Source organism: Pongo abelii, chromosome 1 (genome assembly GCF_028885655.2).
Source record: "Pongo abelii isolate AG06213 chromosome 1, NHGRI_mPonAbe1-v2.0_pri, whole genome shotgun sequence".
Taxonomy (NCBI): domain Eukaryota; kingdom Metazoa; phylum Chordata; class Mammalia; order Primates; family Hominidae; genus Pongo; species Pongo abelii.
In genome coordinates, this window is record NC_071985.2 from 776,187 (window position 1) to 1,064,544 (window position 288,358).

Here is a 288,358-nt window from a genome sequence, read left to right on the forward strand (position 1 = left end):
ACTTGCATTACCATATACCTCATTGCCCAGAAGAAGTTGGCCTAATGGAAGGGTGGAGTTGATTTAATTGCAGCACCACTCAGGAAACAACCCCTTGATCAGACGGGGTTCTGCTTTACGGGGTATAGATTTGCTTATAGAATTCTGTCTCCTTCCAGGCCAGAATCCATGAGTCTGAGAATGAAGTAATAGAAACGGTGGCTCCTCTCAACATTACATTTAATTACCCATTTGCAGAATATTTACTTTCTGTCCTAGAAATTTTGACCTCTGTTGGTTTGAAGGTTTGGTTCCATAAGGGGAAAATTATTCCATTGTGAATGCAGCTATAGTAGCCCTGAATTAGAAGATGAAACTGACATTCAACCATTTAATGCCCCTTATGACACTGAACCTATAAATAAAAAGAGAGCTCAATTTATGGAATGGGGCGATTGATACTGCTTACCTAGGCAAAACTTTGGTTGCTGCTATCCAATAAAAGGAAGAAATTCTGTAAGTCGGGCCCAGGGAATTCCCTAGTGTAACTTTTAATGTTTTCATGACTGACAATATAAATAACCATAAAATCACACAAATAAAAAAAATGCAGAATGACTGATGACTCAGAACATTTGAAAATAAAGGTTTGGGTCACTTTACCTAGTAAAGAATGTGTTTGCAGATAACATGATTGTGTATTTAGAAAACCCCATTGTCTCAGCCCAAAATCTCCTTAAGCTGATAAGCAACTTCAGCAAAGTCTCAGGATACAAAATCAATGTGCAAAAATCACAAGCATTCCTATACACCAATAGCAGACAAACAGAGAGCCAAATCATGAGTGAACTCCCATTCACAATTGCTTCAAAGAGAATAAAATACCTAGGAATCCAACTTACAAGAGATGTGAAGGACCTCTTCAAGGAGAACTACAAACCACTGCTCAATGAAATAAAAGAGGATACAAACAAATGGAATAACATTCCATGCACATGGATAGGAAGAATCAGTATCATGAAAATGGCCATACTGCCAAAGGTAATTTATATATTCAATGCCATCCCCCATCAAGCTACCAATGACTTTCTTCACAGAATTGGAAAAAACTACTTTAAAGTTCATATGGAATAAAAAAAGGGCCTGCATTGCCAAGACAATCGTAAGCCAAAAGAACAAAGCTGGAGGCATCACACTACCTGACTTCAAACTATACTACAAGGCCACATTAACCAAAACAGCATGATACTGGTACCAAAACAGAGATATAGACCAATGGAATAGAACAGAGCCCTCAGAAATAATACCACACATCTACAACCATCTGATCTTTGACAAACCTGACAAAAACAAGAAATGGGGAAAGGATTCCCTATTTAATAAATGGTGCTGGGAGAACTGGCTAGCCATATGTAGAAAGCTGAAACTGGATCCCTTTCTTAACACCTTACACAAAAATTAATTCAAGATAGATTAAAGACTTACATGTTAGACCTAAAACCATAAAAACCCTAGAAGAAAACCTATCAAAAACCTAGGCAATACCATTCAGGACATAGGCATGGGCAAGGACTTCATGTCTAAAACACCAAAAGCAATGGCAACAAAAGCCAAAATTGACAAATGGGATCTAATTAAACTAAAGAGCTTCTGCACATCAAAAGAAACTACCATCAGAGTAAACAGGCAACCTACAAAATGGGAGAAAATTTTTGCAATCTATTCATCTGACAAAGAGCTAATACTCAGAATTTACAAAGAACTCAAACAAACTTACAAGAAAAAAACAAACAACCCCATCAAAAAGTGGGCGAAGGATATGAACAGACACTTCTCAAAAGAAGACATTTATGCAGCCAAAAGACACATGAAAAAATGCTCATCATCACTTGCCATCAGAGAAATGCAAATCAAAACCACAATGAGATACCATCTCACACCAGTTAGAATGGCAATCATTAAAAAGTCAGGAAACAACAGGTGCTGGAGAGGATGTGGAGAAATAGGAACACTTTTACACTGTTGGTGGGACTGTAAACTAGTTCAACCATTGTGGGAGTCAGTGTGGCGATTCCTCAGGGATCTAGAACTAGAAATACCATTAGACCCAGCCATCCCATTACTGGGTATATACTCAAAGGATTATAAATCATGCTGCTATAAAGACACATGCACACGTATGTTTATTGCAGCACTATTCACAATAGCAAAGACTTGGAACCAACTCAAATGTCCATCAATGATAGACTGGATTAAGAAAATGTGGCACATATACACCATGGAATACCATGCAGCCATAAAAAGGATGAGTTCATGTCCTTTGCAGGGACATGGATGAAGCTGGAAACCATCATTCTCAGCAAACTATCGCAAGAAAAGAAAACCAAACACCGCATGTTCTCACTCATAGGTGGGAATTGAACAATGAGAACACATGGACACAGGAAGGGGAACATCACACACCGGGGCTGTCATGGGGTGGAGGGAGGGGGAAGGGATAGCATTAGGAGATATACCTAATGTAAATGATGAGTTAATGGGTGCAGCACACCAGCATGGCACATGTATACATATGTAACAAACCTGCACGTTGTGCACATGTACCCTAGAACTTAAAGTATGATTTAAAAAAAAAGCTCAGGGTATTACATGGAACAGATTGAAGAAAGAAGCAATAAATATTAATTACAAATTAATATCCAGTTATAGAAATGAGGATTGTGGTAGCAGTTCATATTTTCTCTATGCTTGTTACATGCGGGTGTTTATTTGTACATATACTAATCATTCTATTTTTCTATAGCTTCTCACTTAAAAATTATGTAAGACTTACTGGAGGTAAATTTTACAACTTAGTCCTTAGGTGATAATGTATTCAGTGAGACCATGACTAAGTTGGAAAAAATTAATATAGCCTACAATATATAAATGATTGTTAGGATTGTGTGTCTTATTATTCTAGGGAAGAGTGAGAACTTCTTTACTTGAAAGAGCTACAGATATATGTTGCTACTACAGGAATATAGAATTGTTTTGCTATTATAAAAAAGGTCAAACATGTATTGAAAGCTGCATATGGAAGCTGACTGGCCAAAACAATAGAGTGTGAATGTTCGATCTATTGTCCTTCAGCTCCAAGTGCATCCTTTAATATAATTTCTGTGGTGAACAATGGAATTTCTTTGAGTGTTTTTCATTTAAAGTGAACATGACATTAGGCTTTTTCAGTATTTAGTACTAGAGGGACTCTGCTGGCAGAAGACACTTTCTACAATCTCTGGAGGATGTCAGAGAGGTTTGAGTACCATAATTTCTAGTAGATCCTTCCTCAGGAAGATTCCTAGAACACTGTCTATGTCAGTCTGGCCATAACCTTCCTGAAGTCCTGTTGCCATGGAAACAAAGGCCTGTGTAACATGCTTAATACTGTCTGTGGCCCAGAAGGTCACATGCTGAGCAGTAGCTCCTTCTGTAAGTTCACTGCTGTCATGGTATTTAGCCTCTGTATTCTGAAGTCCTTCTACCTCCATTGGCACCTGGACTTCAGCTATATTCCCAGGTCACTGCCTGTTGCTTGCCTGCTCTCTGGACTGCACTCTGGACAGTTTCCTGTTTTTTTCCCAGCAGCTCTATACCAGCTCTGCCCTGGCTAAACCAGCAAACTTTACTGCTTTGAACCATCCTTTCTCCAGTGAGCTGTGCACCTTTTCCAACTTGGTCTTTTTTGGGTACTCTCCCTTGCCCTAGGTCAAGAAATTCCAAATATTATACGGAGTTTTAAAATAATATACGTTATAGTTACACTTTATTATAGACAGCAATTCTGTATATTAAATGTCTCCTTTTAAAAATCCCCTTGTACTTTCTGTCTCCTAATTGGACCCATACTGCCAGAGGAACTTGTTCTAATCCCAAAACCAAGGAACCATGATATGGCCAGAAATACCAGTAAGATCGCAGAACTAAAGTGTCATCTAAGTACCCAAAAAAATAGACACTTCGTTTGTGTGTGTGTGTGTGTATGTGTGCGTACACACATGCGCACATAAGGTACACGTAGTAGAGGCTGCAGGTAGGAGCCTATAGTACAAGTTTAAAAAGCATAAAACAATATAAGGCTGATACAAAGATATGTGTGTGAATTGAGTTATTGTTGAATTAATATCATATCCACATTTTTCAAAATGAACCAATGTTGAGGTTTTATGCTATTATACATTTTGCTTCTGGTATTTTGTTTTAGAGTTACATTGATGTAAGTACAAATGGCCTCATTAAATGGTTAAATTATATATGTGTGTGTACGTGTTTCTATACAATTATATATACATATGAAAGGAAAAAAATGTTACACATTATTATGATTAGGGTGTAAGCAATAATAGTTGCAGATAGTCTTGAATGTCCACTAACAAAGTTGTGTTGATAATCAGCAGGACTGATGGAAGTGGAAGTTTGGTGGGTACAATGAGACAAGAGCAGGGGCTGGAGATATCAGGAAAAATGGAGATATGTATTGTTTTTACATGATATGAAGAGAAAATTTCCTGAACACTAATAGAGACAGCCTCTAGATTTAGAAACAGACTCTGATGTTTCAGTACCAAGCAATGCTAACCATTTTTAGTGAACATCAAAGAAACAGAGATATGGAGGAAGAAGGAAAAAACAGCAAAGAGAGCTTACTCTTCAGTGACCAGAATGATGGTAATTATCTTCACAAATAATAATCTATTAAATATGTTTTTATTGTTCTCAGTGGTTTCAGAAATTTTAAAATACATACTGGATATTCCATACCCACAGAGATACATAATCTTTTATAACATGAGTAAAACAAAATGATGTAAGAAGATGTTAAATTATTGGTAACATTGAGTTTGAAACAAATAGGGCATTGTAGAACACCACTCTACAGAATGAATATTGTGCTCCCTGCTGGTCATAGGAGACACCAGGAACAAAGACATGAGTCTGGTTTCTGTTTTGCATGGTCTATATAAATTTAAATAGTGTCTAGATTCTTTTTCCTTACCAGTAATTTCAATTAACTTGCAAAAACTATTACGTTTCAAATTATAAATTAACTTCAGTAAAATACTTAATACTAGACCAAGAAGAAAAAAACAACTGGATTAGAAAATAATTTTGATAATTTAGAAACTATTTGAGTTTTAAAAAATCAGATGGTGGCCTGAATGAAATTATCTATATCTCATAATACCATAGATTTATGGATATAAATAAATCTAACTTTATGTAATCAAAAGTGTATTATGCTTAAAAGCAGATATTACAAAATTTAATTTTCTAATTTAGCCAAGTGATTTTAAATAACTATGATCACGCTTTTTTCTTAATTGTCAAAAAGATAAGGATTATTGGGTGGGGGGCTGGGGGAGGGACAGCGTTAGGAGGAATACCTCATGTAAATGACGAGTTGATGGATGCAGCAAACCAACATGGAACACGTATACCTATATAACAAACTTACACATTGTGCACATGTACCCCAGAACTTAAAGTATAATAAAAAAACATAAGGATTATTGAATATTCTCTCTTTATTTCCTTCAACCCAATATATACATTGTTGTGATGCATAGTCATTAATGTATAATATTATGGATTAATATTAAAAATATTTGTTAGCTATTACCATACTTTTTGTTTTATGTACAGGTTCACTACTCATTTCAAGGTAAGGAACATCTATTATAGTCATGGAATAAAGTCTAAATGTTATTTTCTTAGTTTATTACTTTGAGCCACTGTGGATATATGTCTTTGGCCATTTAATCCATATGCCTGATATGATTTTCTTTAAAACAACTTCAAGGACTGGAAATATATTCCAAAAACTCTAATCCTTTTCAATAAGCAGAACCACTGAAACATTTACCAATTATAGAAAAATTTGCTTCACCCATGAATCAATAAGACAAATAAAGTCAGTCCAACTAAGATTAAATGATTTTTCATTATTGGGAATGTGACAGCAACAGAGTTACAAAAATTTTATTCTTACTATTATGTAAAAAGATATTTACATTTGAAAATTCAGAAAAGTTTACTTATATTGTGAATTTCAATGTAAGTCCAATAATCATTACTAAAATATTTAAGTATCAGTGTGTAATTTAGGGGCACTTGTAAATTATCTATTCACTGGGAATCTAAATAACAAAACTATTTCTTTGTTGGATCAGTGCATGAAGATTTGATTAATTTTAACAACTTGAAAGAGAGTTGGATCTAGTATCCCATAATATAAGTTAAATTTTTTGGATGGAAGCAATTAGAGGTGAAAAATTAAGATGTTGTCTGGGTTGAAGTTACAGCAGTATCTTCCAAGAGCCACCAAAAATAAAAAAAATCAAGAAGAAACGCTGACTAAATATGTAAAAATTGGTGTATTAACTTTTATTTCAAAGTGAATTTCAAGACGTTCAATAAAATTTTGAGTTTATACCTTTGGAAAAGAAGATTTCTTTGCTACGTGGCTGCACACAATGCAGTTTATAATACTGAAAAAACATGGAAATTTAACATCCTGATTTAGATGATGGATAGGAGGGAGGACTAGCTTTCAGCTCCTACTCAGATGGACAGAGTAGCATGTGGAAACTCACATTGTGAATGTTTGCACCAAGAACTACTACAGGAACATACCAGGAAAGCTGAGAGAATCCAGAGACCCTTTGAAGGAACTGGATCACTGATGCAGGCTCCCCGAGACGCTCAGAACTTGGGAGCCTGTTTGGTTTCTCAAAAGACAGGCCCATGGTCTGGGGCAAGTTGTCAGCCCTGGTCACCAGCTGCCTGCAAATAGACTTGTTGCTGTTGTGGAGGCAACAGGGAAGTAAGATTGGCCTTCAGAACTGCAGGCTGTGTGGGAGCTGAGCAAGGCCTGTGACGGCTGGCTTTCTGCTACTTCTCTGGTAACCTCTGTGCTGCAGCAGAGACAGCCATAGTCCTCCTGGGAATATAACTCCATTAGACTGGAAACCACACCCCCATCCCTTACAGCAGCAGGAGCAGCAAGGCCCAACCAAGGCGAGGCTGAGCTCAGACACACCTATACTTGCCCCCACCTGGTGGTATTTATCTACCAACCTTTGTAGCTCAAGACAAAGGTCATAATCTCTGTGAGCTCTGTGGCCCTGCCCACCACCTTAGAAACCTGAATACTTGACCAGTTGTAGGTAGGGCAAGTTTGCATCCTCCCTACAGGGCCACTGCTGATGCACTCTGGAAAGCGCCACCTCCTGGCTGGAGGCCAAACACAACCAACACAAAAAGGACCCAAGGACCCTTACATAGTCCACTTAAATCCCCTGCTGCCTCCACCTGAGCAGGTGCTAGTTTTCACGGCTGCAACACCTTTAGAGGGATCACATCACAGGACTCTTTGCAGACATTCCCCAGTACCCGCTAAAAGTCTGGTAGCTTTGTTGTGTGGCTAGACCCAGAAGAGCATAAAAACCAATACAGTTTGGATTTCAGGAAGCCCCATTCCTAGGGGAGGGGGGAGAACACCACATCAAGGGAACACACAGTGGGACAAAAATATCTGAATAGCAGCCCTTGAATCTCAGCTCTTCCTTCTGACAAGTCTACCCAATGGGAAGGAAACAAAAAACAATTCTGGTAATATGCCAAAACAAGGTTCATTCATACCCCCAAAAGATCACACCAGCTCACCAACAATGGATCCAAACCAAGATGAAATCTCTGGATTGCCAGAAAAAGCATTCAGAAGGTTGATTATTAAGCTAATCAAGGTGGAACCAGAGAAAGATGAAGTCCAACTTAAAGAAATCAAAAACATGATACAGGATCTGAAAAGAAATTTCTCCAATGAAATAGATGGCATAAATAAAAAACAATCACGACTTCTGGAAATCAAGGAAACACTGAGAGAAATGCAAAATGCACTGGAAAGCATGACCAATAGAATCGAACAAGCAGAAGAAAGAACCTCAGAGATTGAAGGCTAGGTTTTTTAATTAACTCAATCCATCCAAGACAAAGAAAAAGAATTTTAAAAAATGAACAAGGCCTCCAAGAAATTTGGGACTATGTTACATGTCCAAACCTAAGAATAATTGATGTTCCTGATAAGATGAGACATCTAAAAGTTTGGAAAACATATTTGAGGGAATAATTGAAGAAAACATCCCCAGCCTTGCTAGAGATCTAGACATCCAAACACAAGAAGCTCCAAGAAAACCTGGGAAACTCATTGCAAAAGATCTCATCACCTGGCACATAATCAACAGGTTATCTAAAGTCAAGATGAAGGAAAGAATCTTATGAGCTATGAGACAAAAGCAGCAGGTAATCTATAAACAAAAACGTACCAGATTAACAGCAGATTTCTCATGAAAAACCTTACAAGCTAGAAGGAATTGTGGACCTATTTTCAGCCTCTTTACACAAAACAGTTATCAGCCAAGAATTTTGTATTCAATGGAACTAACCTTTATAAATGAAAGAACGAGACAGTCTTTTCCAGACAAACAAATGCTGAGACAATTCAACGCTACCAAGCCAGCATTATAAGAACTGCTAAAAAGAGCTCTAAATTTTGAAACAAATTCTTAGAATACAGCAAAATAGAACCTCCTTAAAGCATAAATCTCACAGGATCTATATAACAATAACAGAATGAAAAAAAAAACCAAGGTATTCGGGCAACAAATAGCACAATGTATAGAATAGTACCTCACATCTCAATACTGACATACATGTTAGTGGCCTCAATGTTCCACATAAAAGATACAGAATGGCAGAATGGTTAAGAATTAACCAAAGATGTTTCTTCATCTTCAAAAGACTCACCTAACACATAAGGACTTATACAAACTTAAAGTGGTGGAAGAAGATATTCCATGCAAATGGACAACAAAAGCGAGCATGAGTAGCTATTATTATATCAGGAAAAAAAACTTTAAAGCAACAGTAGTTAAAAAAGACAAAAGGGGACATTATATAATGATAAAAGGACTAGGCCAACAGGAAAATATCACAATCACAAATATAAATGCCCGTAACAGTGGAACTCCCAAACTTATAAAACAATTACTACTAGACCTAAGAAATTAGATAGATGACAACACAAAAATAGTGGTGGTGTTCGATGTTCCCCTTCCTGTGTCCAAGTGTTCTCATTGTTCAATTCCCATCTATTAGTGAGAACATGTGGTGTTCGATGTACCCTAGAGCTTAAAGTATAATAAAAATATATATATATATAAAATAAATACAATAAAAAATTCTTATAAAAAATAATGGCAGATTTTAATAATCCACTGAGAACACTATGCAGGTCATCAAAACAGAAAGTCAACCATGTACTGAAACCATACCCCACAACAAATGGGCTTAACAGATATTTACACAACATTCTTTTTTTTTTTTTTTTTTCTTTGAGATGCAGTTCTGCTCTTGTAGCCAGGCTGGAGTGCAATGGCATGATCTCAGCTAACTACAAACTCCACCTCTGGGTTTCAAGTGATTCTTCTGCCTCAGCCTCCTGAGTAGTTGGGATTACAGGTGCCTGCCACCACACCTGGCTATTTTTATTTTTATGGAGATGAGGTTTCGCCATGTTGTCCAGGCTGTTCTCGAACGCCTAACCTCAGCTGACCTGCCCAACTTGGCCTCCCAAAGTGTTGGTATTATAGGTGTGAGCCACCGTGCCCAGCCTATTTACAGACTATTCTACCCAACAACTGTAGAATATACATTCTATTCATCAGCACATGGAACATTCTCTAAGACCATATGATAGGATACAAAGCAATCTCAATAAATTTAAGAAAATAGAAATTATATCAAGTACTCTCACAGAACACAGTGGAATAAAATTGGAATCAACTCCCAAAAGAACACTCAAAATCATGCAAATACATGGAAATTAAATAATCTGCTCCTGAAAGATCATTGAGTCGACAATGAAATAGAGGTGGAAACTAAAAATTATTTAACTTGAATGATAATAGTGACACAACCTATCTAAACCTCTGCAATACAGCAAAAGCAATGCTAAGAGGAAAATTCATACCATTAAATGCCTACATCAAAAAGTCTGAGAGAACACAAATAGACAATCTAAAGCCACATCTCGTGGAACTGGGGATACAAGAACAATCCAAACCCAAACCCAGCAGAAGAAAAGAAATAACAAAGATCAGAGCAGAACTAAATGAAATTGAAACCAAAAGACAATACAAAAGATAAATGAAACAAACAGCTGGTTCTTTGAAAAGATAAATAAAATTTATAGACCATTAGTAAAATTAACCAAGAAAAAGAAAGAAGATCTAAATAAGCTCAATTAGAAATGAAATGGGAGATATAACAACTGATTCCACAGAAATACAAAAGAGTATTCAAGGCTACTATGAACACCTTAATGTGAATAAACTGGGAAACCTAGAGGAGATAGATAAATTCCTGGAAATATATAACCATTCTAGCTAAAACAAAGAAGATATAGAATCTCTGAACAGACCAATAACAAGCAGTGAGACTGAAATGGTAATTAAAAAAAAAAAAACTGCCGGCACATGGGGAGCCAAGATGGCCGAATAGGAACAGCTCCAGTCTACAGCTCCCAGCGCGAGCGACGCAGAAGACGGGTGATTTCTGCATTTCCATCTGAGGTACCGTGTTCATCTCACTAGGGAGTGCCAGACAGTGGGCGCAGGTCAGTGGGTGAGCGCACCGTGCACCAGCCGAAGCAGGGGCGAGGCATTGCCTCACTCGGGAAGCGCAAGGGGTCAGGGAGTTCCCTTTCCAGGGGTGACAGACGGCACCTGGAAAATCGGGCCACTCCCACCCGAATACTGTGCTTTTCTGATGGGCTTAGGAAACGGTGCCCCAGGAGAGTGTAGCCCGCACCTGGCTCAGAGGGTCCTACGCCCACGGAGTCTCGCTGATTGCTAGCACAGCAGTCTGAGATCAAACAGCAAGTCGGCAGCGAGGCTGGGGGAGGGGCGCCCGCCATTGTCCAGGCTCGCTTAGGTAAACAAAGCAGCCTGGAAGCTTGAACTCGGTGGAGCCCACCACAGCTCAAGGAGGCCTGCCTGCCTCTGTAGGCTCCACCTCTGGGGGCAGGACACAGACAAACAAAAAGACAGCAGTAACCTCTGCAGACTTAAATGTCCCTGTCTGACAGCTTTGAGGAGAGCAGTGGTTCTCCCAGCACACAGCTGGAGATCTGAGAACGGGCAGACTGCCTCCTCAAGTGGGTCCCTGACCCCTGACCCCCACGCAGCCTAACTGGGAGGCACCCCCAAGTAGGGGCAGACTGACACCTCACACGGCCGGCCAGGTACTCCAACAGACCTGCAGCTGAGGGTCCTGTCTGTTAGAAGGAAAACTAACAGAAAGGACATCCACACCAAAAACCCATCTGTACATCACCATCATCAAAGACCAAAGTAGATAAAACCACAAAGATGGGGAAAAAACAGAGCAGAAAAACTGGAAACTCTAAAAACCAGAGTACCTCTCCTCCTCCAAAGGAACGCAGTTCCTCACCAGCAACGGAACAAAGCTGGACGGAGAATGACTTTGATGAGCTGAGAGAAGAAGGCTTCAGACGATCAAATTACTCCGAGCTATGGGAGGATATTCAAACCAAAGGCAAAGAAGTTGAAAACTTTGAAAAAAATTTAGAAGAATGTATAACTAGAATAACCAATACAGAGAAGTGCTTAAAGGAGCTGATGGAGCTGAAAACCAAGGCTCAAGAACTACATAAAGAATGCAGAAGCCTCAGGAGCCGATGCGATCAAATGGAAGAAAGGGTATCAGCCCTGGAAGATGAAATGAATGAAATGAAGCGAGAAGGGAAGTTTAGAGAAAAAAGAATAAAAAGAAACGAGCAAAGCCTCCAAGAAATATGGGACTATGTGAAAAGACCAAATCTACGTCTGATTGGTGTACCTGAAAGTGACGGGGAGAATGGAAAAAAGTTGGAAAACACTCTGCAGGATATTATCCAGGAGAACGCAAGGCAGGCCAACATTCAGATACAGGAAATACAGAGAATGCCACAAAGATACTCCTCGAGAAGAGCAACTCCAAGACACATAATTGTCAGATTCACCAAAGTTGAAATGAAGGAAAAAATGTTAAGGGCAGCCAGAGAGAAAGGTCGGGTTACCATCAAAGGGAAGCCCATCAGACTAACAGCAGATCTCTCGGCAGAAACCCTACAAGCCAGAAGAGAGTGGGGGCCAATATTCAACATTCTTAAAGAATTTTCAACCCAGAATTTCATATCCAGCCAAACTAATCTTCATAAGTGAAGGAGAAATAAAATACTTTACAGACAAGCAAATGCTGAGAGATTTTGTCACCACCAGGCCTGCCCTAAAAGAGCTCCTGAAGGAAGCGCTAAACATGGAAAGGCACAACCGGTACCAGCCACTGCAAAATCATGCCAAAATGTAAAGACCATCGAGACTAGGAAGAGACTGCATCAACTAACGAGCAAAATAACCAGCTAACATCATAATGACAGGATCAGATTCACACATAACAATATTAACTTTAAATGTAAATGGACTAAATCCTCCAATTAAAAGACACAGACTGGCAAATTGGATAAAGACTCAAAACCCATCAGTGTGCTGTATTCAGGAAACCCATCTCACGTGCAGAGACACACATAGGCTCAGAATAAAAGGATGGAGGAAGATCTACCAAGCAAATGGAAAACAAAAAAAGGCAGGGGTTGCAATCCTAGTCTCTGATAAAACAGACTTTAAACCAACAAAGATCAAAAGAGACAAAGAAGGCCATTACATAATGGTAAAGGGATTAATTCAACAAGAAGAGCTAACTATCCTAAATATATATGCACCCAATACAGGAGCACCCAGATTCATAAAGCAAGTCCTGAGTGACCTACAAAGAGACTTAGACTCCCACACATTAATAATGGGAGACTTTAACACCCCACTGTCAACATTAGACAGATCAACGAGACAGAAAGTCAACAAGGATACCCAGGAAATGAACTCAGCTCTGCACCAAGCGGACCTAATAGACATCTACAGAACTCTCCACCCCAAATCAACAGAATATACATTTTTTTCAGCACCACACCACACCTATTCCAAAATTGACCATATACTTGGAAGTAAAGCTCTCCTCAATAAATGTAAAACAACAGAAATTATAACAAACTATCTCTCAGATCACAGTGCAATCAAGCTAGAACTCAGGATTAAGAATCTCACTCAAAACCGCTCAACTATGTGGAAACTGAACAACCTGCTCCTGAATGACTACTGGGTACATAACGAAATGAAGGCAGAAATAAAGATGTTCTTTGAAACCAACGAGAACCAAGACACAACATACCAGAATCTCTGGGATGCATTCAAAGCAGTGTGTAGAGGGAAATTTATAGCACTAAATGCCCACAAGAGAAAGCAGGAAAGATCCAAAATTGACACCCTAACATCACAATTAAAAGAACTAGAAAAGCAAGAGCAAACACATTCAAAAGCTAGCAGAAGGCAAGAAATAACTAAAATCAGAGCAGAACTGAAGGAAATAGAGACACAAAAAACCCTTCAAAAAATAAATGAATCCAGGAGCTGGTTTTTTGAAAGGATCAACAAAATTGATAGACCGCTAGGAAGATTAATAAAGAAAAAAAGAGAGAAGAATCAAATAGATGCAACAAAAAATGATAAAGGGGATATCACCACCGATCCCACAGAAATACAAACTACCATCAGAGAATATTACAAACACCTCTACGCAAATAAACTAGAAAATCTAGAAGAAATGGATAAATTCCTCAACACATACACCCTCCCAAGACTAAACCAGGAAGAAGTCGAATCTCTGAATAGACCAATAACAGGAGCTGAAATTGTGGCAATAATCAATAGCTTACCAACCAAAAAAAGTCCAGGACCAGATGGGTTCACAGCCGAATTCTACCAGAGGTACAAGGAGGAGCTGGTACCATTCCTTCTGAAACTATTCCAATCAATAGAAAAAGAGGGAATCCTCCCTAACTCATTTTATGAGGCCAGCATCATCCTGATACCAAAGCCTGGCAGAGACACAACAAAAAAAGAGAATTTTAGACCAATATCCTTGATGAACATTGATGCAAAAATCCTCAATAGAATACTGGCAAACAGAATCCGACAGCACATCAAAAAGCTTATTCACCATGATCAAGTGGGCTTAATCCCTGGGATGCAAGGCTGCTTCAATATACGCAAATCAATAAATGTAATCCAGCATATAAACAGAACCAAAGACAAAAACCACATGATTATCTCAATAGATGCAGAAAAGGCCTTTGACAAAATTCAACAACCCTTCATGCTAAAAACTCTCAATATAAATTAGGTATTGATGGGACGTATCTCAAAATAATGAGCTATTTATGACAAACCCACAGCCAATATCATACTGAATGGGCAAAAACTGGAAGCATTCCCTTTGAAAACTGGCACAAGACAGGGATGCCCTCTCTCACCACTTCTATTCAACACAGTGTTGGAATTTCTGGCCAGGGCAATTAGGCAAGAGAAGGAAATAAAGGGTATTCAATTAGGAAAAGAGGAAGTCAAATTGTCCCTGTTTGCAGATGACATGATAGTATATCTAGAAAACCCCATTGTCTCAGCCCAAAATCTCCTTAAGCTGATAAGCAACTTCAGCAAAGTCTCAGGATACAAAATCAATGTACAAAAATCACAAGCATTCTTATACATCAATAACAGACAAACAGAGAGCCAAATCATGAGTGAACTCCCATTCACAATTGCTTCAAAGAGAATAAAATACCTAGGAATCCAACTTACAAGGGATGTGAAGGACCTCTTCAAGGAGAACTACAAACAACTACTCAAGGAAATAAAAGAGGATACAAACAAATGGAAGAACATTCCATGCTCATGGGTAGGAAGAATCAATATCGTGAAAATGGCCATCCTTCCCAAGGTAATTTACAGATTCAATGCCATCCCCATCAAGTTACCAATGACTTTCTTCACAGAATTGGAAAAAACTACTTTAAAGTTCATATGGAACGAAAAAAGAGCCTGCATCGCCAAGTCAATCCTAAGCCAAAAGAACAAAGCTGGAGGCATCACGCTACCTGACTTCAAACTATACTACAAGGCTACAGTAACCAAAACAGCATGGTACTGGTACCAAAACAGAGATATAGATCAATGGAACAGAACAGAGCCATCAGAAATAATGCCACGTATCTACAACTATCTGATCTTTGACAAACCTGACAAAAACAAGAAATGGGGAAAGGATTCCCTATTTAATAAATGGTGCTGGGAAAACTGGCTAGCCATATGTAGAAAGCTGAAACTGGATCCTTTCCTTACACCTTATACAAAAATCAATTCAAGATGGATTAAACACTTAAATGTTAGACCTAAAACCATAAAAACCCTAGAAGAAAACCTAGGCATTACCATTCAGGACATAGGCATGGGCAAGGACTTCATGTCTAAAACACCAAAAGCAATGGCGACAAAAGCCAAAATTGACAAATGGGACCTAATTAAACTAAAGAGCTTCTGCACAGCAAAGGAAGCTACCATCAGAGTGAACAGGCCACCTACAGAATGGGAGAAAATTTTCGCAACCTACTCATCTGACAAAGGGCTAATATCCAGAATCTACAATGAACTCCAACAAATTTACAAGAAAAAAACAAACAACCCCATCAAAAAGTGGGCGAAGGACATGAACAGACACTTCTCAAAAGAAGACATTTATGCAGCCAAAAAACACATGAAAAAATGCTCACCATCACTGGCCATCAGAGAAATGCAAATCAAAACCACAATGAGATACCATCTCACACCAGTTAGAATGGCAATCATTCAAAAGTCAGGAAACAACAGGTGCTGGAGAGGATGTGGAGAAATAGGAACACTTTTACACTGTTGGTGGGACTGTAAACTAGTTCAACCATTGTGGAAGTCAGTGTGGTGATTCGTCAGGGATCTAGAACTAGTAATTCCATTTGACCCAGCCATCCCATTACTGGGTATATACCCAAAGGACTATAAATCATGCTGCTATAAAGACACATGCACACGTATGTTTATTGCAGCATTATTCACAATAGCAAAGACTTGGAACCAACCCAAATGTCCAACAATGATAGACTGGATTAAGAAAATGTGGCACATATACACCATGGAATACTATGCAGCCATAAAAAATGATGAGTTCAAGTCCTTTGTAGGGACATGGATGAAATTGGAAATCATCATTCTCAGTAAACTATCACAAGAACAAAAAACCAAACACCGCATATTCTCACTCATAGGTGGGAATTGAACAATGAGAACACATGGACACAGGAAGGGGAACGTCACACTTCGGGGACTGTTGTGGGGTTGGGGGGAGGGGGGAGGGATAGCATTGGGAGATATACCTAATGCTAGATGACGAGTTGGTGGGTGCAGCACACCAGCATGGCACATGTATGCATATGTAACTTACCTGCACGTTGCGCACATGTACCATAGAGCCTAAAGTATAATAATAATAATAATAATAATAAAATAAATAAATAAATAAATAAAAAGAAAAGAAAAGAAAATGTGGCACATATACACCATGGAATACTATGCAGCTATAAAAAATGATGAGTTCATGTCCTTTTTAGGGACATGGATGAAGCTGGAAACCATCATTCTCAGCAAACTATTGCAAGGACAAAAAACCAAACACCGCATGTTCTCACTCATAGGTGGGAATTGAACAATGAGAACTTGGACACAGGAAGGGGAACATCACACACCGGGGCCTGTTGTGGGGTTGGGGGAGGGGTGAGGGATAGCATTAGGAGATATACCTAATGTAAATGACGAGTTAATGGGTGCGGCACACCAGCATGGCACATGTATACATATGTAACAAACCTGTACTTTGTGCACATGTACCATGGAACTTAAAGTATAAAATATATATATATATAAAAAAAAAAAACAAAAAAAAAAACTGCCTACACAAAAAAAGTCCGGGACCTGATTCACAGCTGAATTCTATCAGACATTCAAAGAAGAATTAGTACCAATCCTATTGACACTATTCCAAAAGATAAAGAGGGAATCCTCTCTAAATTATTCTATAAAGTCACTATCACCCTAATACCAAAAGCAGGGGTGCACACAACAAAAAACAGAAAACTACAAATCAATATCCCTGATGAATATAGATGCAAAAATCCTCAAAAATACGGCCAAACTGAATCCAACAGCATGTCAAAAAGATAATCCACCATGATCAAGAAGGTTTCATACCAGGAATGGAGGGATGGTTTAACATAAGTCAATAAATGTGATACACCACGTAAACAGAATTAAAAACAAATATCACGTGATCATCTATCTCAATAGACACACGCAAAAAAAACTGACACAATCCAGCCTCCCTTTACAATTAACACCCTAAGAAAAATTAGCATAGAAGGGACATACCTTAAGATAATCAAAGCTATCTACAACAAATTCACAGCCAACATTATACCAAATGGAAAAAAGTTGAAAGCATTTCCCCTGAGAACTAGAACAAGAAAAGGATGCCCATTTTCACCACTTCTATTCAACATAGTACTGAAAGTCCTACCTAGAGCAATCAGACAAGAGAAAGATATAAAGGGCATTCAAATTGGTTAAAAGGAAGTAGAACTGTTGCTGTTTGCTGATGATATAATTGTATACCTAGAAAACCCTAAAGATGCATCCAAAAAGCTCCTAGAACTGGTAAATAAATTCAGCAAAGTTTCAGGATACCAAATTAATGTACACAAATCAGTAGTTCTGCTGTACACCAACAGCGAACAAGCTGAGAATCAAATCAAGAACTCAACACCTTTTACAATAGCTGCAAAAACAACAATAACAACAAGAACAAAAAACCTTAGGACTATACCTAACCAGGGACGTGAAAGACCTCTACAGTGAACATTACAAAACACGGCTGAAAGAAATCATTGACAATACACACAAATGGAAACACATCTCATGCCCAGGGATGGTAAAATCAGTAGTGTGAAAATGACAATACTTCCAAGAGCAGTCTATAAATTCCATGAAATTCCCATCAAAGTGCCACCATCAATCTTCACAGAACTAGAAGAAACAATCTTGAAATGAATATGGAGCCAAAAAAGAGCCTGCATAGCCAAAGCAAGACTAAGCAAAAGAACAAATCTGGAGACATCATATTAACTGACTTCAGACTATACTATAAAGGCATAGTCATCAAAACAACATGGTACTGGTATAAAAATAAGCACATAGATCAATGGAACTCAATAGAGAACCCAGAAATAAAGTCAAATACAGCCAACTGTTCTTCAACAAGGCAAACCAAAACATAAAGTGGGGAAAGGACAAGGTATTCAACAAATGGTGCTGGAATAATTAAAAAGCCACATGTAGGAGAATGAAAGTGGATCCTCATCTCTCACCTTATACAAAAATCAACTCAAGATGGATTAAGGACTTACACCTAAGGCCTGATGCCATAAAGATTATAGAAGATTACATCAGAAACACCCTCGTAGACATTGGCTTAGGAAAAGACTTCATGACCAAGAACCCAAAAGCAAATGTGACAAAAACAAAAATAAATAGATGTGACTTAATTAAACTAAAAAGCTTCTGCACAGCAAAAGATACAATCAGGAGAGTTACAGACAACCCACAGAGTGGGAGAAAATCTTCACAGTCTATTCATTTGATGAAGGAATAATTTCCAGAATCTACAAAGAACTCCAACAAATCAGCAAGAAAAAAAAATTCCATCAAATAGTGGGCTAAGGGACATGAATAGACCATTCTCAAAAGAAAATATACAAATGGCCAACAAGCATATGGAAAAATGCTGGACATCACTAATTATCAGGGAAATGCAAATCAAAACCACAATGTGATACCACCTCAGTCCTGCAAGAATGGCCAAAATCAAAAAATCAAAAAAAAAAATATATGTTGGCAGGATGTGCTGAAAAGGGAACATTTTTACACTCTTGGTGGGAATGTAAACTAGTACAACCACTATGGAAAACACTGTGAAGATGAAAACACTGTGAAGATTCCATAAACAACTAAAGGTAGATTTACCATTTGATCCAGAAACACCACTACTAGGTGTATACCCAGAGGAAAAGAAGTCATTATACAAAAAAAGTACTTGCACACACATGATTATAGCACAAAAATTTGCAATTGCAAAAATATGGAACTAACCCAAAAGCTCATCAATCAACAAGTGAATAAAGAAAAGGTGTTTTATATATATATACCATGGAATACTATCAGCCAAAAAATGGAAAAAATAATAGCATTTTGCAGAAACCAAGATAGAATAGGAGACTATTATTCTAAGTGAAGTAATGAAGAAATGGAAAACCAGACATTGAATACTGTCACTCATATCTGGGAGCCAGGCTATGAGACACCAAGGCATAAGAATGATACATTGGACTTTGGGGACCTGGAGAAAAGGTAGGGGTGAAGAGGGATTAAAGAAAAAACATTGAGTACAGCGAACACTGCTTGGGTGATGGATGAACCAAAATCTCAGAAATCACCACTAAAGAACTTATTCATGTTACCAAACACTATCTGTTCCCCAAAAACCTATTTAAATAAAAAAATTTAAAAAACTTTAATGTCATTATTGAAAATGCCTTATATTGTAGTAACAACCGAATTGAATATAAAACAAGAAATATTTAAAATAGTTTATCTGAAATAGATTATATAGGTGCCCATTTATATACGAAATGAAAGCTATTTTGAGGACTTAATGGAAAAAAAGGGACATTTAAAAGAATTTAGCAGACAGCAAAGCATAAAGTTTACAAAGTACTCACTCTCTACACTTGCCCTTTCCTAACACTTTCCTGAATGCTCTGGTCACCTCCTTGTTGCGGAGGCTGTAGATGAGGGGATTCAGCATGGGAGTGAGGATGGTGTAGAATACAGACACCATCTTGTCCTGTGTAGGGGAGCGATCAGATGTGGGCCGTATGTACATGAACAAAGCTGCTCCATAGTACATTCCCACCACCATGAGGTGAGAGGAACAGGTCGTGAAAGCTATCCGACGACCCTCTCCAGATCCCATGTGAATGACAGCCAGAATAACTTGAGCATAGGAAGCGATGATGATTGCAACAGGAAAAACAATCATTACTATACAGCAGATGAAAAGAACCTTTTCAAATATTGATGTGTCATTGCATGAGAGGATTAGTATGGAAGGGAACTCACAGAAGAAGTGGGCTATTTCCCGAGACCCACAGTAGGAGAAGGAAAATGTCGCTGCAGCATCAATGATTCCATCCGTAGAGCCCAGGATCCAGGAGAAGGCAGTCATAAGTCCACAAATTTTGGGTCTCATGAGATTGGTTTATCTTAGAGGGTGGCAAATGGCAGTGTAGCGGTCATAAGCCATAACAGCCAACAGAAAGCATTCGGAGCCAAGCAGTGATACATACAAGAAAATTTGTGTGGCACAGCCAGCCACAGAAATGGACTTGCTGCCAGACAAGTAGTTGAAGGCCATCTTGGGTACGGTGGTGCAGATGAGCATGAGGTCCATGAGGGACAGTTGACTGAGGAGGAAGTACATGGGGGTGTGGAGCTGGGTGTCCAGGTAGATGAGGAGAACCATGACAGAGTTTCCCATGGAGGCCACTGAAAAGATTGCCAGGACCAGAAAGAAGAGGAAGGTGTGGGTGGGGCTGTGACTGAAGATTCCCAGGAGGATGAAGTCAGAGTTGAAGGTCTGATTCACCCATGCCATGACGAATGTGCCTTTTACCTAGTAACACAAAACCAGTTCACTGATTTGGTAAAACTTTACCCAGTACCTTATAAAGCATGTGACTGTGGTAAATTTTGCAGGTCAGTGATCAATACAGCATGACCAGAAGTAAGAAACTAAAAGTTCAAAAAGTATAGAATCAGAACAAAATGTGTTCTTTCAGCACTGCCTCACTGATAAAATTATGGAGCCTGTCCTAAGTTTCTCTTCAGAATGTCCTTTTTCTCAACTGAAATATTAGAATAATAATATTTAATACATTATTGATGGAGTTTTCCAAAAAGAATATGTCTCCGAAGCAAACAGATACTTCCTTAGAAATCAGAAGTCTTTTACAGATAAGTTGATACAGAATTCAGCTTCAGTCAGCCTGTGACCAGCACAATACTAGAAATTGAAAGTAAATTTGTGTCTTTGTTCACATTATAGTAGGCACTTTTCTACCAGTGTTAACAGAAACTGTTTGGTTGCCTATTACTTTATAGTTTAGAGTATTTGATCTACTCCTCATAGTGACTTTTCTATACACTAAGTGGATACACAGAAAGGATTTTCAATTATGCAAATCTAAAACCTAGGCCCTTTTTTCTATAGCCCTGTGTTATGGATTGAATTATATTTTTTTTTGTCAAAAGGATATTCAGGATGTGAGCTTGTTTGGAAAAACATAAAGACTGTAATTAGTTAAGGTGAGGTCATATTGGAGCAGAGTGGGCCTCTCTAATCCAATATGACTCATGTTCTGATAAGAGGGTGGCCATGTGAAGACTGAGGCACTGAGGATACCATGTGATGGGGGAGGCAGGGATTGGAGTGATGCATCTACAAACCAAGAAATGCCAAAAACTGTTAGTTATCACAAGAACCCAGAAGAAAGTAATGGGAAATATTCCTCCTCTTACAGCCCTCAGAAATAACCAACCCTGCTGACAACTTGATTTCAGATTTCTAGCCTGCAGAACTGTGAGAAAACAAATTTCTGTTGTTTTAGGTAACCAGTTTGTGATACTCTGTATTCTCATTCCTAGGAAACTAATACACCCAATATCTCCTCTGAAGAATAAGTACAAAGAAAAACAGAATTTCAGAAAAACATGAGATGCATGCTTTCAAAAAATTCTTATGAAGCCTGGCTATGTGTTGAGCACTGGGGCTACCACAATAATCAGAACAAAGAAGGCTCATGCCCATACAGGTCATAGGGAGTGAGGTCAGGTGATGACATATAAACCACTTTATGTCATAAGAGGATAAATGCTTCAGAGAAAAGTCAAAGAAAGGTGTTTGAATTGCAAGAGCATGTTCAACTTTGAACAGAGTAGTCAAGGGAAACCTCACACATCTAATGGCATTTGGCAAAGACTCTGAGGAAGTGAGAAAGAGACCAGATCACAGGAAAGGTTTATCCATATATGCATTCCACAAAATGATATGCAATAACTAGAAGATTTTGGGAAAACATAGGGTTTTCTAATTTAGAGTTATATTTCTTGTATGTTGTGGCATTTAGATTTTATTCTATGAGATAATTCTAAATGTATCACCAAAGCCAATTTGTGAAGGAAAATTATTCCAGGCAATAAAAAATGACGTCATAAACAGAAAGACAAGCCTGGTGAGTAGACTTATTTGACAGAAATGTACTTTTTATATTTATTCATGCATCACATTTTACTGAAGGGACTAAAATCAGCAATAATGAAAGCTGAATAATCTAGGAGCGACAAAAGAGTTAGAAGAAATCTGCGGAGGAGATGGAATCTTGAATTTGGCCTGATGGGTTGAAATACAATTTTTTAAATATGAAGTAGTAAAGTATACTTTTTTGAGTTTTATTTATTTAAATAAATTGTGAATAACATTGTGGGTAAGAGAGAAAAAAAATACTCAAAAGTAGTTTAAATTTTAATTCAACTACAACTGTGACCTGAGAATACAAACCTACCAAAAAATATCTCTTCAGTGCTGGGAAGATAGAGAGGGAACCTCCTTATGGGACTCTCATGAAATAGAATAGCAATTTTTAAAAGAAAAACAAATCATTTTTCTCAATCAGTATGAAGAGAGAAACAGGATGCAACTTTCCTCCATTCTGGTTTTAAAACAAATCGTTATCAAGAAGTTGGATAAAGCTGATTAGTGGTAGCTCAGATCCAGGTCCAGTCAATGTCTTCAGAATGAGAAATGGGCATCTCTAGGATCTTTAGTATTGAGGGTTTCCTGCCACAGAGTTCCCTTGTTTTGTCCTCAGGAGGAGGTGGGCTTTTAAGATCAATCAGGGGAAAAGACTTTATATTATTGCCTCAATAATTCCCAGTACGTATTAGCTGAATTCACTTCAAGAAAATAACTAATCTCAACTTACTTTATGGAACCACCTATTGTGAGCATCATACCGTAGTATTCCCAGTTGCCTTGATCTTGTCAACTGTTGTAATACACTAATTTATGCAAACAAAACTGTATTGACTCAAATTTCCATCATAATTTTTCTTTAAGTAGGTCTGCAATATTACTCCAAGAAGGAAGCTATCTGGTCAAGTTAGCTTGTTCCTATGTTTCTTTTTAAGTTGGCAAAGTGTTCTTTACATTTGAGAATCATTCCTTCCCAGTCACTAAATTGAAATAAAATGTTGAATAATTCTACTCGATCATTTAGACATTTTTACCATGTTTTAAACTCCACTGAATGATGAAGTATTAAAACAATTGAATAACAAATGTAAATCCTCATATCCTGCTGACTTTTCTCAGTTACATTAGTTTAGGCTGAATTTATATAAATGCACTCTTATTTGTGTTGTATTTTTTCACCTCCCTTCATTGCCTCAAAATTCCCTTCATACCCATGTGCTAAAATTGTCTTCACTGAGTTTGTCCTGTCACAGAGACTGTGGCAAGATATATCACAAATTTATAACAATTTATAAGTGATAAAGTTGAAAATATTGAGCACTACATTGCCTTGTACCTTCTATATTAAGATTCATATGAATATTTATTCAATAAAATTCTAGAAAGAGAAATAGTTGTTACTTGTGAGAAAATTAGAGATTTCTTCGAAGTTAGTAAGATACATATGACAGATTGTGCTTACTTTTAGGCACTAAGAATATGAGACAAAATTCTGAAGCTCAGTGTAAGTTATCCGAGATGTGTTTGTATTCTTATAAAAATGGGTTTGTGGTGAAATATTTTTTGCAACTCTAATTTGTGCAGGACTATTCACTGCCAAACACAGCAGAACATTTGAGTTGCAGCACTGTACTAGGAGGAAAATAAAAAGCAGTTTTTCAGAATGGATCTGAAACTATGACATCTTGTTTTCAATTTTTTTCAGAATATCTATCGACATCTCAAAAGTATTCACATCAAAATGATGTACAACATTTTGAACTCTAGACATAGCCTGCCAAGTATTTATTTTCCTTAGTTGTAATATCATGCTTCTATTTTTATTTATTTTATCTAATCCACATTGTATCTGTTGTAATTAACTCCATCATTTTGTAAAAAGATGGCGCATACATTTAGTTTTTTCAAGTGTCTTTTTATACATTAACCTTATCACATCTGGAAGAGGAGTCATCAGATTTCATGACACTGTGATACTGTGCACATGCCCAGAGCAATAGTAACACAGAACTTAGGAAAATCCTGGTCATAATTCACGACAGTGTGATACTGCGCACATTCCCAGAGCAATATAACACAGAAACCATGAAAATCATGTTCAGAAATTGAGAAGTCACTGAGTTAGATGATGAAAAGGAGACATTGAGTGGACAAAATTTTATTAAAAAAAGAAATAAAGCAGTTCTGAAATACTGTCAGAAAATGTGTAATCCACTGTAGTTGCTAAACTGACTTTACACTTTTGTAATAATAATAAACTCTTCTGTAAGAGGAATGATCAGGAAACAAAAGAAAACAACAAATTTCTCATATTAGCAAAAATGAGCATAGCAACTTTATTTGTAATATAAAACTGCTCCCTGCATGCACACTGAAAATGGAATTTGTAACCAAAACTACAGGAAGTAGCATTGATGAGTCTCACAAATAGAATTTTGAATGAACAAAGTAGATCACAGGGAATGACTTCATGAATCCTATTATGAGTAATTTAAACACACATATAAAAATCTACTATAAAGCGCAGCAATACCGGAATAATGATTACCTACAAAATTGGCCTGAAAGGTTACATGATCAGAGAGCGTTAAGCTGTGTTTCAAAAGCACTGGTAATAGTTTAAAGCATTTTACAAAATGTATATCCAACATATTTTTTGTAAATAAACATTTTTGTATACTTGAAGTTTAAAAACATATTTAAATAATAGGTGTAAATGTCTTAGAAGAGCACATGACAAATGTAAGCATTCATTAATACAGGTTGAGGATTCTTTATCCAAAATGCTTGGGACCAGATGTGTTGCAGATTGCAGATTTTTTTCACACTTTTAAATATTTGCATATGTATAAGGAGATGTCCTGGGAATGGAACCCAAGAGTGGAGATAAAATTAACTTACGTTCTATGTATACCTTATACACATAGCCTGAAGGTAATTTTATGCCATATTTTAAAATAATTTTGTGTAAGGGAGAAAGTTTGTGTATACTGAACCATCAGAAAGCAAGAAAGACACAGTCTCATATCAGCACTCAAAAACATTCTGATTTTGGAGTAGTTTGGATATTAGATTTTTGGTTTAGGAGTTCTCATCCTGCATGAGCTACAATTATTAAAAGAAAAGAGAATGTGGCCAAAACTTTCAAATCATGTCCTGTTCTCATCTGCTACTCTTCTCCTCTGACTCCTATTCAGTATCAACATCTTTTACAAATCTAGAATGCCAGGACAAGAAAAAACAAAAATACTGCATTTTATCCAATCTTTCACATTGATAAGCTGGGACAGGTAACCACTCCTTCTGCCTCAGGTTGTACCACATTTCTCAAAGTAATATCATACAGATAAAATAGAATAAAATTCAAAAAATTCTCAGCCCAAAAATGACGTAAGAAATGAAATCAATCATCAGCATGTTCAGCAGAAATTTCAGCACTAGCTTATACACAGTCTTGTTTGCGCTTGGTTAACTTACCTCTTAGTACTTATCTGAATAATGTGTATTTTCAGTAAGATTGTAGGTTCCTAAAAAGGCAAAAATATATGAATATCTTACATGTTTTTATGTTTCCATCATCAGGAAAAAAGCACCTAACATACAGTTGGAATCTTTATTGTTACTGACGAATGAAAGGACAAAAACTTAAATTTTTAGCCCTTGGGGAATCCATTCCCTTGTCTTTAATTATGAAAGTTTGTATTTCCTTCTATCTCCTCTCTTAGGACATGAAGCCAAATTAGCTTCCTTTTCTTGAAAATACTACAAAGATAATTATGTCCCCTTCCCTGTAGATCAGTGGAAACTTTCTGAAACTTCTCCCTCTCTCTCACATGATGAGGTGAGACACACCAAGCGCTTTCTGTACAACTGGCACTGCGGTTAAAAAAAAAAAACAAAACAAAACTGTAAACTCACATAACACCTACAACCATTGTGTATGTCAGATACCTCTATTAGACACATGTATATATTATTATATATTATCTTTAATTATATCCTTTTTTTTGCATTATGAAACTAAGGGCAGAAGTTTATGTAATTTGACTGAAGTGTCAGAGCTAGAGAATGGCAGTCAGGGCGTTCAGGGCTAATATTGTTCCTCTGCTATGGCTTCTCTTCACTCTTCCTTCTGCTCCATCATCAAAGCAAGATATGCTTGGGTAGAATTGGCACTTTTAACATCTTGAGGTTCCCTACATAATTCTAATTCTATTTGTATGTTCCTTTATATGTTTTCTATCCCTTAAAACTACTGTATATATTTTCTGTAAAAGTTATTATTATAAAATAAGATGTTCATGGGAATTTTCTATTTTGTTGCTCTAGTGTATGGAATATTGTGTGTATTACTTCTATTTCTTTAACATATAGAAATCTATTAATTGTTGCTTATAGACCTTGAATCCAAGAATGCTATTTTTATTTTTGTATTTCTTATTGCATAGAAAAATATTACATACAACGGCTGAGCAACTTTAGATTGCTTTCCAAATTAACCTATTTTTCCTTACTTCATTGATTAAAATGTATATTGTTAACATGTTGAAGAATAATATTAATGAGTACCTTAAGCCTTTAGCAATTATGGTTCTCCAATAGATATAGTGTTTGTCTGAGGCTTAGGTAGATAGATTCAGCACATTAGCAAAATCCCATTTTATCTCTTTTACCAATGCTTTGTTCAATAAATGTTCACTGAATTGTATTGAATGATATCCTGCTTTTACTGATAATTGTAGTTTTCCTTAAATTGTTCATAGCCTCAATTACAACAATAGTTATTTTGTATCTTCATGAATATTTCAGTGGAAGATAATGTATAAAACAAATAAAACACCAATGTACCCATCACCAGCTTAAAATAAAATATTACAGGCCATGTAGGGATCCTCATGCCTGTAATCTTAGGACTTAGGATGGATCACTTGAGTTTAGGAGTTTGAGACTAGCCTAACCAATATGGTGAAACTCTGTCTAAACTCAAAACACAAAACTTTGCCAGCGTGGTGGCACAGGCCTGTAATCCCAGCTGCTCAGGACATTAAGGCAGGAGAATCACTTCAACTTGAGAGGTGAAGGTTGCAGTGAGCTGAGATAATGCCACAGCACTCCAGCCTGGGCGACTGAGCAAGACTCCATCTCAAAAATAACATTTAAAATATAAAAATAAAACAATAAATAAAATATTAGAAATTAGTAGAAGTCTGTGTGCACATAACCTGAATGTGTGTTCTTTGTTCTTTGCCTCTAGACATAATAAAACCTGCATTTTTTGTTAAATACTCTCACTTCTTTCTTTTTTCGGGGGAGTAAATGTTCTATTCTTTCAGTGAAATTCCAGTACTACCAAAGAGGTAAAACAATAATATACTGGAAAAAATGCTGTAATAAACATGTGTTTAAAAGACTGATAGAATAAATAAAACACTTAAAAAATCACAAACCCATTCTGAACGCCCAAGAACTCCTGGAATACAGGAATGGCTTCCCCCTTCACTATTTCTCAAGAAGTGCTGTGGCTATTTGCTTCAGATTGTCTTGGGATTACTTTCTCAATTTTTAATAACTGGTTATGTACTGGTTGTACCACACAATTAAAATCACACTAACTTCCTCTGCATTGTCATTCTAGTTTTATTTACACAACGAGTGAAGGACATGTTTTAGAATACCCCCTTTAATCCTTTTCAAACATATTAAAATAAGGAGCAAAACTGTATTAATATAGGTAGCAAAGGCCCACATTAAGTGGTGCTGAAATCGGGGAAATGTCCAAAACCAGATGCTAGGGCCTAAGAGTGGTTGCCATTGTCAAAAGCTTGCAAAAACCTGTATTCACCGAGGGATCCTGGCATTGTGTCAGGACAAAATTGGGACCCTTTGCAATAAGTCAGCAGGAATAAGGCAGCGGCAAATGCAGAACGTGTGAGTCATGAAACGTATTAGCCAGCGCCAGAGCGTCACATTATTTCACCAAGCGTGAACTTCACAAATGCATCATCCTGTTCTGCCAGTTTTGTGTTTGATTTCTTCATGCTCTTCTCGAATTTTCTCATCACATTCTTTCAGAAAACGTTCACAGACCTACTCACCCTGCCCTAGAGTAGACAAGGCCTGTCTTTATTTAATGGTGAGGATGTCATAGATGAAGTCCTTTGAGGAGAAATGCTTGTGACTGTGCATCAGAAGTACAAGCTGGATCTGTTGGTTGGAAACTAGTTTCTGAAACGCCTTCTCTTCCGCATGTGTTTAATCTCTTATGCTGCACAGAATTTGCTCGGTGGTGAGGCTGGAGGAGACTGGATGGAGACAGCTCCATTCCCAGCTACTGCTGGGCTGGTGGCGCGGAAGTGGGCGCAAAGGCTGAAGGTCGAAAGTTCTGTGCCTCTGGCTGAACCCGGAGTCCAAATGCTTCCTTTCCAGCGGGGCTCCTAAGCGCCTTGCTGCCCTGCTGGGTGGGACTGAGCAAGAGGACAGGAGAGGGAGGCGAGGGAACGCAGGGACCAAGGGAGCCTAACCAGGGACTCAGATGAAGCCACGCGGATCGCGGGTTGTGGAGCGCCCCACTGAGGACTGGAGCCGCCTGAGGCCTGGAGCCCCCTGAGGACTGGAGCCGCCTGAGGCCTGGAGCCGCCTGAGGACTGGAGCCTCTTTACAGATTTTTGGAGTATGTACCCAGAAGTGAAATTGTTGGATCATATGAAAATTCTATAATATTTTTAACTTTTTAAGTATAGTATTTTTTACTGTTGATATACCAGTTTGCCATTTGTGTGTCTTCTTTGGAGAAAGTCTATTCCCATCTTTTGCCCATTTTAAAAATGGATTACACACCAGGGACTGTTGTGGGGTGGGGGGAGGGGGGAGGGATAGCATTAGGAGATATACCTAATGCTAAATGACGAGCTAATGGGTGCAGCACACCAACATGGCATATGTATACATATGTAACAAACCTGCACGTTGTGCACATGTACCCTAAAACTTAAAGTATAATAATAATAATAAAAAGCAAAAACTAGTAGGAATAAAAAAGATCACTACGTAATATAAACTACAAAAAAAATGGATTATTAGACTTTTTCCTATAGAGTTGTTTGAGCCCCTTATATATTCTGGTTACTAATTTCTTGTTAGATGGGTGGTTTTAAAATATTTTCTCCCATTCTGTGGATTGTCTCTTTACTTTGTTTATTGTTTTCTTTGTGCTACAGACGCTTTTTAACTTAATTTGATTCCATTTATCCACCTTTGCTTTGATTGGCTGTGCCTCCAGAGAATTGCTCAAGAAATCTTTGCCCAGTCCAATGTCCTGGGGAGTTTCCCCAATGTTTGCTGTTAGTCGTTTCATAGTTTGAGGTCTTAGATTAAAGGCTTTAAAACATTTTGATTTTTGTATAAGCCAAGAAATGTGTCTAGTTTCATTCTTCTTCATAAGGATATTTAGTTTTCCCAGCATCATTTTATTGAACAGACTATATTTTCCCAATATATGTTCTTGGTATCTTTGTCAAAAATTACTTCCCTGTATGGATTTGCTTCCTGGTTCTCTCTTCCATGCTATTAGTCTATGTGTTTGTTTTTAATGTCAGTATCATGCTGTTTCTGTTACTATAGCTCCTTAGTATAATTTTAAGTCAGGCAATGTGATTCCTCCAGTTTTTTTCTTTTTGCTCAAGATTGCTTTGGGTATTCTAGGTCTTTTAGGATTCCACATGCATTTTAGAATTTTTTCTATTTTTTGAAGAATGTTATTGGTATTTTGATAGAGATTAATTTAAATCTGTAAATTGCTTTGTGTAGTATAGACATTTTAACAATATTGATTCTTCAAATCCATCAACAAGGAATATTTTTACTTTTTTGTGTATCATACTCAATTTACGGCACCAATGTTTTACTGTTTTTATTGTAGACGTATATCTGTTTTCATGGTTGATGTTGGTCAGTTGTACCTGAATTCCAAAGAGAGAAGGTTATAAGGGATAAAGCATGTTCAGCCTTCACCCTCTTTCCATTATGGCCTGAACAACAATTTGAAGTTTACTTTGGAATGTTCTTGGCTGAGAGGAAGATTCATCAGTCAGTTGGGGGCTTAGAATTTTATTTTTGGTTTACACTACTTTTTTAGCCAAACTTAGGTCTGGACCACTTGTAGTTTGAAAGCCACAAACTGAAGACACAGGGTTTGGTGTTTAAAAAAAAAGTTACCTTTATTTGAGAAGTGAACAACCTAGAGGAGCCATTAAACTGCATTCAAAGACTGCCTTTCTGAGTTGTGCCTCTGGTTCAGGAGTTTTTAAGAGAAATTAGGTGAAATAATAAAAACATTATTGTAAAATGTGTAGTCTTAAAAAGGCAGCTAATTACTGCTTTCTTGGTCAATGCTTTGTGACCTTGTGTACACCTTCAAGATGTTGTTATTGGACTGGCTGGCCAATTTTTAGGGTTGCTGGTTGATGTATTTTCTTTTATCTCTGTTGAATGTCCCGTTTTCCTGAGGCTGTTTTTAGTGAATAATTTATAAACTCAGGCAAAGCAATAATTGATTTTTCACAAGCAATAACTGAGTTTTGCATGAATTTTGCTAGTCATGCAAAACTTCTTCCTAGATTTTTATATTGTTCTGCAACCACCCTGAATTATTCCTGTATATTGTCTCACAATGTTTTTGAATAAAACCTTCCTTACTATGCTTTAACATGCATCATTGACTTTTATTTTCTTTAACTCACACACAGGTTATTATTTGCACTTGATCCTCTCCTCTCCTATAGAGTTAAGACTAGGGGCTCTACCTGCTCTCCATCTCATGCCGTGTGAGCAGTGTTCAACTGTCAACCCCTCAACCATGCTTTCTCAGAAAACTCCATTTTAAATTTCAAAACATAATGAATTTTATTTCCCTATCTTGTTTTATTTTTACAGCATTTTCACCTCCTAGTACTCCATAAAATTTACTTGTGCAACTTGATTTTTTGTACTTTGCTAGAGAAATATGTTTAAAAACAAACTCTCCTCAAAACCCAAGAATCCTCTTCATAAATTAGAAGAAAATAAAACAATTTAATTATTTAGTAAGTATTATAGGAGAATGTAATATGCATCACAGGCAACTCACCAAACTGCTTGGAAAGATAGAATGAAATCTCACTTTTTGATAGCTAACTCAATATAACCCACTTCATACTTTAAATAGGCTTTATAATGTGGGGTCAGATGACAGCAGAAGTTAGACCTATGGTTCTTCCTATAACCTGAAAGATAGGGTTGTTACCTTCCTTTATTACGTTTCTTGACTTTTTAATAATTGCCATTCTGACTGATGTCTTGTTGTGATTTGCGTTTCTCTAATAATCAGTGATGATTAGCTTTTTTTCATATGTTTGTTGCCTGCATAAATGTCTTCTTTTGAGAAGTGTCTGTTCATATGCTTTGCCCGCTTTTTGATGAAGTTGTTTGGTTTTGTCTTGTAAATTTACGTTCCTTATAGATTCTGGATATTAGAACTGTGTGAGATGGGTAGATTGCAAATTTTTCTCCCATTCTGTAGGTTGCCTCTTCACTCTGATGCTAGTTTATTTTGCTGTGCAGAAGCTCTTCAGTTTAATTAGATCCAATTTGTCAATTGTGGGTTTGTTGCAATTGCTTTTGGTGTTTTTGTGATGAGGTGTTTTCCCATGACTATGTCCTGAATGGTATTGCTTAGGTTTTCTTCTAGTGATTTTATGTTTTTGGGTTTTATATTTAAGTCTTTAATCTATCTTGAGTTAATTTTTGTATAATGTGTAAGGAGGGGGATCTAGTTTCAGTTTTCTGCATATGGCTAGCCTGTTTTCCCAGTAATATTTATTAAAAAGGGAATAATTTCCCCATTGCTTGTTTTTGTCAGATTTGTCAAAAATTAGATGACTGTAGATATACGGTGTTATTTCTGAATTTTCTCTTTTGTTCTATTGGCCTATATGTCTGTTTTGGTACCAGCACCATGCTGTTTTGGTTACTGTAGCCTTGTAGTATAGTTTGAAGTCAAGCAGCATGATGCCTCTAGGTTTGTTCTTTTTGTTTAGGATTTTCTTAGCTATACAGGCTCTTTTTTGATTCCATATAAAATTTAAAGAGGTATTTTCTAATTCTGTGAAGAATGTCAATGGTAGTTTGAAGGGAATAACATTAAATCTATAAATTACTTTGGGCAGTATGGCCATTTACATGATATTGATTCTTCCTATCCATAAGAATGGAATGTTTTTCCATTTCTTTGTGTCTGCTCTTATTTCCTTGAGCAGTGGTTTGTAGTCCTCCCTGAGAGGTCCTTCACATCCATTGTTAGCTGTATTACTAGGTATTTTATTCTCTTTGTAGCAATTGCGAATGGTAGTTAATTCATGATCGGGCTCTCTGCTTGACTATTGCTGGTATATAGGAATACTTGTGATTTTTGCACATTAATTTTGTATCCTGAGATTTTACTGAAGTTGTTTGTCAGCTTAAGTTGTTTTGGGGCTGAAGCGATGGAGTTTTCTAAATACAGAATCATGTCACCTGCAAAAAAGGCAATTTGACTTCCTCTCTTTTTATTTGAATACTTTTTAAAAATATATTGCCTGATTGCCCTGGCCAGAACTTCCAAAACTGTATTGAATAGGAATGGTGAGAGAAGGCATGCTTGTCTTGTGCTGGTGTTCAATAGGAATGCTTCCAGCTTTTGTGATTCAGTATAATATTGCCTATGGCTTTGTCACAAATAGTACTTATAATTTTGAGATATGTTTCATCAATACCTAGTTTATTGAGAGTTTTTAATATGAAGGAATGTTGAATTTTGTCAAAGGACTTTTCTGCATCTATTGAAAGAATCATGTGGTTTTGCCTTTGGCTCTGTTTATGTGATGGGTTACATTTATTGATTTGCATATATTGAACCAGCCTTGCATCCCAGAGATGAAGCCAGCTCGATTAGGGTGTATAAGATTTTTGATGTGCTGCTGGATTTAGTTTGCTAGTATTTTATTGAGGATTTTGACATCAATGTTCATCTGAGATATTGGCTTGAAGTTTTCTTTTTTTTGTTTTGTCTCTGCCATGTTGTGTTAGCAAGATGATGCTAGCCTCATAAAATCAGTTAGGGGGGAGTCCCTCATTTTCAATTATTTGGAATAGTTTCAGAATAAATGGTGTCAACCTCTCTTTATACATCTGGTAGAATTTGGCTGTGAATACATCTGGTCCTGGGCTTTTTTTGTTGGTAGGCTATTAATTACTGCCTCCATTTCAGAACTTGTTATTGGTTTAATCGGGGATTTGATTTCTTCCTGGTTTAGTCTTGGGAGAATGTATGTGTCCAGGAATTTATCCATTGCTTCTAGGTTTTCTAGTTTATTTACATAGAAGTGTTTATAGTATTCTCTGATGGTAATTTGTATATCTGTGGGACCATTGGTGATATCCTCTTTATCATTTTTTATTGTGTCTATTTGATTCTTCTCTCCTTTCTTCAATAGTCTAGCCTGTGGTCTATTTTGTTATTTTTTTCAAAAAAACTAGCTCCTGGATTCATTGATTTTTTTGAAGGGATTTTTGTGTCTCTATCTCCTTCAATTCTGCTCTGATCTTAGTTATTTCTTGTCTTTTGCTAACTTTTGGATTTGTTTGCTTTTGCTTCTCTAGTTCTTTTAATTCTGGTGTCAGGGTGTTGACTTGAGATCTTTCCAGCTTTCTGATGTTGGCATTTCGTGCTATAAATTTCCCTTTTAACAATGCTTTGGCTATGTCCCAGTGATTCTGACAAGTTGTCTCTTTGTTCTCATTGGTTACAAAGAATTTCTTGATTTCTGCATTACTTTTGTTATTTAGCTAGGAGTCCAGGAAGGGCGGGTTGTTCAATATCCATGAAACTGTGCAGTTTGAGTGAGCTTCTGAATCCTGAGTTCTAATTTTATTGCATTGACAAGGGCACTTATAACAGTTGCCCTTGTTTCTTATAATTTCCATTCCTTTGCATTTGCAGAGGAGTGTTTCACTTCCAATTATAGTTGATTTTAGAATAAGCACCACGTGGCACTGAGAATAGTGTATATTCTTTTGATTTGGGGTAGAGAGTTCTGTAGATGTCTATTAGGTCCACTTGATCCAGAGCAGAGTTCAAATCCTGAATATCCGTGTTAAATTTCTGTATTGTTGGTCTGTTTCATATTGACAGTTGGGGGTTAAAGTCTCCCATTATTATTGTGTGGGAGTCTAAGTTTCCTTGTAGGTCTCTTATAACTGGCTTTATGAATCTGGATGCTACTGTATTTGGTGCATCTGTATTTAGAATAGTTAGTTTCTCTTGTTGAATTGATCCCTTTACCGTCATTTAATGCCCTTGTTTTACTTTTTTGATTTTTGTTGCTTTAAAGTCTGTTTTATCAGAGAGTATGATTGCAAATCCTGCTTTCGTTTGCTTTCCATTTGCTTGGTAAACTCTCCTCTATCGCTTTATTTTAGCCTCTGTGTGTCTTTTCGCATGAGATGGATCTCCTAAATATAGCACACTCATGGGTCTTGATATTTTATCCAATTTGCCAGTCTGTGTCTTTTAATTGGGGATTTCACCCATTTACATTTAAGGCTAAAATTGTTATGTGTGAATTTGATCCCGTCATCATGATGCTAGCTGGTTATTTTGCACACTAGTTGATGCAGTTTCTTCATAGTATCATTGGTCATCATATTTTGCTGTGTTATTTCAGTGGCTGGTACCAGTTTTTCCTTTTCATATTTAGTGGTTCCTTTGGGACCTCTTGCAAGGCAGGCCTGATGGTGATGAAGTCCCTTATCATTTCCTTGTGTGGAAAGCATTTTCTTTCTCCTTCACTTATAAAGCTTAGTTTGGCTGGGTATGAAATACTGGGTTGAAAATTCTTTTCTTTAAGTATGTTGAATAGTTGCCCCACTCTCTTCTAGCTTGTAGGGTTTCTGCTGAGATATCTGCTGTTAGTCTAATGGGCTTCCCCTTGTAGGTGACCTGACCTTTCTCTCCAGCTGCCTTAATAGTTTTTCCTTCATTTCAACCTTGGAGAATCTGATGATTATGCGTTTTGGGGCTGATCTACTCATGAAATATCTCAGTGGTGTTGTCTGTATTTCCTGAATTTGAATGTTGGCCTGTCTTGCTAGGTTGGGATAAGTTCTCCCAGATGATATCCTGAAATGTGTTTTCCAGCTTGGTGCCATTCTCAATGTCTTGTGTTTTTACATTATCCCATATTTCTCACAGGTTTTGTTTGTTTCTTTTTATTCTTTTTTCTCTAATCTTGTCTGCATGCTTTATGTCAGCAAGATGGCCTTCAAACTCTGATATCCTTTTGTCTGCTTGATATGTAATCTTGTCTTCATGCCTTATTTCAGTAAGTTGATCTTCAGTCTCTGATGTCCTTTCTTCTGTTTGATCAATTCAGCTATTGATACCTGTGTGTGCTTCAGGAAGTTCTCATGCTGTGTTTTTCAGCTCCATCTTGTCATTTTTGTTCCTCTCTAAACTGGTTATTTTAGTAAGCAGCTACAGTAACTTTTTATCAAGCTTCTTAGCTTCTTAACTTTGGGTTTGAACATGCTCCTTTAGCTCAAGGGAGTTTGTTATTACCCACCTTCTGAAGACTACTTCTGTCAATTCATCCATCTCATTTTCCATCCAGTTCTGCACTCTTCCTGGAAAGGTATTGCAATCATTTGGAGGAGAAGAGACATTCTGTCTTCCGGAAATTTTAGTGTTTTGCACTGGTTTTTTCCTCATTTTCATGGATTTACCTACTTTTGATCTTTGAAGCTGATGATCTTCGGAAGCGGTTTTTTGGGTGGGTATTTTTGTTGATATTTTGATTGTTGTTGCTTTCTGTTAGTTTTTCTTCTAAGCCAGGCCCACTTCTGGAGGTCTGCTGTAGTTTGCTGGGGGCCCATTCCAGGCCCTGCTAGCCTGGGTATCACCAGTGGAGGCCATAAAACAGCAAAGGTTGCTGCCTGCTCCTTCCTCAAAGCTTCGTCCCAGAGGAGCACCAGCTTATTGCCAGCCAGAGCTCTCCTGTATGAGGTGTCTGTTGACCCCTATTGGGAGGTCTCTCCCAGTCAGAAGGCATCTGGTCAGGACCTGCTTGAGAAGGCTATCTGTCCCTTAGCAGAGCTGTAGCACTGTGCTGGGAGAACCCCCTTGTCAGAATCAGCTGCTCTCTTCAGACCTGGCAGGCAGGAAAGATTAAGTCCACTGAACCTGTGACTGCAGCCTGTCCTCCCCCCAGGTGCTCTGTCCCAGGAAGATGACAGTTCTGTCTGTAAACCCCTGAATGGAGCTTCTGGATTTCCTGCAGAGATGCCCTGCCCTGTGAGGAGAGATCTAGAAAAGCAGTCTGTCCACAGCTCATTTGCTGTGCTGTGGTGAATTCTGCTCAGTACAAACCTCCCATTCTCCTTAGCACTAGCAGGGTAAAACCGCCTACTAAGCCACAGTAACGGTGACCTCCTTGTTTCCCCACCCACCCCAACACCAAACTCAGTAGTCCCAGGCTGACTCCAGACTGCCGTGCTGTCAGTGAGAATTTCAAGCCAGTGGTTCTTAGCTTGCTGGGCTCAATGGGAGTAGGATTCGGAGAGCAAGACCACTTGGCTCGCTGGCTTCAGCCCCCTTTCCAGAGCAGTGGACAGTTCTCCTGTTGCACTGGAGTTCTAGGTGCCGTTGGAGTCTGAAAAATCTCCTGCAACTCAGCACCAGCTCCAACAGCCACCCCGTTTTGTGTTCGAAACCCAGGGCCCTGGCAGTGTAGGCTCACAAGGAAATATCTTATTCTGTGGATTGCAAAAATCCACGCAAAGAGCGTAATACCCCAGGCTGGCAGCACAGTCCCTCACCTCTTTGCTTGGCTAAGGGAGGGAGGTCCCCTGGCTCTTTGCACCTCCTGGATGAAGCGATGCCCCACCCTGCTTCTGCTCACTCTCTGTGGGTCACACCCACTACTTAGCCAGTCCCAATGAGATGAACTGGGGACCTCAGTTGGAAATGCAGAAATAACTCATCTTCTGCATTGGCCTCACTGGGAGCTGTTTCTATTCGGCCATCTTGGCCCCTCTTCCAGTATGTTAACTTTAATTCCAAAGCAGGTTTCAAGAGGATCCATAAAATTTTGAGTTTTATTGGGAAAACATTGGGAAAAGAAGATGTGTATGCTACCTAGATGCATAGCACAAAATTTATGATACTGAAAATGCATAAAACTTTAATATGCTGATAAGAATTAAGATGGTGGATAGGAGGCAGGACTAGCTTGCAGCTCCCACTCAGATGGACAGAGTAGCATCTGGAAACTGAAACATTGTGAACTTTTGCTCCAAGAACTACTGCAGAAACATACCGGGAAAGCTGAGAGAATCCACAGACCCTTTGAAGGAACTGGATTCCTGCTGTAGGCTCCCTGAGACACAGAAAACCTGTGAGTCGGCTTGCTTTCTGAACAGAGAGGCTCGTGTTCTGGAACAAGTTCTCAACCCTGGTCACCAGCTTCCTGGAAATAGACTCGGTGCTGTTGCGGAGGCACGCTGGAAGTATAACTGGCCTTTAGGACTCCTGGCTGTGTGGGAGCTGGGTGAGGCCTGTAACTGCTGGCTTTCTCTCACTTTCCTGGTGACCTGTTTGTTGCAGCAGAGGTAGCCATAATCCCCCTGGGAATATAACTCCATTGGACAGGAAACTACACCCCCATTGACCTCACAGCAGCAGCACAGCAAGCTCCACCCAAGGAGAGGCTGAGCTCAGACAAGCCTATCTTAGCCCACACCTGGTGGTCCTTCTCTATCCACCTTGGGGGCTGAAGACAAAGGTAATAATCTCTTGGGTGCTCTAAGGCCATGCCCACAAGCTGAGAAACATGAATACTTGAAAAGGTGCTTACCAACAGGTTATCTAAAGTCAAGATGAAGGAAAGAATCATAAGAGCTATGACACAAAAGCATCAGGTAACTTATAAAGAAAAACCTGCCAGATTAACAGCAGATTTCTCACCAGAAACTTTATAAGATAGAAGGAATTGGGGTCTTATTTTCAGCCCCTTTGAACAAAACAAGTATCAGCCAAGAATTTTCTATTCAGTGAAACTAATTTTCTTAAAGGAAGTAAAGATACAGTCATTTCCAGACAAACAAATGCTGGGAGAATTCACCATTACCAACCCAGCACTATAAGAACTGCTGTAAGGAGTTCTAAACTTGAAACAAATTCTTGGATTACACCAAAATAGAACCACCTTAAAGCATAAATATCACATGACATACATAACAATAACAGAATGAAAACGAAACCAAGATATTCAGGCAACAAAGAGCACAGCAGATAGAATAGTACTTCACATCTCAATACTATCATTAATGTTAGTGGCTTAAATGTTCCACTTAAAAGATATAGAATGACAGAATAGATAAGAATTTGACAACCAAGCATCCGCATCTTCATGAGACTCACCTAACACATAAGGACTCACATAAACTTAATATAAAGGGGTGGAAGAAGATATTCCATGCAAATGTAAATCAAAGGTGCACAGGAGTACCTACCATTATATCAGAAAAAAAACAAACTTTAAAGCATCAGCAGATAAAAAAAAAAGACAAAGAGCAACAGTATATAATGATAAAAGGACTAGTACAACAGGAAAATATCATAATTGTAAATATATATCCATCTAATTGTGAAACTCCAAAATATATAAAAAAATACTACTAGACCTAAGAAATCAGATAGACAACAATACAAAAATACTGGGATACTTTAATACTCAATGGAGAACACTAGACATGTCATCAAAACAGAAAGTCAACTAAGAAACAATGAAATTAAACTATATGCTACAACAAATGGACTTAACAGATATTTACAGAACATTCCACCCAACAACTGCAGAATATACATTCTATTCATCAGCATATGGAACATTCTCTAAGATAGGCCATATGATAGGCCACAAAACAAGCCTCAGTATATTTAAGAAAATCAAAATTATATCCAGTACTCTCTCAGACCACAGTGGAATAAAATCGGAAATCAACTCCAAAGGAACACTCAAAACCAGGCAAATACATGGAATTTCAACAACCTGCACCTGAAAGATCGTTGAGTAAACAACAAAATCAAGATGGAAACTAAAAAAAAAATTATTTAAACTGAATGAAAACAGTGACACAGCCTATCAAAACCACTGGGATACGGCAAAAGCAGTACTAACAGGAAAGTTCATAACATTAAATGCCTACATCAAAAAGTCTGAAAGAACACAAATAGACAATCTAAGGTCACACCTCACTGAACTGGAGAAACAAAAACAATCCAAACCTAAGCCTTGATGAAGAGAAGAAATAACGAAGATCAGAGGAGAACTAAATGAAATTGAAACAAAAAAATACAAAAGATAAATGAAACAAGAAGCTGATTCTTTGAGAAGATAAATAAAATAGACAGATAATTAGTGAGATTAACCAAGAAAAGATTTAAGTAAGCTCAACTAGAAATGAAACAGGTGCCAGATGTGGTGGCTCATGCCTGTAATCCTTGCACTTTGGGAGGCCGAGGCAGGGAGATCATGAGGTCAGGAGTTCAAGACCAGCGTGACCAACATAGTCAAACCCCGTCTCTACCAAAAATACGAAAATTAGCTGGGCATGGTGGGCTGTGCCTGTAATCCCAGCTACTCAGAAGGCTGAGGCAGGAGAATCTCTTGAACCCAGGAGGCGGAGGTTGCAGTGAGCCCAGATTGCACCACTGCACTCCAGCCTGGGCAACAAAACAAGACTCTGTCAAAAGAAAGAAAGAAAAAGGAAGAAGGAGAGAAAGAAAGAAAGAAAGAAAAAAGAAAGAAAGAAAGAAGGAAGGAAGGAAGGAAGGAAAGAAAGAAAGAAAGAAGGAAGGAAGGAAGGAAGGAAACAGGCGATTAAAAAAACTGGTACCACAGAAACACAAAAAAATTACTCAAGGGTACTATGAACACTTTTATGCACATAAACTAAAAGACCTAGAGAAGATGGATAAATTTCTGGAAATGTATAAAACTCCAAGATTAAATGAGGAAGTTATAAAATCTCTCAACAGATCAAAAATAAGCAGCGAGATTGAAATGGTAATAAAAAAAAAAGTAACACAAAAAAGGCCAGGACCAGACAGGTTCACAGGAATTCTATCAGACATTCAAAGAACAATTAGTGCCAATCCTATTAACACTATTCCAAAAGATAAAGAGGGATTTTCCCTAAATCATTCTATGAAGCCACTATCATCCTAATACCAAAAGCAGACAAGGACATAACAAAAATAAAACTACAGACCAATATCCCTGATGAACACAGATGAAAAATTCATCAAAAAAATACTAGCAAACCAAATCCAACAGCATATCAAAAAGATAATCCACCACATACAAGTGGGTTTTATACTGGGGATGCAGGGATGGTTTAACATACGTAAGTCGATGAATACGATATATCCCACATAAACAGAATTAAACAGAAAAATCACATGATCATCATGATAGACAAGAAAAAGCATTTGACAAAATCCAGCATGTCTTTACGATTAAAATCCTCAGCAAAACTGGTGTAGAAGGGACATACCATAAGATAAGCAAAGCCAATTGTGACAAATCCACAGCCAATAATAATCTGAATGGGGAAAAGTTGAAAGCATTTCCCCTAAGAAACAGAATAAGACAAGGATGTCCATGTCCACTCTCACCACTCCTATTCAGTATTTGACCATACCGCCAAAGGCAATCTACAAATTCAATACAATTCCCATCAAAATGCCACCATCATTCTTTGCAAAACTAGAAAAAAAGTCATAAAATTCATATGGAATCAAAATGGAGCCTGCATAACCAAAGCAAAACCAAAAAATAACAAATGTGGAAATATCACATTGCCCAACTTCAGACTGTGCTATAAAGCCATAATCATGAAAACAGCAGGGTAGTGGTATAAAAATAGGCACATAGACTAATGGAACAGAATAGAGAACCCAGAAATAATGTCAAAGGCTTACAGCTAACTGGCTTTCCACACAGCAAACAAAAACATAAATTGGAGAAAGGACAACCTATTCAACAAATGGTGCTGGCATAATTGGCAAGCCACATGTAGGAGAATGAAACAATCCTCATCTCTCACCTTATACAAAAATAAACTCAAGGTGGATCAAAGCCTTACATCTAAAACCTGAAACCATAAAGATTCTAAAAGATTACATTGGAAACACCCTTCTAGACATTGGCTTAGGCAAAGACTTCATGACCAAGAACCCAAAAGAAAATGCAAAAAAAAAAAAAAATTGGGATAAAAAATAAGACTAAATTAAACTAAAAAACTTCCGCACAGGAAAAGAAATAATCAACAGAGTTAACAGACAAACCAGAGAATGGAAGAAAATCTTCACAGTCTATGCATCTGACAATCGAATAATATCCAGAATCTAAAAAGAACTCAAACAAAACAGCAAGAAGAAAACAAACAATCCCATCAAACTGGGATTGGGCTAAGGGACTTGAACAGACAATTCTCAACAAGATACAAAAATGGCCAATACGCATATGAAAAAATGCTGAACATCACTAATTATCAGAGAAATGCAAATCAAAACCACAGTGCAATACAACTTCACTCTTGCAAGAATGGCCATAATCAGAAAATCAAACAATAATAGATGTTGGCATGGATGTAGTGAAAAGGAAACCCTTTTACACAGTTGATGGGAATGTGAACTATTACAAGACTAGGAAAAACAGTGTGAAGATTCCTTAAACATCTACTATTTGATCCAGCAATACCACTACAAGGTTAGTATTCAGAAGAAAAGAAGTCATTATACAAAAAAGATACTTACATGTTGCATGTTTATAGCAACACAATTTGCAATTGCAGCAATATGGAAGCAGCCTAAATGCCCAACACTCAATGAGTGGATAAATAAAAGTTGGTATATATATATACATACACCATGGAATACTACTCAGCCATAAAAAGGAATGAATCAATAGCATTTGCAGCAACCTGGTTGGAATTGGAGACTATTATACAAAGTGAAGTCACTCAGGAATCGAAAACCAAACATCATATGTTCTCACTCATATGTGCCAGCTAAGTTATGAGACATCCAGGCATAAGAATGATACACTGGACTTTGGGGACTTGGAGTAAATATTGGGGACTGGAGAGGGAAAAAGACTATATATTGGGTACAGCGAACACTACTTGGTTGATGGCTGCACCGACATCTCAGAAATCACCACTAAAGAACTTATTAATATAACCAAACACTACTTGTTTCCCAAAAAGATAATTAAAAAATTAAAAAAATATTTAATGTCTTTATTTAAAATGCCTTATATTGTAGTCACAACTGAATTGAATATAAACATATCTAAAATAGTTTATCTGAAATAAATTATATACCTGCCCATAAATATGTTGAGCAATGCACACAATCAATGATATTTTTAGGACTTTATAGAAAAAGAAGGATATTAGAAAGAATAATTTAGCAGACATCAAAACATAAAGTTTATGAGGTAACTCTCTCTCCAGACTTGCCCTTTCCTAAGATCTTCATGAATGCTCTGGTCACTTCCTTGTTGCGGAGGCTGTAGATGAGGGGATTCAGCATGGGAGTGAGGATGGTATAGAATACAGACACCATCTTGTCCTGCATAGGGCAGCGATCAGATGTGGGCTGTATGTACATGAACAAAGCTGCTCCATAGTACATTCCCACCACCATGAGGTGAGAGGAACAGGTAGTGAAAGCTTTCCAACGACCCTCTCCAGATCCCATGTGAATGACAGCCAGAATAACTCGAGCATAAGCAATGATGATTGCAACGGGGAAAACAAGCATTACTATACAGCAGATGAAAAGAACCTTTTCAAATATTGATGTGTCATTGCATGAGAGGATTAGTATGGAAGGGAACTCACAGAAGAAGTGGGCTATTTCCCGAGACCCACAGTAGGAGAAGGAAAATGTGGCTACAGCATCAATGATTCCATCTGTAGAGCCCAGGATCCAGGAGAAGGCAGTCATAAGTCCACAAATTTTGGGTCTCATGAGATTGGTTTATCTTAGAGGGTGGCAAATGGCAATACAGCGGTCATAAGCCATAACAGCCAACAGAAAGCATTTGGAGCCAAGCAGTGACACATAGAAGAAAATTTGTGTGGCACAGCCAGCCATAGAAATGGACTTGCTGCCAGACAAGTAGTTGAAGGCCATCTTGGGTATGGTGGTGCAGATGAGCATGAGCTCCATGAGGGACAGTTGACTGAGGAGGAAGTACATGGGGGTGTGGAGCTGGGTATCCAGGTAGATGAGGAGAACCATGACAGAGTTTCCCATGAAGGCCACTGAAAAGATGGCCAGGACCAGAAAGAAGAGGAAGGTGTGGGTGGGGCTGTGACTGAGGATTCCCAGGAGGATGAAGCCAGAGTTGAAGGTCTGATTTCTCCCATGCCATGATGAATATGCTTTTTAACTAGCACCACAAAACAAGTTCATTAATTTTTCAAAACTTTACTAAGTGCCTTATAAAGCATGTGATTGTGGTAAATTCTGTAGTTGAGTGATCAATACAGCATGACCAGAAGTAGGAAACTCAAAGGTTAAGGATTATAGAATCATAAAGAAATATGTTCTTTCAGCACTCTCTCACTTATAAAATTATGGAGCTAAGTTTTTCTTCTGAGCATCCTTTTTATCTATTAAAAATTAGGGCGATCGATCGGGTGGCAGCCAAGATGGCCAAATAGGAACAGCTCTGGTCTATAGCTCCCAGCGTGAGTGATGCAGAAGACAGGTGATTTCTGCATTTCCATCTGAGGTACCGGGTGCATCTCACTAGGGAGTGCTAGACAGTGGGCACAGGACAGTGGGTGCAGCGCACCATGCGCAAGCACTCAATACAGGAGCACCCAGATTCATAAAGCAAGTCCTGAGTGACCTACAAAGAGACTTAGACTCCCACACAATAATAATGGGAGACTTTAACACCCCACTGTCAACATTAGACAGATCAATGAGACAGAAAGTTAACAAGGATACCCAGGAATTGAACTCAGCTCTGCACCAAGCAGACCTAATAGACATCTACAGAATTCGCTGCTCTAAATCAATAGAATATACATTTTTTTCAGCACCACACCACACCTATTCCAAAATTGACCACACAGTTGGAAGTAAAGCTCTCCTCAGCAAATGTAAAAGAACAGAAAGTATAAGAAACTGTCTCTCAGACCACAGTGCAATCAAACTAGAACTCAGGATTAAGAAACTCACTCAAAACCGCTCAACTACATGGAAACTGAACAACCTGCTCTTGAATGACTACTGGGTACATAACGAAATGAAGGCAGAAATAAAGATGTTCTTTGAAACCAACGAGAACAAAGACACAACATACCAGAATCTCTGGGACACATTCAAAGCAGTGTGTAGAGGGAAATTTATAGCAATAAATGCCCACAAGAGAAAGCAGGAAAGATCCAAAATTGACACCCTAACATCACAATTAAAAGAACTAGAAAAGCAAGAGCAAACACATTCAAAAGCTAACAGAAGGCAAGAAATAACTAAACTCAGAGCAGAACTGAAGGAAATAGAGACACAAAAACTCTTCAAAAAATTAATGAATCCAGGAGCTGGTTTTCTGAAAGGATCAACAAAATTGATAGACTGCTAGCAAGACTAATAAAGAAAAAAAGAGAGAAGAATCAAATAGACGCAATAAAAAATCATAAAGGGGATATCACCACTGATCCCACAGAAATACAAACTACCATCAGAGAATACTACAAACACCTCTACGCAAATAGACTAGAAAATCTAGAAGAAATGGATAAATTCCTCGACACACACACCCTCCCAAGACTAAACCAGGAAGAAGTTGACTCTCTGAATAGACCAATAACAGGCTCTGAAATTGTGGCAATAATCAATAGCTTACCAACCAAAAAGAGTCCAGGACCAGATGGATTCACAGCCGAATTCTACCAGAGGTACAAGGAGGAACTGGTACCATTCCTTCTGAAACTATTCCAATCAATAGAAAAAGAGGGAATCCTCCCTAACTCCTTTTATGAGGCCCACATCATCCTGATACCAAAGCCAGGCAGAGAAACAACAAAAAAAGAGAATTTTAGACCAATATCCTTGATGAACATTGATGCAAAAATCCTCAATAAAATACTGGCAAACCAAATCCAACAGCACATCAAAAAGCTTATCCACCATGATCAAGTGGGCTTCAACCCTGGGATGCAAGGCTGGTTCAATATATGCAAATCAATAAATGTAATCCAGCATAGAAACAGAACCAAAGACAAAAACCACATGATTATCTCAACAGATGCAGAAAAGGCCTTTGACAACATTCAATAACCCTTCATGCTAAAAACTCTCAATAAATTAGGTATTGATGGGATGTATCTCAAAATAATAAGAGCTATCTATGACAAACCCACAGCCAATATCATACTGAATGGGCAAAAACTGGAAGCATCCCCTTTGAAAACTGGCACAAGACAGGGATACCCTCTCTCACCACTCCTATTCAACATAGTGTTGGAAGTTCTGGCCAGGGTAATCAGGCAGGAGAAGGAAATAAAGGGTATTCAATTAGGAAAAGAGGATGTCAAATTGTCCCTGTTTGCAGATGACATGATTGTATATCTAGAAAACCCCATCATCTCAGCCCAAAGTCTCCTTAAGCTGATAAGCAACTTCAGCAAAGTCTCAGGATACAAAATCAATGTACACAAATCACAAGCATTCTTATACACCAATAACAGACAGAGAGCCAAATCATGAGTGAACTCCCATTCACAATTGCTTCAAAGATAATAAAATACCTAGGAATCCAACTTACAAAGGACGTGAAGGACCTCTTCAAGGAGAACTACAAACCACTGCTCAATGAAATAAAAGAGGATACAAAGAAATGGAAGAACATTCCATGCTCATTGGTAGGAAGAATCAATATCGTGAAAATGGCCATACTGCCCCAGGTAATTTATAGATTCAATGCCATCCCCCATCAAGCTGCCAATGACTTTCTTCACAGAATTGGAAAAAACTACTTTGAAGTTCATATGAAACCAAAAAAGAGCCCGCATCGCCAAGTCAATCCTAAGTGAAAAGTAGAAAGCTGGAGGCATCACGCTACCTGACTTCAAACTATACTACAAGGCCACAGTAACCAAAACAGCATGGTACTGGTACCAAAACAGAGATATAGATCAATGGAACAGAACAGAGCCCTCAGAAATAATGCCGCATATCTACAACCATCTGATCTTTGACAAACCTGACAAAAACAAGAAATGGGGAAAAAAATTCCCTATTTAATAAATGGTGCTGGGAAAACTGGCTAGCCATATGTAGAAAGCTGAAACTGGATCCCTTCCTTACACCTTATACAAAAATTAATTCAAGATGGATTAAAGACTTAAATGTTAGACCTAAAACCTTAAAAATCCCAGAAGAAAACCTAGGCATTACCATTCAGGACATAGGCATGGGCAAGGACTTCATGTCTAAAACACCAAAAGCAATGGCAACAAAAGCCAAAATTGACAAATGGGATCTAATTAAACTCAAGAACTTCTGCACAGCAAAAGAAACTACCATCAGAGTGAACAGGCAACCTACAAAATGGGAGAAAATTTTCACAACCTACTCATCTGACAAAGGGCTACTATCCAGAATCTACAATGAACTCAGACAATTTTACAAGAAAAAAACAAACAACCCCATCAAAAAGTGGGGGAAGGACATGAGCAGACACTTCTCAAAAGAAGACATTTATGCAGCCAAAAAACACATGAAAAAATGCTCACCATCACTGGCCATCAGAGAAATGCAAATCAAAACCACAATGAGATACCATCTCACACCAGTTAGAATGGCAATCATTAAAAAGTCAGGAAACAACAGGTGCTGGAGAGGATGTGGAGAAATAGGAACACTTTTACACTGTTGGTGGGACTGTAAACTAGTTCAACCATTGTGGAAGTCAGTGTGGCGATTCCTCAGGGATCTAGAACTAGAAATACCATTTGACCCAGCCATCCCATTACTGGGTATATACCCAAAGGACTATAAATCATGCTGCTATAAAGACACATGCACACGTATGTTTATTGTGGCACTATTCACAATAGCAAAGACTTGGAACCAACCCAAATGTTCAACAATGATAGACCGGATTAAGAAAATGTGGCACATGTACACCATGGAATACTATGCAGCCATAAAAAAGGATGAGTTCGTGTCCTTTGTAGGGACATGGATGAAATTGGAAATCATCATTCTCAGTAAACTATCGCAAGGACAAAAAACCAAACACCGCATGTTCTCACTCATAGGTGGGATTTGAACAATTAGAATATGGACACAGGAAGGGGAACATTACACTCTGGGGACTGTTGTGGGGGTGGAGGGGGTGGGGAGGGATAGCATTAGGAGATATACCTAATGCTAAGTGACGAGTTAATGGGTGCAGCACACCAGCATGACACATGTATACATATGTAACTAACCTGCACATTGTGCACATGTCCCTAAAACTTAAAGTATAATAATAATAAAATAAAATAAAATAAAATATCTAAATAATATACGTATTTTATTTTTAAGAATAAGACCCAAAGTTGGCTGGGCATGGTGGCTTATGCCTGTAATCCCAACACTTTGGGAGGCCAAGGCAGGTGGATCAACTGAGGTCAGGAGTTTGAAACCAGCCTGGCCAACATGGTGAAACCCCATCTCTACTTAAATAATACAAAAAATTAGCTGGGCATGGTGGTACGCTCCTGTAATCCCAGCTACTAGGGAGGCTGAGACAGCAGAATCGCTTGAACCCAGGAGGTGGGGGTTGCAGTGAGCCAAGATCACGCCATTGCACTCCAGACTGGGGTACAAGATAATGTAAACAAGGGGGTAACTTTAGGGGTACTTACCCAAGAACATGAGGGCCACCGGCAACCTGTAGCCTTCCTATCAAAGGTTTCAGACCCCGTAACCTGTGGATAGCCCAAATGTGTTCCATCTATTGCAGCCACAACCTTGTTAACTGAAGAAAGCAGACAGCTAACCTTTGGGGAAATTTGGTTGTAAGCATATCCCATCAAGTTAGAACTATTTGAAACCAGAAAGCAGGAAGATGGCTCACTGATTTAAAAGTATCAGTGGCTCAAGGATTTTAAAGTATGAAGCTATCCTATTAGAAAGGGATGATTTAACCCTAACCACTGATAATTCACTTAACCCAGCAGGTTTCCTAACAGGGAATCCAAATCTAAAAGGACCTGAGCATCAGTGCTTAGATTTAATTGATTATCACACAAAAGTAAGGTCCGATTTAATACAGACCCCTTTCAAAACAGGGCAGCACTTATTTCAGATGGCTCTTCCCAGGTAATTGAAGGGAAAAAACACAAAGGTTATTCAGTAGTTGATGGGGAAGCTCTCCCAGAAATAGAGTCAGGAAGATTGCCTAATAATTGGTCTGCCCAAACTTGTGAATCATTTGCATTAAATCAGGCTTTGAAACACTTGTAAAACCAGGAAGGGGCTATTTATACTGATTCCAAGTATGCCTTCGGGGTAGCTCACACCTTTGGAAAAATTTGGACGAATAGAAAATATTGATTCAGATAATGGGACTCATTTCACTGTGCATGTCATTAAGAAATTAACCCAAACACTAGACATAACATGGGAATACCATACTCCCTGGCACCCACCTTCATCAGGAAGAATGGAGAAAATGAACCAAACTTTGAAGAGCCACTTGACCAAATTAGTCTTAGACATACGGTTGCCATGGACTAAATGCCTTCCCATTGCCTTGTTAAGAATCCAAACTGCCCCTCAGAAATATGTTGGTTTAGCTCCTTATGAGATGCTATATAGGTTGCCCCATTTACAATCTACTGCTGACACTCATACTTGGTCTACCACTTTCTCTTCCCTCAGAACTAAAGGTCTTTTAGCACAGACACTACCCCTAGAGTTCCCAGCACACCAGCATCAGCCTGGGGGTAACATCCTCATCAAAAGTTGCAAAGAAGGAAAACTCAAACTGGCTTGGGAAGGACCCTACCTAGTACTTCTAACCACCCAGACCGCAGCATAAAGAGGATGGACTTATCATACCCGAGTCAAAAAGGCATCACCACCTCCAGAGCCATGGACCATTGTTCTGGGGGAGAGTCCTACCAAACTAAAGCTAAGAAAAATTGAACCCTCTTATATCTCCTTTATCCCTTCCATACCCAGTGACCACTCGGATGGTCTTCCAGCCGACCCGGCATGAGCTGTATGGTAGCTCTCTTCCAAGACCCCACAGCCTGGGGTAATGAATTCTGCTGAGCTCGCTCTCTCTCTGCTGTTCCCTGAAGTCTGACACCCTTCAGGTTAGCCCCCGAGGGCCATCCAGCCTCCGTCTCCTGATGCCAATTTTACCTCATGTTTCTCACGGCAGTGGGAAAATTTAGCCTTCGCTGGAGACCTAACGGGATGCAGGGAGCTTAAGCCCTTCCAAGATCTTAGCAACCAGTCTGTCCTTATTCCATCCCTAATAACACAGCCCCTGATGGAACAATTAAAAAGACCTTAAGGCCTTACCTCTTGCAGTTGTTACAGGTTATTCTTGTAGGATGCTGCATTATACCTTGTATTCATGGATTAGTGCAGAGACTATAAACAGATCTCACCAAAACCTTTAATTCTCCCCCGTCTTATTCAGATAAGCTCCTACTTTAAGAAAACCAAGCAGAACAGCAGAGTCAAAACATGCTAAAAAGTTTGAAGAGGAAGAATTATAAAAAGAAAGAGGGGGAAATTGTTGGATACAGTGAGTTTCTCTTCAAAGGTTCTGCTCGTTCAACTCCCTATCTCTTTGCCCTCTGTTTTCAATACCTAACTTCCTTGCCTTCTCGCCCCTAGTTACGGTAAACAACCTTCCAGCCGTTCCCAATCTGTAACACACATCTGTTCTCAATCTGTAACCCACATCCATTCCCAATCTGTAACAACCCACATCTGTTCCTTATTTGGCACCCTTAGTTCGGAAACTGCTCTTCCTGCAGCTGCTGTAGCCCCCACCCCTGCTCCATTTGAAGTAGCCAATCGGGATCAGCTTAGATTGTGCTGTCCGACTCCAGCCAATGGGAACCACACACAGTAGCAGGGACTGACTGCGTGGATATGTGTGGTGTTTAATGAGGCATAGTTTTTTCTTCAATTGTATGTATTAACATAGCGCATATGAATAAATTTGATTTTAAAATTAAAATTAGTTTAAAAATTTAATCTGATTACAGTAATATATGAATATATAACTTCAAGAAGTAGTCAAGCTGTTTCTAAAGTTCATCACATGCATAATTAACATGCAAAAATTGTCAGAAAAGTCCTGCAAAAAAAGTTAGACTATTACTGAATTGAAAAACTAATATATTAAAATATATTATAAAGTAATAAAAATTAAAATTATATACCGTTTACTAGCATTTGAAACTGCCAGAGAAGAAAACTTGTTCAGTTAACCATGTTGGGACAATCAGTTAACCAGTAACAACAACAACCAAAATGAAGTTAATGCTTACATTTTTATAAGAAAATAAACTCCAAATAGGCATTAGACTTGTTAATTAAAAGACCTTTTCAAAAAAATCAGAAAAAATTAAAAATCCTGGAACTCAAAAACCTTTAAAAATATGATACAAAATCTATCACTGAAAAAAGATTTATTTATAAATTTGACCATTTCTAAACAATTCTTGATTGTAGTGATCATTATAAAGAAAAACAAAAGATACATGAAACTTAAAACAATATTGAATTATATTGCACAGACACAGACACAGATTTATACTGGAAATATAAAGGGTTCCAAACATTAATATATATATAAAAAAAAACCCAATAACTCAATAGTAAAATAGGCAACATTTCCCAGAAAATAAAACACAAATAGCTCTAAAAAATAGAAAAAGATGTTGTCTCATTTATGAAAATGTAAATGGCACTTAGAAATAAATATTCAGTTATATGTTTGCAAACTATCAAAATGTTTTAGGTCACATGTGTTTTTTGGTACAAAATGGCAAACACATTCTCACATATTATTACTGGGATGCAAATTTGTAAAACTTTTTGGAAGAATTACCTAATGGATAGATCAATTATATATCTACACACACTAAGTAATTTAAATTATATGAATTATGTACATATATGTACATATATAATACTTAAATATACTTACATATAATATAAATATATGTAAACATATATTTATGTACACTTATTTAAGTATATATGAATGATATATACTTATAGTATATATCTTTTAAATATACTTATATATGTTAAATATACTTATCTACTAACCTTTTTATGTTTATATACTTATGTATATCATATATAAAACATATATATAACTTCTGTATATACTTAAATAAGTATATATACATATGTACTTCTATATATTATATATTATATATGCTTATATGTAACATATATGCTTAAGTATACAGCTACACATATACATATGTATACATATATGTATAAACTTATCAAAAAGAGAAAGTTTAAGCACATGTACCAAAGACATAGAAAAGAAAATTCATAGCAGCATTATTCAATATAGTCAGAAACTGAAAATTCCTAGAGTAGAATGGATTAATGAATGATGATATGTTAATATAAAACAGAGTATTAAACCTTACTGTAAAAACAAGAGATGAAAAGTAATAGCACTATTCAACATTACTACATGTATCTGAATTATGAAACTTTAAAAATAAAAGAAATACACACAAAAATTGTGTGGATGATAAATTTGATTATTATGACTTCCAATGTCTTCCTATAGAGTGCAAATTTCATGCTGGTTGGAAGTAGTGTGATATTTTCTATTAAATTTGGAAATTTACTAGTGCTGTAACCCAGCAGTTCCTGGGTATATAATCAATTAGAGCTCTTGCACAGAACAACCAGAAGATTTCTACAGCAATCTGTGTTACAGCATCAGATGTGATAGAATCCAAATAGGTACCCATCAACCCTGAAATTGCTAAATGTATTGCAATGAGAAGATAACATGAAATGTTTTTATTACAATAAAAATGAAAGAGAGACATAAATGTGTCCCACTAATGTAAAACTCACCAGAGACCAAACTCAGTAGAATAAGCAGATTAAAATTAATGTATGATGTTTACAGATTTCTTTAAAACTTAAAAATAAATGAAAGTATGAACAATATCACTACTAGATATTTTAGTAATTACATATATGTGGAAGGAGGACTTTTTGTTTGGAAATGAGAATGCAAAGGGCTTCTGGGAGTGCTGACATTGTTCTGTATCTTGAACTGGCAAGTGGTTACACTGGTGTTCAATTTATAATAGCTTGTTTCCTCGTGGTTATCTTGCCTATGGCTTTGTGTGTGTATGTGTTTTGCATTTCACCATAACATTTTTAAAAGTAAGATGCAGTATAGCAATTAATAAAAATAATATATGGTCATATATGTACCTATCTGTGGAATGATACACAATGAACTGAAAACTCCTTTTATACTAGAGAGAGGACAGAGTACATATTTGAAGAATGGGGGTTGGAAATAAAATCATCCCACATTATAAATGTTTTTCTAATTTTATGGAAATCTGGAGTTGCAATCCAAGCATGTATATTTTTCAAAATGCCCTTGAATATTCCTGAGATAAGAATTCGGCAGGACTTGTTTCACAAGATACAAGTAACATAGACTGCACTGATAAAACAGGATGTGGTAAATAAGCTGGCCACAACCTTCTAAAACCAACATGGCAATAAAAGCTACCTCCAGTGGTCCTCACTGCTCATTATAATTAGAATACATTAGCATACCAAAGGAAACTCCCACCAGCCTCATGACAGTTTAAAAAGGCCATGACAATGTCCAGAAGTTACCCTATATTGTCTGAAAGGGTGAAGACCCGTCAGTTCCTAGAACTCCCCACACTATCCCAGAATACTCACGAAGAATTCACTCCCTGTTTAGCATATAATCAAAAAATAATAACCACAACTATGTGATAAACTCATGCTGCTACTCTGCCTGTGGGGTAGTCACCCTTTTATTCCTTTGCTTTTCAATAAACTTGATTTCACTTTACTCTGCTGGCTTGCTCTTGAATTCTTTCCTCCATGAGGGCAAGGAACCATGTGGCCTCCCGAGCTGAGCTCCAATTTTGGGGTTTGCCCTGTGATATTCTGACTAGAATATTTGCAAGTCCAAAATTATCTATTTCTTTATATATATAATATATAAAATAGATATATTATCTATATTTGTTTGTCACCCCCGCAACGTTTCTTACCTTGATCTGTGCACAGAGTTACATGGTCACCATGGTGTGTAAAGATACTCTATGCCCGCGTTGCTGAGAGTCCAGGTTTATTCGTCACACTGAGTGAGTCCCGATTCCTTACCCTGAGGCCATCACAACAAGACAGTGGGGCACATCTTTTCATGAGAAGGGATCAGAAACTCTTTCCCGGAGGAGAATGGGAATCCGGGACAAACCCCCAAATTGTTGGAAAGAAGAGCTCGGAGGTGCAAAGAAAATGAGCACTCAAATAAAGGATTTCTCAGCAAGGGCAAATTTACTTCTGCAGAAGGGTACTGCTTGCTCTTCTGGTCACCGTAAGAACACACAGAAAAAGGAGGGAAGGGGTTTTTATTCCTAATGCAGTCAGTCCCTGCTACTGTGTCCAGTTCCCATTGGCTGCAGTCAGACAGCACAATCTAAGCTGATCCCAATTGGCTACTTCCTATGGAGCAGAGGGGGTAGCTACAGCAGCGGGAAGGGCACTTTCAGAACTAAGGGTGCCAAATAAGGAACAGATGTGGGTTGTTACAGATTGGGAATGGATATGGGTTAAAGATTGGGAATGGAAGTGGATTACAGATTGGGAATGGCTGGAAGGTTGTTTACCGTAACTAGGGTCAAGCAGGCAAGGAAGTTAGGCTTTGAAGATAGAGGACAAAGGGAGGGAGTTGAACAAGCGGAACCTTTGAAGAGGAACTCACTGTATCCAACATGGTTCATTGCAGCTTCAACCTCCCAAGCTCAGCTGATCCTCTAATCTCTGCCTCCTGAGTAGTTGGGACTATGGGCGTGTGCCACCATGCGTGGCTATTTTTTTTTTTTTTTTTGTACAGACTATTTTATATGGCTTGGCTTTCTGTCCCCACCCAAATCTCATCTCGAATTGTAATCCCCAGGTGTTGAGGGAGAGATCTAATGGGAAGTAATTGGATCATAGGGCAGTTTCCCCCATGTTGCTCTCATGATAGTGAGTTCTCATGAGGTCTCATGGTTTTATAATGGTCTCTTTCGCCTTCACCCTCTCTCTCCTGCTGCTTTGTAAAGAAGGTGCTTGCTTCCCCTTCTCCTTCTGTTGGCATAAGGAACTGTGAGTCAATTAAATCTTCTTCCTTTATAAATTACCCAGTCTCAGGAAAGTTCTTTATAGCAGTGTGAGGAGAAACTAACATACCATGTCTTGCCAGGTTGCCCAGGCTGGTCTCAGACTCCTGGACTCAAGTGATCCACCCACCTTTGCCTCCCAAATTGCTGGGGTAACAGATGTGACACATGGTGCTCGGCCTAAATCTTTGCTTCATGTACATAAATATATGTGTGTCTTAACTCTGATTATCTCTTTTCAGCTTAATTATTAGAAAAGCTCTTGCTTATGTTTTTCCCTTCTCAGCAACCTGGCAGTCACCATATGTATTTCCCAATGTCAGAAACCCTGATGATTATAGCTATTAGCCAAATGGGCTATATGCCCATTCATTAGTTAATTCCTTAGATCAGAATGATGTGATTCATTAACAGTTTTATTAAGTTTGTACTATTTGCCAGATGCAAGCACTGGTGAAATAAACTATGAATAAATGTTATAGTAAAAATAGACAATAAAGTGGATTAACAAATACTGTGGTTTGGAGAGATAATGTGCCTTGTGGAAAATTAATGCAGTTAAAAAAGTTATAGAATAAGGGTTTGAGGAGTGATTGCTTCTTTAAGTAGTTAGCCTAAGAATATCTCTTCAACAAGGTGACAATAAAACAAAAATCTTAGCAAACAGAATGTGTGAGATATGGCTGTGAAAATCAATAATTCTTCAGGGAGCTAGAACACTCTTTGCTAAACCTTATGTGAGGAATAATTATGCTGAATGGGCCCATTTCTATGTTCTTTGAATGAGTGGACTTCTCATTCAGAGAATAATGGTCACTTTGGCCCAGGACCTATTATGAAAGGTCTGACATGTATGTTATAATGTATTGTAAAAACCCACACACTTGTGAACACTTGATTTTTGACAAAGGTGCCAAAAACACAATGGAAAAAGAACACTCTCTTCAACAAATGTTGTTGGGAAAATTATATATCCATGTGCAGAAATATAGAATTGGATCCTTATTTCATACCATATACAAAAATCAGCTCAATATGGATTTAAAACTTGAGTGTAAGACCTGAAACTGTAAAACCTCTAGAAGAAAACATACATAGGGGAGCTGCTCCACAGCATTGGTTTGGACAACGATTTCTTGCATATGGCACCTAAAGCACAGGTGACAAAGCAAAAAAAGAAAAAAAAAGAATTGTTTCAAACTAAAAAGCTTCACATAGCAAAGACACAATATAGTGAAGAGACATCCCACAGGTTGGGAGAAAATGCAAACTACACTTTTTTAGGGGTTTATTATCCAAAATATATAAGAAACTCAAACAACTCAAAAGCAAGTAAACAAATAACCCAATCAAAAAATAGGCAAAGTACTTAAATAGACACTTCTCAAAAGAAGACATACAAATGACCACCAGATATATGAGAAAATGCTTCTCATCACTGATCATCAGGAAAACATAAAACCACAATGAGATATTGTCTCACAATTGTAATAATGGGTATTATCAAAAACATACAATATAACAAGTGTTGATGAAGGGGTGGAGTAAAAAAGACCCTTGTGCACTCTTGGTTGTGATGTAAGCTAAACCATATGGCAATTCCTCAGAAAACTGGAAACAGTAGTACCATACAATCTCTATAACCAAAGGAATCAAAATCAGTACATTGAAGAGATATCTGCATTCCTATATTCATTGCAGTGTTATTTACATTAGTTAAGAAATGAAGGAACAAAATTAAGGCAGGAATATATACATTCTTTGAAGTCAATGAGAACAAAGACACAACGTACCAGAATCTCTGGGATACAGCTGAAGCAGTGTTTAGAGGGAAATTTATAGCACTAAGTGCCCACATCAGAAACTGAGAAACATCTAAAATTCACACACTAACATCACAATTAAAAGAACTAGAGAAGCAAGTGCAAACAAATTCAAAAGCTAGCAGAAGACAGGAAATAACTAAGATCAGAGCAGAACTGGAGGAGATAGAGACATGAAAAACCCTTCAAAAATCAATAAACACAGGAGCCGTTTTTTTGAGGAGATTAACAAAATAGAGCACTAGCCAGGCTAATAAAGAAGAAAAGACAGAAGAATCAAACAGACACAATAAAAAATGATAAGGGGGATATCACCTCTGATCCCACAGAAATACAAATTGCCATCAGAGAATACTATAAATACCTCTGTGCAAATAAACTAGAAAACCTAGAGGAAATGGATAAATTCCTGGACACATACACCCTCCCAAGACTAAACCAGGAAGAAGATGAGTTTCTGAATACACCAAGTCCTGATTGAGGCAGTAATTAATAGCCTACCAACCAAATAATAACAATAATAATAATAATAATAATAAAGCCCAGGACCAGACGGATTCAAAACTGAATTCTACCAGAGGTACAAAGAGGATCTGGTACCATTCCTTCTGAAACTATTCCAAACAATAGAAAAAGAGGGACTCATTCCTAACTCATTTTATGGGGTCAGCATCATCTTGATACCAACACCTGGCAGAGACACAACAACAACAAAAATTTTCAGGCCAATATCCCTGATAAACCTCGATGTGAAAATTCACAATAAAATACTGGCAAACCAAATCCAGCAGCACATCAAAAAGCGTATCCAACACAATCAAGTTGGCTTCATCCTGAGATGCAAGACTGGTTCAACATACACCAATCATTAATCATAATCTATCATATAAACAGAACCAATGACAAAAACCAGATAATTATCTCAATAGATGCAGAAAATTCAACACCCCTTCATGCTAAAAACACTCAATAAGCTAGGTATTGTTGCAACATTTCTCAAAATAATAAGAGCTATTTATGACAAATCCATGGCCAATATCATACTGAATGGGCAAATGCTGGAAGCATTCCCTTTGAAAACAGGCACAAGAAAAGGATGCCCTCTCTCACCACTCCTATTCAACATAGTATTAAAGGTTCTGATCAAGGCAATTAGGCAAGAGAAAGGAAGAAAGGGTATTCAAATAGGAAGAGAGGAAGTCAAACTGTCTCTGTTTGCAAATGACATGATTGTATATTTAGAAAACCCCATCATCTCACCCAAAAACTCCTTAGGGTGATAAACAACTTCAGCAAAGTCTCAGTATACAAAGTCAGTGTGCAAAAATCACAAGCATTCCTATACACCAATAATAGACAGAGCCAAATCATGAGTGAACTGCCATTCACAATTGCTACAAAGAGAATAAAATACCTAGGAATACAACTTACAAGGAACGTGAAGGACCTCTTCAAGGAGAACTACAAACCACTGCTCAAGGAATAAGAGAGAACACAAACAAATGGAAAAACATTCCATGCTCACAGATAGGAAGAATCAATATCATGAAAATTGCCATACTGTTCAAAGTAATGTATAGATTCAATGCTATTCCCATTAAGCTACCATTGACTTTCTTCATAGAATTAGAAAAAAACTACTTTAAATTTCACATGGAACCAAAAAAGAGCCTGTATAGCCAAGACAATCCTAATCGAAAAGAACAAAGCTGGAGCATCATGCTACCTTGACTTCAAACTATACAACAAGGCTACAGTAACTGAAACAGCATGGTACTGGTACCAAAACAGATATATAGACCAATGGAACAGAACAGAGGCCTCAGAAACAACATCACACATCTACAACCATCTGATCTTTGACAAACCAGACAAAACAAGCAATGGGGAAAGGATTCTCTATTTAATAAATGGTGTTGGGAAAACAGTCTAGCCATATGCAGAAAACTGAAACTGGACCCCTTCCCTACTCTTTACACAAAAGTTAACCCAAGATGAATTAATGAGTGAAATATAAGACCCAAAACCATAAAAACCCTAGAAGAAAACCTAGGCAATACCATCCAGGACATAGGCATTGGCAAGCCTTCATGACTAAAACACCAAAAGCAATAACAACAAAAGCCAAAATTGACAAATGGGATCTAACTAAACTAAAGAGCTTCTGCACAGCAAAAGACACTGACATCAGAGTGAACAGACAACCTACAGAATGGGAGGAAAGTTTTGCAATCTATCCACCTGACAAAGGGCTAATATCCAGAATCTACAATGAACTTAAACAAATTTACAAGAAAAAAAAGAGAGCCCATCAAAAAGTGGGCAAAGGATATGCACAGACACTTCTCAAAATAAGACATTTTTGCAGCCAAAAAACATATTAAAAAAAGCTCATCATCATTGGTCACTAGAGAAATGCAAATCAAAACCACAAGGAGCTACCATCTCACACCAGTTACAATGGCAATCATTAAGAAGTCAGGAAACAACAGATGCTGGAGATGATATGGAGAAATAGAAACACTTTTTCACTGTTGGTGGGAATTTAAATTAATTCAGCCATTGTGGAAGACAGTGTGGTGATTCCTCATGGATTTAGAACCAGAAATACCATTTGATCCAGCAATCCCATTCCTGGATATATACCCAAAGAATTATAAATCATTCTATTATAAAGACACATGCACACATATGCTTATTGCAGCACTATTTACAACAGGAAAGACTTGGAACCAACCCAAATGCCCATCAGTGATAGACTGTGTTGGGGAAAAGCTGAGTGTTGGGAAAAATGCTGAGGCAGGGCTTGCATGTCTGACATAGTGTAAAAGGGTCTTGGAACATGTCCGGGGTCTGGGGTCTAAAACCCCTCATGGCCTTTGGTACACCAAACTCTGTGCCAAAGGGTGGAAGTTTGCCCTGCTGCACCACAATCTGAGCCCAGGGCATAAAACCCCTCATGGCTTGGATGGAATCCAGAGCTCAGGGCATAAAACCCCTCGTGGCCTCTGGAATGTGTCTAGACTTACTGGCTTCTTGCTTCTAGCATTCCCAGTTTCAGAGATCAATTGTATCTGCAAAGAGAAGAACATGTTTCCCATTATCTCAAGTAGCAGAACATGTTCCATATGCTTCAAAGCAAATGCTAAACCATCACAGTTGCAGATCATGCACTTGATACACCACTTTCTTTCAACCCCCACATCCTCACCACCTGCTTCTTCGTTTGATCACCTATAAATAGTGTGGGCTTCCAGAGCTTGGGTCTTCATGGCCTTCAAACTAGCGTTGGCCCTGTGGTCCCACTTCATGGGCTCTTAACTTGTCTTGTCTCATTCCTTTGACTCCGCCAGACTTCATAGCCCCCACAGCCTGGTGTTGGGTCTGATCGCCCCAACAGACTGGATAAAGAACATGTGGCACATATATATCATGGAATACTATGCAACCATTAAAAAGAATGAGTTAATGTCTTTTTCAGGGACATGGATGAAGCTGAAAGACATTATCCTCAGCAAACTAACACTGGAATAGAAAACCAAACACCACATGTTCTCACTCATAAGTGGGAGTTGAACAATGGGAACACATAGACACAGGGAGGGGAACATCATACACCAGCATCTGCCAGGGAGTGGTGGCAAGGGGAGGGATAGCATTAGAAGAAGTACCTAATACATGAGAGGCTTAAAACCTGGACAATGGGTTAATGGGTGCAGCAAACCACCATGGCACATGTATACATATGTAACAAACCTGCAGGTTCTGCACATGTATCCCAGAACTTAAAATAGAAAAAAAAAACAAAAGGGGAATTTGGACAAAACAAATTTATAAAGGAACCTAGGTATCCATCTTCAGATGAATGGATAAAGAAAATGTAGTATGTGTTCACAATGGGATGCTATTCAGCCCTCAAAAATGGGGGAATATTTTCATTTTTGACAGCATGGATCAACCTGAACAACATAACACTAAGTCAGTAAGCTAGGCTCAAAAAAGACAAATACTAAGTGATCTCACCTACATGTGGAATCTAGAAAAGTTCAACTCATAGAAGTAGAGAGTAGAATGATGGTTACCAGAGGTATGGGGATAAGAATGGGTGGGAAAATAGATGTTGATCAAAGAATAGAAAGTTTTAGTTAGAAAGGAGGAATAAGTGTTACTGATCTATTGTACAGAATGGAGCCTATAATAAATAATAGTGTGTTATATATTGCAAAATTGGTTAAAATTGATTTTAAAAGTTTTCACCACACAAGAAAATAAATATATGAAGTGTTGGGTTTCTTAATTAGCCTGATTTAATCATTTTACATTATCAACATATCTAAAACATCATATTGTATTCCATGAACACATACAATATTTGTTAATTCAAAATAAAATTAAGATTTGCTGTGATAGGTTTTGGTTTGGGAGAAGTAGCAGAATATAATTTTTCAACATCATTTTTCTGTCTTGGGCTAGGATCTTTTAGTTGAAAGAAATCAAAACCTCAATGTCATTGGACACTTCATGAAGATGTGTCAAGATAAGATCCCATTCCTGTTTCCCTCTGTGATTACGTGTCACTGATCTGTTCTTGGAATTGGAAGAGGAATCAAGAAAGAACAATAACAGAAAAGTGTAGTATTTGGCCTCATGACAGGAACAGCTTATTTTATTTATTCACTTTAAAATGTTATTCGTACATATTTGTGGAGTACAATGTGGTGTTTGGATGCTCGTATACACTATGTAATGCTCAAACCAGGATGATTACCATATTCATCACCTTAAACATTCATCATTTCTTTGTGATGAGAACATTCAGAAACCTCTCTTCTAGCTATTTTGAAATATGCAATACATTATCATTAACTCTAGTTATCCTCCTATGCCATAGAAAAATATGCCGAGAGAACAATGAGAGATGTAAATAATAATGGTTCTTTAGAGCCACCTAAGGTTTAACATCTCTCCAAGCATCAAACTAAACCTTGAAATAAAACAAATGACTCCTTTAAAAGCTCAGAGTGTCTCTTTGGAAGTATTGGCTGTTATATGGCCCATTTTGCCAGGTGTTCAGATATTTTCCCAGAGTTCACACCAACCGACTCGCCAAGTAGCTCTGGATGTTAGTATTTGAGAAAATATTTCCCTGCAAGGCTTCTGCTACATTGAGAATAGAGTCCAGATTATTTGCCTTCACCTGGCCCTGAGAAAGCTCTGATCTATTCTCCTGCTCCTCTCTGCTCACTGCCTTCCGCTGTGCTCCTGTCTCAGTCATTGGAGGGCTTTGTGGGTTTTATCCTTCAGGTTTACATGGCCAGCCCCTTCATCATGTCAGAGGGGCCTGATGACTCCATGTGATAAATAATTTGCTACTTTTCTGCCTGAATTAATCACTGTCCAGCCTGACCAGATAGTGTGTACTAATGTTTTTATGGCTCACACCAGCATGTGGGCTCCACAGGGTAAAAGACTATACCTGCTTGTCCATCATTTTACCTGATGTAACAAGAACCATATCACATAGGAAGGGTTTGATACATCCCTTAAATTAATTAATAAATAATTAATTCAATTATTTAATTAAATTAATTAAAATTAAATTAGTTTTAATTAATACATACCTTAAATTAATTAATAAGGTATGCATTGAACCCTTCCTATATGATATGGTTCTTGTTAATTAAGGTGAATGAACTTCGGCAGCCTTCCAATTACTTTTGCTTGGAGAAATTTTTCCAAATGCCTTGTCTTGCAGAAATTCTGGAGGCTATTTTTTTTAGCTTGCTGTTTTCCTTTCACAACTGTGGTTTGTTGTTTTTGTACAAAGATTGATCAATGTGTTTAATTTCTGCAGAATATACTAGGACATATTATACTTTCTACTAAATAAGGATTTACTGCATTGGTGATTGTTTAACATCAAAGTAACAGTAGAATCTCCAAAAAAAATCAAAACCAAACCACAAAAATTAATTTTAGTGGTCATATTCACAGCAGAAAATATTATACATTTTTTTAATTCAAGGAGAAAAACCTACTAGTGGAAAAAATGAGTGAGATACATCGCAGACTGAGGAATCTGCCTCCCAGAATGAGCGACAACCCATTTGAAGAAGTAAAAAGAAATTCTAAGTAATGATCTGTTGACTACTATCTGCTTATATTTTCCCCTGGATCTGTAATGTGGCATGAACACTAGTTCCTTAAACTTGCATTGCATACCAATAAACATAAATAAATTACCACAAATAAATGTCCCCATCATTGCATGCCATAGCACTCCATTCTGTGGGGACGTCCAGGCCAAAATGATGAGGATCTTGTTCAGAGACTGGGTGACATGAATCAAAGCCTGATTCAAAGAAAACCGGCTTCTAAGTTGTGTTCTTCCCTTCCCAGCTCTCTGACCTAACACATTTTTCTTGTTTGTTTTGCCTCACCGAGCCTCAAAGTGCTCACTCAACATGGAATAAATATCAGAATCATAGTGTTGTAGTGCAAGTTAAGTTATGTATGTGGGAAACGCATTTACAATTAGTAAATATTTGTTAGCCTTATAATCCTATTATAATTTTTAAAATATTCTATGAGCTTCAATTTAAAATAAGACAGACATAGATGTGAATAAGTGTTAATAAAATGTGATCATAAGCAGGAGTAGAAGTGTAGGGGAAAGAGATATCAGCTGTGCATAAGAAGAGATGGGATGTCAATTTTGAGTTATGTTTACCGATTATGTGGGAATCAGATTGATAGTCATAAGCTATGTAAATCAGAACTTTCCAGAAGTGAGAAATGGTCTGTGATAAGGTTCAGATGGGCAAGGAAATAGAGGGCTATAGAGGAAGACAGGAGGTCTAGAGTGACTGTGGTACTGAGTGTGAGTGATAGAAACAGGTAAAGGGAGACATAATGCAAGCTTTTAAAGCACGGGGATATGAGTTTCATGTTCCAAAATTTAGATAATCCAACAGGAATCATAGATTATAGAATGACAAGATCAAATGTATGTTTAGGGAAATAACTCAAATGGCAATGAGTACACTATATTCTCAGTAAGAAATGGACTCAAGAGATGAAAACACATAAGGCAGTAAGAAACTAGAAAAAGATATTGGGAGCTTGAATTTGGGCAGCAAATAAAAGGGATATATTAATACAAGTCTCAATTTTTTTTCCACAAAAATCAGAACCCCTCTATAACTCCAACTATTGATAGACTTGAAGTCACTTAAGTGAATTAGTAAAACAACCATAGTAAAACTTTTGTTAAACACAACTTTCCATATAGTAACATAGGATTTCATCGTGTGCAAAGTCATATATATATTTTCCACATCAAAGCTGAAGCCTGAGGTCCCAGTTTCCATTTTATTTATTTATTTATTTATTTATTTTTTATTTATTTATTTATTATTATTATACTTTAGGTTTTAGGCACATGTTGTCTCTACCCCGTCACTGTCTCCGTGCCTTTATATAAATAATTTCTTTAAGTACACCTTTGATAAAGTTGTATATATAAAGATTTTATTAATTTGTATGTATACATAAATGTGGGTTTTTTTATATTCATATTCAAGTTATTTAATCAGTATTTTTATGAAATCAGCAAAATCATAAGTCAGATAAGCTCTCCCTGAATAGTTTTATTAAAGGAGTTAGGATAAACTGGACTTCAAATGTTAATTACAATAAATATGCATATGCTAAAAATGAGCCAACAGATAAAGAAACACATAAACACTACCTTAGCATGTGCATTTTACTTGTTAATTTTCAGTTCATCAGCAATATTGTATATAACAGAAATATGTTTGTATACACCATACATGCACATACACACGCATATATAACTTCTGAAAACTATTGATTGGGGATGCTCTAACGCTGTGCTGTCCAACACTATAGACACTGACTACTGGGCACTTGAAATGTGTTTTGTCCAAGCTGCACTGCACTCTATAAAACAAACACAAGACTTTGAAGACTTAGAATGCAAACAGAGTAAAAGGCAATATTAACAAATTTGTATTATTACATGAAGAAATTCTATGTAAATATATAAGTATAAACATTATCAAGTTAATAGTAACATGTACAAACATGTACTATAATATATTGCATATAATTTATTGAAATAGTATGCTATGTAATTAACATCAATGTTGTTAATATTAATATTAATGATAACATTGTTTTGAATTAAATATATTATTTAAATTTGACTGCTTAAATGTACCTATTAGAAAATTTTAAATTACGTTGTATTTCTATTGGACAGCCCTGCTCTAGGGTGTTCGAATCAACTTGGAAAGAGGAAATACAAAGGGAGTGGGGACGGCCATGATTATTCTTTCAGGAAAGAGAATATCCCAAACACTCTCCTCATGGCCCCCAGGACTTCCTTATTCCTCAGGCTGTAGATAATGGGATTGAGCATGGGGGTAAGGATGGTGTAGAAGACTGCCAGGATCTTGTCTTCAGCTGGTGAGCGGAGATTCCTGGGCCGAAGATAGGTGTAGACAAAAGGTGTATAGTAAAAGATCACTACAGTTAAATGTGTTGAAATGGTGGTGAAGGCCTTGTTTCTTCCCTCCTTTGAGCTCATATGATAGACAGCAAATAGGACTCGGCCATAGGAAGAAGTGATGCCAATGAAAGGGAAAAGGAGATAGAGGCTTGTACTTAAAAAAACCATATATTCATAGACCCAAGTATCTGTACAGGCAATAAGCAACATGGCTGGGACATCGCAGAAGAAATGGTCAATGGCCCTAGTCCTGCAGTAGGGAATATGGAGGGCAAAGGCTGTGTGTGCCAAGGAGTTGATGGAACCTAGTGTCCAAGAGCCTACGATCATCTTCACACACATCGTTTTACTCATGCGGATAGGATAATGGAGAGGGTGGCAGATGGCCAAATAACGGTCGTAGGCCATGGAGGCCAGGAGCAAGCCTTCAGAACACGCCATGGTCAGGAAGAAGAAGCTTTGCACACCACATCCCAGGAAGGAGATGCCTTTCTAGCGGGACAGGAAGTTGTACGCCATCTTGGGGACGGTGGTGGAGATGTACATCAGGTCCATGAGGGAGAGCTGGCTGAGAAGAAAGTACATCGGTGTGTGGAGACGATGATCCACGTGGATGAGGTGAATCATGGCCGAGTTACCCACCGAGGTCAGAAAGAATATGAGGATGATAAGGCACAAGAGAAATATTCCAGTTTGATTTGGGGGAAGCAGACCCAACAAAATGAAATCATGTGAAGTGTGATTCCATTTCTCCATGAAAACTTTCTGCTGTAACTGTTGAAAGAGAAACAAAAGCAAAGCACAAAACATGAATTAAAACACAATAGAAAAACAAAAAGGAACTGACTTTATCAATGTTTGTTTAGAATGAGTTGTTTCTCCACTAACACTGCAGGTTTTTTTAAATCAATTTCTATATCTGAAGCATATGGAGATTAGAGAGGATATTCACTTTCTGTTCTTATAGTTTGATTTTCATTACTGTAGATGACAGCAGAGTCAAGCAGCTGCAAATCTATTCAACTGGAAAAGCCAGTGTGAGCAGCAGAACAATTGTAATTTATGGCTTAAGCATGTCTTCCAATTTAATTAGATAGAACAACACAATTAAATGTTAATAATTGAGAATAAAGAAATCAAGCAAACAAAAATAAATAATTTTCCCTTCCTGGAAAGTTTGTCTAGATTTTTATGCCTAGGTTTTTCCTTGGGAATTTTTATTTATGACTTTTAGAATCTCTCTTTTTCTCTTTACACCACCCCAAATCTGGCAGTTTGTTTTTTCCTTCATGCAGTTTCCCAGGTATGCATAAACTATAATTACATTTCTAACATCTGTGTGACTTCTTCCTTTACCTGGGCTTGGAGTGAGAGGTCATGTTTTGTGTGTGCTCTTCTGTCTGAGGCAGACACTGATGTCACATCCTGCCCAGCATATTGATTTGGTTAATCATCTTGGGTTATTGATTTTTCAACTTTTGCTGTTCAAAAGCAAATCATAGTTTGTTGCAATTATTCACATTTAGGAACTTAAACTCAACTGTTACTTCGTATAACCTTGGGTAGCATAAATACAATTGTGAAAGAGAGCCTGCCACAGAAAAAAAAAATGGAAATTCATTTCTATAGCTGTCTAAGGAACAAACACTAACAATGAAAAGTTGGGAACATGACAGGTGCACAGTAGCATTGGACTTGGATGCCAAATGGGATCACAGGCACTCTCTGCTTCTTATAGTGCTTTAGAAATAAAAACTGATCAGAAAAAAACATATGAAAACCATCATCATGATACATTCATTTCCTCAAAAAGTGTTCACTGAATTTATGTTTTATGACTACTGCTAGCTACTGATGTGCTTTGAAAACACAAAGGATTTTAGAATATGTAATTAAAATTGAGTTAATTATACAAACAATAGACCAACAAACTCAAACATACAGTGTGATGTTATGTAGTGATTATGATTCTATAGAAAAATAAAAAAGCAGAGAGATCACTGGATTCAACAAAGGAATTCAAAAAGTACTCCAAATGACTTTTCTAATTTCCAGGGTATGTATGATAAAGATTGATTTTGTAACTAATGTGGCTTCATTCTATCAGCAAGAACTATCCTAGTAATTTAGTTCCAAGCAAATATTTGATTAATTTTATCAGATTAATGTGTTGAGAGCCTTCTATGCAGTAGTCACTGAGTGACGCAGCAGATATAGAATGATTCATCAGGTGCTGTCCCATCCCCAAGTGGGCGACCAACTGTCCTGATGTGCCCAGGCCTTAGGGGATGCCCAACATGTCCTGGAAATTGGAAAAGCCTTTTGGAGTGCTTTCTGAATTCCTTTGTTTAATCCAGGTTTAAATCCAGGGGAAGAAAGCTGCCAGCATGATGCCATGAGGTGTATCCAATACCGAGCCCTGAACAAGCTGACTTGGTTCTAGGTTTATGTGTTCCATCCTGGAGTTGTTTTGAAGAGAGACATTTTGATTCTTTGTTGCATAGACTATAGCTCAGAGTGTTATAAAGATTGTTTTATGGCAGTTACTACAATAACGATTTTGTTTCCAAAAATGGAAAAGTGGCATGTTGTTAGGCAATGGAAGAGAATAGCTACTTTTAGGATCCTGTGAACCTGGGACTTGAAGCTTTTAGGTCATGGGATATTGGAGTTTGAGTTTAGGATCTATTTCCATTGATGTCCAGCAGCTTTCCTTGTTAGACATGGGACCTTATTTCATGCACCAGAATTACATGAAGCATCACTCTGTCGGTTACATTATAGCTGGGAAAATATTGTTACTGTGGCTATCAGGTGAGTCTAAGATTAGTGACTGCCTTGGCCATTCTTGTTGACTTAAAGAATGACACTGAGGCAAAATTGATACAGAAAGTTTATTTGGGCCAAGGTTGAGGGCTGCAGCCCAGAAACACTTCTGTGGCAAGTAACCTGGAGAACAAGAAAAGACCCAAGTTTTTAAGGTAAAGAAAGAGAGGAATCAGGAGAGGGGACAAATTCTAAAGTTATTTGTCAGCAAGTCTCACTGGTTTCAGAAACAACATTGACCAGTGACCGGTTATGCATTATTTAACTATAGGATATGTGGTTTAGGGGATTGATAGGTTAATTCATGGTTAGTTGCCACAAGTCAGTCCAGAGCCCCCATAGCACATAGATTCAAGAGATGATTACCTAGCTCAAGAAAGAGTGAGATGTGACTGCGGCCACATTTCAATCTTTCTGGGCCTGATAATTTAAAGGGGGCTACTTATTCCTCAGATAAAAAGTTTATTTTCTTTCTCATTCTAAAAGATATGTTGCTGAAATTTATAGAGTTAAAAAACACCTCATTTCACAGGAACTAACAATGTAAGTGTAGCAAGTGTAGGGTCCTGAATTTATTTTGCAAAAGTTACAATTAGTGAACACTTCTTAAAACTCTTATAGACAATCAGCAGGAGACCAATAGCAAATTGTCATAGACTCAGCTACCTCAATCTCAACAATGTATGCACAACTATAAAGAGAATTCACAGTTCTGTGTGTTCAGCACATAGTAGGTCCTTAGTAATTGTCACTGTCCTTTGCCCATTCCCTGTGTTAACCATGGAGAGCCCTCACGCCCTGAGAAAATGTTTTTACTAATGTCACATTGTTTGAGAGCTGCACATAGTGCAACTCTAACAAGTTCATGTTACCTTCTTTTACATTTTTAGTTCACTCTTCTTTTTCATTTTTTTTTTTTTTGAGACAGAGTCTCACTGTGTTGCCCAGGCTGGAGTGCAGTGGCCTGATTTTGGCTCACTGCAAGCTCCGCCTCCCGGGTTCACGCCATTCTCCTGCCTCAGCCTCCCGTGTAGCTGGGACTACAGGCGCCGGCCACCTCGCCCGGCTAATTTTTTTTTTTTTTTTTGTATTTTCAGTAGAGACGGAGTTTCACTGTGTTAGCCAGGATGGTCTCGATCCCCTGACCTTGTGATCTGCCCACCTCGGCCTCCCAAAGTGCTGGGATTACAGGCGTGAGCCACCGCGCCCAGCCTTCCTTTTCAATTTGTTATGGAACTGTCTATTCCCTGTGCTGCAGAGAGTTTCCTGATGATAGGAAAACATTTCCAAAACAGCTTTCTAGGATAAAGCCAACCCAAATCAACTCAATTCAGTTATATTACTATAACTCACTTTGCCCGAAGTTCTTCAGTTTATATAGTGGTAGAAAAAGCAGCTTTATGGCCAGGCGCGGTGGCTCAGGTGTGTAAGCCCAGCACTTTGGGAGGCCAAGGCGGGTGGATCACGAGGTCAGGAGTTCGGGACCAGCCTGGCCAATATGGTGACACCCCGTCTCTACTAAAAACACAAAAATTAGCCAGGCGTGGTGGCATGGGCCTGTAATCCCATCCACTCGGGAGGCTGAGGCAGAAGAATCACTTGAACCTGGGAGGCAGAGGTTGCAGTGAGCTGAGATCGCGACCCTGCACTCCAGCCTGGGTGACACAGTGAGACTCCATCTCAAAAAAAAAAAAAAAAAAAAAAAAAGCAGCAGCTTTACAGTGACATCATAATCTGAAAACATTCCAATTCCATATAATTATTTAAAACATGTAAACATCAAACTATGTTCTGATAGTCTATCAGGCTATCAATAACATTATATCACTGATCAATAGGCCCTGCATTAAACCAAAACTCTTTCTGAAGTGAGAATCTCTTCTTTATCTACCAAAATTCATGAGGAAGAAACACCAGGTAACACTTTATAATATTCATTCCTTACAGCTCCCACAGCTAGTCATTGTCTTTATGGTGAAATCAGAAAACAACTTCACCAGCTCTTGTGAAATATTATCCTGTTTGCATATGTAGTGTTTAGATAAAATCTCTTCCTTTCCTCTTACCTTGTTTCAGTGAGAACAGAATAAGGCATTTTACACTGAAGTCCCTCAGGTTCTACCATTGAAAGACAGAAGGATGAATGGCTATATTTTACACACAGAACCTTAAGTCACCAACCCTTAGATATTCCTCTTTCTCCTCTAATTGATCTCCAGTGTCCAAGTCCACGGGGGCCAAAACCTTGGTCACTTCACTTGACTTTGCTGATTTGGGGATGAACTCAAATTCTGAACTTAAAGCAAATCAACCAACCCAATCAACTTTGCTGCATTCAGCTGCTACCCAGATTCAGACTAAAGAGGGGTGTATTTAATATTCCAGTACATGATTTCAGAGCTATAGAAGATGTTAAATTATGTTTATGGAAATTCTCTCATCATGTAAGTTAGAGAATTCAGAATTAAAAAAGTGCGGGGACCACTTACAAGTACTCGACTCAGTAATAGCAGAACTAGTCCCAAGGATAGTTTCCTGTCCACTGTCTAGTGAGTTTCCAGGGGAAATGATTGATGATTGTGACTAAATTAAATTATACTATGATAAAACACTTTCTTCTACTTGTTAAGTGGGGGTAGATAATTGATACATGAAAATATTTATCCATTTAGCTATTCTACTAAAGTGAAAGTTGACTCAGTGATAATGTGATAAAATGAGCATTTAGAGTCAGAGAGAATAGTCTAGTCTGACAGCTGTGCCACTAATTAGGAAGCTGAGTTGGGAAAATTACTTAAGATTTCAGCCTGTTACTAATCTTTACAACTGGACTAATTTGAGGGACATTCTAATAATTAAATACAATGATATATGCCAAATGTTTACATAGAGTCTGTTGCAGAAGAAGGGCTGAATCAACTGTAGAATCTCTTATCCTCTTTAATCCATACATTGGTTAACTAGAAAAGTGCACATTTTTGGGGGGTTATATTGTTCTTTATTTATCTTTGAAGACACTAACTGTACTATATTTTATGTCAGAAATTAGAAATAATACTATAAAATTAATATCCATGTTCTTTGTTTTTTTCCTTTAATTTTTTAGAATTATTATGATTATCTAATGGTTGCATATATTCATGAGGTACATGTGATGTTTCAATACAGGCATTCAATGTGTAATGAGCAAATCAGGGTATTTGGGGTATCTATTACCTCAAGCATTTATTACTTTTTTCTGTTAGAAACGTTCCAATTCCACTTTTAGTTATTTTGAAATATACAATAAATTATTGTTAACTGTAGTCATCCTGTTGTGCTACTACATTCTAAATCTTATTCATCCTAACTGTATTTTTGAGCCCATTAATCATCTCCAGTTTATTCCCCACTCTACTGTACTCTGCCAAGCCTCTGGTAACAGTCATTCTACTATATTTATTATTTTTTAATTTTTAATTTTAGTTCCCACATATGAGCAAGAATGCTCAAAGTTTGTCTTTCTGTGCCTTGCTTATTTCAGGTAATATAATGGATAATGAAAATTTAGTAGATACATAGAACACTATTCAACCATAAAAAAAAAGAGTGAAATCCTTTCATTTGCAACAACATGGATGGAACTGGAACTAAAGTAATGCTGGATTCTTGAATTATCTTGGCACCCTTTGTCCTAGGAGATGATGAGATGAGACTCTATAAATACTGGATGCAAATACGATGAAGTACGAAACTGGACAAAGCTATTCTAGTGCTTTAAATAAGAAGAGTGGACCAGTTATGATCACATACAGATTTTTTATTGCTCTTGTTAGTCTTTGATTGGTAACTTCTATGTTTTTCCCTGCTGCAATGTGGTGCTGCTTGCATTTACCTGGCTAAACTCAAACCCAGGTAAAACTCATTCTCAGCCTGTTACCATCCCTGTAAGATCCATACACAGCAATGAAACGTGACTTGAGGAAAGCTCAATATATGATGATGCATCTCACCTCAAATTTATGACAATACATCTCAGATTTATGAATACAAATCTCATGGCCCTTTTGCCACGTCACAGTATGTTCTTGTTCTCTGCAGACTTTCTCTAAAAACCAGTGATCCATGCCTCCTCCTGCTTTCCCCAAACCTCACCCCACTTCCACATCTCTTAGACTCCTCTGGGAAAAATAAACAAACCTGTTAATAAAACAATCAGATTTCAAACTTTTCTTCCATGAACTGTATCAGCCTCCTTCATTCTGTACCATATACTCAGCCTTGTTTCCTGTGACAGTGTGTGAAGTGACTGTGCTCCTGCCTAAACCCACCCTCTACTTTTGCACAAGGCTCAGCCCCTCTCAGCATCTCCTCTTTACATTTCCATTTCCATCTTCATCTGCACAGAAACATAAATTCTTTAGAGGAAAATATGGCTGTCAAAGATTAAATCATACTCCTTGGAGGCTCTGACCAAAGATTGAGCATCTTTTTCTTTCTGCAGAGATGGAAGTTACTTATTATCAAGTTGGAGTGGTGATGGATATTATAGACGAGCGGTTTCAGTAGGTGCGATCAATTTAAAAAAAATCCAGGATGTAATGAATTACTCTGTGATGGTGTCTCCATGAAGCCTGGGAGCTTATAATGAGTTGAGAGATTCTTTACAATTTCTTAGTGACAATAAAGTTTTTGTTTAACCAGTGTAACCCTTCTAAGAAGACTGTGAGGCAGGTATAATTTGTGAAAGTCTGTTTTATAGACCAGAATGTGGTGTACTTTGATGAATGTGTATTCTAATGTTGTTGAATGGAGTAGTCCACAGATGTGAAATAGATCCAGTTGGTTGACGGTGCTGTTCAGTTATATTCTTACTGTTTTCCTGCCTCTGGATCTATCAATTACTAACAGAGGGGTGCTGAATATCCAACTTTAATTGCAGATTTATGTATTTCTCTTTTGTTGTCCTATATGTTTTTGCCTCATCTATTTTGACATTATGTTGTTAGGTGCATACACATTAAGTATTAATATGTATTATGTAGGAAGTCTTAGCCAGAGCAATTAGGCAAGAGTGAAAAATGAAAAGCATTTAAACAGGAAGGAAGGAAGTCAACATATCTCTCTTCATAGATGATACCATTCTATATCTGGAAAACTCCATAGTCTCTGTCCAAAAGCTCCCTGATTTGATAAACAACTTCAGCAAAGTTTCAGCATACAAAATCAATGTACAAAAGTCAGTGTCATTTCTATACACCAATAGTAGCCAAGGTAAGAGCCAAATCAGGAACTCAATCCTATTCACTATGGCCATGAAAAGAATACAGCTAACGAGGGTGGTGAAAGATCTCTACAATGAGAAATATAAAATGCTGATCAAAGAAATTGGACAGACACAAACAAATAGAAAAACTTTCCATGTTCATGGATAGGAAGAATCAATATTCTTAAAAAGGCCATACTGCCCAAAGCAATTTACAGATTCAATCTTATTCCTAGGTCAAACTATCAATGACATTCCTCACAGGATTAGAGAAAACAATTTTAAAATTCATATGGAATAAAAATAAATAAATAAAACCCAAATAGCCAAGGCAATCCTAAGCCAAAAGAACAAAGCTGAAGGCATCGCATTACCTGACTTCAAACTATACTACAAGGCTACAATAATCAAAACAGCATGTTAATGGTACAACGACAGAAGCATAGACCAATGGAACAGAATGGAGAGCCCAGAAATAATGCCGTACACCTCGAGCCATCTGATTTTTGATGAAGCCAACAAAAGTAATCGATGGGGAAATGACTTCCTGTTCAATAAATGGTGCTGGGATAACCAGCTAGTCAAATGCAGAAGATCGTAACTGGAACCCTTCTTTACATCACATACACAAATCAACTTCAGATGGATTAAAGACTTTAACATAAAACCTAAAACTCTAAGTACTCTGAAAAATAACTTAGGAAATGTCATTCTGGACATAGGACCTGGCAAAGATTTTACAATGAAGATACTAAAATTGATTGTGACAAAAACATAAATTAACAAGTGGAACCTAATTAAATTAAAGAGCTCTTGCATAGCAAAATAAACTATCGAAAGAATAAACAGACAAACTACAGAATGGGATAAAATATTTGCAAATATACATGCAACAAAAGTTTACTATCCAAAATCTATAAAGAAATTTAAACAAATCAAGCAGAAAACAAACAACTCCATTAAAAAGTGGGCAAAGAACATTAGTAGACTCTTTTCAAAAGATGACATCCATGTTGCCAATAAGCATATGAAAAAGTACTCAACATTACTAATAATTAGAGAAATGCACATCAAAACCACAATGAGATACCATCTCATAACCAGTCAGAATGGATATTACTAAAAAAATCTAAAAATAACAGATGATGGTGAGGATGCAGAGAAAAGGGAATGCTTATACACTACTGGTGCAAATGTAAATTAGTTCAACTATTGTGGAAAGCAGCTTTGTGATTTCTCAAAGAACTTAAAACTGAACTACCATTCGAGCCACCCATCTTAATATTACTTGCATACCCAAAGGAGTATACATTGTTCTACAATAAACTAACCTGCACATGTATGTTCATCACAGCACTATTCACATTAGCGAAGACATGGAATCAACCTACATACCCATCAATAGTAGATTGGGTAAAGAAAATTTAGTACATATACACCATGAAATACTATGCAGCCAGAAAAATACTGAGATAATGTCCTTTGCAGCAACATGGATGAAGTGGAGGCCATTAGCCTAAGCAAACCAACAAAGGAACTACAAGCCAAATACTGCATGTTTTCATTATAAGTAGGAGCTAAACATTAAGTAAACATGGACACAAAGAAGGAGACAACAGACACCAGGGCCTACTTGAGGGTGGAAGGTGAGAGACAATGAGAAACCACCTATTGGGTACTATGCTTATTACCTGCCTGACAAAATAATCTGTACATCAAACCTCTGTGACATACAATTTACCTGTATGACAAACTTGCACATATACCCCAAAAACTAGAAATTAAAAAACATACTAAACGAAAGAGTTCAGGGAGCTTCAGTGTTAGCAAACACATTTACATACCCTGAGAGTGGCACACCCCAAGTCCACAGAGATGTTACCAAACGAAACTCAAGTCAGCCTGCCTGATACAGCAAAGTCAAATGCTGACATGGGGATTGCAGCAAGAGAAAGGGAGGAATTTATTACAGGGGGGCAAGCAAGGAGAAGTGAGCAGCTAATGCTTAAGACCTGAACTCTCTGATGGATGGCTACAGGTAAGTTTTTAAAGGGAGGGAGGAAGAGGTTACAGAAAAAGTCATAAATCAATATATGGAGGTTATACATGGGTTTAACCTGAAAAAATGGGACATCTCAAAGTGGGGGGCCCACACATCATAGGGAGATTCAAAAATTTTCTGATTTGTGATTGGTTAAGGAAGTAAAGCTTTGTCTAAAAAATTAGAGTCAGCAGAAAAGAATGTTAACTCTCATCCATGGGTGTGACTTCCTCCAGGACCTTCAGGAAGAAATTCAGAAGAAAACATGGTTGTCCGAGTTCTGTCCTCAGTTCCTCCTTATCTGAGGTCTATGTGCCAGTAGAGCTATTTAGTGGGATTCCAAGTTTCTGAAAAACAACTCAGGGACAAATGTCAAGTTGTTATCTCTAGTTTTTATAAAGGAACTAAGTATCCTGTGATTTTAACTTCCTCGGCAATTATACTAGGCTATTATTACCTTCTTACTTATCAAGTTGCTCATCTATTTCTCAGGACTAGCTAGGTGCCTGGAATTTCCCTGAAGGAACTTAAGCTTTTCCTTTATCTCTGCACTTGGAGGAACTTACAGGTCACTAAGAGGGCTCCCTGCTCCATCTCAAGCCCCATGACTCAACTTCTGGGGAGGTGGGGGCTGGAGATTGAGTTAATTACCAAGAGCCACATTAATGCCTATATAACGAAGCCACCATAAAACCCATAATGACAGGGTTCAGGGAGCTTCTGAGTTAGCAAACACATTTACTTGCCCAGAGGGTGGCACAGGAGCTCCTGTGCTTGGGACCCTTCCGGAGCTTCCCAGACGTACCTCTTCATTTAATTCTTCATTTGCATCCTTTATAATAAACTATAATAGCAAGGGTAGCATTTTCCTCATTTCCATGCTTTGTTCCAGCCAGTTATATAACCTGAAGCAGAGTGGTTGTGAGATCCTCCAAGTTTGTATCCAAATCAGGTAGAAGTAACCTGGATATCCCCTACTTGAGACTGGCATCTGAAGAGAAGGCAGTCTTGTGGGATTGACTCCATCAGCATCTGGAGTCTGATGCTCCAGACACCAGTCAGTGTCAGGATTAAATTGAATAGTAAGACACCTAGTTGGTGTGAGAGTTGGAGAAGTGGTATTGGAAAAGACACTATGAATTTGATTTAAAAAAAATTCATTATTTTTGTTTTGTTTTCCATTAGTATAAAACTGGTTGATATCTAACATGGCATGGACAGAAGTTCTTTACATATCTGCTTGACAAAACAACTTCACAGATTCTGGACCATCATTTATGGTAAATAGCAAATCAAACACAGAAGCATTCACCCAGAGCACTAAATAGTCTTTGAGTAGAACTATTAAACACTGAAAGAACAGGCTACCCTGCCCTTACCTTATTTTAGATAACTTTTTATAATATGTAGGCCAGAATCCCTGCCTTGCAGGGATTGCTTTTTATTTCAGAAGAATTACAATAATGATATCAATGAACATGGATGGAGAATATACTATGGGCCAGATACTCTCCCAGAACGTTTACCAATATTTTATTTATTCCTTCCTATAATGCTACAAAGTAAGCAATTTTATTATGCATCTTTTATAGGAAAGGAACATGAAGATCATTTTATCCAAAATCATGAAATGCGTAAGAAATAGAAGTGAGATTAAAAACAAAACACAAAAACATTTAAACATGTAAAGTTGGGAATTGATTAGTTTATAGGCTATCCAAGCATTGGGGCCCAGTTCAAAATAGTCGAAATTCACCTTCAGATTTTTTTTTATAAAAGGCAGTATTTCTCAAAGTGTAATTCCTAAGTATTCTGAGTGATTCAGATGTTCCTCAACCTTTAAGAACCACAAATCTTTGATTTGAACATTAAAGTTCTTCCACTCTGCTACCTCGTGATAGTTAAATATAGGTATGGTATTTAAAACCATTAACATTGTTTACATTGCTATATTAATGTAAAAGTTCATAGAACAAACAGTTAATTAAAAGATTAAATGTACCCTAAAACTTAAAGCATAATAATAATAAAAAAAACTTTAAAAAAAGATTAAATAACATGCATGTAAATGCATGTAAAATGCTGAGCATATTCACTAGCATGCAGAAATGTTCAATAAATAAAATCTATTATTATTTTCATGATACAATTTCAGAAAATTTAAAAATTTATTTCAGGTAATTAAGTCACATATATTCAAGGATTATCAATGATCAGAATTCTAGACTTTCACTTCACTAATTGTGCTTGCTATCCTTACGAGGGACATATCTGTTCACATTCCCATTCAGAGCATTTTTGCTTTTAGCAAAACTTGGGTGCTAAATTTGTTCATTACATTCATTTACCCTTAGGAAATACTTTAATCTGTATTCCCTTGCCAAAGATGATATACCTTTCCAAGTGGCATAGCTCCAGGGAAGATATTTGGTTGTTAGAAACTTTCAGTGACCACAGAGGATTTTTAACTAAATAGAGCAAAAAGCACAAAGCAGTAGCCACAATACTGAGGTTAAGCAAACATTTGTACTCAACCCATCAGAAAGATTCAGTCCTATATTCATATGTCACACTGGCTGTGATTCTCTACTGCAAAGGTGAGTCAATTTGTTTGATAATTATTTTTCTTTAATTTTAGGTAGTAATTTCAAATTACTTGTATTTATTATGTATTCAGCATTTTATATATGAATTTTGAATTGCAAAGTAACCTTTGTAAAGTTACAGGCACAAATCACACAAATTAAATGTTGTCCTGTCATCCACAGGGTGTTTTGAAAATGTAAGATGCAGTCTGTGTCTACCCAGAAACACCAATTCAAAAATTCTTGAATAAAGCAGTTAATTAGGTCAAATGATTGAATTTGTATTAGAGAATTTTTTTTTTTACTGAAGAGAATGGCTGTTTCAATAATTTCTCCATGTTATATCAATAGCTTGTGGACATAGAGACACTGCCTTTGTGGAGGGTAGGATGCCAGAAAGAAGAGAGGAGATTGTTGAGTGGAACTCTAATGGTCCAGAACAGTGACCTGTGTGTGTTTTCAAGTAAGCATGAATGTGGGGAAGGGGACGATAATCAGTTTACCTACCAGCTTCAGAAAGGGCATGGTTTTGACATTAATAGACACAACATTCCTCAGCTATTTCTAAATAAAGTGCCTAGAAGAGCTAAGAAAGACAAATAGAAATAAATATAAATATATATAATAGAAATGTATATATAAGTGTATGTGGAAAAATATATAAAAAGATATATATTTTATACATAAAAATACAAAATTATTAAAATGTTTTATTTAAATCCAGGTATCCTATGTAATAGCTTATAATTAATATCAGCCCACAAATTGACTTAAAGAAGAAATATTTATCAGCATTTGTTCACATTCTTATAATTTGCTGAGTTAAAATAGCCTTTAAATGAGAAACAAATATTCCACTTGACAAATAAATATAGCTGTATATTTAAAATGCCAAAAAATCCTTTATTCAAAAATGGTAATTAGTAAAAACAATAAAGCTGCAATACCTCCGTATACCTGAAAGAATAATTCATACAGTTAAACTAATTTTTCTATTAAATTATCTGACTGATACAATGTGCTGAAAAGTCTAATCTATAACAATATTATACATCATAAATTTTTCACAGCTTAGGATAATACAGGTTTATTTATTTTTGTTACATTTTAATGTTAAAGAAAAGAGCAATGGTTCCAAATTAAAGCGATATTTACTCTTTGCCTCCACCTGTAGAGAAGAGAATTCAATTCTGAAAAAGTATAACCATTTAGAATGAAAAAGTATAACCATTTAGAAAGTCTAAGAATTTTCAAATCTTAGACTTTCACCATCATGTCAACATAGTATTCAGCTCACTAATCTAATTAATATTTTATGCTGTGATTTTTAAGCTTCTGAATATATGAAAAAATGGCAACATAAAATGATCTAAACTAAAAAATTAAATTAAAAATAAAAATTTTGTTTCAATATGCACTATGGCTTAAAAAACTATTTTCAAACTCTTATATGCAAAACTCATGTAATTTTTTTTAGTAATCTTTTTAGAAAGTTCAGTGCTAGACCGTGGCCTGTTAGGACCTGGGCTGCACAGGAGGTGAGCAGCAGGTGAACGAGCATTACCCATTGAGTTCTGCCTCCTTCAGATCAGCAGCAGCATTAGGTTCTCATAGGAGTGTGAGCCCTATTGTGAACTGCACATTCGAGGGATCTAGATCGCATGCTCCTTATGAGAATCTAATGCCTGGTGATCCAAGGTGAAACAGTATCATCCCGAAAGCATCCCCTCTCCCACAACCCCATTGGTAGAAAAGTTTGGGGACCACTGGTTTAAAACATTTAAGTAAACAAAACAAAACAAAACAGAAATGTTATATAACTTTCTGTTTATAATGTAAAATGACAGAAATGATTCTTTTTTTCCCATGGTTTCATGTTTACTTTTTTTCTTAGCACAAATACAAGTTATTCTACCTACTTTGCAGGTAGAATATGTTATTTCACATACTTCCTAAAATCATGACACATACTAGCAGTGGTACACCTACTGTAATCTGGAAAAAGATAACTAGACAGTAGTGATTTTTTTTTTGGTGCTTCTCTGCACACTTTTTAATTTAATTTTATTTTATTTTATTTTACTTTGAGTCCTGGGATACATGTGCCAAACGCGCAGGTTTGTTACATAAGTATACCAGGGCGATGGTGGTTTGGACAGTAGTGATTTTTTGACATGGACTTTTTAATGCCATGTCCAGTGCTTTTTTATCCATGCATTCTGCATTAATAAAATGAGTCTGAGGGTGGTTTAAAGTTATAATGGAGGCAGTGGAGGTCTGCAGTCAAGGAGTCAGTGGGCTGTGGCAATCACATGAGAAAGATACTTTAAATAGTATGTAAAATAAGGGGACTGCATACACTATATGGGAAGACAGTAATGCAACCAACAAGGCTTGGCACAGGCTTGATTAGGTAGAATCTTTGCCTATTGTGCCTGTTTTATTGTCCTACAATCTCTGTTTATTTCCCTGATGGCATGAGAGAATCTTTGATGTTGGTAAATGCTGGAAGAGAATAGCAGTAACTATAATGAGTAAGTAGTACTTGGAGTAAGTATAGGACAGGAAACAACTAAAAAATGAAGTGTTGTTATTAGTCACAGACAAGGTATCATCTCAAAGATGCTAGTGTTACTGTGTGTTTGTGTCTGCTCACATCTGAATGCTCACATGGCGGAAGTAGTAATTTAATGAGTCCTTTGCACTGCCTTTCTGGAGGTCCCTGAATGAGACCATCTGTGTCTGAGATGAGGTCTAAAATATTCAAACCATGACATTTGTGAATTTTCTACGAAAAAAAAGAGGGAAATTAGCTCGTTATTCAGATGATAAAAGCCTCTTCCTTCTCTATTTTTCCATTTGCACCATCACACCAGGGGAAATTATGGAGATGAGAAATACTACCCCAGACTTTATTCTCCTAGGACTCTTTAACCACACCAGAGCCCACCAAGTCCTCTTCAGGATGCTTCTGGCCACCGTTTTGACCTCCCTGTTCGGCAATGCCCTCATGATTCTCCTGATTCACCAGGACCGGAGGCTCCACACGCCCATGTACTTCCTCCTGAGCCAACTCTCCCTCATGGACATGATGCTGGTTTCCACCACTGTGCCCAAAATGGCGGCTAACTACTTGACCGGAAATAAGGCCATCTCCCGCGCTGGCTGTGGTGTGCAGATCTTCTTCCTCCCCACACTGGGTGGTGGAGAGTGCTTCCTCTTAGCAGCCATGGCCTATGACCGCTATGTGGCTGTCTGCCACCCACTCCGATATCCCACTCTCATGAGCTGGCAGCTGTGCCTGAGGATGACCATGTTGTCTTGGCTCCTGGGTGCAGCTGACGGGCTTCTGCAGGCTGTTGCTACCCTGAGCTTCCCATATTGCGGTGCACACGAGATCGATCACTTCTTCTGCGAGGCCCCCGTGCTGGTGCGTTTGGCTTGTGCTGACACTTCAGTCTTCGAAAATGCCATGTACATCTGCTGTGTGTTAATGCTCCTGGTCCCCTTGTCTCTCATCCTGTCCTCCTATGGTCTCATCCTCGCTGCTGTTCTCCACATGCGCTCTGCAGAAGCCCACAAGAAGGCCTTTGCCACCTGCTCTTCACATGTGGCTGTGGTGGGACTCTTTTATGGAGCTGCCATTTTTACCTATATGAGACCCAAATCCCATAGGTCCACTAACCACGATAAGGTTGTGTCAGCCTTCTATACTATGTTCACCCCTTTACTAAACCCCCTCATCTACAGTGTGAGGAACAGTGAGGTCAAGGAAGCCCTGAAACGGCAGCTGGGGACATGTGTAAACCTGAAACACCAGCAAAATGAGGCCCATAGGTCAAGATGATCTAGTGTCAAATGACTCTAAGTTCCTGAATTTATTAATATTTTAACACATTGTAATTCTCTCCGTTTAGTAGTTCATGAACAGAAAATTAAGTTTGTACATTGATAAAATAAGATATTTTTAAGAATGAAGTGAGCTAATTGTATTGAGAGATACCATTTTTGAGCATTTATGTACTTTTCTTCAAGTGAAGTAAAATCTACATATTACTTTGTATCCTAAAACAACCCCATGATATAAGTACTGTTGACAATATCTCCTACTTTCTAAAAAAAGAAACTAACAATGGAAAGTTAAATATTGTTCCCAATTTCACATAGCACGGAAATATTAAAAAGTGACTCCAGAGCTTGTACCATAACCTGGAAAAGTTTATTTCTGTTCAGTAACATATTTTGAGTGTTATTTCCTATGTGTATGCTCTATGATTAAAAACTAAATATGAGGACTCCACCAAAGACAAATCACATTATTTTAAAATTATATTTTAAAATATAGTTGCATGAAAAAGGGGAGGTACACAACTCAAATGTAACTGCTATATTGTCGCATTTCTTTTGTATTTATTTCACAGTCCATTTTTATTTGGTGTTTAAAGGCAAACCTTTTTAAACTTATGTAATTTTTCATTTAAGTAATATTTATATTTTCCCAGAGTCTCACTGTAATTGCATTGGAAAATTGCTTTAAACTACAACTAAGTTCTCTTTTCTACACACGTTTTAAGGTTACCTTGACTTATGGACATAGGTCCATGGATATGAACTCTTAATTGCATAATCATGCTGAATGTTAACAGTTACTAAAAATGAGTTATCAAAGCTGAGTAACACTCAACAACCTTATACATAATTGAGTCACCTTACTTCTGCCAAGGCATAGGTGAGTAGAGATATTTCTGATGAAAAATTTGGTACACCTTCTAAAGTTTTGGGGTTTGCAAAACAAAAAAAGAAGACTATTTTATTTATAAAGACACAAGCTAGATAATGATGGCAGAAAGCTGTGGTTATCAAAGCCAAATTGCAATGAGAGACAGGCTATCACATTGTCTTAGAGAGTTTTATGATAAAGTTTATATTTCCTGTACGTAAAACACACTTAAGAAGTAATATAAGTTTTAAACACACAATGGGAAATAACTGAAAGCTTCCAGGGACAATGTATCTTCAATATAAGTGTCTGAAAGTTAACCCGCCATTTCAGACCACCCTGAATTTCAAAACGGGCTTGTTTTAGAACAAATGAGAGGAGTTTCCTGCTTCATCTAGAGCTTCAGTTTCCAAAGCAGTAATATATTTAAGATAGTACCTTAACCAGTGCATGTAAATCCTGAGCCCATGTCTCAAGAGAAGGTTATTCAGTAAACACTTGTCTCCTTGGAAGAGTTGAGGATGACAGGAGAGAGCGTCATTTGTTTAAGACTAAAAGCTTGCTACTTTTTTAAATTATCTCCTTACCCAGTGTTAGGGTGAGAAAGGAACACAACTGCATAAATTCTGTCATTTATACCATCTAAAAAATCTTCTTTTAGAATGAATGAAAATTACACAAGTACATGTCGTCGTGGAAATTTCATTACTCATACCAGGTTCATTCACCATCAGAGAAATTATTTTAAAACATATTGAGCTAAAAAATGGTAAATGAGGCCTATAAAATTTTGGAAGAATAAAAAATTCTAACCAGAAAATTAAGCCTAATATACAGGAGAAAGCTAAAGCAACGACGACAACAACAAAAACAGAATGAACTTTATCTCCAAGCAAATGTAAGACATTAATAAAAATGCACAAAATACCTATAAAAATAGAAATATGTTTCAAAGAAGTGGTATTTCAGACTTGTTATCTGACCACAATGAAATTAAATATAAAATAAAAATTTTAAATAATTTTAGAAATTATATGTTCATTTCTTATTGCATTTTCAATTTGCAGATGTTTCTACTCTTAATTTCTTAATAAAGGTTTGCATAGAAAATCTTCAAAATCTTCAAAATGGTGGGTTAGCTTTCAGACACTTATATTGAAGATACGTTGTCCCTGGAAGCTTTTAGTGATTTCCCAATGTGTGTTTAAAAATGAGCTGATATGGTTCTCATGAATCTCTAAGTTAAAGAAGGAGTACCTGATAGAGACAGATTATACAAGCCCATGAATGGTAGAAACAAAATTTCGAATGAGGAGTTACTTTGAATATACGAAGCTCTAGCACCCAGAAACAAACACTGTTGTTGGGAGTGTAAACTAGTTCAACCAGTGTGGAAGACAGTGTGGTGATTCCTCAAGGATCTAGGACCAGAAATACCATTTGACCCAGCAATCCCATTCCCAGGTATATACCCAAAGGATTAGAAACCATTCTACTATAAAGACACATGAACACGTATGTTTATTGCAGTTATTCCCAATAGCAAAGACTTGAATCCAACACAAATGCCCATCAGTGATAGACTGACTAAAGAAAATGTGCCCCATATACACCACAAATACTATACAGTCATTAGAAAGGATGAGTTCATGTCCTTTGCAGGGACATGGATGAAGCTGGAAACCATCATTCTCAGGAAACTAACACAGGAACAGAAAACCAAACACTGCATGTTCTCATTCATAAGTGGAAGTTGAACAATGAGAACACATGGACACAGGGAGGGGAACATTACACACTGGGGCCTCTTTGAGGTGCAGATTTAGGGGAGGGACAGCATTAGGAGAAATACCTAATGTAGATGATGAGTTGATGGGTGCAGCAAACCACTATGTCACGTGTATTCCTATGTAACAAACCTGCACGTTCTGCTCATGTACCCCAGAACTTAAAGTATAATTCTAATAAATTAAAATAAATACCTAATGCAATGAAAAAAAGAATTCATCTTCAAAGTGCAATTTATTTACATTAATACAGATTTATTTAATCCAGTTAATGCAAATCTTAATTGTACAGCTTGATAATTTTTTTACACATGTAAAAAAAAACATATGTATCTGTGTAACTACAACAAAGATCATCTAGTTCCCTTTATGTCTTCCTTTTGTCTCTTCCAAGTTGATACCTTCACAAAGGAAATCACTATTCTAACATTGGTGGGGAGGGAGAGCTGACTCTTCTTGCTGATTTGTTAAGAATTCCTTGTGGATGTTGGATATCAATATTTTGCCCAATATCTTCCAACGTGTGGCTTGCATCTTTATTCATAATGGAGCTGTTTCATGAGCAGAAAGTTTTAGTTGCACGAAGATAAATTCATCAATCTTTTATTTTGTGGTTTTTCTTTTGGTCTTCTTTAAGAAATCTTGGCCTAATCCAAGTCATAAAGATAGTCTACTATGCTAAAGTTGTAATTGTTTTCCAATTAGTTTTTGCATATATGTTGTAGGATCATTACAAACTGACCCAGCATCATTTATTGAAAAGGCCTCAGTGACAGATTAGGTATTGTTATTAATTATGTATCTATGTGGGGCAATTAATAGACTGGCTATTTTTTACCCTTTGTCTATATTTCTGTTACTGAACAGATACCACATTATATTAATTTCTGTAGCCTTATAAAACATTTTCATATTAGGTAGAATAATCATCCTATCTTGTTCTTTTTCTTTCTTTTTGTTTTCAAGTTTTCCTGTTTTTGATTCTTTTCATTCCTGTAGAAATTTTAGACTCTGCTTGCAATTTCACACACAAAAAATGCTGAAATTTTTAAATTCAGATTGCAGTAAGTATTTAGCTCAATTTAGGGAAAAATCATAACTTAAAGATAACTTTTTTTGCTTTATTATTACAATGTTTGCGTTGAATTTTTGTTGCCGTTATTTGTGTGTTAAGTTTTAGGACACTAAAAAAAGTACAGAAAATTTCTGTATACCCTTCACCCAGCTTGTCCCAATGTTACTATGTTATATAACCATATACATTATCAAACCCAGGAAATTCATTTTGGTAGAATACTATTAACTCATTCAAATTTCACCAGTTGTTATATGTATTGTGTGTGTGTGTTTGTAAAATTCTATGAAATTTTTATCACATGTGTAGATTTATGTAACCTTCGCCCCAATCAGGATACAGAGCTGTTTTATTACCACAGAGAAACTTCCTCTTGTTATTCCTCAATAGTCAGTCACACCCTCTCCCCAAACCTCCTAACGTCTGGAGACCAGTGATCTGTTCTACATCACTATAATTTCATTGCATAGATACAGATATAGATATAAAACATACATTATGTAAACTTTAGAGATTAACTTTTCTTTTTTTTACAAAGTACAATGCCCTTGAGCTCTATCCAAGTTATCATATGTGTCAATAATTTGTTCTTTTTAATTTCTGAATAGCATTCTAGTGTCTAATTGTACCAAAGTTTGTTTATGCATTTGTATTGAAGAACATTTGTGTTGTTTACAGATTTTGCTATTACAAGTGAAGGTCCATAGCTATGGACCTTCATGTACAGGTTTTTGAATGACTGCAAGTTTTTATTTCTCTAGGATAACGATCCAGGAACATTCGGTTGTAAAACGAATCATTGCCATCCTTGTGTGGTATAATAAATACATATTTAACTGCATAAAATACTGCCCCTTTTATTTTCCAAAACAGCTGTACTTAGTTTGTGTGTGTGTGTGTATGTGTGTGTGTGTGATGGAGTCTCGCTCTGTTGCCAGGCTGGAATACAATGGCGCGATCTCAGTTCACTGCAACTTCTGCCTCCTGGTTTCAAGCGATTCTCCTGCCTCAGCCTCCTGAGTAGCTGGGACTACATCATCACGCCCAGCTAACTTTTGTATTTTTGGTAGACATGGGGTTTCATCATATTGCCGAGGATGATTTTGATCTCCTGACCTCGTGATCCACCCGCCTCAGCCTCCCAAAATGCTGGGATTACAGGTGTGAGGCACCGCGCCCAGCCAGCTGTACCACTTTTTATTCCTACTAGCAATTTTTGAAATACCCAGTTGCATTGCATCTTATTTAGCACTTGGCATTACCAATAATTTTATTCTGACAAGTATGTAGTTTATTTTATCACAGATTTAATTTTCATTATAAAAATATATTGGAAATCATTTTAGTGTTTTTGTTTGTTTTGCTTATTTAGGTGTTTATCCTATTTGATAAGATGCCTCCTAATGTCTTTTATCATTTATTTTCACTGTTGACTTTTAGTGTTTTTTATACATTCTAGAGAATAGGCCTTTGTCACATTTGTGATTTTCATATATTGACATATGTATTTAATTCGTGAGTTGTCTGTTTAACTCTTTTGCTCATAGTCTGATTGGATTTAGTTTCTATGTACTAATAAATATATAGTTAACTGCATATTCTCTACACAAGTCCTTTGACAGAGCTGTGATTTGTAAATATTTTCTCCTAATCTCCCTTTAACAGAACAAAAGTTTTTAATTTTCAAGAAGTCCTACTTAGACAGTTTTTCTTAAAGGATCATGTCTTTGCTGTCATTACCCAATAATTATTTGCCTAACCCCAAGTCATAAAGATTTTCTTCTACGTCAAATGGATAAATTCCTGGACACATACACTCTCTCAAGACTAAACCAGAAAGAAGGTGAATTTCTGAATAGACCAATAACAGGCTTTGAAATTGAGGCAATAATTAATAGCCTACCAACCAAAAAAAGTCCAGGACCAGACGGATTCACAGCCGAATTCTACCAGAGGTACAAAGAGGAGCTGGTACCATTCCTTCTGAAACTATTCCAATCAATAGAAAAAGAGGGAATCCTCCCTAACTCGTTTTATGAGGCCAACATCATCCTGATACCAAAGCCTGGCAGAGACACAACAAAAAAAGAGAATTTTAGACCAATATCCCTGATGAACATCGATGCGAAAATCCTCAATAAAATACTGGCAAACCGAATGCAGCAGCACATCAAAAAGCTTATCCACCACAATCAAGTTGGCTTCATCCCTGGGATGCAAGGCTGGTTCAACATGCACAAATCAATAAATGTAATTTATCATATGAACAGAACCAATGACAAAAACCACATGATTATCTCAATAGATGCAGAAAAGGCCTTTGACAAAATTCAACAGTGCTTCATGCTAAAAACTCTCAATAAACTAGGTATTGATGGGACGTACCTCAAAATAATAAGAGCAATTTATGACAAACCCACAGCCAATATCATATTGAATGGGCAAAATTGGAAGCATTCCCTTTGACAACTGGCACAAGACAAGGATGCCCTCTCTCACCACTCCTATTCAACATAGCATTGGAAATTCTGGCCAGGGCAATTAGGCAAGAGAAAGAAATAAAGGGTATGCAATTAGGAAATGAGGACGTCAAATTGTCCCTGTTTGCAGATGACATGAATGTATATTTAGTAAACCCGATCATCACAGCCCAAAATCTCCTTAAGCTGATAAGCAACTTCAGCAAAGTCTCAGGATACAAAATCAATGTGCAAAAATCACAAGCATTCCTATACACCATTAAGAGACAGAGAGCCAAATCATGAGTGAACTCCCATTCACAACTGCTACAAAGAGAATCAAATACCTAGGAATCCAATTTACAAGGGATATGAAGGACCTTTTCAAGGAGAACTACAAACCACTGCTCAACAAAATAAAAGAGGACAAAAACAAGTGGAAGAATATTCCATGCTCATGGATAGGAAGAATCAATACCATGAAAATGGCCAAACTGCCCAAAGTTATTTATACATTCAATACCATCCCTATCAAGGTACCAATGACTTTCTTCACAGAACTGGAAAAAACTACTTTAAAGTTCATATGGAACCAAAAAAGAGCCCACATTGCCAAGACAATCCTAAGCCAAAAGAACAAAGCTGGAGGCATCACGCTACCTGACTTCAAATTATACTACAAATCTACAGTAACCAAAGCAGCATGGTACTGGTACCAAAACAGATTTATAGACCAATGGAACAGAACAGAGGTCTCAGAAATAATGCCATACATCTACAACCATCTGATCTTTGACAAACCTGACAAAAACAAGCAATAGGTAAAAGATTCCCTATTTAATAAATTGTGCTGGGAAAACTGGCTAGCCATATGTAGAAAGCTGAAACTGGATCCCTTCCTTACACCTTATACAAAAATTAATTCAAGATGGATTAAAGACTTAAACGTTAGACCTAAAACCTTAAAAACCCTAGAAGAAAACCTAGGCATTACCATTCAGGACATAGGCATGGGCAAGGACTTCATGTCTAAAACACCAAAAGCAATGGCAACAAAAGCCAAAATTGACAAATGGGATCTAATTAAACTAAAGAGCTTCTGCACAGCAAAAGAAACTACCATCAGAGTGAACAGGCAACCCACAGAATGGGAGAAAATTTTCGCAACCTACTCATCTAACAAAGGGCTAATATCCAGAATCTACAATGAACTCAAACAAATTTACAAGAAAAAAACAAACAACCTCATCAAAAAGTGGGCAAAGGACATGAACAGACACTTCTCAGAAGAAGACATTTATGCAGCCAAAAAACACACGAAAAAATGCTCACCATCACTGGCCATCAGAGAAATGCAAATCAAAACCACAATGAGATACCATCTCACACCAGTTAGAATCGCAATCATTAAAAAGTCAGGAAACAACAGGTGCTGGAGAGGATGTGGAGAAATAGGAACACTTTTACACTGTTGGTGGGACTGTAAACTAGTTCAATCATTGTGGAAGTCAGTGTGGCGATTCCTCAGGGCTCCCGAGGCTTCTGCATTCTTCACGTAGTTCTTGAGCCTTGGCTTTCATCTCCATCAGGTCCTTTAAGCACTTCTCTGTATTGGTTATTCTAGTTATACATTCTTCTAAATTTTTTTCAAAGTTTTTAACTTCTTTGCCTTTGGTTTGAATTTCCTCCTGTAGCTTGGAGTAGTTTGATCGTCTGAAACCTTCTTCTCTCAACTCGTCAAAGTCATTCTCTGTCCAACTTTGTTCTGTTGCTGGTGAGGAACTGCGTTCCTTTGGAGGAGGAGAGGTGCTCTGTTTTTAGAGTTTCCAGTTTTTCTGCTCTGTTTTTTCCCCATCTTTGTGGTTTTATCTACTTTTGGTCTTTGATGATGGTGATGTACAGATGGGTTTTTGGTGTGGATGTCCTTTCTGTTTGTTAGTTTTCCTTCTAACAGACAGGACCCTCAGCTGCAGGTCTGTTGGAGTTTGCTAGAGGTCCACTCCAGACCCTGTTTGCCTGGGTATCAGCAGCGGTGGCTGCAGAACAGCGGATTTTCGTGAACCGCGAATGCTGCTGTCTGATCGTTCCTCTGGAAGTTTTGTCTCAGAGGAGTACCCGGCCGTGTGAGGTGTCAGTCTGCCCGTGCTGGGGGGTGCCTCCCAGTTAGGCTGCTTGGGGGTCAGGGGTCAGGGACCCACTTGAGGAGGCAGTCTGCCCGTTCTCAGATCTCCAGCTGCGTGCTGGGAGAACCACTGCTCTCTTCAAAGCTGTCAGACAGGGACATTTAAGTCTGCAGAGGTTACTGCTGTCTTTTTGTTTGTCTGTGTCCTGCCCCCAGAGGTGGAGCCTACAGAGGCAGGCAGGCCTCCTTGAGCTGTGGTGGGCTCCACCCAGTTCGAGCTTCCTCGCTGCTTTGTTTACCTAAGCAAGCCTGGGCAATGGTGGGCGCCTCTCCCCCAGCCTTGCTGCCGCCTTGCAGTTTGATCTCAGACTGCTGTGCTAGCAATCAGCGAGACTCCGTGGGCGTAGGACCCTCCGAGCCAAGCGCGGGATACAATCTCCTGGTGCGTCATTTTTTAAGCCCATCGGAAAAGCACAGTATTAGGGTGGGAGTGACCCGATTTTCCAAGTGCCGTCTGTCACCCCTTTCTTTGACTAGGAAAGGGAACTCCCTGACCCCTTGCGCTTCCTGAGTGAGGCAATGCCTTGCCCTGCTTCGGCTCATGCACAGTGCGCTGCACCCACTGTCCTGTGCCCACTGTCTGGCACTCCCTAGTGAGATGAACCCGGTACCTCAGATGGAAATACAGGAATCACTCGTCTTCTGTGTTGCTCACGCTGGGAGCTCTAGACCGGAGCTGTTCCTATTCAGCCATCTTGGCTGCCAGCCCTCATATTATTTAGATATTAAAGAAAATTAATCTAGAAAAAGAATAATATGAGCAAATAATTACACCAAATATTTTTATTATACTTAGGAGTTTTTCCTGGATTTTTTAAAAACATGCAACTATCTAGGAACAATTAAACTCAGCAATTCAGAGGAAGCCAATTAAAACTACCTGTGAAGATACAGTATAACTATATTCCTAACAAATCAGTTTATTAGGGGGCTGAAAAGGTGTTTTAGTTGATAATATGTAAAAGTAGACAGTTCTGCTATAATATGACACTGAGATTTTCAATACACTTTATGTTGGTAAAACTGCACATTGAAAAGGTAAAATTTATAGGGCAAATAGGGATAAACCATTCAAAACTTACAAGATGTTTAATCAGGAAATTAACTCTAACTTGTGATAAAATTAGTAGCCCTGCTGAATTACTTCTTGCACTTTAAATCAGTGTCACATAGCCAATGACTGCTCCCTGACATTAAGCCCTTCTTCTTCTCCTGGAGTTAACGCTTTTTCCTGCAAATTGTAGGTACTTGTATTCGTTTACTTTTAATAAAGTCTATAGAATCAGTATTTAGCATCTGATCCCTGGTAGCTATCTTCACTAGTTAAGTTTTAGCACCAAGGAAATATCTTTGCAACTACCTAATTGGCACTGCTAGCTTCACCAGACAGCTTACAATTATAGAATGCATAGAGGATACTGAAGGTAAATAACACACTACTTGTGGAAAAGACAAAATTTCTGTGAAATTTTAAGTTTCCTTAGACAGGGAAAACCCTATCAAAAGTAAGGGCAGTGAATAGAGGGATTGAGGAAGGCAAATGTATTTTAAACTATTTAGCAGATAAAATTAAAAGGATCATATGATTGAATTTGTGGCAGTGAGACAAAATAGCTGAGATTAAGTCCCAAATGTCAAATTGACCTAAATCCAACATGTGTGATTCTTGTATTCATCTTTGTATTCTCCTAAAATGCTATAAGTACTGAATAAGTATTCAATTTCTAAGATATTTCATCTGTAAAATAATTGTCTATTTATTCTCCAGATTTTAAAGGCAAGTTAAAAAAAGTTAGTAGTGGGGTTGAGGTAAATCTTACAAAAGGAAGCCAATTATTACTTCTACAGAAACATGAGGGATCACCTCCACCTCACTCACTTTATATCCTCTATGAGCTTTTTGCCAAGGTCTAGGAAACAAATTGATACAAGACATATTAACGAGGGGAAAGCATATAAGTTTTATTCATTTTACATGTACATGGGAATCTTCACAAGAATGTGAAGTCCAAATAAATGTTCAAAGTAAGATGTTTTTATAATTTTAGAAAAAGAATGATAAATTGCAGAAAAAATTACAGAAAAAAGAGAAACTGGCTCGAAGCCATACATTCCAAGGGAGTCACAAGGAGGTATATGGGGGTGTAAAGATAGTGAAAAATAAGGGTTAATTCTGGTAGTTTATTTATTCAGGTCCACTGCATTCCTCCAGCTGTCAGGCTCTGGTGAAGGGCTATTTTCTATTTCGATACAGAGAGGGTACTGGAAGAGTATCAGAATGTACCAGAGGTTCCTGGAAGAATCTTTAGAACTTGCTGCATGCTGAAAAGACAGGTAAGATAACCTTTTTCTCCAATGTTAACCAAAATTTCTCAAATGTTTTCAGCTCAAACTAATAAACATGCTGACTCAGCATATTTGTGGATGGCATGTCATTCACTCCTTCACTCTACTCAATTATTTCACTATTGAACCACAGCTTGTTGTGATGAGAAAGATACTCATCCTTCAAAATAGAAAGAATTCTCATGCCCCTTTCCATAAATCAAACTTTGCTAATTTAATACATAAGAAATTTCTAAATGCACACAGTGTGGTATGAAATGCTAATAGATACTGCATGCTGTAAAATTTGCATCTTCTAGCCTGAGGACATGAAACAATTAAAGAATGACTGTGAAGTGAAAAATAACCACAGTGTAACATTTGGATGGAAAGAAAAATGGCTAAAATGAGGCACAATGAACAGTGAGCCAAGGACTCTGTGAGGTAATGAATTCATTAATTTCCCCAAGAGGAATTATTGTCCAACTTTCAAAATTATCAGGACTACATTCTCATAAACAATGTAGCAAATGACAGTACATTTGGGTAATTTGACTTCTTTCTCCATTGTTCTTCTTAATGACCATAAGGAGAAAGGAGTGGCCTCTGAGTGCAGATACTGTCAGTGGGGATGAGCTTATTGCTTCCCTGAGCCAGAGCCTACAGGGGTAAAAGAATTTTGAAGTCATTTCTGATAGCCTTGAAATGCTCAGCATTCATTGGTGACCTCTTTATCTCCATTCACAGAGACATTGGTATGAAAAATAGGATGACAATTGCCTATACAGGAATGTCAGTAGGTGGGACTTCAATGATGCCATTTACCAATAAGGTAAAGGCATCCATATTGTTTTTCAGTAAACTAACTTCAGAGAGATGGAATGATTTCCCCAAGGCCATGGTATGTCAGAGAAAATCAAGAGCTAGGTCTCCTGATTCCCTCCATGAATCACTATCTGGAATGGGTAAAGGGTCTGAACTGGGCACCACTGCTTAATTTAGTCCTCCCTCAGGCTCTTTCCAGTAATAACAACTAACAAAAACAGCAGGCATTGTGTCTTGGTCTATTCAAGCTTCTATGACAAAAATATCTTAAACTGGGTAACTTATAAACAAGAGAAATGTATTTCTCAGAGTTGTGGAAGCTGGGAAGTTTAAGACAAAGTGACTGAAGATTCAGTGTCCTGAGAAGTCTTGCTTTCTGGTTCATAGATGATGCCTTCTATGACAACCTAGATGGGACCGTCTGCTGTAACCTCACATGGTAGAAGGGACAAATAAGCTCCCTTGAGCCTCCTTTAGAAAGGCATTAATCTTATTCAAGACGGTGCTATCCTCATGACCTAATCATTTCCCCAAAGGCCCCAACTCCTAATACTATGACATTGAAGGTTAAGATTTAAGCATATGGATTTGGGGAGGATACAAACACCCAGACCATCACACATTCCCACCACTATCCTAGACTGCATGATCTCATTCACTTGCTGCTCACTCTCTCCATCCTTCTTGGGACTGCCCTCACGGGCATATGCACAGGATCCCACACTCAAAGGGCTCCATGCATGGTTTCATGCTCTGCTATTATCATTGGAATATTTAATAATTTCATCGCTGAGTATTCATGTGACAGAAGAGCTGGACAGGTTGGCAGCATTAGCAAGCAGTTTTGGTCCAGTAGTAGTGACTACACAAGGGGGCTCAGGCAATACCCACATGGGGTAATTGGCCTGGCCTTCTCAGGCACGCGCACACACACACACACACACACACACACACACACACATATCTTGTAATACTTCACAGCACCACAGGATTCCAAGGAGTGGCTTGGGTATGGCTGGGCTCAGATTGGTGGTAATGACAGAAGCAGTGGCACAGGTGGCCGTTGGGTACAAATGTCCCTAACAGGGAAGAGAGGAGGTGTTATCCCTGGCAATAGCAAGTGACTCATGATGGGAGGCCTATTTTCCCTCTGTCCCAGAGCCCCTCTCCGTTGTATTCATGGAATGTGACCTATCTCAGTGAATATCAGGACAAGAAATGCCAGGAAGCTAAGGCAGTAAACTTTGTTAGTAAATCATTACAAAATAAAAACACACACTGCCCATTGCAACAAAGCACAACAAAGACATAGTCTGATTTATAAAACAAGTTCAAAATTTATGTTTTAACTGCTACAATATGGCAAAACAAATATCCACAGACTTAGAAATAGAAATGACATTTAAAGAGCATTGAACTGTGTAATACTTTACTGTTAACTGTAATCATGGAAGAGAACACTAGAATATATTTGTACAAATCACTGGTGAAAGAAAATGAAGAGGAATACAAATGAACGGAAAGAAATCCAGTGCTCATGGATTGGAAGAATTAATATTATTTAAATGACCAAACTACAGATTCAATGCAATATCTATCAAAATACCAATGACATTCTGCACATAAATAGTAAAAACCACTATTTAAGATTTGTATGGAACTATTAAAGACCCCAAATAGTCAAAGCATTCTAGAATAAAAAGAAAAAAACTGGAGCCATAACAGTACCAAACTTCAAACTATACTACAAACAAGTAATAACCAAAACAGAATGGTACTGGCATAAAAACAGACACATAGAACAGTGAAACAGAACAGAGAACCCAGAAATAAATCCATATATCTACAGTGAACTGATTTTTTAATTTTAATTACTATGGATACATAATAGTAATATATAATTGCAGAGTGTATGTGATGTTTTGATAAAGGCATACAATGCATAATGATCAAATCGGGTTAATTGGGGTAACCATCACCGCAAATATGTGTTATTTCTTTGTGCTGGGAACATTCCAATTTCACTCTTTAATTATTCTTTAATACATACAATAAATTCTACAATAAATTATTGTTTATTATAGTTACCCTATTGTGCTATCAAATACTGACTCTTATTCATTCTATCTAATTATATTTTTGCAACTATTAGCCATCCCCACTTTATCACCCCTCCCCTGTACCCTTCCCACCCTCTGGTGACCATCAGTCTCTTCTCTATTTCCACCAGTTCAGTTTTAAAAAATTTTAGCTCCCGCATAGGAGTGAGAATATGCAAAATCTTTCTGTGCAACTGATTTTTGACAACAGCACCAAGAACATTCATTGGGAAAAAGACAGTGTCTTCAATATACGGTGCTGGCAAAACTGGATATTTTTAAGAAGAAAAATGAAAATAAACTCCCAGTCCTTACACTATACCCAAATCAACTCAAAACAGGTTAAAGACCTAAATGTAGTCATTTTTATTACTGCTGGCACATTCCAGTCCTTGTTGTTGATCTAAAATATACCCAATGTTAAATCATTTCCTGGGATTCATTCCCCTATAAAAAACATAATCTTGTCATAGGCCATCCAGAGTGGTATCAGGACTTAAGAATCCCTGATGAGCTCTCTGCTAAATTGTGTAATAAGTTCCCTAAATTGAAAGAATGAGTAATTGGTACGTTAAGTGTCTAAGATAAGAAAGACAAAACATCTTACAGCTTTCAATTAGATACACCAAGTCAAGAGACTTATTGTTTGTTTTGTTTTAGACATAAACAAAAAAAGCAAATTTAAAATTACTGGAAAATAAATTGACTACAAGGAAATTGTTATGCTGAGTGCCAACTTCAGTTAGACCAATTTCATTTCCATTTCTGCATGACCAAAAACAAAAATTCTCATTGACAACATATTAGCAAAAGTAGGTGCTTTCAAAATTTATGGAAACAATGCCATGAAGAAAAAAGGTTGTTTAGAATTATATATACATATATATCTGTAAAACAATTTTGTCCAGAAATCAGTGATTTTTTTTTCTCTTACCTCGATTACTTTTAGCTCCTGAACTGTAGGATTGAAATAATATTTTAATTACTATACACTGCTAGATGGATGTGTATCTGAGTCTTGAGACCTTAGGTAGAAAATGTGTCTACATTTTCCCAGAGCAGATTCTCTGACTCACTTGTATCAGGGCCCCCATCACCTCCTTGTTTCTCAGGCTATAGATCATGCAGTTGAGCATTGGGGTGAGGATGGTGTAGAAGACAGCCAGAACCTTGTCCTCTGTTGGAGATTGCAGGGATCTTGGACGTAGATAGGTATAAATAGAAGGTGCATAGAAGAAAGTCACTACAGTGAGGTGGGTGCTGCAGGTCAAATAGGCTTTCTTCCTCCCTTCTCCAGATTTCATGCGGTAGACAGCAAGGAGAACCCACCCATAGGAACATGAAATACCAATGAAGGGAAACACAAGAAAGATGGTGGTGCTAAAAAACACTGTGCCCTCATAGACCCAGGTGTCCATGCAGGCCAGAGTCACCATGGCTGGGACATCACAGAAGAAATGATTGATGACCCTGGATTGGCAATAAGGGATATAGAGTATATATATAGTGTGAGCACAAGTATTGATAGAGCCTATGATCCAAGACCCTGTTATCATCAGCACACACTCTCTTTTGCTCATGCAAATGAGATAGTGAAGAGGAAAGCAAATAGCAATGTAAAGATCATAGGCCATTGATGTCAGGAGCAGTGCTTCTACAACAGCTAAAGTTGTGAAGAAGAAACTCTGAATCCCACACCCAATGAAGGAGATAGACTTGTTTCCATACAGAAAATCAGAAGCCATCTTAGGAACAATGGTGGAGATGTAATTTAGGTCAATGAAGGAGAGCTGACTAAGTAGGAAATACATGGGCGTGTGGAGATGGATGTCCAAGAAGATGAGAAGAATCATGGATAGGTTTCCAATTAAAGCCATTAGGAAAATGAAAACAATGAGAAAGAAGAGGAAAAGCCCAATTCTTGATGGTGGGAACAACCCCGGTAAGATGAAATCAGCTGATGTTTGATTGTAATTTTCCATGGGCTTTCATAGGATCCTTCCTGAAGGGAGACACAGGGTAAGTTATGTACAGAAATTCGCCCTTATCTGCAGGGGATGCATTCCAAGCCCCCCAGTGGATGTTTGAAACTGCTGTTGATACTGAACCCTAAATACACTATTATTTTGTGTTCATACATACTTCTGATAAAGTTTAATTCTTAAATAAGGCAAGTAAGAGATTAACAAGAGTAACTTAAAATAGGACAAGTATACAGTATACTGTAATACAAATTATGTGAATATGGTCTCTTTATTTCTCTCTTATAATGTTTTATTGTACTCAGCCTTCTTTGATCTGATTTTTTAATCTATTTTGAATAAAGAAATCTTATTTTCCTACCCAGAGATTAATATTTGATGAGATCAACAGACCAAGATTTCTGATCAGATTTTATTTGAGAAATACGTAAATTTATAAGAAAGATATCTTTATCACAACTGCAATAGAATATTAATGTTTTACAGCCTGACATAAACTCTGATATAATCAAATTCAGATGTTATGTTGAATACATATACATAAAAGTCAATATTTCCATATTTATACTTTTATTTTTTGAGTGACAGGATCTCTTTCTGTTACCCAGGCTGGAGTGCAGTGGGTCATAGCTCACTGCAGCCTTAACTTTCTGGCTCAAGCGATCCACCTGCCTCAGCTTCCTTAGTAGCTGAGATTATAGCCACATGCCACCACACCTAGTTAACTTTTATTTTTGTAGACATGAATTCTCACTATGTTGCCCAGGCTGGTTTTGAACTCTTGTCCTCAGCAATCCTTCTGTCTCTGCCTGGCAAATGCTGGGAGTGCAGACTTCAGCTGCGCCACCCAACCCATGTTTGTTCTGTCAGATTTACTTCTAAAACTGCAGCAGCCTGTCTCTCATTTTGAGAAACTTGAATGATGTTTGCACAATAGTGCCAAGTCAAACTTCTTTTGTCAGTTATCATTTTGTGGTTCATTTATTTATAAATCCAGAATGAATCCTTATTGCTATATCCCTTTAACCAAAGTCATGTTAATTCACACTCCTGATTTTCTTTTATTTTTTTTTTTTTTTTTTGAGATGGAGCCTTGCTCTGTGACCCAGGCTAGAGTGCAGTGGCGCGATCTCGGCTCACTGCAAGCTCCGCCTCCCGGGTTCACGCCATTCTCTTGCCTCAGCCTCCCGAGTAGCTGGGACTAGAGGCACATGCCACCACGCCCGGCTAATTTTTTGTATTTTTTTTAATTTTTATTTTATTATTTTTATTTTATTATTATTATACTTTAAGTTTTAGGGTACATGTGCATAATGTGCACGTTAGTTACATATGTATACATGTGCCATGCTGATGTGCTGCACCCATTAACTCGTCATTTAGCATTAGGTATATCTCCTAAAGCTATCCCTCCCCACTCCCCCCACCCCACAACAGTCCCCAGAGTGTGATGTTCCCCTTCCTGTGTCCATGTGTTCTCATTGTTCAAATCCCACCTATGAGTGAGAATATATGGTGTTTGGTATTTTGTTCTTGCGATAGTTTACTGAGAATGATGATTTCCAATTTCATCCATGTCCCTACAAAGGACATGAACTCATCATTTTTTATGGCTGCATAGTATTCCATGGTGTATATGTGCCACATTTTCTTAATCCAGTCTATCATTGCTGGACATTTGGGTTGGTTCCAAGTCTTTGCTATTGTGAATAGTGCCGCAATAAACATACGGGTGCATGTGTCTTTATAGCAGCATGATTTATAATCCTTTGGGTATATACCCAGTAATGGGATGGCTGGGTCAAATGGTATTTCTAGTTCTAGATCCCTGAGGAATCGCCACACTGACTTCCACAAGGGTTCAACTAGTTTACAGTCCCACCAACAGTGTAAAATTGATTCTTCCTACCCATGAGCATGGAATGTTCTTCCATTTCTTTGTATCCTCTTTTATTTCATTGAGCAGTGGTTTGTAGTTCTCCTTGAAGAGGTCCTTCACGTCCCTTGTAAGTTGGATTCCTAGGAATTTTATTCTCTTTGAACCAATTGTGAATGGGAGTTCACTCATGATTTGGCTCGCTGTCTGTTATTGGTGTATAAGAATGCTTGTGATTTTTGTACATTGATTTTGTATCCTGAGACTTTGCTGAAGTTGCTTATCAGCTTATGGAGACTTTGGGCTGAGACAATGGTGTTTTCTAGATATACAATCATGTCATCTGCAAACAGGGACAATTTGACTTCCTCTTTTCCTAATTGAATACCCTTGATTTCCTTCTCCTGCCTAATTGCCCTGGCCAGAACTTCCAACACTATGCTGAAAAGGAGTGGTGAGACAGAGCATCCCTGTCTTGTGCCAGTTTTCAAAGGGAATGCTTCCAGTTTTTGCCCATTCAGTATGATACTGGCTGTGGGTTTGTCATAGATAGCTCTTATTATTTTGAGATACGTCCCATCAATACCTAATTGATTGAGAGTTTTTAGCATGAAGGGTTGTTGAATTTTGTCAAAGGCCTTTTCTGCATCTATTGAGATAATCATGTGGTTTTTGTCTTTGGTTCTGTTTATATGCTGGATTACATTTATTGATTTGCGTATATTGAACCAGCCTTGCATCCCAGGGATGAAGCCCACTTGATCATGGTGGATAAGCTTTTTGATGTGCTGCTGTATTTGGTTTGCCAGTATTTTATTGAGGATTGTTGCATCAATGTTCATCAAGGATATTGGTCTAAAATTCTCTGTTTTGGTTGTATCTCTGCCCGGCTTTGGTATCAAGATGATGCTGGCCTCATAAAATGAGTTAGGGAGGATTCCCTCTTTTTCTATTGATTGGAATAGTTTCAGAAGGAATGGTACCAGTTCCTCCTTGTGCCTCTGGTAGAATTCGGCCGTGAATCCATCTGGTCCTGGACTCTTTTTGGTTGGTAAGCTATTGATTATTGCCACAATTTCAGAGCCTGTTATTGGTCTATTCAGAGATTCAACTTCTTCCTGCTTTAGTCTTGGGAGGGTGTATGTGTCAAGGAATTTATCCATTTCTTCTAGATTTTCTAGTCTATTTGTGTAGAGGTGTTTGTAGTATTCTCTGACGGTAGTTTGTATTTCTGTGGGATCAGTGGTGATATCCCCTTTATCATTTTTTATTGCATCTATTTGATTCTTCTCTCTTTTTTTCTTTATTAGTCTTGCTAGCGGTCTATCAGTTTTGTCGTTCCTTTCAAAAAACCAGCTCCTGGATTCATTAATTTTTTGAAGGGTTTTTTATGTCTCTATTTCCTTCAATTCTGCTCTGATTTTAGTTATTTCTTGCCTTCTGCTAGCTTTTGAATGTGTTTGCTCTTGCTTTTCTAGTTCTTTTAATTCTGATGTTAGGGTGTCAATTTTGGATCTTTCCTGCTTTCTCTTGTGGGCATTTATTGCTATAAATTTCCCTCTACACACTGCTTTGAATGTAGAGATTCTGGTATGTTGTGTCTTTGTTCTCGTTGGTTTCAAAGAACATCTTTATTTCTGCCTTCATTTCATTATGTACCCAGTAGTCATTCAGGAGCAGGTTGTTCAGTTTCCATGTAGTTGAGCGGTTTTGAGTGAGTTTCTTAACCCTGAGTTCTAGTTTGATTGCACTGTGGTCTGAGAGATAGTTTGTTATGATTTCTGATCTTTTACATTTGCTGAGGAGAGTTTTACTTCCAACTATGTGGTCAATTTTGGAATAGGTGTGGTGTGGTGCTGAAAAAAATGTATATTCTGTTGATTTGGGGTGGAGAGTTCTGTAGATGTCTATTAGGTCCGCTTGATGTAGAGCTGAGTTCAATTCCTGGGTATCCTTGTTAACTTTCTGTCTCGTTGATCTGTCTAATGTTGACAGTGGGGTGTTAAAGTCTCCCATTATTATTGTGTGGGAGTCTAAGTCTCTTTGTAGGTCACTCAGGACTTGCTTTATGAATGTGGGTGCTCCTGTATTGGGTGCATATATATTTAGGATAGTTAGCTCTTCTTGTTGAATTGATCCCTTTACCATTATGTAATGGCCTTCTTTGTCTCTTTTGATCTTTGTTGGTTTAAAGTCTGTTTTATCAGAGACTAGGATTGCAACCCCTGCCTTTTTTTGTTTTCCATTTGCTTGGTAGATCTTCCTCCATCCTTTTATTTTGAGCCTATGTGTGTCTCTGCACGTGAGATGGGTTTCACCGTGTTAGCCAGGATGGTCTCAATCTCCTGACCTCGTGATCCACCCACCTCGGCCTCCCAAAGTGCTGGGATTACAGGTGTGAGCTACCACACCTGGCCCTTGATTTTCAATATTCATCATCATCCATTCTCCTTTGCCTCCTTGCCTAATTCACAATACTCTAGTTAAAGCAGACCCCTTACCAAATAGGTTACACATTTTGTCTTTTCCTTGTGTAGTGCTTAGATAACATTATACATTGCTTTATGGATAATTCAAAAGAACGAATTTAGAGGAAAGTTCAATCTCCTAAATAAAAAAAGGAAACTAGAATTCTGACCGACTGCTGGGTAGAGGTGTGTTAGGAACTCTACTCCAGATAAAAGACATCAGAGAACAACTTTGCACAGTATGCCTAAAAGGACTGGAGATTTTTAGGCTTAAATATTAGTCTAGAGCCAAATATCACCAGAATTTTGAGCAAGCATAACAATATATATGAGTAAGATTCACACAGTGTGCAAACACACACAAATATGCACAATCACACATGGCATACAAATAAATACACTGAGATTATGATGATTAAAAAATGAAGAATGAATTGTTGTGATCAAAATTCATATCTTCAGAGATGTATGATATGTTATGAAATCCATGAAATAAATTTAATTTGCTATATAAAAGGATGTGACAGGTAACAATAAAGGACTTTTGAAAATTAAAAATATAATAATTGATAAAAATATTAAGTGAAAATTTCAAAAGACAAAATAAGAAAAATCAATTAGGAGGTAAAGAAAAACAACAACAATTTGAAAAGATTGCTATTTAGGAAAGATAGAAAAATCAGGGAACTCATATCGGAGGATCAATATGTGCTTAAGGGCATTCTTAGAAAAGCATATAGCAAAAGAATAGTGAAGCTAGTATTCTTAAAAAATTTTCTCTGAACTGAAATATATTAACTATTGTATTCAAATGGCATGCAAATTCACAAAAATAAGCAAGAAATACTTTCCTGAAAAATATGACATGAAAATTCTATTTCCTTGGAAAAATTTCCTAAAAATTCTGAATATTATCCAGAAGACAAAATTATAAAGTTTTTGAAATGATAAATTTCAGAAAAAAATATATGTATGATCAGGTTTTACAGTAGTTTGTATTATTTGTATTGTAGCAATAAATTCTGTAACATGAAATGATGTTGCCAACCTCTCAGTGCAGACATAAAGTGGAATGTAGTTCTGCTGTGACAATGGGAGAAGGGTAAGGAACCTGGGGGTGATGATGGAGGAGGGAGCAGGTCACTATCCATGGGGGCCTGTATCATGAGTCAAGGAATGGTATTTGAGATATAGAAAATCAAGCATTAGCAGATGAATGCATTGTCTGAAAATACATGGGCAAATGTGGGGGAAAATTGGAAAGATAATTTGAAGTCCTTGTCTTTGGGGTCAGCAAGAGTTTGTTATGTTTCTAACATTTTACCCTGTGGTCTGTTAAGACCATGTCTGTGCATTTGTTGCAGAAAACATTAAAGTGATGTAAAAATTATGTCAGAGTTGAGATTTTTAACTCACGGTCTCATCATAATAATGGAAGACTGGCAGCTTTGACTCTAAGATTGGCAACAAGACAAAAAGTCCACTTTCTCTGCATCTATTTAACACATTACTGCAAGTTCAGTCAAAACAATTAAACAAGAAAAGAAATAAAAGTTATCTTAATTCAAAAGAAAGAACTAAAATTATTTCTATTTGCATGTGACATAATTATATATGTATAAAATTTAGTATAAATAATAAATAAAATTAGCAAAATTACAGGATGCAACATCAACAACAACCAGAACCTGTTGCACTTCAATACACTAACAATGAAAAATCTGAAAATTACACTCTGATTTTATCTACAGTAGTAACAAAAAGAAATAAAACACTTAAGAATAAACCTAACCAAGGAGGTAAAAAGTTTATACAATAAAAATGACAAAGTGCTGGTTAGAGCAATTAAAGAAGACACGAATAAATGGAAATGCATCCTATATATTTATCGATTGGAAGGCTCAATACCGTTAAGATGTCAGCAATACCCAAAGTCACCCATCGATGTGCTGTATTCAAGTGACACATCTCATGTGCAAAGATGCACATAGACTCAAAATAAAGGAATAGAGGAAAATTTACCAAGCAAATGGAAAGAAGGAAAAAGAAGAGGTAGCAAACCTAGTTTCTGACAAAATAGACTTTAAACCAACAAAGGTCAAAAAAGACCAAGAAGGGCATTACACAGTGTAAAAGCGTTCAATTCAACAAACATTTCTAACCATTTTAAATATGTATGAACCCAATACAAGAGCATCCAGATTCATAAAACAAGTTCCTTGAGATCTACAAAGAGACTTAGACCCCAAAACAATAATAGTGAGAGACTTTAATACCCCACTGTCACTATTAGACAGATCCTTGAGACAGAACAATAACAAAGATATTCAGGACTTGAACTCATCTCTAGACCAAGTGGACCTGATAAATATCTACAGAACTCTCCATCCAAAAACGACAAAATATACATTTTTCTTGGCACCATATGGCACTTACTCTAAAATTGATCACATAATTGGAAGTAAAACCCTTCTCAGCAAATACAAAAGAACCGAAATCATAACGAACAGTCTCTCACACAGCAGCACAACCAAATTATAACTCAAGGTTAAAAAGCCCCCTCAAAACCACACAACTACAGGGAAATAGAACAACCTGCTTCTGAATGGCTTCTGTCTAAATAATAAAATTAAGGCATAAATGAAGAAGTTCTTTGAGACCAAAGAAAGCAAAGGGACAACTCATCAGAATCTCTGGGATGCAGAGAAATCAGTGTTAAGAGGGAAATTATAGCACTAAATTCACAAAGCAAAAAGCTAGAAAGATCTCAAATTGACACCCTAACAACACAACTAAAAGAACTAGAGAACCAAGAGCAAACAAACCCCAGAGCTAGCAGAACACAAGAAATAACCAAGATCAGAGTGGAACTGAAGGAGATGGAGACCCAAAAAACCCTTCAAAAAGTAACGATTCCAGGAGCTGGTTTTTGAAGGAAAAAAAATCAATACACTAGATAGACCATTATCAAGAATAATAAAGAAGAAAAGAGAGAAGATTCCAATGAACACAATCAGAAACAATATGGGAAATACCACCACCGACCCCACAGAAACACAAACAACCAACAGAGAATACTAAAAGCACCTCTATGCAAATAAACAGGAAAATCTAGAAGTTGATAAATTCCTGGACGCATAAACCTTCCCAACACTGAACCAGGAAGAATTTGAATCCCTGAATAGACCAATAACAAGTTCTGAAATTGAGGCCATAATAAATAGCCTACAAAAGAAAAAAAAGCCCAGGTTCAGATGGATTACAGCTGAATTCTACCAGAGGTAAAAAGAGGAGCTGTTTTCATTTCTTCTGAAGTTGTTCCAAACAATTGAAAAGCAGGGAATCCACCCCAAATCTTTTTTTTTTTTTTTTTTTGAGACAGAGTCTCACGGTCACCCAGTCTCACAATCACCCAGGTGATGGTGTCACCTACAGTGGCACAATCTCAGCTCACTGCAACCTTCACCTCCTGGGTTTAAGTGATTCACATGCCTCAGCCTCCAGAGTAGCTGGGACAACAGGCACACAACACCATGCCTGGCTAATTTTTTTGTATTTTTAGTAGAGATGAGGTTTCACCAAGTTGGCCAGGCTAGTCTTGAACTCCAGACTTCTATTGATCCACCTGCCTCAGCCTTCCAAAGTGCTGGGATTACAGGCATGAGTAACCATGGCCAGCCCACGCTATCTCATTTTATGAGGCCAGCATCATCCTGCTACCAAAACCCAGCAGAGACATAACAAAAAAAGAAAACTTCTTGCCAAGATCCCTGATGAACAATGCGATGCAAACATACTCAATATAATACTGACAAACTGAATCCAGCAGCACATCAAAAAGCTTATCCACCACAATCAAGTCAGCTTCATCCCCTGGATGCAAGCTTGTTGTACATACAGTCAAGGAATGTAATCCATCACATAAACAGAACTAAAGACAAAAACTACATGATTATCTCAGTAGACACAGAAAAGGCTTTCAATAAAATTCAACTTCCCTTCATGTTAAAAACTCTCAACAAACCAGGTATTTAAGGAACATACATCAAAATAATAAGAGCCGTTTATGACAAACCCAGAGCCAATATCGTACCGAATGGGCAAAAGCTGGAAGCATTCCCTTTGAAAATTAGCACAAGACAAGGATGCCGTCTCTCATGACTCTTATTCAATGTAGTGTTGGAAGGTTTGACCAGGGCAATCAATCAAGGGAAATAAAGAAAGGGTATTCAATTAGGAAGAAAGGAAGTCAAATTGTCTTTGTTTCAGATGACATAATTCTATCTAGAAAACCCGACTGACTCAGCCCAAAGGCTTCCTAAGCTGATAAGCAAATTTCATCAAACTCTCAGGATACAAAAATCAATGTGCAGAAATCTCAAGCAATCCTACCTACACTCCAGCAACAGACAGGCAGAAAGCCAAATCATGAATGATCTCCCATTCATAATTGCAACAAAGATAATAAAATACCTAGGAATACAGCTAACAAGGGAAGTGAAGGACCTATTCAGGAGAACTACAAACCATTGTTCAAGGAAATCACAGAGGACACGAGCAGAGGGAAAAACATTCCATACTCATGGATAGGAAGAATCAATATTGTGAAAATGGCCATACTGCCGAAAGCAATTTATAGATACAATACTATTCCAATTAAACTACCACTGATATTCTTCACAGAATTAGAAAAAAAGAACTATTTTAAAATCATATGGAGCCAAAACAGAGCTTGCATAGCCAAAGAACAAAGCTGGAGGCATCAGGCTACCCAACTGCAAACTATACTACAAAGCTACAGTAACAGAAACATATGGTACTGGTACAAAAACAAGCACATAGACCTATGGAACAGAATGGAAAACTCAGAAATAAAACTGAACATCTACAACCATCTGATCTTCAACAAACTGAACAAAAACAAGCAATGGGGAAAGGATTCCCTATTTAATAAATGGTGCCGGGAGAACTGGCTAGCCATATACAGAAAATTGAAACTGGATTCCTTCCTTACACCTTATACAAAAATTAACTCAAGATGGATTAAAGACTGAAATGTAAAACCCAAAACTATAAAAGCCCTAGAAGAAAATCTAGGCAATATCATTCAGGAAGTAGGCATGGGCAAGGATTTTATGACAAAGACTCCAAAAGCGATTGCAACAATAGCAAAAATTGACAAATGGGATCTAACTAAACTAAAGAGCTTCTACACAGCAACCAAAACTATCACCAGAATGAATAGACAACCTACAGAATGGGAGAGAATTATTGCAATCTATCTATCTGACAAAGGTCTAATACCCAGAATCTACAAAAAACTTAAGCAAATTTACAAGAAAAGAACAAACAACCCCATTAAAAAGTGGGGAAAGGATATGAACAGACATTTCTCAAAAAAAGACATGCATGCAGCCAACAAACATATTTTTAAAAGCACAACATCACTGATCATTAGATAAATGCAAATCAAAACCATAATTAGATACCATCTGGGCCAATCAGAATGTCAATTATTAAAAAGTCAAAAAACAACAGATGCTGGTGAGACTGTGAAATAGGAATAGGAATGCTTTTACACTGTTGGTGGGAATGTAAATTAGTTCACCCATCATGGAAGACAGTGTGGCAATTCCTCAAAGACTTAGAACTGGAAATACCATTTGATCCAGCATTCCCATTACTGGGTGTATACCCAAAGGAATATAAATTATTCTACTATAAAGGTACCAGCCTGTGTATGTTCATTGCAGCACTATCCATAATAGCAAAAACATGGAATCAACCCAAATGCCCATTAATAATAGACTGGATAAAGGAACTGTGGTACATATACACAATGGAATACTATACAGCCATAAAAAAGAACAAGGTCATGTCCTTTGCAAGGACATGGATGAAGCTGGAAGCCATTATCCTCAGCAAACTAATGCAGGAATAGAAACCAAACACTGCATATTCTCACTTATAAGTGTGAGCTCAACAATGAGAACATATTGACACAGGAAGAGAACAACACTTACTGGGGCCCGTTGTGGGAGGGCGGTGGAGGGGAGAGCATTAGGGAAAAGAGCTAATGCATGCTGGGCTTAATACCTAGGTGATGGATTGATAGGTGCAGCCAACCACCATGGCACCCATGAAACAAAACTGCTCTTCCCGCACATATACCCTGGAACTTAAAAACAAACACAAAATAATTATTTAAAATAATAATAATAAAGTACATGAAGCCAAAAAAAATTAGTGGAATCTCTATCAAAATTAAAATGATAAATCTTTATTTTTCAGAAACAGAAAAGCCCATTCTAAAATTTACGTGAATCTTAAAGGATCCTCAGTAGTCAAAAAATCTTGAGTTTTCTGGAAAAAGAGGAACATTTAAAGACTCATACAATCTGATTTTTTTTTTTTTTTTGAGATGGTAGCTTGCTCTGTCACCCAGGCTGGAGTACAGTGGCACCATCTCAGGTGACTGCAAGCTCCACCTCCCAGATTCACACCATTCTCCTGCCTCAGCCTCCTGAGTAGCTGGGACTACAGGCGCCCGCCACCACACCTGGCTAATTTTTTTGTATTTTTAGTAGGGAGATGGGGTTTCACCTTGTTAGGCAGGATGCTCTCAATCTCCTTACTTCAGGATCTGCCCACCTAGGCCTCCCAAAGTGCTGGGATTACCAGCGTGAACCACTGTGCCTAGACATACACTTTCTGATTTTAAAACTTACTCAAAGCTATAGTAATCAAAACAATGTGGCAATGGCACAAAGCCAGACATATAGCTCAACAGAATAAAATAGAGTCAAGAAATAGCCTTTCATATACATGGTAACCTTTTTTCAAAAAGGAGCTAAGTCCACTCAGTGGAGATGGAACAGTCTTTTCAATAAATGGTGTTTGGAAAAGTGCATATTTACATTCAAGATATTGAAGTTGGATGTTTACTCTATACCATATTGAAACATTAAGTCAAAATGAATAAAAAACCTAAATGCAAGAGATAAAACTATAAATAATAGTTGGTGAAAATGTCAAATAATAAAGGCACTGTGGAAAATGATACAGATGCTTCTCAACTTGCAGTGGAGTTTCACCTTTATAAATCCACCATAATTGAAAAAATTATAAGTAAAAATGCATTTAATATCCAGATAAACTCATCATAATGTCAAAAACTGCAAGTCAAAGTATCATATGTCCAGGTATTCCTCAACTTACAATGTGGTTATGTTCCTATAAACTCATCATAAAGTCAAAAATCATCAAATTATTGTAAATCTAGAACCATCTGCATAGTAATTCCTCCAAAATTTAAACATAGAATGAGTATATGATCCAACAATTTCAGTTCTGAATGAAATAAATAAAATAATAAATAAATAAATAAAATAAAAGCAGACACCTGAACAGATATTTTTGGATTTTTTTTTAATTCAGGAAGTACATTAGTGGTTTGTTACATGGATACGCTCTGTGATGCTGAGGTTTGGGCTTCTGTTGAACCCTTCAGCAAAATAATGAACATAGTACAAATAGGTAGCTTTTCAACCCTTGCCTCCTCCCTCACTCTCCTCTTTTGGAGTCCCCAGTGTCTACTGTTCCCATCTTTATGTCCATGTGTACCCAGTGCTTAGCTCCCACTTATACCTGAGAACATGTAGTATTTGTTATTCTGTTTTTGCATCAAACAAATATTTCTATTCCCATGTTCATAGCAACACTATTCACAATAGCCCAAAGGCAGAAACAAAGCTAGTGGTCATCTACAGAGAAATCAATATAAATATAGAAATCAATATAAATATAAATATAAATATAAATATTTACAGTTTTTAAAAGCGAAGAAATTTTGACACATGCTACAACATGGATGAAGCTTGAATACGTTATGCTAAGTGAAATAAGCCTGTCACAAAAAGACAAATATTGTAAGAGTTCACTTACATGAAGTACCCACAGCAGTGAAATTCACAGACACAGAAAGTAGAATGGTGGACCCCGGAGGATGGGGGAAGGGAGACAAGGAGAGTAATTGTTTAACAAGAACAAAGTGTTACTTAGAGACAATGAAACTGTTTTGGGGATAGGTGCATGGTAGTGATATATAATCTCCTGTGTAAATCAAGTTGAGGATGTACATATTCAGTATAATAATTACAATTCTCCAAACACTGCCCAAGTTTCTAATGAAGAACCTATTACTAACTTTTGAAGTCAAAAAGCATCATTGCGTTGCATGGATCTCTTTCCTATCCTTCAATTTAGAGTTGAAAGTAAGATGAAGAAAGTAACCTAATTTAATGATTCATATATTCAGAGAAGACAAAGATTTTTCAAACATAGTCTCATTAACATAAGGAAGAAAAACTGAATCACAAGATTTGAAGAGAGTTATTCATGACTGTGCAATGACCTAGTGACAGAGTTGGAAACCAAGGAGGACAGTCCTCTTGAGTCCAGATACTGCAGTTTTCCACTGAGGCACAGATTTTACTCACTATATTTTCCTCACCTTTGATCAAAGCTATTCTCAAAGAAAAATCATTATTCATCACAAAATAAAGCTGGTCTCCTTAAAGTTGGTATGATCATTTGCATAGGTGCAGAAAATGTAAGGATTTACCAAAAAAAAAAAAGAGAGAGAGAAAAGAAAAGAAAAAGCTGGGGAGGCAGGGACACAAGTTGGCTTTGCTGGAAGTTTTATAAGAAATCAGACTGAAGTTTTAAAGGTCTCCAAAATCCGAGACACTCTTTATGGAGTTTTCCAGAATCTGGGTTACTTCCTCTCTTCTGAAGCGATATCTAAAATATGCTAAAGTTCTGAATCTCTGAAACTTCCAGAAAGTGATTGCCCTTATTTACACATAGGGCTGGGAAACAGTAAAACAGTTGACAGGGTCAGTTTCACTGCAAAGGCTGCAAACTCATTGACTCCATGAGTCAACCTTAATTCCTTAAAACAAGCTGTCTGTACCTGAATCTGCATGTCTATAGTAAGAATTATTTCACATTGACAACACTTGTCTAGAATGTCAATCAGATGACACAGAAGAGTGTCTTCTGCAGTATAGACAAGGACAGCCCTCCACAGCATCCTGACGTGGAATCCTATAGGAGATTCCTCCTTCCTTCAAGTTCCTCCACAATAGATTCTCCTAAGAAGAGACACGGTACATAATGTTGTACTTAACTGACTTAGGAATAACTGATCTGATTTAATATTTACACAATGTATATTTGTAATTGTTGAGAAGGGTATGAAGTTGGAGAACCATAACTCTTTAAGGTGTAAAGGAGTAAAGAATGTAAAGTGAATATTTGCTTGTGTGTATGTGTGCTTCCAAGTCACATCCTGCCATTGATGTACATCAATGGCACATCACGATGGTGCATCAGCTCTCACAGATAGATACATAGGTAAGTGGGCAGACAGACATTTCCATGGCTGGACAGAAACTGATTATGAAAGTATATCTTTTGACTGTTATTTTGGAATGAGGATGTGCTTACTCTGCTTCACTTTGTAAGTTCACAGGACAGAGACTCCATTTAAAAGTAAATCGAATTCTAGCTCTTACAATTACTAAAAATGTAAGCTTTTGTTGATGAATGTCTGACCCTGTATCCTATAATTACAACAGGGGGAAGAATCCATGGGTTATTAGGAGCTGTGACATACTGACTGTGTATTACTTGACTGGGTGTATCACTTGACTGGGTGTATCACTGAAGAGAACTTGCAAGTTTCAGCATCTTCATCATTATCATTGCCGGCATCATCAACATAATCACTATAGCTTAGATTCACACACTTGTTATCCACTATGACTATAGAATAATATAGCCTTCACATTGATTCCATATACTCTGCTCATTTTCTTCTCACAAAAACTCTGCATGGTTGTTAAAGCAGATTTTCTATAATTTTGCTGGAAGTTTACCTTGTGTCCCAAAAGAAAAAATAAATACATTGTAAAAGTTAAAAGCACAAAACACTACAATTTGGATCAAATTGTGTGTAAAAACAAAATCTAGATAACCATAGCACAGCTACTAATCGTATGGTTACCTTCATTATTGATTTCCAGAAGAATGTCCTTCTTTTAAGAAATATATCATTGCACTGCAGACTAGTGATTTTAACCATTCTCATTGTACCTTTACTTTAATGCCCCTTTAACATTTTTATGCAAAAACAACACTAATACTTTCCAGGTATTTCATTAGAAAGATTGGATTCATATAAGGTAAAATACAAAGTGAGAAGCAGCAATAAGATTACAATGAGAATCATATAATCACTCATCATTCATGGCAAAAGAAATCAAACCAAAATAGCACAAAACACCAGCCAAGTAGGAACAAGGAAATGCTGCCCCTACAACCATTGTGAATATGGGTTCTTTAATTTCACTTGAGCTCATAAAAGCATAGTCTAATATAATGTATCCCTGTCTCTTCCATTAACCATCATTTCCCTTCCCATCCAGAAAACACATTTATGAATTAGCTTCAAAACCACTTTTGGTTGCCTGCATTTCATACTCCAAGATTTCTGCTGAATGGTTTTATAGAAAGTACAGTCATTAGTGCTGAAATTCACCTCAGTTCTATTTCTGAACAAAGTTCTCTTAAGCACTTGCCACAGTTCCTTCTTCCCCATAATCAATAAAAATTTAAAAATACAATTATAATTAGTACTTTCATTATTTCCTCATTTCCAAATACTCACTGCCTTGCTTAGCTGACAGCAGTCCTACAGTCATCATAGAAGCAAATTCTTGGTTTTTAAAGAAATGTATATATTGGTTTTTCATCCCTACACATGAGATTTCAGAGACCTCCATGGGGATTCAGTAGCAATCATGAATCCAGTCCTTCTTTACCTGGAGAATGAGATTAACAGTTGTTTTGCTGGTATTCACTGGGGATTGTCCACTGAGACTTTGGACATTCTAGGCTGAGTCACTAACACAGAGGATGGCCTTAGTTCAAGGTTCAGAAATGAGTTCTGATCATGTATTTAGATGTTTCAAGGCATGTCAAGAGTAAACTCAATGGAGAAAGAAACAAATATATTTATTCACATTATGTCAATGTTACTGTGTTTCTAAATTTTATGAAACCCTATAGTTTGAATGTCGTTATTCAGGCATCCACAGTAACAATGTATCTGCATACATTAATTTCTTTCTCAGTTTGGTTTATATTGGCAATTAGATTTAAACCACTAAAATATAATGAGGTTAATTTAATAGAAACACATAAGTAGTAATTATTAAAATATCGCATACATGGGAGTTATCTATTAACAAATTTTGGGTATTATACATGTTCAAATTGTTTCTTTTCATTTGGAAATGCTCATTAAACTAAAAAGCTATTTTCTCCTATTAAATTAGATGACCTAATGATGTTACTACTCCCATTTTATTAATATTTAGAAAATATTTATTAATTGAATTTTTATTCAGTACAGTACTTTAAATGTTCTTGAATTTCTTTTTTTATTATTATAATACTTTAAGTTTTAGGGTACATGTGCACAATGTGCAGGTTAGTTACATATGTATACATGTGCCATGCTGGTGTGCTGCACCCATTAACTCGCCATTTAGCATTAGGTATATCTCCTAATGCTATCCCTCTCCCTTCCCCCAACCCCACAACAGTCCCCAGAGTGTGATGTTCCCCTTCCTGTGTCCATGTGTTCTCATTGTTCAATTCCCATCTATGAGTGAGAACATGTGGTGTTTGGTTTTTTGTCCTTGCGATAGTTTACTGAGAATGATGATTTCCAATTTCATCATGTCTCTACAAAGGACATGAACTCATCCTTTTTTATGGCTGCATAGTATTCCATGGTGTATATGTGCCACATTTTCTTAATCCAGTCTATCATTGTTGGACATTTGGGTTGGTTCCAAGTCTTTGCTATTGTGAATAGTGCCGCAATAAACATACGTGTGCATGTGTCTTTATAGCAGCATGATGTATAGTCCTTTGGGTATATACCTAGTAATGGGATGGCTGGGTCAAATGGTATTTCTAGTTCTAGATCCCTGAGGACTCGCCACACTGACCTCCACAATGGTTGAACTAGTTTACAGTCCCACCAACAGTGTAAAAGTGTTCCTATTTCTCCACATCCTCTCCAGCACCTGTTTCCTGACTTTTTAATGATTGCCATTCTAACAGGTGTGAGATGGTATCTCATTGTGGTTTTGATTTGCATTTCTCTGATGACCAGTGATGATGAGCCTTTTTTCAAGTGTTTTTTGGCTGCATAAATGTCTTCTTTTCAGAAGTGTCTGTTCATATCCTTTGCCCACTTTTTGATGGGGTTGTTTGTTTGTTTCTTGTAAATTTGTTGGAGTTCATTGTAGATTCTGGATATTAGCCCTTTGTCAGATGAGTAGGTTGCGAAAATTTTCTCCCATTCTGTAGGTTGCCTGTTCACTCTGATGGTAGTTTCCTTTGCTGTGCAAAAGCTCTTTAGTTTAATTAGATCCCATTTGTCAATTTTGGCTTTATTGCCATTGCTTTTGGTGTTTTAGACATGAAGTCCTTGCCCATGCCTATGTCCTGAATGGTAATGCCTAGGTTTTCTTCTAGGGTTTTTATGGTTTTAGGTCTAACGTTTAAGTCTTTAATCCACCTTGAATTAATTTTTGTATAAGGTGTAAGGAAGGGATCCAGTTTCAGCTTTTTACATATGGCTAGCCAGTTTTCCCAGCACCATTTATTAAATAGGGAATCCTTTCCCTATTGCTTGTTTTTCTCAGGTATGTCAAAGATCAGATAGTTGTAGATATGCGGCGTTATTTCTGAGGGCTCTGTTCTGTTCCATTGGTCTATATCTCTGTTTTGGTACCAGTACCATGTTGTTTTGGTTACTGTAGCCTTGTAGTATAGTTTGAAGTCAGGTAGTGTGATGCCTCCAGCTTTGTTCTTTTGGCTTAGGATTGAATTGGCAATGCAGGCTCTTTTTTGGTTCCATATGAACTTTAAAGTAGTTTTTTCCAATTCTGTGAAGAAAGTCATTGGTAGCTTGATGGGGATGGCACTGAATATATAAATTACCTTGGACAGTATGGCCATTTTCACTATATTGATTCTTCCTACCCATGAGCATGGAATGTTCTTCCATTTGTTTGTATCCTCTTTTATTTCATTGAGCAGTGGTTTATAGTTCTCCTTGAAGAGGTCCTTCACGTCCCTTGTAAGTTGGATTCCTAAGTATTTTATTCTCTTTGAAGCAGTTGTGAATGGGAGTTCACTCATGATTTGGCTCTCTGTTTGTCTGTTATTGGTGTATAAGAATGCTTGTGATTTTTGTACATTGATTTTGTATCCTGAGACTTTGCTGAAGTTGCTTATCAGTTTAAGGAGATTTTGGGCTGAGATGATGGTGTTTTCTAGATATACAATCATGTCATCTGCAAACAGGGACAATTTGACTTCCTCTTTTCCTAATTGAATACCCTTGATTTCCTTCTCCTGCCTAACTGCCCTGGCCAGAACTTCCAACACTATGCTGAATAGGAGTGGTGAGAGAGGGCATCCCTGTCTTGTGCCAGTTTTCAAAGGGAATGCTTCCAGTTTTTGCCCATTCAGTATGATATTGGCTGTGGGTTTGTCATAGATAGCTCTTATTATTTTGAGATACGTCCCATCAATACCTAATTGATTGAGAGTTTTTAGCATGAAGGGTTGTTGAATTTTGTCAAAGGCCTTTTCTGCATCTATTGAGATAATCATGTGGTTTTTGTCTTTGGTTCTGTTTATATGCTGGATTACATTTATTGATTTACGTATGTTGAACCAGCCTTGCATCCCAGGGATGAAGCCCACTTGATCATGGTGGATAAGCTTTTCGATGTGCTGCTGGATTTGGTTTGCTAGTATTTTATTGAGGATTTTTGCATCAATATTCATCAAGGATATTGGTCTAAAATTCTCTTTTTTGGTTGTGTCTCTGCCAGGCTTTGGTATCAGGATGATGCTGGCCTCATGAAATGAGTTAGGGAGGATTCCCTCTTTTTCTATTGATTGGAATAGTTTCAGAAGGAATGGTACCAGTTCCTCCTTGTACCTCTGGTAGAATTCGGCTGTGAATCCGTCTGGTCCTGGACTCTTTTTGGTTGGTAAGCTATTGATTATTGCCACAATTTCAGAGCCTGTTATTGGTCTATTCAGAGATTCAATTTCTTCCTGGTTTAGTCTTGGGAGGGTGTATGTGTCGAGGAATTTATCCATTTCTTCTAGATTTTCTAGTTTATTTGCATAGAGGTGTTTGTAGTATTCTCTGATGGTAGTTTGTATTTCTGTGGGATCGGTGGTGATATCCCCTTCATCATTTTTTATTGCATCTATTTGATTCTTCTCTCTTTTTTTCTTTATTCGTCTTGCTAGCGGTCTATCAATTTTGTTGATCCTTTCAAAAACCAGCTCCTGGATTCATTAATTTTTTGAAGGGTTTTTTTGGTCTCTATTTCCTTCAGTTCTGCTCTGATTTTAGTTATTTCTTGCCTTCTGCTAGCTTTTGAATGTGTTTGCTCTTGCTTTTCTAGTTCTTTAATTGTGATGTTAGGGTGTCAATTTTGGATCTTTCCTGCTTTCTCTTGTGGGCTTTTAGTGCTATAAGTTTCCCTCTACACACTGCTTTGAATGTGTCCCAGAGATTCTGGTATGTTGTGTCTTTGTTCTCGTTGGTTGAAAGAACATCTTTATTGAATTTCTTACTGTTTCTAGCAAATGAGCTAATTATATCATCTACCTGAGAAAAGTGATATTGGTTCATTTTAATTTTTTTGAATTTTAAAACTATTTGAATTTTTTAAACATGTATTAATTGATAAATTATACTTTGACATATATTGATATATATTTTGACTTATATTTATTGTGATATACATATTTTGATATGTATAGGCTAGTCAGGTGAAGCAGCGGGAGTGGAGAAGGAACCCAGAAACCTGTAACTAGTTGTGATCAATTAGGTGTAAACACCACTACATTCCGACCAGACAATTTAATTTACTGATGCATGTATATGTTTTATAATTATCCAATCAGCATAGTTAGTGTACAGTCTTGGCAAGGACAATTTCCTGACAGTCAAAGTGTGCAGATGTTTCAATATTCGTGTATTTGAAAAGCTGAAGAATTCCTTTGTTAAGTTTACAACCGTGACTTTTAACATAATAGTAGGTGCCATTCCTAGTGCAACCAGGGAACTGTTTCCACATCTTCAAAAGACAGAAGACAAAACCTATTTGTGCTTCAAGAGGAGGTAAGAATCCTTATTTGATGCGGGAAGACAGACTTCAAGGGAATTTCTGTAAAAAAGAAAGACTTTTAGGTTTACCTCAAAACTATGCACTAGGGTCAAGTATACATTTGGATATGAGTCAGCAACTTACTCTTGAAATACCCTACTTCTCCCTGAGAGTGTTCTGGAAGCAGGAATTGACTATTTCATACATCTACAGTAGAAAGCACAAAACCAAGCATAGAGTAGGTCAAAACTTGGTTTATTCTGAAAGAAGAGACTAGAATGAGGAATGTAAATAAAACTGAGCTGTTTATTTTGCATTTTTAGATGTCTGTGTTCAGTGCATTTGAATTATTCATTAAATCACATAGTTCTTTAAATCTGTAATCATATTTACTTATTAAGAAACCCCATTCTATGTCCCAAAGATACAAGATTCAGATGATAACCATTTATGTCAAATCTGTTGTAAAAGAGCAAGAGACAGTGGCACAGGCCTGTCATTCCACCTATGGGGAGACTGAGGCAGGAGGATTGTTACAGGCCCACAGGATTCAATTGCCCATGAAGTGGTAGCAGACCAAAACACCAAAACAATGGGAGTTGCAGCAGAGAAAGTTTAACAATCGTAGGTCAGCTGAAGGAGGAAGAGAAAGGGAGCCTCAAATAAGCCTTCTGGAGACACTTGGGGATGGCATTTTTAAGGAGTCTGGATGCGTGATGAGCTAAATTGTGGGGATTGCTGATTGGTGGAGAAATGAATGGTGATGTCATGAGACAGGGAGATGAAGACGCTGCATCCTGTACCGAGTCAGTTTCTTAGACAAGTTAACTTTCAGCAACCACCATTCTACTCTCTGTTTCTATGTATTCCATTTATTTTTAGGCCCGATATATAAGTGAGATCATGTAATATTTTTCTTTTTGTGTCTGAAAGCCAATCTGGATTGAAGGACAGAAAAAAGAGAAACTGATATTGCACTGGCAGGCTACAATCTTGGTAACATAATTATTGTCCACTCGTTTTGTCAGAGGCTTTTGAACCAGAGCGACCCCATCTTGAGTGAGGACTGGAAAATTAGCCTGGGACTTGCTGAGCTGCATTCCTAAAAGTTTGGTATTCCTAGAAATTTTGGTATTCTGAGCCTTTAGATGTTTAGGGCTAAGGAAAGAGATTGACAATGTTTACTAAAAAAACCCAGACTTGGGAGTGTCCAGATATCCCGATGTCTTAAGAACAAAGGCATTCTTAATTTTTCTTTAAAGATAATAATATTGATTCTTGAAAAATATACTAATTAAGAAAAATTCACAGTAGCCAAAAGGCAGAAGAAACCCAAATGTCCACTGATGAATATGGATAAACAAAATATTTCACAGAATGAAATAGTATTAGTCTTAACAAGTAGGAGGGGTTCCTATCACATGCTACAACATGGATAAACCTTGAGGACATGATGCTAAGTGACACAAGCCTGTCATAAAAAGGCAGATACTGAATGACTCCAATTATATGAGGTACTTAAGAGTAGTCAAATTCATGGAAACAGAAAAAAGGTGGTTTCCAGGGGCTGGGGGGGGAGAAGCAAAGGGGAGTTGTTTAACGGGTATAGAGTTTCAGCTTGAGAAGATGAAAAAGTTCTGGAGATCTGTTTCACAACAATGTGAATATACTTAACTCTACTGAACTGCACACCTAAAAATGGTTAAGATGGTAATTTTATGTTATGTGTTTTTTACCACAATAAAAAATGCATATATAATTTTTTAAAAAATCAAAAAAAAAAAAAGAAAATTAATCCTTTATCACAAACCTTGTAGCAGAACACATCTCCTCATGCTCTTTTTTATTCTATATATGAACAAGTATTGTACCTAGGGTGGACACTTCCTCTTACTTTCGGGAATGCCCTACTCTGTCTGTGGAGTAGCTGTTCTTTCACCACTTTGCCTTCTTAATAAACTTGTTTTTGCTTTGCACTGCAGACCTGCACTGAATTCTTCCTTGCGCAAGATCCACGAACCCTCTTTTGGGATCTGGATCGGGACCCCTTTCGAGTAAGTTTCACAAACTCTTTCATGTCAAATCTATCTATCTGCCTCTCTTGCAACTCCATTCAATGTCTGTCCAAATAGGGCCACCAGAATTTGTTGGCCCACTTGAGAAATACAAAACAAATCATGTCTATCTACTATTTTCTTCTCCCAGGAATATTTCTCCAAGTATCATGCATATAACAAACTTCTCACATATTCCATACCTCCTTCATATCGGCCCACGTAAATCGATAAATCTGTGGCTGTGGTACTGTTGGCTCAACATATAGCGTATAATTTATTTACTATTCTTTATGTATCTGAACTCTCTTTTGACATGCCTCAGAGAGCAAACATTTCATTGTCTCTGATAGAACTCACTTACTTCCCTACCTGACTTTCAGCTATGGCTATGGTATATAGGTGGAGTCTTTATTAGATTTTTTGATCCCAGATTTTAACATGGGAATGTGTAGCTCAAAGCAGCAGGGCAGGTGCAAATCCTCTAAGGCTACATGGACACCACAGAAATAAATTCACCAAGTTTCTAGGGCTGTGAATGGCACCCAGAAGGAGCAAGAGTGGTGACCTCACAGAACTCATTATCAAGCACATATTGGAAACTGCTCATAGTGGCAGATTTTCATACCTTACTCGTGTCCATTTTTTGGAGATTTGGCAAGCCTTCGCATTTTTTTTAAATATTATATTTTCAGTTTAAATCACATTGATTTTTGTTGTTTTTAGTTAAGAATCTTAGCTGATAATATCAAATTTCAAATTCTATTTTGATTTAGTTTGAAAAACTTCAGTGAAGAAAGGATGAGGACCTGGAGTAAGGCAGTGATTATAAAATATGAAAAAGAGAGTTTTAAAATATTAATGTAGATAAGATTGATAAAATATTAAGATTAGTTGTATTCATTACAATGAAAGAACAAAAGGCCTAAGTTAACTTGCAGTTGCCATATTGTCTCATCATTTTATGTGACATGTGATTGTCTGTGTCCCTCACAATGTAGTAAGTGCTTGATAAGTACTCATCTTTTATTTTATTGTCTTTTATTCATGTGAGATTAGGAAAATCTTTCAACATCAGGCAACTGCTACCTTTTCTCATGTTATTATGACATTCTCATGCAGTTCTAATGATGAGAAATTCTACTTAAATTAAATTAGGGGAGAAGAAAGTCATACATATTTGCCATTCTATAAGTCAAAATTTAAATTATTCAGTACTCTATTAAACTTTAAATGCTTAATTGGTATGAGTATATCCAGATCCATATTTGTATCTCCTATTCAAATGTTAATGTTCTTGTTTGAAAATGATTATTCCAATTGTAGTACAGATGACCCTAGGACAATGTGGAGATTAGGGTCGCTGACCCCATGCAGTAGAATATGCATATAACTTTGAACTCCCCAAAACCTAACTACTGATATCCTACTGTTGACAGGAAGCCTTACAAATAACATAAGTAGTCAATTAACTCATATTTTGTATCTTATATGTCTTATATGCTCTATTCTTACAGTAAAGTGAGCTAGAAAAAGAATATCTTAATGAGAAAATCGTCGGAAAGAGAAAATATGTTTACTATTTAGGGAGAGAGGTTTGTCATAACGTTCTTCATCATTGTCTTCACGTTGAGTGGGCTGAGGAGGAGGAAGAGGAGGAGAGGTTGTCCTTGTCTCAGAAGTGCTGGAGGCGGAACAAAATCCACAAGTAAGTGGACCTGTACAGTTCAAATCTGTGTTGTTCAAGGACCAACCGCACATCAGTCATTCACCACTGCTGTCACTTGGATAATATGAGGCTCTTCTTACTTGCTCATTCTACATTCCTTCTTGCCTCCTATCCTCAGAGATAAAAGAGTTTCTCAGGAATGGGATCTTCTGGAGAGCAATGGCCTTTCACTCAGAGAATGGACCTAAGCAGATAACCTTTATGAAATAATGTTGATCCTTTTAGGCAAATGCCTAAGCAGGTATAAAAATAGTGGAGCAGAGGAGCTGATCCCATTCCAAGCTGAATAGTCCTGTTGATTTATGAGAAGAGTAAGTGGAAATAAAATTCTGCAGAAGAGAATGTCTTGCATGAAAATACCTATGGCTACTGAGGAGGCAAATCTTGAGTGTGTTGTGATGTGACTGAGGAATAGTTCAAATAACCTACTCCACACTCAACTCTATAGTCTAAGAGGGTCTATAGACTGTAACTTCTATAGAACTTCTTATAGAGAAACTCTTGTTTTTCTAAAGCGAAATTGGCTGCTCCATAAACATAATTATTTATCCTCATGTAAACTTATTAGTAAAACATTACTTTAGGAAAAAGAAAATATACACACCAGTTGAGAGTAAATAAAAACTATTTAATATTCAATTAGATTCAGTAATCTTAAATAATTTGTTATTTTTGTCTTATTTTTATAATAATGGGAGAGAAACAACTATTATGTAATTATTATGCTGAATGATATGATTAGTTTGGACCTTTATTGCTTTGATTTCTACATGTTAATGAAACCCTGTTGCCCACAATTTAGTAGAAAATATATGACCTATATTTGATTAAAAAAAAAAAACAGGCAGGACGTGGTGGCTCACACCTGTAATCCCAACTAACTAAGGAGGGTAGGCAGGAGAATCACTTGAACCCAGGAGGCAGAGGTTGTGGTGAGCTGAGATTGCGCCATTTCACTCAAGCCTGGGCAACAAGAGCCAAAATCCATTAAAAAGACAAACAAACAAACAAAAAAACACACACAAACAAAATCAAAATAGATGTCTTAGAATATGCATTATAATATTGTCAAGACTAAATTAAAAGACAAATCTTCTAGATTAACTTCCGTTTGACACACTGGGCATGTAATAATGCTTCTCTTCACTGCTGTACACTACTAAGTTGATATGAACCTAGTGCTTTGACTCTAAGACAGAATGTATGTCTACATTTTCACAGAGAAGATTTTCTGAATCACTCGTGTCAGGGCCCCCATCACCTCCTTGTTTCTCAGGCTGTAGATGATGGGGTTGAGCATTGGGGTGAGGATGGTGTAGAAGACAGCCAGAACCTTGTCCTCTGTTGGAGATCGCAGGGATCTTGGACGTAGATAGGTATAAGCAAAGGGTGCATAGTAGAAAGTCACTACAGTGAGATGGGTGCTACAGGTCGAATAGGCCTTCTTTCTCCTTTCTGCAGAGCGCATACGGTAGACAGCAAGGAGAACCCAGCCATAGGAACATGCAATACCAATGAAAGGAAACACAAGAAAGATGGTGCTGCTCAAAAACACTGTGCTCTCATAGACCCAGGTATCTGTGCAGGCTAGTGTCAACATAGCTGGAACATCACAGAAAAAATGATTGATGGCTCTGGACTTGCAATATGGGATATGGAGTGCATATACTGTGTGAGCACAAGAGTTGATAGAGCTTATCATCCAAGATCCTGTTATCATCAGCACACACACACTTTTGCTTATACGGATGGGATACTGTAGAGAAAAGCAAATGGCCACATAACGATCATAGGCCATTGATGTCAGGAGCAGCGCTTCTGCAACTGCTAAAGTCAAGAAGAAGAAACTCTGAATCCCACATCCAATGAAGGAGATAGACTTGTTTCCATACAGAAAATCATAAACCATCTTTGGAACAATGGTGGAGATGTAATTTAGGTCAATGAGTGAGAGCTGACTAAGTAGGAAATACATGGGTGTGTGGAGATGGACGTCCAAGAAGATGAGAAGAATCATGGATAGGTTTCCAATTAGAGCCATTAGGAAAATGAGAACAATGAGGGTGAAGAGGAAAAGGCCAATTCTTGATTGTAGGAACAGCCCCAATAAGATGAAATCAGTTGATGTTTGATTGTAATTTTCCATGGGGCATTCCTACAATCCATCCTTAAGGGAGACAAAAGGGTAAATTAAGCACAGTAATTCACTTTTATCCATAGCAGCTGCATTCCAAGACCCCCAGTGGATGCCTGAAACTGGGGTTGATACTGAACCCTATATACACTATTTTTATATCGATAAATACATATTGTAAACTTTAATTTATACATTAGGCAAGGAAGAGATTAACAAAAATAACTACAAATAAAATGGAACAATTACAACTATATACTGTAATAAAACTTATGTGAACGCAATCTATATTTTTGTCTTTCAAACCATCTTACTGAAAAAGTGCTCATTTTTCTTGTGATGACAAAATGCTTCATGGGAAGACAAAATGTCTACATGATGAGATAAAGTGAGGGGAACAATGCAGGCACTGTGATGCAAAATTGGGCTATGACTGAAAACCAATTGAAAATTTATGAACTGTTCATTTGTGGACTTTTCCTTGCAATATTGTCAGACCGCATTTGATCACAGGAGAAACCATGGAAAGCAAAACAGCGGATAAGAGAGGACTACTTATAGAACAGTAAGCCAATTGTTTTTAAAAATCCTTAGTTTAGTTAGACTGTGAATTATTTATAGAACTTTACAACACTTAAATGATGAACTAGGCCGGGCACGGTGGCTCACGCCTGTAATCCCAGCACTTTGGGAGGCCGAGGCGGGCGGATCTCGAGGTCAGGAGATGGAGACCATCCTGGCTAACATGGTGAAACCCCGTCTCTACTAAAAAAACACAAAAAATTAGCCGGGCAAGGTGGCGGGCGCCTGTAGTCCCAGCTACTCGGGAGGCTGAGGCAGGCGAATGGCGTTAACCCGGGAGGTGGAGCTTGCAGTGAGCCAAGATTGCGCCACTGCACTCCAGCCTGGGCGACAGAGCAAGACTCTGTCTCCAAAAGACAAAAACAAAAAAAAAGATTAACTAATTTATTCTATTTAGAAAAAAACTATTTTCTTACACAGAGATTAATATTTGATGAGACAAATATTTATAACCAAAATTTTTTCTAAGAAGTATATACATTTATAGGAAAAATAATTTGTCTTACAACTTCAAAAGGATATGAATGTTTGATGCCCAACACAATCTCAGATGCCATTAAGATCATGTGCTATGCTTAAAACATACGCATGGAAAGGTAAATTAAATGCATATGCTATGGATCCATATTATGAATAAATTAGCATTACTTTTTCTCGATGCTTTTTCTTACTAAATTTATTCCTTAAGACTTACTTCTAAAACTGCAGCAGCCTATGACTCATTTGGAGGAATTTATATTTCCTTCTTGAATTGTCTTTGCATAGTAATTCCAAGTCAAACTTTCTCTAAGTCAGACATCATTATTTGGTTCTTCTATTTAAAAATGTAGAATGAATTGTTATTTTAAGTACCTTTTTCATGAAATGTAATTCATAGTCTTGATTTTGAAAGTCCACCACCATCAAATGTCCATTCTGTTTTGCCTCGTCATCCAATTTCTGAATTCTCAAGTTAATGCAGACCCTCTATCTCAATATCTATATGCCAAGTTCATTTTAGCTTCCATGTTTCTGCTCAAGCTCTCCCCAAATACGATGTATATTCTGTGTCTTTGCTTCCCTCATGCTTAGATTACATAGACTTTAGGGATCCTCCCATTCATATGAAGGATCATAAGTATATTTATCAATTTTTGTTAAATCCATAAAGTATAATGTAATCTAAGCATTAGGGAAGCAAAGACAATAAATCACTTTATGTCTTCAAAAGACAGGATTTGGATAAATGACCATTCACTTAAATAGAAAAAAGGAAACAGCAACCTGACAGTTTTCTGGGTAGAGGTGGTTCAAGTATTCTTCTCCAGATAGAAGACATCAGTGGACAACTTTGCACAGGATGCATAAAAGGAATGAAGTTTTTAGGCTTGAAAATTATTTTAGAGCCAAAGGTCAGCCGACCTTTGAGGAAGTGTAACAATATGAAAGAGTAAGATCCACACAGTATGCAAACTCACACCTATACACACACACACAAAGATGCACACTCCTTTAAGGATCAATACACGTATATGTACACTGAGTTAAAACTATCACAAACCTGCAAAAAGAGTGAGTTTTTAAAATTAAGAATTCCTATCTTCAGGAATGAAGATGTCTATGATATGTTATAAAATCCACCAAATAAATATCATTAGCTATATACAAGGATGTGAAGTGTAACAATAAATGACTCTTGGAAATTAAAGATACAATAATTGATACCATATTAAATGAAAGTTTCAAAATACAAGAGTGAAAAATCTATCAGAAGGAAAAAAAACAACCTGAAAAGATTAGAAGAGGCAAAAATATTAGAAAATTAATATAACAGGACCAACATATACTTACAGGCATTCCCAGAACTGCACATAGCAAATAATAATAAACTCAATACCATACAAAAATTCTCAGAACTGAAATATATTAGGCACCATATTCAGATGGCATGTAAAATCACAAAGTGAGAAATATTTTTAGTAAAATATTTCATGAAAATTCTGTCTTCTAGAAAACACATTCTAAAAATTTTAATTATAAGTTTTTGAGAGAAATAGTAATAATAATCAGAAGAAATCTATGTATATATGTATCGCCATCAGGATTTACAGGAGTATATATTTTTTATATTTAATCAACAAATTTCATAAGACGAGATGATGCTGTCAAACCCCTTGCTGCAGATATAAAGTGGAATGTAATTATGTTGACAGAATGGGAGAAAGGTAATGAGTGTGGGGGTAGTGATGTTGGGGGAAGCAGGTCACTATTGACAGTGGCCTGTGTCATGAGTCAAGGGCTGGTATTTGGGGTATATAAATCAAGCATTAGCAGATAAGCATATTGTTTGAAAATACATGGACAAAAATAGGGAAAAACTGGTAAGAAAATCTGAAGTCCTTAACTTTGGGGTCAGGAAGGGTCTGTTATGGGTCCAATATTTTAGCTTGTGGACTGTTGTCACCATGTCTATGCGTTACTTGAATAAAACATTAAAGTGATGTAAAAATTATGTCACAGTTACGAATTTAACCCACAACTTCATCATAATAATGAGACTGACACTTTTTTTTTTTTTTTGAGATGGAGTCTTGCTCTGTCGCCCAGGCTGGAGTGCAGTGGTGCGATCTCAGCTCACTGCAAGCTCCGCCTCCCGGGTTCATGCCATTCTCCTGCCTCAGCCTCCCGAGTAGCTGGGACTACAGGTGCCCGCCCCCACGCCCGGCTAGTTTTTTGTATTTTTAGTAGAGACGGGGTTTCACCGTGTTAGCCAGGATGGTCTCAATCTGCTGACCTGGAGATCCGCCCACCTCGGCCTCCCAAAGTGCCGGGATTACAGGCGTGAGCCACCGCGCCCGGCCAAGACGGACACTTTTTGGTCTAAGATGCGGAGAAAGACACAAATGTCCACTTTCACAGCATCTATTCAACGTATTACTGGAAGTTCAGCCAAAGCAATTGAACAAAAAAAAAAAAAAAAAAAGGAAAGATAAATATGTTATCTTAATTCAAAAGAAAGAAGTAAAATAATTTTTATTTGTTTATGACATAACTATATATGTAGAAAACCTTAGGACTCCACGCAAAGAAAACTGTTATAAATAATTAACACAATAAGCAAAATTGCAGCATGCAACATCAACAGCAAAAACCTTTTGCACTCCTATACACCCACAATTTGCTGTGACTCATTGAAAGTGTCAGAAGTAAAATTATGTCTGTTCTGAGCCTAGGCTTCAAGCGGCTATACACTAACAATAAACAATCTAAAAATGAGATTGTGATTTTATTTACAATAGTATAAAAAAGAAATGGAACACTTAGGATTAAACCTAACCAAGGAAGTAAAAGGCTTATATATTGAAAAATGACAAACTGTTTATTAGAACAATTAAAGAAGACACAAATAAATGGAAATACATTCTGTATTTATAGATTGGAAGGCTTAACACTGTTGTCAGGAATATCCAAAGTCACTTAAAGATTCAATGGAATCTCTATGAAAATTCTAATGATAAATCTTTTTCAGAAATAGAAAAACCCATGCTAAAATTTATATGGAATTTCAAGGGACCTTAAATAGTCAAAAAATCTGGAAAACATTTTTTTAAGGACAAAATTGAAAAACTGATACTTTCTGATTTTAAAACTTGCCAAACGCCTCCAGATTTGTTTTTTTTCACTTAGTCTTTATTTGGCTATGCAGACTCTTTTTGGTTCCATATGAATTTGAGAATTGTTTTTTCTACTTCTGTGAAGAATGATGGTGGTATTTTGACGGGAATTACACTGAATTTATAGATTGTTTTGGCAATATGGTCATTATCACAATATTGATTCTACCTATCCATGAGCATGGTATGTGTTTCCATAGGTTTGCTTCACCTATGATTTCCTTCAGCAGTGTTTTGTAGTTTTCCTTATAGAGTTATCTCACCTCCTTGGTTAGGTGTATTCCTAAGCAGTTTATTATTTGCAGCTGATTTGTGTACATTAATTTTGTATCCTGAAACTTTGCTGAATTCTTGTATCAGTTTTAGAAGTTTTCTGGAGAAGGCTTTAGAGTTTTCTAGGTAAACAATCATATTATCAGCAAAGAGGGACAGTTTGGTTTCCTCTTTACTGATTTGGATGCCCTTTATTTCATTCCCTTTCTGACTGTTCTGGCTAGGACTTCCAATACTACATTGAAGAGGTGAGAGTGAGCATCCTTGAATTTTTCCACTTCCAAGAACTACAGAAATCAAAACAGTATGACATTGGTATAAAGCCAGACATGTATATCAATAAAAGAAAAGAGAGGACAGGTGCCATGGCTCACACCTGAAATCCCAGCACTTTGGGAGGCTGAGGCAGGCAGATTGCTTGAGCTCAGAACGTCGAGACCAGCCAGTGAAACATGGTAAAATCCTGTCTGTACAAAAAAATACAAAAATTAGCCAGGTGTGGTGGCTCGCACCAGTAGTCTCATCTACTTGGGGGCTTGAGATGGGAGGGTTGCTTGAGCCCAGGAGGCAGAGGTTGCAGTGAGCCAAGATCACACCACCACATTCCAACCTGTGTGACAGAGTGAGACCCTGTTTCAAAAAAAAAAATGAAGGAGAAGAAGAAGAAGAAATAGGAAACAGAGTCAAGAAATAGACTGTCATATACACAGCAATATTTTTTTGGCAAGCAAACCAAGTTTACTCAATGTGGAAGGGACAGTCTTTTCAATAAACAGTGTTTGAAAAACTAGATATCTACATTCAAAATATTGAAATTGGATGCTTACTTTTCCACTTGCTTTCATTTTTGTAAGTCTTGCTTTCATTTTTGTAAGTCTCCTAAAATGTATATACCTATGCATCAGCATTAATGATGTTATACACAGGAGGAAAAAGCGAGCAGAAAAATTTCTGATATTTTCATCACAAGTAGAAAAACCAACCTTCAACCCCAGTGATGTCCTACATGAATGGAATGATACCAGCATGAACTTTTATTGACTATCTCCACACACTGGCACTTGCAATATTTCAGGATTGTTCTGTGATTCCATTGGTTTTAATCCTAATAAAAAGCTCTTTACATTGACATCACCACCGAATTCTTAGATGACAAAAATTGAGATTCAGAGTTTGTAAGTGAACTTCTCTAGATCACAAAGTAAGAAGCAGCATTAAGATTACAACGAGCATCATACAATCACACATCACTCATGGCAAAAGAAATCAAACCAAAACAAAACAAAACACCAACCAAGTAGGTACAAGGAAATGTTACCCCTTACAATAATTATTGTGAATGTGGGTTCTTTAATTTCACTTGAGCCCATAAAAGCATAGTCTAATATAATGTATCCCTGTCTCTTCCATTGACTATCATTTCCCTTCCCCTCCAGAAAACACATTTATGAATTAGCTGCAAAACCACTTTCAGTTGTCTGCATTTCATACTCCAATATTTCCGCTGAATAGTGTTAGAGAAAGTACAGTCATTAGTGCTGAAATTCACCTCAATTCTATTTCTGAAACAAAGTCCTCTTAAGCACTTGCCAGAGTCCCTTCTTCGCTGTGATCAATAAAAATTTAAAAATAAAATTATAATTAGTACCTTTATTATTTCCTCATTTCCAAACACTCAGTGCCTTTGCTTAGCTGACAGCAGTCCTAGAGTCATCATAGGAACAAATTCATTTTTCTGAGTAAGCATTAAGAATATTGCTTAAAGAAATGCATATATTCATTTTTCTTCCCTACACATGAGATTTCACAGACCTTCATTGGGATTCGGTAGCAGCCATGAATCCAGTCCTTTTTACCTGGAGAATGAGATTAACAGTTGTTTTGCTGGTATTCACTGGGGATTGTCCACTGAGACTTTGGACATTCTAGGTTGAGTCACTAACACAGAGGATGGCCTTAGTCCAAAGTTCAGAAATGAGTTCTGATCATGTATTTAGATGTTTCAAGGCATGTCAAGGGTAAATTCAATGGAGAAAGAAACAAACATATTTATTCACATTATGTCAATGTTTTTGTGTTTCTAAACTTTATGAAACCCTATAGTTTGAATGTTGTTATTCAGGCAGCCATAGTAATAATGAATCTGCATACATTAATTTCTTTCTGAGTTTGATTTATTTTGGCAATAAGATTTAAACCGCTAAAATAGAATGAGGTTAATTTAGTAAAAACACATAAGTAGAAATTATTAAGCTATCACATACATGGGAGTTACCTTTTAACATATTTTAGGTATTATACATGTTCACATTGGTTCTTTATATTTGGAAATGCTCATTAAATTATACCGTGATTTTTCTCCTATTAAAACAGATAATAAAATATTGTTACTACTCTGATTTATTAATATTTAGAAAATATTTAGTAATTTAATTAAATTTTTATTCAGTAGAGTGCTTTAAATGTTCTCAAATTTCTTATTTTTTTACTAAATGAATTGATACAGTCTACCTGAGAAAAGTAATATTTCTTCATTTTTAATTTTCTTGAGTTTTAAAAGTACTTGAATTTTTCCATGTGTATGTAATTGATAAATTATTATTTGACACATTATGATATGTATTTTTATTTATATTTATTGTGATATATATTTTGATATGTATAGGCTAGTCAGATGAAGCAGTGGGAGTGGAGAAGGAACCAAGAAACCTGTAACTGGTTGTGATCAATTAGTTGTAAACACTACTGTACTTGGACCAGCCAATTTGATGTACTGATGCATATATAAGTTGTATAATGATCCAGTCAGGGTAGTTAGTATACATTCCTGGTGAGGACAATTTCCTGAAAGTCCAAGTGTACAGATGTTTCAATACTCCTGCATTTGAAAAGTTGAAGAATTTTTTTGCAAGTTTAAAACCTTGGCTGTTAACATAATAGTAGGTGCCATGTCTACCGCAACCAGGTAACTGTTTTCACATTGTTAAAACACAAAACCTATATGTGCTGAAAGAGGAGGTAACACTCCTTATTTGATGTGGGAAGATAGATTTCAAGGGAATTTTTGTAAAAAAAGGAAGATTTGTAGGTATACCTCAAAACTACCCACAGGGTCACATCACATATGCAAATATGGGGGATATGAGTCAACAACTTATTCCTGAAATACATACCCCAGAACTCCTGAGAGTTTCCTGGACGTAGAAATTGACTATTTCACACTTCTGCAGTAGAAACGACGAAACTAAGCAGATCGTGGGCCACAACTTGTTTTATTCTAAAAGAAGAGATTAGAATAAGAAATATAAATAAAACTGAGCTGCTAATATTACATTTTTCCATGTCTGTATTTAGTCCATTTGAATTATTCATTAAGTCAAACAGATTTTTAAATGCATAATCATATTTACTTATAAAGAAGCCCCATTCTATTTCCCAAAGAGACAAAATTCAGGTGATAACCATTTATGTCAAATCTTTTGTTAAAGAGCAAGGGACATTGGCACAGGCCTGTAATTCCACCTACAGGGAGACTGAGGCAGATGGATTGTTATGGGGCCACAGGGTTCAATTGCCCATGGAGTGGTAGCAGACCAAAACACCAAAACAGCAGGAGTTGCAGCAGAGAAAGGGTTTATTAATCATAGGTCAGCTGAAGGAGGAAGAGACAGGAAGCCTCAAATCAGACTTCTGGAGAGACCTGGACGTGATTTTTTTTTTTTTTTTTTTTTTTTTTTGAGAAGGAATCTTGCTCTGTCACTCAGGCTGGAGTGCAGTGGCGCAATCTTGGCTCACTGCAAGCTCCGCCTCCTGGGTTCATGCCATTCTCCTGCCTCAGCCTCCTGAGTAGCTGGGACTAAAGTCACCTGCCACCACGCCCAGCTAATTTTTTGTATTTTTAGTAGAGACGGGGTTTCACTGTGTTAGCTAGGATGGTCTCAATCTCCTGACCTCGTGATCCACCTGCCTCGGCCTACCAAAGTGCTGGGATTATAGGCGTGGACATGACATTTTTAGGGAGTCTGGATGGGTGATGGGCTAAAGTGTGGGGATTGCTGATTGGTCGAGGCGTGAGTGGTGGAGTCATGAGACAGGGAGATGAAGATGCTGCATCCTGCACTGAGTCAGTTTCTCAAACACGCTAACTTTGAGTAATCACCATTCTACTCTCTGTTTCTTTGTATTCTGTTTATTTTTAGGCCCAATATATCAGGGGAAATTCAGCCCCCGATATTTCCTGTGGGTCCTTTTCTATTTTCCCTAAGTGTCCACTGGTCTGGGAAATAAAGGGACAGAGTACAAAGAGAGAAATTTTAAAGCTGGGTGTCTGGGGGAGACATCACATGTCGGCAGGTTCCGTGGTGCCCCCTGAACCGTAAAACCAGCAAGTTTTTATTAGCGACTTTCAAAAGGGGAGGGAGTGTATGAATAGGGTGTGGGTCGCGGAGATCACATGCTTCACAAGGTAATAAAATATCACAATGCAAATGGAGGCAGGGCGAGATCACAGGACTGGGGCGAAATTAAAATTGCTAATGAAGTTTCGGGCACGCATTGTCATTGTTAACATCTTCTCAGGAGACAGGGTTTGAGAGTAGACAACTGGTCTGAACAAAATTTATTAGGCGGGAATTTCTTCGTCCTAATAATCCTGGGAGCACTACGGGAGACTGGGGCTTATTTCATCCCTTATATACGATTGTAAAAGACAGCCGTCCCCAAAGCGGCCATTTCAGAGGCCTCCCCCTAGGAACTCATTCTCTTTCTCAGGGCTGTTCCTTGCTGAGAAAAAGAATTCAGCGATATTTCTCCTATTTGCTTTTGAAAGAAGAGAAATATGGCTCTGTTCCGCCTGGCTCACAGGCAGCCAGAGTTTAAGGTTATCTCCCTTGTTCCCTGAATATTGCTGTTATCCTGTTCTTTTTTCAAGGTGCCCAGATTTCATATTGTTCAAACACACATGCTCTACAAACAATTTGTGCAGTTAATGCAATAGTCACAGGGTCCTGAGGTGACATACATCTTCCTCAGCTTACGCAAATGACGGGATTAAGAGATTAAAGTAAAAACAGGCATACGAAATCACAAGGGTATTGATTGGGGAAGTGATAAGTGTCCATGAAATCTTCACAATTTATGTTCAGAGATTACAGTAAAGACAGGGGTAAGAAATTATAAAAGTATTAATTTGGGGAACTAATAAATGTCCATGAAATCTTCACAATCCATGTTCTTCTGCCATGGCTTCAGCCAGTCCCTCCGTTCGGGGTCCCTGACTTCCCACAACACCAATATATAAGTGAGATCATGCAGTATTTTTCTTCTTGTGTCTGAAAGCCAGTCTGGATTGAAGGACAGAAAGAAATGGGACTTTCACTGGAAGGCTACAATCATAGTAACATAATCATTTCCAGTTTTTCCCAGCTTGAGAGAACCAGCATGAACCATGCTTGGGATTCTCTCCAGGAAAGTTCCGTGTGAAAACGTCTGAAAGATGCAGGATCTTTGAATGACCCTTGAAGAGGAGGAAAGGTTGGTCATGCTGTCTTGGGAGTGGCGGAGGCAGAAGGAAATCCACACATAAGTGGACTGCACAGTTCAAGTCTGCGTTGTTCAAGGGTCAACTGCAGATCAGGCATTTATCACTGTTGTGGTTTGGATAATCTAGGGCTTTTCTTTTTAAAACAATGCTAGATTTGTGGAGGTAAACATATTTATAGTCTACTTTTTACATAGACACACTTATATTTGTCAAATGATTTTTAATGGATACACAGTGTATTTTAATAAAAATGCATTTTATACAAGTAAAGACAAAATGTAGTTTTATATTATTTACAATGAAAAGATAAGTTCAATGTTATAAATATTGAATACATATTTCCTTGAATTTGACAGTCATTTTACTCTATCATCTATTTTATTTTACATTGCTATAATAGCATTTTAAACACATAATATTAAAACCTACAGTATTCTTTTTCAAATCAGATATAAAATTTTCTACATTGGGATTTTAATGGCTATCATTACAAATTCTTGGGCAAGGGGAAGGAGAGCATTAGGACAAATACCTAAAGCATACGGGGCTTAAAACTTAGATGACAGGTTTATCGGTGCAGCAAACCACAATGGCACATGTATACCTATGTAACAAACCTGCACGTTCTGCTCACATATGCCAGAACCCCCATAAAAAATAAACAAACAAAATAAATAAATAAAATTAATAATAAATAAAAATAAAAATATATTTTCTGATCACATGATGTTATTCTTCAAATAAATAGTTTTTATGCACTTTACTTATATTTCCAGAGTGAAGATTATTCTATTTGAGAGCAACAGAAAGAACTTTAGAAAAATAGTTATAGAAAAATGTTACATTATGGAAAGTTGTATAATGCAGGGCTTTTCTCTTACTTGTTCATTCTACCTTCCTTCTTGCCTCCTCTCCTCAGAGATTAAAGCGTTTCTCAGGAATGGGCTCTTATGGAGAGCCATGGCCTTTCACTCAGAGAATGGACCTAAGCAGATAACTTTTATGAAAATAATGTTGATCCTTTTAGACACAGACCTAAGCAGGTATAAAAATAGTGGAGCAGAGGAGCTGATCCCAATTCAAGATCTATACACTTGTTGATTTAGAAGAGTAAGCAGAAAAAAAATTGTTCGGAAGAGAATGTCTTGCATGAGAATACTCGTGGCTACTCAGGAGACAAACATTGTATGTGTTGTGATGTGACTGGGGAATGGTTCAAATAACCTACTCCATGCTCAACTAAGTCTAAGTCAACTGTAGGCTAAGAGGTTCTATAGAAGGTAACTTCCGTAGAATCTCTTATAAAGAAATTGTTGTTTTACTAAAGCCAAATTGGCTTCACCCCAGACATAATTATTTATCCTGAGGTAAATTTATTAATAAATCATTACTTTAGCAAAAAGAGGAACACATACACACCAGTTGAGAGTAAATAAAATATTATTTAATATTCAATTAGATTCAGTAATCTTAATTTATTGTTTTTGTCTTATTTTAATAATAATGGGAAACAATCAACATATAACTATTATGCTGAATGATATGATTCCTTTGGACATTTATTGTTTTGATTTATACATGATAATGAAATTCTATGGCCTCACAATTTAGTGTAAAATATATGATCTGTCTTTTGATAAAAAGAAACACAAACAAAAACAAAATAGATGTCTTAGAATATGCAACTATAATGTCAAGACTAAATTAAAAGACAAATGTTCTGAATTAATCTCTGTTTGACATACTGGGCATGTAATAATGTTTTTCTTCACTGCTGTACACTGCTAAGTTGATATGAACCTAGTGCTTTGACTCTAAGACAGAACGTATGTCTACATTTTCACCGAGAAGATATTCTGAATCACTCGTGTCAGGGCCCCCATCACCTCCTTGTTTCTCAGGCTGTAGATGATGGGGTTGAGCATTGGGGTGAGGATGGTATAGAAAACAGCCAGAACCTTGTCCTCTGTCAGAGATCGCAGGGATCTTGGACATAGATAGGTATAAGCAAAGGGTGCATAGTAGAAAGTTACTACAGTGAGGTGGGTGCTGCAGGTTGAATAGGCCTTTTTCCTCCCTTCTGCAGAGCGCATGCGGTAGACAGCAAGGAGAACCCGGCCATAGGAACATGCAATGCCAGTGAAGGGAAACACAAGAAATATGGTGCTGCTCAAAAACACAGTGTACTCATAGACCCAGGTGTCTGTACAGGCTAATGTCAACATAGTTGGAACATCACAGAAAAAATGATTGATGGCTCTGGACTTGCAATATGGGATACGGAATGCATATACCGTGTGAGCACAAGAGTTGATGGAGCCTATCATCCAAGATCCTGTTATCATCAGCACACACATTCTTTTGCTCATACAGATGGGATAGTGGAGAGGAAAGCAAATAGCCACATAACGATCATAGGCCATTGATGTCAGGAGCAGCGCTTCTGCACCTGCAAAAGTCATGAAGAAGAAACTCTGAATCCCACATCCAATGAAGGAGATAGACTTGTTTCCATACAGAAAATCAGAAGCCATCTTAGGAACAATGGTGGAGATGTAATTTAGGTCAATGAGGGAGAGCTGACTAAGTAGGAAATACATGGGTGTGTGGAGATGGGTGTCCAAGAAGATGAGAAGAATCATGGATAGGTTTCCAATTAGAGCCATTAGGAAAATGAGAACAATGAGAATGAAGAGGAAAAGGCCAATTTTTGATGGTGGGAATAGCCCCAATAAGATGAAATCAGTTGACGTTTGATTGTAATTTTCCATGGGGCATTTGTACGATCCTTCCTGAAGGGAGACACAAGGGTAAGTCAAGTACAGTAATTCCCCATTATCTGCAGGGGTTGCATTCCAAGTCCCCCAGTGAATGCCTGAAATTGCGGTTGACACTGAACCCTATATACACTATTTTTTATATCCATCAATATGTATTATAAGTTTTAATTTATAAATTAGACAAGGAAGAGATTAACAAAAATAGCCACAAATAAAATAGAACAACTATATACTGTAATAAAAGTTATGCGAATGCAGTTTCTATCTTTTTCTTTTTCTCAAAATACCTCGTTGTACTGTGCTCATTTTTCTTGTGATGACAAAATGCTTCATGGGAAGACAAAATGTCTACATGATGAAATAAAGTGAAGGGAACAATGTAGGCACTATGATGCAACACTGGGCTATGACTGAAAACCAATTTATAATTTATGAAGTGTTCATTTGTGGCATTTTCCACCCAATATTTTCAGACTGCAGTTGATCACAGGAGAAACTATGGAAAGCAAAACAGTGGATAAGTGGGGACTATGTATAGAACAGTAAGCCAATTGTTTTTAAAAATCCTTAGTTTAGTTAGACTGTGAATTATTTATACAACTTTATAACTCTTAAATGACTAATCTTTCCTATTTAGAAAAAAATCATATTCTCTATCCAGAGATTAATATTTGATGAGACAAATATTTATAACCAAAATTTTTTCTAAGAAATATATACATTTATAGGAAAAATCATTTGTCTTACAACTTCAAAAGGATAGGAATGTTTGATGTCCAACACAAACTCAGATGTAATCAAGATCATATGTTATGCTTAAAACAAATGCATGGAAAGGTAAGTTAAATGCTTATATCATGGATCTTATTATGAATAAATTAGCATTATGTTTTCTGGATGATTTTTTTCTACATTTATTGTGTAAGACTTACTTCTAAAGCTGCAGCAGCCTATGACTCATTTGGAGGAACTTATATTTCCTTCTTGAATTGTCTTTGCATAATAATTCCAAGTCACATATGTATATATGTGCCATGTTGGTCCAATGTATACATATGTGACTTGGAATTATTATGCAAAGCACGTTGTGCACATGTACCCTAAAACTTAAAGTATAATAAAAAATAAAATAAAATAATAAAAAAAATAAAATAAATGAAAGTTATATAAAAAAAAATAATAATAATTCCAAGTCAAACTTTCTCTAAGTCAGACATCATTATTTGGTTCTTCTATTTAAAAATGTAGAATGAATTATTATTTTAAGTACCCTTTTCAAGAAATGTAACTCACAGTCTTGGTTTTTAATGTCTTCTACCATTAAATGTTCATTCTCTTTTGCCTCCTCATTCAGTTTCACAATTCTCAAGTTACTGTGGACCCCAGATATACATATCTGAATATCTATATGCCAGTTTCATTTTAGCTTCCATGTCTCTGCTCAAGCTCTCGCCAGTAGTATGTGTATTCTGTGTTTGCTTCCCTAAGGCTTAGAATCTCTGCTTGGCTGCTGTTGGTGAATAGAACTACTGATTTATGTAAATTAATTTTGTATCATGAAACTTGGCTGAATTCCTTTATTAGTTCTAGGAGCTTTCTGGAGGAGTCTTTAGGGTTTTCTAGGTAAACAATCATATCATCAGCAAACAGCGACAGTTTTACTTCCTCATTACCAATTTGGATGTCCTTTATTTCTTTCTCTTGTCTGATTGCTCTGGCTAGGACTTCCAGTACTATGTGGAAGAGGAGTGGTGAGAGTGGGCATCCTTGTCTTGTTCCAGTTCCAAAAGCTATGGTAATCAAAACAGTATGGCATTGGTATAAAGCCAGACATGTATACCAATAGAAGAAAGGAGAGGTCAGGTGCGTTTGTTCACACCTGTAATCCCAGCACGCTGGGAGCCCGAGGCAGGCAGACTGCTTGAGCTCAGAACATTGAGACCAACCCAAATGGAAAAATCCTGTTTCTACAAAAAATACAAAAATTAGCCAGGGGTGGTGGCTCACACCAGTAGTCCCAGCTACTTGGGGAGGCTGAGGTGGAAGGATTGCTTGAGCCCAGGAGGCTGAGGTTGCAGTGAACCAAGAGGAAGAGGAAGAGGAAGAAGAAGAAGAAGAAGAAGAAGAAGAAGAAGAAGAAGAAGAAGAAGAGGAAGAAGAAGAAGAAGAAGAGGAAGAAGAAGAAGAAGAAGAGGAAGAAGAAGAAGAAGAAGAAGAAGAAGAGGAAGAAGAAGAAGAAGAAGAAGAAGAAGGAGGAGAAGAAGGAGAAGAAGGTGAAGGAGAAGGAGAAGGAGTGGAGGAGGAGGGGGAGGACGGTGAGGAGGAAAATAGAGTCAGGAAATAGACTCTCCTATAAACAGCAATATATTTTTTGGAAACAGAACTGGGTTTACTCAATTGGGAAGGGACAGTGTATTCAATAAACAGTGTTTGAAAAACTGGATAACTACATTCAAAATATTGAAATTGGATGCTTTATACCATATAGAAAAATTAATTCAAAATAAATCAAAGACCTAAGTGTAAGAGCTAAAATCATAAAAGTATAGTCAGTGCCAAAATGAAGTTGTATAGCCTCAGTGGAAAATGATTGAGAGGCTTCTTGATTTATGATGGGTTTCATCCTGATAAACCCATTATGAGTTGAAAATATTGTAAGTAAAATACACATTTACTGTCGGGAAAAAGTCATCTCAATGTTAAAATATTGTAAGTCAAACCATTGTAATTTCAGATGCTCCTTGACTTACAATAGGATTATATGTCCCTATAAATGCATATTAAAGTCAAAAAATCATCAAAATATTGTATTTCTGGATCATCTGTATAGTAATTTCTTAAAAATTAAACAGAATTATTATATGCTCCAGCTATTTAACTTCTGAATGTGGATTCAAAGAAATAAGACCCTCAGAAAGATACTCATATGGCCACATTCACAGCCGTATTATCACAACACCCCAAAGGCAGAAACAATTTAAGTGTCCGTCCACAGAGAAATCAATAAAAAAATGTAGTGAGTACATACATGGACTATTATTCATTTTAATCATGAAATAAATTGTGACACATGCTACAACATAGATGAACTTTGATTACATTATGCAAAGTGAAATAAGCCACAAAGAGGCAAATATTGTATGAATTCTCCTACATGAAGTACCCAGAGTAGTCAAATTCATAGAGACAGAAAGTGGAATGCTGGACCCCAGGGGACCGAGGAAGGGAGACAAGGAGAATAATTGTGTGGAGAACACAATTTTAGTTGGAGAAAATGAAACTGTTCTGGAGATGCATGGTGGTGACGGTTGCACAACAATATAAATGTCCTTAATGCCACAGAACAGTACACTTAAAAGAGTTAAAATGGTGCAGTTTAAGTATATTTACCCTAATTAAAAACATTTAAATGTACTGAAATTATTCCATATTTGGAATTCCAAATACATTTTCAGAAAATTCCTGCAAGTTTCTGAGCCTCTACAGAGCAATTATTTTATGACCTCTGGTAATTTGTGAAGGCCAGTATAGAAGAACAAATTATTTTCATATATGTCATTTGGAAACAGTATGAGATCAGCATTAAAACTGATGCAATAGTATGTAATTTGTATTAGTAATTTAATTATTGTCAGTATAATAGGTACTATTTGTAATTACTAACACAACATTCCAAACATTTCTATCATTTGTATTTTATATAGGGCAATCTATTATAAACTTTCCATGAGACTTATTATCCTAATTTTTAAAAAAGGAAAAGTAACATAGGACAGAATAATAGATGGCACATCAGATCTCATATTTAATGTCATGTTGTAACTGAGTACCTCATTTTTTTTTTTTAATTTTTTGAAGAATTTTATTGAGTCATATAGTCACAGCAAAGGAGATACATGTGGTCAAAACATTACTTAACTTTCCAGACTTGTCTTAAATGAGTTTGAAAATTCTCTTTTTACCTTTCCCTGTCTTCCAATCTCATTTTTATACAAGGAAAATTTAAAGATATACTGGATCTCTTCAATACCTAGAACTGTGATGACTGAGCCTCAACCATATTTCATTAAATATGTTTTTTTTTCTTTTTATTATTATTATTATTATTATTATTATACTTTAGGCTCTATGGTACATGTGCGCAACGTGCAGGTAAGTTACATATGTATACATGTGCCATGCTGGTGCGCTGCACCCACCAACTCGTCATCTAGCATTAGGTGTATCTCCCAATGCTATCCCTCCCCCCTCCCCCCACCCCACAACAGTCCCCAGAGTGTGATGTTCCCCTTCCTGTGTCCATGTGTTCTCATTGTTCAATTCCCACCTATGAGTGAGAATATAACGAATTTTTTTTTTTTTTTTTTGAGATGGAGTCACCCCGTCGCCAAGGCTGGAGTGCAGTGGCGCGATCTCGGCTCACTGCAAGCTCCGCCTCCCGGGTTCACGCCATTCTTCTGCCTCAGCCTCCCAAGTAGCTGGGATTACAGGCGCCCGCCACCACACCCGGCTAATTTTTTTTTTTTATATACATATACTTTTAGTAGAGACAGGGTTTCACCGTGTTAGCCAGGATGGTCTCGATACGAATTTATTTTTTCCTTCTCCCTCACCTCCTTCTTAGCTGATTAGGAATGCAAATACATCCTTTACTGTCTCCACCAGACACATTCTACAAGGCAGGTTTATATGACTTTGTGTTTACCTAGAAGTTCTAGACACGGAACCTTGAAGCAAATCAGGCAACCCCAGAACTCCCTCCCACTAGGAGATTGTCTCAATTTACAACCCAGCTCTGCCTGCGATGGTGCCAGCCAGACCGCCGGATAGAAAAGACATCAGAAGAAAATCACTGGACCCCCTTCTCCTCACCTCCTGCATGTCATTCATGCCAAGACCCCTTTAAAAGACCCTGCCTACTGCCCCGAAAGGGGAAGCACTGCCCATTAAGGCAGAAGCCTGTCCTGCTTCCCCTCAGCTAAGCTTGGAAGAAAAAGTCTCTTTCTACCAGACCTTGCTCTTGTTAACATGACTTTGCAAGTGGTGAGTGGCAGGAGATATATTTTGTGACGTTGCAATATCTCTTGAACACCAATGTAGCATCTCTTTGATTATTCATGTTTCAGGGTTCTAATTCTACCATATAACATTATTTAAATAAAATTAGATCCCTGTCTTTAATGAGGAAGCAGTCTCAGCCATTATACATCTGTCTCAGTAATGTGAAGAGGGCATTTTTTTCTTACGTAAAAATAAATCCAAACAGGTTACTTGTGTCCCTTAATTGTTTATCCACAGAATTAGTTGTAAATATTTTAAGCCCATTTAAAAACATTTCCACTTGCTCTTATTTTTATAACTCTCCTAAAATGTATATTATACCTGGGCATCAGCATTAATGATGTCATACGAAAGATGAAAAAGCAAGGGGAAAAAATTCCGATGATAGTTTCACAGCGATTAGGAAAACCAAAACTTCAACCCGGGAGGCATCATACATGAAAGGAATGATAACAGTATGAACTTTTATTGACTATCTCCACACACTGGCACTTGCAACATGTCAGGATTTGTTCCGTGATTCCATTAGATTTAATCCTAATAACAAGCTCTGCACATTGACATCACCACCAACATTTTATAGATGACAAAATTGAGATTCAGAGGTTGTAAGTGAACTTCTCTAGATCACACACACACACATATGCCTATATATACACAAACACACACATGCATACATAAGTTTATATACACACATACATATCTATGCAAACATATAAATATATATGTTACATATATAAATATACATTTATATACACGTTTAAAAAAAGTATGGTCTAGTTTATCCAAATATTTTTAGGCAGTACATCTGAAATAAGGCTGACTCACTTTTTAATTACCCAAAACAAAAATAAAAGACAGAGGTTAAATTTACTGAAATACATAATCATTATAGATGCTAAATAAATGAGAAATAATAAGATTTTTATATCACGAATAAGATTATTTTAATGGCTAAAATTCAATCATTTAAACTTCTTATGTTTCCTCATGTTATCTGGTTTTATTGTACTTTCCTTGACCGGGCAACAATCATACATATTTTCACAGAAAGAAGATTTCTCAGAAAATCTAAAAGAAATACAATTTCCACCATGTTCCCAATGTAAAAGTTTACCTGTTAGAATAATTCACTTACAAAAAAAATACCCATGTAATCTCCTGTGTAAATCAAGTTGAGGATGTACATATTCAGCATAATAATTACAATTCTATAAATGGTGTTCAAGTTGCAAATGAATAACATATTACTATCTTTTGAAGTCAGAATGCATCATTAAGTTGCATAGATTTTTTTCCTATCCTTCAATTTGGAGTTGAATATGAGCTCATTAAAATAGCCTAATTTAAGTAATTCACATATTCATAGAAGACAAAGATTTTTCAATGATAGTCTCATTATCACAAGGAAGAACAGCTGAATCACAGGATTTAAAGAGAGTTATTCAAGACAGTACAGAGACCTAGTGATAGAGTTGGGAACCAAGGAGGATGGTTCTCTTGAGTCTAGACACTGCAGTTTTCCCTTGGGGCACTGATTTATTTTCCCTATATTTTCCTCAGTTTTGATGAAAAGTATTCTCAAAGAGAAATCATTATTCATTACAAAATATGGCTGCTCCTCTTAAAGTTGGTCTGATCATTTGCATAGGTGCAGAAAATGTGTGAATTTACCAAAAAAAATAGCAAGGGAAATAAGGGTACAAGTTGGCTTTGCTGGAAGTTTTATAAGAAATCAGATTGAACTTTTAAAAGCCTCCAAAATCCAAGCCACACTTTACCAGATTTTGCAAAAACCTAGTTGCTTTCTCTCTTCTGAAGCGATAACTGAAATATCCTAAAGTTCTGAAACTCTGAAACTTCCAGAAAGTGATCTTTCTTACTAACAGATAAGGCTAGGAAATGGTAAAACAGGTGATAGGGTCAGTTTCACTGGAATGGCTGTGAAGTCATTGACTTAGTAAGTCAGCCTGAATTCCTTAAAACAAGCTGTCTGTACCTGAATCTGCATGTCTATAGTAAGAATTATTTCACATTGACAACACTTGTCTAGAATGTCAATCAGATGACACAGAAGAGTGTCCTCTGGAGTATAGGCAAGGACGGCTCTCCACAGCATCCTGGCATGGAATCCTATAGGAGATTCCTCCTTCCTTCAAGTTCCTCCACAATAGATTCTCCTAAGAAGAGACACAGTACATAATGTTGTATTTAACTGACGTGGGAATAACTGATCTTATTTAATATTTACACAATATGTCTTTTTAATTGTTGAGAAGGGTATGAATTTGGAGAACCATAACTCTTTAAGGTGTAAAGGAGTGAAGAATATAAAGTGAATATTTGCTTGTGTGTATGTGTGCTTGCAAGTCATAACCTACCATTGAGGTCCACGATAGTGCATCAGCTCTCACAGATAGATACATAGGTAAGTGGGCAGACAGACATTTTCATGGATAGACAGAAAGTGATTATGAAAGTGAGTATTAAGTATCCTTTGACTGTTATTTTGGGATGAGGATGTGCTTACTCTGCTTCACTGTGTAAGTTCATGGGAGAGAGACTTGGTTTAATACTAAATGGAATCCTAGCTCTTACAATTACTAGAAGGGTAAGCTTTGTTGATGAATGTCTGACCCTGTATTTTATAATTACAACAGGGGGAATAATCCATGGGTTATTAGGAGCTGTCTGTGACATAGTGACCATGTATTACTTGACTGGGTGTATCATTGAAGAGAATCTACAAGTTTCAGCATCTTCATCATTATCATTGCTGGCATCATCAACATAATCACTATCACTTACATTCACACACTTGTTATCCGCTATGACTGTACAGTAATATAGCCTTCACATTGTTTCCACATACTATGCTCATTTCCTTCTTACAAAACCACTGCATGGTTCTTAAAGCAGAAATAATATTTCTATTATTTCACTAGAAGTTTACCTTGTGTACCAAAAGAAAAAATAAATATATTGCAAAATTTAAAAGCACAAAGCACTACAATTTGTCACAAATTGGGTGTAAAAACAAAATTTGGATACCCATAGCACAGCTACTAATCATATGGTTTCCTTAATTATTTATTGCCAGAAGAGGGTCCTTTATTTTAAAACTATATCATTGCTCTACAGACTGGTAATTTTAACCACTCTCATTTCGTCTTACTTTAATGGCCTCCTAATACTTTTAAACAACACTAATTGTTTCTACATATTTCCTTGGAAATACTGGATTCATATGAGGTGAAATAGCAAGTAAGAAACAGCAATAAGATTATTATAAGCATCATATAATTACTCATCACTTGTGGCAAACGAAATCAAACCAAAACCAAAAAATCACCAACCAAGTACGAATGAGGAAATGCTGCCCTCTATGATAATTATTGTGAATATGGGTTTTTAAATTTCACTTGAGCCCAAAAAAGCATAGTTTAATATAATTTAGCCCTATCTCTTCCATTGATCATCATTTCCCTTCCAATCCGGGAAACACATTTATGAATTAGTGGCAAAAATACTTTTGGTTGTCTGTATTCTATACTCCAAAATTTCTGCTGAATTTTCTTAAAAGAAACTACAATTACTAGTGCTCAAACTTCAGTTCGATTTCTGAAATAAAGTCCTCTTAAGCACTTGCCAGAGTCCCTTCTTCCCTATGATCAATAAAAATTTTAAAATACAAATATAATCAGTACCTTTTATTATCTCCTCAATTTCAAAGACACACTGCCTTTGTTGGCTGCCAGCAATTGTATAGTCATCATATGAACAAAGTCCTTTTTCTAAGCAAGATTTCTGAATGGTTTTTTAAGAAATGTATACATTCATTGATCATCCCTACACATGAGATTTCAGAGACCTTTATGGGGATTCCGTAGAAACCATGATCCACTCCTTCTTTACCTGGAGAATGAGATTAACAGTTGTTTTGCTGGTATTCACTGGGGATTGTCCACTGAGACTTTGGACATTCTAGGCTGAGTCACTAATAACAGAGGATGGCCTTAGTCCAAAGTTCAGAAATGAGTTCTCATCATGTAATCAGATGTTTCAAGGCATGTCAAGGTGAAACTCAGTGGCGAAAGAAACAAGTATATTTATTCAGATTATGGTAATGCAATTGTGTCTCTAATACTTTATGAAATCCTACACTTTTTATGTTGTTATTGACTGCATTTATAGCAAAGATGTGTCTGTATATATTAATTTCTTTCCCAATTTAGCTTATTTTAGCAATAAATTCTAGAACATGAAAATGGAACTAGGTTAATTTAATTAAAATATGTCAGTAGAAGTTATTAAAATATCACACATTGGAGTTATCTTTAACATATTTTAAGTATATGTTTATATTATTTCCTTTCTTCTAGAAATACCCATCAAATTTTAAAACAATTTTCTCTTATGAAAATAGATAATAAAAATGATCTTACTACTCACTGTGGTATAATACTATCTAGAATATATTTAGTAATTAAATTTTTATGCAAAAGAGTACCTTAAAGGTACTCAACATTTTCATGGTTTACAGTAAATTAAATATGCCTTCTATCTTGAAAAAGTAGCATTAGTCCATTTAAAATATTTGGAATTTTATGCATGTTTAAATGTTTTTAATAATTATTTATTTAATTGATACATTGTTATTGTATGTATTTATGGGTTTCAATTTCATATTTTTATTAAAGTATATGTTACAGAATGATCTAATCAGGGTAGGTAGTGTATATTACTAGCAAAAATAATTTCCTGAAAGTCAAATACAGATGTTTTTACATTCTTGCATTTGAAAATCTAAAGAATTTCTTTACCTTTAAAACCCTGCTTTTGAACATAAAAGTAGATGCCACATCTGGTGCACACTAGGCACTGTTTTTATGTCTTCTTTAGAAGACAAAACACATTTGTGCTGAATGAGGAGGAAAGAATCCTTATTTGATGTGGAAAGAGGTGCTTTGAGAGGATTTCTGTATGAAAGAAAGACTTTATGGGTCATGACTCAAGTCTGTCCACTGGGATCCTGTAAACACGTGTGGGGGATATGAGACAGAAACTAACATGGACTTGGGCATATGAAACAAAGGAGGTCTGCAGTCTGGATCTCAACACAGAATCATCTTCAGGGGACAACCAGGACTGTGGCAGGGTGGCCTGTGTCAGAGAAGCACTGTGGGGGTCCCTTACAGTTCCTACCCAACAAGTCCAGAGAAGGAGGGGACCCTGAAATACCCCTGTTCTCCCTGAGAATGGTCTGGAAGTAGAAATGGAGTATTTCACACTTCCTCAGCAGAAACCACAAAACCAAGCATAGAGTAGTTCACAACTTGATTTATTCTGGAACAAGTAATTAGAATAAGGAAAATAAATAAAGCTGATCTGTTTGGTTTACATTTTTAAATGTCTGTGTTCAGTCCATTTGAATTATCCATTAAATCACATAGATCTTAAATGCCTAAAAATATTTACTTAAAAAGCCCATTCTATGTCCCAAAGATACAAGATTCAGGTGATAACCATTTATGTCAAATCTTTTGTAAAAGAGCAGGACACAGTAGTACAGGCATGTCATTCCACCTACAGAGAGACTGAGGCAGGAGGATTGATACAGGCCCACAGGGTTCAATTGCCCATGGAGTGGTAACAGACCAAAATGCCAAAACAGCAGGAATTGCAGCAGAGAAAGAGTTTAATAATCATAGGTCAGCTCAGTTTATCAGACAAGTTCTGCAGACACCCTGGGTTAGTGGACCCACTGGAATTCAGGATCTGGAAAACATTTTAAATAGAAAACTTGAGGTTTCCTAAAGTTAAAGATTATATCTAAAGAAGAAATTTAGGGTAGTTAGGACCTGGTGACAGGGGCCACATGACTTTTAAGCCATAAACAGCCATACAGAAGTGGGCTATCGGGCAAGCTGGTTCATGGTTAGTTTATGCTTTAATTTAAAAGTTTATGCTTTTGGTTAAAAACCCAGAAATTAGTTTTATTCATTTTATGAGGATGGTTTCAGGATGACTTACACCCATGTGTTTCACAACAACCTGGGAAACACAATAACAAAGCATCTCAAAAAAAAAAAGTCTAGAGGAATCATAACTAAATAATTCCCATGAATAGTGACTGAGATATGGATGGGCTTCTGCTCTACATCAATAGACATATATGTCATAAAATATGTTTCATTAATGAATCAAGAGATTTGATATAGAAAACATTTTGCTATTCCACAAACTATGCTCTAAACTGTATGAAATCACATTGAAACACAAAATTTCTTCTGTAAACACTTTGCAGGCTGACTCTAATTATTATATGAAAATGCAATGGGCTAAGAATAGCTAAACATGCTTTGAGGTATGAATAGTTTGAATGTAGAACAGGTACTTGAGAGCAAGAACTGGGCATGTGAAGAGGAAAAGAGCAAGCCACTGATGGTAACAGATAATAGTCTGTGGAGCTATAGAGAAAAGCGATTATTGCAATACATGGTAATGACACATGTTATCACTCGGAAGAGTGGGATCTATGAGAGTAGAATAGAAAGATAAAGTTGAACAAGCACATTCAACATGCTTCCTCATGTAGATGATACCTGATGTTTACATTCAGAAAAGGGAGAAATGGGGATTCATGCAGTTAAATAACTTTATGAGGATAGAGAACAATGTATTAAAGGTACAAGCAATTGTATCTAATGTCATGAAGGACTAACTTTTCAGAACTTCTTCAGAGAACTGCATTCAATGTAGCATGAAGAGAACATAAATTTCCATGTAGAGTGTGATCCTGCAGATGTAGGAGTGAATTAGCCAATTGAGAGAATCACATGACATACTAAGGAAACTGACATAATCAAAATATATTTTAATTAGATAACTCCAGGAACAATTCAAGCAAGTATGGATTGATTGATTATTGATTTCATTAAAGATGTACCACATAATATTTTTTATTAAAAATTTACAACATGGTGTTTGACATCCATCTACATATTGAAATGATTACTACACTCAAACAAATTATACAGCACTTTCCATAGCTACAATCTTTATAGTAAATAGAGCATGTACAACCCATTTTCTTAGCAAATTTTCAATATATAATGCAATATTATTAACCATTAGCTATCAAGACTTATTCATCCTACATAACTGCACGTTTGTACCATTTGACCTGCACTTTTATTTTCTCTCCCTCCCCGCTCCTGTAACCACCATTTTACTTTCTTTTTCTATGTATTCCACTTATTTTTAGGCCCAATATATCAGTGAGATCATGCAGTATTTTTCTTTTTGTGTCTGAAAGCCAGTCTGGACTGAAGGACAGAAAGCAGAGAAACTAACACTTGTACTGGGAGGCTACAGTCATAGTAACATAATCATTCCCAGTATTTCCCAGCCTGTGAGATCAAATGGGAATCAATCATGGTTGGGATTCTCCCTGGGAAAACTCCATGCCACAAAATCTGAAACATACGGGACCTTTAAGATGCCAAAGAGAATAAGACACATTCCTGCATCCCTGGCACACATTGTTTTCATTAATAAAATGAACAGATGACCTTTCTACACAGCTCTGAGTCACGTTCCATCACTAGGTCCTATACGTACCAATGCTTGTCCATTAGTTTCACAAACACTTTCCTGAGAAGGTTTCTCTTTCTCTCTCTCTCTCTCTCTGCTCCCCCCCCCCACAACCTTCTCTCTCTGTCTCTTTCCATTCAGTCTGTCCAAATAGCACCGCAGGAATTTGTTGGCTTAATTGAGGAATCAAGACTAAATCATATCTACTTTTTTCATCTCCCATGTCTGTTTCACCAAGTAGCATGCATATAACAAACTTCATACATATTCCATATCTTCCTTATAATGACCATGAAAATAAATTTATGAGAGGAATGGTACTCCTGGTTCAGCAGAAAGTCTAGAATCAATTTACCATTCATTATAGATCTGAATTCTCTTATGACATGCCTCAGAGAGCAAACATTTCAGCATCTATGACAGAACCCAAATACTCCTCTACCTGACTTACAAGTCTCCAAAAGCAATAGCAACAAAACAAAATTGACAAGTGGGACCTAATGAAATGAAAGTGCTTCTGAATAGCAAAAGAAACTGTCAAGAGAGGAAACAGCCAACCTATAGAATAGGAAGTAATATTTGCAAACTATGCATACGACAAAGATGCAATGCTCAGAATCTATACAGAAGTTAAATAAACCTACAAGCAAAAAACAAATGACCCTATTGAAAAATGCACAAAGTACATGAACAGACACATCTCTGAAGAAGACATACAAGTTGTCAACAAACATAGGAAAAAGTATTCAGCATAACAGATCATCAGAGAAATGCAAATCAGAACCACAATAAGATACCATTTTATACCAGTCAGAATGGCTATTACTAAAAAGTCAAAAAGAGCAGATGCTGATGAAGCTGCAGAGCAAAGGGAATTCTTATACGCTATTGGTAGGAATGTAAATTAGTCCAGCCAGTATGGAAAGCAGTCTGCAGATTTCTCAAAAAATTTAAACAGAGATACCTTTTGACCAGGAAATTCCAGTGCTCAGTATACACACGCACATGCACACACACACATACACACACACTCACACACACACACAATCATTCTACCAAAAAGACACATTCATTTATATGCTCATTGCTGCACTATTCATAATAGCAAAGACCTACTGCCAACCTATGTGCCCATCAACAGTGACTTATTTAAAGAAAATATGGTACATATACAACATGAAATACCACACAGCTATAAAAAAAGTATAAGAACATGGTCTGTGCAAGTGAAATAGATGGAGTTGGAGGCCATAATTCTAAGCAAATTGACTCAGCAATACCGAACCAAGTACTGAATGTTCTCACTTGTAAGTGGGAACTAAGCATATGACCACACATGTATATAAATATGGTAACAGTAGACATTATGCACTTCTAGAGGGTGGGGGGTGGGATTAAAAACTACTGATTGGGTACCACATTCATTACCAGGGTGACAGTTTCTAAATCTAAGCAACAAGCAATATTCCCATTTAACAAATCTGCACATGTATGCACATATCTAAAAGAGAAGTTGATACAGAGCACCTGGGGAAAAAGGCGGCTGTGGGTGCAGCTTTAGTAAACTTAAACACCCCTGCCTGCTGGCTCTGTGCAGTGGATCTCCCAGCACAGCGTTTGAGCCCTGCTAAGGTTCAGACTGCCTCCTCAAGTGGGTCCCTGACTCCTGTGTCTCCAGACTGAGAGACACGTCCCAGCAGGGGCTGAAAGACACCTCATACAGGAGAGCTCTGGCTGGCATCTGGTGGGTGGCCCTCTGGGACGAAGCTTCCAGAGGAAGGAACAGGCAGCAATCTTTGCTGTTCTGCAGCCTCCATGGGTGATACTCAGGCAAACAGTGTCTGGAGTGGACCTCCAGCAAACTCCAGCAGACCTGCAGCAGAGGGTCCTGACTGTTAAAAGGAAAACTAACAAACAGAAAGGAATAGCATCAACATCAACATCAACATCCACAAGAAGGATGTACACTCAGAATCCCCAACTGAAAGTCACCAACATCAAAGACCAAAGATAGATAAATCCACACAGACGGGGAGAAACCAGCACAAAAAGGCTGAAAACTCTAAAAACTAGAATGCCTCTTCTCCTCCAAAGGATCACAACTCGTTGCCAGCAAGGGAACAAAACTGGACAGATAATGAGTTTGACAAATTGACAAAAGTAGGTTTCAGAAGGTGGGTAATAACAAACGCCTCCAAGCTAAAGGAAAATGTTCTAACCCAATGCAAGGAAGCTAAGTATCAGGGAAACCCACCCCCAATATTTCAACATAGGTTCTTTCTGTTTTCCATAAGTGTCAGCCAGTCTGAGAAACAAAGAGAAAAAGCACAAAGAGAGGAATTTCACAGCTGGGCCGCCAGGGGTGACATCACATATCGGTAGGACCGTGATGCCCACCTGAGCCACAAAACCTGCAAGTTTTATTAAGGATTTCAAAAGGGGAGGAGGTGCAAGAACAGGGAGTAGGTCACAAGATCACATGCTCCAAAGGGCACAAAGGAGAACAAAGATCACAAGGCAAAGGGCAAAAACAAAGATCACAAGGCAAAGGGCAAAAGCAGAATTCCTGATAAGGGTCTATGTTCAGTGGTGCACATATTGTCTTGATAAACATCTTAAACAATAGAAAACAGGGTTTGAGAGCAGAGAACTGGTCTGACCTCAAATTTACCAGTGCAGGGTTTTTCGCCACCCTAGTAAGCCTGAGGGTACTGCAGGAGACCAGGGCGTATTTCAGTCCTTATCTCAACCACATAAGACAGACACTCCCAGAGCGGCCATTTATAGACCTCCCCCTAGGAATGCATTCCTTCCCCAGGGAATTAATTATTAATATTTCTTGCTAGGAAAAGAATTTAGTGATATCTTTCCTACTTGTACATCCATTTATAGGCTCTCTGCAAGAAGAAAAATATGGCTCTATTTTGCCCGACCCTGCAGGCAGTCAGACCTTATGGTAGTCTTCCCTTGTTCCCTGAAAATCGCTGTTATTCTGTTCTTTTCCAAGGTGCACTGATTTCATATTGTTCAAACACACATGTTTTACAATCAATTTGTACAGTTAACACAATTATCATAGTGGCCCTGAGGTGACATACATCCTCAGCTTACAAAGATAACAGGATTAAGAGATTAAAGTAAGACAGGCATAATAAATTATGAAAGTATTATTTGGGAACGGGCAAATGTCCATGAAATCTTCACAATTTATGTTTCTGTGCTGCAGTTCCAGCCATTCCCTCCGTTTGGGGTCCCTGACTTCCCACAACAGCTAAAAACCTTGAAAAAAGGTTAGAGGAATTGCTAACTATTCGGGTGGAAGAAATGATATCACAGATTGAGAATCAACTTAATGAAATAAAGCATGAAGACAAGATTAGAGAAAAAACAATGAAAAGGAAAAAACAAAGCCTCCAAGAAATATGGGACTATGAGAAAAGACCAAACCTACATTTGATTGGTATACCTGAAAGTGATGGGGAGAATGGAACCAAGTTGGAAAACACACTTCAGGATATTATCCAGGAGAACTTCCCCAACCAATCGAGACAGGCCGACATTCAAATTCAGGAAATACAGAGAACACCACAAAGATCCTCCTTGAGAAGAGCAACTCCACAACATATAATTGTCAGATTCACCAAGGTTAAACTGAAGGAAAAATGTTAGCAGCCAGAGAGAAAGGTTGGGTTACCCACAAAGGGAAGCCCATCAAAATTAACAATGGATCTCTCTACAGAAACCCTACAAGCCAGAAGAGAATGGGGGTGAATATTCAACCTTAGAGAAAAGAATTTTCAATACATAATTTCATATCCAGCCAAACTAAGCTTCATATGTTAAGGAGAAATAAAATCCTTTACAGAGAAGCAAATGCTGAGAGATTTTGTCACCACCAGGCCTACCTTACAAGAGCTCCTGAAGGAAGCATTAAACATGGAATGAAACAAAGGGTACCAGCCACTGCAAAAACATATCAAATTGTAAAGACCATCGACACTATGAAGAAACTGCATCAACTAATGGACAAAATAACCAAATAGCATCATAATGACAGGATCAAATACACACATAACAATATTAACCTTAAATGTAAATGGGCTAAATTCCCTCAATTCAAAGACAGGCTGGCAAATTGGATAAAGTGTCAAGACCTATCGGTGTGCTGTATTCAGGAGACTCATCTCACATAGACTCAAAATACAGGGATGGAGGAAGATTTACTAAGCAAATGGAAAGCAAAAAAAAAGCAGGAGTTTCAATCCTAGTCTCTGATAAAACAGACTTTTAAAACAAAGATCCAAAGAGACAAAGAAGGGCATTACATTGTGGTAAAGGGATCAATACAAGAAGAAGAGCTAACTATTCTAAACACATATGCACCCAATACAGGAGCACCCAGATTCGTAAAGCAAGTTCTTAGAGACCTACAAAGAGACTTAGACTCCCACACAATAATAATGTAATAATGGGAGACTTTATACCCCACTGTCAATATTAGAGAGAGCAATGAGACAGAAAATTCACAAGGATATTTAGGATTAGAGCTCAGCTCTGGACCAACTAGACCTAATAGACATCTTCAGAATTCTCCACCCCAAATCAACAGAATACACATTCTTCTTAACACTGCTTTGCACTTATTCTTAAACTGACCCAACATAATTGGAAGTAAAACACTCCTCAGCAAATGCAAAAAACGGAAATCATAACAAACAGAAGATTTTGGGCTGAGACTATGTGGTTCCCTAAATATACAATCATGTCATCTGCAAACAAAGACAATTTGACTTCCTCTCTTCCTATTTGAATACGCTTTATTTCTTTCCCTTGCCTGATTGCCTTGGCCAGTACTTCCAATACTATGTTGAATAGGAGTGGTGAGAGAGGGCATCCTTGTCTTGTGCCAGTTTTCATAGGGAATGCTTCCAGCTTTTGCCATTCAGTATCGTATTGGTTGTGGGTTTGTCATGAATAGCTCTTATTATTTTGAGATACTTTCAATGAATACCTAGTTGATTGAGAGTTTTTAGCATGCAGGAATGTTGAATTTTATAGAAGGTCTTTTCTGCATCTATTGAGATAATCATATGGTTTTGTCATTAGTTATCTTTATGTGATGCATTACATTTATGGATTTGCTTATGTAGAACCATCCTTGCATTCCAGGGGTGAAGCTGACTTGATCGTGGTGGATAAGTTTTGTGATATGCTGTTGGATTTGGTTTGCCAGTATTTTATTGAGAATTTTTGCATCGATATTCATCAAGAATATTGGCCTGAAATTTTCTTTTTCTGTTTTGTCTCTGACAGGTTTTGGTGTCAGGGTGATGCTGTCCTCATAATGGGGAGGAGGTCCTCTTTTTCTACTGTTTGAAACTGTTTCAGAAGGAATTATTCCAGCTCTGCTTTGTACCTCTGGTAGAATTTGGCTGTGAATCCATCTGGTCCTGGGCTTTTTTTGGTTATTTAGGCTATTAATTACTGCCTCAATTTCAGAACTTGTTATTGTTTTGTTCAGGGATTTGACTTCTTCCTGGTTTAGACTTCAGAGGGTGTATGTGTCCAGGAATTTGCCCATTTCTTCTAGATTTTCTAGTTTATTTATGTGGACATCTTTATAGTATTCTCTGATGATAGTGGGTATTTCTGTGGGATCAGTGGTAATATCCCCTTTATCATTTTTTATTGTGTCTATTTTATTCTTCTCTCTTTTCTTCTTTATTAATCTGACTAGTGGTCTATTTTGTTAATATTTTCAAAAAACCAGCTCCTGGATTCATTGATTTTTTGAAGGGCTTTTTGAGTCTCTATCTCCTCTTATCTTAGTTATTTCTTGTCTTCTACTAGCATTTGAATTTGTTTGCATTTGCTTCTCTATTTGTTTTAATTGTGATGTTAGTGTGTCTGTTTTAGACTTTTCCCGCTTTCTGATGTGGGCATTTCATGCTATAAATTTTCCTCTGAACACTGCTTTAGCTGTGTCCCAGAGATTCTGACACATTTTGTCTTTGTTCTCATTGGCTTCAAACAACTTATTTATTTCTGCCTTAGTTTCATTTTTTACCCAATAGTCACTCAGGAGCAGGTTGTTCAGTTTCCATGTAGTTCTGTGGTTTTCAGTGAGTTTCTTAATCCCGAGTTCTAATTTGATTGCACTGTGGTCTGAGGGACTGTTTGTTATGATTTCCAATCTTTTGCATTTGCTGAGGAGTGTTTGAATTCCAATTATGTGGTCAATTTTAGAATAAGCACGATGTATTGCTAAGAAGAATGTATATTCTATTGATTTGGGGTGGATAGTTCTGTAAATGCCTATTAGGTATGCTTGGTCCAGAGCTGAGTTAAAGTCCTGAATATTCTTGTTAATTTTCTGTCTCAACGATCTCTGTAATATTGACAGTGGGCTGTTAAAGTCTCCCACTATTATTGTGTGGGAGTCTAAGCCTCTTTGTAAGTACAAAAGGAAGTTAATTGTTACTTCTGTAGAAACATGAGAGATCACCTAGTTTATCTCCTATGTGAGCTTTTTGCCCAGGTCTAGGAAACAAATTGATACAATAGAGATTAATGAGGAAAAAGCACATAAGTTTTATTAATATTACATGTACATGTGAATCTTCACAAGAGTGTGAAGTCCAAATAAATGGTCAATGCAAGATATTTTTATACTTTTAGACAAAGAATGATAAATTATAGAAAAATACAAATAATAGAGAAACTGGCTTGAAGCCATAAATTCTAGGGGTGTCACTAGGAGGTATATGGGGGTGTAAATCTAGTGGAAAATAAGGGTTAATTCTTAAAGTTTATTTATTCAGGTCAACTGCATTCCTCCAATTCCCAGGCTCTGGTTGTAAGTGCTATTTTCTATTGTGATACAGGGAGGGTATCAGAAAAGTATAAGAATGTACCAAAGATTCCTGGAGGAATCTTTATAGCTTGCTGCATGCAGAAAAAGATAGCTCAGATAACCTTTTCTTCTAATGTTAACCAAAATATCTCCAATGTTTTCAGCTCAAACTAATAAATATGCCAAGTCAGCATATTTGTGGATGGTACGCCACTCATTCCTTTACTTTACTTTAATTATTTCACCACTGAACCACAACTTGTTCTAATAAGAAACATACTCATCCTTCAAAATAGAGTACTCATGTCCGTTTCCATAAACCAAACTTTGCTAATGGAATACATAAGAAATTTCTAAATGCACACAGTGTATGTTATGAAATCCAGATAGATACCATGTGCTATAAAATTTGCATCTTCTATTCCAAAGACAGGAAATAATTAAAGAACGACTGGAAAGTGCAAAATAATAACTACAGCATAACATTTGGATGGAAGGAAAAATGACTAAAACGAGGCAGATGCATAATTTAAAAATGAGCCAAGAACTCTGTAAGGTAATGAATTCATTAACTTCCCCACCAAGGGGAATTATTGTCCAACTTTCAAAATTATCTGGTATATACTCTCATAAACAATGTAGCAAATGACAGTAGATTTGAATAATTTGACTTCTTTTTATGTTGTTCTTCTTAATGACCATAAGGGGATAGGAGTGGCCTCTGAGAGCAGACAACATGTCAGAGGGGACTAGCTTATTGCTTTCCTGAGCCAGAGCCTACTGCAGTGAAAGAATTTTGAAATGTCATTTATGATAGCCTTGGAAGGCTCAATATTCACTGGTGACTTCTTCATCTCCACCGCCAGAGTCATTGGCATGAAAAATAGGATTACCATTTCCTGCACAGGAATGTCAGTAGGAGTGATTTCAATGATGCCATTTACTGATAAGGTACAAGGCATCCATATCGTTTTCAGCAAACTAACTTCAGAGAGATGGAATGATTTCCCCAAGGCCATGGTATGTCAGAGAAAATCACAGAGCTAGGTCTCCTGATTCCCTCCATGAATCACTACCTGGAATGGGTAAAGGGTCTGAACCAGACACCATTGCTTAATTCAGTCCTCCCTCAGGCTCTTTCCAATAATAATAAATAACAAAAACAGCAGACATTCCGTCTTAGTGTATTCAAGCTGTTATGACAAATGTATCTTAAATGGGGTAACCTATAAACAAGAGAAATGTATTTCTCAGAGTTGTGGAACCTGCAAAGTTTAAGATGAAGTGACTGAAGATTGTCTGGAGAAGGCTTGCTTTCTGGTTCATAGATGGTGGCTTGTATGACACCATAGTTGGTACTGTCTGCTGTGACCTCACATGGTAGGAGGCACAAAAAAGCTCTCCCAAGCCTCCTTTAGAAAGGCATAAATCTTACTCAAGAGGATGCTACCCTCATGACTTAATCATTTCCCAAAAGGCCCCAACTCCTAATACTATCACATTGAGGGTTAAGATTTAAGCATATGGATTTGGGGAGGATACAAACACTCAGACCATCGCATATTCCCACCACTATCCTAGGCTGTATGATTTCATTCACTTCATGTTCACTCTTCCCAACCTTCTCGGGACTGGCTTCACGGACCTATGCACGGGGTCCCACACTCAAAGGGCTCCATGCATGGTTTCATGCTCTGCTGTTATCATTGGAAGATTTAATCATTTCATCTTTAAGTATGCATGTGACAGAGGAACTCGAGAGGTTGGCAGAGTGCATGCAGTTTTGGTTCAGCAGCAGTGACTACACAAGTGGGCTCAGGCAACACCCACATGAGGCAGTTGGCCTGGCGTTCTTATGCACACACACACACACACACAAACACACACACACACACACACCTTGCAATATTTCAAAGCACCAGAGGACCCCAAGCAGCGGCTGGGGTATGACTGGGCTCAGATTGGTAGTGATGACAGAAGCAGTGCCACAGGTGGCAGTAGGGTCCAAACATCCCTAACGGGGAAGAGAGGAGATGCTCTCCATGGCAGGAGCAAGTGACTGCTGATGGCAGGCCTATTTTCCCTCTTCCCCAGAGTCCATCTCTGTTGCATTCATGGAATATGACCTATCTGACTGAGTTCAGGACAGGAAATGGCAAGAAGTTTAGACAGTAAACTTTGTTAGTAAATCATTACCAAATAAAAATATACACTGCTTATTGCATCAAAGCACAACAAAGACTTACTCTGATTCATGAAACAAGTTCAAAATGTATGTTTTAATTGCTACAACATTGTAAAACAAATATCCACAGGCTTAGAAATAGAAATGACATTTAAAGAGCATTGAAATAATTTTAACTATGTAATAATTTGCTGTTAACTGTAGTCATGGAAGAGAACACTAACGTGATTTGTACAAAACACTGGTGAAAGAAAATGAAGAGGAATACAAACAAATGGGAAGACATCCAATGTTCATGGATTGAAAGAATTAATATCATTTAAATGACCAAACTACAGATTCAATGCAATGTCTATCAAAATACCAATGACATTATGCACACAAATAGTAAAATACATTCTAAGATTTGTATGGAACTATAAAAGACCCCAAATAGTCAAAGAAATCTTGAACAAAAAGAACAAGCCTGGAGCCATAACAGTACCAAACTTCAAACTATACTACAAACAAGTAATAAGCAAAACAGGATGGTACTGGCATAAAAAAGACACATAGAACCATGAAACAGAACAGAGAACCCAGAAATAAATCCACACATCTACAGCTAACTGATTTAATTTTTTTATTTTTAATTACTATAATAGTAATATATAATTATGGAGTGTATGTGATATTTTGATAAAGGCATACAATGTGTAATGATCAAACTGGGGTAATTGGGGTAACCATCACCAAAAATATGTATTATTTCTTTGTGTTGACAATATTCCAACTCCACACTTTCAGTTATTCTTTTAGATATACAATAAATTCTACAATAAATTACTGTTTATTATAGTCACTCTGTTGTGCTACCAATTACTGGCTCTTATTCATTATATCTAATTATATTTTTGCAACTATTAACCAACCCCACTTTGTCACCCCTCCCCTGTACCCTTCCCACCCTGGTGACCATCAGTCTATTCTCTATTTCCACTAGTTCCATTTTTAAAAATTTTAGCTCCCACAGATGAGTGAGAACATGCAAAATCTTTCTGTACCTGATGCAGTCAACTGATTTTTGACAACAGAGCCAAGAATGTTTATTGGGAAGAATACAGTGTCTTCAATATACTGTGCAGGGAAAACTGGATATTTTTAAGCAGAAAAATGAAACTGAACTCCCAATTCTTATACCATAACAAAATCAACTCAAAATGGATTAAAGAACTAAATGTAATCATTTTTATTACTGCTGTCACATTCCAGTCCTTGTTGTTGACCTAAAATATACCTGATGTTTAATCATTTCCTGGGATTCATTCCCCTATAAAACACATAAACTTGTCATAGAACATCCAGAGTGGTATCAGGACTTAAGAATCCCTGATGAGCTCTCTGCTAAATTGTGTAAAAATAACTTCACTAAGTTGAAAGGAACAGTAACTGGTACATTAAGTGTCTAAATAAGAAAGACATTTTACAGTTTTCAATTGGATCCACCAAGTCAAGGGACATTTTTTTTGTTTTAGACATAAACAAAAATATAAATTTATAATTACCGGAAAATAAATTGAAAATAATAGAATTGTTATACTAAGTGCCAACTTCAGTTAGACAAATTTCATTTCCATTTCTGCATAACTAAAAACAAACATTCTCATGGACAATATTTTGGCAAAAGTATGTGTTTTCAAAATTTATGGGAAAAATGCTATGAAGAAAAAGGTTGTTAAGAATTATATACATCTTTGTAAAACAATTTTGTCCAGAAATCAGTGATATTTTTTCTTCCATTGATTACTTTTTGCTCCTGAACTCTAGGAATGAAATAATATTTTAATTACTATACACCGCTGAATGGATGTGTATCTGAGTCCTGAGACCTTAGGCAGAAAGTGTTTCTACATTTTCACAGAGCAGATTCTCTGACTCACTCGTGTCAGGGCCCCCATCACCTCCTTGTTTCTCAGGCTATAGATGATGGGGTTGAGCATTGGGGTGAGGATGGTGTAGAAGACAGCCAGAATCTTGTCCTCTGTTGGAGATCGCAGGGATCTTGGACGTAGATAGGTATAAACAGAAGGTGCATAGAAGGAAGTCACTACAGTGAGGTGGGTGCTGCAGGTCAAGTAGGCCTTCTTCCTCCCTTCTGCAGATTTCATGTGGTAGACAGCAAGGAGAACCCGCCCATAGGAACACGAAATACCAATGAAGGGAAACACGAGAAAGATGGTGGTGCTCAAAAACACTGTGCCCTCATAGACCCAGGTGTCCATGCAGGCCAGAGTCACCATTGCTGGGACATCACAGAAGAAATGATTGATGACTCTGGATGGGCAATAAGGAATATGGAGTAGATATACAGTGTGAGCACGAGCATTGATAGAGCTTATGATCCAAGACCCTGCTATTATCAGCACACACACTCTTTTGCTCATGTGGATGAAATAGTGAAGAGGAAAGCAAATAGCAATGTAACGATCATAGGCCATTGATGTCAGGAGTAGCGCTTCTACAACGGCTGAAGGCGTGAAGAAGAAACTCTGAATCACACACCCAGTGAAGGAGACAGACTTGCTTCCATTCAGCAAATGAGAAGCCATCTTAGGAACAATGGTGGAGATGTAATTTAGGTCAATGAGGGAGAGCTGACTAAGTAGGAAATACATGGGTATGTGGAGGTGGGTGTCCAAGGAGATGAGAAGAATCATGGATAGGTTTCCAATTAGAGCCATCAGGAAAATGAAAACAATAAGAATGAAGAGGAAAAGGCCAATTATTGATGGTGGGAACAGCCCCAATAAGATGAAATCCATTGACATTTGATTGTAATTTTCCATGGGGCATTCGTACGATCCTTCCTGAAGGGAGACACAAGGGTAAGTTAAGACAGAAATTCGTCCTTATCCACAGAATTTCAATCCCTGAATAGACCAATAACAAGTTCTGAAATTGAGGCTATAATAAATATCCTACCAACCAAAGAAAAGGCCCAGGTCCAGATGGATTATCGCTGAATTCTATCAGAGGTCCAAAGTGGAGCTGGTACAATTTCTTCTGAAACTGTTCCAAACAATTGAAAAGGGGGGAATCCACCGTACCTCTTTTTTTTTTTTTTTTTTTTTTTGAGACGGAGTCTCGCTCTGTCGCCCAGCCTGGAGTGCAGTGGTGTGATCTGGACTCACTGCAAGCTCACGCCATTCTCCTGCCTCAGCCTCCCGAGTAGCTGGGACTACAGGCGTTGCCACCACGCCTGGCTAATTTTTTGGTATTTTTTAGTAGAGACGGGGTTTCACCGTGTTAGCCAGGATGGTCTTGATCTCCTGACCTCGTGATATGCCCACCTTGGCCTCCCAAAGTGCTGGGATTACAGGCGTGAGCCACCGCACCTGGCCTGTATACAGTTTTTAAAAGTGAAGAAATTTTGACACATGCTACAACGTGGATGAAGCTTGAATACATTATGCTAAGTGAAATAAGCCTGTCACAGAAAGACAAATATTGTATGAATTTACTTACATGAAGTACCCTCTGTCGTGAAATTCATAGAGATAGAAAGTGGTATGTTGGACCCCAGAGGATGGGGGAAGGGAGAGAAGGAGAGTCATTGTTTGACAAGAACAAAGTGTTAGTTGGAGACAATGAAATTGTTTTTGAGATAGCTGCATGGTAGTGATGGTTCCACAACAATATATGTGCTTAATGACACAGAATTCTACACTTAAAAAGGTGAAAGTGGTGTTTCTCTTATGTATATTTACCCTAATAAAAAAAAAATCACTTAAATGTACTGAGACTATTCCAATTTGGATTTCCAAATACATTTTTAAAAAATCTTGGCAGGTTTCTAAGCCTCTGCAGAGCAATTTATTTTCAGGTATTTTATGACATTGGTAATTTAAAAAAAAATTTAGAAGAGAAAATTATTTTCATAAATGTCATTTGGAATCGATAGGAGACTGGCATTAAGACAAACCCAATACTATATACAAATCCAATGCTATATACAAATCCAATACCATATAATTTATATTATTGGTTAATTATTGGTAAGTAGAACATGTAACATTTGAAATTTTTTTTTATTTTTTTATTATTATTATACTTTAGGTTTTATGGTACATGTGCGCAATGTGCAGGTAAGTTACATATGTATACATGTGCCATGCTGGTGTGCTGCACCCATTAACTCGTCATCTAGCATTAGGTATATCTCCCAATGCTATCCCTCTCCCCTCCCCCCACCTCACAACAGTCCCCGAAGTGTGATGTTCCCCTTCCTGTGTCCATGTGTTCTCATTGTTCAATTCCCACCTATGAGTGAGAATATGCAGTGTTTGGTTTTTTGTTCTTGTGATAGTTTACTGAGAATGATGATTTCCAATTTCATCCATGTCCCTACACAGGACATGAACTCATCATTTTTTATGGCTGCATAGTATTCCATGGTGTATATGTGCCACATTTTCTTAATCCAGTCTCTCATTGTTGGACATCTGGGTTGGTTCCAAGTCTTTGCTATTGTGAATAATGCCACAATAAACATACGTGTGCATGTGTCTTTATAGCAGCATGATTTATAGTCCTTTGGGTATATACCCAGTAATGCGATAGCTGGGTCAAATGGAATTTCTAGTTCTAGATCCCTGAGGAATCACCACACTGACTTCCACAAGGGTTGAACTAGTTTACAGTCCCACCAACAGTGTAAAAGTGTTCCTATTTCTCCACATCCTCTCCAGCACCTGTTGTTTCCTGACTTTTTAATGATTGCCATTCTAACTGGTGTGAGATGGTATCTCATTGTGGTTTTGATTTGCATTTCTCTGATGGCCAGTGATGATGAGCATTTTTTCATGTGTTTTTTGGCTGCATAAATGTCTTCTTTTGAGAAGTGTCTGTTCATGTCCTTCGCCCACTTTTTGATGGGGTTGTTTATTTTTTTCTTGTAAATTTGTTGGAGTTCATTGTAGATTCTGGATACTAGCCCTTTGTCAGATGAGTACGTTGCAAAAATTTTCTCCCATTTTGTAGGTTGCCTGTTCACTCTGATGGTAGTTTCTTTTGCTGTGCAGAAGCTCTTGAGTTTAATTAGATCCCATTTGTCAATTTTGGCTTTTGTTGCCATTGCTTTTGGTGTTTTAGACATGAAGTCCTTGCCCATGCCTATGTCCTGAATGGTAATGCCTAGGTTTTCTTCTAGGGTTTTTATGGTTTTAGGTCTAACATTTAAGTCTTTAATCCATCCTGAATTGATTTTTGTATAAGGTGTAAGGAAGGGATCCAGTTTCAGCTTTCTACATATGGCTAGCCAGTTTTCCCAGCACCATTTATTAAATAGGGAATCCTTTCCCCATTGCTTGTTTTTCTCAGGTTTGTCAAAGATCAGATAGTTGTAGATATGTGGCATTATTTCTGAGGGCTCTGCTCTGTTCCATTGATCTATATCTCTGTTTTGGTACCAGTACCATGCTGTTTTGGTTACTGTAGCCTTGTAGTATAGTTTGAAGTCAGGTAGCGTGATGCCTCCAGCTTTGTTCTTTTGGCTTAGGATTGACTTGGTGATGCGGGCTCTTTTTTGGTTCCATATGAACTTTAAAGTAGTTTTTTCCAATTCTGTGAAAAAAGTCATTGGTAGCTTGATGGGGATGGCATTGAATCTGTAAATTACCTTGGGAAGGATGGCCATTTTCACGATATTGATTCTTCCTACCCATGAGCATGGAATGTTCTTCCATTTGTTTGTATCCTCTTTTATTTCCTTGAGCAGTGGTTTGCAGTTCTCCTTGAAGAGGTCCTTCATGTCCCTTGTAAGTTGGATTCCAAAGTATTTTATTCTCTTTGAAGCAATTGTGAATGGGAGTTCACTCATGATTTGGCTCTGTTTGTCTGTTATTGGTGTATAAGAATGCTTGTGATTTTTGTACATTGATTTTGTATCCCGAGACTTTGCTGAAGTTGCTTATCAGCTTAAGGAGATTTTGGGCTGAGACAATGGTGTTTTCTAGATATACAATCATGTCATCTGCAAACAGGGACAATTTGACTTCCTCTTTTCCTAATTGAATACCTATTATTTCCTTCTCCTGCCTAATTGCCCTGGCCAGAACTTCCAACACTATGCTGAATAGGAGTGGTGAGAGAGGGCATCCCTGTCTTGTGCCAGTTTTCAAAGGGAATGCTTCCAGTTTTTGCCCATTCAGTATGATATTGGCTGTGGGTTTGTCATAGATAGCTCTTATTATTTTGAGATACGTCCCATCAATACCTAATTGATTGAGAGTTTTTAGCATGAAGAGTTGTTGAATTTTGTCAAAGGCCTTTTCTGCATCTATTGAGAAAATCATGTGGTTTTTGTCTTTGGTTCTGTTTATATGCTGGATTACATTTATTGATTTGCGTATATTGAACCAGCTTTGCATCCCAGGGTTGAAGCCCACTTGATTATGGTGGATAAGCATTTTGATGTGCTGCTGGATTCGGTTTGCCAGTGTTTTATTGAGGATTTTTGCATCAATGTTCATCAAGGATATTGGTCTAAAATTCTCTTTTTTGGTTGTGTCTCTGCCAGGCTTTGGTATCAGGATGATGCTGGCCTCATAAAATGAGTTAGGGAGGATTCCCTCTTTTTCTGTTGATTGGAATAGTTTCAGAAGGAATGGTACCAGTTCCTCCTTATACCTCTGGTAGAATTCGGCTGTGAACCCATCTGGTCCTGGACTTTTTTTGGTTGGTAAGCTATTGATTATTGCCACAATTTCAGCTCCTGTTATTGGTCTATTCAGAGATTCAGCTTCTTCCTGGTTTAGTCTTGGGAGGGTGTATGTGTCAAGGAATTTATCCATTTCTTCTAGATTTTCTAGTTTATTTGTGTAGAGGTGTTTATAGTATTCTCTGATGGTAGTTTGTATTTCTGTGGGATCGGTGGTGATATCCCCTTTATCATTTTTTATTGCATCTATTTGATTCTTCTCTCTTTTTTTATTAATCTTGCTAGCGGTCTATCAATTTTGTTGATCCTTTCAAAAAACCAGCTCCTGGATTCATTAATTTTTTGAAGGGCTTTTTGTGTCTCTATTTCCTTCAGTTCTGCTCTGATTTTAGTTATTTCTTGCCTTCTGCTAGCTTTTGAATGTGTTTGCTCTTGCTTTTCTAGTTCTTTTAATTGTGATGTTAGGGTGTCAATTTTGGATCTTTCCTGCTTTCTCTTCTGGGCATTTAGTGCTATAAATTTCCCTCTACACACTGCTTTGAATGCATCCCAGAGATTCTGGTATGTTGTGTCTTGGTTCTCGTTGGTTTCAAAGAACATCTTTATTTCTGCCTTCATTTCGTTATGTACCCAGTAGTCATTCAGGAGCAGGTTGTTCAGTTTCCATGTAGTTGAGCAGTTTGAGTGAGATTCTTAATCCTGAGTTCTAGCTTGATTGTACTGTGATCTGAGAGATAGTTTGTTATAATTTCTGTTGTTTTACATTTATTGAGGAGAGTTTTACTTCCAAGTATGTGGTCAATTTTGGAATAGGTGTGGTGTGGTGCTGAAAAAAATGTATATTCTGTTGATTTGGGGTGGAGAGTTCTGTAGATGTCTATTAGGTCCGCTTGGTGCAGAGCTGAGTTCAATTCCTGGGTATCCTTGTTGACTTTCTGTCTCGTTGATCTGTCTAATGTTGACAGTCGGGTGTTAAAGTCTTCCATTATTAATGTGTGGGAGTCTAAGTCTCTTTGTAGGTCACTCAGGACTTGCTTTATGAATCTGGGTGCTCCTGTATTGGGTGCATATATATTTAGGATAGTTACCTCTTCTTGTTGAATTAATCCCTTTACCATTATGTAATGGCCTTCTTTGTCTCTTTTGATCTTTGTTGGTTTAAAGTCTGTTTTATCAGAGACTAGGATTGCAACCCCTGCCTTTTTTTGTTTTCCATTTGCTTGGTAGATCTTCCTCCATCCTTTTATTTTGAGCCTGTGTGTGTCTCTGCACGTGAGATGGGTTTCCTGAATACAGCACACTGATGGGTCTTGAGTCTTTATCCAATTTGCCAGTCTGTGTCTTTTAATTGGAGCATTTAGTCCATTTACATTTAAAGTTAATATTGTTATGTGTGAATTTGATCCTGTCATTATGATGTTAGCTGGTTATTTTGCTCGTTAGTTGATGCAGTCTCTTCCTAGTCTTGATGGTCTTTACATTTTGGCATGATTTTGCAGTGGCTGGTACCGGTTGTGCCTTTCCATGTTTAGTGCTTCCTTCAGGAGCTCTTTTAGGGCAGGCCTGGTGGTGACAAAATCTCTCAGCATTTGCTTGTCTGTAAAGTATTTTATTTCTCCTTCACTTATGAAGATTAGTTTGGCTGGATATGAAATTCTGGGTTGAAAATTCTTTAACAATGTTGAATATTGGCCCCTACTCTCTTCTGGCTTGTAGGGTTTCTGCCAAGAGATCTGCTGTTAGTCTGATGGGCTTCCCTTTGATGGTAACCCGACCTTTCTCTCTGGCTGCCCTTAACATTTTTTCCTTCATTTCAACTTTGGTGAATCTGACAATTATGTGTCTTGGAGTTGCTCTTCTCGAGGAGTATCTTTGTGGCATTCTCTGTATTTCCTGAATCTGAATGTTGGCCTGCCTTGCGTTCTCCTGGATAATATCCTGCAGAGTGTTTTCCAACTTGGTTCCATTCTCCCCGTCACTTTCAGGTACACCAATCAGACGTAGATTTGGTCTTTTCACATAGTCCCATATTTCTTGGAGGCTTTGCTCGTTTCTTTTTATTCTTTTTTCTCTAAACTTCCCTTCTCGCTTCATTTCATTCATTTCATCTTCCAGGGCTGATACCCTTTCTTCCATTTGGTCGCATCGGCTCCTGAGGCTTCTGCATTCTTTATGTAGTTCTTGAGCCTTGGTTTTCAGCTCCATCAGCTCCTTTAAGCACTTCTCTGTATTGGTTATTCTAGTTATACATTCTTCTAAATTTTTTTCAAAGTTTTCAACTTCTTTGCCTTTGGTTTGAATATCCTCCCATAGCTCGGAGTAATTTGATCGTCTGAAGCCTTCTTCTCTCAGCTCATCAAAGTCATTCTCCGTCCAGCTTTGTTCCGTTGCTGGTGAGGAACTGCGTTCCTTTGGAGGAGGAGAGGTACTCTGCTTTTTAGAGTTTCCAGTTTTTCTGCTCTGTTTTTTCCCCATCTTTGTGGTTTTATCTACTTTGGTCTTTGATGATGGTGATGGACAGATGGGTTTTTGGTGTGGATGTCCTTTCTGTTAGTTTTCCTTCTAACAGACAGGACCCTCAGCTGCAGGTCTGTTGGAGTACCTGGCCGGCCGTGTGAGGTGTCAGTCTGCCCCTGCTTGGGGGTGCCTCCCAGTTAGGCTGCTCGGGGGTCAGGGGTCAGGGACCCACTTGAGGAGGCAGTCTGCCCGTTCTCAGATCTCCAGCTGCGTGCTGGGAGAACCACTGCTCTCCTCAAAGCTGTCAGACAGGGACATTTAAGTCTGCAGAGGTTACTGCTGTCTTTTTGTTTGTCTGTGCCCTGCCCCCAGAGGTGGAGCCTACAGAGGCAGGCAGGCCTCCTTGAGCTGTGGTGGGCTCCACCCAGTTCAAGCTTCCAGGCTGCTTTGTTTACCTAAGCGAGCCTGGGCAATGGCGGGCGCCCCTCCCCCAGCCTCGCTGCTGCCTTGCTGTTTGATCTCAGACTGCTGTGCTAGCAATCAGTGAGACTCCGTGGGCGTAGGACCCTCTGAGCCAGGTGCAGGCTATAATCTCCTGGGGCACCGTTTCCTAAGCCCATCGGAAAAGCACAGTATTCGGGTGGGAGTGGCCCGATTTTCCAGATGCCGTCTGTCACCCCTGGAAAGGGAACTCCCTGACCACTTGCGCTTCCCAAGTGAGGCAATGCCTCGCCCCTGCTTTGGCTGGCGCATGGTGCACTCACCCACTGACCTGTGCCCACTGTCTGGCACTCCCTAGTGAGATGAACACGGTACCTCAGATGGAAATGTAGAAATCACCCGTCTTCTGAGTCGCTCACGCTGGGAGCTGTAGACCGGAGCTGTTCCTATTCGGCCATCTTGGCTCCTCCCATTTGAAATTGTTAACACAATTTACATTTCAAACATTTCTATCATTTGTATTTTACATAGAGCTTTCTATGACAAACTGTCCAAGAGATAGTTTCCATTATCCTAATTTTAGAGAGGAAAAAGGAACATAAAACAGCATAATAAATGACACATCAGATCTGATATTTAATGCTATGTTTTAGGACTGCCAATGTATCATCTTTTTATTAGCCATGTTCCAGGGTTCTAATATTCTAATGTCCTATTATATAATATTATTTAAATAAAATTAGAGGTTGGTTCCTGACAGGAAAGCAGCCTCAGCCATGATGTTCCTGTTTCAATAATGTGAACAGGATATATTTTTCTTATGTAAAAATAAATCCAAATGGATTCTTTCTGGCCCTTTTATTTTTTTATTTACAGAAATAGCTATAAGGAAGGTATTTAAGCCAACTAAGAAACATCTTTACTTGCTTTTACTTTCCTTTCACTAAAAATTCAGTATACAGGTGTCAGCATTAATGAAATAATACACAGGAGGAAAAAAGAAGCAGAAAAAATTCTGGTCAAGATTTCAGAGTGAGTAGGACCCACAAACCTTAAACCTGAACTACGTCTCACATGAAAGGAAGGAAGGAGGCATGAATTTTCACAGACTCTCTCCACAAATTGGCACATGGAACGTCACAGGATTCGTTCTTGACTCTACTGGAGTTCATCAAAATAACTCTTCAGATTGGTATCGCCATTAATATTTTATAGATGATGAAACTGAGATTCAGAGATCTTCAGTAAACTTCTCTAGATCCACAAACACACATACATATATGCATATGTATATACACACACACAAACGTATGAGTAAATGTCACACCTACATAAACAAACACACATTAATATAAACCTTTTAAAAATGTGTGGTGTAGTTCATCCTGCAAAAATTTTTGGCAGTAAATGTGAAATAAGGGTGGCTCACTTTTTAATCACCCAAAACAAAAGGAAAATAAAAAAATTAAATTTATTACATCAAAAACTATATATAAGTGGTAAATAATTGAGAAAGTATAAAAATTTAAAACAAGTAGGATTATTTTAATGATTAAACTTTACTCATTACAATTCTTCTTCTGTTTCCTCATATCACCTGTTTTTAATGTACTTTCACTTCACCTGGCAACAGTTATGTATCTTCACAGAAAAACGGTTTCTCAGAAACTCTAAATGAAAGACATTTTCTATCTTGTTCCCAATGTAAAAGTTTCCCTATCAGAAGAATTCAGTTATAAAAAAACAGCTATACAATCTCCTGTGTAAATCAAGTTGAGGATGTACGTATTCAGCATAATAATTACAATTCTACAAACGGTGCCCAAGTTTCAAATGAATTACCTATTACTAATTTTGAAGTCAAAAACATCATTGCATACAGATGGGATAGTGGAGAGGAAAGCAAATAGCCACATAATGATCATAGGCCATTGATGTCAGGAGCAGTGCTTTTGCAACTGCTAAAGTCAAGAAGAATAAACTCTGAATCCCACATCCAATGAAGGAGATAGACTTGTTTCCATACAGAAAATCATAAACCATCTTCAGAACAATGGTGGAGATGTAATTTAGGTCAATGAGGGAGAGCTGACTAAGTAGGAAATACATGGGTGTGTGGAGGTGGGTGTCCAAGAAGATGAGAAGAATCATGGATAGGTTTCCAATTAGAGCCATTAGGAAAATGAGAACAATGAGGATGAAGACGAAAAGACCAATTCTTCATTGTGGGAACAGCCCCAGTAAGATGAAATTAGTTGACATTTGATTGTAATTTTCCATGGGGTATTCCTACAATCCATCCTGAAGGGAGACAAAAGAGTAAGCTAAGTACAGTAATTTGCTTTTATCCACAGGGGCTGCATTCCAAGACTCCCAGTGGATGCCTGAAACTAGGGTTTATACTGAACCCTATATACACTATTTTTATATCTATAAATATATTATAAGCTTTAATTTATAAATTAGGCAAGGAAGAGATTAACAAAAATAGTTACAAATAAAATAGAACAATTATAACTATATACTGTAATAAAACTTATGTGAATGCAATCTATATTTTTCTTTCTTTGAAACCATCTTACTGAAAAGGTGCTCATTTTTCTTGTGATGACAAAATGCTTCATGGGAAGACAAAATGTCTACATGATGACATAAAGTGAGGGGAACAATGTAGGCACTGTGATGCAACATTGGGCTATGACTGAAAACCAACTGAAAATTTATGAAGTGTTCATTTGTGGACTTTTTCACGCCATACTTTCAGACCGCATTTGATCACAGCAGAAACCATGGAAAGCAAAACAGTGGATAATGGGGGACTACTTATAGAATAGTAAGCCAATTGTTTTCAAAAATCCTTAGTTTAGTTAGACTGTGAATTATTTATAGAACTTTACAGCTCTTAAGTGATGAACTAATTTATTCTATTTAGAAAAAAATTTATTTTCTTACACAGAGATAAATATTTGATGAGATAAATATTTATAATCAAAATTTTTTCTAAGAAATATATACATTTATAGGAAAAATCATTTATCTTACAACTTCAAAAGGTTACAAATGTTTGATGCCCAACACAAACTCAGATGTCATCCATATAATACGTTATGCTTAAAATATATGCATGGAAAGGTAAGTTAAATGCATATGTTATGCATCCATATTATGAATAAATTAGCATTACTTTTTCTGGATGATTTTTTTCTAAATTTATTCCTTAAGACTTACTTCTAGAACTGCAGCAGCCTATGACTCATTTGGAGGAACTTATATTTCCTTCTTGAATTGTCTTTGCGTAATAATTCCAAGGCAAACTTTCTCTAAGTCAGACATCATTATTTGGTTCTTCTGTTTAAAAATGTAGAATGAATTGCTATTTTAGGTACCTTTTTCACGAAATGTAATTCATAGTTTTGATTTTGAATGTCCACCACCATCAAATGTCCATTGTCATTTGCCTCCTCATCCAATTTCTGAATGCTCAAGTTAACGCAGACCCTCCATCTCAATATCTATATGCCAAGTTCATTTTAGCTTCCATGTCTCTGCTCAAGCTCCCCCCAAATAGGAGGCATATTCTGTGTCCTTGCTTCCCTAATGCTTCGATTACATAGGCTTTGTGGATCTCCCATTCATATGAAGGGATCATAAGAATATTTACCAATTTTTTGTAAGGATCCATAAAGTATAATGTAATCTAAGCATTAGGGAAGCCAGGACAATAAATCACTTTATGGATCCTTGAAAAGACAAGATTCGGAGAAATGACCATTCACTAAAATGGAAAAAAGGAAGCAGCAACCTGACAGTTTTCTGGGCAGAGGTGGTTTCAGCATTCTGCTCCAGAGAGAAGACATCAATGGACAACTTTGCACAGGATACATAAAAGTAATGAAGATTTTAGGTTGAAAATTATTTTAGAGCCAAAGGTCAGCTGACCTTTGAGGAAGTGTAACAATATGAAAGAGTAAGATCCACACAGTGTGCAAACTCACATCTATACACACACACACAAAGATGCACACTCACTTAAGGATCAATACACATATATGTACACTGAGTTAAAACTATCACAAACCTGCAAAAAGAATGAGTTTTTAAAAATAAGAATTCCTATCTTCAGGAATGAAGATGCCTATGATATGTTATAAAATCCACAAAATAAATTTCATTAGCTATATAAGAGGATGTGACATGTAACAATAAATGACTCTTGGAAATTAAAAATACAACAATCAATACAATATTAAATGAAAGTTTCAAAATACAAAAGTGAAAAATCTATCAGAAGGGAAAAAACAACCTGAAAAGATTAGAAGAGACAAAAATATTAGAAAATTAATATAACAGGACCAACATAAACTTACAGGCATTCTCAGAAATGAACATAGCAAATAACAATAAACTCAATACCATAAAAACATTTCTCAGAACTGAAATATATTAGCAACCATACTCAAATGGCATGTTAAATCACAAAGTGAGAAATATTTTTAGTAAAATATTTCATTAAAATTCTGTCTCCTAGAAAACACATTCTAAAATTTTTAATTATCTAGAGATAAAACTCTAAGTTTTTGCAAGAAATAGTAGTAATCATAATCAGAAGAAATATATGTATATATGTATCACCATCAGGATTTACAAGAGGTTTTTTTTGTATTTAATCAATAAATTCCATAAGACCAGATGATGCTGTCAACCCCTTGCTGCAGACATAAAGTGGAATGTAATTATGCTGACAGAATGGGAGAAGGGTAACGAGTGTTGGGGTAGTGATGTTGTGGGGAGCAGTTCACCCTGGACAGAGGCCTATGTCATGAGTCAAGAGCTGGTATTTGGGATATAGAAATCAAGAATTAGCAGATAAGCACATTGTTTGAAAATAAATGGACAAAAATAGGGAAAAATGGGTAAGAAAATTTGAAGTTCTTACCTTTGGGGTCAGGAAGGGTCTGTTATGAGTCCAATATTTTAGCCTGTGGACTGTTGACACCATGTCTATGCATTCCTTGAATAAAACATTAAAGCGACGTAAAAATTATGTCACAGTTAAGAATTTAACCCACAACTTCATCATAATAATGAGACTGATACTTTTTAGTCTAAGATTTGGAACAAGTCACAAATGTCAACTTTCACCTCATCTATTCAGCATATTGCTGGAAGTTCAGCCAAAGCAATTGAACAAAAACAATTTATCTTAATTCAAAAGAAAGAAGTAAAATATTTTTTGTTTATGACATAACTATATATGTAGAAAACCTTAGGATTCCACACAAAGAAAACTTATAAATAATTAACAAAATAAGCAAAATTACAGCATGCAACATCAATAGTCGAAAGCTTTTGCACTCCTATACACTGACAGTTTGCTGTGACTCATTGAATATGTCAGAAGTAAAATTGTGTCAGTTCTGAGCCTAGGTTTCAAGTGACTATACATTAACAATAAACAATCTGAAAATGAGATTGTGATTTTATTTACAATAGTATCAAAAAGAAATGAAACACTTAGGATTAAACCTAACCAAGGAAGTAAAGGGCTTATATATTGAAAAATGACAAAATGTTTATTAGAGCAATTAAAGAAGACAGAAATAAATGGAAATACATTTTATATTTATAGATTGGAAGGCTTAACACTGTTGGGATGTCAAGAATATCCAAAGTCACTTAAAGATTCAATGGAATCTCTATGAAAATTATAATAATAAATCTTTTTTTCAGAAATAGAAAAACCCATGCTAAAATTTTTATGAAATCTCAAGGGACCTTGAATAGTCAAAAAATCTGGAAGACATTTTTTTTTAAGGACGAAATTGAAAGAGTGATACTTTCTGATTTTAAAACTTACCAAATGCCTCCAGATTTGTTCTTTTTGCTGAGTCTTGCTTTGGCTATGTGGGCTCTTTTTGGTTCCATATGAATTTTAGAATTGTTTTTTCTATTTCTGTGAAGAATGATGGTAATATTTTGTTGGGAATTACATTGAAATTGTAGATTGTTTTTAGTAGTATGGTCATTTTCACAATATCGATTTCACCCATCCATGAGCATGGTATGTGTTTCCATTTATTTGTGTCATTTTCCTTATAGAGGTCTTTCACCCCTTGGTTACATATAATCCCAAGTGATTTATTTTTTTTACAGCTGAATTGTGTACATTAATTTTGTATACAGAAATTTTCCTGAATTCTTTTATCAGTTCTAGATGCTTTCTGGAGAAGGCTTTAAAGTTTTCTAGGTAAACAATCATATCAGCAAAGAGTGACAATTTGGCTGCTTCTTTACTGATTGGGATGCCCTTTATTTCTTTCCCTTTCTGACTGCTCTGGCTAGGACTTCCAATACTACGTTGAAGAGGTAAGAGTGGACATCCTTGAATTTCTCCAATTCCAAAAGCTACAGAAATCAAAACACTATGGCATTGGCATAAAGCCAGACATGTATACCAATAGAAGAAAATGGCATTCAGGTGTGGGGGCTCACACCTGAAATCCCAGCATTTTGGGAGGCCGAGGCTGGCAGATTCCTTGAGCTTAGTACTTCCAGACCAGCCAGGGAAACATGGTACAATACGATCTCTACAAAAAAAAAAAAAAAAAGAAAAGAAGAAAGAAGAAGAAGAAGAAAGAAGAGGAGGAGGAGGAGGAAGAAGAAGAAGAAGAGGAAAGAAGAAGAAGAGGAGGAGAAGGAGAAGGAGAAGGGAGAAGAGAGAAGAGTGAAGAAAACAGAGTCAATAAATAGGCTTTCATATACACAGCAATTTTTTTGGCAAGAGAACCAAGTTTACTCAATGTGGAAGGGACAGTCTTTTCAATAAACAGTGCTTGAAAAGTGGATAACTACATTCAAAATTTTGATATTGGATGGTTACTTTCTATCACATAGAAAAATCAAGTCAAAATAAATCAAAGACCTAAGTGTAAGAGATAAAACCATAAAAGTATAGTCAGAACCAAAATGAAGTTGTATAGCCTCTGTGGAAAATGATTGAGAAGCTTCTCAATTTATGATGGGGTTTCATCCTGAAAAACCATTATGAGTTGAAAATATTGTAAGTAAAATACACATTTACTATCGGGAAAAAGTCATCTCAATGTTAAAATATTTTAAGTCAAACCATTGTAATTTCAGATGCTCCTTGACTTACAGTAGGGTTTTATATTTTTATAAATGCATAGTAAAAACAAAAAATTGTCAAATTACTGTGTTTCTGGACCATCTGTATAGTAATTTCTTCAAAAATTAAGCAGAATTAGTATGTGCTCCAGCTATTTCACTTCTGAATGTGGACCCAAAGAAATAAGACACCCAAAAAGATACTTATATGCCCACGTTCACAGCAGTATTATCACAATACCCCAAAGGCAGAAACAACTTAAGTGCCCATCCACAGAGAAATCAATAAAAAATCTACTGAGTACATACAATGGAATATTATTCATTTAAATCATCAAATAAATTGTGACACATGCTACAACATAGATGAACTTTGATTATATTATGCAAAGTGAAATAAGCCACAAAGAGGCAAATATTGTATGAATTCACCTACATGAAGTACCCAGAGTAGTCAAATTCATGGAGACAGAAAGTGGAATGCTGGACCCCAGGGGAAGGGAAACAAGGAGAATAATTGTGTGGAGAACAAACTTTTAGTTGGAGACAATGAAACTGTTCTGGAGATGCACGGTGGGGATGTTTGCACAACAATATAAATGTACTTAATGACATAGAACTCTGCACCTAAAATAGTTACAGTGGTGCAGTTTATGTTTATTTAATAGGTAAGATAATACACATTATCTTAATGAATAAAAATAATGAAAACATTTAAATGTACTGAAATTATTCCATATTTGGATTTCCAAATACATTTTCAGAAAATTCCTGCAAGTTTCTGAGCCTCTACAGAGCGAGTTATTTTCAATTATTTTATGACCTCTGGTAATTTGTGAAGGACAATTTAGAAAAACAAATTATTTTTTAGATATGTCATTCAGAAACAATATGAGATCAGCATTAAGACTGATGCAATAGCATGTAATTTATATTAGTAGTTTAATTATTGGCAAGTAGAATATGTACTATTTGAAATTACTAACACAATTGATATTCCAAACATTTCTATCATTTGTATTTTATACAGGACAGTGATGATAAAGTTTCCATGAGATGATTATTATCCTAATTTTAAAAAGAGGAAAAGTAACATATGTCAGAATATTAAATGGCACATCAGATCTCATATTTAATGCCATGTTGTAACTGACAACCCTATTTTTAAAAAAGAAAAATAACAAATTTATTTTTCCATTCTCCCCCCACCTCCTACTTAGCTGTTTAAAAATGCAAATCTATCCTTTACTCTCTCCACCGGACACATTCTACAAGGCAAGTTTATATGACTTTGTGTTTACCTAGAAGTTCTAGACACGGAACCTTGAAGCAAATCAGGTACCCCCAGAACTCCCTCCCACTAGGAGATTGCCTCAATTTACAACCCAGCTCTGCCTGCGATGGTGCCAGCCAGACCAGCGAGTAGAAAAGACATCAGAAGAAAATCACTGGACCTCCTATCTCCTCACCCCCTGCATGTCATTCATGCCAAGACCCCCTTAAAAGACCCTGCCTACTGCCCTGAAAGGGGAAGCACTGCCCATTAAGACAGAAGCCTGTCCTGCTTCCTCTCAACCAAGCTTGGAACAAAAGGTCACTTTCTTTCTACCAGACCTTGCTCTTGTTAATAGGACTTTACAAGTGGTGAGTGGCAGGAGATGTGTTCTGTGATGTTACAATATCTCATGAACACCAATGTAGTGTCTCTTTGATTATTCATGTTCCAGGGTTCTAATTCTATCATATTACATTATTTAAATAAAATTAGAGCCCTGTCCCTAACAAGGAGGCAGTCTCAGCCATTATATATGTTTCAGTAATGTGAAGAGGATTTTTTTCTTATGTAAAAATAAATCCACATGGGTTACTTCTGTCTCTTAATTTTTTAATCCACCAGTATAGCTATAAATTTTAAGCCTATTGTAAAAAGTTCCACTCACTTTCATTTTTGTAACTCTCATAAAATGTATATATCTAGGCATCACCATTAATAATGTTACATACGAAGGAAAAAGCAAGCAGAAAAAAATCTGATGATAGTTTCATAGCAAGAAGGAAAACCAAACCTTCAACCCTGGTGACATCCTACATGAAAGAAAGGATCACATTTATTGACTATCTCCACACACTGGCACCTGCAATATGTCAGGATTTGTTCTGTGATTCCATTGGTTTTAATTCTAATAAAAAGCTCTTCACGTGGACATCACCACAGACATTTTATAGACGACTAAATTGAGATTCAGAGGTTTTTAGTGAAATTCTATATATCCCAAATCACACACACGCACACATATGCATATATATATACACACACACATAAGTTTATATACACATATACATATCTATGCAAACATATAAATATATGTTACATATATAAATAAATATATGTTTGTATAAACTTTTAAAAAATATGTGGTCTATTTTATCCTTCAAATAGTTAAGGCAGTAAGTCTGAAATAAGACTGGTTCACTTTTTAATTACCCAAAAACAAATGAAAGACAGAAGTTATATTTATTAAAATAAACATCATTGTAGATGGTCAATAATTGAGAAATAAAAAAATTTAAATTACAAATAAGAATATTTCAATGATTAAAATTTAATCATTTCAACTTCTTCTGTTTCCTCATATCACCTGGTTTTACTGTACTTTCGCATGACCTGGCAACAATCATACATGTCTTCATAGGAAAATGGTTTTTCAGAAACTAAAAGAAATACAATTTCTATCTTTCCTACAATCATTATTGTGAATCTGGGTTCTTTAATTTCACTTGCACCCATAAAAGCATGTTTTAATATAATTTATCCCTATCTCTTCCATTGACCATCATTTCCCTTCCCGTCCAGAAACCACATTTATGAATTAGCTGCAGAACCACTTTTGGTTGTCCGCATTTCATACTCCAAGATTTCTGCTGAATGGTGTTACAGAAAGTAGTTACTAGTGCTCAAACTTCACCTCAGTTCTATTTCTGAAATAAAGTCCTCTTAAGCACTTGCCAGAGTCCCTTCTTCCCTGTGATCAATAAAAATTTTAAAATACAATTATAACTAGTACCTTTATTATTTCCTCATTTTCAAACACTCACTGCACTGGTTAGCTGACAGCAGTCCTACAGTCATCATAGGAACAAAGGAATTTTTATGAGTAAGCTTCAAGAATATTTTTAAAGAAATGTACATACTCATTTTTCTTCCCTACACATGAGATTCCAGAGATCTTCATGGGGATTCAGTGGTGACCATGATTCCACTCCTTCTTTACCTGGATAATGAGATTAACAGTTGTTTTGCTGGTATTCACTGTGGATTGTCCACTGAGACTTTGGACATTCTAGGCTGAGTCACTAATAACAGAGGATGGCCTTAGTCCAACGTTCAGAAACGAGTTCTGATCATGTATTTAGATGTTTCAAGGCATGTCAAGGGTAAACTCAATGGAGAAATTAACAAATATATTTATTCGCATTATGTCAATGTTAATGTGTTTCTAAACTTTATGACACTCTATAGCTTGAATGTTGTTATTCAGGCATCCAGAGTAACAACGTGTCTGCATACATTAATTTCTTTCTCAGTTTGATTTATATTGGCAGTAAGATTTAAACTACTAAAATAGAATGAGGTTAATTTAATAAAAACACATAAGTAGAAATTATTAAGATATCACATACATGGGAGTTATCTTCTAACATATTTTAGGTATTATACACATTCAAATTGTTTCTTTTAATTTGGAAATGCTCATTAAATTATAAAGTGATTTTCTCCTATTAAATCAGATGATAAAATGATGTTACTACTCTGTTTTATTAATATTTAGAAAATATTTAGTAATTGAATAAATTTTTATTCAGTAGAGTGCTTTAAATGTTCTCTAATTTCTTGTTTCTAGTAAATGAATAAATTATACCGCCTACATGGGAAAAGAGGTATTTGTTCATTTTAATTTTTTTTGAATGTTAGAAGTATTTGAATTTTTCCACATGTATTTAATAGATAAATTATTTGACACATTTTGATATGTATTTTTATTTATATTTATTTTGATATATATTTTGATATGCATAGGCTAGTCAGATGAAGCAGTGGGAGTGGAAAAGGAACCAAGAAGTCTGTAACTGGTTGTGATCAATTGTAAACACCACTGCACTCAGAGCAGCCAATTTGATATACTAATGCATGTATATGCTGTAGAATGATCCAGTCAGGGTAGCTGGTGTACATTCTTGGAAATGACAATTTCCTGGAAGTCAAAATGTACAGATGTTTCAATATTCCTGCATTTGAAAAGCTGAAGAATTTTTCTGTCAAGTTTAAAACCTTGGCTGTTAACATAATAGTAGTTGCCATGTCTAGTGCAACCAGGGAACTGTTTTCACATCTTCAAAAGACAGAAGACAAAACCCATTTGTGCTGAAAGAGGAGGTAAGAATTATTTGATGTGGGAAGACAGACTTCAAGGGAATTTCTGTAAAAAAAAGAAAGACGTTTAGGTGTACCTCACAACTACCCACAAGGGTTATGTATGCAAATATGGGGGATATAAGTCAGCAGCTTACTCCTGAAATACCCAGTTCTCCCTGAGAGTTTTCTGGACATAGAAATGGACTATTTCACACTTCTACAGTACAAAGCACAAAACTAAGCATACAGTAGGCCACAACTTGGTTTATTCTGAAAGAAGAGTTTAGAAAAAGAATGTAAATAAAACTGAGCTCTTTATCTTACATTTTTAGATGTCTGTGTTCAGTGCATTTGAATTATTCATTAAATCACATGGATCTTTAAATGCATAATTATATTTACCAATTTGGAAAAGAAGTCCCATTCTATGTCCCAAAGATACAAGATTCAGGTGATAACCATTTATGTTAAATGTTTGTAAAAGAGCAGGGCGCAGTGGCACAGGCCTGTCATTCCACCTATGGGGAGACTGAGGCAGGAGGATTGTTTTAGGCCCACAGGGTTCAATTGCCCATGGAGTGGTAGCAGACCAAAACACCAAAACAGTGGAAGTTGAGAAGAGAAACAGTTTAACAATAGTAGGTCAGCTGAAGGAGGAAGAGGAAGGATGCCTCAAATCAGCCTTCTGGAGATGCTTGGGGATGGCATTTTTAAGGAGTCTGGATGAATGATGAGCTAACGTGTGGGGATTTCTGATTGGTGGAGAAGCGAGTGGTGAAGTCATGAGACAGGGAGATGAAGACTCTGCATCCTGCACAGAGTCAGTTTCTCAGACAAGCTCTGCAGACCCACTGCATCAGTGGACCCATTGTAATTCAGGATCTGGAAAACATTTTAAATAGAAAACTTGAGGTTTCCTAAAATTAAAGATGATATGTAAAGAAGCAATTAAGGGAAGTGAGGACCTGGTGACAAGGACCAGCCTGGGTAACAGAATGACATGATGTCTCAAAAAAATAAAAAAACAAAAAATAAATTCTAGAGGAATTACAAAAAAAATCATTCCGATGAATATTGACTAAGATGTGGATAGGTTTCTGCTCTTCATAAATAGTCATATGTATAGTAAAATATGTCTCATTAATGAATCAAGAGATCTGATATAGAAAATATTTTGTTACTCCACTAATTATGCTCTAGATTGTATGAAATCACAATGAAACACAAAAATTTTTCCTGTAAACACTTTGCAGGCTGACTCTAATTATTATGTGAAAATGCAATGGGCTAAGAATAATTAAAAATGCTTTGAGCTATGAATAGGTTGAATGTAGAACTAGTACTCAAGTGCAACATCTGAGCATGTGAAGAGGAAAAGAGCAAGCCACTGAGGGTAACAGATAATAGTCTGTGGAGCCATAGAAAAAAGAGATTGTTACATCTTGATGACACATGTTATTATTAGAAATAGTGGGATCTATGAGAGTGGAATGGAAAGACAAAGTTTAACAAGTCCATTCAGCATGCTTCCTTGTGTAGATGATACCTGATGTTTACACTGAGAAAAGGGAGTGATGGGGATTCATGCAGTGAAAGAACTTTATGAGAATAGAGAACAATGCATTAAAGATAAAAGCTATTGGACCTAATGCCATGAGGACTGGCTTTTCAAAACTTGTTCAGAGAACTGCATTCAATTTAGCATGAAGAGAACATAAAATTCCAGGTAGAGTCAGATGTAGGAGGGTATGGAGAGAATCACATACCATACTAAGGAAAGTGAGATCATCAAAATATATTTTAATTAGATAATTCCAGGAACAATTCAAGCCAGTCTGATTGATTGTTGATTTTATTAAAGATGTACCAGACAATGTTTTATTTTATTAAAGATATACAACATGGTGTTTGACATCCATATACATATTGAAATGATTACCACACTCATTTATACAGCATGTTCCATAGTTATGATTTTTATACTAAGAACACTTAAAACCCACTGTCTTAGCAAAATTTCAATATATAATACAACAGTATTAACCACAGTCTTCATTAGCTATCTAGACTTACTCATCCTACATAACTTCAAGTTTGTACCATTTGACCTACACTCTTTCTCTCCCTCCCCACTGCTAGTAACCACCATTTTACTCTCTGTTTCTATCTATTCCACTTATTTTTAGACCCAAAATATAAGTAAGATCATGTAGTATTTCTGTGTGTGTGTCTGAAAGCCAGTCTGGATTGAAGGACAGGAAGAAGAGAAACCAAGACTTGTGCTGGGAGGCTACAGTCATAGTAATATAATCATTCCCAGTTTCTCCCAGCTCCTGAGACCAAATGGGAATCAACTGTGGTTGGGATTCTCCCTAGGAAAGCTCCATGCCACAAAATCTGAAACATACAGGACCTTTAAGATGCCAAAGAGAATAAGAGACATTCCTGCATCCCTGCCACACATTGTGTTCATTAACGAAATGAAGAGACAGCCTTTCTACACAGGTCCGAGTCACACTCCATCACTAGGTTCTATAGGTACCAATGCATGTCCATTGGTTTTACAAACTCTTTCATGACAAGGTCTCTCTCTCTCTCTCTCTCTCTCTCTTCCTCTCTCTGTCTCTTTCCATTCAGTGTCTGTCCAAATAGCACCACAGGAATTTGTTGGCTTAACTGAGGAATCAAGACTAAATCATATCTACTTTTTTTCACCTCCCATATCTGTTTCTCTAAGTATCATGCATACAACAAACATCTTACATATTCCATATCTCCCTTATAATGTTGATGTAAATAAATAAATGAGGGGCATGGTACTCCTGGTTCAGCAGAAAATCTAGATTCCATTTACCATTCTTTATATATCTGAACTCTCTTTTGACACGCCTCAGAGAGCAAACATTTCAATATCCATGATAGAACCTACACACTTATCCCTCTACCTGAGCAGTAACAATAGCAACAAAACAAAATTGACAAGAGGCACCTAATTAAATGAAAGAGCTTCTGCACAGCAAAAAAAAAAACTATCAATGAGGAAACAACCAACCTACAGAATAGGAAATAATATTTGCACAGTATGCATCTGACAAAGATTAAATGTCCACAATCTGTAGGGAAGTTAAATAAATCAACAAGCAAAAAACTAACCCCATTAAAAATGCAGAAATTAGATGAACAATGAACAGACACATCTGTGAAGAAGACATACAAGTGGCCAAAAAACAAGAAAAAATACTCAGCATCATGAATCATCAGAGAAATGCAAATCAGAGCCACAATGACAGACCATTTTATACCAGTCACTATGGCTATAATTAAAAAATAAAAAAACACCAGATGCTGCTGAAGCTGCAGAGAAAAGGGAATTCTTATGCACTGTTGGTGGGAATGTAAATTAGCCCAGCCACTATGGAAAGCAGTCTGGAGAGTTCTCAAAATACTTAAACAGAGATACCATTTGACCCAGAAATTCCAGTGCTCTGTATACACACACACACACAAAATCATTCTACCAAAAAGACACATGCATTCCTATGCTCATTGCTGCACTATTCACAACAGCAAAGACCTACAATCAACCTAGGTGCCCATCAATAGTGAATTGGAATAAGAAAATATGCTACATATACACCATGAAACACTACATAGGTGTAAAAAACAATAACAGCATACTGTTTGCAAGTGACATGGATGGAGCTGGGGGCCATAATCCTAAGCAAATTGACTGAGGAAGAGCAAACCAAATACAGAATGTTCTCACTTGTAAGTGGGAACTAAGCATTGGCCCACACATGGACATAAATATGGTGACAGTAGACACTGTGCACTGCTAGAGGCAGGGGGTGGGATTAAAAACTATTGATTGGGTACTATGTTCACTACCAGGTGACAGGATCCACACTCTAACTCTAAGCAACGTGCAATATTCCCATGTAAAAATATCCACATGTACTCTCATACCTAAAATAGAAGTTGAAATAAAACATATCTGCATATAACTTCAAACTCCCCCCATAACATAACTAATGATAGCCTACTGTTGACAGGAAGCCTTAAAAATAACATAAATAATTAATTAATTCACACTTTGTATCTTATATGTATTATATACTGTATTCTTACAGTAGAGTAAGCTAGAAAAAGAAAATCTTATGAAGAAAATCATCAGAAAGAGAAAATATATTTACTACTTATTTAGTGAATGTGGTTTGTCATAAAGATCTTCATCCACGTTGCCTTTACATTGAGTAGGCTGAGTAGTAGGAAGAGGAGGAGAGGTTGGTCTTGCTGTCTCAGGAGGAGCAGAGGCAGAAAAAAAGCCACATCTAAGTGGACCTGCACAGTTCAAATCTATGTTGTTCAAGGACCAACTGTCTATCAGTCATTCACCACTGCTGTCACTTGGATAATTCGGGGCTTTTCTTACTTGCTCATTCTACCTTCCTTCTTGCCTCCTCTCCTCAGAGATTAAAGAGTTTCTCAGGAATGGGCTCTTCTGGAGAGCAATGGCCTTTCACTCAGAGAAAGGACCTAAGCGGATAACTTTTATGAAAATAACGTTGATCCTTTTGGGCACATGCCTAAGCATGTATACAAATAGTGGAGAAGAGGAGCTGATCCCAAATCACACTAAATAGACCTGTTGATTTATGACAAGAGTAAGTAGAAATAAAATTGTGCAGAAGAGAATGTCTTGCACGAGAATACCAGTGGCTACTCAGGAGGGAAATGTTGAGTGTGTTGTGATGTGACTGCGAATGTTTTAAATAACCTACTTGACACTCAACTGAGTCGAAGTCAACTACAGTCTAAGAGGTTCTATAGAAGGTAGCTGTCTAGAACCTCTTATGGAGAAACTCTTGTTTACCTAAAGCCAAGTAGACTGCTCCCCAGACATAATTCTTTATCCTGAGGTAAACTTTTAATAAATCATTACTTTAGGAAAGAAATGAATATATGATCTATCTTTTGATAAAAAGAAACAAATACAAAACAAAAATAGGTGCCTTAGAATATGCAATTGAAATGCCAAGACTAAATTAAAATACAAATCTTTTAGATTAATTTCTGTTTGACACAACGGGCATGTAATAATATTTTCCTTAACTGCTGTACACTGCTGAGTTGATATGAACCTAGCGCTTTGACTCTAAGGCAGAAAGTATGTCTACATTTTCACCGAAAAGATTTTCTGAATCACTCGTGTCAGGGCCCCCATCACCTCCTTGTTTCTCAGGCTGTAGATGATGGGGTTGAGCATTGGGGTGAGGATGGTGTAGAAGACAGCCAAAATCTTGTCCTTTGTCGGAGATCGCAGGGATCTTGGACATAAATAGGTATAAGCAAAGGGTGCATAGTAGAAAGTTACTACAGTGAGGTGGGTGCTACAGGTTGAATAGGCTTTCTTCCTCCCTTCTGCAGAGTGCATGCGGTTGACAGCAAGGAGAACCCGGCCATAGGAACACGCAATACAAATGAAGGGAAACACAAGAAAAATGGTGGTGCTCAAAAACACCGTGCACTCATAGACCCAGGTATCCGTGCAGGCTAGGGTCAACATAGCTGGAACATCACAGAAAAAATGATTGATGGCTCTGGACTTGCAATATGGGATACGGAGCGCATATACCGTGTGAGCACAAGAGTTGATGGAGCCCATCATCCAAGATCCTGTTATCATCAGCACACACACTCTTTTTCTCATACAGATGGGATAGTGGAGAGGAAAGCAAACAGCCACATAACGATCATAGGCCATTGATGTCAGGAGCAGTGCTTCTGCACCTGCTAAAGTCAGGAAGAAGAAACTCTGAATCCCACACCCAATGAAGGATATAGACTTGTTTCCATACAGAAAATCATAAACCATCTTAGGAACAATGGTGGAGATGTAATTTAGGTCAATGAGGGAGAGCTGACTAAGTAGGAAATACATGGGTATGTGGAGATGGATGTCCAAGAAGATGAGAAGAATCATGGATAGGTTTCCAATTAGAGCCATTAGGAAAACGAAATTAATGAGAATGAAGATGAAATGGCCAATTTTTGGTGGTGGGGACAATCCCAACAAGATGAAATCGGTTGATGTTTGATTGTAATTTTCCATGGAGCATTCATATGATCCTTCCTGAAGGGGGACACAAGGGTAAGTCAAGTACAGTCGCTCCCCCTTATCTGCAGGGGATGCATTTCAAGCCCGCCAGTGGATGCCTGAAATTGGGGTTTACACTGAACCCTATATACACTATTTTTGTATCAATAAATATATATTTTAAAGTTTAATTTATAAATTAGGCAAGGAAGAGATTAACAAAAATAACTAAAAAGAAAATTGAACAATTATAATTATATACTGTAATAAAAGTTATGCGAATGCAGTTTTTTTCTTTCTCTCAAAATATCTTATTGAATGGTGTTCATTTTTCTTCTGATGATAAAATGCTTCAGGGGAAGATAAAATGTCTACATGATGAGACAAAGTGAGGGGAACAATGTAGGCACGGTGATGCAACATTGGGCTATGACCGAAAACAAATTTAAAATTTATGAAGTGCTCATTTGTGGAATTTTCCATGCAATCTCAGATGACAGTTGATTACAGGAGAAACCACGAAAAGCAAAGCAGTGGATAAGGGGGACTAGTTATAAAACAGTAAGCCAATGGTTTTTAAAAAGTCCTTAGTTTAGTTAGACTATGAATTATTTATACAATTTTACAACTCATAAATGACGAATTAATCTTTCCTATTTAGAAAAAATATCTTATTTTCTTACCCAGAAATTATATTTTGTGAGACAAATATTTATAACCACAATTTTTAATAAGAAATATATACATTCATAGGAAAAAAACATTTCTCTTACAACTTCAATAGGATACGAATGTTTGCTGCCCAACACGAACTCAGATGTCATCAAGATCATTTGTTATGCTTAAAACATACGCATGCAATGGTAAATTTTATGCATATGTTATGGATCCATATTATGAACAATTTAGCACTACTTTTTCAGGATGATTTTTTTCTACATTTATTCTTTAGAACTGCAGCAGCCTATGGCTCATTTGGAGTAACCTTCTTGAATTGTCTTTGCATAATAATTCTAAGTCAAACTTTCATTAGTTAAACATCATTATTTGGTTCTTCTATTTAGAAATGTAGAATACATCCTTATTTTACGTACCTTTTTCATGAAATGTAATTCATATGGTTCATTTTTAATGTCCACCACCATCCATTCTCTTTTGCCTTCTCATCCAATTTCAGAATTTTCAAGTTAGTGCAGACCCCCATCTGAATATCTATATGCCAAGTTCATTTTACCTTCCATGTCTCTGCTCACACTCTCCCCAATAGAATCTGTATTCCGTATCTTTGCTCCCTTAATGCTTAGATTACATAGACTTTGTGGATCCTCCAACTCTTATGAAAGGATCATAAGAATATTTATCAACTATTTAGAAGGATCCAAAAAGTATAATGTAATCTAAGCATTAGGGAAGCAAAAACAACAAATTATGATCCTTCAAAAGAAGGGGTTTGGAGAAATGATCATTCACTTAAATGGAAAAAAGGAAGCAGCAACTTGACAGTTTCCTGGGTATAGGTGGTTCGACCATTCTCCTCCAGATAGAAAATGTCAGTGGAAGACTTTGCACTGAATGCCTAAAAGGACTGAAGTCTTTAGGCTTAAATATTATTTTAGAGCCAAAGGTCAGCAGACCTTTGAGGAAGTGTAACAACCTGAAAGAGTAAGATCCACACAGTGTGCAAACACACATCTATACACACACAGACAAAGATGTACACTCACTTAAACTTCAATACACATGTACATATACCCTGAGTTAAAATGATCAGAAATCTGCAAAAAGAATGATTTTTTAAAAATAAGAATTCCTATCTTTAGGAAGGAAGATATGTATGATACGTTACGAAATCCACAAAATAAATATCATTATCTACGTAAAAGGATGTGACAGGTAATGATAAATGACTCTTGGAAATTAAAAATACCATAATTGATAAAAGTTAAAACGAAAGTTTCAAAAGACAAATTGGGAAAATTCTATCAGAAGGAAAAAAGAAAACAACCTGAAAGTATTGAAAATTAGAAGAGAGAGAAATATTAGAAAATTAATATAACAGGACCAACATATACTTACAGGCATTCCCAGAAATGCACATGGAAAATAATAATAAACTCAATATTGTAAAAAAAAATTTCTCAGAACTGAAATATATTAGCCACCATACTCAAATGGCATGTTAAATCACAAAGTGAGAAATATTTTCCTAGAAAAAATTTCATGAAAATTGTGTCTCCTTGAAAACACTTCTAAAAATTTTAACTATCTAGAGACAAAATATTAAGTTTTTGAGAGAAATAGTAGTAATAATAATCAGAAGAAATACATACATATATGTATTACCATCAGGTTTTACAAGAGTATATATTTTTTGTATTTAATCATTAGATTCTATAAGATGAGATGATGCTGTCAACCCCTTGCTGCAGACATAAATTGGAATGTATTTATGTGGACAAAGTGGGAGAAGGGTAATGAGTTCGGGGGTAGTGATGCTGGGGGGGAGCAGGTAACTAGTGACAGTGGCCTGTGTCATGAGTCAAGGGCTGGTATTTGAGATATTTAAATCAAGCATTAGCAGATAAGCATATTGTTTGAAAATATGTGGGCAAAAACAGGGCAAGACTGGTAAGAAATTTTGAAGTCCTTATCTTTGGGGTCAGGAAGAGTTTGTTATGGGTCCAATATTTTAGCCTGTGGACTGTGGATACCATGTCTATGCATTACTTGAATAAAACATTAAGTGATGTAAAAATTTTATCACAGTTAAGAATTTAACCCACAACTTCATGCTAATAATGAGAATGACAATTTTTACTCTAGGATTTGGAACAAGACACAAATGTCCACTTTCACTGCATCTATTCAACATGTTACTGGAAGTTCAGCCAAAGCAATAGAACAAAAGAAGAAAAAAGTTATCTTAATTAAAAGAAAGGAAGCACGATAATTTCTATTTGCATATGACATAACTATATATGTAGAAAGCCATGGGATTCTACACACTAAAAACTATTACAAATAATTAACAAAATAACCAAAATTGCAGCATGCAACAACAGCCAAAATTGCTGTGACTCATTGAATGTGTCAGAAGCAAAACTGTGTCTGTTCTGAGCCTAGGCTTCAAGTGGCTATACATTAAAAACAAACAGTCTGAAAAAGAGATTGTGATTTTATTTACAACAGTATCAAAAAAATGAAACACTTAGGAATAAAAATAACCAAGAAGGTAAAAGGCTTATACACTGAAAAATGACAAACTGTTGATTACAGCAATTAAAGAAGACATAAATAAATGGAAATATATCCTGTATTTATAGATTGGAAGGCTTAACACTGTTAAGATGTCAATAATATCCAAAGTTACTTAAAGACTCAATGAGAATAAAATACGTAGGAATCCAACTTACGACGGACGTGAAGGACCACTTCAAGGAGAACTACAAACCACTGCTCAACAAAATAAAAGAGGATACAAACAAATGGAAGAACATTCCATGCTCATGGGTAGGAAGGATCAATATCGTGAAAATGGCCATACTGTCCAAGGTAATTTATAGATTCAATGCCATCCCCATCAAGCTACCAATGACTTTCTTCACAGAATTGGAAAAAACTACTTTAAAGTTCATATGGAACCAAAAAAGAGCCCACATTGCCAAGTCAATCCTAAGCCAAAAGAACAAAGCTGGAGGCATCACGCTACCTGACTTCAAACTATACTACAAGGCTACAGTAACCAAAACAGCATGGTACTGGTACCAAAACAGAGATATAGACCAATGGAACAGAACAGAGCCCACAGAAATAATGCCGCATATCTACAACCATCTGATCTTTGACAAACCTGACAAAAACAAGAAATGAGGAAACAATTCCCTATTTAATAAACGGTGCTGGGAAAACTGGCTAGCCATATGTAGAAAGCTGAAACTGGATCCCTTCCTTACACCTTATATAAAATTTAATTCAAGATGGATTAAAGACTTGAACATTAGACCTAAAACCATAAAAACCCTAGAAGAAAACCTAGGCAACACCACTCAGGACATAGGCATGGGCAAGGACTTCATGTCTAAAACACCAAAAGCAATGGCAACAAAAGCCAAAATTGACAAATGGGATCTAATTAAACTCAAGAGCTTCTGCACAGCAAAGGAAACTACCATCAGAGTGAACAGGCAACCTACAGAATGGGAGAAAATTTTTGCAATCTACTCATCTGACAAAGGGCTAATATCCAGAATCTACAATGAACTCAAACAAATTTACAAGAAAAAAACAAACAACCCCATCAAAACGTGAGCAAAAGATATGAACAGACACGTCTCAAAAGAAGACATTTATGCTGCCAACAGACACATGAAAAAATGCTCCTCATCACTGGCCATCAGAGAAATGCAAATCAAAACCACAATGAGATACCATCTCACACCAGTTAGAATGGCAATCATTCAAAAGTCAGGAAACAACAGGTGCTGGAGAGGATGTGGAGAAATAGGAACACTTTTACACTGTTGGTGGGACTGTAAACTAGTTCAACCATTGTGGAAGTCAGTGTGGCAATTCCTCAGGGATCTTGAACTAGAAATACCATTTGACCCAGCCATCCCATTACTGGGTATATACCCAAGGGATTATAAATCATGCTGCTATAAAGACACATGCACACATATGTTTATTGCGGCACTATTCACAATAGCAAAGACTTGGAACCAACCCAAATGTTCAACGATAGACTGGATTAAGAAAATGTGGCACATATACACCATGGAATACTATGCAGCCATAAAAAATGATGAGCTCATGTCCTTTGTAGGGACATGGATGAAGCTGGAAACCATCATTCTCAGCAAACTATCGCAAGGACAAAAAACCAAACACCGCATGTTCTCACTCATAGGTGGGAACTGAACAATGAGAATACATGGACACAGGAAGGGGAACATCACACATCGGGGTCTGTTGTGGGGATGGGGGTGGGGGGAGGGGGGAGGGATAGCATTAGGAGATATACCTAATGTTAAATGATGAGTTAATGGGTGCAGCACACCAACATGGCACATGTATACATATATAACTAACCTGCATGTTGTGCACATGTACCCTAGAACTTAAAGTATTAAAAAAAAGAGTAAAAAAAAAATATAGTAAGTACATATTCAGTTTTAAAAGTGAATGAAGTTTTGACACATGCTACAATATAAATAAATCTTGAATACATTATGCTCAGTGAAATAAGCCATGAATAGGCAAATATTGTATGAATTCACCTACATGAAGTACCCAAAGTAGTCAAATTCATAGAGACAGAAAGTGGAATGCTGGAACCCAGAGGATAGGGGAAGGGAGACAAGGAGAATAATTGCATAGGGAACAAAATTTTAGTTGGAGACAATGAAACTGTTCTGGAGATGCATGGTGGGGATGGTTGCACAACGACATAAATGTACTTAGTGCCACCGAACTCCACACTTAAAATAGTTAAAATAGTGCAGTTTACCTTATGTATATTTACCCTCATAAAAACATTAAAATGTGCTGAAATTATTCCATATTTGGATTCCCAAATACATTTTTAAAAAATTCTGGCAAGTTTCTCAGCCTCTACAGAGCAAATTATTTCCAATTATTTTATGACCTCTGGTAATTTGTGAAGCACAATTCAGAAGAACAAATTATTTTCATATATGTCATTTGGAAACAGTATAAGATCAGCATTAATTCTGATGCAAGAGTATGTAATTTATATTAGCAGTTTAGTTATTGGCAAGTAGAATATGTACTATTTGAAATTACTAACACAATTAACATTTCAAACATTTCTATCAATTGTATTTTATATAGGGCAGTCTATGATCAACTTTCCATGGATAGTTATAGTCCTAATTTTAAAAAGAGAAAATGTAACATAGGACAGAATCCTAAATGGCACATCAGATCTCATATTTATTGCCACGTTGTAACTGACTACCTCATTTAAAAATAATAATAATAATAATGACTTATTTTCTCCTCCTCCCCCCACCTCCTTCTTAGCTGGTTAGGAATGCAAATATATCCTTTACTGTCTCCACCAGACACTTTCTACAAGGCAGGTTTATATGACTGTGTTTACCTAGAAGTTCTAGACACGGAACCTTGAAGCAAATCAGGCACCCCCAAAACTCCCTCCCACTAGGAGATTGCCTCAATTTACAACCCAGCTCTGCCTGTGATGGTGCCAGCCAGACCGCCGGATAGAAAAGACATCAGAAGAAAATCACTGGACCCCCTATCTCCTCACCCCCTGCATGTCATTCATGCCAAGACCCCTTTAAAAGACCCTGCCTACTGCCCTGAAAGGGGAAGCACTGCCCATTAAGGCAGACATCTGTCCTGCTTCCCCTCAGCTAAGCTTGGAAGAAAAAGTCACTTTCTTTCTACCAGACCTTGTTCTTGTTAATTGGACTTTGCAAGTGGTGAGTGGCAGGAGATACGTTCTGTGACGTTACAATATCTCATGAACACCAATGTAGTGTCTCTTTGATTATTCATGTTCCATGGTTCTAATTATATCATACTACATTATTTAAATAAAATTAGAGCCCTGTCACTAACAAGGAAGCAGTCTCAGCCATTATACATCTGTCTAAGTAATTTAAGGAGGACATTTTTTCTTAGATAAAAATAAATCCAAATGGGTTATTTCTGTCCCTTAGTTTTTTATCCACCAAAATAGCTATAAGTATTTTAAACCCATTTAAAAACATTTACACTTGCTTTTATTTTTGTAATTCTCATAAAATGTATATATCTAGGCATCAGCATTCATGATGTTATACACTGGCGTAAAAAGCAAGCAGAAAAAATTCCGAAGATGGTTTCATAGTGAGTAGGAAAACCAAACCTTCAACCCGGGCGACATCTGGCATGAAAGGAAGGATAATGGCATGAACTTTTATTGACTGTCTCCACACACTGGCACTTGTAATATGTCAGGATTTGTTCCATAATTCCATTAGATTTAATCCTAATAACAAGCTCTTCACATGGACATCACCACGACATTTTATAGATGATGAAATTGAGATTCAGAGATTTTAAGTGAACTTCTCTAGATTACACACAAACACACATACATATATGCATATACATATACACAAACAAACACATACACATATAAGTTGATATACACATATACATATTTATGCAAACATATAAATAAACATACGTGATATATACAAATAAACATTTACATAAACTTTTTAAAAATGTGTGGTCTACTTTATCCTTCAAATATTTTTAGGCAGTAAGTCTGAAATAAGGCTGGCTCACTTTTTAATTATCCAAAACAAAAATATAAGAGGTTAAATTTTTTAAAATAAAAAAATCATTATAGATGGTAAATAACTGTGAAATAATAAAAATTTTTTAATCACAAATAAGATTATTTTAATGATTAAAATTTCATCATTTCAACTTCTGTTTCCTCGTATCACCTGGTTTTACTGTACTTTCTCTTGATCCAGCAGCAGCCATACATACCTTTATAGAAAAATGGCTTCTCAGAAACTCTAAAAGAAATGCAATTTCTGTCTTGTTCCCAATATAAAAGTTTCCCTACTGGAAGAATTCACTTACTAAAAAATACACATATAATACACTACATAATCAAGTTGAGGATGTACATATTCAGCATAATAATTACAATTCTCCACACGGTTTGAAATGAATTACATATTACTATCCTTTAAAGTCGGAACGCATCATTGCATTGCATGGATCTCTTTTTCCTATCCTTCAATTTAGAGTTGAAAATGAGATAATAAAAATAACCTAATCGTAGTGATTCACATATTCATAGAAGACAAAGATTTTTCGACTATATTCTCATTATCAGAAGGAAGAATAACTGAATCACAAGGATTTGAAGAGAGTTATTTATGACTGTGCAATGACCTAGTGATAGAGTTGGGAACCAAGGAGGATGGTCCTCTTGAGTCTAGATACTGCAGTTTTCCACTAAAGCACAGATTTATGAAACCTACAGCGTCCTCAGTTTTATCAAAACTATTTTCAAAGAAAAATTATTATTCATCACAAAATAAGGCTGCTCTACTTAAAATTTTTATTATGGCCGGGCGCAGTGGCTCACGCTTGTAATCCCAGCACTTTGGGAGGCCTAGGCGAGCGGATCACGAGGTCAGGAGATCGAGACCACCCTGGCTAACACGGTGAAACCCCGTCTCTACTAAAAATACAAAAAATTAGCCGGGCGTGGTGGTGGGCGCCTGTAGTCCCAGCTACTCGGGAGGCTGAGGCAGGAGAATGGTGTGAACCCGGGAGGCGGAGCTTGCAGTGAGCCAAGATCGCACCACTGCACTCCAGCCTGGGTGACAGAGCGAGACCCCGTCTCAAAAAAAAAAAAAAAAAAAAAAAAAATTGTTATTATGAGCAGTCTGTGACATAGTGAACGTGTATTACTTGACTGAGGGTATCATTGAAGAGAAGCTGCAAGTTTAAGCATCTTTCTCATTATCAGTGCCCTCAACATCAACATAATCACTATCACTCACACTCACACACTTGTTATCCGCTATGACTGTAGAATAATATAGCCTTCACATTGTTTCCACATACTATGCTCATTTGCTTCTCACAAAAACTCTGCATGCTTGTTAAAGCAGATATTTCTCTTTTTTTCTCTCCTTAAATTTTATTTTTTATTTATTTATTTATTTATTTTTATAGCATTGGGAGATATATCTAATGCTAGATGACGAGTTAGTGGGTGCAGCGCACCAGCATGGCACATGTATACATATGTAACTTACCTGCACATTGCGCACATGTACCATAAAACCTAAAGTATAATAATAATAATAATAAAGCAGATATTTCTATTATTTCACTGGAAGTTTACCTTGTGTCTTGAAGAAAAAATAAACACAATATAAAAATTAAAAGCACAAAGCACTATAATTTTGCACAAATTGGGTGTAAAAACAAAATATGGATAACCATATCACAGCTACTAATCATATGGTTACCTGCATTATTTATTTCCAGAAGAGGGTCCTTTATTTTAAAAAATATATATTATTGCGTTACGGATGGTAATTTTAACCATTCTCATTTTGCCTTTACCTTAACGTCATTTTAATATTTTTATGCAAAAACAACACTAGTACTTTCCAGCTATTTTACTAGAAAGACTGGATTATTATATGTGGATTCATTAATTTCACCTGAGCCCATAAAAGCATATTCTAATGTAATTTAGCCCCATCTCTTCCATGATCATCATTTAGCTTCCCATCCAGAAGACACATTTATGAATTAGCAGCAAAACCACTGTTGGTTGTCTGCATTCTATACTCCAAGATTTCTGCTGAATTTTGTTAACAGAAAGTACAGTCACTATTGCTCAAACTTCACTTCAATTCTATTTCTGAAACAAAGTTCTCTTAAGCAATTGCCAGAGTCCCTTCTTTCCTGTGATCAATAAAAATTTTAAAATACAAATATAATTAGTACCTTTTATTATCTCCTCAATTTCAAACACGCACTGCCTCGGTTAGCTGTGAAAGTCGTACAGTCATCATATGAACAAAGTCATTTTCTGAGCAAGATTTCTGAATGCTTTTTAAAGAAAGGTATGTATTCATTTTCATCCCTACACTTGAGATTTTAGAGACCTTCATGGTGATGCAGTAGCAACCATGATTCCGGTGTTTCCTTACCCGAAGAACAAGTTTAATGACTGTTTTGCTAGGATTCACCGGGGAATGTCCACTGAGAGTTTGGACATTCTAGGCTGAGTCACTAATAACATAGGATGGCCTTAGTCCAAGGTTTAGAAATGAGTTCTGATAATGTATTTAGATGTTACAAGTCAAGTCAAAGGTAAACTCAGTGGGAAAAGAAACAATTATGTTTATTCAGGTTTTACTAATGCATTTGTATCTCTAATACTTTATGAAATCCTACATTTTATATGTTGTTATTCACTGCATTCATCCCAATGATGTGTCTTATATATTAATTTCTTTCCCAATTTAGTTTATATTGGCAATAAGTTTTAGAACATAAAAGTGGAACTATGTTAATTTACTTAAAACACATAAGTAGAAGGTATTAAAATATCACATATTGGAGTTATCTTTAACATATTTTAAGTATATGTTTATATTGTTTCTTTTCTTCTGGAAATGCCCATTAAATTTTAAAATAATTTTCTGTTATTAAAATTGATGATAAAAATGATGTAACTACTGATTGTGGTATAATACTATCTAGGGTATATTTAGTAATTAAAATTTTATGCCAAAGAGTACCTTAAATGTACTCAAATTTTCCATGGTTTCCAGTAAATTAATTATGCCTTCTATCTTGAAAAAGTAACATTAGTCCATTTTATATATTTGGAATTTTATAAATGTTTTTAAGAAATATTTATTTAGTTGATACACTGTTATTGTATGAATTTATGGGTTACAATTTGATGTTTTTATACAAGTGTATGTTATATAATGATCTAATCAGGGTAGGTAGCAAAGATAATTTCCTGAAAATCAAACACAACTGTTTCAATATTCTTGCATTTGAAAATCTAAAGAATTTCTTTACCTTTTAAACCCTGCCTTTGAACATAACAGTAGACGCCACATCTAGGAGTCGTTTCCAAGATGGCCGAATATGAACACCACCGGTCTACATCTCCCAGCGAGACCAACAGAGAAGACGGGTGATTTCTGGATTTCCAACTGAGGTACCTGGTTCATCTCAATCGGACAGGTTGGACAATGGATGTAGCCCACAGAGGGCAAGCAGAAGACACATGCACACGTATGTTTATTGCAGCACTATTCACAATAGCAAAGACTTTGAACCAACACAAATGTCCATCAATAATAGACTGGATAAAGAAAATGTGGCACATATACACCATGGAATACTATACAGCTATAAAAAAGAATGAGTTCATGTCCTTTGCAGGGACATGGATGAAGCTGGAAACCATCATTCTCAGCAAAATATCACAAGGACAGAAAACCAAACACCACATATTCTCACTCATAAGTGGGAGTTGAACAATGAGAACACATGAACACAGGGAGGGGAACATCACACACTGGGGCCTTTTGGGGGGTGGGGGCCTGGGGGAGGGATAGCGTTAGGAGAAATATCTAATGTAAATGACGAGTTGATGGGTACAGCAAACCAACATGGCACATGTATACATGTGTAACAAACCTGCACGTTGTGCACATATACCCCAGAACTTAAAGTATAATAATATAAAAAGATGCCACATCTAGTGCACATTGCACACTGTTTTTATATCTTCTTTAGTAGACAAAACACATTTGTGCTGAATAAGGAGGCAAGAATCCTTATTTGATGTGGGAAAAGGTGATTTGAGAGGATTTCTGTATGAAAGAAAGACTTTATAGGTCATGACTCAAGACTGTCCACTGGGATCCTGTAAACACATGTGGGGGATATGAGACAGAAACTAACATGGACTTGGACATATGAAACAAAGAAAGCCTGCAGTCTGGATCTCAGGACAGAGTCATCTTCAGGGGACCACCAAGAATGGCACGGTGCCCAGGAGAGTAGACAGGTCCGAGTGGCCTGTGTCAGAGAAGCACTGTGGCAGTCCCTTACAGCTCCTACCCAACACGAGGAAGCCCAGAGGAGGAGGGGATCCTGAAATACCCCTGTTCTCCCTGAGAATGCTCTGGAAGTAGGAATTGAGCATTTCACACTTCCTCAGTAGAAACCACTAAGCATAGAGTAGCCACAACTTGGTTTATACTGAAGGAAGAAATGAGAGCAAGGAACGTAAATAAAAATGACCTGTTTATTTTAAATTTTTAAATGTCTGTGTTCAGTCCATTTGAATTATTCATTAAACAACATAGTTGTTTCATGTCCTTCACAGGTATATGAAATGCCTAATTACATTTACTTAAAAAGAAGCCCAAATACAAATGTCCCAAAGGTCCAAGATTCAAGTGATAACCATTATGCCAAATCTTTTGTTAAAGAGCAGGGCACGGTGGCACAGGCCTGTAATTCCACCTATGGGGAGACCGAGGGAGGAGGATTGTTACACGCCCACGGAGTTCAATTGCCCATTGAGTGGTAGCAGACCAAAACATCAAAATAGCGGGAGTTGCAGCAGAGAAAGAGTTTAATAATCATAGGTAAGCTGAAGTATGTCCGGAGTTTGTTCCTTCCGGTGGGATCGTAGTCTCGCTGACTGGGGACCCTCGTGGTGATTGTTACAGCTCTTAAAGGTGGTGCGGACCCAAAGACTGAGCAGCAGCAAGATTGTTGCATTTTTACAGAGTGCTGATTGGTACATTTATAATCCTCTTATAAGACAGAAAAGTTCCCTAAGTCCCCACCCGACCCAGGAAGTCCAGCTGGCTTCACCTCTCAGAAGAAAGAAGAGAAAGGAAGCCTCAAATCAGCCTTCAGGAGAGACTAGGAGATGACGTTTTTAAGGGGTCTGGACGGGTGATGAGCTGAAGTGTGGGGACTGTTGATTGGTCGAGAAGTGAGTGGTGGAGTCACTAGACAGCGAGATGAAGATGCTGCATCCTGCACTGAGTCAGCTTCTCAGACAAGCTCCACAGACCCCCTGCGTCAGTGGATCCACTAGAATTCAGGATCCGGAAAACATTTCAAATAGAAAACTTGAGGTTTCCTAAAATTAAAGATGATATCTGAAGAAACAATTAAGGGTAGTTAGGACCCTGGACAGGGGCTACGTGACTTTTAAGCAGTAAGCAGTCATACGGAAGTAGGCTATCGGGCAAGCTGGTTCATACTTAGTGTATGCTTCTACTAAAATTTTATGCTTTTGGTTAAAAACCCAGCAATTTAGTTTTATTCACTTTAAGAGAATAGTTTTAGCATGACTTGCACTGTGGTTTGAGACCAGCCTTGGCAACACAGTAACACGGTGTCTAAAAAAAAAATCTACAGGAATCATTCCCATGACTATTGCCTAGATATGGATGTGTTTCTGCTTTTCATAAGTAGACATATATGTAGTAAAATATGTTTCATTAACGAATCAAGAGATTTAATATAGAAAAGATTTCATTTTCCCACAAATCGTGCTCTAGATGGTAAGAATTCACACTGAGACACAAAACTTTTTTCCTATAGACATTTTGCTGGCTGATTCTAATTATTATGTGAAAATGCAATGGGCTAAGAATACGTCAACATGCTTTGAGGTATGAATAATTTGAACGTAGAACAGGTACTCAAGAGCATCATCTGGGCATGTGAAGAGGAAAAGACCAAGCCACTGATGGTAACAGATAATAGTCTGTGGAGCCATAGAGAAAAGAGATTATTACAATACATCGTGATGACACATGTTATTATTAGAAACAGTAGGATGTAAGAGAGTAGAATATAAAGTTGAACAAGCACATTCAACATGCTTCCTCATGTAGATGATACCTGATGTTTACCTTGAAAAAAGGGAGAAATGAGGATTCACGCAGTGAAAGAAACTTGTGAGGATAGAGAATAATGCATTAAAGGTAAAACCAATTGTATACTTAATGTAATGAAGGACTGACTTTTCAAAACTTGTTCAGAAAACTGCATTCAACTTAAGATGAAGAGAACATAAAGTTCCAGGTACAGGGTGATCCTGCCAATGTAGGAGTGAATTAGTTAGTGGAAAGAATAACATACCCTACTAAGGAAAATGACATCATCAAAATATGTTTTAATTAGATAGTTCTAGGAACATTTCAAGCCAGTCTAGGTTGATTATTGATTTCATTAAAGATGTGCCACATATTTTATGTTATTAAAATGTACAATATGATGTTTGACACCCAACTACATGTTGAAATGATTACTACACTCAAATTATACAGCACTTTCCATAGTTTCAATCTTTATAGTAAAAGGACTTAAAACACATTCTCTTAGCAAATTTTCAATATATAATACAGTATAACCTTTATGGAAATAATGTTGATGCTTTTAGGCACATGCCTAAGCAGGTATAAAAATAGTGGAGCAGAGAATTTGACCCCAACCCAAGCTGTATAGATGTGTTGATTTATGAGAAAAATAAGTAGAAATAAAATTGTCCAGGCAGAATGTCTCGTATGAGAATACCAGTGGCAACCAAGGGGGCAGAAATTGAGTGTGTTGTGATGTGACTGGGGAATGGCTCAAATAATCTACTCCACACTCAGTAGACTGTAACTTCTATAGAATCTCTTGTAAAGAAACTCTTGTTTTTCTAAAGACAAATTGGCTTATCCCCAAAAATAATTATTTATCCTGAGGTAAATTTATTAATAAATCATTACTTTAGGAAAAAGAATAAGCTATACCCACCAGTTGAGAGAAAATACAATACTATCTTATATTCAATTAGAATCAGTAATCTTAAATAATTTATTATTCTTTTGTCTTAATAATAATGAGAGATGAATGACATATAACTATTATGCTGAATGCTATGATTAGTTTGAACATTTATTATTTTAATTTTAATGAAACCCTACTGCCCATAATTTAGTGGAAAATAAATGATCTATATTTTGATAAAAAGAAACAAAAACAAAACAACATAGATGTCTTAGAATATGCAATTATAATGTCAAGACTCAATTTTTAAAAATTTTCTAGAGTAATTTTTGTTCCACACTCCTGGCATGGAATATTATTTTTCATAACTGCTGTACACTGCTAAGTTGATGTGAAGCTAGTGCTTGGACTCTAAGGCAGAAAGTCTGTCTTCATTTTCACAGGGAAGATTCTCTGACTCACTTGTGTCAGGGCCCCATCACCTCCCTGTTTCTCAGGCTATAGATGATGGGGTTGAGCATTGAGGTGAGGATGGTGTAGAAGACAGCCAGAACCTTGTACTCTGTTGGAGATTGCAGGTATCTTGGATATAGATAGTATAAGCAAACATTGCATAGTAGAAAATTACTACAGTGAGGTGGGTGCTACAGGTCGAACAGGTCTTCTTCCTCCCTTCTGCAGATTTAATGTGGTAGACAGTAAGGAGAACCTGGACATAGGAACATGCAATACCAATAAAGGTAAACATGAGAAAGAGGGTTGTGCTCAAAAACACTGTGCACTCATAGACCCAGGTGTCCATGAAGGCCAGAGTCACCATGGCTGGGACATCACAGCCCTGGCTGAGCAACAGGGATATGGGGCATATATTAAATGTGAGCACAAGTGTCGATAGAGCCCATTATCCAAGATCCTACTATCATCAGCACATACTATTTTGCTCATATGGATGGGATAGTGGAGAGGAAAGCAAACAGCCACATAATGATCACAGGCTATTGATGTCAGTGGCGGCACTTCTGCACCTGCTAAAGTCACAAAGAAGAAACTCTGAATTCCACACCCAGTGAAGGAAATAGACTTGTTTCCAAACAGAAAATCAGAAAACATCTGGGGACAATAGTGGAGATGTAATTTAGGTCAATGAGGTAGAGCTGACTAAGTAAGAAATACATGGGCGTGTGGAGATGTGTGTCCAAGAAGATGAGAAGGATCATGGACTGATTGCCAATTAGAGGCAATAACAAAATGAGAACAAGGAGAATGAAGAGGAGAAAGCCAGTGGTGGATGGTGGGAAGATCCCCAATAAGATGAAATCAGTTGATGTTTGATTGTATTTTTCCATGGGGCATTCCTACAATCCTACCTGCTGGTCGGCAGAAGGATAAGTGAATTAGTTCCTCCTTATCCACAGGGGATGCATTCCAAGACCCCCAGAGAATGCCTGAAACTGAGGATAATACTGAGTCTCATATACACTATTTCCACTATTTCTTTGGATCCATATATACTTATGATAACATTCAGTTTATAAGTTAGGCAAGTAAGAGATTAACAAAAATAATAATAAAATAGAACAATTATAAAAATACACCTTAGTAAACATTATGTAAATGTGGTCTCTTTTTTCTCTCTCTCAAAATAACGTTTTTTTTTTTATATACTTTAAGTTCTGGGATACATGTGCTGAATGTGCAGGTTTGTTATGTAGGTATACATGTACCATGGTGGTTTGTTGAATCCATCAGTCCATCATCTAGGTTTCAAGCCCCGCGTGCATTAGATATTTGTCCTAAAGCTATCCCTCCTCTTGGCCCCCCTTCAAAGGCTCTGGTGTGTGATGTTCCCCTCCCTGTGTCGATGTGTTCTCACTGTTCAACTCCCACTTATGAGTGAGATGTTTAGTTTTCTGTTCCTGTGTTAGTTGGCTAGAGAATGTTGGTTTCCAGCTTCATCCATGTCCCTGCAAAGGATATGAAATCGTTCTTTTTCATGGCTGCAGAGTATTCCATGATGTCTATGTGCCACATTTTCTTTATCCAGTCTATCATTGATGGGCATTTGGGTTGGTTCCCAGCCTTAGCTATTGTAAATAGTGCTGCTAGAAACATACGTGTGTCGTGCTGAAAAAAATGCATATTCTGTTGATTTGGGGTGGAGAGTTCTGTAGATGTCTATTAGGTCTGCTTGGTGCAGAGCTGAGTTCAATTCCTGGGAATTCTTGTTAACTTTCGCAAGGACAAAAAACCAAACACCGCATGTTCTTGCTCATAGATGGGAATTGAACAATGAGAACACATGGACACAGGAAGGGGAACATGGCACTCTGGGGACTGTTGTGGGGTGGGGGGAGGGGGGAGGGATAGCATTAGGAGATATACCTAATGCTAAATGACGAGTTAATGGGTGCAGCACACCAGCATGGTACATGTATACATATGTAACTAACCTGCACATTGTGCACATGTACCCTAAAACTTAAAGTATAATAATAATAAAATAAAATAAAAAATATGTGTGTCTGTGTCCTTATACTAGAGCGATTTATAATCCTTTGGGTATATACCCAGGAATGGGATTGCTAGAGCAAATGGTATTTCTGGTTCTAAATCCTTGAGCAATTGCCACACTGTCTCCCACAATGGTTGAACCAATTTACACTCCCACTAATAGTGTAAAAGCTTTCCTATTTCTCCACTTGCTCACCAGCATCTGTTGTTTCCCGACATTTTAATGATCACCATTCTAACTGACATGAGAAGATATCTTATTGTGGTTTTGATTTGCATTTCTCTAATGACTAGTGATAATGAGCTTTTTTTCAAATGTTTGTTGGCCACATAAATATCTTCTTTTGAGACGTGTCTATTCATATACTTCACCCACCTTTTGATGAGGTTGTTTGCTTCTTTCTTGTAAATTTGTTTAAGTTCCTTGCAGATTCTGGACATTAGACCTTTGGCAGGTGGATACTTTGCAAAAATTTTCTCCCATTCTCTTGGTTGTGTGTTCACTCTGATGATAGTTTCTTTTGCTGTGCAGAAGCTCTTTAGTTTAATTAGATCCCATTTGTCTATTTTGGCTTTTGTTGCCATTGCTTTTGGAGTTTTAGTCATGAAGTCTTTGCCCATTCGCACGTCCTAAATGGTATTGCCTAGGTTTTCTTCTAGGGTTTTACCGGTTTTAAGTCTTACATTTAAGCTTTTAATCCATCTTGAGATAATTTTTCTATGAAGTGTAAGGAAGGAGTCCAGTTTCAGTTTTCTCCATATGGCTAGCCAGTTTTCCCAGCATCATTTATTAAGTAGTGAATCCTTTTCCCATTGCTTGCTCTGGTAATGTTTGTCAAAGATCAGATGGTTGTAGATGTGTGGTGTTACTCTGAGGCCTCTGTTCTGTTCTATTGGTATATATATTTGTTTTGGCACCAGTACCATGCTGTTTTGGTTACTGTAGCCTTTCAGCATAGTTTGAATTCAGGTAGCATGATGCCTCCAGCTTTTTTCTTTTTGCTTAGGGATGTCTTGGCTATACGGGCTCTTTTTTGGTTCCATATGAAATTTAAAGTAGTTTTTTCTAATTCTGTGAAGAAAGTCAATGGTAGCTTCATGGGAATAGCATTGAATCTATAAATTACTTTGAGCAGTGTGGTTATTTTTATGATATTGCTTCTTCATATCCATGAGCATGGAATTTTTTTCTATTTGTTTGTGTCCTGTCTTATTTCCTTGAGCAGTAGTTTGTAGTTCTCTTTTTTTTATTATACTTTAAGTTTTAGGGTACATGTGCACAACGTGCAGGTTAGTTACATACGTATACATGTCCCATGTTGGTGTGCTACACCCATTAACTCGTCATTTAATATTAGGTATATCTCCTAATGCTATCCTGCCCCTGTCGCCCCACCCAACAACCAGTCCTGGTGTGTGATGTTCCCCTTCCTGTGTCCATGTGTTCTCATTGTTCAACTCTGACCTATGGGTGAGAACATGTGGTGTTTGGTTTTTTGACCTTGCGATAGTTTGCTGAGAATGATGGTTTCCAGCTTCATCCATGTCCCTATAAAGGACATGAACTCATCATTTTTTATGGCTGCATAGTATTCCATGGTGTATATGTGCCACATTGTCTTAATCCAGTCTATCATTGTTGGACATTTGGGTTGGTTCCAAGTCTTTGCTATTGTGAATAGTGCCGCAATAAACATATGTGAGCATGTGTCTTTATAGCAGCATGATTTATAATCCTTTGGGTATATACCCAGTAATGGGATGGCTGGGTCAAATGGTATTTCTAGTTCTAGTTCTAGGAATCACCACACTGTCTTCCACAATGGTTGAACTAGTCTACAGTCCCACCAACAGTGTAAAGGTATTCCTATTTCTCCACATCCTCTCCAGCACCTGTTGTTTCCTGACTTTTGAATGATCGCCATTCTAACTGGTGTGAGATGGTATGTCATTGTGGTTTTGATTTGCATTTTTCTGATGGCCGGTGATGATGGGCATTTTTTCATGTGTCTTTTGGCTGCATAAATGTCTTCTTTTGAGAAGTGTCTGTTCATATCCTTCGCCCACTTTTTGTAGTTCTCCTTTAACAGGCCCTGCACATTGCTGTAAGTTGTATTCCTAGGTATTTTATTTTCTTTGTAGCAATTGTGAATGGGAGTTCACTCATGATTTGGCTCTCTGTTTGTCTATTATTGATGTATAAGAATGCTAGTGATTTTTGCACATTGATTTTGTATCCTGAGGCTTTGCTGAAGTTGCTTATCAGCTTAAGGAGTTTTTGGGTGGAGATGATGGGGATTTCTAAGTATACAATTATGTCATCTGCAAACAGAGGCAATTGGACTTTCTCCCTTCCTATTTGAATATCCTTTATTTCTTTCTCTTGCCTAATTGCCCTGGCCAGAACTTCCAATACTATGTTGCCCAGGAGTGGTGAGAGAGGGCATTTTTTGTCTTGTTATGGTTTTCAAAGGGGATGCTTCCAGATTTTGCCCATTCAGTGTGACATTGGGTATGTGTTTGTCATAAATAGCTTTTATTAATTTGAGATATATTCCATCAATACCTAATTTATCGAGTGTTTTTAGCATGAAGGGGTGTTGAATTTTATTGAAAGCCTTTCCTGCATCTATTGAGATAATCATGTGGTTTTTTTCATTGGTTCTGTTTATTTGACGGATTCCATTTATTTATTTGCATATGTTGAACCAACCATGCATACCAGGGATGAAGCCAACTTGATCGTGGTGGATAAGCTTTTTGATGTACTGCTGGATTCAGTTTTCCAGTATTTTATTGAGGATTTTCACATCAATATTCATTGGGGATATTGGCCTGAAATTTTGTTTTTTTGTTGTGTCTCTGCCAAGTTTTGGAATCAGGATGATGCTTGCCTCATAAAATGAGTTAAGGAGGAGTTCCTCTTTTTCTATTGTTTGGAATAGTTTCAGAATGAATAGTACCAACTCTTCTTTGTACCTCTGGTTGAATTTGGCTGTGAATCTGTCTGGTCCTGGGTTTTGGTTTTTTTTTTTGTAGGCTATTAATTACTGCCTCAATTTCAGAACTTGTTATTGGTCTATTTAGGGATTCAACTTCTTCCTGGTTTAGTCTTGAGAGAGTGTATGTGTCCAGGAATTTATCCATTTCTTCCGGGTTTTCTAGTTTATTTGCATAGAGATGTTTATAGTATTCTCTGATGGGAGTTTGTATTTCTGTGGGATCAGTGGTGATATCCCCTTTATCATTGTTTATTGTGTCTATTTGATTCTTCTCTCTTTTCTTCATTTGTCTGCTAGTTGTCTATTTCGTTAATCTTTTCAAAAAACCAGCTCCTGGATTTACCAATTTTTTTGAAGGGTTTTTCATGTCTCCATCTCTTTCAGTTAAACTCTGATCTTGGTTATTTCTTGTCTTCTGCTGTCATTTGAATTTGTTTGCTCTTGCTTCTCTATTTCTTTTAATTGTGATGTTAGTGTGTCAATTTTAGATTTTTCCCCTTTTCTAATGTGGGCATTTAGTGCTATCAATTTTCCTCTAAACACTGCTTTAGCTGTGTCCCAGATCTTCTGATATGTTATGTCTTTCTTCTCACTGGTTTCAAACAACTTATTTATTTAAGCCTTAATTTCGTTGTTTACCCAGTATTCATTTAGGAGCAGGTTGTTCAGTTTCCATGTAGTTGTACAGTTTTGAGTGAGTCCCTTAACCCTGAGTTCTAACTTGATTGCACTGTGGTCTCAGAGACTGTTTGCTATTATTTCTGCCCTTTTGCATTTGCTGAGGAGTGTTTGACTTCCAATTATGTGGTCAATTTTAGAATAAGGGTTATGTGTTGCTGAAAAGAATGTACATTCCGTTGATTTGGGGTGGAGAGTTCTGTAGATGTCTATTCAGTCCGCTTGGTCCAGAGCTGAGTTCCAGACCTGAATATCCTTGTAAATTTTCAGTCTCACTGATCTGTGTAATATTGACAGTGGGGTGTTAAAGTCTCCCACTATTATAGCATGGAAGTTTAAGTCTAGCCATATGCAGAAAACCGAAACTGGACCCCTTTCTTACACCTTATACAAGAAGTTATACTCATTTTACTTTATCCAGATGAGGGTTAAACCAATTCACTTAATGTGTCTGAAAGATAATATGGAAGTAGAATATTCATGAAATTACCCTATCATCAAATTATGTCAATGTTTATGGGACTAAAACAGGTTTAAACTATAACAAATTGGCTGAGTTCTGTTAGATACTCGAGAGCACAACCTGCAGGCTCAGGATAAATGCCTCAACCAGCCTTTCTTCCACAATCCCTGGGTGCCACTACTTCCAAACTACTGCAGGGACCTGCCAACCTGGATCTCGATGGCTGCTGCTCCCTAATAGTGTCTGCTCTACATTCTTCTGCTCCTTATTTGAAGAAAAGAAAAGATTCAGACTAAAAAAAAGCAAAGTAAAAAAACAGTCTCCAGGTATGTGAAACTATTGTATCACAGTTAATTTTTGGATTTAATTTTTTATCTTTGGAGATCGCATGTGTATATATTTATAAATAAGTTGATATAGAAATAAATATATGTTTATATTTGTTTACCTGGTAAAATCAACAGTCTCTTTAAAGGTGCCAAATTTCTTGCCTGAAAATTACTATATCTATATAGTAATTTATCAGTAAAGGAGTGAAGGACATGCCATCTCCCAAACACCAAATTGGAATATTGATTACTTCGAGTTAAATACATAGGAACAATGGTTGTTTCAGAAAGGGCCAGCTGATCTGTCTCCTCCTGCATGCATGAAGCCATAAAGATTCTTCGGTGATAAAATAGCTCCACGTACCAGGGTGATAAAATAGCTCTTACACCAGAGCCTGGGATCTGGGGCTGCAATGGATCTGAATAAATATAGTTACGTGAGTAACTCTTCTACAAGTTTTACATCCCTTTGTATATCTCCTAGTGACTCACCTAGAAATGTATGTGTTTCTTTATAATATGCTTTGCCAGTTGGAATATAGTGAATATTAATTTTAGAGTAAAAATAAAAAATCTTTATAAAATCGGGTTGACAATATAGGATGAAAACTGTAGAGTTCGTCTTGTCCCTTGGTACTATTGACACATGATACATGATCCAAGTTGCATTCTAAGAAGTAACCCAAAAGAAAGTGGGGAAAAATCCTATATACACACAAGTTGTGGGTTTTTTCCCCAAGATTCTTTGTAATGTATAACAAGAAAAACTATTACAAAACTATTACATTGTTGCCACGGAAAACAATATGAAAGCGAGGGTGATCTCAGAGACCATGTTAATTGACAGGCAAATGTCATGTTTTACAAATTTTATAAAATGTATATGAGAGACAATAAAATGGAATAGTTATTAAATTATTAGGGGAGATCCAGATACTTTGTTTACAAAATGCTATTAATTTTGAGGAAATCCTTAAAATTATGGAAATAATTTTGGAAATAAATAAAACGTCCTCCCTGGCAACAAAGGTTTTCTTAATTCTGGCAGATTATTACAATGCTGTAGTACATGACCAAAACATAAGCATTCAGTAACTGACTGAAGTATAGCTCTACATAGGAGCTGGCTGGGAAGTGAAAAACCTGGTGGAATTACTCCAAAAGCTCCAGAGAACACCATCCCATATTGTATGCACTTAGTCTCAGAATCTTAGCACTACCCTGCATCAGGAGCAGCCGCCATGTAGAAGGTTCCTAGTATTCCATGGCTCGGGCCCCCCGATCACCATGTAGATCTCATCAGTGCTTCTGCTGCTGGTATAAAATGCAAGGCACCTGAATAAAGCCCTTAGCTTCAGGCTCTGAAAATGCCAACTGGATCACATTTAGGAGAAAAAAGATTACCAAATACTTTCCACATTTCATGCAGATGATTTTCAAATCTGGAGATATTTAATCCTGGCAGAAAATGGCCTGTTTTGCTAATATACTACTAACATCAGGATATGACTAATTTGAAAGTTAGGTCTGCATTAAACTATTGTTAAATGAGATAGCATTTATAAAGTAATTATCTCTTTCTTGGGAAAGCATCCAATCCTGCTAGCCTACACTTTGTTAATAACCAATGTGTCAAGAAGAGCTAGTAATTACACAGGGGAAAGTGTGTTATAAAAATGCCTTGTCCCATGAAGACTTCATGACAAAAACACCAAAAGCAATGGCAACAAAAGCCAAAATTGACAAATGGGATCTAATTAAACTAAAGAGCTTCTGCACAGCAAAAGAAACTACCATCAGAGTGAACAGCCAACCTACAGAATGGGAGAAAAATTTTGCAATCTACCCACCTGACAAAGGGCTCATATCCAGAATCTATGAAGAACTTAAACAAATTTACAAGAAAAAAACAACCCCATTAAAAAATGGGCAAAGGATATGAACAGACACTTCTCAAAAGAAGACATTTATGCAGCCAAAAGACACAGGAAAAAATGCTCATCATCACTGGTCATCAGAGGAATGCAAATCAAAATCACAATGAGATACCATCTCATGCCAGTTAGAATGGTAATCATTAAAAAGTCAGGAAACAACAGATGCTGGAGAGGATGTGGAGAAACAGGAACAATTTTACACTGTTGGTGGGACTGTAAACTAGTTCAACCATTGTGGAAGTCAGTGTGGCAATTCCTCAGGGATCTAGAACTAGAAATACCATTTGACCCAGGCATCCCATTACTGTGCCTATACCCAAAGGATTATAAATCATGCTACTATAAAGACACATGCACACATATGCTTATTGCAGCACCATTCACAATAGCAAAGACTTGGAAAGAACCTAAATGTCCATCAATGATAGACTGGATTAAGAAAATGTGGCACATATACACCATGGAATACTATGCAGCCATAAAAAAGGATGAATTCATGTCCTTTGCAGGGACATGGATAGAGCCAGAAACCATCATTCTCAGCAAACTATCACAAGGACAGAAAACCAAACACCACATGTTCTCACTCATAGGTGGGAATTGAACAATGAGAACACTTGGATGCAGGGTGGGGAACATCACTCACCCGGGCCTGTTGGGGGGTGGGGGGCTGGGGGAAGGATAGCACTAGGAGAAATATCTAATGTAAATGATGAGTTGATGGGTGCAGAAAACCAACATGGCACATGCATACCTATATAACAAACCTGCACATTGTGCACATGTACCCTAGAACTTAAAGTATACTAAAAAAATAAATAAATAAAAATGTCTTGTCCCAAAAGGTATTCTTCCAAAAGCAGGATGGTTCCATTGAACTATTCTAGTCTTACTACAAACACCTCTACGCAAATAAACTAGAAAATCTGGAAGAAATGGCTAAATTCCTCGACAAATACACCCTCCCAAGACTAAATCAGGAAGAAGTTGAATCTCTCAATAGACCAATAACAGGAGCTGAAACTGTGGCAATAATCAATAGCTTACCAACCAAAAAGAGTCCAGGACCAGATGGATTCACAGCCGAATTCTACCAGAGGTACAAGGAGGAACTGGTACCGTTCCTACTGAAACTATTCCAATCAATAGAAAAAGAGGGAATCCTCCCTAACTCATTTTATGAGGCCAGCATCATCCTGATACCAAAGCTGGGCAGAGACACAACCAAAAAAGAGAATTTTAGACCAATATCCTTGATGAACATTGATGCAAAAATCCTCAATAAAATACTGGCAAACCGAATCCAGCAGCACATCAAAATGCTTATCCACCATAATCAAGTGGGCTTCAACCCTGGGATGCAAGGCTGGTTCAATATACTCAAATCAATAAATGTAATCCAGCATACAAACAGAACCAAAGACAAAAACCACAAGATTATCTCAATAGATGCAGAAAAGGCCTTTGACAAAATTCAACAACCCTTCATGCTAAAAACTCTCAATCAATTAGGTATTGATGGGACGTATCTCAAAATAATAAGAGCTATCTATGACAAATTCACAGCCAATATCATACTGAATGGGCAAAAACTGGAAGCATTCTCTTTGAAAACTGGCACAAGACAGGGATACCCTCTCTCACCATTCCTATTCAACATAGTGTTGGAAGTTCTGGCCAGGGCAATTAGACAGGAGAAGGAAATAATGGGTATTCAATTAGGAAAAGAGGAAGTCAAATTGTCCCTGTTTGCAGATGACATGATTGTATATCTAGAAAACCCCATCATCTCAGCCCAAAGTCTCCTTAAGCTGATAAGCAACTTCAGCAAAGTCTCAGGATACAAAATCAATGTACAAAAATCACAAGCATTCTTATACACCAATAACAGACAAACAGAGAGCCAAATCATGAGTGAACTCCCATTCACAATTGCTTCAAAGAGAATAAAATACCTAGGAATCCAACTTACAAGGGATGTGAAGGACCTCTTCAAGGAGAACTACAAACCGCTGCTCAACAAAATAAAAGAGGATACAAACAAATGGAAGAACATTCCATGCTCATGGGTAGGAAGAATCAATATCATGAAAATGGCCATACTGCCCAAGGTAATTTACAGATTCAATGCCATCCCCATTAAGCTACCAATGACTTTCTTCACAGAATTGGAAAAAACTACTTTAAAGTTCATATGGAACCAAAAAAGAGCCCGCATCGCCAAGTCAATCCTAAGCCAAAAGAAGAAAGCTAGAGGCATCATGCTACCTAACTTCAAACTATACTACAAGGCTACAGTAACCAAAACAGCATGGTACTGGTACCAAAACAGAGATATAGATCAATGGAACAGAACAGAGCCCTCAGAAATAACGCCACATATCTAAAACTATCTGATCTTTGACAAACCTGAGAAAAACAAGCAATGGGGAAAGGATTCCCTATTTAATAAATGGTGCTGGGAAAACTGGCTAGCCACATGTAGAAAGCTGAAACTGGATCCCTTCCTTACACCTTATACAAAAATTAATTCAAGATGGATTAAAGACTTAAATGTTAGACCTAAAACCATAAAAACCCTAGAAGAAAACCTAGGCAATACCGTTCAGGACATAGGCATGGGCAAGGACTTCATGTCTAAAACACCAAAAGCAATGGCAACAAAAGCCAAAATTGACAAATGGGATCTAATTAATCTCAAGAGCTTCCGCACAGCAAAAGAAACTACCGTCAGAGTGAATAGGCAACCTACAAAATGGGAGAAAATTTTCACAACCTACTCATCTGACAAAGGGCTAATATCCAGAATCTACAATGAACTCAGACAAATTTACAAGAAAAAAACAAACAACCCCATCAAAAAGTGGGCGAAGGACATGAACAGACACTTCTCAAAAGAAGACATTTATGCAGCCAAAAAACACATGAAAAAATGCTCACCATCACTGGCCATCAGAGAAATGCAAATCAAAACCACAATGAGATACCATCTCACACCAGTTAGAATGGCAATCATTAAAAAGTCAGGAAACAACAGGTGCTGGAGAGGATGTGGAGAAATAGGAACACTTTTACACTGTTGGTGGGACTGTAAACTAGTTCAACCATTGTGGAAGTCAGTGTGGCGATTCCTCAGGGATCTTGAACTAGAAATACCATTTGACCCAGCCATCCCATTACTGGGTATATACCCAGAGGACTATAAATCATGCTGCTATAAAGACACATGCACACGTATGTTTATTGCCGCATTATTCACAATAGCAAAGACTTGGAACCAACCCAAATGTCCAACAATGAGAGACTGGATTAAGAAAATGTGGCACATATACACCATGGAATACTATGCAACCATAAAAAACGATGAGTTCATGTCCTTTGTAGGGACATGGATGAACTGGAAATCATCATTCTCAGTAAACTATCGCAAGAACAAAAAAGCAAACACCGCATATTCTCACTCATAGGTGGGAATGGAACAATGAGAACACATGGACACAGGAAGGGGAACATCACACTCTGGGGACGGTTGTGGGGTGGAGGGAGGGGGGAGGGATAGCATTAGGAGATATACCTAATGGTAGATGACGAGTTAGTGGGTGCAGTGCACCAGCATGGCACATGTATACATATGTAACTAACCTGCACATTGAGCACATGTACCCTAAAATCTAAAGTATAATAATAATAAATAAATAAATAAATAAACTTCTTAATTTTATGATTTAGGGTAAGCTACATAAACTCTCTGACATTCAGCTTAATTATCTATAAAAGTGGAGTCATATTCTCCTTTTATATTATAAAGTTTATTATTATTTATGATTATTATGATTATTCATGGTTTACTTTATGCGATGAATAAAAAGCACCACATGTATGCTTTTTACATACAAACGTTTGTTCCTCTCTATGCTTTCTACTTTCTGTAACAGAAAGTCTTGATTTCTGATATGATACACAGTAATGAGAAGAGATTTAAAAGGAAGAAGGAGAAGAAGAGAAGGAGAACGAGGAGAAGGAGAAAAAGAAAAAGAAGAAAGGAAGAAAGAAGAAGGAAGAAGGAAGGAGGAGGAGGAGGAGGAGGAGGAGGAGGGAAGAAGGAAGAAGAAGAAGTAGGAGGAGGAGGAAAGAAGAAGGAAGAAGAAGAAGGAGGAGGAGGAGGAGGAGGGAGGAGGAAGAGCAGGAGGAGGAGAAGGAGTAAAAGAAGAAGGAGGAGGAGGGGGAGGAAAGAAGGAGTAGAAGAAGGAGAAAGAAGAAGAAGGAGGAGGAAGAGAAAGAAAAAGAAGAATAGGAAGAATGAGAAAAGGAAGAAGGAGGAGGAAGAGAAAGAAAAAGAAGAAGAGGGAGAAGAAGAAGGAGGAGGAGGAGGAGGAAGGGGAGGAGGAGAAGAAGAAGGAGGAAGAACAACAGGAAGAAGGAGGAGGAGGAGGAGGAGGAAAGGAGGAGGAGGAGGAATTCTTTCCTGACAACCAAGGTTTTCTTAAGTCTGGCAGATTATTACAACTCTGTACCATATAAACAAATGTAAGCATTCAGTAATTGATTGAAATATAGTTCTGCATATGAACTGTATGAAAGTTGATCATAAGAACTCGGTTATTCTTGCCATACCCAACTAACATGGAGTTAACAAACCAGGAGTAAGAAGCTCTCGGGGTACAAAATATTCCCAAATAATATAATTCTCTGCAACCCTGACTGCTCAAACTGCTATTGTAACCAGAAGCCAGATCTATCCACAGCTTTTGAGATAACTTGCTGTGATTTTATGGATAATTTTCCCCACCACAGTTGTTCACCAGTCAGAGCTTGCTAGCTCCCCAAACTCTTACTAGTGCCAATAAACTTTTTTCAGAGAGTAATATGTAACATTTCTTCTTTTTAATAAAACTTCTAACCTCTTGGTCCTTTGGGCATACTGATGACCACCAGTCTGCCCCAAATTGTAATTCTTCCTTCCCAAAGAAAATATTAAATTTAGAGACTTGTCTCTACATTTTCATTTTGTCTTACAACTGGTTAGGAAGTAAAGGACATTGTGAAATTATTTTTTAATAATAATACAAGGATTCTCAAAATAATATATAAAGAGCTATTCGAGATTCATATTCAAATAGGTAGGTAATTATAGGAGGTCAATGAAGTAAGAGGGGGAGGAAAAAGAAAAAATAGAAATCAAAATCTGGTATTTCTGGACAAATTGATTAAATAAAAAATAATCAAATTTTTAATAATGGAATATTGATATTAAAAACAATAGTATCAACAATAATTTGATATATTAATTTTGTATTAATAAATGACTGAGGCTGGGCACAGTGGCTCACACCTGTATTCCCAGCACTTTGGGAGGCCAAGGCAGAAGGATCACTTCAGATCAGGAGTTCGAAACCAGCCTGAGCAACATGGTAAAATCCAGTCTCTACTAAAAATATAAAAATTAGCCAGGTGTGGTGGCAGGTGCCCGTAATCTCAACTACTTGGGAGGCTGAGGCAGGAAAATCACTTGAACCCGGGAGGCAGAGGTTGCGGTGAGCCAAGCTCAAGCCACTGCACTCCAGCCTGGGCTAGAGAGCAAGACTCTATCTCAAAAAAAGAAAGAAAGAAAGAAATGACTGGATGATGTGCATTGTGTCTTAGAATATTTTCTGAAAATAGAGGCAGAGGGAAAAGCAGTTGTGTAATCCCCCTTAAAGGAACTTGGCAGAAGTGCCTGGGTGGCCCCAGGTATGCACCTCGTGTGTGTGTGTGTGTGCGTGTGTGTGTGTGGTGTGTGTGGTGTGTGTGGTGTGTTTGCATGCGCAAAAGGTGTTACGGTGCAGAAGGAAAAGAGTCACATTAATAGATACTCCTGTCTTTTTTTCACCCTACTCTCTTTTCTACCGCCACCTGTCATAATTTTCCCTTCAGATGCTGTAAGCTTTGACTCTTCTCTTCCTCAAGATAAGAGAACAGCAATTTCTTTCCTGTTAATACATTATTCAATATTAATAAATTTCAATCACTGGATTTTCTTAAAGAAACATTATTAATCAAGCATGAAAATGACGAAAGAAAAACAGGAACAGAAATTAAGTTTGCCGATCAGCAGAGATTTCTGTCAACTTTTATTTTTGTTTACTGTCACATGACCAGTGTCTGTAACAGTGTCACACACAAATTAAAGCATTAAAACACCTGAGTGAAAGAAGGAATACATGAATTATGCATTTTTCTCTGTCAATTTTGGCTGTTATATAGATTATCTTGAGGTTAAATGCTTAAGTAGATTTTATTTTTATGGTTCACATTTCAGAGTATTCAAGAGGGCAATAAAAGTATTAAAATGCCAGGGGAACACAGATTTGAGAAGCCTGAATTCTGTTGCTTTACAAGTTAAACAAGATTGATAAACACTGTTTTTGTGACTTCTATACAGAAAACACGTATTTATATCTTTCCAGATAGTTTTCAGGAACAGCTTTTTATGTTGTTAATCCTCTATGAATACAGAGACCTGAAGTCATATTTTCTACAGCATATCCATGATCCCAACAGTCTTCTCATTGCCCCTGTGACTTCCTTATTTCGCAGGCTATAGATAAATGGGTTCAGTAGAGGTGTGACAATGGTGTAAAATACTGCCACCGCCTTATCCCGTGAAGGGGAACGCAAGGAGTGTGGCTTCGTATAGGTAGAGAGAGCGGTTGCATAGGACAGGCTTGCCACAATCAGGTGGCAGGAACAAGTGGAAACAGCTTTTGCCTGTCCTTTTCCCGAGCTCATCTGGAATACCACAATAAGCACACGAGCATAGGAAGCCAGAATGGCCAGGAATGGTAGCAGCAGTATAGTAAGTCCACTCAGGAGGACTGTATACTCATAATGGGAGGTGTCCTGACACACCAATGATAGTAGAGCTGGAACTTCACAGAAAAAGTGGTTTATGAGCCGAGACCTACAGAATGGAAGTTGAAACACATACAATGTATGTATGAAAGCGCTGATAGAACTACTGGCCCATGCACATGCAACCATGAGGCAGCAGATCTTCTTGCTCATTAGTATAGGATAATGTAAAGGATGACAGATAGCTACATAGCGATCATAAGACATAAAACCAAGGAGAAGGGCTTCAGTTCCACCAAGGGCCAAGAACACATACGTTTGAATCTCACAGCCCAAAAATGTAATGGTCTTACTCTGTGAGAGGAAGTTGACTGCCATCTTGGGCACTGTGGTGGAAATGTACATGAGGTCAATGATGGAGAGCTGACTGAGCAGAAAGTACATTGGAGTGTGGAGTCTGGTGTTCAGTCGAATGAGGTGGATCAGCATGATATTTCCTGTCAGAGCAACTGTAAAGAGGGTGGCAATGACAACAAAGAGAAGAGAGTTTATCCGGCCATATTGGAAAAGACCAACAAGTAGAAAATCTGTCCCAAAACTTTGATTTCCTGTTTTCATGGCTGAAACCAAAATATCAAAGGAGATGACATCTGAAATGTTCATGTAATCATGTTGACTGCCCTTAAGAGAAAGTAAAATGACAATATTAAATACAGTAGAATTTTCTGGATGCTCTTTAGATGAATACATCTCTCTCCTATTCAATACATGGAGTGCATCCACAGAAAAATTTCCATTTTATAAATGATGATATGAAAATAAAGATGTTTATGAACCACAGAAGAACATATAAAGTGAAAATAAAATAGAGTATTTAGATGATCTGTGTGAACAAGTTATGTCTCTCCTTTATAAGTATTATAAGATCACTCACTGACTCAATTTTCTTATATATGTGACATGATAGAATGAGTCAAATACATAATTTCAAGGACTCTTTACTTCATTTCTCTTGATTACATTGGTTATAAATAGGAATATATAAATAGAAATACTATATAAATGTAGTGACATTTATATGGAAGTGCTATTACAGAACTTATTATTTAATTAGTATTTCTTTCTTTCTGTGAATGTAGATACAATTTTATAAACTTGGGGGAAAAGGTAAACCAAACATTAGGAAGAGCTTGAGAATGAATCATTGAAACACAAAAATATTTATTAGTCTTAATACCAAAATATACATGTTGTTATTCTCAAGTACCATGTAAAGAATGGGCAATTCACCACCAAGACTTAATTTTTATTTCTCCTTCTTCCTGACTAACAGCCTAGCTTATATACACTACCAAGCAACTAATGTCTCAGTAACTACACATCCCATGTTCTAAAAATACTTAGTGAAATTATCTGAAACAATATTAAATGCTCTCAGGATTTATGGGGCCTCAACTATGAGCACAATACAGTGATAATCTCTGGAACTCATATTACATTGAGACTGAAAAGCTTGACTATGTTTGAAAAACTAAGAACAATACAAATAGTTGCTGAAAGTATTATGTATAAGCTCATTTTAAAAGTTATAATTATATAAAACTAGCAATATTCAATTATCTTTCTTTTTGTACTGGTCTAAAATATTGTCACATAACTAATTACAATTACTCAATGATATTTAAACAATATTTTAATGTTATTATACTAAAACACTTATATTTTAAAACATGTATACAATAGAAAATATGGAATGTCACTGAATTGATAGAATAAATATCATCAGATGGTAATTCTTAGTAAACCAATTCATAAAAATTCAACCTAAACTTTAAGATCATATATTTCAGAGATGACATAATTATTTTAATAAAACCTAGAAAGAAGACATCTAACTTAAAATGAGTGAAAATTGTTTACCAAAAGCTAACAGGAAGGAAATATAACAATAAGATTATATAGACGTAAATGTATAAAATACTGGGTATAAATGAGTATGATAGAGAAAGAATATGATAGCTATAACAAAAGTCATGTAATAGAATAAACTACTCTACAAAATATAGTAATATATCTCTCATATATTATCTATCATTTGTACAGGGTAGGGAAATTGCTTAAGAAAATGAGCAAAAGCTTTGGATGTATTGGAATGATCATTTCATCATATGATGATCATTTTTCAAACTTATTAGTGTTTACTTCTCAAAAAATTGCATGTAGAAAAATATAGATTTTAATAACACACAAAAAATTCTTAGGGCAATCAAGTGAATTATTTACTGTTTTAAATATAAAGGCTCCAATCAAATGGGGTTAAAAAGGAACTGACTGAATAACCCGGAAAAAGAAATAAAGAGGTGATTCATAAAAGAAAAATAGAAGGTTTAAAATAGAGTAATTACCCATCTAATTCTAAATAAATGTCATGCAAATAAAGCAACCTTATTAAGGTACTTTTTAAAAGGTCAAGAATGTAGTCCACTGTACACTAATATATTTCTGATAACACACAGTAGATTTTTTTAAATTATTTTTTACCATAAACTTTTATCCTTTCCAAACATTTTGGACTAACAGTTTTATTATTGGCAATTTGACTTGAGTAATATATGAAATGCATCTTTGGTACAAACATGATAAAGATGATATCTTTTTTAAGAACCATTTAGAATTATGAACACATGGTAAAATTTTTTTTAAAATGATTAATCTGATGACATGTCACATATTCAAAATTAGCTATGAAAACTGGACAAATAGAGATTTTACACACAAACATAAACACACACACAGACAAATAAACAATGTCTATTGACCATAATTCAGTCACAAACGGCAATTGGTCAGTGTGTTTCCATCCTTTTTGCCAGTTCTGTAGACTGAACCTTTGCCTCATTATGATGCCACTACTGTAGATTGTCAATGGTGGAGGGTTATTCTTTGCACATAGCTGGCTGAGTAGAAGACAAGTTATTTCTCCTTTATAGCACTTGTCAATTTCCGTTACCAAAGACTGTTCTTTGTATATGATGTTTCTCTAATGATCAGAGCTTTTGTAGACTTTGCCGGTATTTTAAATTTCCCATCACTTTCTTCTCTTTCCACGCCACTAATAAACTGCAGGAATCAACTAATTGTTCTGTACCTTCCAGAAAAACTTACACTATAACCATAAAGTGGTAGCCAGTATAAATGTACTAGAGACATCATTATCAGAAAGTAGGGTTTTCTGTCGGACACATTTTTATTTATAATCTCACTTTGCCAGTTATAGGCTCATTATTTTAGTCTGCTTACATTCTGAGACTTTGCTGTGCTTACTCAAAAACTGGGATTACAATCCCCACCTTGAAAGAAAAACATATTTACATATGAGGCTTCTTTAGGGAAATGGGTGGGCCAGAGTTAATACTGATAAACATTTATATGATTTCTATCTGCCTTCACTATGCATTCTAAATTTCTGGGCAGTTTGCTCACACTACTTCTCTTCCTCCATCCTTTTCTTTCTCTTTCCTTCTCTCTTTTCTCCTCCTCTCCTCCATTTCTCTCCATTTTTTCTTCTTTCTTCCTTCTCTTCCTCTTTGCATTCCATTGTGTCTTCAAAAATGATAGATTTAATTTCAAAGTTTCTATTTTCTAGTAATTTTCTTTTTGGTAAGCAAATAAATCTGTATTAAAATGGAGGTGATCCCCAAGCTTCCTGCCTGACATAGTGTGAAAAGAAATTAAGATAATAACAAAAGTTTAAAATGTCACTTATTCATTTATCTATTGAATACCTGTGCTATATATTTTACTTAGCACATTAAATAATAAATTTTAAATATTGATGCTAGTATTTTGGTGTTAATATTAAAAAGTATAATAGAGACACTATAAAATGAAAATGAGGATTTCAAAAAGATTGGGTTTCAAAAGTAGGACACAGGCTGGGTGCGGTGGCTCACCCCTGTAATCCCAAGCACTTTGGAAGGCCGAGGCAGGTGGATCACCTGAGGTTAGAAGTTTGAGACCGGCCTGGCCAACATGGTGAAACTCTGTCTCTATAAAAATACAAAAAAATTAGCCAGGTGTGGTGGCAGCTGCCTGTAATCTCAGCTACTCAGGAGGCTGAGGCAGCTTGAACCCAGGAGGTGTAGGTTGCAGTGAGCCAAGATCATGACATTGCATTCCACCCTAGGCAACAGGAGCAAGACTTTGTCTCAAAAAAAAAACAAAAAAAAAAAACAGTAGAACATAGATAACCTATTAATCAAAATGTAAAATATGTTAATAGAAGGAACTTAGATTGCTTTCACAAAGAAGTTTAAAATAGAATAATGTAAATTTGATTAGACAATAACTTGGCATTGAGGTAACTTTCAATAACTGCATGTTTTATAAGTTCTAGATAACAATTAGTCACATTCGTGATTTGTCTTTTATAGCCACCTTATCCATCTCAAGGTGATAAGATTCTATTTCCTTACCACTATTTGGAGGAAATTTCCCATGTTTAATGAAAATGTAAGAAGCTGAAAAATTAGGTAAAAATTAGAAATAAGTTTTAATTGTATCTTCGATTGATATTAATGCAATTAAAATGATTATTTCCATAGCCCTTTGTAGATACAGCCAGGTTAGAAAGACGACTTGTCCATGTAACAGAATCATCATTATCTGCAATATCTTACAAATAGCAGAAGATTCTCTAAAACCTTGGCCAGTGGTATGTCTCTGAAATTTAAGCATTGAGATGTTCTATAGAAATTTAAATATTGAGATGATCCAGACATGTGCATTTGAAATTATGAGTTCAGAATCATCCATTTTTTATAGCTGCTTACCCTCCTGGTGATTAATTCTTTCTGCAAAAAGACTAGGAAACTTACCAAACACAGTTTTTGCTCCCTTCACAGGGAGCCAAACATAAGTGGAATACTTAAAGTAACAAATATGTCCTTAAATAAGAAATATCTTCTATGTTTAAGCACTTGCATATGACACTAGAAAATAAATACAAAACAAAGTACTTTAAATCCAACAATGTTTAAACATGGGAATTTTGTTTTCCCTTGGTAATTGCATCATTTGGAATCCTCTCAAGTAGGATTTTCATTATAAAGAAAGGTTTCCGGTTGGGGAAATGTCTAATTGGAGACTACTGTGGAATGCTTCTAATTCCCTTACCATGCTTATTTTCCCCAGAGAAAGAATTACAGGGGTTTAACATGAATTGGGTAAAGCATGATATAATGGAATATGTTTACAGAGATCCACACAGTTATTTGCAAAATCTTTAGATATCAAATGAATTATTTTGTGAGAAAGGCAAAGCAGCCTTCAAGTTTGTCTAAAATACAAAGGTAGAATGCAATTAGGTTGATTAAAACTGTAAATAAAAGTTATCAAAAATTACTTAGCGGGATCATTACATAGATAATGATAAACATCAGTAAAGCCAGGTGCAGTGGAGTGGGCCTGTAATCCCAGCTACTCAGGAGGCTGAGGAAGGAAGACCACTTGGGTACAGGAGTTTGACCCCATCCTGAGCAACATAGTGAAACTCGTTATTTAAAAAAAAAAAATTCAATAGAGGGAGGGCTGAGCAAGATGATGAAATAGAAAGCTCCACCAACCATTCCCCCTGCAAGGACACCAAGTTAACACTCTCTACACACAAAAACACCACCTATTTAAGAATGAAAAATCAGATGAGCACTCACAGTACCTGGTTTCATATCACTGAAAGAGGCACTGAAGGGATTAAAAACAGCCCTGAATTGTGGACATCAGCCCTCCCCACCCACCATCAGCCTGGCATGGTGCGGAGATCGTCTCTGGGTACCGGGGGAGGAAGAACACAGCAACTGTGAGGCAATGAACTCACTGCTGTCCTGTTAGAGCAAAAACGAAAACTGGAGCAAACTCAACTGACATCCGCCCTCAGATGGAACATTTAAAGCAGCCATAGCCAGAGGGGAACCAATCCCAGTGGTCTACACTTGAGTGTCTGCAAAGCTCCCCACCAAGGGCTACAGCACTGTGTGTCTCCAAGCAGACTTGAAAGACCATCTAGGTCATAAGCACGGCAACTCATAGGTGAGTCCTAGTACTGAACTAGGCCCAGAGACAGTGGACTGAGGGGCACGTGATGTACTAAGACACCAGGTAGGGTGGCCAAGGGAGTGCTGGCATCACCCCTCCCCTAACCCCAGGCTGCACAGCTCAAGGCTCCAAAAGAAACCCCTTCCTTCTGCTTGAGGAGAGGAGAGGGAAGAGTTGGGAGGATTTTGTCTTGCATCTAGAATACCAACCAAGCCACAGCAGGATAGGGGACAGGTCAGATTTACGAGGCCCCCATTCCAGGCCCTAGCTCCCAGATGACATTTCTAGACACACCCTGGGCCAGAAGGGAACCTGTTGCCTTCAAAGGAAGGACCCAGTTCTGGGCACATTCATCACCTATTAACTAAAGAGCCCTCGGGCCCTAAGTAAGGAGCAGCAATACCCAGATACTACATTGAGGGTGTGATGGTTAACACTGAGTATCACCTTGATTGGATTGAAGGATGCAAAGTATTATTCCTGGGTGTATCTGTGAGGGTGTCGAAAAAGGAGATTAACATTTGAGTCAGTGGATTGGGAGAGACAGACCCACCCTCAATCTGAGTGGGCATCATCTAAGCAGCTGCCAGCATGGCTAGGATTAAAGCAGGCTGAGGAACATGGAAGGACTAGACTGGCGTGAGTCTTCCGACCTCCATCTTTCTCCCATGCTGGATGCTTCCTGCCCTCAAATATTGGACTCCAAGTTTCTCAGCTTTTGGACTCTTGGACCTACACCAGTGGTTTGCTAGGCATTCTGTAGCCAAACAAGCAGATGACAGGCGCAGGCCACCACATGAGGAGAGCAGAACTTGGCTTCCCAGCCCCCTTTCTCCAGCCCCTAGCACCAGGTCCCAGGACCAGAACCACCCAATGAGCAGTGCAATGTGAAGGAAGGCAGGAGCCTGCAGGGGAGCCAACTTGGTGCCCAGCTGCCAGAAGGCAGATTTGACCCAAGCTATTTGTATGTTGGAAAGTTATAAACTGTGTCTTATTGTTTGTAAAAAAATAATAATAATAATAAAATAAACTAATTCTCAATAGAAATATTTATTATCTTCTTTGAAAAAAATTTTAGGATTAATTTCTTTTTTTTAATTATACTTTAAGTTTTAGGGCGCATGTGAACAACATGTGGGTTAGTTACATATGCATACATGTGCCATGTTGGTATGCTGAACCCAGTAACTCGTCATTTAACATCAGGTATATACTACAAGGCCACAGTAACCAAAACAGCATGGTACTGGTACCAAAACAGAGATATAGACCATTGGAACAGAACAGCGCTCTCAGAAATAATGCCACATATCTACAACCATCTGATCTTTGACAAACCTGACAAAAACAAGAAATGGGGAAAGGATTCCCTATTTAATAAATGGTACTGGGAAAACTGGCTAGCCATATGTAGAAAGCTGAAACTGGATCCCTTCCTTACACCTTATACAAAAATTAATTCAAGATGGATTAAAGACTTAAACGTTAGACCTAAAACCATAAAAACCCTAGAAGAAAACCTAGGCAATACCATTCAGGACATAGGCATGGGCAAGGACTTCATGTCTAAAACACCAAAAGCAATGGCAACAAAAGCCAAAATTGACAAATGGGATCTAAATAAACTAAAGAGCTTCTGTACAGCAAAAGAAACTACCATCAGAGTGAACAGGCAACCTACAGAATGGGAGAAAATTTTTGTAATCTACTCATCTTACAAAGGGCTAATATCCAGAATCTACAATGAACTCAAACAAATTTACAAGAAAAAAAAAACAATCCCATCAAAAAGTGGGGGAAGGATATGAACAGACACTTCTGAAAAGAAGACATTTATGCAGCCAAAAAACACATGAAAAAATGCTCATCATCTCTGGCCATCAGAGAAATGCAAATCAAAACCACAATGAGATACCATCTCACACCAGTTAGAACGGCAATCATTAAAATGTCAGGAAACAACAGGTGCTGGAGAGGATGTGAAGAAATAGGAACACTTTTACACTGTTGGTGGGACTGTAAACTAGTTCAACCATTGTGGAAGTCAGTGTGGCGATTCCTCAGGAATCTAGAACTAGAAATACCATTTGACCCAGCCATCCCATTACTGGGTATATACCCAAAGGATTATAAATCATGCTGCTATAAAGACACATGCACACATACGTTTATTGCGGCACTATTCACAATAGCAAAGACTTGGAACCAACCCAAATGTCCAAAAATGATAGACTGGATTAAGCAAATGTGGCACATATACACCATGGAATACTATGCAGCCATAAAAAATGATGAGTTCATGTCCTTTGTAGGGACATGGATGAAATTGGAAATCATCATTCTCAGCAAACTATTGCAAAGACAAAAAAACCAAACACCGCATGTTCTCACTCATAGGTGGGAATTGAACAATGAGAACAGATGGACATAGGAAGGAGAACATCACACACCAGGGCCTGTTGTGGGGTGGGGGGAGTGGGGAGGGATAGCTTTAGGAGATATACCTAATGTTAAATGACGAGTTAATGGGTGCAGCACACCAACATGGCACATGTATACATATGTAACTAACCTGCACATTGTGCACATGTACCCTAAAACTTAAAGTATAATAAAAAAATAAAATAAAATAAAATAAAGAATGATAAATGTTGGTAAAAAAATGTAACATACCTCTACATCCAACTCTTTTCTATAAGCTTGTAGATTAATCAGAGACCATACTATCCTCAGGATTTTGTCTTAAGGCTTTCAGTTTTTTGGATCTGTAGTTTTTAGAAAATTCTTATGTTTTCCAAAAGTCTGTTCACATCTTCATATATACTTAAAGTTCTATCATTTGGAAGAAGCATTCAGGCAGTCCAGTCTAAAATTTAACCAGTGGACATTATACTTCACGTAAACTGAGCATAAGAAAGCCAATTTGATTTGAGGAAACACAAGTTATGATTATGGAGAAAGAAATACAGAGTGACACCAACATAAATCGTGTATTTAATTTCCTACTAAGTTTAACACAAACAGAATAGACTGCATTTTTTTCCAGATACATCATACTTCTTTCAAATAATAACTGTCTGTGATTAACTGTCTGTGTGTGGGTGTAGGTATGTGTGTGTGAGACCTTACCATATCTAAAAATGTCTTCATTTAGGAACAATCATTTAGGCTCCTTGAATTATTTAGCCAATTATTCTCTAACTTACAAAAAAGCAGGTGCTAAATATTCTGAGTAAAAAAAGAATTCTCTAACTTACAAAATGAGAGAACTTCCATAAACATAATTTAACATCTTTTATAGCTCTGAAATCATGTTCTGGAATATTAAATACACCCCTCTTTTTTATTATTATTATACTTTAAGTGTTAGGGTACATGTGCACAATGTGCAGGTTAGTTACATATGTATACATGTGCCATGCTGGTGTGCTGCACCCATTAACTCGTCATTTAGCATTAGGTATATCTCCTAATGCTATCCCTCCCCCCTCCTCCCCCCACCCCACAACAGTCTCTACAGTGTGATGTTCCCCTTCCTGTGTCCATGTGTTCTCATGTTCAATTCCCACCTATGAGTGAGAACATGCGGTGTTTGGTTTTTTGTCCTTGGGATAGTTTACTGAGAATGATGATTTCCAATTTCATCCATGTCCCCACAAAGGACATGAACTCATCATTTTTTATGGCTGCATAGTATTCCATGGTATATATGTGTCCCTCTTTAGTCTGATTCTCGGTAGCAGCTGAATGCAGCAAAGTTGATTGGGTTGGTTGATTTGCCCTAAGTTCAGAACTGAGTTGATCCCCAAATCAGCAAAGTCAAGTGAAGTGACCAAGGTTTTGGCCCCTGTGGACTTGGACACTGGAGATCAATTAGAGGAGAAAGAGGAATATCTAAGAGTTGGTGACTTAAGGTTCTGCATATAAAATCTAGCAATGCATCCTTCTGTCTTCCGATGGTAGAACCTGAGGAAATTAAGCATAAAATGTCTTATTCTGTTTTCAGTGAAACAAGGTAATAGAAAAGTAAGAGGTTTTATCTAAGCACTACGTATGCAAAAAGGAAAATATTTCGCAAGAGCTGGTGAAGTTGTTTTCTGATTTCACCATAAAGAGAATGACTAGCTGTGGGAGCTGTAAGGAACGAATATTATAAAGTGTTATCTGCTATTTCTTCCTCATGAATTTTGGCACATAAAGAAGAGATTCTTATTTCAGAAAGAGTTCTGGTTTAATGCAGGGCCTATTGATCAGTGATATAATGTTATTGATAGCCTGATAGACTATCAGAACACAGTTTGATGCTTACATGTTTTCAACAATATATGGAATGTTAGCAGAGTATGCTGTCACTATAAAGCTGCTTTTTCTCCCACTATACAAACTGAAGAACTTCGGACAAGGTGAGTCATAGTAATATAATTAATATGAGTTGATTTGGGTTGGTTTTAACCTAGAAAGCTATTTTGGAAATGTTGTTTTCCTATCATAAGGAAACTCTCCGCTGCACAGGGAATAGACAGTTCCATAACAATTTGGAAAAGCAAGAGTGAACTAAAAATGTAAAAGGAGGTAACATGAACTTGTTAGAGTTACACTACGTGCAGCTCTCAAACAATGCAACATTAATAAAGACAATTTCTCAGGGCCTGAGCCCTCTCCATAGTTAAGACAGGGATTGGGCAAAGGACAATGACACTAAGGACCTACTATGTGCTGAACACACAGAACTCTCTGAATCCTCTTTACAGCTGTCCTAGACATTGTTGAGATTGAGGTAGCTGAGCTTATGACAATTTGCTACTGGTCTCCTGCTGATTCTCTAAAGGAGTTTTAAAAATGTTATGAGTTAACTACTTATAACATTTACAAAATAAATTCAGGACCCTACACTTGCTACATTTACGTTATTAGTTCCTCTGAAATGAGGGGGTTTTTAACTCTATAAATTTCATCAATGTATCTTTTAGAATGAAAAAGAAAATAATGTTTTTTTTTTTCCTGAGGAATGCAAGCCCCCTTTAAATTATCAGGCCCAGAGAGATATTGAAATGTGACCGCAGTCACATCTCACTCTTTCTTGAGCTAGGTAATCATCTCGTGAATCTACGTGCTGTGGGGTCTCTAGACTGACTTGTGCCCACTAGTCATGAATTAACCTATCAAGGCCTATACCACATATCCTATAGTTAAATAACGCATAACCAATCACTGATCAATGTTGTTTCTGAAAGCAGTGAGACTTGCTCACTAACAAGTTTAGAATTTGTCTCCTCTCCTGATTCCTCCCTTTCTTTACCTTAGAAGCCTGGGTCTCTTCTTTGTTCTCCAGGGTACTTCCCAAGGAAGTATTTCTGGGCTGCAGCCCTCAAACTTGGCCCAAAGAAACTTTCTATATTAGTTTTGTCTCAGTGCCACCCTTTAAATCAACAAGAATGGCCAAGGCAGTCACTAATCTTAGACTCACCTGATAGCCACAGTAACAATATTTTCCGAGCTACAATGTAACCGACAGAGTGATGCTTCATGCAATTCTGACGCATTAAATAAGGTCCCATGTCTAACAAGGAAAGCTGCTGGACATCAATGGAAATAGATCCTAAACTCAAACTCCAATATCCCTGACCTAAAAGCTTCAAGTCCCAGATTCACAGGATCCTAAAAGTAGCTATTCTCTTCCATTGCCTAACAACATGCCACTTTTCCATTTTTGGAAACAAAATCATTATTGTAGTAACTGCCATAAAACAATCTTTATAATAGTCTGAGCTGTGGTCTCTGCAACAAAGAATCAAAATGTCTCCCTTCCAAACAACTCCAGGATGGAACACATGAACTTAGAGCCAAGTCGGCTTGTTCAGAGCTTGGTATTGGATACACTTCACGGGATCCTGCTGGCAGGTTTCTTCCCCTGTATTTAAACCTGGATTAAACAAAGGAATTCAGAAAGTACTCCAAAAGGCTTTTCCGATTTCCAGGGCATCTTGGGCATCCCCTAAGGCCTGGGCACGTCAGGACAGTTGGTCGCCCCCTTGGGGATGTGACAGCACCTGATGAATCATTCTATATCTACTGCGTCACTCAGTGACTACTGCATAGAAGGCTCTCAACACATTAATCTGACAAAATTAATCAAATATTTGTTTGGAACTAAATGAATAGGATAGCTATTTCTGATAAAATGTGGCCATATCAGTTACAAAGTCAATCTTTATCATACATGCGCTGGAAATTAGAAAAGTCGTTTGGAGTACTTTCTTTTTTTTTTTTTTTTTTTTTTTTTCTTTTTATTATTATTATTATTATACTTTAGGCTCTATGGTACATGTGCGCAACGTGCAGGTAAGTTACATATGTATACATGTGCCATGCTGGTGCACTGCACCCACCAACTCGTCATCTAGCATTAGGTATATCTCCCAATGCTATCCCTCCCCCCTCCCCCCACCCCACTGTTTAATCCAACGATCTCTCTGCTTCTTTATTTTTCTTTAGAATACTAATCACTACACAACAACACGCTGTATGGTTGAATTCGTTTGTCTATTGTTTGTATAATCAATTAAATTTTAATTACATATTATAAAATATTTTGTGCTTTAATCACAAAAGCACATCAGTAGCTAGCACCACTGTCATAAAACAGAAAGTAAGTGAACTTTTATTGAAGAAATGAATGTATCATAATGATGGATTTCATAGGTTTTATCTGATCAGCTTTTATTTCTAAAGAGCTACAAGAAGCAGAGGATGCCTGTGATCCCATCTGGCATCCATGTCCAATGCTGCAGTGCACCTGTCATGTTCCTGGCTTTTCATTGTTAGTGTTTGTCCCTTAGCTATCAAAATGCATTTCCATTTGTCTGTGGCAGGCTCTCTTTCACAATAGTATTTGAAGTTACAGTTGAGTTTAAGGTACTAAATGTGAATCATTGCAATAAACTATTAATTGCTTTTCAACATTTAAAGTTAAAAAACAAATAAGCCAAGCTGACTACCCAAATCAATATGCTGGGCAGGATGTGACATCAGAGCCTCCCTCAGACAGAAGGGCACACACAAAACATGACCTCTCTTCCCAAGCGCAGGTAAAGGAAGAAGTCACACAGATGTTGGAAATATTAGAAATGCCACAATTACAGTTTATGCATACTTGGGAAACTGCATGAAGAAAAAAACAAATTGCAAGATTTGAGGTGGTGTAAAGAGAAAAAGAGAGACTATAAAAAGTTGAGCCATAAATAAAAATTCCCGAGGAAAGGCCGGCATAAAAAGCTACACAAACTTTCCAGAAAAGGAAAAGTCTTTATTTTGGATTTTTGATTATTTATTCTCAATGATTAACATTTAATTTTAATTTTCTTGTTTTACCTAATTAAATAGGAAGACATACTTAAGCCATAAATCACAAATGTCCTCCTACTCACACTGGCTTTTCCAGTTGAATAGATTTGAAGGTGCTTGACTCTGCTGTCATCTATGGTATTGAAAATCAAACTACAAGAACAGAAAGTGAACATCCTCTCTAATCTCCATATGCTTCAAACAAATCTGAAAATTGAAGTAGGCTTGATCTTTTGCAGAAGAGCAATAATTACAGAATTTAAGCTGAATGAGGTATTTTACACACAGGAAGGCATTTACCAAATAATTACTAAATTGTGGGTACTGAAATGACTAGAAATTTGAAGCTGCTACACAGGATCAATATGTGATTCCATCACTAACAGTATTTGAAGGTTATTATTTACATCTCTAAATACGACTTTAAATACTTGAAAACTGAAGATAAAATGCCTAAATTCACAGAATTTGTGTTGTGGAAAGGTTGTAACAAATAATGTGAAGAAGAGTTGAAATAATTGATGGTACCACAAAGAGTCCTATATATAGTATACATAAATAGACAATAGCTAGCTAGATATGTACATACGTGTGTGTGTGTATATATATATATATAATTTTATATAATGTATTGATCTGTTATACTTCCATTATGACACTAGTCTTTGCTTCCAGTTGTGGCAAATACAATTTTTTAAAAAATAAACCTACTATGCAATCTGTGAGGTTTATTATGTATAATTTACTTACATGAAGAAAAGAATATTATATGCAAATATCCATGCATTTGATATTGAGTTCTGTAGGTCCTCAATATCTGAAAACCTTATTAGGGAAGAGAGAATATTTAAATAACATTTTAAAATTAAGGTGGATCTTATCAGACATACAAAACTTACAGTTCAAGGAGTGATTTGCATTGTGGGCACATTTTCAGGAAAGGCACAGAAGTGCCTGTCAGGATCATGAAAGGCAGAGTATCAAGGAGAGGATCAACATTTATCTTGCTGGAGTACTGTCAGCTGCGGAGGAATGACCAGAAATTAAAGATGAAGAAGACAGCTAGGTAATTCAGTACTCATAATTTAAGCATATAGAAAGTTTCTGAGTCATACGTGCCAGTTTCTATTGTAATTGTGCCCTACTAGATTAAAACATTGGGGAATGTAGGCATTCCTGCCTTCCTCAATTCCTGTGACTTGTTGATAACTCATAAGTGATGCGACTGGCCAGGAGTCCTCTAGAAAGGAATGCTTTAGTTATCTAGTTTATCTTGCCACCTACAGGGCTAGACTTTGTACTGAAACACCTCACATATATCTATGACTTGCTGAGATGCTTACCAGAAACAATTGGGACGGGAACATTCCGTTCAGATATAGAAATCGATTCAACAAAACCTGCAGTGTTAGTGGAGAAACAACTCATTCTAAATAAACATTGATAAACTCAGTTCCTTTTTGTTTTTCTGTTTCATTTCACGTTTTGTGCTTTGCTTTTGTTTCTATTTCTCACAGTTACAGCAGAAAGTTTTCATGGAGAAATGGAATCATACTTCAAATGATTTCATTTTGTTGGGTTTTCTTCCCCCAAATCAAACTGGAATATTCCTCTTGTGCCTTATCATCCTCAGATTCTTTCTGGCCTCGGTGGGTAACTCAGCCATGATTCACCTCATCCACGTGGATCATCGTCTCCACACACCGATGTACTTCCTTCTCAGCCAGCTCTCCCTCATGGACCTGATGTACATCTCCACCACCGTCCCCAAGATGGCGTACAACTTCCTGTCCGGCCAGAAAGGCGTCTCCTTCCTGGGATGTGGTGTGCAAAGCTTCTTCTTCCTGACCATGGCGGGTTCTGAAGGCTTGCTCCTGACCTCCATGGCCTACGACCGTTATTTGGCCATCTGCCACCCTCTCCATTATCCTATCCGCATGAGTAAAATGATGTGTGTGAAGATGATTGGAGGCTCTTGGACACTGGGTTCCATCAACTCCTTGGTACACACAGTCTCTACCCTCCATATTCCCTACTGCAGGACTAGGGCCATTGACCATTTCTTCTGCGATGTCCCAGCCATGTTGCTTATTGCCTGTACAGATACTTGGGTCTATGACTATATGGTTTTTGTAAGTACAAGCCTCTATCTCCTGTTTCCTTTCATTGGCATCACTGCTTCCTATGGCCGAGTCCTATTTGCTGTCTATCATATGCGCTCAAAGGAAGGGAGAAAAAAGGCCTTCACCACCATTTCAACACATTTAACTGTAGTGATCTTTTACTATGCACCTTTTGTCTACACCTATCTTCGGCCCAGGAATTTCCGCTCACCAGCTCAAGACAAGATCCTGGCAGTCTTCTACACCATCCTTACCCCCATGCTCAATCCCATTATCTACAGCCTGAGGAATAGGGAAGTCCTGGGGGCCATGAGGAGAGTGTTTGGGATACTCTCTTTCCTGAAAAAATAATCATGGCCGTCCCTACTCCCTTTGTATTTCCTCTTTCCAAGTTGATTCCAACACCTTAGTGCAGGGTTGTCCAATAGAAATATAATATAAATTAAAATTTTCTAATAGGTATATTTAAGCAATCAAATTAATTTAAATAATATATGTAATTCAAAACAGTGTTATAATTAATATTAATATTAACAATATTGATGTTAATTACATAGCATACATTTTCAATATGTTATATGCAATATATTATAGTACATCTGTACATATATTACCATTAATGTAATAATGCTTATACTCGTAAATTGACATATAATTTCTACATGTAATAACACAACATAATTAATGCTGCCTTTTACTTTGTTTTCATTCCAAGTCTTCATAGTCTTGTGTTTATTTTATACTAGAGTGCAGTGTAGCTTGGACAAAACACATTTGAAGTGCCCAGTAGTCACATGGTGTCAGTGTCTACAGTGTTGGACAGCACAGCCTTAGAGCAACCAATCAAAAGTTTTCAGAGTTATACATATATATGTGTGTGTGTGTGTGTCTGTGCGTGTATGGTGTATAAAAATATATTTTTGGTATATACAATTTTGCTGATGGGCTGAAAAGTACCAAGCCAAACTCACATACTAAAGTAGTGTGTATGTGTTTCTCTATCTGTTGGCTCATTTTCAGAATGTGCACATTTATTGTAATTGACATCTGGAGTCCATTTTATCCTAACATCCTTTAATAAAACTATTCAGGGAGACCCTATCTGACTTAAGATTTTGCTGATTTCAATAAAAATATTGAGATTAAATAATCTGAAGAAGAATATAGGAACAGTTTACATTCATGTATACATACCAATTAATAAAATTATTTAAATAAACTTATCAAAGTTATTTGTGCGTAAAGAAATTATTTACATAAAGGCAGGGAGACAACGACAGGGTAGAGACAACATGCAACATATAAAAAGGAAACTGGGACGTCAGGCTTCAGGTATGATTTGTAAAATATATACATGACTTTGCACAGGATGAAATCCTATGTTACTATATTGAATGTTGTGTTTAACAAAAGTTTTACTACTGTTACTTTACTAATTCACTTAAGTTATTTCAAGTCTATCAATGGTTGGAGTTATGGAGGGGTTTTATTTTTGTGGAAAAAAATTGAGACTTATAGTAATACATCCCTTTCATATATTGCCCAAATTCAACTTCTCAATATTTTTCTTTAATTTCTGACTACTTTCTTAAGTGTTTTCATGTCTTGACTCCAGTTCTTACTTAGAATATAATCTACTCATTGCCTTTTGAGTTATTTCCCTAAACATAGAGTTGATCTTGTCATTCTATAATCTATGATTCCTGCTGGATTATCTAAATTTTGGAATCTTATTTTTTAATCTCATATCCCTATGCTTTTAAGGTGTGCATTATGTCTCCTTTTACCTGTTTCTATGACTCACACTCACTACCACAGTCACTCTAGACCTCCTGCGTTTCTCTATAGCCTTCTATTTCCCTGCCTATCTGAACCTTATCACAGACCATTTCACACTTCTGGAAAGTTCTGTTTTACACAGCTTATGATTGTCAATCTGAATCCCACATAATCAGTAAACATAACTCAAAATTTTCATCTGATCTTCTCTTATGCACAGCTCATATCTCTTTCTCGCACACTTCTACTCCTGTTGTGCTTATAACATTTTATTAACACATTCATTTCTATGTCTGTGTCTTATTTTAAATTGAAGTTCATAGACTATTTTAAAATAATAATAATTAGGATTAGAAGGCTCCCTAATAGTTGATTACTGTAAATGCATTTCCCACCTATATAACTTAACCTTCACAACACTATGGGGTTCTGATATTAGTTCCATGTTGAGTGAGCACTTTGAGGCTCGGTGAGGCAAAACAAACAAACAAGAAAAATCCGCCGCATATCTACAACTATCTGATCTTTGACAAACCTGACAAAAACAAGCAATGGGGAAAGGATTCCCTATTTAATAAATGGTTCTGGGAAAACTTCCTAGCCATATGTAGAAAGCTGAAACTGGATCCCTTCCTTACACCTTATACAAAAATTAATTCAAGATGGATTAAAGACTTAAACGTTAGACCTAAAACCATAAAAATCCTAGAAGAAAACCTAGGCAATACCATTCAGGACATAGGCATGAGCAAGGACTTCATGTCTACAACACCAAAAGCAATGGCAACAAAAGCCAAAATTGACAAATGGGATCTAATTAAACTAAAGAGCTTCTGCACAGCAAAAGAAACTACCATCAGAGTGAACAGGCAACCTACAAAATGGGAGAAAATTTTCGCAACGTACTCATCTGACAAAGGGCTAATATCCAGAATCTACAATGAACTCCAACAAATTTACAAGAAAAAAACAAACAACCCCATCAAAAAGTGGGCGAAGGACATGAACAGACACTTCTCAAAAGAAGACATTTATGCAGCCAAAAAATGCATGAAAAAATGCTCACCATCACTGGCCATCAGAGAAATGCAAATCAAAATCACAATGAGATACCATCTCACACCAGTTAGAATGGCAATCATTAAAAAGTCAGGAAACAACAGGTGCTGGAGAGGATGTGGAGAAATAGGAAAACTTTTACACTGTTGGTGGGACTGTAAACTAGTTCAACCATTGTGGAAGTCAGTGTGGCGATTCCTCAGGGATCTAGAACTAGAAATACCATTTGACCCAGCCATCCCATTACTGGGTATATACCCAAAGGACTATAAATCATGCTGCTATAAAGACACATGCACACGTATGTCTATTGTGGCACTATTCACAATAGCAAAGACTTGGAACCAACCCAAATGTCCAACAATGAGAGACTGGATTAAGAAAATGTGGCACATATACACCATGGAATACTATGCAGCCATAAAAAATGATGAGTTCATGTCCTTTGTAGGGACATGGATGAAACTGGAAATCATCATTCTCAGTAAACTATCGCAAGAACAAAAAACCAAACACCGTATATTCTCACTGATAGGTGGGAATTGAACAATGAGAACACATGGACACAGGAAGGGGAACATCACACTCTGGGGACTGTTGTGGGGTGGGGGGAGGGGGGAGGGGGGAGGGATAGCTTTAGGAGATATACCTAATGCTAAATGACAAGTTAATGAGTGCAGCACACCAGCATGGAACATGTATACATATGTAACTAACCTGCACATTTTGCACATGTACCCCAAAACTTAAAGTATAATAAGAATAAAATAAAATAAAAAGAAAGAGACATACAGAGATAGAGGCAAAAAAAAAGAAAAAAGAAAAAAAAAAAGAAAAACCCTGCCTTAGGTCAGAGAACTTGGAAGGGAAGAACACAACTTAGAAACCAGTTTTCTTTGAGTCAGAGATGAGGCTCTTAGTCTCCATGTCACCCAGTCTCTGCATGAACAAGACCCTCATCATTCTGGTCTGAATATCCCCACAGAATGGAGCGCTATGACATGCAATGAGGGGTGCATTTATTTGTGCTATGTTATTTATGTTTATTGGTATGCAATGCAAGTTTAAGGGACTTGTGATCTAGGAAAAACATAAACAGACAGTTTCTCTACATAGAGTTAGAGTTCATTACTTATAATTTCCTTTTACTTCTTCAAATATGGTGTTGCTCATTCAGGGAGATAGATTCCTCACTCTGTTATACACCTTACTCCTTTTTTCTAAATTCAAGAAGAAAACCTAATTTTTTTCTGCTCTGAATATGACCGCTAGGAATAATTTTTGTGTTTTGATTTTGATTTTTTTTGGAGATTCTACCATTGCTTTGATGTTAAAGAATCACCAATGTTATAACTCCTTACATAGTAAAAAGTATGATATATCCTCCTATATTCTGGAGAAATTAAACAAATTGATCAGGCTTTGTACAAAAACAACAAACCACAATTGTGATACAACACCGAGCATAAAAAATAGCCTCCAGAATTTCTGCAAGAAAAGGCAAATGGAAGAATTTCTCCAAGCAAAAGCAACTGGAAGGCTGCTGAAGTTAATTTAACTTAATTAACAAGAACCATATCACATAGGAAGGGTTCAGTATATAAGGTATATTGTACTATTATATATATCGTATACAATATTATATACCATTATACAGTACATATTAATTTATTATATGAATAAATTAATTATTAATTCAATTAATAATTGATTTATTGATTATTTTATTGTTAATTAATTAATAAGGTATATATTGGACCGTTCCTATGTAATATGGTTCTCATTTCATCAGGTAAAATGATGGACAAGCAGGTATAGTCTTTTACCTTGTGGAGACCACATGCTGGTGTTAGCCATAAAAACATTAATATATATTATCTGGTCAGGCTGGGTAGTGATGAATTCAGGGATAAAAATAGTAAATGATTTATCACACGGAGTCATCAGACCCCTCTGACATGATGAAGGGGCTGGCCATGTCAACCTGATGGATAAAACCCACAAAGACCTCCGATGATTGAGGCAGGAGCGCAGCAGGAGGCAGTGAGCAGAGAGGAGTAGGAGACATAGATCAGAGCCTTCCCAGGGCCAGGTGAAGGCAAAGAAGCTGGACTTTATTCTAAATGTAGCAGAAGCCTTGCAGGGAAATATTTTCTCAAATACTAGCATCTACAGCTGCTTGGCCAGTCAATTGGTGTGAACTCTGGGAAAATAGCTGAACACGTGCAAAATCGGCCTGTATCACAGCCAATACTTCCAAAGAGACACCCTCTGAGTTTTAACAGCAATCATTTGTTTTATTTTAAAGTTTAGTTTTGATTCTTGAGAGCTATTAAACTCTAGATGGCTCTAAAGAACTGCGATTATTTACATCTCTCATTGCTCTCTTGCCATATTTTCTATGGCATAGGAGGACAACTAGAGTTAACGATAATATATTGCATATTTCAAAATAGCTGTAAGAGAGGTTTTTGAATGTTCTCATCACAAAGAAATGATAAATGTTTAAGGTGATGAATATACTAATCATCCTGACTTGATCATTACGCAATGTGTACGAGCATGAAAACATTACATTGTCCTCCACAAATATGCTTAGTGGTATTCAATGCAAGTTTAAGGCAATTGTGATCATGCCACGCTTCAGAGCCAGGAAAAATATAAGCAGATGGTTTCTCTACACAGAGACACAAATAACATTTTAAAGTGAATAAATAAAAGAAGCTCTTCCTGTTATGAGGCCAGATGCTGCACTTTTCTGTTATTGTTCTTTCTCGATTCCCCTTCCAGTTCCAAGAACAGATCAGTGACATAATCACAGAGGGAAACAGGAATGGGATCTTATCATGACACATCTTGATGAAGTGGCCAATGACATTGAGGTTATGAGTTTCTTTCAACTAAAAGATCCTAGCCCAGGAGAGAAAAATGATGTTGAAAAATTACATTCTGCTACTTCTCCCAGAGCAGAAACTATCACAAGAAAATGTTTAATTTTTTTTGAATTTACCAATAATAATTATATATATATTTGGGATACAATATGATGTTTTATATATGTTTATAATGTAAAATGATTAAGTTAGGCTAATCAACAACCCCATTACTTCCCATATTTGTTTTTTTGTGTAGTAAAAACTTTTAAAATCCACTTTGAGCAATTTTGAAATACATAACGCACTATTATTTATTACAGGCATCATGCTGTACAATAGATCAATAACACTTATTCCTCCTGTCTAACTAAAACTTTATACTCTTTGATCAACATCTCTTTTCCCATACACTCTTATCCCCTGCCTCTTGTAACCAACATTCTACTCTCTACTTCTGAGTTCAACTTTTCTAGATTCCACATATAAGTGAGATCACTTAGTATTTATCTTTTTTGAGCCTAGCTTATTGAAATAATACTATGTTGTTCAGTTTGATCCATGTTGTCAAAAATGACAAGGTTTCCCCCGTTTTTGAGGGCTGAATGGAATTCCATTGTGAATACTTACTATATTTTCTTTATCCATTCATCTTAAGATGGATATCTAGGTTTCTTCATATCCTTACTAATGTAAACAACACTGCAATGAACATAGGAGAGCAGATACCTCTTCAACATACTGATTTCAATTTCTTTGGTTATGGAGATTGTATGGTAATACTATTTATAATTTTCTGAGGAATCGCAATATGGTTTAGCTTACATCACAACCAACAGTACACAAGGGTTTCTTTTCCTCCACCCCTTCACCAACACTTGTTATATTGTATCTTTTTTATAATACCCATTAAGACAATTGTGAGGTGATATCTCATTGTAGCTTTAATTTGTGTTTTCCTGATGATCAGTGACATGAGCGTTTTCTCATATATCTGGTGGTCATTTGAATGACTTCTGTTGAGAAGTCTCTTTAAGTCCTTCGACTATTTTTTGATTGGGTTGTTTTCTTGCTTTTGAGCTGTGTGAGTTTCTTATATATTTTGGATAACAAACCTTTATCAAAAGTGTAGTTTGAAAAAATTTCCTCCCAATCTATGGGTTGTCTCTTTACTCTATTGTCTCTTTTGCTGTGCGAAGCTTTTTAGTTTGACACAATCCCTTTTGGTTTGTTTCTGCTTTTGCCACGTGTGCTTTGGGGGCCATATCCAGGAAATAATCATCCAAACCAATGCTGCGGAGTACTTCCCCTATGTTTTATTCTAGTGGTTTTATAGTTTGAGGTCTTACACTCAAAACTTTAATCCATATTGAGTTGATGTTTGTATATGGTATGAGATGAGGATCCAATTCTATTTTTCCACATGTGGATATACAATTTTCCCTACACCATTTGTTGAAGAGACTGTTCTTTTTCCATTGTGTTTTTGGCACCTTTGTCAATAATCAAGTGATCGCAAGTGTGTAGGTTTATAGAATACATTATAATATGCATGTGAGACTTTTTATAATAGGTCGTGGGCCACAGTGACCATGAGTCTCTGAACAAGAAGTCCACTCATTCAAACCACATAGAAGTGGGCCTGTTCATTATTATTCCTCAGGTAAGTTTAACCAAAGAGTGTTGTAGCTCCCTGAAGAGTTAACGATTTACACACATTCCCTTTGCTCAGGTTTTTTACTGTCACCTTCTTGAAGAGACATTATTAAGCTAACTACTTAAAGACACAATCACTCCTCACATCTGCATTTCATACCTATCTTAACTGCATTAATTTTCCACAAGGAACATTTATCTTTCCAACACACTGTATTTGTTAATCCACTTTATTATCTATTTTTCCCGTAACTTGTATTCATAGTTTTTCACCAGTGCTTGCATCTGGCAAAGAGGATGAACTCAATAAAACAGTTGATGAATCACATCATTCTGATCCAAGTAATTAACTGATAAATGGGGATATAGCCCATTTGGCTAATGGCTATCATCATTAGGGGTTCTGACATTGGGAAATACATATGGTCACTGCCAGGTTGCTGAGAAGGGAAAATATAAGCAAGAGCTTTTCGAAGAATTGAGGTGAAAGGGGAGAATCAGAGTTAAGACACACATATATTTAAGTACATGAAATAAAGACTGGCCGGCGCCGTGGGTCACACCTGTTATCCCAGCACTTTGGGAGGCAAAGGCAGGTGGATCACTTGAGTCCAGAAGTCTGAGACCAGCCTGGGCAACCTGGCAAGACGTGGTGTATTAGTCTGTTCTCACACTGCTATAAAGAACTTCCCTGAGATTGGGTAATTTATAAAGGAAGAACGTTTAATTATCTCACAGTTCTGTATGCTGGCAGAAGGTGAAGGGGAAGGAAGCACCTTCTTTACAAAGCAGCAGGAGAGAGAGAGAGTGAAGGGGAAAGAGACCATTATAAAACCATCAGACCTCATGAGAACTCACTCACTATCATGAGAACAGCATGGGGGAAACTGCTTCTATGATCCAATCACCTCCAACAAGGTCCCTCCCACAACACCTGGGGATTACAATTTGAGATGAGATTTGGGTGGGCACACAAGGTCAAAACATATTGAATGGTCTCTACCAAAATACATAGATATATATATGCAAAAGATTAGCTAGGCAGGTTGGTGCACGTCTGTAGTCCCAGCTACTCAGGAGACAGAGGTGGGAGGATCAGCTGAACCTGGGAGGTCGAAGCTGCAGCGAACAGTGATTGAGCCATTGCACTCCAGCCTGGGAAAGAGAGTGAGACCATGTTTCTAAAAAGGGAAAAGAAAAAAAATAAAAAGAAAGAAAAAGAAAAACAAAGAAAAATTGATATGATGCTAGAAGAAAGCCATTGCCGATGAGGATATGTGTGGTAATTAATGAGGCATAATTTTTTTAAATTGTATGTGTTAATATGGTGAACATGAATAAATTTGATTTAAAATTAAAGTTATTTTTTAAATTAAATCAGATTCCAATAATATGTGAATATTTAACTTCAAGAAGTAGTCAAGCTGTTTCTAAAGTTCATCACATGCATAATTAAAATGCAAAAATTGTCAAAAAAATTCTGCGAAACTGTTAGATTATTACTGAATTGCAAAACTAATATATTAAAATATATTACAAAGTAATAAAAATTAAAATTATGTAGCGCTTATTGACATTTGAAATTGCCAGAGAAGAGAACTTGTTCAGTTAACCATGTTGGGACAACCAGTTAACCAGTAACAATACCACCAAAATGAAGTTAATGCTTACATTAAGATTTATAAGAAAATAAACTCCAAATAGGCAAGAGACTTGTTAATAAAAAGACAAACTTTTGAAAAAATTCAGAAAACAAATTAAAAATCTTCAAGGTCAAAAAGCCTCTAAAAATATGATACAAAATCCATCATTGATAAGTATCGATAAATTGGACTATTTCTAAACAATTCTTGATTGTAGTCATCATTGTAAAGAAATACAAAAGATACATAAAACTTAAAACAATATTAAATTATATTGCACAGACACAGACAGACATTTATACTGGAAATATAAAGGGTTCCAAACATCAATATAAAAAAATATAAAACCTACAACTCAATAGTAAAATGAGTAACACTTCCCAGAAAATAAAACACAAATGGCTCTAAAAAATAGAAAAAGATGTTCCGTCTCATTTATGCAAATATAAATGGCATTCAGAAATAAATATTCACTTACATGTTTAGCAACTATCTACATGTTTAGAGCACAAAGTGTTTTTTGGTACAAAATGGCAAACACATTCTCGCATACTGTTACTGGGATGCAAATTTTTATAACTTTTTGGAAGAATTACCTAATGTATAGACAGATTATATATGCAAACATACATGAGATAACTTCAATTATATGTAAGTATATGTACATATACATATATACTTAAATGTACTTACATATAGTAATAGAAATATATGTAAATGTATATTTACATACACTTATTTAAGTATACATCAATGATATATACTCATAGTTATATATCTTTTAAAGACATGTATATTTTATATACACTTATCTATAAACATATTACTTATGTGCATTTATATTATATATAAAATATATGTAATTTCTATATATACTTCTATATATTATATATTACACATATGCTAATATATAACATGCATGCTTATGTAAGTGTACAGCAATACATATACACATATATACATATATATGTATAAACTTATAAAAAAGATAAAAGTTTAAGAACACGTATCATAGATGTGTAGAAGAAAATTCATAGCAGCAGTACTCAAAATAGTCAGAAACTGAAAATGTCCCAAAGTAGAATGGATTAATGAACTATGCTATGTTAATATAAAATAGAGTATTAAATATTATTCTAAAAACCAGAGAAATGTAAAGTAACACCACCATGCACTACATATATCAGAATTATGAAACTTTAAAAATAATAAAAGAAATACACAGAAAAATTGTGCGGATGATAAATTTGATCATTATGACTTCCAAAGTCTTCCAATAGAGTGCAAATTTCATACTCTTTGGAAGTCATGTGGTATTTTCTAGTAAATTTGGAATTTACTTGTGCTATAACGCAGCAGTTCCTGGGTTAGAGCTTTGCACAGGAAGACCAGTAGATTTCTATAGCCATCTCCATTACAGCATCAGATGTGATAGAATCCAAATAGGTGCCCATCAACCCTGATATAGCTAAATACATTGCAGTAAGATGACGCAATGAAATACTATATGTCAATAAAAATGAGGGACAGGAATGTGTCATAAACACAAAACTCACTGGAGGCCAAACTCAGTAGAATAAGTGGTTTAAAATTAATGTACACTGTTTACACATTTCTTTAGAACTTATAAATAAATGAAAGTATGAAGAGTATTACTACAAGATAAGATAGTAATTACATTCAGGTGGAAGGAGGACTTTTTGTTTGGAAATGGGAATGAAAAGGGCTTCTGAGCATGCTGACATTGATCCATATCCTGAACTGGCAAGTGGTCACACAGGTGTTCAATTTATAATACCTTGTTTCCATGTGGTTATCTTGCCTACGGCTTTGTTTGTGTGTGTGTTTTAAATTTTACCATAATAACGTTAATAAAAGTAAGATGCAGAATAGTAATTAATAAAAATAATTTATGGTCATATATGTGTCTACCTATGGAATGATACACAATGAACTGGAAACCCTTTTTATACTAGAGAAAGGACAGAGGACATATATGAGGACTGCAGATTGGAAAGAAAATCAGCCTAAATTCTAAATGTTTTTCTAATTTTATGCTTATGTTATTGTCATATATTAATTACTTATAACTATGACAAAATTAACTAAAACATAGACATAAGAAAAAGGCATATCTTGATCATACTAAAAATCTGGAATCTGGAGTTTCAACCCAAGCATGTATGTTTTGCAAAATGCCCTTGAATATTCCTGAGATAGGAATTCAGCCAGAATTGTTTCACAAGACACAAGGAACAAAGATTCCACTGATAAAACAGGATGTGGTAAATAAGCTGACCGAAACCTACCAAAACCATCATGGCAATGAAAGCCACCTCTGGTGGTCCTCACTGCTCATTATAATTAGAATACATTAGCATACCAACGGAAACTCCCACCAGCACCATGACAGTTTACAAATGCCATGGCAAGGTCCAGAAGTTACACTATATGGTCTGAAAAGGTGAAGACCCCTCAGTTCCCAGAACTCCCCTCACCTTTCCCAGAAAACTCATGAAGAATTCACTCCTTGTTTAGCATATAATCAAGAAATAACAACCACAAGTATGTGGTAAGCTCATGCTGCTACTCTGCCTATGAGTAGGCACCTTTTTATTCCTTGACTTTTCAATAAACTTGCTTTCACTTTACTCTGTTGGCTTCCTCTTGAATTCCTTCCTGCATGAAGAAGGCAAGAACCCACGTGGCATCCCAGGCTGAGCCTCAGTTTTGTGGTTTGCCCTGTGATAATCTGACTAGAACATTTGCAAGTCCAAAATTATCTATGACTTCAATTTATTGTATATTAAACTTTGGGTCTTATTCTTAAAAAAGAAAATACATGTATTACTTAGCAATTAAAGAAAATTAATCTACAAGAAGACTAATATGAGCAAGGAATTGCACCAAATATTTTTATCATGTTTAGGAGTTTTTTCTGAATTTCTTTAAAACATGCAACTCTCTAGGAACAATAAAATTCAGCGATTCGTAGGAAGTCAATTAAAACTACCTGTGAAGATACAGTGCAACTATATTTCTAACAAAACAGTTTATTAGGAGGCCAAAAACATGTTTTAGTTGATAATAGTAAAAGTAGACACTTCTGCTATAATGTGATAGTTAGATTTTCAAAAAACTTTACGCTGGTAAAACTACACATTGAAAAGGTAAAATTTATAGGGCAAATAGGGATAAACCATTCAATACTTATGAGATATTTAATCAGGTCATTAACTCTAACTTGTGATAAAATTAGTAGCCCTGCTGAATTTCTCCTTGCATTTTAAATCAGTGTCACACAGCCAGTGTCTGCTTCCTGACATTAAGCCCTTCTCCTTCTCCTGGAGTTAATACTTTCTTCTGTGAATGGCAGATACTTGTATTCATTTACTTTCAATAAAGTCTATTGAATCAGTAGTTAGCATCTGATCCCTGGTAGCTATCTTCACTAATTAAGTTTTAGCACCAGGGAAATATCTTTGCAACTACCTAATTGGCACTTCTAGCTTCACCAGCTTACAATTATAGAATGCATAGAGGATACTGAAGGTAAATAACCCACTACTTCTGGTAAAGGCACAACTTCTGTGAAATTTTTAAGTTTCCTTAGTATATTTATATATTTCTTAGACTTTCTCCTCTGGGCCAAAACAAAAAATTGGATTCCATTCTGAAAATCTGGAAATCTGAGATACAGGAGGGGAGGGTTCATACGATCACACTGGAAGCAGGGACGAAAATAGGTTCTCCCTGACCAGTCGGCCCCTTTCCAGTAACCGTTCTAATCTTTACAAGAAAGATTCTGAATTTTTAATGAGTCAAAAGTTAAAAATCGGGTGGCTCATACATTTTCAGAAACAGAGAAGAATCAGGCTTTTTTTTTTGGCCTTTGCCAAAGTGTGTAATACTGAGCTCTGCTAGCTACCAAATATCCAAATATGTAAACTTCATTTTATCCGTGAAATTATTTAAACACTGTCTGGAAAGACACCCCAAAGTTCTACCCAGTCATTGCCTCCCAATAAAAACACAGGGAGTCCTCCTCTTCAGGTCCAGACATGGCTTCTTTCTCTGGCTGTGGATCCTGATCTTGGGACAAATTTCTGACCCAATATTGTCCATGATCCCTGACTCTACTAGGAGATTTGTCCTTGTATATTACATCCATGGTCCATCTGAACAGGACATCGGAGTCTTTGCCTTCCTTGAATCTGGGCAGTTCAATTAGCCTGCTTCCCAGAGGGCACCTTACTTTACCATCACAAGCCTTACAAACAGGCTTGTAGATTACTTATCATTACATTCCCATCCATTCTCATCTATCTGCCTCAAGTCAGTTTCATGAGCTATAGCCCACATGCCCAGTTCCTTCCTAGACCCAATTCTCAATACTATCTTCTTCCAAATACTTCCTCAAACCTATGCAATGTGGTCTTCCTTGAGGTTACTTGATCTGTCAGTTCTAGGCTGGAAATTATGCCCATTTATCTCTCTGTGTCCTGGTGATGTCTGGAATTTATTCCAGACTCATATTGGGCATTGTGCATAATGTGTGTACACCAAGCCTGATTATTCTGTTTTTGAAAATTCATGAGCCACTCGATTTTTAAAAATGTTTCTTTTATATCTCAATGAAAATAAATTTTCTGGAAGTGGAGCCAAGATGGCCAAATAGGAACAGCTCTAGTCTCCAGCTCCCAGCGTGAGCGACAAAGAAGACGGGTGATTTCTGCATTTCCAACTGAGGTACCGGGTTCATCTCACTAGGGATTGTCGGACAGTGGGTGCAGCACACCGAGCGTGAGCCAAAGCGTGAGCGTGCAGCACACCGAGCATGAGGCGATGCCTCACCTGGGAAGCTCAGGGGGTCAGGGAATTCCCTTTCCTAGTCAAAGAAAGGGGTGACAGACGGCACCTGGAAAATCGGGTCACTCCCACCCTAATACTGCACTTTCCAATGGTCTTAGCAAACAGCACACCAGGAGATTATATCCCATGCCTAGCTCGGAGGGTCCTACGCCAACGGAGCCTTGCTCATTGCTAGCACAGCAGTCTGAGATCCAACTACAAGGTGGCAGCAAGGCTGGGGGAGGGGTGCCTGCCATTGCCGAGGCTTAAGAAGGTAAAAAAAGCAGCCAGGAGGCTCAAACTGGGTGCAGCCCGCCGCAACTCAAGGAGGCCTGCCTGCCTCTGTAGACTCCACCTCTGGGGGCAGGGCATAGCTGAACAAAAGGCAGCAGAAACCTCGGCAGACTTAAGTGTCTCTGTCTGACAATTTTGAAGAGAGTAGTGGTTCTCCCAGCATGCAGCTGGAGATCTGAGAACGGACACACTGCCTCCTCAAGTGGGTCCCTGACCCCCGAGTAGCCTAAATGGGAGGCCCCCCCCGACTAGGGGCAGACTGACACCTCACACGGCCAGGTACTCCTCTGAGACAAAACTTCCAGAGGAACGATCAGGCAGCAATACTTGCTGTTCTCCAATATCCGCTGTTCTGCAGCCTCCGCTGCTGATACCCAGGCAAACAGGGTCTGGAGTGGACCTCCAGCAAACTCCAACACATGTGTAGCTGAGGGTCCTGACTGTTAGAAGGAAAACTAACAAACAGAAAGGACATCCACACCAAAACCCCATCTGTGCGTCACCATCATCAAAGACCAAAGGTAGCTAAAACCACAAAGATGGGGAAAAAACAGAGCAGAAAAACTGGAAACTCTAAATATCAGAGCGCCTCTCCTCCTCCAAAGGAATGCAGCTCCTCACCAGCAATGGAACAAAGCTGGACAGAGAATGACTTTGACGAGTTGAGAGAAGAAGGCTTCAGATGATCAAAGTACTCCGAGCTAAAGGAGGAAGTTGGAAACCATGGCAAAGAAGTTTAAAACCTAGAAAAAAAAATAGACGAATGGCTAGCTAGAATAACCAATGCAGAGAAGGCCTTAAAGGACCTGATGGAGCTGAAAACAAAGCCACAAGAACTACGTGACGAATGCACAAGCCTCAGTAGCCGATTCAATCAAATGGAAGAAAGGGTATCAGTGATGGAAGATCAAATGAATGAAATGAAGTGAGAAGATAAATTTAGAGAAAAAAGAATAAAAAGAAATGAACAAAGCCTCCAAGAAATATGGGACTATGTGAAAAGACCAAATCTACATCTGATTGGTGTACCTGAAAGTGACAGGGAGAATGGACCCAAGTTGGAAAACACTCTGCAGGATATTATCCCGGAGAAATACCCCAATCTAGCAAAGCAGGCCAACATTCAAATTCAGGAAATACACAGAACGCCACAAAGATACTCCTCGAGAAGAGCAACTCCAAGACACGTCAATGTCAGATTCACCAAAGTTGAAATGAAGGAAAAAATGTTAACGGCAGCCAGAGAGAAAGGTCGGGTTACCCACAAAGGGAAGCTCATCGGACTAACAGCTGTTCTTTCAGCAGAAACTATACAACCCAGAAGAGAGTGGGGGCCAATATTCAACATTCTTAAAGAAAAGAATTTTCAACTCAGAATTTCATATCCAGCCAAACTAAGCTTCATAAGTGAAGGAGAAATAAAATACTTTACAGACAAGCAAATGCTGAGAGAGTTTGTCACCACCAGGCCTGCCCTAAAAGAGCTCCTGAAGGAAGCACTGAACACAGAAAGGAACAACTGGTACCAGCCACTGCAAAAACATGCCAAATTCTAAAGACCATCGAGGTTACAAAGAAACTGTATCAACTAACGAGCAAAATAGCCAACTAACATCATAATGACAGGATCAAATTCACACATAACAATATTAACCTTAAAAGTAAATGGACTAAATGCTCCAATTAAAAGACACAGACTGGCAAATTGGATACAGAGTCAAGACCCATCAGTGTGCTATATTCAGGAGACCCATCTACGTGCAGAGACACACATAGGCTCAAAATAAAGGGATGGAGGAAGATCTACCAAGCAAATGGAAAACAAAAAAAGGCAGGGGTTGCAATCCCAGTCTCTGATAAAACAGACTTTAAATCAACAAAGATCAAAAGAGACAAAGAAGGCCATTACATAATGGTAAAGGGATCAATTCAACAAGAAGAGCTAACTCTCCTAAATATATATGCACCCAATACAGGAGCACCCACATTCATAAAGCAAGTCCTTAGAGACCTACAAAGAGAATTAGACTCCAACACAATAATAATGGCAGACTTTAACACCCCACTGTCAACATTAGACAGATCAACGAGACAGAAAGTTAACCAGGATATCCAGGAAATGAACTCAGCTCTGCACCAAGCAGACCTAATAGACATCTACAGAACTCTCCACCCCAAACCAAGAGAATATACATTCTTTTCAGCACCACACCACACCTATTCCAAAATTGACCACATAGTTGGAAGTAAAGCACTCCTCAGCAAACGTAAGAGAACAGAAATTATAACAAACTGTCTCTCAGACCACAGTGCAATCAGACTAGAACTCAGGATTAAGAAACTCACTCGAAACTGCTCAACTACATGGAAACTGAACAACCTGCTCCTGAATGACTACTGGGTACATAATGAAATGAAGGCAGAAATAAAGATGTTCTTTGAAACGAACAAGAACAAAGACACAACATACCAGAATCTCTAGGACACATTCAAAGCAGTATGTAGAGGGAAATTTATAGCACTAAATGCCCACAAGAGAAAGCAGGAAAGATCTAAAATTGACACCCTAACATCACAATTAAAACAATTAGAGAAGCAACAGCAAACACATTCAAAAGCTAGCAGAAGGCAAGAAATAACTAAGATCAGAGCAGAACTGAAGGAAATAGAGGCAAAAAAAACCTTCAAAAAATCAATGAATCCAGGAGCTGGTTTTTTGAAAAGATCAACAAAATTGATAGACCACTAGCAAGACTAATAAAGAAGAAACAAGAGAAGAATCAAATAGACACAATAAAAAATGATAAAGCGGATATCACCACCAATCCCACAGAAATACAAACTACCATCAGAGAATACTATCAACACCTCTACACAAATAAACTAGAAAATCTAGAAGAAATGGATAAATTCCTCAACACATACACCCTCCCAAGACTAAACCAGGAAGAAGTTGAATACCTGAATAGACCAATAACAGGCTCTGAAATTGAGGCAATAATTAATAGTTTACCAACCAAAAAAAGTCCAGGACCAGATGGATTCACAGCCGAATTCTACCAGAGGTACAAGGAGGAGCTGGTACCATTCCTTCTGAAACTATTCCAATCAATAGAAAAAGAGGGAATGCTCCCTACCTCATTTTATGAGGCCAGCATCATCCTGATTCCAAAGCCTGGCAGAGACACAACAAAAAAAAGAGAATTTTAGACCAATATCCCTGATGAACATCGATGCAAAAATCCTCAATAAAATACTGGCAAACCAAATCCAGCAGCACATCAAAAAGCTTATCCACCATGATCAAGTGGGCTTCATCCCTGGGATGCAAGGCTGGTTCAACATATGCAAATCAATAAATGTAATACAGCATATAAACAGAATCAACGACAAAAACCATATGATTATCTCAATAGATGCAGAAAAGGCCTTTGACAAAATTCAACAACCTTCATGCTAAAAACTCTCAATAAATTAGGTATTGAAGGGACGTATCCCAAAATAATCACAGCTATCTATGACAAACTCACAGCCAATATCATACTGAATGGGCAAAAACTGGAAGCATTCCCTTCGAAAACTGGCACAAGACAGGGATGCCCTCTCTCACCACTCCTATTCAACATAGTGTTGGAAGTTCTGGCCAGGGCAATTAGGCAGGAGAAGGAAATAAAGGGTATTCAGTTAGGAAAAGAGGAAGTCAAATTGTCCCTGTTTGCAGATGACATGATTGTATATTTAGAAAACCCCATTGTCTCAGCCCAAAATCTCCTTAAGCTGATAGGCAACTTCAGCACCATCTCAGGATACAAAATCAATATGCAAAAATCACAAGCATTCTTATACACCAATAACAGACAAACAGAGAGCCAAATCATGAGTGAACTCCCATTCACAATTGCTTCAAAGAGAATAAAATACCTAGGAATCCAACTTACAAGGGACGTGAAGGACCTCTTCAAGGAGAACTACAAACCACTGCTCAAGGAAATAAAAGAGGATACAAACAAATGGAAGAACATTCCATGCTCATGGATAGGAAGAATCAATATTGTGAAAATGGCCATACTGCCCAAGGTAATTTATAGATTCAATGCCATACCCATCAAGCTACCAATGACTTTCTTCACAGAATTGGAAAAAAACAATTTAAAGTTCAAATGGAACCAAAAAAGAGCCCACATTGCCAAGACAATCCTAAGCGAAAAGAACAAAGCTGTAGGCATCACGCTACCTGACTTCAAACTATACTACAAGGCTACTGTAACCAAAACAGTATGGTACTGGTACCAAAACAGAGATATAGATCAATGGAACAGAACAGAGACCTCAGAAATAATGCCGCATATCTACAACTCTCTTACCTTTGACAAACCTGAGAAAAACAAGAAATAGGGAAAGGATTCCCTATTTAATAAATGGTGCTGGGAAAACTGGCTAGCCATATGTAGAAAGCTGAAACTGGATCCCTTTCTTACACCTTATACGAAAATTAATTCAAGATGGATCAAAGACTTAAATGTTAGACCTGAAACCGTAAAAACCCTAGAAGAAAACTTAGGCAATACCATTCAGGACATAGGCATGGGAAAGGACTTCACGTGTAAAACACCAAAAGCAATGGCAACAAAAGCCAAAATTGACAAATGGGATCTAATTAAACTCAAGAGCTTCTGCACAGCAAAAGAAACTACCATCAGAGTGAACAGGCAACCTACAAAATGGGAGAAAAATTCTGCAATCTACTCATCTGACAAAGGGCTAATATCCAGAGTCTACAATGAACTCAAACAAATTTACGAGAAAAAAACAAACAACCCCATCAAAAAGCAGGTGAAGGATATGGACACTTCTCAAAAGAAGACATTTATGCAGCCAAAAGACACATGAAAAAATGCTCATCATCACTGGCCATCAGAGAAATGCAAATCAAAACTACAGTGAGATACCCTCTCACACCAGTTAGAATGGCAATCATTAAAAAGTCAGGAAACAACAGATGCTGGAGAGAATGTGGAGAAATAGGAACACTTTTACACTGTTGGTGGGACTGTAAACTAGTTCAACCATTGTGGAAGTCAGTGTGGCAATTCCTCAGGGATCTAGAACTAGAAATACCATTTGACCCAGCAATCCCATTACTGGGTATATACCCAAAGGATTATAAAACATGCTGCTATAAAGACACATGCACACGTATGTTTATTGTGGCACTATTCACAATAGCAAAGACTTGGAACCAACCCAAATGTCTATCAATGATAGACTGGATTAAGAAAATGTGGCACATATACACGATGGAATACTATGCGGCCATGAAAAATGATGAGTTCATGTCCTTTGTAGGCACATGGATGAAGCTGGAAACCATCATTCTCAGCAAACTATCACCAAGGACAAAAAACCAAACTCTGCATGTTCTCACTCATAGGTGGGAATTGAACAATGAGAACACATGGACACAGGAAGGGGAATATCATACACCGGGGCCTCTTATGGGGTGGGGGGATGGGGGAGGGATAGCATTAGGAGATATACCTAATGTTAAATGAGGAGTTAATGGGTGCAGCACACCAACATGGCACATGTATACATATGTAACTAACCTGCACATTGCGCACATCTACCCTAAAAGTAAAAAAAAAAAAAAATATATATATATATATATATAGAATGAGTGAATGAATGAATGGCAAATTTCAAGTTATTTAGTGCAACATACTGTCAGAAATAGATGTCTTACTGTATACATAATTGTAATTTTGAAAAAGTCTTAATGTATACATAATGATGATCTTTTTCTATCAATTTTCAAGTTGTATTCTTATCCTCTTACTGAACATGATGAAAACATTGGCATGCTTTAAATATCCACTGACTAGCATCCTACTTATCTTGTTATGTAGAAATTCGGTTTTGCATTTTTAAACACATGAAATATGTTACTAATTTTGTAGTCAGTAGCAATTAAATCTAGCAGTACTCAAAAAATAAAAAAAAGAAAAGAAATTTTATATTTCACTTTCAATTAAGGACCTTGATTGATACAATCAGATTTTTAATGTCAGTTTAAATTTAACTAGAAAACCCTATGAAAAGTAATGGCAGTGATCCCAGGGATTTAGGAATATAAATGTATTTTAAAATATTTAGCAGACAAAATTAAAAGGATCTTATGTTGAATTTGTGGTAATGAGACAAAATAGCAGAGATTAAGTCCCAAATGTCAAACGGACCTCCATCCAATTTGTGGAATCCATGTATATATCTTTGCATTTTCTTACCATGCTATAAGTACTGAATAATTATTCAGTGATTGAAAAGATATTTAGCCTTTAAAGTCATTGTCTATTTTTTTCCAGATTTAAAAGGTAAGCAAAAAAAATTTAGTAGTGGTGGTTGACGTAAACTTACAAAAGGAAGTTACTTATTACTTCTGTGGAAACATGAGGGATCACCTCCACCTCACCCACTTTATCTCCTATGTGAGCTTTCTGGCCAGGTCTAGGAAACAAATTGATACAAGATGGATTAATGAAGGAAAAGCATATGAGTTTTATGCATTTCACATGTACATGGGAATCCTCACAAGACTGTGAAATCTAAATAAATGGTCAAAGCAAGATGTCTTTATACTTTTAGAAACAGAATGATAAATCGCAGAAAAAATTACAAAAAAAAAAAAAAAAGAGACACTGGCTTGAAGCCATAAATTCCAGGGGAGTCCCTAGGAGGTATATGGGGGTGTAAAGATAGTGAAAAGTAAGAGTTAATTCTGGTAGTTTATTTATTCAGGTCCACTGCATTCCCCCAATTCCCAGGCTGTAGTGATAAGGGCTACTTTCTATCCCATTACAGGGAGGGTACTGGAAGAGTATTAGAATGTACCAAAGACTCCTGGAGGAATCTTTAGAGCTTGCTGCATGCCGAAAAAGACAGGTCAGATAACCTTTTCCTCTAATGTTAACCAAAATTTCTTCAATGTTTTCAGCTCAAACTAATAAATATGCCAACTTAGCATATTTGTGGATGGCATATCATTCATTCCTTCAATTTACCCTATTTGACTATTGAACCACAGCTTCTTGTGATGAGAAAGACACTCATCCTTTAAAATAGAAAGAATACTCATGTCTTTCATAAATCAAATTTTGCTAATGTAATACATAAGAAATCTCTAAATGCACACAGTCTATGTTATGAAATCCACATAGATACCACATGATATAAAACTTGCATCTCCTAGTCTAAGGACATGAAACAATTAAAGAATGACTGTGAAGTGTGAAATAATAACCACAGCATAACATTTGCATGGAAAGAACAATGGCTAAAAGGAGGCACAATGAACAGTGAGCCAAGGACTCTGTGAGGTAATGAATTCGTTAATTTCCCCACCAAGAGGAATTATCGTCCAACTTTCAAAATTATCTGGAGTACATTCTCTAAACGATGTAGCAAATGACAGTAGATTTGAATAATTTGACTTCTTTTTCTGTTGTTCTTGTTAATGAACTTAAGGGGAAAGGAGTGGCCTCTAAGTGCAGACAGCATGTCAGAGGGGTGACCTCTTTATCTCCAATCCCAGGGTCATTGGCACGAAAAATAGGATTACCATTGCCTCTACAGGAATGTCAGCAGGAAGAACTTCAGTGATGCCATTTACTGATCAGGTACAAGGCACCCATATTGTTTTCGGTAAACTAACTTCAGAGAGATGGAATGATTTCCCAAGGCCATGGTATGTCAGAGAAAATCACAGAGCTAGGTCTCCTGATTCCCTCCATGAATCACTACCTGAAATGGGTAAAGGGTCTGAACCAGACACCATTGCTTAATTCAGTCCTCCCTCAGGCTCTTTCCAATAATAATAACTAACAAAAACAGCAGACATTCTGTCTTAGACTATTCAAGCTGCTATGAAAAAATATCTTAAACTGAGGTAACCTATAAACAAGAGAAACATATTTCTCAGAGTTGTGGAAGCTGGGAAGTCCAAGACAAGGTGCCTGAAGATTCAGTGTCTGGAGAAATCTTGCTTTCTGACTCATAGATGGTGGCTTCCTTGACACCATAGATGGCACCGTCTACTGTGACCTCACATGGTAGAAGGGACGAACAAGCTCCCTTGAGCCTCCTTTAGAAAGGCATTAATCTTATTCAAGAGGGTGCTACCCTCTGACCTAATCATTTCCCAAAAGGCCCCTATTCCTTTTTTTTTTTTCATTATTATTATTATTATTATTATACTTTAGGTTTTATGGTACATGTGCGCAATGTGCAGGTAAGTTACATATGTATATATGTGCCATGCTGGTGCGCTGCACCCACCAACTCGTCATCTAGCATTAGGTATATCTCTCAATGCTATCCCTCCCCCCTCCCCCCACCCCACAACAGTCCCCGAAGTGTGATGTTCCCCTTCCTGTGTCCATGTGTTCTCATTGTTCAATTCCCACCTATGAGTGAGAATATGCGGTGTTTGCTTTTTTGTTCTTGCGATAGTTTACTGAGAATGATGATTTCCAATTTCATCCATGTCCCTACAAAGGATATGAACTCATCATTTTTTATGGCTGCATAGTATTCCATGGTGTATATGTGCCACATTTGCTTAATCCAGTCTATCATTGTTGGACATTTGGGTTGGTTCCAAGTCTTTGCTATTGTGAATAATGCGGCAATAAACATACGTGTGCATGTGTCTTTATAGCAGCATGATTTATAGTCCTTTGGGTATATACCCAGTAATGGGATGGCTGGGTCGAATGGAATTTCTAGTTCTAGATCCCTGAGGAATTGCCACACTGACTTCCACAAGGGTTGAACTAGTTTACAGTCCCACCGACAGTGTAAAAGTGTTCCTATTTCTCCACATCCTCTCCAGCACCTGTTGTTTCCTGACTTTTTAATGATTGCCATTCTAACTGGTGTGAGATGGTACCTCATTGTGGTTTTGATTTGCATTTCTCTGATGGCCAGTGATGGTGAGCATTTTTTCATGTGTTTTTTGGCTGCATAAATGTCTTCTTTTGAGAAGTGTCTGTTCATGTCCTTCGCCCACTTTTTGATGGGGTTGTTGTTTTTTTCTTGTAAATTTGTTGGAGTTCATTGTAGATTCTGGATATTAGCCCTTTGTCAGATGAGTAGGTTGCAAAAATTTTCTCCCATTTTGTAGGTTGCCTGTTCACTCTGATGGTAGTTTCTTTTGCTGTGCAGAAGCTCTTGAGTTTAATTAGATCCCATTTGTCAATTTTGGCTTTTGTTGCCATTGCTTTTGGTGTTGTAGACATGAAGTCCTTGCCCATGCCTATGTCCTGAATAGTAATGCCTAGGTTTTCTTCTAGGGTTTTTATGGTTTTAGGTCTAACATTTAAGTCTTTAATCCATCTTGAATTGATTTTTGTATAAGGTGTAAGGAAGGGATCCAGTTTCAGCTTTCTACATGTGGCTAGCCAGTTTTCCCAGCACCATTTATTAAATAGGGAATCCTTTCCCCATTTCTTGTTTTTGTCAGGTTTGTCAAAGATCAGATACTTGTAGATATGTGGCATTATTTCTGAGGTCTCTGTTCTGTTCCATTGATCTATATCTCTGTTTTGGTACCAGTACCATGCTGTTTTGGTTACTGTAGCCTTGTAGTATAGTTTGAAGTCAGGTAGCGTGATGCCTCCAGCTTTGTTCTTTTGGCTTAGGATTGACTTGGCGATGCGGGCTCTTTTTTGGTTCCATATGAACTTTAAAGTAGTTTTTTCCAATTCTGTGAAGAAAGTCATTGGTAGCTTGATGGGGATGGCATTGAATCTGTAAATTACCTTGGGAAGGATGGCCATTTTCATGATATTGATTCTTCCTACCCATGAGCATGGAATGTTCTTCCATTTGTTTGTATCCTCTTTTATTTCCTTGAGCAGTGGTTTGTAGTTCTCCTTGAAGAGGTCTTTCACATCCCTTGTAAGTTGGATTGGATTTTTGAAAGGATCAACAAAATTGATAGACCGCTAGCAAGATTAATAAAGAAAAAAAGAGAGAAGAATCAAATAGATGCAATAAAAAATGATAAAGGGGATATCACCACCGATCCCACAGAAATACAAACTACCATCAGAGAATATTACAAACACCTCTATGCAAATAAACTAGAAAATCTAGAAGAAATGGATAAATTCCTCAACACATACACCCTCCCAAGACTAAACCAGGAAGAAGTTGAATCTCTGAATAGACCAATAACAGGAACTGAAATTGTGGCAATAATCAATAGCTTACCAACCAAAAAAAGTCCAGGGCCCCTATTCCTAATACTCTCATTTTAGGGGTTTAGATTTAAACATATAGATTTTCGGAGGATACAAACACTCAGACCATCACACATTCCCACCACTATCCTAGACTGCATGATGTCATTCACTTCCTGTAAACTCTTTCCTTCCTTCTCAGGACTGGCCTCACGGGCCTATGCACAGGGTTCACACTCAAAGGGCTCCATGCCTGGTTTCATGCTCTTCTGTTGTCATTGAAATATCTAATAATTACATCTCTGAGTATGAATGTGATAGAGGAGCTAGACAGGCTGGCAGTGTTAGCGCGCAGTTTGGGTCCACTGGTAGTGACTACACAAGTGGGCTCAGGCCACAACCACGTGGGGCAATTGGCTTGGTCTACTCATGCATGCATGCACACACACACACATCTTGTAATACTTCACAGCACCACAGGACCCAAGCAGTGTCTGGGGTATGACTGGGCTCATATTGATGTTGATGACAGAAGCAGCAGCAGAGGTGGCAGTAGGGTCCAAGTGTGCCTAGCTTGGAAGAGAGGAGGTGCTTGCCCTGGCAGCAGCAAGTGACTGCTGATGGGATGCCTATTTTCCCTCTGTCCCAGAGCCCATGCTTGTTGTATTCATTGAATATCAGAAAAGGAAAAGCCAGGAAGATTAGCAGTAAACATTGTTAGCAAACTATTACAAAATAAAAATATACACTGCTCATTGCAACAAAACACAAAAAGGACTTACTCTGATTCATAAAACAAGTTCAAAATGTGTGTTTTAACTGCAACAACATTGCAAAACAAATATCCAGAGGCTTCGAAATAGAAATGATATTAAAAAGCATTTCAAGAATTTTAACTATGTAATACTTTACTGTTAACTTCAGTCATGGAAGAGAACAATAGAATTTATCTGTACAAAATACTGATGAAAGGAAATGAAGAAGAATACAAACAAATGGAAAGACATCCAATGCTCATGGAATGGAAGAGTTAATATTATTTAAATGACCAAACCTCAGATTCAATGCAATGTCTGTCAAAATACCAATGACATTCTGCACATAAATAGTAAAAATAATTCTAAGATTTGTATGAACTATGAAAGACCCCAAATAGCCAGATAAATCCTGAAAAAAAGAGCAAAGCTGGAAGCATAACAGTAGCAAACTTCAAACTATACTACAAAGATGTAGTAATCAAAACAGAATAGAATAGTACTGGCATAAAAACAGACACATAGAACAATGACACAGAACAGAGAATCCAGAAATAAATCCACATATCTATAGCTAACTGATTTAATTTTTTTTATTTTTAATCACTATGGATACATAATAGTAATATGTAATTAAAGAGTGTATGTGATGTTTTGATAAAGACATACAATGCGTAATGATCAAATCAGGGTAATTGGGATAACCAGCACCCCAAATATGTATCATTTCTCTCTGTTGGGAACATTCCAATTCCAAACTTTCAGTTATTTTTAATATATCCAATATATTCTACAAAGAATTATTGCTCGCTACAGTCACTCTATTGTGCTACCAAATACTGGCTCTTATTCATTCTATCTATATTTTTACAACCATTAATCATCCCCACTTTATCCCCCCTCCCCTATACCCTTCTGATCCTCTGGTGACCATCAGTCTATTATCTATTTCTATTAGTTCAATTTTTAAAATTTTTAGGTCCTAGGTAGGAGTGAGAACATGCAAAATCTGTCTTTCTGTGCCTGACATAGTTAACTGATATTTGACAACAGTGCCAAGAACATTTATTGGGAAACTGACAGTCTCTTCAATATAAGGTGCTTGTAAAACTGAATAGCCATAAGCAGAAAAATGAAACTAAATGCCCAATTCTTACACTATACCAAAATCAACATAAAATGGGTTAAAGACCAAAGTGTAATCATTCTTGATCACTGATGGCACCTTCCAGTACTTGCTGTTGATCTATAATTTACCTGATGTTAAATCATTTCCCTGGGATTCATTCCATTACAGAAAGCATAAACTTGTCATAGGCCATCCAGAGTGGTATCAGGACTTAAGAACCACTGATGAGCCTTCTGCTAAATCTCAGTAATAAAAAGGCCCCCTAAATTGAAAGAAAGAGTAACTGGTATGTTAAGTGTCTAAGATAAGAAAGAGAAAACATCTTACAGCTTTCAATTAGATCCACCAAGTCAAGAGATTTTTGTTTTTGTTTCAGACATGAGCAAAAAAAAATTTTTAATTACTGGAAAATAAATTGACAATAATAAAATTGTTATGCTGAGTGCCAACTTCAGTTAGGCCATTTTCATTTTCATTTCTGCATGACCAAAAAAAATTATCATTGACAGCATATTAGCAAAAATATGTACTTTCAAAATTTTTGGAAAAATGCCATGAAGACAAAGGTTGCTTAGAATTATATATATATTTGTAAAACAATTTTGCCCATATATCAGTGATTTTCTTCTTCCCTTGGTTAGTTTTATTCCTGCACTCTAGGAACGAAATAATATTTTAATTACTATACACTGCTAAATGGACATGTATCTGAGTTCTGAAACCTTAGGCAGAAAGTGTTTCTACATTTTCACAGAGCAGATTCTCTGACTCACTCGTGTCAGGGCCCCCATCACCTCCTTGTTTCTCAGGCTGTAGATGATGGGGTTGAGAATTGGGGTGAGGATGGTGTAGAAAACAGCCAGAACCTTGTCCTCTGTTGGAGATCGCAGGGATCTTGGACGTAGGTAAGTGTAGAGAAAAGGTGCGTAGTAGAATGTTACTACAGTGAGGTGGGTGCTGCAGGTCAAATAGGCTTTCTTCCTCCCTTCTGCAGATTTCATGTGGTAGACAGCAAGGAGCACCCGTCCATAGGAACATGAAATACCAATGAAGGGAAACAAGAGAAAGATGGTGGTGCTCAAAAACACTGTGCCCTCATAGACCCAGGTGTCCATGCAGGCCAGAGTCACCATGGCTGGGACATCACAGAAGAAATGATTGATGGCCCTGGATCGGCAATAAGGGATATGGAGTATATATACAGTGTGAGCACAAGCATTGATAGAGCCTATGATCCAAGACCCTGTTATCATCAGCACACACACTCTTTTGCTCATGCGGATGAGATAGTGGAGAGGAAAGCAAATAGCAATGTAACGATCATAGGCCATAGATGCCAAAAGTAGTGCTTCTGCACCTCCTAATGCCAAGAAGAAGAAACTCTGAATCCCACACCCAGTGAAGGAGATAGTCTTGTTTCCATGCAGAAAATCGTAAACCATCTTTGGAACAATGGTGGAGATGTAATTTAGGTCAATGAGGGAGAGCTGACTAAGTAGGAAATACATGGGTGTGTGGAGGTGGGTGTCCAAGGAGATGAGAAGAATCATGGATAGGTTTCCAATTAGAGCCGTTAGGAAAATGAGAACAATGAGAGTGAAGAAAAAAAGGCCAATTCTTGATTGTGGGAACAGCCCCAATAAGATGAAATCAGTTGATGTTTGATTGTAATTTTCCATGGAGCATTCCTACAATCCATCTGGAAGGGAGACACAAGAGTAAGTTAAGTACAGTAATTCGCCCTTATCTGCAGGGGATGCATTCCAAGCTCCCCAGTGGATGTTTGAAACTGCAGTTGATACTGAACCCTAAATACACTATTATTTTTGTCTATACATACTTCTGATAAAGTTTAATTAATAAATTAGGCAAGTAAGAGACTAACAAGAGTAATTGATAATAAAATAGAACAATTATACAGTCTACTATAAATAAGTGAATATGATCTCTTTCTCAAAATCTTTTATTATACTGTACTCAGACTTCTTTGTTCTGATTTTTACCTATTTTGAAAAAAGAAATATTATTTTCTTACCCAGAGTTTCACATTTGATGAGATCAACGTTTGTTACCAGATTTTTTTTCTGAGAAATACGTAAATTTATAAGAAAGATATCTCTATTACAACTTCAATAGAATATGAATGGTTTACTGCCTGACACAAACTCAGATATAATCAAAGTCAGATGTTATATTGAATACCTATGCATAGAAAGTCAATATAATGCATACATTACAGATTTATATTTGAATAAATTAGTCTTACCTTTATAGAATGATTTGTTATATTTCCACATTTATTCTTTTTCTTTTTTTTTAAGTGACAGGGTCTCTCCCTGTTACCCAGGCTGGAGTGCAGTGGCAAGATCATAGCTCACTGCAGCCTTGAACTTCTGGGCTCAAGTGATCCTCCTGCCTCAGCCTCCTGAGTAGCTAAGACTACAGCCATGTGCCACCATGCCTAGTTAACTTTATAATTTTGTAGACATGAAGTGTCACTGTGTTGCTCAGGCTGGTTTTGAACTCTTGGCCTCAGTAATCCTCCTGTCTCGGCCTTGCAAAGTGCTGCGATTGCAGGCATGAGCTCCCTACCCAACCCGTGTTTATTCTGTCAGATTCACTTCTAAAACCGCAGAAGGCTGTCTCTCATTTTGAGAAACTTGAATGCTCTTTGTGCAATAATGCCAAGTCAAACTTCTTTTGTCAGTTATAATTTGGTCCTCCTATTTAGAAACCTAGAATAAAACCTTATTGCTATGTCCCTTTTACAGAAAGTCATATTAATTCACACTCTTGATTTTCAATATTGATCATCATCCATTCTCTTTTGCCTCCTTGCCTAATTTCAGAATGCTCTACTTAAAGCAGACCCCTCACCAAATAGGTTACAGATTTTGTCTTTTGCTTCTCTAGCACTTAGATAACATTATACATTGCTCTATGGATCCTTCAAAAGAATGCACTTGGAGGAGTGTTCAATTGCCTAAATAAAAAAAAGAAACTAAAATCCGGACAGACTTCTAGGTAGAGGTGTGTTAGAAATTCCACTCCAGATGTAAGACATCAGTAAACAGCCTTGCACAGTATGCCTAAAAGAACCAGAGTTTTTAGGCTTAAATATTAGTCTAGAGCCAAAGATCACCAGAATTTGGAGCAAGTATAACAACCTGTATGAGGAAGATTCCCAGGGTGCAAACACACACAAATATGCACAATCACACACAGTCATATGCATAAATACACTGACTTTAAAATGATTAAAATATTCAGAAAGAATAATTTTTTGTGATCAAAATTCGTATCTTCAGAGATGTATGATATGTTATGAAATCCATAAAATAAATATCATTTGCTATATGAAAGGATATGACATGTAACATTAAAGGACTTTTGAAAACTAAAATTCTATTAATTGATAAAAATATTAAGAGGAAGTTTCAAAAGACAAAGTAAGAAAACTCTATTTGAAGGTAAACAAAAGCAACAACAACATGAAAAGACTGCTATTTAGGAAAGATAGAAAAATTAGGGAATTCATACAGGAGGACCAATATGTGCTTAAGGACATTCCTAGAAAGGGATATAGTAAAATAATAATGAAGTTAACATTCTCAAAAAATTTCTCTCAACTGAAATATATTAACTATCATGTTCAAATGCAATAGTTTTTTTTTGTATTGCAGCAATAAATTCTATAAGATGAAATGATGTTGTCAACCCCTCATTGCAGACATAAAGTGGAATGTAATTCTGCTGTGACAATGGGAGAAAGGGTGATTATGGAGGAGGGAGCAGGTCACTATCCATGCTAGCCTATATCATGGGTCAAGGAATGGTATTTGGGATATCCCAACAATTACATATCTTCACAGAAAAATGGTCTCCCAGAAACTCTAAATGAAAGACATTTTCTATTTTGTTTCCAATATAAAAGTTTCCCTACTGGAGGAATTCACTTACAAAAAACACCCATGTAATCTGTGTAAATCAAGCTGCAGATGTACATATTCCACATAATAATTAAAATTCTCCAAACAGTGCCCAAGTTCCAAATGAATTACATATTACTGTCTTTTGAAGTTTAAATGCATCATTGCATCGCATGGATCTCCTTTTCCTATCCTTCAGTTTAGAGTTGAAAATGAGTTAATGAAAATAGCCTAATTTTGTGATTCATATATTCACAGAAGACAAAGATTTTTCAACTATAGTCTCATTATTTAAAGGAAGAATAACTGAATCACAGAGATTTGAAGAGAGTTATTCATGACTGTGCAGTGACCTGGTGACAGAGTTTGGAACCAAGGAGGACGGTCCTCTTGAGTCCAGATTCTGCAGTTTTCCAGTGAGGCACAGATTTATTAAACCTACCCTTTCCTCAGTTTTGATCAAAACTATTCTCAAAGAAAAATCACCATTCATCACAATATGAGGCTGCTCTCCTTAAAGTTGGTCTGAACATTTGCATAGGTGCAGAAAAATTCTGGATTTACCAAAAAAAAAAAAAAAAAAAAAAGCTGGGGAGGCAGGGGCACAAATTGACTATGCTGGAAATTTTATAAGAAATCAGATTGAACTTTGAAAAGTTACGAAAACCCAGGAAACTGTTTACCGGGTTTTGCAGAAATCTGGATTACTTCCTCTCTTCTGAAGCAATATCTGAAATATACTAAACTTCTGAACCTCTGAAAATTCCAGAAAGTGATCTCTGTTACTTACATGTAGGGCTTGGGAATGATAAAACAGGCATTTCATTAGAAAGACTGAATTCACATAAGGTAAAATAGCAAGTAAGAAGCAGCAGTAAGATTATAATGAGCATCATACAATCACTCATCACTCATGGCAAAATAATCAAACCAAACTAAAACAAAACGCCAACCAAGTAGGAACAAGGGAAATGCTGCCTCCTACAATCATTAGTGTGAATGTGGGTTCTTTCATTTCAGCATAGTCTAATATAATTTATCCCTGTCTCTTCCATTGACCATCATTTCCCTTTCCATCCAGATAACACATTTATGAATTAGCTGCAAAACCACTTTTGGTTGTCTGCATTTCATACTCCAAGATTACTGCTGAATGGTGTTACAGAAACTACAGTCACTAGTGCTGAAATTCACCTCAATTCTATTTCTGAAACAGTTCTCTTAAGCACTTGCCAGAGTCCCTTCTTCCCTGTGATCAATAAAAATTTTAAAATACAGTTATAAGTAGTACCTTTATTGTTTCCTCATTTCCAAACACTCACCGCCTTGCTTAGCTGACGGCAGTCCTACAGTCATCATAGGAACAAAGTCATTTTTCTAAGTAGGCGTTAAGAATATTTTTTAGGAAATGTATATATTCATTTTGCATCCCTACACATGAGATTTCAGAGACCTTCATGGGGATTCTGTAGCAACCGTGAATCCAGTCCTTCTTTACCTGGAGAACGAGATTAACAGCTGTTTTGCTGGTATTTACTGGGGATTGTCCACTGAGACTTTGGAAATTCTCGGCTAAGTCACTAATAACATAGGATGGCCTTAGTCCAAGGTTCAGAAATGAGTTCTGATCATGTGTTTAGATGTTTCAAGGCATGTCAACGGTAAACTGAATAGAGAAATATTTATTTATTTATTCACATTATGTCTATGCTATTGTGTTTCTAAACTTTATGAAAACTTATAGTTTGAATACTGTTATTCAGTGCATTCACAGTAACAATGAGTTAATTTCTTTCTGAGTTTGATTTATATTGGCAATAAGATTTAAACCACTAAAATAGAATGAGGTTAATTTAATAAAAACACATAAGTAGAAATTATTACGATATCACATACATGGGACTTTTAACATATTTTAGGCATCATACATGTTCAAATTGTTTACATTTGGAAATGCTCATTAAATTATAAAGTGATTTTCTCCTATTAAAACATAATGAAATGATGTTACTACTCTCTTTGGTTTATTAATATTTAGAAAATATTTAGTAATTTAATTAGTTTTATTCAGTAGAGTGCTTCAAATGTTCTAAAATTTCTTATAGTTTCTACTAAATGAATTAATTATACAATCTACCTGGGAAATGTGATATTGGTTCAGTTTTAATTTTGTTGAGCTTTAAAATTATTCATATTTTTTATACATGTATTTAATTAATATTATTATTTTTTGACACATTTTGATATATATTTTGACTCATATTTATTGTGATATATATGTATAGGCTAGTAGCATGAAGCAGTGGGAGTGGAGAAGGAACCAAGAAACCTGTAACTGGTTGTGATCAATTAGTTGTAAATACCACTACACTCCAACCAGCTAATCTGATGTACTGATGCATGTATATGTTTTATAATCATCCAGTCACCGTAGTTAGTGCACAGTGCTGGCAAGGACAAATTCCTGAAAGTCAAAGTGTACAGATGTTTCAATATTACTGTATTTGAAAAGCTGAAGGATTTTTTTTCTCAAGTTTAAAACCTTGGCTTTTTCTCCACATCCTCTCCAGCACCTGTTGTTTCCTGACTTTTTAATGATTGCCATTCTAACTGGTGTGAGATGGTATCTCATTGTGGTTTTGATTTGCATTTCTCTGATGGCCAGTGATGGTGAGCATTTTCTCATGTGTTTTTTGGCTGCATAAATGTCTTGAGAAGTGTCTGTTCATGTCCTTCGCCCACTTTTTGATGGGGTTGTTTGTTTTTTTCTTGTAAATTTGTTGGAGTTCATTGTAGATTCTGGTTATTAGCCCTTTGTCAGATGAGTAGGTTGTGAAAATTTTCTCCCATTTTGTAGGTTGCCTGTTCACTCTGATGGTAGTTTCTTTTGCTGTGCAGAAACTCTTTAGTTTAATTAGATCCCATTTGTCAATTTTGGCTTTTGTTGCTATTGCTTTTGGTGTTTTATACATGAAGTCCTTGCCCATGCCTATGTCCTCAATGGTATTGCCTAGGTTTTCTTCTAGGGTTTTTATGGTTTTAGGTCTAATGTTTAAGTCTTTAATCCATCTTGAATTGATTTTTGTATAAGGTGTAAGGAAGGGATCCAGTTTTCCCAGCACCATTTATTAAATAGGGAATCCTTTCCCCATTGCTTGTTTTTCTCAGGTTTGTCAAAGATCAGATAGTTATAGATATGCGGCATTATTTCTGAGGGCTCTGTTCTGTTCCATTGGTCTATATCTCTGTTTTGGTACCAGTACCATGCTGTTTTGGTTACTATAGCCTTGTAGTATAGTTTGAAGTCAGGTAGCGTGATGCCTCCAGCTTTGTTCTTTTGGCTTAGGATTGACTTGGCGATGCGGGCTCTTTTTTGGTTCCATATGAACTTTAAAGTAGTTTTTTCCAATTCTGTGAAGAAAGTCATTGGTAGCTTGATGGGGATGGCATTGAATCTGTAAATTACCTTGGGCAGTATGGCCATTTTCACGATGTTGATTCTTCCTACCAATGAGCATGGAATGTTCTTCCATTTGTTTGTATCCTCTTTTATTTTGTTGAGCAGTGGTTTGTAGTTCTCCTTGAAGAGGTCCTTCATGTCCCTTGTAATTTGGATTCCTAGGTATTTTATTCTCTTTGAAGCAATTGTGAATGGGAGTTCACTCATGATTTGGCTCTCTGTTTGTCTGTTGTTGGTGTATAAGAATGCTTGTGATTTTTGTACATTGATAATAGGAACACTTTTACACTGTTGGTGGGACTGTAAACAAGTTCCACCATTGTGGAAGTCAGTGTGGCGATTCCTCAGGGATCTAGAACTAGAAATACCATTTTACCCAGCCATCCCATTACTGGGTATATACCCAAAGGACTATAAATCATGCTGCTATAAAGACACATGCACACGTATGTTTACTGCAGCATTATTCACAATAGCAAAGACTTGGAACCAACCCAAATGTCCAACAACGATAGACTGGATTAAGAAAATGTGGCACATATACACCATGGAATACTATGCATCCATAAAAAAGGATGAGCTCATGTCCTTTGTAGGGACATGGATGAAATTGGAAATCATCATTCTCAGTCAACTACCGCAAGAACAAAAAACCAAACACCGCATATTCTCACTCATAGGTGGGAATTGAACAATGAGAACACATGGACACAGGAAGGGGAACTTCACACTCTGGAGACTGTTGTGGGGTAGAGGGAGAGGGGAGGGATAGCACTGGGAGATATACCTAATGCTAGATGACGAGTTAGTGGGTGCAGCGCACCAGCATGGCACATGTATACATATGTAACTAACCTGCACATTGCGCACATGTACCCTAAAACTAAAGTATAATAATACTAAATAAATAAAAATAAAAAAATAAATTAAAAAAAAGTGAGAGGAGGGCTGTAGAAATAAAACAGAAGACAGCAATTAAATAAAAATGAGAGGTTTAAAAATTATTTTGCTAGTGTTCTAACTTTTTTCACAATCAGTGAATGAATAAAATATGTAAGCAAGACATTAATTATTGGATATAAATAAAGATCCATCAGCATGTGATTCTATTGAAGACATATTAAATAACTCAAGAAGTGGATTAGTATCTGTAATCTTGAAAATTTCTAAACCATCTATTTCTACATCCTTACTAGCACTGATTGCAATCAGTTGAATCAGTAGTTTATGTTAATTTCATTTGCTGTTATTTTACACAGGGGAATATTTGCATTTGCATTGTATTCCTGACATAAGTAAAACCCATTTCAAAATTCAAAAAAAAACCTTGGCTTTTAACATAATAGTAGGCGCCATGTCTAGTGCAACCAGGGAACTGTTTTCACATCTTTTTAAAAGACAAATCTATTTGTGGTGAAATGTGAAGTAAGAACATTTGATGTGAGAAGACAGACTTCAAGGGAACTGCTGTAAAAAAGAAAGACTTTTAGGTATACCTGGAAACTACCACTAGGGTCACATAAGCAAATATGAGGGATATAAGTCAACAACTCCCTCCTGAAATACCCCAGGTCTCCTGAGAGTTTTCTGGAAGTAGAAATTGACTATTTCACAGTTCTGCAGTAGAAACCACAAAACTAAGCACAAAGTAGTCCACAACTTAGTTTATTCTGGAAGAAGAGATTAGAACAAGGAATGTAAATAAAACTCTAGCCTTCTGGAGAGACCTTATTTTACATTTTTACATGCCTGTGTTCAGTCCATTTGAATTATTCATTAAATCACACAGATCTTTATTTTTTTTTTGCTTTTTTTAATTATTATTATACTTTAAGTTTTAGGGTACATGTGCACAATGTGCAGGTTAGTTACATATGTATACATGTGCCATGCTGGTGCGCTGCACCCATTAACTTGCCATTTAGCATTAGGTATATCTCCTAATGCTATCCCTCCCCCCTCCCCCTACCCCACAACAGTCCCCAGAGTGTGATGTTCCCCTTCCTGTGTCCATGTGTTCTCATTGTTCAATTCCCATCTATGAGCAAGAACATGCGGTGTTTGGTTTTTTGTCCTTGCGATAGTTTACTGAGAATGATGATTTCCAATTTCATCCATGTCCCTACAAAGGACATGAGCTCATCCTTTTTTATGGCTGCATAGTATTCCATGGTGTATATGTGCCACACTGAAAAAATGCTCATCATCACTGGCCATCAGAGAAATGCAAATCAAAACCACAATGAGATACCATCTCACACCAGTTAGAATGGCAATCATTAAAAAGTCAGGAAACAACAGGTGCTGGAGAGGATGTGGAGAAATAGGAACACTTTTACACTGTTGGTGAGACTGTAAACTAGTTCAACCATTGTGGAAGTCAGTGTGGCGATTCCTCAGGGATCTAGAACTAGAAATACCATTTGACCCAGCCGTCCCATTACTGGGTATATACCCAAAGGACTACAAATCATGCTGCTATAAAGACACATGCACACGCATGTTTATTGCGGCACTATTCACAACAGCAAAGACTTGGAACAAACCCAAATGTCCAACAATGATAGACTGGATTAAATCACATAGATCTTTAAATGCATAATCATATCTACTTAAAAAGAAGCCCCAATCTATGTCCCGAAGATACTCCAAGATTTCTGCTGAATTTTGTTAACAGAAAGTACAGTCATTAGTGCTGAAATTTCAATTATTTTTCTGAACAAAAGTTCTCTTTTTAGCATTAGGAGATATACCTAATGTTAAATGACGAGTTGATGGGTGCAGCACACCAACATGGCACATGTATACATATGTAACTAACCTGCATGTTGTGCTCATGTACCCTAAAACTAAAGCTCTCAATAAATTAGGAATTGATGGGACGTATCTCAAAATAATAAGAGCTATTTATGACAAACCCACAGCCAATATCATACTGAATGGGCAAAAACTAGAAGCATTCCTTTTGAAAACTGGCACAAGACAGGGATGCCCTCTCTCACCACTCCTATTCAACATAGTGTTGGAAGTTTTGGCCAGGGCAATCAGGCAGGAGAAAGAAATAGAGTATTCGATCAGGAAAAGAGGAAGTCAAATTGTCTCCATTTGCAGATGGCATGATTGTATATTTAGAAAACCCAATCAGCTCAGCCCAAAATCTCCTCAAGCTGATAAGCAACTTCAGCAAAGTCTCAAGATATAAAATCAATATGCAAAAATCACAAGCATTCTTATACACCAATAACAGACAAACAGAGAGCCAAATCATGAGTGAACTCCCATTCATGATTGCTTCACAGAGAATAAAATACCTAGGACTCCAACTTACAAGGGATGTGAAGGACCTTGTCAAAGAGAACTACAAACCACTGCTCAACGAAATAAAAGAGCATACAAACAAATGGAAGAACATTCCATGCTCATGGATAGGAAGAATCAATATCATGAAAATGGCCATACTGCCAAAGGTAATTTATAGATTCAAGGCCATCCCCATCAAGCTACCAATGACTTTCTTCACAGAATTGGAAAAAAAACTACTTTAAAGTTCAAAGAACCAAAAAAGAGCCCACATTGCCAAGACAATCCTAAGCCAAAAGAACAAAGCTGGAGGCATCACGCTACCTGACTTCAAACTACACTACAAGGCTATAGTAACCAAAACAGCATGGTACTGGTACCAAAACAGAGATATAGACCAATGGAACAGAACAGAGCCCTCAGAAATAATACCACACATCTACAACCATCTGATCTTTGACAAACCTGACAAAAACAGGAAATGGGGAAACGATTCCCTATTTAATAAATGGTGCTGGGAAAACTGGCTAGCCATATGTAGAAAGCTGAAACTGGATCCCTTCCTTACGCCTTATACAAAAATTAATTCAAGATGGATTAAAGACTTAAATGTTAGACCTAAAAAGCACAAAAACCCTAGAAGAAAACCTAGGCAATACCATTCAGGACACAGGCATGGGCAAGGACTTCATGTGTAAAACACCAAAAGCAATGGCAACAAAAGCCAAAATTGACAAATGGGATCTAATTAAAGTGAAATAAAGTTCTCTTTAGTGCTTGCCATAGTCCCTTCTTCCATGTGATTAATAAAAATTTAAAAATACAAATACAATTAGTGCTTTTTATTATCTCCTCAATTTCAAACACTCACTGCCTTGCTTAGCTGTCAGCAGTCCTACAGTCATCATATGAACAAAGTCATGTTTCTGAAAAAGCTTCCTGAATGTTTTTTTAAAGAAATATATATATATTTCTATAAATTTTATATATATATATTCGTTTTTCATCCCTACACTTGAGATTTTAGAGAACTTCGTGGTGATTCAGTAGCAACCACGATTCCAGTCTTTCTTTACTGGGAGAACAAGTTTAATGATTGTTTCACTGGGATTCACTGGGGAATGTCCACTGAGAGTTTGGACATTCTAGGCTAGATCACTGATAACACAGGATTGCCTAAGTCCAAAGTTCAGAAATGAGCTCTGATCATATATTTAGATGTTTCAAGGCATGTCAAGGGTAAATTCAGCGGGGAAAGTATATTTATTCTGGTTTTACTAATGCAACTGTCTCTCTAATACTTTATGAAATCCTACATTTTATATGTTGTTATTCATTGCATTCATAGCAATGATATGTCTGTATATATTGTTTCCCAATTTAGTTTATATTGGCAATAAGCTTTAGAACATAAAAACAGAAAGACATTAATTTAATTAAAACAAAGAAGTATAACATATTAAAATATCACATATGGGAGTTATCTTTAACATATCTTAAGTATATGTTTATATTGTTTCTTTTCTTTTGGATATGCCCACTAAATTTTACAACAATTTTCTCTTATAAAAATAGATGATAAAATGACGTTACTACTGACTGTGGTATAACACTATCTAGAATATACTTAGTAATTAAATTTTTATGCCAAAGAATACCTTAAATATACTCAAATTTTTCATGGTTTCCAGTAAATTAATTATGCCCTCTATCTTGAAAAGGTAGCATTAGTCCATTTTAAATATTTGGGATTTTACAAATGTTTAAATGTTTTTAAGAATTGTTTATTTATTTAATTGATACATTGTCATTGTATGTATTTATGGGTTACAATTTGATGCTTTTATCTAACTATATGTTATTTAATGATCTAATCAGGGTAGGAAGTGTATAATACTAGCAAAGATAATTTCCTGAAAGTCAAACACAGATGTTTTGATATTCTTGCATTTGAAAATTTAAAGAATTTCTTTACCTTTAAAACCCTGTGTTTGAACATGAAAGTAGATGCCACATGTAGTGCACACTGGGCCCTATTTTTATATCTTCTTTAGAAGACAAAACACATTTGTGCTGAACAAGGAGGAAAGAGTCCTTATTTGATGCGGGAAGGAGTGCTTTGAGAGGATTTCTGTATGAAAGAAAGACTTTATAGGTCATGACTCAAGACTACCCACTGGGATCCTGTAAACATGTGTGGTGGATATGAGGGCATGGTGGCACAGGCCTGTAATTCCACCTATGGGGAGACTGAGGCAGGAGGACTGTTACAGGGCCACAGAGTTCAACTGCCCATGCAGTGGTAGCAGACCAAAACACCAAAACAGTGGGAGTTGCAACAGAGAAAGAGTTTATAAATAGTAGGTCATCTGAAGGAGGAAGAGAAAGGAAGCCTCAAATCAGCCTTCTGGAGAGACCTGTGGATGATGTTTTTAAGGAGTCCGGATGGGTGATGAGCTAAACTGTGGGGACTGCTGATTGGTGGAGAAGTGAGTGGTGAAATCATGAGACAGGGAGATGAAGACGCTGCATCCTGCACTGAGTCAGTTTCTCAGACAAGCTCGGTAGCCCTACTGGTTCGGTGGACCCACTGGAATTCAGGATCTAGAAAACATTTTATGTAGAAAACTTGAGGTTTCCTAATATTAAAGATGATATCTAAAGAAGCAATTAAGGGAAATGAGGACTTTGTGACAGGGGCTACATGACTTTTAAGCAGTAAGCAGCCACACAAAATAGGTTATCGGGCAAGCTGGTTCATGCTTACTGTATGCTTCTACTAAAAGTTTATGCTTTTGGTTAAAAACCCAGAATTTAGTTTTATTCATTTTGTGAGGATAGTTTCCAGATGATTTGCACCCATGAGTTTGAGACCACTCTGGGCAACTTATTCCACTTATTTTTAAGTCCAATATATATGTGAGATCACGTAGTATTTTTGTGTGTGCATGTATCTGAAAGCCAGTCTGGACTGAAGGACAGAAAGAAAGGAAACCAAGACTGGTACTGGGAGGCTACAGTCATAGTAACACAATAATTCCCAGTATTTACCAACTTGTGAGACCAAATGGGAATTAATCATGATTGGGAGTCTCACTAGGAAGGCTCCATGCCACAAAATCTGAAACATACAGAAACTTTAAGATGCCAAAGAGAATAAGAGACATTCCTGCATCCCTGCCACACATTGTACTCATTAATGAAATGAAAAGACAGCCTTTGCACACAGCTCTGAGTCACACTCCATCACTAGGTTCTATAGGTACCAATGCTTGTCCATTTGTTTCACAAATTCTTTCATGACAAGGTCTCTCTCTTTCATGACAAGGTCTCTCTCTCTCTCTCTTTTTCTCTGTCTCTCTCCATTCGGCGTCTGTCCAAATAGCACCACAGGAATTTGTTGGTTTAATTGAGGAATCAAGACCAAAACCTATCTATTTTTTTCATCTTCCATGTCTGTTTCTCCAAGTATCATGCATATAACAAACTTCTTACATATTCCATATCTCCTTTACAATGACCATGTAAATAAATAAATGAGGGGCATGGTAATGCTGGTTCAGCAGAAAGTCTAGTATCCATTCGCCATTCTTTATATATCTAAACTCTCTTTTGACATGCCTCAGAGAGCAAACCTTTCAATATCTATGATATAACCCAAATACTTACTCCTCTACCTGACTTATAAGTCTCCAAAATTAACAGCAACAAAATAAAATTGACAAGCAGGACCTAATTAAATGAAAGAACTTCTGTGCAGCAAAAGAAACTACCAACAGAGGAAACAGCCAACCTACAGAATAGGAAATAATATTTGCAAACTAAGCATCTGACAAAGATCTAATGCTCAGAATATATAGGGAAGTTAAATAAATCAACAAGCAAAAAACAACCCCATTAAAAAATGCACAAAGTACATGAACAGACACATCTCTGAAGAAGACATACAAGTGGCCAACAAGCATACGAAAAAATACTCAGCATCACTAATCATCACAGAAATGCAAATCAAAACCACAATGAGACACCATTTCATACAAGTCACAATGGCTATTACTAAAAATTAAAAAAAAACACAGATGTTGATGAAGCTGCAGAGAAAAGGGAATCCTTGTACGCTGTTGGTAGGAATGTAAATTAGTCCAGCAGCTATGGAAAGCAGTCTGGAGATTTCTCAAAAAATTTAAAAATGATACCATTTGACCCAGCAATTCCAATGCTCAGTACACACACACACACACACACACACACGCACGTATGCACACACACACATAAAATCATTCTACCAAAAAGGCACATGCATTCATATGTTCATTGCTGCACTATTCACAATAGCAAAGACATACATTCAACCTAGGTGCTCATCAACAGTGAATTGGATAAGGAATACCTATAGTTTTTCTGTTAAATTCAACTCAAAACTTTGATAACAATTATTGTTACTGTCTTAAAGTTTCAATTATGGAAGGCAAAGTAACACTTTCACCCATTCAAGCTTGCTATACCTTTATATTTTGTTAAACACTTTATGATATTTATTAAATATACAAAATCTAGTTAACTTGATAAAATTAACTTAAACATTTACCTCATTAAAATGTGTTTTTCTAGTTTTTCCTATTAATAAAACCATTTAAAAGTATTCCTAATAGAAACATTTATTTTTCTCTTTGCAATAACTTTTAGGATAAATTGCTAGAAGGGTTTGTAAAATACAAGCCTGTATGTATACATGAAATAAGACATAATTTTCAGGATATTCTTAAATATTGTATTCATGCTTCCAACAAAGAATGAGAAACTTGATTTGACTACAATCAATGTATGTAAGTATGTGTATGTATATATGTGTATGTGCATGTATTTTTCACTTGAGAAAACTAAAGTGTCAAAACAAACCATTCAATGAATAATGATAATTTCAAGTGGAGTTGTAGATTTTTGAAAAGAAACTGATTGTGAGACTTGAAATATAATTTTAGGAAGTTTCATAAAAACACAGATATTATATTAGCACATGTTTTTAATATAATGGGTTGATTGTATTTCAAATGTAATTCTTATATATTCTTACAATTTTAGTGGGAGGGAGGTGGAAGCCTTAGGTTATCTTTGTCTTTCTAGAGTGTGTTGGGTGATTGAAATTGGTACCCACAAAAGGAACAATACATTTTTAGACATGCATTGAAAAAACAAACATATGTAATAACTTTATTATTATTGGGGTTTTGAAAATATCCACAGCTTTCTACACTTGGAAAGACAGAAGGTTTGGTTTTCTTTCCAAAGAAACTAACAACGCTCTATAGACATTGAATGTGGAAATAGAGGGAATACACAAGTGAAAGGAATTTTCCTATTCTTTTTTTTTATGTAGAACGTTACTCTAGAGCATATTTTTCATGCCACCAGAACATTGTCAGTGCCAACACTGTAGATGATAGGATTGAGTGTAAGTTCAAGGAAAGCATAGAATATTTCTAGAAACTTAACCTGGCCTGAAACGTGGTATGATTTAAGTCTCATATACATATGTGAAAATGAATGAGTCCCAGTATGTTACAACTGCAATCATGAGGATGGACCAAGCGGAAAATGACCTTTTCCATGCCTGTGATAATTTCATCTGGGGGACACCTCACAGAATTTGGACAGAAGAAGCAGAAATCATAGAGAAAGGAATGAGCAAAAATATGATGCTGCTTACATTAACTCCTCATTCACCCTGTAATGTGTCTACATAAGAGAATCTGATGTAGATATAAGAACATATATTTTTTTCCTAAAATAAGTTTCAATTTGTTTAGTTACTAAGCCAGGTAGCAGTTTATTAAGCAGAATAGATTTACTTAGGCACTATAGAGACTAGTGGCTAATAGCCTCTTAAACTCTCTAAGCGAATACAAAATTTTACCTTATTTTGTCTAATTAATGTCTTGCATTCTTTACTTATAGCATAAGAACTCCTCAATAGAAGAAGCTGCATTTCTTCTCAAATGAATTGCCACAAAAGTCTAAAGGACATATCCAGCTACCAGCGACCTACAAAGGAATGTTCAAAAGACTATGTGTATCTCCACCACAATACCCAGGTATCTGAACACGCACCACTACAAATGCATGTCTTTAGATTGTGATACGCTTTACCTTTCAGTGCACTAATTATTTCTATGTGCAGTACTTCAGGGTTGTGGTTAATGCTTAAAATATCTTACTTTCCACTTCCAGTTTCATCCAAGTATGCTTTACAATCCCATGCTGATTGAACCACGCTCTTTACACTGTTTATTAAGAAATATATACGTGTGTGTGTGTGTGTGTGTGTGTGTGTGTGTGGGCATGTTTATTTATATGAAGTCTTCTACTACCCTCAATGTAGGCGTTTCTGTTTCTATATCCCCAATAGGAAAAAAATGTTTTTTTAGCCCTATCACAGATTATTTTTGTATTTTAATCTGGAAATTCATAAATCTATGAATTCTGACTTCTAAACTTCTATATCATCCTCAGATCTGTTCAGCAGAATGAATTTCTCTTGCTTACAATAATAATATCTTGGTATTCAGATTTTTACTGTCTCTGATTTCATGCTGCTCTTGGGTCCACATTAGGTATTATTATGAGTTGTAAAAGCAGGCTTTAAAAAATATACAGCACATGATGCATCTAATATTAACATTAGCACTTCCAGTCAATTTTGAACTTCTCTTAGCAATACATTTTTATGTATCATTATATTAGTAATTTTACTCATTCTCTACTGAAATAAAACTCCTTAGCACACCAGGGATAGGAGACTGTTACAGGACTGGAATCAAGTAAAAAAACTCAATTGCCAGGGAAAAAAATGTTATTAATATATAATAATTGCTTATTTTATGTCTAAATTATGAACATTAAACAGTTGTATTATTAGAAGATAATTTCATAGTTTAAGGTCCTTAATATATATTGCCACAATGTTCTTTTTAAAATGTTTGTACCATATTTCATGTATGCCTACCATATGTTATGATGTCCAATTCACCAAAATATGGTTAACATTTATTACTATTGTTTTTAATTTTCCAATTGTGAAAGGCTAAATAATCATTTTTCATTAAAGTTTCATATATATCTTCATATTTTGTTAAACATTTATTTCTATAGTATAAAACATTTAGTTAACATGCTATAATAAAATTAACCTGAACATTTATTTCATTAAAATGTGTTTTTCTAGTTTTTGCTATGAATAACATTATTTAGGGGAGAGGCGCTCAGGGGAGTGAGTTCCAGCGGCAGCTGAGCCTGGGAGAGGAGGCCCCTGAGCCAGCCCCATCCCTGAGCTGCTGATGGGAGAGGAGGAGGCCCCTGAACCAGCCCGGTAGCTGAGGGGCTGACGGAAGAGGAGGCCCCTGAGCCAGCCCCATCCCTGAGCTGCTGGTGGGAGAGGAGGAGGCCTGACAGTCGGAGCAAGAAGGGAGACTGCGGTAACCATCCCCGTCCCCACCCGTCCCCAAGGGGACCTCTCGCCCCATACCTCGGTCTGGAAGGCGTGCCCAGCGGCCCTTCCGCAGGAGGCACCAGTGTGTAGAGCAGAGCCCTTCCTTTCGAGAGGGTCTTCCCGCTCTCATCGTGGTCGGCGGTCACGGGAGAGGGGCCCTTCTGGACCCGCAGGCACGCCCACCACTGCCAAAGACGCCGCAGCGGGTCTAGCAGCAGCGCGTCCTCCGGCAGCCCCAGCGAGTGAGCCCGGGGCGCGGGTGCGGAAGATGATAAAGAGGCTCCACCTGGTGGCCGCAGCGGGTCCTGAAGCAGCGCGTCCTCCAGGAGCCCCGCGCGTTAGCCCACGGCGCAGGTGCGGAAGATGATAAACAGGCGCCACCTGGTGGCCGGGTCAGTGATTGGCCCCAAGAGCAATAAAGACCTTGGGAACCTGGGCCAAGGCGCCTGTGGCAAGGGGGTGAGTGCTTGGACCCTGCCAGAAGGACGTCTCGGGTTGCCTGAGGGTCATCTGCAATGTGGACAAGCACCGGGAGGCGGCACCGCCAAAAATCAACGCTCTCGACAAAAATAAACGAGAAGGATTAAGAGAACCAGCTCCTTTCCGTCTTGGGGTGTGACTGGTTCACCTCCCACGGTCCATGCACATCACCTTTGAGCTCCTGGGCAGGAACACCTTTGAGTTCCCGAAGGAGAATAACTTCCAGCCATTCCCCTCCCACATGTCTGGCACATGGCCCACCAGCTCGGCCACACCCTTAGATTTCTACATGAGAACCAGCTGACCCACACACCTGAAAACCGACAACATCCTGCGTGTGGATTCTGAGTTAAACACCATCTACAGCGAGCACAGGAGCGATGAGAAGTCAGTGAGGAGCACCAGTGTCCGAGTAGCTGACTTCCGCAATGCCACCTCTGACCGTGAGCATCACACCGCCATGGTGACCACCGTCACTGTCTCCTGCCTGAACCGATCCTTGATCTGGGCTGGACACGCCCCTGCCATGTCCGGGGCATGGGCTACCTTCTCTTTAAGTACTACCAGGTTTCACACTCTTCCAGACCTATGAAAACCAAGAGTGTCTGGTGATGATGAAGACCCTACGGCCCATCCCATTACGCGTGATCTCCTGTACCAAGAAGCAGAAATATTTCTACAAAGAAGGCCTAGTTTGGGATGAGAACAGCTCCGACAGCCCATATGTGAAGAACTGCAAACGTCTGAAGAGTGACATGCTCCAAGACTCTCTGGAGCACGTGCAGCTGTTTGACCTGATGCGGAGGGTGGTAAAATTGGACGCTGCCCAGCACATCACTCTGGCTGAGACTCCTGCACCCCGTCTTTGCTGGCCTGGCCCCTGAGTCGTGGTCCTTCCACACAAGCCACTACCCAAGCAGATGACAGGCGAAGGACACTGCATGAGGAGAGCGGAACTGGGCTGCCCAGCCCCCTTTCTCCAGCCCCTACCACCAGGTCCCAGGGCCAGAACCACCCAATGAGCAGTGCAATGTGAAGGAAGGCAGGAGCCTGCAGGGGAGCTGACTTGGTGCCCAGCTGCCAGAAGGCAGATTTGACTCAAGCTGTTCATACGTGTTTTTTGTTTTGTTTTGTTTTGTTTTGCTTTGTTGTTGTTTTTATTTTATTTTTTTTTTTTTGAGATGGAGTCTCGCTCTGTCACCCAGGCTGGAGTGCAGTGGCGCGATGTCGGCTCACTGCAAGCTCCGCCTCCCGGGTTCACGCCATTCTCCTGCCTCAGCCTCCTGAGTAGCTGGGACTACAGACACCCGCTACCACGCCCAGCTAATTTTTTTGTATTTTTAGTAGAGATGGGGTTTTACCATGTTAGCCAGGATGGTCTCGATCTGCTGACCTCGTGATCCGCCCACCTCGGCCTCCCAAAGTGCTGGGATTACAGGCGTGAGCCACCGCTCCCAGCCCATACATTTTAAACTTACAAAGTGTGTCTTAGTGTTTGTAAAAAAAAAAAAAAAAAGGAAAAAAATTAAATGAATTCTCAATAGAAATATTTATCATCTTCTTTGAAATAACTATCAGGATAAATTGCTAGAAGAGTTTGTAAAACATCATCCTATATGTATAAATGAAATAAGGCAATTTTTATGATATTCCTATCTAATATTGTATAGTTGCTTCTAGCATAGGATGAGTAATTCAATTTTAACACAACTTATATCTGTATATATGTGTGTACATATATATGTGTGCATATATATGTATATCTATAAAATTTTACTAAACAAAGGTGTTGACAAACCAGGCAAAGAATAATGATTTCATATGGAATTTGTGAATTTTTGATAAGTGACTGTTAGCAATATAATTTAACAAAGTTTTATAAAAATAAACATGGATTTGTCTTTTATACAATGGATGTGTGATTGTATTTTTAAGGATATTCTCATAAGTCTTACAATTTTGGTGTTAGGGAATAGGATGCCTTGGGTAACTTTTATTTCCTGTAACTGTTGCATGATTATAATTTGTACCACAGAAGGAACACTACATTTTTAGAGGTACGTGTTTACAACACAAACACATATTATTGTTTATTATTAACAATGTTTCTGAAATATTCACTTCTTACATGTGGTAAGATAGAAGCTTTGATTTCTTTCTAGGAAACCTCTCCTGAGTATCCTTCAGGCATTTAACACAGAAATAGAGAGAACACATATTCAGGAATTTTCCTATTCATTTTTTATGCAGAAAGTTACTTTTGAGCATATTTTTCATCGCCGCCAGAACATCTTTATTCCTAAAGCTGTAGATGAAAGGGTTGAGTGTGGGTGTGAGGATCATATAGAATATTGCCAGGAACTTATCCTGGCCTGGGGTGTGGTATGATTTAGGTCTCATATACGTAAAAATAAATGGCCCATAGTACATCATGACCACAATCATGTGGAAGGAACAAGTGGAAAATGACTTTTTCCTTGCCTCTGACGATTTCATCTGGAGGACAGTAAGAATAATTTGGCCATAAGAAGCAGAGATTAAGGAGAAAGGGATCAGCAGGAAGAGCACAGCACTTATGCAGACCCCTTGTTCATAGCGTGTTGTGTCTGCACAGGACAACTTCAACATGGCAGGGACTTCACAGAAAAAGTGATCGATTGCCCTAGAGCCACAGAAGGGAAACTGCAGTGCATAGGCTGTGTGGACTGTGGAGTTGAAAACCCCCATGAGCCAGGAGCCTCCAGCCATGAAAGCGCTGGCACACTCCTTCATAAGAATCGGATAGCGCAGCGGGTGACAGATAGCCACATAGCGATCATAGGACATTGCAGCCAGGAGAAGGCACTCACCACCCACGAGGGTGAGGGACAGAAATACCTGGAACCCACAACCTGCAAATGAAATAGTTCTGCTGCCTGACAGGAAGTTAGTGACCATTTTGGGAACGATGTTGGAAACATGCAAGATATCCATAAAGGAGAGATGGCTGAGCAGAAAATACACTGGAGTGTGGAGTCGGGAGTCACTGCGAATGAGGAGGATCATGAGCGTATTTTCTGTTACACTCATAATGAAAATGACAAATGAAAATGAGAAGAAAACCACACTTGTTGGGGAAGAAGAGAACAACACCAAAAGTATGAAATCGCTGCGGAAAGTGTGATTCTGATGGCCCATCATGAATTCTTTATTTTTAACCTGAAAAGAAATAATGAATTAATAATAAAGAAAAAATATTAGTGTAAATCTTAATCTAACAATAATATACCTGCATAATAAAATGAGAGTTAGTGATGCATATTTTGTAAACAACATCAAAAGATTCTCAGCCAGTTTTTGGAGTGGGCATGTTTTACAAGTTGGGCATTTCTTTGTTCAAATAATTGCTGATATTTAGTGTATTGAGTGGGCCCTTGGCTCCATCTTGAGTCTCATAATCTTAATTAATTCCACATAATTTACTCAAATCTACTCTTTTCTCAAATGTCACTTTCCCAAGGAGGCCTACCCTTGCACACCCTTTAAAAAATTGTAGGGCTCCCATTTGAACCCTAATTTCCTGGTCCTCCTCGCTCTGCTCCATTTTCACATGTTTGCATGTCACTTCTCACCTTCTAGTACATTAAATAATAAACACATTGGTTATATTTACTGTTTATTTTCATTCTGTGCCAGAATTTTTACTTCACAATGGGAAATCCCTGTTCTGTTCACTGGTATAACCAACTGCCTGGAACAGAGCCTAGTGCATAGCAGTTGCTCAAGAATATTGAATATTTGAATGAAATGAATGAACTGTGGAACTTATCTTTCTGTCTATTGCATTTATTATGTAAATTAAACTTATCGAAAATAAAATGTATAATTCTAAGACTTTCCAAAATAATAAGTAATGAAATATTGTCACAAAACTCAATATGTTTATAATTTGAAACACTATATTTTAAATGTAAAAAATAGAAGTATCATCCAGTCAACATCAACAATGTGTCTTTAAGGTTGTATTTCATATTTACCTGTTTGGTTAACTTGTTGAAATTGAAGTATAATATATTAATTCTATATGTGGGACAGTAGGTGTTCATATTATTTATTTATATTTTGATAGTGGTTACTTAAATGTTTGCATAAGAGTTATTTGTGCACCTTCCGTATGTATAACATTTCCCTCAATATGCATAAATACATATATATACACTTTCACATATTAATACGTAAATTATAAAATTTATAAATACATTAGTCCAGGTTTCTGTCTTTCAAGATGCTTTATGATCATCAAAACAAATAACAAACATTAAAAAATTATTTTCCATCTTATTAACAACTACTTAAGTTTGAATAAAATGAGCTTAGATTTTCCCGTTTGTAAAATAAATGCAGAAGTATGTCACTGACAATATATAAATGATTTTTTATTTTAATTTTTGTGAATATTGAGATTCTTCATAAATAAACAGATCACTTAATCCTATTTTAATTTCCTTGAATAACAACAGTTGTGTGCTATGACCTAGAAGAGTTAGAAAAGACAAGCACCTCAATGAAATTTATAAATGTATGTGTAATTAGTCCTGCCTGTTTTTTATGTTGTTGTTTTGTTTTGTTTGTTTTTGAGACAGAATCTTGCTCTGTTGCCCAGGCTGAAGTGTAGTGGGGTGATCTCAGCTCACTGCAGCCTCAGCCTCCTGGGGTCAAGCAATTCTTGAGCCTCAGCCTCCTGGGGTCAAGCAATTCTTGAGCCTCAGCCTCTGAGTAGCTTGGACTACAGGCGCCACCACCACACCCAGCTAAGTTTTGTATTTTACTAGAGATGGGGTTTCACCATGTTGGTCAGGCTGGTCTCGAACTCCTGACTTCAAGTGATCCACCCACCTTGGCCTCCCAAAGTGCTGGGATTACAGGCGTGAGCCACCGTGCCCAGCCATTCCTTTCTGTTCTGACTGTTTTGACCCATGGCTTTTTAAAATTTGATGATACACAGAGATTCAGACTTAAGGGCAGTGGTGCCTTGCATGAGCTGATCATAAATAAATTTACAAAATCAATAAATACTGCTGACAACTCAAAATCAACATACCTGTATCTGAAGTTGTTAACTTTTCCCCACTCCCTGGAGTTATAGCATTCTTCTTGTTTTTCTTGTTTAATTAATGATTTACTTTATTATCAAAATTCCATGTCCTACTGAATCATATGTCCTTAGCTGACTTCTGGCCCATTTTAGGTCTCATTAATTGCTTTTTACAAGAATGATTTAATTGTTTTAGTGGTTTTTGATGTAAAAATATTTTCAGCTATGCATAAATTCTCCTTCTCTGTATTTCATACTGGCTTCTACATTTTTAGAGTTCATATCATCTACGCAATAATACCTGTATTTTTTCTTCAGAAATTGGAAGCAATCCACAATTTATTTCTTATCTCCCTCATCATCTTACTTCCAACACCGTATGTCCACTACCATGAGGCACCTCATATTTCTGCAACTTTTTGTCATATCTCTTGGCCTAACCAGTCAGTCAGGGATCTGAAATATACTCCCATGATGATGGAATGATTAAAGAAAGAGTATCCTCTATGTTACCCAAGAGTATTTCAATTTTGGGTGAAATCTGCCATTGTATGCAAACAGAAATGCTCTTAATTCCGTGTTTGAAAGTGGAGAAAACATGTGTCACCTATCCTATAGCTTGTTGCCCACACATGAAACTCTTTGACGAGGTAAAGTTCATTTATCACCCATCTAGCTCCAAGTATACCTTGTTAATAATATTAAATGTTGGAGAAAAATATACACTCTACATCCATGTCTTTTCTATAAGCTTGGAGATTAATCAGAGAACATGCTCTCCTCAGGATTTTGTCTTAAGTTTTTCAGATTTGTGGATCTGTAATTTTTAGGAAATTCTTAGTTTCGCAAAAGTCTGTTCACATCTTTATATATACTTAAAGTTTTATCATTTGGAAGAAGCAGTCAGGCAGGTCAGTCTGAAATTTAACCAGCGTACATTATACTTCACATAAACTGAGCACAAAAGAGCCACTCTGATTTGAGGAAACACAGGTCATGATTATAGAGAATGAAATATAGAGTGACACCAGCATAAATCGTGTACATAATTTCATGCTAAGTTTAATACAAAAGAATAGACCACATTTTTTTCCAGACACATCATACTTCTTTCAAATGATAACTGTATGTGATTAAATGTCTGTGTGTGTGTGTTTGGGTGTGGGTATGTGTGTGTGAGACTTTACCATATCTAAAAATGTCTTCATTTAGGAACAATCATTTAGGCTCCTTAAATTATTTAGCCAACTATTCCAAATATTTGTACATGTAGCCAAATTGTTTAATTTTGTCAATGGAACTACTTCAGAGTTCATATGTTTATTCCCATTAGTGAATCAAACTGTTCCTATCTGTTTACTGTGCAAATGTTCCGTTGAATTTACTCCTGCTTGGAAATTACGTTCTAGGTACAGACACCATCATACCCCAGTCTCCTTTTGTACTCTTCACTCATTGACTCACTACACTCAAATCCTTCTGAGCATTTTATATTTACAAAGATTGTTAAAACACACTACATATTGATTAATTTAGACTTAGTTCAACTAAAAAATACTTTTTAATTTATCTACCAGATCTCTCATTATACCGATAAAGCATACAGCATGTTTCTTTAAATTTTGATTTATATAGATGTCATTTGTTCATTAATACTGACATGACTTGACATTCAACTGTTCAGTTATTTATTTGCTCCTACATTATTTCTTTACGTTACATGTTTGACTGCAAGACAAGCACAAGACAAAGAAAATCACTAAATCAATTATGATAAGCTTTCTCATAAGCTTAAAATATCAGACTTAATGAGTTAGTGACTGACTATTTTTAAAAAATGGTCACTGGTATTTCACTGAACTACAGTGGAATTTCATGGGAGAGGCAAAACTCAAATACTAAATTAACTTAAATCTGGATGAAATTTAACTATTACTTTATCTAGAGCAGACATGGGTATAATAGAAATATAATGGATGTTACCTAGCCCAGGAATTCGTACGCTATTGACTCAAATATTTTATTAAGAAAATAACAATATCATCAATACCTTACTGCTTTGAAAAGAGATAAACAGGAAAATTTAATGCAAATGCAATATCCCAAAAATATTTCTTTTTTTTTGTCTTACATGAAACACCAATCAGATATGAAATGATATCTTAAATATCCATTAAATTATGTCTGAAATGAATTTCTATTAAATGAAGATCATGACAGTACCTGCCTGATAAAGTTGTTTTGAATATTAGATGAGACTCATTAAATACCCCCACTACAAACACATACACACACACACACACACAGACTGAGTGAAGGGTAGCAATAGAGCCTGGCACACAGTCAATACTCAGGATGACTATTATTGCTACTACTATTATTACTATATTAGTATTCCTATAGTTACTATATTCTTACTATTTTTTGTTTCTTAAATACACATGTAAGGGGTTATATACCAGGGAGAGGGAGAAAATGAGATAGCTAGGGAGAGGAAAAGAGGGGCAGGAAGGAAAGGCGTGAAAGAAGAGAGATTCAGGATATGATAGAATGTAACTATGTAAAGCAAAGTACAATATAATGCGTGGATCAGAAGTATATTTTGTACCCACTGTCCAGAAAATTGATTCATTAAGCTGGGGAGAAAGAAACTCAGCACACTGAATGACAATGTTTAGGTTGGCTTCATCACCCACATGCACACATGAAATTGTGTGTGAAAGAGCAAATTGAGACTTTGAAATCAAATAACCTGAGCTGCTTACAATCTCATTTTATACCAGCCATTTGATGATTTAATTCACCTTTTTTTTTTTTTTGCCCTTCTAACTTTTCAATTCCCTACAATCATTACAGAGTGAGTGACCACATGTCTTCTCCTTGTTACTGCATCCCAGTTTGAGGGAATCCTATAATTACCGTCTCAAGGTGACATCAAATACATCACGTCATGCACTAAAGAGCTCAAGTAAAAACTACCATGCACAACTGCCCAAGCCAGAAATCACACAGTCATTCTTGAACTCTCTTTATCTCTACCCCCTTCCATACACATATCACCATCTCCTACATGTTCTGCCTATGTAAATGCCTCTCAGGGGTTATTCCTTCTCATCTACTGGGTTCCATGTGTGGTCACGGTAGCTCTAAAGCATCCATTCTATCCTTCTCTTTCAATTGAACAGAACCTGTATGGGCTCAGCACCATCCACATGTAATCACACACTACTTGTCACTTCTTGAAGCCAGTAGAGTGTGGCGAAATGATTAAATCCTGGACAACTACAACACATGAGTGGTGGGGAGTGGAGATACAAACGCTTCTTGCTTCCTTCATCCTGTTTCTTTTCTTTTTTTTTTTTTTGAGACGGAGTCTCGCTCTGTCACCCAGGCTGGAGTGCAGTGGCGCGATCTTGGCTCACTGCAAGCTCCGCCTCCCGGGTTCACGCCATTCTCCTGCCTCAGCCTCCAGAGTAGCTGGGACTACAGGCGCCCGCCACCGAGCCCGGCTAATTTTTTTTATTTTTAGTAGACACGGGATTTCACCGTGTTAGCCAGGATGGTCTCGATCTCCTAACCTCGTGATCCGCCCGCCTCGGCCTCCCAAAGTGCTGGGATTACAGGCGTGAACCACCGCTCCCGGCCCATCCTGTTTCTTTAGCATATGGATATGATGATGTATGTTCCTGAAATGTTCCTGTAACCATTTCATAGGGACAAAACTCAAGGGATTAAGAAGCCAAAGACTGTCTGCTACTAGGCAATTTCCTGTTGATCACCAATCACAAAAGCTGCCCTGATTGGCCAAAATAAACACTTGCTTCTTATGAACAAATTAAAAATGATGCTTGTTTTAAGGGAAATGCTTCAACATTGGTCTCAGAAAAGATTTTATCTATAAGACTTCAAAGGCACAGGCAACAAAATAAAAACACACAAATGGGGCTATATTAAACTAAAAACCTTCTGCACAGAAAAGAAGACATTCAACTCAATGAAAAAACACCCTGCAAAATTGAAGAAAATATTTGCAAATTATTCTTCTGACAAAAGATTAATATATAGTATATGCGAGGAACTCAATAGCAAATAAAACCCCTTAATCCAATTGAAAATAGGTAAATGATCTAAATACCCATTTCTCAAAAGAAGACATAAAAATAGCCAAGTATTTGAAAAAATGTTCATCACTAATCATAAGGGAAATATAAATCAAAACCACAATGACATATAATTTCACTGCAATTAGAGTGGTCATTATCAAAAAAGACAAAAAATAACAAATGCTGGTGAGGATGTAGAGAAAGAGACGTCTTATACAGTGTTGATGGGAATGTAAATTAGTATAGCTATTATAAAGAACACTATGAAACTAAAAATATAGATCTATCATATGATCCAGCAATTCCACTACTGGACATATATCCAATGGAAACGAAATTAGCCTACTGAAGGGACATCTGTAGCTCAATGTTTAGTGCTGCACTGTTCACAATATCCAAGATATGGAATCAACTACATGTTCATCAACCAATGAACAGATAAAGAAAATGTGGTATATACACACAATGGAATACTATTCAGTCATAAAAAGAATAAAATCTTGTAGTTGGTGGCAACATGGATGAGCCTGGACGACATTATGTTGAGTTCAATAAACCAGGGCACAGAAGGATGTGTACTGCCTGTTCTCATTCATATACAGAAAGTTAAAAAACCTGATCTCATAGAGGTACAGAGTAGAATAGTATTTACTAGAGGCTGGGAAACACAAGGGCCTAAAGAGAAGAGAGAGAAGTTGCTCAATGAGTACAAATTTATAACTATGTTGGAAGAATAAGTTCTAGTGTTCTATAGCACTCTAGGATGATTATCGTTAATGATAATTTTTTCTATCTTTTCAAATAGCTAGAAGAAAGGATTTTCAATGTTCCCAACACACACACACACACCCCCTAAATATTTAAGGTGATTAATATGCTAATAACCCTGATTTGATCATTAAACTTTGTATGTATCCAAATATCACTCTGTGCCCCATAAATTTGTACAAGAATTGTGTGTCAATTAACTTTTTAAATTCTTGTTTAATGTTGAAGTCCCTACTGACCAGGTCTCTGTTACTGATGATAGAACTGAATTCTCTCTTATTGTGCACTTAACGCTGTTAGAAAAAAGAAAACAATTTTCTTATTATACTGGAGGTGATAGAAAACAAAAACTGAGATGATTTCTAGAAACTAGGGAAATGTCTTTTGTGTGGGAGTTAGCAGGCTATTTAACTCTGTTACCTGTTCTACCACAGAACACATAGCAAAGCCCAGCAAGTGTGAGATGAACCAAGCTAGAGTTAACAGAGATGAGAAAATAAGCTTTGCTGATCAGATATTTCTCTGCCTGAAACATGAAATAGATATCACCCAAGCCTAATACTTAGAAGCCTCGAAGGACTGAAAACATCAACCGCATATGGGGTGTGTGTGCCTGACAAGGAAATGACTCAATGGCTCAAGCCTCATCAAGCACTTTCCTTTGAGAACGCTGCAGAAAACGGGGTATCTTGCTTGTCACAAAGAATCAAGCTAGTTTATTCCCACTGAAGTCTATTATTGCAACTATTCTCAGTGCAGCCACATTTAACTAATGTTGGGAGCAATCAAGAGACTAAAAACTCTATCTTAGCAGTAGATTTTGACTGATGGTGGTCTCAAATGGAAATGAATAAATGCCAGCCATGTTTTTGAAACACCAGTACCACCAAAGGAAACCTAAGTCTGGTTGTACCACTCTGAATTTGTGTGTTGTAGAACTGTAAGTAACCCCTAGACCCTTGAGATTGCAGTAGAAGGAATTTGGCCACAAATTGTATGCATCAATGTACAATCTCCAATTTCCCCTACACATCAAAAAAGCAATAGGATTATGCTGACGGAAAGAAAATTCAATCCAAAGGCGATGTCAAGGTTAAAAGACCACAGTGGACAAACAACCTTTTCAGAGGCCAAAATCAGGGGTATATAACAAGTTAACCACTATGACGTCTCCACTGGCAGCAGAGAAACTCTTTACCATTGCTGTCAGTCAAAGATCTTTGGATTATTGTTTGTTAATGTAGTAAATTTCAACTGGGTGTACAACTATTTAGTCAACTATTATCTTACTTGTTACATTTATATTACCTTTCAGTTTTTAATAGTAAAAATAATATAATAAGTAACACTGAGTTTCCAAATTTTTATATTTAAATCAAAACTAAAATTCTATGCTACAGATAATGTTTATATTTAAGTTATTTCAAATAATTTTAAATGGCGTTTCATTTATCTAAATAAAATGGCATGATTTAATTTGCTTTATTGAATAAATATGTGAAAATCAAGCCTACTACAGGCATATCTTAAAGTTCTATACTAAATTCACTTTAGTACATTATGTATGTATGCAGATTATATTAGAATGTTACACATTTTGTGATCAGAATTTACAGCAGAAATAAACTGATGAGAAAGAATCATTGAAGAAGGCAAATGAGTTGATCTGGGAATAGAAAAACTAGTACAGTAGTCTGTGATAATTGTTTGCTACCCTTAATGCTTCTATTAGATTTCATATTGGCAGAATCTTCAATCTACTATAATTCCAGTATGTTTTACTCAAAGTATTTAGCACCCGCTTTTATAGGATAGAAACACAAAAATTTTAATAATGACAATTAAGTTAATTCCCTGCCTCAAATTTCTCCCCATATAAATCTATTTCAGCCCTAATACTAGATTCTTCTTTCTAGAACCACAACTTTGCATTTGCAGACATTCTGCTAGGTCATATTCTTTTAAATTAAAAAAAAAAATCATAAAATTTGCCTACATTTAGTTCTCATTTCTGGTGAAGCTGAAGTATTTATATTTACATAAATTGAGCTATTTTGCATCTTTTTCATAAGTCAGATTATTTCTTGCACATAAACACTCTTCCCCAGCACTTCTAAGGGCTTCAATTCCTTCCTTTCTCCCAAGATTTTACATGTAAATCTTCCCTCCATGGAGACTTTCCTGTTCTCTTAAAGAGGATGACTCTCTCCCCCTCAGAACCTGCTCTGTCAGAACGTCACGTTTAATCTACAGTTTAGCTGCTTATGTTTATGTGGACTGTCTGCTCCTTCCTGATGAGGGCTGACTGCAGGTGTACCCTAGAGCGCTCTGAACATAACCTGTGCTTTCCTACGTGACCTGACCCTGAAGTCCTCCCGGGGTCCTCATCTCCCACCACATTTGACCTTACCACGTTCCGCTCCGCACAGGACATTCCAGTCAGGGCCTTTCACATTTAGCACACTGGGCTCAACACCCCTTCCTCCCTCATGGTGTCCAGCTGCTGTTCACGCTACTCAGATGTTTGTTTCAATGTCATGTCCTTGAGAGTGACTCAGACCCTGACTCACACCCTGAGTATCGGGTGATACTCAGTTCAGCAATTTCCTTCCAATTAGCTGACAGTTTGCAGGGAGAAGGGGATATGTGGTTTGAAAGGAGCAAGGAAAAGAATGAAAGACACCTTCGCGACTGGAAGTCCTGTAGCTTGTGGCTTGTGGAAGACACAACGGCCACCCTTTCATAGGGCACCATGAGGAGTCATGTCCCTAGGGGATGCCTGAGAAAAAAGCGAGGAGAACCTGCAGCAATGGCTTGTGTGAAAGGAGGAAAACCATGTGACAACATCTTGAACTCTAGTGGAAGAAATGATGGCGATTTCAAATGAGTGTGCACGTGTATATGTGTGGGGTGGGGGCGGGTGCTCACTGAAACACTATGACAACTAACTCTTTCCTGAGTGCAAGCTTTTTAAAGTCAGACAATTGGAT

The 288,358-nt window shown here is 37.1% G+C and overlaps 11 protein-coding genes, 1 long non-coding RNA gene and 3 pseudogenes across 13 annotated transcripts; 4 read left to right on the forward strand and 11 right to left on the reverse strand.

Annotated features, from left to right (window-relative positions):
* Positions 1 to 19,884: 19,884 nt before the first annotated feature.
* Positions 19,885 to 20,823, reverse strand: LOC100445562 (olfactory receptor 2M5-like). The gene is given in 1 exon segment (XM_024236357.1): positions 19,885 to 20,823. A coding segment is annotated over 1 exon segment (939 nt).
* Positions 20,824 to 28,807: 7,984 nt separating this feature from the next.
* On the reverse strand, positions 28,808 to 43,978 carry LOC100460309 (olfactory receptor 2M3-like; annotated as a pseudogene).
* A 20,379-nt stretch (positions 43,979 to 64,357) lies between these two features.
* On the reverse strand, positions 64,358 to 130,856 carry LOC100452262 (olfactory receptor 2L13). Its single transcript, XM_063724198.1, is given in 2 exon segments — positions 64,358 to 66,156; positions 130,757 to 130,856. A coding segment is annotated over 1 exon segment (939 nt). The 5' UTR covers positions 66,139 to 66,156; positions 130,757 to 130,856; the 3' UTR covers positions 64,358 to 65,199.
* Positions 69,951 to 72,425, forward strand: LOC129060730 (uncharacterized). Its single transcript, XR_008527631.1, has 2 exons — positions 69,951 to 70,125; positions 71,732 to 72,425. It is a non-coding gene; the product is annotated as an uncharacterized LOC129060730 (long non-coding RNA).
* On the forward strand, positions 73,143 to 82,380 carry LOC100451889 (olfactory receptor 2T12). Its single transcript, XM_002809194.5, has 4 exons — positions 73,143 to 75,491; positions 76,680 to 76,774; positions 78,431 to 78,542; positions 80,956 to 82,380. Exons 2-4 carry the CDS (start codon positions 76,772 to 76,774, stop codon positions 81,924 to 81,926), a joined length of 1,086 nt encoding a protein of 361 aa, XP_002809240.3. The 5' UTR covers positions 73,143 to 75,491; positions 76,680 to 76,771; the 3' UTR covers positions 81,927 to 82,380.
* Positions 96,595 to 97,533, reverse strand: LOC100452634 (olfactory receptor 2L3-like). The gene has a single exon (XM_002809196.2). The coding sequence runs from the start codon at positions 97,531 to 97,533 to the stop codon at positions 96,595 to 96,597; it is 939 nt and encodes a 312-aa protein (XP_002809242.2).
* On the reverse strand, positions 116,288 to 123,204 carry LOC100453006 (olfactory receptor 2L2). Its single transcript, XM_063724212.1, has one exon. The coding sequence runs from the start codon at positions 123,085 to 123,087 to the stop codon at positions 122,149 to 122,151; it is 939 nt and encodes a 312-aa protein (XP_063580282.1). The 5' UTR covers positions 123,088 to 123,204; the 3' UTR covers positions 116,288 to 122,148.
* Positions 130,857 to 133,565: 2,709 nt separating the features above from the next.
* LOC100453373 (olfactory receptor 2L5) lies at positions 133,566 to 144,752 on the reverse strand. Its single transcript, XM_054560749.1, has 2 exons — positions 144,674 to 144,752; positions 133,566 to 135,917 (listed from the first exon to the last, which is right to left on the reverse strand). The coding sequence occupies exon 2, from the start codon at positions 135,894 to 135,896 to the stop codon at positions 134,958 to 134,960; it is 939 nt and encodes a 312-aa protein (XP_054416724.1). The 5' UTR covers positions 135,897 to 135,917; positions 144,674 to 144,752; the 3' UTR covers positions 133,566 to 134,957.
* A 12,923-nt stretch (positions 144,753 to 157,675) lies between these two features.
* Positions 157,676 to 229,929, reverse strand: LOC100453739 (olfactory receptor 2L8). Of its 2 annotated transcripts, XM_063724180.1 has the most exons (5): positions 229,712 to 229,929; positions 229,268 to 229,390; positions 177,513 to 177,592; positions 172,132 to 172,206; positions 157,676 to 160,446 (listed from the first exon to the last, which is right to left on the reverse strand). In XM_063724180.1, the coding sequence occupies exons 4-5, from the start codon at positions 172,192 to 172,194 to the stop codon at positions 159,487 to 159,489; spliced, it is 1,023 nt and encodes a 340-aa protein (XP_063580250.1). In that variant the 5' UTR covers positions 172,195 to 172,206; positions 177,513 to 177,592; positions 229,268 to 229,390; positions 229,712 to 229,929; the 3' UTR covers positions 157,676 to 159,486. The 2 variants fall into 2 exon arrangements, with proteins under 2 accessions (XP_063580250.1, XP_002809245.3); XM_002809199.4 differs by lacking the exons at positions 177,513 to 177,592; positions 229,268 to 229,390; positions 229,712 to 229,929 and adding an exon at positions 173,053 to 173,451 and having other exon boundaries at positions 159,358 to 160,446.
* On the reverse strand, positions 183,683 to 184,917 carry LOC100454108 (olfactory receptor 2L2-like). The gene has a single exon (XM_002809200.4). It carries the CDS (start codon positions 184,844 to 184,846, stop codon positions 183,908 to 183,910), a length of 939 nt encoding a protein of 312 aa, XP_002809246.3. The 5' UTR covers positions 184,847 to 184,917; the 3' UTR covers positions 183,683 to 183,907.
* On the reverse strand, positions 199,592 to 200,654 carry LOC103891428 (olfactory receptor 2L3-like; annotated as a pseudogene).
* Positions 214,584 to 215,564, reverse strand: LOC103891438 (olfactory receptor 2AK2). The gene has a single exon (XM_009244367.3). It carries the CDS (start codon positions 215,547 to 215,549, stop codon positions 214,584 to 214,586), a length of 966 nt encoding a protein of 321 aa, XP_009242642.3. The 5' UTR covers positions 215,550 to 215,564.
* Positions 229,862 to 230,842, forward strand: LOC100462586 (olfactory receptor 2L13-like). Its single transcript, XM_003780270.3, has one exon. The coding sequence runs from the start codon at positions 229,904 to 229,906 to the stop codon at positions 230,840 to 230,842; it is 939 nt and encodes a 312-aa protein (XP_003780318.3). The 5' UTR covers positions 229,862 to 229,903.
* Positions 230,843 to 257,386: 26,544 nt separating this feature from the next.
* Positions 257,387 to 258,454, reverse strand: LOC100454842 (olfactory receptor 2L8). Its single transcript, XM_002809202.4, has one exon. The coding sequence runs from the start codon at positions 258,445 to 258,447 to the stop codon at positions 257,509 to 257,511; it is 939 nt and encodes a 312-aa protein (XP_002809248.2). The 5' UTR covers positions 258,448 to 258,454; the 3' UTR covers positions 257,387 to 257,508.
* Positions 258,455 to 275,306: 16,852 nt separating this feature from the next.
* On the forward strand, positions 275,307 to 276,455 carry LOC100461413 (dual specificity protein kinase CLK3-like; annotated as a pseudogene).
* Positions 276,456 to 288,358: the final 11,903 nt, after the last annotated feature.

What these genes read in the sequence shown, in the direction of transcription:
- LOC100453006 (XM_063724212.1), bottom strand. Translation starts at nt 123,087, where the DNA reads ATGGAAAATTACAATCAAACATCAACTGATTTCATCTTATTGGGGCTG.
- LOC100453373 (XM_054560749.1), bottom strand. Translation starts at nt 135,896, where the DNA reads ATGGAAAATTACAATCAAACGTCAACTGATTTCATCTTATTGGGGCTA.
- LOC100453739 (XM_063724180.1), bottom strand. Translation starts at nt 172,194, where the DNA reads ATGGTGTCAACAGTCCACAGGCTAAAATATTGGACTCATAACAGACCC. An exon ending in GACCCTTCCTGACCCCAAAG is followed by an intron (nt 160,447 to 172,131) that starts GTAAGAACTTCA and finishes GTCTCCCTTCAG; the next exon opens with GAAGGATCGTACGAATGCCC.
- LOC100454108 (XM_002809200.4), bottom strand. Translation starts at nt 184,846, where the DNA reads ATGGAAAATTACAATCAAACATCAACCGATTTCATCTTGTTGGGATTG.
- LOC103891438 (XM_009244367.3), bottom strand. Translation starts at nt 215,549, where the DNA reads ATGAAAACAGGAAATCAAAGTTTTGGGACAGATTTTCTACTTGTTGGT.
- LOC100454842 (XM_002809202.4), bottom strand. Translation starts at nt 258,447, where the DNA reads ATGGAAAATTACAATCAAACATCAACTGATTTCATCTTATTGGGGCTG.
- LOC100452634 (XM_002809196.2), bottom strand. Translation starts at nt 97,533, where the DNA reads ATGGAAAATTACAATCAAACATCAGCTGATTTCATCTTACCGGGGTTG.
- LOC100451889 (XM_002809194.5), top strand. An exon ending in TGACCTGTGTGTGTTTTCAA is followed by an intron (nt 78,543 to 80,955) that starts GTAAGCATGAAT and finishes CCATCACACCAG; the next exon opens with GGGAAATTATGGAGATGAGA.
- LOC100462586 (XM_003780270.3), top strand. Translation starts at nt 229,904, where the DNA reads ATGGAGAAATGGAATCATACTTCAAATGATTTCATTTTGTTGGGTTTT.